Source organism: Rousettus aegyptiacus, unplaced genomic scaffold (assembly GCF_014176215.1).
Source record: "Rousettus aegyptiacus isolate mRouAeg1 unplaced genomic scaffold, mRouAeg1.p scaffold_m13_p_2, whole genome shotgun sequence".
NCBI classification, from domain to species: domain Eukaryota; kingdom Metazoa; phylum Chordata; class Mammalia; order Chiroptera; family Pteropodidae; genus Rousettus; species Rousettus aegyptiacus.
This window is the reverse complement of record NW_023416295.1, coordinates 64,706,383-64,921,026: the sequence shown is the minus strand read 5'-3', so window position 1 is coordinate 64,921,026 and position 214,644 is coordinate 64,706,383. Positions and strand designations below refer to the sequence as shown.

At 36.8% G+C, this 214,644-nt stretch overlaps 1 protein-coding gene across 7 annotated transcripts; it reads left to right on the top strand.

The window, feature by feature from the left end:
* The first annotated feature begins 1,992 nt into the window (after positions 1–1,992).
* On the top strand, positions 1,993–145,001 carry MBD5 (methyl-CpG binding domain protein 5). Of its 7 annotated transcripts, none has more exons than XM_016151139.2 (14): positions 1,993–2,116; positions 17,492–17,613; positions 72,152–72,325; positions 81,824–82,084; positions 82,219–82,497; positions 86,127–86,229; positions 87,359–87,539; positions 91,818–93,953; positions 106,088–107,113; positions 108,694–108,902; positions 111,789–112,997; positions 123,366–123,478; positions 130,198–130,273; positions 133,222–144,994. In XM_016151139.2, exons 5-14 carry the CDS (start codon positions 82,385–82,387, stop codon positions 133,291–133,293), a joined length of 5,238 nt encoding a protein of 1,745 aa, XP_016006625.1. In that variant the 5' UTR covers positions 1,993–2,116; positions 17,492–17,613; positions 72,152–72,325; positions 81,824–82,084; positions 82,219–82,384; the 3' UTR covers positions 133,294–144,994. The 7 variants fall into 7 exon arrangements, with proteins under 7 accessions (XP_016006625.1, XP_036092144.1, XP_016006629.1 ...); XM_036236251.1 differs by adding an exon at positions 79,194–79,315 and having other exon boundaries at positions 81,824–82,497; XM_016151143.2 differs by having other exon boundaries at positions 1,994–2,116; positions 81,824–82,497; positions 106,088–106,414; positions 133,222–144,997.
* The last annotated feature ends 69,643 nt before the right edge of the window (positions 145,002–214,644 follow it).

The following is a 214,644-nucleotide window of genomic DNA, read 5'->3' as shown; positions in this document are numbered from 1 at the left end:
ATCCCACCAGCTCTTCTGTACCAAGTGAGTCTCGCCTCGGCCCTCACTCCAACAATGCCTCCTTGTAAGTCTCTGATGACCCCTGCATGCAGCAAAATCGGCACTGGTGCTCAGAGTGAGCAGATCCATCACTGCGAAAATCCGCTCCCAGATGCGGCCCCTTTAAGAGGCGTCTCCTGCTGCCGCTGCCGCTGCTGTAGCCTCTGTCTCACTCAGCTGCTGGAGACCGGCAGCGCCCCACCTCCCCACCCCCCGCTCCCCGTTCCTCCCACCCCCGTGTCCTCACCTCATCCTGCCCCCTGCCGTTGGAGGATGATTTCTTGGATTTCTCCTTAGTTGTATGGCTTGTTCATCCCAGGTGATTTTTTCTTGCTGCTGCTCCTTGTTTCTGTCACAACTTTGATTTGGTCACCAGAGGGATGGACAGGGCCTCTATCATCTATGCCATTACTTTTTCTCTGTACAATTCATTTTTATAAAGCCATTTAGAATAAATTCACATTTATGCTGTCTTATAATTACATAATTACCTTTACTGGTGCTCTTTACTTTTTGTTTAGAGTCAAAGCACCACCTGGGGTCACTTGCTTTCAGCTTGAAGAACTTTCTTTAGTACTCGTGAGGTAGGTGTGCTACCAATAAATTCTCTGTTGTTGTTTATTTGGGAACATATTTATTTCACCTTCATTTTTGAAAAATAGTTTTGCTGGATATAAATTTTGGGTTGACAGGTTTGGGATTGTTTTATTTTCTGTTAGCACTTTGATTATATAATCTCAATGCACTCTGGCCTTCATTGTTTCTTGATAGTCAGCTTCTTGTATTATTAGATCTTCCCTATATGTGATGAGTCCTTTATCTCATATTGCTTTCAAGATTTGTTTTTGTCTCTGTCTTAAACACTTTTGCTATAATGTGTCTCAGTGGGGATTTCTTTGTATCCTATTTGGAGTTCATTGAGTTTTTTGTATGTGTCAATACTTTTCATTAAATAATTTCTTCAAATATTATTTGTAGTCCTTTTACTTCTCTCTTTTCTAGTACTCCTATTTATTCATATGTTGGAGTGTTTATCTGAGACATTTATCTGAGACTCTATTCACTTTCTTTATTCTTTTTCTCTCTAGATTGCATAATCTCTGTTGATATATCTTCCAGTGTATGATTCTTTCTTCTGCCACTTCAAATGTACTATTGAGTCCCCCTACTGAATTTTTCATTTCAATCTTTATTTCAACATACTTTTGAACTCCAGAATTTCCAGTTGGTTCTCTTTTTTTGTAATAATTTCTGTCTCTTTAGTAAAATACTGTATCTGTTGAAACGTTCTCATCACACTTTGCTTTAGTTCTTTGAGCATGTTTATAATTGCTCCTTTGGAGTCTTGTTTCTGACATCTGGGCTCTCTCACAGGCACTTTCTGTTTACTTTTTTCCCCATGTTTGGCTCATTCTTGATTTTTGCATGTCTCATTATTTTTCTGTGAAAACTGGACATTTTTTATAGCATGTTATGTCAACTCTAGATACTGATAGTCTCTTTCACGGGACTTTCTGTTGTTCGTATGTTGTCTAATGACTTAGCTAGATTATTTTAGTGTAGTCTTTTTCCTCCACTGTGTCAAACTTCTCATAATACTTTTTTAGAATATTCAGACATGCCCATGCACATGGTCATCCTGGAATGAGAGTAGTTACAACAGAGTTCTCTTTAACTGTCTCTTTCCCTAACTCTGATAGTCTGTCTGCTTTTGTTAGTGTCTCACTAATGCTACACATTAATGAGTTACAACATCCCCAAATATCAATAATATATCTGTAGACTTAAAGCCAGCACATACGAATAGGTGCAACATAACTTAAGATCACCTGTTTATATAGATGACACACTGTACATCATATGCAAGGAATGGGAATAAGCAGTTCTGGATCACAGCCAATCTAATTTGTTGTCATATTATTGCCTCTATCCATATCCAGTGTGACAAAACAAGAATGGGGAACTTCTCACCTTTCTGAGAGAAGATGATCCCCTAGTTAACCCAGGCAATATTAGGCCAAGCCAGGCCCTCCTTTCTCCAGCAGCCATTTTCTTCTTAGAGCTTCCCTGGCAAAAGGTGAGCTTTTCTCTGTCCTTTCTTCACAGAACTTTGTCTAAAGTTCTTTAGAATTTTAAAAGGTCTAAAGTTGAATTTTAAGAGTTCTCACTTCTTTCCACCCATCTCTATTGCCTACTGTTCCTCCACTCTAATCTGCCCAAGAAAAGTGAAGGAAAAGATCTGGATCTGTTGCTTAATTAAATCTTCAGGTACCTATGTATATGGTTAAAGAAGGCTAAGTTTGATTTGATTTTCTTGGGGATTTGGGGGTGGGGGTTATTTATAACACTTATACAATAGTCACCTCCTATTGTTTACTGAAGTGTCGTATAATATTTCACTCACATGCAAACTTAGTAAGTTGCTATGTTGTATCACTTCTATTTTCAAAAATGTCTGGTGTCCTATAGAAGAAGCTTCAAACTATTCATGAATTCATTCATAACCTTTTCTATTTGACCACAGTTTGCCTGTCTTGCCTCATCTTTGATTTTCTCCCTGTGCTCCACTTATACTGGGCCAACAACTTGCTACTTTCTTCAAGCATATCAATTATTTCACATGTCCATGCTTTCGTTATCAGAGATGTTTACCCAAGTGATTGCAGCAATGTCCTAATAATGATGTGAAATGTCAGGGCCCCAATCCACTGCATTCCTGTTGAATGAGAATTTTCATATGTGATAATTTTTTAAAAACTCCTCAGTTGATTATTAAGTTACCTAATAACCATTGCTATTCCCTTTTCTTTCCCTGCAACATCCCCCATATCCCTTGCTTTCACTTTACCTGACAGACTCTTGCTCAACAAAAGCCAAAACAAAAAACAAAAGAAGAAAACAACCAGAGAGAGAGAGACCCTAAAATATTTTCTTCTCTGAGAAGTTTTTCTCAATTCTGCCTTCATTCTTAATAGAGTGGATATATATGTTATTCTTGGCTAATAAATATCAGAACCATCCTTCTGTGCTTTGGGGAGGAGAGGGCGGGAAGGGGTAGGTGTCCCCATGTCTCCAACCTTTTGAATTAGAGAGAGTTCCTACCTTAGAGGTCAAAATGTCAACTGCTTACTTCCCTAGCTTCCCTCACTCATTGAGCATGAGTTCATAAACAGGACTGCTAATCAAGCATACACACCACAGTCTTTGAAGGAAAAACTAGATATGAAGAAGAGACCACAGCCTGCATTTCTGGAAAAGGTAGTAGTAGCAGCAACAGCTACTTCCAGTTTCCAAATATAACAGAAAAGTTATTCTAGTGGCAGCTTCCAACTTGCAGCTTCCAAGTAGGAGTATTGTATACTGCAGCTACTTTTTTTGGTTGGTAGCCTCCAAAGCTGATTCTATAGCTTCCTATCTTTTAATACATTTATTTTCTTTTAAAATTAAACTGACTGGTTTCTGTTACTGATAACTAAGATACAGGGACACCTAATGGAATAATCACCTTTCTGTAGCCCTCATAGCACTTCATTTACAGGCCAATATAGCAATAAATCATGCTGTCTTATAGTTAATTGCCAGTAGAATATGGGTTAACTCTGTCGAGAGGGAATGAAAGAACATTCTAGGCAGGAAGCAGTGTCACTGGAAGGAACATAGAGAATACCAGGGACCAATTGGATAGTGTATCTAGATGATAAAGTGAACTAATTGGTGAAATGTGTCGTTAGATAGAAAGTTGTTAGAGGAATTAACTGGATCATACTAGCTCTACATGGCCGTGTGAAGACATTTTTATTTAATCTTAAATTTAAGAGCAATGTAAAGCTGCTGAGGTTTTTTAATTTGCGGATGTTATGATCAGATTTGTATTTTGAAAAACTATGACTCTTTCTGTGGCCTGAAGAATAAATTGGAGGTCCAGAAATGCTAGTGATTTTTACTTAGATGTGAGAGCTTCACTCATAGAATTAAGAGGTTCAGTACTGTCCCATGCTGATTACTGTCTCCTGACCATGTCCTCCTACTAATCCCAAATTTTTCCTTTTGGAACAATCCAGAGTGAATACTTCCCTTCTCCCATCAGATATCACTTTAACCTTTAAAGCTAACTAGGATGCAGAACGGGCCAGGGCAATATTTTTTTTCATATTTCTTGCTGTTATTAATAGCTATTACTAATAAAATACTTAAATTTTGATGCTCATTTAATTTCATATAGATGTATAACTTGGATTGGATTCTTTTGATATCCAGATATTAAAGCAATTCTGGTTTGGTTTAGTTTGGTTTGGTTTGGTTTAAAGAGTTAGAGTAGTTTTCATCTTATTCTTTTAAAAATAAAAATGAAAATAAAAACAAAAAAGGATATACCACATTAAAACATATGCTGATAATGTATCTTTATATTATATTATTTTTATATTATATATACACATATATAATATGTCTTTATTTCAAGAGCTATTCGAAACCAAAATTAAGTTTTAATCTACTATTTCTATTTTCAGTAGGTCTGAGAGTGAAATAATGATCACAGATTTGCCAGATTACAGATGGCCAGCCAAATAATTAGAGCTGCTACTGATTTTAATATGTATGACCTTCTAAATTTTAGCAAATTTCCCCAAATCATTTCAAAAGGCATTCAGTAGTAAATGAAACAAACAATTTGGTTTTTCATTAATTAATATAGTCAAAGACCTTGACGTTTCTGAAGAACAAGTTTACCCTACCAGAAAATCTTTCCAAGGATGCTTTAAAAAGCAATATCCCAAACAAAGGCAAGGCATTTGGAGGCTAATATATGCAAAGTTGGTGGGGAGAAGTCTGTTAAGGCCACCCGACAGGGCAGCCTGCTTACCATAACAGCTCAGCAGGGACAAGGAGAGAAATCTGAGGTTACAGGCAGAGACAAAGACTGTTCCAAGTTCTGGACTATTATTTTTTATGGGTGATTTTGTTTGCTATTGTTGACCCTATTTATCCACATCACTTCTTTGTTATTTTAAGTAACAAACAAAGAGAAATAGAGAATTTTATTGAGAAAAATTAAAATATATATTCCTTGTCCAAAGCACATTTAAGGAAATATTAGGTTGAACACATGAAGTTATCATTTTTATAGGTCAGAAATGAATGAATATGGGCAATTTCATTCAGTTCAATCTAATAAAATGTATTAGTGCACTGTAACATACCATAATATACAGCATGTCCTTGAGTTTGTTTATTCCAAGTGGATTTGGACGTGAGGGGTTTTTCATTTTTTGTTATCAATAATTAATTATAAACATTTACTTTTTGTAAATAAATATATCTTATTAGGTGGCAGAAACACTTGATGTGGACATTTGATAAAGAGAGTATCAAACTCAAAAAGAGATTTTTTAATAGTAAGGAAGAGGCAATAGGGTACAAATGTACTGATGAACTGACCCAGACTAAAATGTTTTTAATGCCCTCATCAATTTCTTGGTTGATATTCTAGGAGTTAGGCATTTTTCAGAGCCATCACAAAGTTAGAGAATATAGACTCACTCTGTAGAGCTCACTAATTCTCTTAAAATCTCAGGAAAGATGAGGGTCAATATACATAATAAAAAATAATAATAGTAATTATAGCAGGTAACATTTAGTATTTACTGTGCCAGGCACTACTGTGAATACTTTACATATATTAACTAATTTAATCCTCACAGCAATCTGCTGATGTAGGTAGAATTATCATTATCCTCACGTTAGATGAGAAAATAGAGATGAGAACAGCTAAATAATTTTTACAAAGTCACACAAGGAAATGCTAGAGCCAAAATTTAAACCCAAGCATTCTGCCACCAGAGTTGATACTTAACCAACAATAAACTCCCTCTCGATAGAAAGGTGGTCTGGTATCACTGAATCAATTATGATACACTGCAAGTGTGGCAGAATTAGTTGAAATACTAAGTTCTTTCATGGAGCTTGTCAAGCTTCCTTCCATTCTAATATCTACCGTTCTGGATCACTGCAGTAGTTCTCTAGCTAGGATACGGATTTCTAATCTTCTCATTCTAGGCCAGCCAGCATCCTGCTGCTAGATTAATATAAGTAAATCATCACTTTTATCCCCTTACTACCTTGCTCAAATCCCTTTCACAACTCTACATTTTCACTACCAGTAAAGGATAAAAACGATCACCCACCAGGATCCATTAGCATAGCTGAAAGCACCTCATCACAAGCTCAACATTTCTTTGATGATGTCTCTTGTTTTATCTTAAAATTCACACAAATTTTACCTCCCACTTCATAGTGTGTCTGTTTTAATATAAAAATAATGTTTAAAATTAAATATCACTTAAACTACTTAATTCTTTAAATTCTCAAATAAAATTAATGTCAGAAAGATGCTTCATGTTTATCCTGGGATTTCTAGTCTCATGAGATATACATACGCTTGTTTGAAGAGCACAGGTGTACAGAATAGATCTTAGGTACCTTTTCTGCATATTTAACACTCTCAGTTACCTGACCCCATTCCAACCTTTCTATATTATAACTTGATGCATTCCTGAATAAATTCACTGCCCATCCACAATTAAAAAACATACCCACCATGTACCAGGCGCTGCCTCCTAAACGTGTCCTGTAATGTATACCATCTATATAATCTTGGCTTTTGTCCTTTCTGCCTGCTTGGAATACCTTTTTCTCTTTACTTCTATTAAAGTGCTAATCCTTCAAGACCTAATTCGAACACTAGTTTTTCCTGACTACCTCTGTCACAATTCTGAAATCCGATAACACATACTCAATGTTTATTATATTATATGTTATATTTTTTAAATTTGTATGACTAGGTGATACACATAAATTTTTTAAGAGTTAAACATACAGAGAAGCAGAAAAAGGACATGTCAGGCAGTAGGCATGGTGTATACAAAGGCCCATGAATATGAAGTAGCGCTGGGCATTCCAGTAAATGCTAGGTTATTTAGAATAGCTGGAATGTAGCAGAGTATATACTGGGAATGTGAGAGAAGTAGGAACCAAATTGTGAAGAAATATATAATTCATGCTAAGAAATGTATATTTTACCTAACCCAACCTCCACTATAATTAATGGGGAACCATCAAAGAAACAAGCAAAGAGAAATAGAGAATTTTATTGAGAAAAATTAAAATATATATTCCTTGTCCAAAGTACATTTAAGGAAATATTAGGTTGAACACATGTAAATTCTCTAGTTTTTCATATTCTTTATTTTCTTAGATATTTTTGTTTTATATACATGCAAAATTATCATAGTTTTATGCAGTCTTTTTTTTTACCTACTATCCTTTCTATACTCAACGTATATATACACATATATAGAAAGAAATTTTGTTCATTGCTTTAAAAAATGGGAACACACACACAGACACTCGCACCCTTCATTTCTCACTCTACAATAATTTGTGGAGATAGCTCTGATTTATTTTTTTAATGACTACAGTATTTTGTGTGGTATGGTTATACCAAAATTTATTCAGCTATTCCAGTAATTATGGATATTCATAACTCGTTTCCAGTTTCTTGATATTTTTAAGGTATTACTCTAAGTCAAACTTTATGTTTATTTTGCTAAATTCCATTGTAGTCTAGATCAATTCACCATGAGCTATGAAATATTTTATGTATATAAAACAAAGTAAACTTACATTGGTAATTTCTCATTTATTATGATTTTACTTCATACCTTCTGTTTGCTACCAAATTATTGGATATTTAGGAATTGTTCCTAATAGTAATATAACATTTTAATGCTTGAAGTGGATGTATTTGATGACTCAAATTTTTAAGTATAATGATACCTTACATATTAAACGTAGGGAAGTTATAATAATATTTTCCAAACTGAGATGTTAATAGGAATTTTATGACTAAAGGGTTCCATGGTCAAATTATTTGGGAAAATAATTCGGATCTAACTGGGTTCTACAAGCATTTATTACATTTCTCTAAGAATATATTATTCCAAGAAACGCTATTTGGTAAGCAATGCACTACATTTTTTGAAATAGTATAGACATTTGAACTATTTAGTCATGTAGATAGATTTCCAAGGGCCATTCTCATGGCACCTGTATTGGTCCCCCAGTTGTATAGGTCTGAGAAAGTAGGCCCACTCAGATCACTACTAACTTGTGTAAGTGTTTTGCCCACTACTCCTCCCAATACCTCTAATACATCTGTCAATCACAAGACCTTGGAATTGTAATGATACTGGATTAGGAATATTTTTTAAAGCATACCCTGTTTCTTACCTTTATGTTTTTACAGATCTTCTCTGAATTATCTATCTATAATCCTCTCCTTAAATTTCTGCATATTCAGATCTGAATTTTCTTTAAATGCTACTTCCCTTTTAAAGTTTGCCCAAGCTCTCTCATGGGAATTAGACTATTTCTTCTTTGATTTTTCTCAGACCACTTTGCATTTCTTCCAATTATAACATTTATGATTCATCGGTTGTTGTACATGTATACTGCACTAGACATTGTGCTATGACCTTCAGTTCTTACTGGGGAGGAGCTCATAGGCCAGCTGAGGAGGCAGATGTATAAACAAATTGGTACAATTTAATACGAAATGTATTTATAAAGGTATACAATGCTAGTGGTAATAGGATAGACTTGAGAAAATTTACAGTGAATGTAAATTAACTTATACAAGTAAGATCTTAGCTTTATTTAGAGTGCTCGAGTCTAGAATTGAAGTACAATGTTTAGTGGTTATTGTATATAACTTTCTCTTCTACTAGCTTCTAAGTGCCTTGAGGACCTGCCCTATGTAACTTTTTGTTTTCTATTTTCTATTATACCTAGCAGTATAATAGATATATATTTATTGAGTGTAGATATATAGACTACGCTCAATAAATGTTTGTTAAGTTGAATTAATTTCTAGGAGCCACTCATTTTTTAAAAAATTTAATCTCACCGTATGCAATTTAGCACATTGTATCTGCATATTCAGACTGCTTTTTAAGTTCTAATTTAAGATGTAATTGTAGGGAAGGTGACGAACCCATAAAATTTTTAAATCTGGATTATTTCACACTTTCTTAGTAGCACATCGGAAACTGTAGGGTTATTCGATGGATATTGCCTTTACACAAAGTATTTATGGAAATGCTTTTGTTCCTTGATATACTATTTCGAATACACATACTAGTTTCATCTGAATTCTGAAACCAACTAAATATCATCTCAAACTAAGTTTAGTGGGCCGAAGTTTTATAGGCCTTTTGGGCTCAAAAACAACAAGGGATCTTGTGAGGTACACGAGCTAATTATAAAGACAATTACAAAAGAGAAATTCCAAAAATATGTTGAAGAATTTCAACATTTCTGGGCATGGTTGATGGCCTCCCAGGATAACCATTTTGAAGGACAAAACGTATTTAAAGAACATTTATTAAAATACTAGATCTTCATAGTTGCAGTTTGTAACTCCATTGCATTAAGAAGAGTTGGTTTTCTTGGGCTGGAATTCAAGCACTTCATGATGTTTCCTGACAAATAATCAGTCTGATACTATTTTGAACTGATATACTTTTACCAGTGACCCTATAACTTGTTTTTAGTTAGAGAATATCATTATTATTTAATCATTTTCTTTCTTTGAAAATGCCATTGTAGCTCAGTTTTGGGTTTTTTTTTTTTCACTTTTTATTGGATATTTTTCATCATGAGAAAAATGTATACATTCATGCTCATGATTTTCTCATTATTATATACATTGTCATCATCAGGTAACGATAATGGAGAGTGAGACCAAAAATCATCCTTGTTATCTGATTATCTAATCGTTTACCTAAAGAAGCCTAATCTGGAGATAAAACCAAGGACATATCAGATGGGGCAGCAAATACTGTAAAGCAGCATTTATTTTAACTGTACTTATCCAGTTTCTGAGAAATGAAACAAATGTTGAGCTTAAGTTTACTTTTGCTTTAGCCAGGAAAAACAGAAAAAAAAAGAATTGGCAGTCAAATTAATCCTGTAGACATGGAGAGAGAGGTCTATTTAAGAAAAACAAATGCTTTTTAAAGCCTTTGAACTCATTTGGAATATCTATTTACTTCCAATTTTTATTCTGACTTCAAAGTATTTTACAAGTTTATAAAATCAGCTTTTATAGGGAGTAGGTAACATTTTTCAGTTTCCCTTTAATTAGTGTTTTATGCATAAATAATAAAACAATTGTACTACTCTAGATATTACCAATTAAGTCTGATAAAATTCACTTCTAAGTAATTAGTGCAGAATACATATTTTCAGAAGAGTTCAACCAGGTTTGTAGAACATAGAGCCATAAATATCAAAGGGTAAAATAGAAATTTTGGGGTGGGGTATTAGCCTAACCTTCTAAGTTTTATGAATAAGGAAGCCAACTGAGCCGATGTCACATGTATGACCTGGAGTGATTTGAACAACAATTGTGCATTCTTATATTTTTCTACAAAATAGATATTCACAAATAATATCCAACATTTCCATACTTTTAGTAGTATACTTTGATTTTTGTGAAAATAAGTTATAACTGTTTCAAGGCATAGTTTGCTTTGTGAAGAATTTGGGCTTTATGTTATTAAAAATTATGATAATAACAATTAACATTTGCATATGACTTTGTATTTTCCAAATATTTTTATACTTATGATCTCAGTTGATCCAAGAAACAGAATAGATAATACTTATAAGGTAGGTAGGAGTTAAGACTCATTTGGTTGCAGTGAAGAACACTGTTCCTTTCTCCTCTCCCTTCTCTCCTTTTCCTCACACCACATACAGGCTTGAGCAAAAAAAAAAAAAAAGAAATGTTTTGGTTCATAGAATGGAATGGCCTTTAAATGAGCTAATTTGGGGCTCCCAACTCTTTTCTTCTGAATTGGCTCCATTGTCAGCTTCACACTTGGTGACCCTAACAGTTTTCAGTGTCACTGTTCTGACTTGATTAAGTGCCCATCATTGGGCACATCACTGTGCACAGAAGCCTAGGGGACTTGAGCAGTTAGGCCCACCTCTAGAGCTGGAGAGTGGGTGAGTTTTCCAAAGGAAAGTCAGTAGTTACCAGAAGTAGCAAAAAAGCATGGTGGGAGGCAAACTTCAAATGTCCACCCAAACAGGTATTATCATCTCCACCTTACAGATGAGAAAATGGATATTCAGGGAAGCTAAATGCCCAACCCAAAATTAAGTCTTCTGGTTACAAATCCTGCTCCATCCTGCCTTAAAAGAAAAGGGAAGCAGCAGTGGGTAAAAAAGAGAGGTTGTTCTAGCTATGAGATTTATTTCTAGTTTATGTTTTGAGGTGAACTAAGCATGGTTAATTTTAGGGCGATAATTGAGTCTGATCTCTGTGGGGTAGTTGAACAAAATATATGTGGAGAATAAAATGCCCCAATGTCTGTGCAAGAGGGTGGGAGGAGGTACAATGGATACGATCCTTATAATCTAGAGTAAGGAATTGGGGGTTATAATTTAAGTAGCTAACATTTACTAACTATTTATTATGTCTCAGGCACTATGCGAAGCACTGTTCCTATAACACTCAACATGCCTCTGAAATAGGATTTTACAGATAAGGAAACTTAAGCAAAAAGAAGTTTAATTTCTTGCCTAACATTATATAACTGAGAAGAGTTAGAGCTAAGACTTAAACCTAAGAAGTCCAGAACTCACTACAGTGCCAGTTTTTATTTCCATTGTTACAGTTGCTGGATAACATAGCAGATGTTTGGTACAACAACTGTTTTCTAGAAACTTTATAAGATTATATGATGCAATAATTCATTGGCAACCACTTTTAAGAATTTATAAACCCCTCCTAAGTTTCCTCAGATCATTGTTAATGTTAATTTTATGCTGTTTTTATTTTGTTTTATATTTATCAAAGTTACATATGCACAGTTTAAAAAATCAAGTAGTCCTATAAGACATTAAAAAACAAAAACCTTTCTCTGCTTTAAACCTTTCAGCATTTTCCAATTCCCAGAAGCAATCGCTTTCATTTTTATTTTTTTTGCTGTTTCCTTTGTTATTTGTGAAAAAGAATATCTCATAATATCTTTAAATAACATGATTATATATCTACTTCTTGATTTTCTTTTTAGCTTCACATATAATCTATTAATTTGCCACCAAGGAATCTCTAGATTTAGGTCTTTTATTTCCGCTACACTCACTACAAATACACGATCTTCTCGACGTAGTTATATCATGATTTTGCTATTTAACATTCAATTATGTACATTTTATAACTGTATAAACTCTTCATAGCTGAACCATATCATATATCTAATTCTCAACTTTTCCTAAAATTTATAATTTTACTTAATAATTTCATTTGTTTCATTTTCAATTCAGCTGTAATCTCTGTCCCACATGGTACAGATCTCTTTTTACTATCTCCATGGGGCTTCTTTTTGTCCCTGTTTTGAATTGGATCCCCTGTTTTTTATGTCTTTTTTGTCTTCATTTACTCTCTCATTTTGATGGAGCAGTTCTACCAATAGCTTTAATCTTGCCTGTCTGAAAATGTCTTTATGCTTTACTGACATTTGACTGATACTGTGGCTGAGTACAGACTTTTTGGTTTGGAATTCATTTTCTCTCAGAATTTTTTTGGTCTCTCTCCAGTGTTAAGCTGAAAGACAATCCAATTTCTGTTCTATATATTTGTTCTTTCTAGAAACTTCTACTATTTTCTATTTATCCCAGAGTTCTGAAATTTTATTATGGCATGACTTGTTGGAAATCTATTTTCATTCATTTTACTAGACACTCAGTGGGTTCATTTAATCTAGAAATTCTTCTTTAATTCAGGAAAATTTTCATGAATTATTTCGTTGGCGATTTCTTTCTCTCCATTTTCTCTTTTCTTTCTGTTATTTGGATGTTGAACCTTGTAGACTGGTCTAATTTTTTTTTTTATTTCTCTCATATTTTTTCTCTTAGTCTCTTTACTTGCTGGAATATCTTCCAATCTTTTCATTGAGGTTTTCATTTCTATCATAGTTTTGTTTTTCCGCAGCACTTCATTCCTTTTTTAAAAAAATAATTTGTTCTTGTTTCATGGATGCAGTTCTTATCTCTTTGAAGATAAGTTTTTTGAAATATTATTTTTCCAAGTAGTTATATTTCCTGTTTATTTGCTTGTTTGTTTCCTTTAAGGCTTCATGACTTTCCTTATACGTCCAGTGGTGGTTGGCTGTCAGTTCACATTAAGATAAGAGTATGCCTAGATAAAACTGTTAATTCCCTAGATCTGACTATGCCGTTTTGTTCAGGAGCCTCCAATATCATTTTATTGGATACCTTTCTTTTTAATCAGATTCACCAAAGAAGAATATTACAATTTCTTGCCTAGAGGTTATAGGACGGGCTACCAGCATTCTGCAAACCAAGTAAATAAGGACTTGGGAGTATCAGTATTCAGTAGATAAAATGTCATTTAGTTCTGTTTTCAGTAGAGTACTGTGCCCTCCAGAATTCTCCAAAATTTCCCAGTTTGGGAACCTTCTGTTTTATCCACTCTACAAAATAAACATTTAGTCTTCTGCTAGAATGTGAGAGGGAAGGGTACTTGGGCAGTTGTGAATGGTAGAAAAGGAATGCAAGAAACTAACTCCTAAATAGACTTCAAACCAGGCTTGCTTTTATTTTCACCTTTACCCAGTTTCATAAGTCTGGATGCCACCAAATCCTAAGTTTTTGGAAACCATAGTGCAAATAAAATTGTTTCCTGGCTTTACCTACTAGTGGTTGAGGATTCAACTAGCTCGGGTCTGCTAGGTCAGTTAACAATAGTTCTTCTGCCTTCTAACTTCCAAATTTTGGTTACTATCATTTATCTCTATTCTGTTTTTCTTTCTTGGTTTATGGTTTTTAATAAAATATTTAATATTATATTGTATTTTAGTGTGGTTTTGAAAAGAAATGAAGTTAAATGTTTATGTTCGACCTACTATCTTTAACTAGAAATCAATATTGTTGATTTTGTTATCTATTGAATAGTTTCTTTTTTTAATATTTGTTAGATTTGAGATAAATACCTTTTATAAAAAGATAATTTCTAAATAGGAAATAGAAAATAGGAAGTCATTATATTTATACTCAGTCTCAGAGTAAGATTTGAGGACGTTGCTATTTATATATCGTAATCTTTATATTTAAATGATTTTATTATGATACAGACCTACTTCCTTCACAGCATGTGGGAATGTATATTACTCCATTGGCCTGGGTACAATAACTAGGAGCTGTATATTACAGAGCTCACTCTCTTATAGTCAGGACATATGACAAAATGATCACATTTTCCAAATAAAATCAAGACACTATAGTTTAAACTTCAGAGGAAGTAGATAGGCCTACAAACTGTAGGCCAATATGCTATGTATGTTTTATTATCTTAATACATTTATGAAATAATTTTTTTATTACATTATGTTTTATGGATAAATATCCAGAGACTCAAAGATATTAAGTTACTTCCCCAAGCTCATACAGATAGTAGGTGACAAAGGTAGAATTTAAATCCAAGATTCACTTACTTCAAAGCTAATATCCTTTGGAAGTGAGTTTGCATAATAAAATCTGGAATTATGTGACCCTTGTTAAAGGTCCCCAGAATTTGGCGAGAAGTCAAAGAAAGGTTACTCTCAGAAATTATAACCAGAAAATCACACCACTTATTGTTCGTATATTTTCACACAACCATTTATTGAACCCTTATAACAGCCTTATGAGCTAGCTATGTAGATTTAAATTTTGTACTTGTTTATCTCAAGTGTATAAAACATTGTTTGCCTATATCTAAAGCTGACTTATCTTACAAACTCCTTTTCCTCATACTCCCCCACCCTCCACAATTTCCACAGATAAAGGAAAATTTAATCTCACCAATTGGTAGTTGCTTAGTCACTTCTCAATTAAGATTGAGTCAATTTAGGCTTTAAGATTCTTCCCTTATCTCTTTTTTTCTCTTCTACTCTTGCCCAAGTTCTTGGGGAGACTCTTGTCATTCTGCCATCAGTAAATGACTATGGGATTCCACACTCTTCTCTCTGCTTGCTTGTCTCCGCTGAGTTACTGCTTAGCCCTTGGCATTGTGGCACAATGTGCCAGCATCCACTGAGATGTAGTTCCTCTTACTTGGCCTCTGGACTTCATACACTGGATCTATTGCCATGGTCTCTAGGAACATGCACTCTTTGCTCATTTCTTCAAACCTCAGTCTTCTGTATGTCTGCCAGATCAATCTTAGCCACTTTTGCTTCCCCTCTCATGGCAGAGGTTTCAGTAACTTTTCAGATGCTCTACTGCAGTACACACAATGCACTGGCATGCGTAAAATCCAAAAATGTCTTTTAGACAAACCCTCCCAAGTACCTTTCTCTGTCATCATCTTTGATACTCTATACTCATACACTTTCCTGCCTATGCTCTTTCCTGCCTATGGCCAGTATCTTATTTCCTGTGCATGGGACAACATTTGTTATATCCTCTTATATTCTTGTCTACTCTTTAGTTTTTATGCCGTATGCGTTATAGTAAGAACATGTAATAAGGCAGCTCTATATATACTAAAATGATCAATTGACAAAACAAATTATGTGAAGAAAACAAGGTATGGAACAGTGTGTATAACCTGCTCCATTTTTGTAAATACATGTGTAGATATGGCAATGCATTAAACATTTCTGGAAGAACACATGAATCTGATATTAGGGGCAGCCTCTGGGGAGGGAAAACAGATGTTTGGGGAACAAGACTAGAAGAGAAATTTTTCACTGCCTTTTTATGTCTTTCAAATTCGGTATTATGCAGATAATTTATTCAAAATATAAATAAAAGATCATTATAAAACATTTATAATTTGGCTTCTTCAATACTGCCAGGCTCCAGATCAGCCACACACAGAAAGTAGCTCTTTTGGCAAAGCTATCTTTTGTTCCCTTCTCTGCTTCCTTAATGTGTCACTCTTTCTTGTAGAACTTGACTAAAGGCTGCATGAAGTAGCAACCTGCTCCAACATTCTGAATCTTTTCCTTCCATTAGAAGGGAAAATACTTCAGTAGGAAGATGGCCTGAGTCCCAAATAGAACAGATGGTTGTTTAGCTATTTTGCTAACTTGCCAGACAGTTAGAGGGGTCCTCACTATCCTTCACCTGACCCCTTAGGCCAAGCCAAGTCTATATTTTAGGGTGTTACTTGCAAGAATTTTTTTTATCTGCAGGCTTATCAAACTGAATGAATATTTAATAAAATATGATGACTATAAATACATGAATGAAAAATTTTATCTATGATAATAAACCACCTAAGTTAATTTTAAATGTATTAATTGATAGAGATTTTAGAAGTCTGTATTTTAAATTTTCCAATTGTCTGTTAATTATAGCCATCTTTTTTCCCCATCTAAGATCCAATTAAAGATCATATATTGTATTCAGTTGTTAGAGTCATTTAATCTCCTTTAATCTGAAAAAAAAATCCCAACCTTTTTTTGTCATGACACTGACATTTTTTAAACATCTAGGCCAATCGTTTGCAAGCTCTCCCTTAATTTATATTTTTCTGAATTTTTTGTTAGATTAAAATTAAACATTCTTGGCATAATATTCCCTTGGGAAAAAAAAATTATACTCCTTTGGTGATGCTGTACCATCTCAAGGTATCATATAAAGAGTAAGAGAAAATTGTTAACACAGTAGACAAGCACACCACTCTGGCTTGACGGGAAGTCCAGTTTGAGTTTTCAATTCTCATTGCTTTCATTTTATGATAGGTCACTTCTAAGTGGTTTTGTACTTAAATAGACCATATATTAGAAAATAACATCCAATACATTGGGTGTCACTTTAGAACAACAAAAACAGCTCCTTTTTAAACTGAATTTCTAGTGTTTGTAACCATTCAGGTTGCTGATAAGATCAAGTTTCTGATTTTCAAAGCTGAGGGCCATGTTGTAATAATATCTACCTCACAACATTGAGGTAAGAATTAGTTGAGATATGAACAAAGGTAAAATGTCACTGACAGTAATATGCTCTGGGAAGGGTCTCTAGTAATATAACCAACCCCACTCAGGTACTTATTTTTTAAAAAATACATATTTAGCATACCTGACTGTACTTGGCACTGTTATAAATATTTTATGAGTATAAATCTTTATAACGACCCTTCTTGTTGGATACTATTATTATCCCCATTTACAAATGAGGAAACTGAGGCATAGAGAAGATAGATAATTTTCCCAAGGTCATACAGCAAGTAAGTGGTAATATTTCCAACTATTTACCTGTGAGACCCTTCTCGTAAACAGGCAGCCTATATAGCTGCAATATGCACTTAAAGGTGGTTTCCATTTAGCCACTCCTTTAAATAAATGTACATGTCTATGTTATTCTGTTACAGAGAGAAGAGGTGTTCCCTTATAGGGACTCATAAAGGCATAGAGCATCTAGAGATTTACTGCCTCCATTACACTGCTGGATCTCACAGCACTTGTTATGTTTTTATCAGTTTCTTTCCAAAAGGTAAGAATTATGTTTTCTCTCCATAAATTATTTATATAATTATAGTTTTCTTATCTGTGAACTTTATTTTTATTAAATATGAAAAGCATCTGACATCTACAGATTAAAATACCAGACATTCAAGACACATAATCACATTGCTTCTGAAATATTTTTATATTATAAAATTAATACATATTCATTATAAAAAAAGGAAAAAAGATAAGGCAATACAGAAAAATATAGTAATCCTACCACCTTGAAATAACTGTTCTTTATGTTTCATTGTAGGTCTTTCTGAATTTATTAATATATATCTACATATGTATAATGTATGTAATTATATAATTATGATTAAGACTAGACGTAATAGGATATACATGCTTCTTGACTAATCTGCTTCTTTTACTTAGCAAGTTATTGCGGCATTTTTCATGTCAGTGAATATCATCCTCATTACCATTGTTATTGGTTGTATAATATTCCAGTTTAAGGGTATAACATAAATTACGTAGCCACTTTCCAATTCTTGGGTATTTGAAACATTTCTAAATTTTTCCTGTGGCTAAAATGACTTCAGTGAACATCCTTGTACATTCATCTTTGTATCTGTGTCTAATTTCCAAAAGTATTGTAGATCCTTAGTTCCTAAGCATGCTCCCTGATGAAAGTGTCCCATGGCCTATAATATAAGGAAACACTGTTTATAATCCACCACTTTGGATAATACTAATGTATAGTAGTGTACTAAGGTTTAGAAATCAAACATTTGATTATAGTATCCTTTGTTTAAATAACGAGTCTGGGATCTTGATAGTTGGAGAAGTTGTGCGTGTGTAGGGGAAGGGGACATGAGAAACCTCTGTACTTTTCATTCAATTTTGCTGTTAGCCTAAAACTTCTCTAAAAAATAAAGTCTACTTTTAAAAAAGCAAAGGAAAATTTTTTAAAAAGGAAAAAATTTTAAATGTCATTATATAAATTTACATTTAAAATTAAATTTATACTTGCATGTGCACATACACACAAAATAACATTTGACAATATTCCACTTAACACTTTGGAAAATACTAGCTTATGGTATATACTTAAAAACGGAATTGGTGGATCAAAGGGTAAATATTTTGAAAGCCTGTACCAATTTGCATTTTCACCAAAGATGTATGAGAATGCCACATTCTCTATAGTTCTGTCATTTGATATTAACTGTTTTCATTTTTAAGTAAATCTGAAATGAGAAAAGTATATGGCATTTTAATTTTCATTTATTTGATTACTAGTGAGATAAATGCATTTTTATATTTTTATTTGTCCTTTCATTTCTTTTATGAGCATCCAGTTTATGCCACATTCCAAATTTTTCTTGGGCTCTTGATATTTTTCTTGATTGATAAGAATCAAGGATCATATTAAGAATATTAACACTGTAAATCACATGTGTTATGTGATTTCTTTTTTTTTTTATGTTTTGCTTTTGTTTTATGTGTTTATTTTTGCCACATATGTTTAGCATTTTATGAAGTTAAATCTATTTGTCATCTTCATGGATTCTGGTTTTGATATTTGTAGTACATTGGCTTTTTCTTAATTGTTTATTGTGGAGTTTCAAATATAGAAGGTTTGACAGAATAGTATAATGAACCTTTGTACCTTAATCTGACCTCAATAATTAAGAACTTGTGACCAGTCTTGTTTCATTTAAATCTTTATTTTGACACAAATTTAGACATTAGATCATTTTATTTTTTAATATTTCGGTATGAGAGTGACTCTAAAAGTAATTTTACCTAATCTGTATTTTACATCTGCTGTCATTTGTCTTGCTGAAATCATTGGCTTCCACCACAACATACTTAGCATGTTATACCAAACTCAACCTTAGTTAAGATTAGTGTTATGTAATTTAGGATTTTAAAATAGCCTCTATAATAATTTAATTATACTGAATACTTAACAACAAAAAAAAGTGTTGCTTATTTCTCCTACATTAAATATACACATCTTTATGACCTATAATTTTTGTTACTAAAGTTATATCTTAATTTAAAAAACGTATTTCCATTTTTACTAGTTTTACCTTATTAGAAACTATAACTCTTTTTACACCATGATATAAATTTCCTTTCTCTGTCCTCAGAAGGTACTACCCTAAATTATATATTTTGTTACTATGTTAATAGGGACTTTTGCAAGTCTTTTGAGTATAACTTTACATATGCTTCCCCAGAAATGTAACAGGATTTTTTTTTTTTAATTCTTGGATTAGGTAGAATATAAAATTTTACCTGTTATGGTAATTAACATCCAATTAGTTTTTAAGGAAAAAAAACTTCCTTAAGGTCTTATGTGGAGTTTGATGGTGAATCTAATAGTTTATAGGAAATTAGGAAAATATCCCATGCTTACTAATGCTAGAAAGAGTACAGAATATTGTCAGATGGGGTTTTTATTCAAAGAAGAATACAAAAGTAGTTAATCTCTACTAGAAATAGTGCAATGTCTGCATATTAAAAGCAGAAAAGGAAAACAAGTCTGAACCTTAGTCATAGCTAAGTAAAATCATGTAAGCTTTAATAGTTAAAAGAGACCTTTGGATTAATTGTGTCAGATCATATCATTTTATGAATAAGAGAACAAAACAGCACAGAGTTTAACTCAAGCTTGTCCAAACTTAAAGAAATGTTTTTTTTCCAGTTTTCTCAGAAGACATTTAAGAAGTAAATAAAAGGTTCTAAAAAGTTATTATTATTAATAACAATACCAATTATTGAGTGCCAATCTATAAAATATTTCAAATCATTTGTCTCATTTAATCTTCACAACATACTTTGAATAAGAGCTATTATTTTTCCCTTTATAGAGGTAAGAAATCTGACTATAATCCAGACATTGCCCTCACTCTTAATTGCTGTTCTTAGAAGAGAATCATGTGCTATAATCAGTAAGAAATTGTATTTCACTATCAACTCAAGCAGACAGAGTTATGAGAATGGAGAAAGGATTGCAATGATCAATCCTAGAAATAAAGCAAGAGTGGAAAGTTTTGGCAAGGTAGATGGTGAGAAATAATGGTTTTTACATCTTAAGTTAAAAAGTAAAAGGTCTAACTAAAGAAATTTGTGGCATGACTCTAATTTATTATCTGATTTTCAGGGACTATTGCATCCCTCAATTCTTTTGCATTTATAAAAATTATTTTGGTTTTTCAATTATAAGATGGCTTACAAGAATTGTATTACAAAATTCTAAATTTATCGATCTCTTTTCCATTATCACTGCTTTTCATATCCTCTTTAATGACTTTATATATCCAGTTTCACGTATTATGCAATGTAGTCCTTAAGCATTTTTGTTATTAAAATATCTTTTTAAATACATTAATAAAGAAACAACACTCTAAATAGATTGACTGTGGCTCTAGGTTTTCATACTTGCTGCATTTGATATCTAAAGGTGCACATGAATTAAACCTAAAAATGAAATCATGAAAGAAGAAAGGATTTTCAAAAATGAATTTGCAAGTTTAGTTCTAAATAGCAATCATAATTTTAGCGTGAGACTTTTATGAGGGATTATGAATATTGATTAGGTGAGATTATAGACTCCAGGCAAAGCCTCGTGATATTGGTGCTCCTAGCCCCCAGTTATCCTCAAAAAATGATTCTTGGATTGTGGAGTATTGTTTGAAATACTAGGAGGAGCCAGACCCTAGTCTGTCACTTTATTCCAAGGGTCATCTCAGGAGTCTGAAGCTTAAATGGTAACATAAATGTTTACCAAAACAAAAACCCTTGGTAAGTTTTTCATGTAATATTGCTATATTTTATTTTTACTGCTTTGGGATATGTATTTTTATTTACCTGAAGAAAGTAAATTATGCATAAAAAATTGTAACTCCAAGAAAACAATTTCACTATTGAAAATTGTGTGTGGTTGTGGAAAGCGTCTATTCAGGGAAAATAAGTAATAATTTAAAAAATAAAATAAAAAGATAATAAACGCCACCTCACTTTTATTAGATGTTCATGGAAATTTATGTTCGAGAGAATTCTGATATATTATTCTTTACTGAAAAATATTCTTCTAGCCTGATCTCCTGTGAAATTATGAACTGATTAGTGTGGATATTTCAAAAGTCCTGAAGTCTTGAATTCACAGATAATTATATATTTTCAGTTATCAAAACATCAGTTTCCGTCTTTATTGCTATTTGCTCTCTGTAACTCTTCTCTAAAAACTTTGTGACTTAAGTTGTTCAAATGACCTCATTTTTAAAACACATTTAAATACTAGATAGAAAAAGGGAGAGAATTAACAAACCAAAACATTTACTTACATCACCCAATGTATAGAATAATAATGATGAGGATAGTTAAATAAATAGTAATCATCCAATAACATGAAGAAGAACAACATAATAGAGTTTATTATGTGCCATTCTAATTCATATTCTAACTCATACCTCCATTATTATCCCCAGTTTTTAAATGAGAAAAATTAATTCAATAAGAGATTAAGTAGTAAGTAGGATCAGAAAACCAAGCAAAGACTTGAGAGAGCCACAGTAGGAAATTCTCAGTCTTTCAGGGTTTCACATCACTGCATACAAGTCTTTGTGCTGGGGATATAGTGGTAAATGAGGTAGCTGTGGTTCTTGATTTCATTAAACACAAAACTGCACAATACTTTATTTCATTTCCATATTACAGAGTTGTAGAAGAACTTATATAGGGACCTCATATAGTCTGAGATAATCAGGCAAAGGACCCCTGAAGAAGGGATTCACAAGGTCAGGTGAAATTAGGAAGTAGATAGGCAGTGGCCTTGTGATTTTTGCCTTCATGGGCCCCTTCCTTCAGAAAATACATTAAAAGTTATATTTTGCAATTACGCTGGTATGAGGACAAATGTTGATGTTATACATTAAAAAATTTTGTGGACCCTAAGGTTTTTTTTCTTATTATTTTAAAAGAATTTAAAATACTTCATGGACCCCTAAAAGTATTGTGAGCCCTAGCCACTTGTGACTGCTGTGCCTAATGGATAAGTGAGCATTAGGCCAGAAATATATTAGATAGAAGGAATAACATAGACAGAAGCTTCTAGGGACTTGCTCAGGAAATTGAAAGGCCGGTGTGGCTAAAGTGGAGAGTGCAGGGGAGGGGAGCATGAGGCGAGACTGGTGAAGCAGGCAGGGTCCTATAGGCTTTGTCCCAGGATTTTAATATTTATCCTAAGAGCAATGAATGAAAAATCTTCAGAAAGTGTGTGTGTGAGTGTGTGTAGATGTGTATGTTGACATCAAATTAATAATACACATGGTTAAAATCAATAGTTCTTTGGTCCAGCTTTTCCCACTTAAGCCTCACTTCTCTTTCCACTTTTCCCTCCGATATTTATCTTTATTTATCCGGGTAAAAGTAATTTGCTTCCATCTCAAATTTTTTATTTATCACTTTTAAGCATCACACACACACACACACACACACACACACACACACACACACACTATACACTCACTCACCCTACCTCCCTGCACCTTTTCTCTATCATTCTTCCTTTAGTTTTAACTTTATCTTTGGTTTCTCTGTTGTAATTGTGGATAATAAACTAATACCTTTGCTTTTTATTCTATTAACTATAGATGTTGCGCTGGGATTGTCCCCTTGGTCAGATGAGGATATTAGGACACCCACCTTTGCAGTTCTGTCTTCAATTCTTTCATTTTTGTGTTTCTAAAATTGATGTCACTTATAGCTATTTTATCATCACAATTAAATATTTATATTATTTTGTGAAAAGGGCCTTTGCATATGCTGTTTCTTCTACCTGAAACATCCTTTCACCCAGGTGACCACATTGTTCTTTCCCTTCCTTAAGTGTTGACCCAAATGACAGCTAGCTTCTCAGTAGGTCCCTGGCCATCTTATTAGAAATAACAACTGTTCTATCTGGCATTATTGCTCTACCTTTCTTGTTATATTTTTCTCTATAGCAGTAATTGTTAATTTTATTTCATTTAATTTTTGAAATCATTGTCACTATCTCCATTCTTGACAATAGCTTCAAGAGGACAAGGATTACTATTTTAAGTAATTTGTTTGACTTTTATTTATTATTTTCTCCCTCACTATTATATTTTCATACCAAAAACAATGCCAGGCACAGAATCATTTGAATTCATTACTAATTATAGTCTCAAGTAGTTTTCTTTGGTTCTGTGTCCTTACACGATTTTTTTAGTTTTCTTAAAATTTCAAATTGCCTTTGTTTTCCTTGCATTTTTTTCCTTTGTCATATTCCCAGTTCTTCCTAGCTCTCCCTTATATGAAACATTCTTGTGAATCTTTCTTTTTGTGTTCTTTTGCCTGGGAACTGCTCTTCTGGAGCTTCACATCCTCTGGCCGCACAGCTGTCGTTCTGGAGCTTCTCTTCCCTGCTCTTCTGGTTAGCACTAGGGCAACCCCCATTTTTCTCTTTAGTGAAGCATATCCTTAGCAAATTCCTAAGAAAAAATACATGGATGATAAATTTTTTGAGTTTTCACCTGTTTGGAATGTTCTTTATTTATTCTCACTAGAGGTATATTCATGATCTAACATCACAAGGTACAAGCCTGTGGTCAGGGCCTGACTGGGAGAAAGGGGAGAGGCGGAACAGGGGTGTGCATCAGTACTAGTGTGGGGGAAAATGCATTAAAAGGTGCCACGTTTTGACTACCTGCTCTACATGAAACACTGTCTAAAAACACATTTGGTACCTTGCTTTTATAGTAGTCTTAACCATCATTTATGTTAAAAATAGTAAAAAAAAAAAAAAAAAGGCACTGCCTTTGAAGAATATGCTGAGGAGAAGCAATTGCTGCTGATCATCTGAATTCTATTTTGTCTGAGAGTCTAGGATACAAATTGTTTTCTTTTTCAGTGTGGAAGGTGATGTTCCACTGACTTCTGAAATGCATTAACACCAGCCTAAGTTAGTTTGGGATACGCTTCTGTTTCTCCTGGCATTTTTTTTCAGTTCCTAATTATGTGTCTGTTCACATTTTATTCAGTGAACACCTTCATCTGAGAAGTTTCATCTCTAGAAAATTATCTTGTATTATTTCTTTAATTTCTTCCCTTCTTTCTTTCTTCTTTATTTCTGTAACTTCTGTTATTCTGTGAAGGATCACATGAGCTGAATGGCTAATGTTTCATCTTTTCATTGATACTTCCCTTTTCTTTTTAAATCTATTTTCAGGCAATGCTCTCAATTCCAAAAACAAATCCAAAAAGAAATATTCATAGGAAGGTTGACGTATAAAATTATGTTTTTATTTTCCAAGAGCCTTTTATATTCTTCAGGTATTTTGTTTTGTTTTTTGTTTATTTTAAGCTGAAGAGGGTAATAATAGATTAAGAGCACAGACTCTGGAGCCAGACTGAATTCGAATCCCCATCTTGCACATTGCTAACTTTGTGACCTAGAGCAATTTTAAATTTTATGTCTCTGTCCCAGTATGAAATGAGATAATAATAGTCTATCTGTCTCAGAGTTCCAAGAATGAGCTGATAAACATAAAACACTAAGAATGATATCTGGAATGTAGTAAGCCTTATATGCATTTGCTGTTATCATTGCTATTGTAATCATCATCCTTATTATTATTTTGTGGTTATGAAGTCTACTCACTTTCCTTGAGGATACTACTAGCTAGAGTTCTTTAAGAAGTTCACTTTTTTCCCTAAATTATCCATTTCTTCCAGTTTAGCTTTTTTTCCTGTTGTTTATATTTATTTCTCTCGTCACTCTCTCTTTTTTTTTTTTATGCTAGAAGCTTTCTTTAAATATCTGGCAATCTTTGGTTAGAGGTTCATATTTAATAGTGAGACAATAAACAGCTGATTGGGAACTTTATATACAAAGGCAGCTTTTCCTGATTTCAGGTGTTCAAGGTGATTAGGCCAGGGGATTAGCCATTACAGTGGAGAGTCCCCTCAGTGCCAGACACCAAAGCTACTCTTTGCTTTAGGATTGATTTCCTCTAAGAGGAAGCCTTTGATTGTTGCTGTAGGAATGCCTTGCTTCAGTAGTTGTGGTTACCAACTGTTCCTTATATAAACATTCAATTAATCTTCCCGTTTTCAGCTTCATCTCTCACTCCTGTTCTCACTGCTGCTCTTTTACTAGGCCTCTGTGACCTCTGAACCTCTCTGTGGTTCTGCAGATCGATGGTCCCATCTTAGCTTTTACCACTCCATGTTGGCTGTAAGCTGACTTCCTGTGCCCTGCTGCAGCAGTTTTTCCTATTTTCCAGCTCGCATTAATTTTTTTGAAATCTCTTATCTGTTGATGGCCTGTCCCCCATTTGTTGTGGTGTTATTTTTTATTTCTATACTATCATTTCAATAAGTCTAACAAGAAATAAAAACATGTATGGTGTGCCTACCACCTTTATTTAGAAGTCATTGGAAACTTGTAAGCAGAAAAATGACCAGAGCAAATGGCATTTAACAAAGATCACTCTAGCTAGAGTTTGAATTATAGCAGCATAAACTAGCATACTATGTTCTCCTGGATGTAATTATATGATGCTTATAATTTAGCACAAGATATAGGTAATATAATAATTTATTAAAATGATAGTATGCTTAGGTATAAATGGATTAGTATTGAATGGAATACAGTCATCTAGAAATTACTTAAATACTTTCTCCTACTAAAGCAAGATGTAGTTGTTATTATTATATCACATAAATATACATTAATAAATTATATTTGTATAATATATTACTCTCTAGGCCAAAACAGAAGTGACTTTCTTTGGAAATAACCTAATCTCTATCTACTCTACCACTGAAGGTAGAGATTAGGTTATTTTATATAAAAATATATTTTTATATATTTTATATATTTTTCGTCCTATTATAGACCATTTTTAAAACACCTTTAAAATATCCTCATAACAATAACAATTCTCTAATCTAAATCCCCTAAGCTATAGCTGTGTGAAAATTTTGGTGCTCTAAAGGGAACTGCTGCCAACTAATGGAATGTTACATGTAAAATGCATTTTTCCTGTATTCTTGCAGTCTGAAGCAGCTCTTTTGTGTACTTGATTAAAATATATTTATAAGTTTTCATGCTGTTAAAGAAGTATACCTTGATTATAGCCAAGTCTTTAAAATAGGAATAGTCTATCGAAATTCTGTCTCTATAAAGCCTAGTCATTTAAATGTATTTTTCAGTGTTTTCTCATCTTAATTGTTATCCTGACATATATTTGATTTCCCTTTAGTGTTATTGAATAGATTTAGAAAAATACACTTAGACAAGTTGCTTTTATTTCTATCTCCCTTCAAGATAACTATATATATATATATATAAATTATAAGCAGTAGCAGAATTTTATTATGGATTATTAGGGCCTCTCTTTTTTGCTAAGAAACATATTTCCTTCCTGTACTTCACATAATAATTTGGGGATGGAACAAGTAGAAATTTTAAATCTATAACCTAATAAATTCAGTATATTTCAAGGAAAATGATTAAAAATTACAGTAAAAAAATACAGTAAAAATTATTCCAGGCTCCAAATATCTGCAACTGTATGCTTATTGCTATAAGAAACTGTAAAACCACTATGTATTTTTTGTAATTAAAATATATTATCAACTCTCTATGTCTCTTCTATATAAATAAAAAGATTGTAACTTCAGATATCATTATCATACCTATTTGCCTTTATTGTAAGTGGAAGCTATCGTTTCTGATTACTGCTAACTACACAAAGATTTTTTTCTAAATTGCATGTGCTTTTGATTAACAATACATTTATTTTCAATATGTTCTTATCTGATCCTGACTGTTCAGAGTACACATGCACACACACACACATACACAGTGTGCAGACACACATACAAACACATCTAAGGGAGTAGTAAAAACAAAAGACATTTTATTAAGTAAATAATGCTCCGCCAAGGTTTTATTCAGTTTACATAATATATGAGAAGTTCATTTTTAGGGCACTATCTTCTATTTTATGTAGGAATTGTTATTTTAAAACTCATGTTATACTGATTTTTTTTTCTCGCAATTTGAATGCTGTTATGATTTCTAGGTGGCTCTATAGAAATCTTCCTCCTTGTTTTTTTTTTCCCTATTCACAGTATTCAAAGTGGTCCATGTGACCTAGATATTGAAAATCAAGGTAGAGTGTGCTGCATTGCTGATATTTACTGTGAAACCTCAGAAACATTCTGGTTCCACATGTTAGAATTACAGGGTGCACACTGTTTAATATTGCTGGTATTTTTAAATGTCTCTGAAAGCCTACACAATCATTTTTAAGTTGGCATTAAAATATTGTTTTTAAAATATTCAAATATAAAATATGCTTTTATATTTCAGTTTAAAATGCAGACTAATCTTTTTCATTTTTAAATTTTAAATCATACTAGATGAGACCTATGGATTTCCATCCCCCCCCCATTATTTACCTTTTGTTTAGAATTATGGTAATCTATTAATTTTGAAATCTATCTACAATAATGTGCAATTAGTCTATTGCCATTTCCTAATTTGGGATGAATACTGTTAAACTATTACAAATTAAATAGTATCTAGAATCTGCATTATAAAATTATGTTCATTGGGAGAAATTAATTTTCTCATCAGTCAGATTGGTCATAGAGCATCTCTTCCAAAAAAGTCAGACTTTATATTCAGGAAGCCATATTCTGCCTGTGTGGAAAGCTATTTCACCCTTTAATATTTCTATGTAAAAAATAAAACCCTGAAAGAAAAGCACTGAATGAGTTAAAGCATCTGCACAGGTTACTGACTTTCAAATAGAGCATTATATATGTACCGAAAGAATCTGATTTGTATTCTCTTTACTCATTGCAAAATTATTTTAAACTAGAAGAAATAATAGATGATATCACAGTTCTTAGCTGAGAAAATTAAAGCACAGATGTGCTAAAGATCAACTCTGTATTTTTGTTTGTCCTGTTGATGATAGAAAAATTAGCTTGCCAAACTACTTTATAGGTTTCTTTATATAGCCAGGGAGAACTACGAAGTACTAGAGCAGATGGCCAGAATCCATATTGAGAAGTCTAAGGCCATATGCTAGAAAGCCAGTGCCTAGAATCAAATCTAAAGTGCAAGGAGAGACAGAAATAATAAGGACTTCAGCTAGGTGAGGCAGAAGCTCAGCAGAGTGAGATGCAATGAACAAATACAAAAGAGAGGCTCAGAACCAGGGCTCTAAAACAGAAAGCATAGGGCAGAGTATGTTAATAGCTTTTGTGGGGAATAGGTATAGACTTATCAAGACTGGAAATGCAATTTTAATTGAACAGTTACCTAGTTTTGATTTGTCTCCAGTTCCTGGATGATGTTCTTCCTTTTCATAAAATCAGTATTTCCCAAACTGGTGTTTCATAAAAAAATCTTCAAAAAGCTGTTTCATGAAAGTGAGAAGAAAATATCAGCTACAAAATAAATCTGGGGAATTAAAATACACACACACACACACACACACACACACACACACACATTTTTCATGTTTTTTCTCTCTTGAAAATTTGCAATGCCCTTATCATGCAAAAAAATCTGAGTAGTCCTGGAGAAAAGAAATCTTTAAACCCAACATTTCCCTAACTTGTTTAACCTCAAACACTATTTTTCATCACATCAAATCCTATTCTTTGGAGCGGTATTCTCCAAGACACTAGTTTGAGAGACTAACTCCTGTTTCATTACCATTTCAATAAAGAGAGATGTTGCAAAGCTATTTTTTAAAGGTCAGTTATATGCTGAATGAATGAATGAATTTGTCCAATATTTACTAGTATAGCTGTTGCAACTTTGCACAGGATCTGGTCTGTAATACAAGGACTCACATTATTTATTTGGTCAGATAAATCGGAAATTACCATAACTACTTATTTTTAAAGGTCATATAGTATGTTAAATTATAGAAGCTAAACTCCACAGCACAGAACCACTGATCTTGTAATTTGGACAGCAATCACTAGACATTAATTAGAACATCAAAGCATGTTTCACAATTACTATATTCTACTCTTGCTATTCTTGGTAAAGAGGACTCCAGCTGCAAAGGCCCTGAGGTGATCTTGCGTTAATATAGGAAGTAATGCATTGCAATGAAACACACAGAACTACCAATAGTCAGGAGTTTTGATTTTCTGTTTTGGCTTTGCCGTCAACTATCTATGAGGCATAACAGAAGACTGTTCTCTTCTGAAAAATGAGATTGCCATTTCCCAGCTAGATATTAAGAATGAACTTCAAAAATAATTCTAAGTCTGGTGCTCAAAATAGGAAATTTAGATTGAACAAAGTTAAGTTTCTACACCCAATATTAATATGTATTTTGAATTTCCAAAAGATGGATATAGTATTAAAAATTTCTGTCTTGTCCTATATCTCAACTACATAAATTAAATGATTCTCAGAACATAGTTTGGAAAATACAGGACTGAATATATTCCAAACTTCCTTATAATTCTGAAATGTTATATTCAGTGATTTTAAATTATCTATTTATATTTTTCTTATTACAAGAAAAAAAAGAGGACTGTACATTTACAAGCAAAAATTCCAGTTGTTTGCTTGTCAGGGACCAATGTTATTTGAAAAAATATCTTAGGTTACAGCATCATAACTCCGCATTTAGTTAGACCTAATTAATTAAAAATACTATATGCATGATCTTAGAGTATGCAGAATAGACTATTAAAGATTTTTTAAGTTTTTATATAGTGTTAGTCTTTATGGTTTTTAGATAAAATACTCTAAAACTATGCACATGACATTTTTTACTTCAAAAAATGTATATCTTACAACTCTTAAGGAAATAATAGCTAAAGAAGAAATGGTTTTTCTAAAATAGAAAGTGTTTTTCATCACTTAATTTATTAATCATCAGTGTCATATGTTATAGCTTATTCTGTTAGAACATTTTTTAATTTGACATTATAATAACTTTCTGCTATGAAAACACAAAAATAATAGAGGAATATTTTATTTATTTGGAGGTAGAGTGAAATGTGTAATAATTGGGCTTTTTTTAAAGAAAAATTTATTTGCAAAAAACATTCGAGATAGAAGTCAGCTTGAAAAGATCCTCAGTGGCCAAATCTGGGACAATTTGAGCATCAAAATAAATAACAATATTAATGAATTATAACACTAAGTAAAATAAAATCCTCCTGTCAATACCAATATAAAGGAATAAACAAACAAACAACAATAAATAAATAAATAAATGAGAGAGAAGAGAGAGCTCTTCCTTAAATTAGAATGCCAACTAATAGAAGGGATAATGGGGTTAGTAAATCGTGAATGGAAGCTGAAATTAGTGAGAATAATAATTTCAAAATAGTTCCCCACAAATTACCTAGCAATTCTAAAGAAAAGCCAATAATTTGACAGTGGAGAAACTGATGAACATCCCATTAACAAAGTGATCAAAGTTCACACCACCAATATTGAATAAAACCCACATTTCATGTGCCTTCTGGTACAATGAACTTGAAAAGGACACAGCATTGCCTCTGTAGTATTCCCACCAAAATGCATAACCTAAAGCTAATCATGAGGAAACATCAGACAAACTTAAAATGATGAACATTTAGCAAAATAACTGGCCTGCATTCTTCAAAAATGTCAAAATCAAGGAAGGCAAAGAAAGGAGAGTAAAGTTTCCATTTTAAATGAAACTAAAGAGACATTAACAAATAACTTAATATGTGATAATGGATTGGATCTTGGCCAGAGGTTTAAAAAAGTATAAAATGCTACAGAAGAAATTATAGGGACAATTATTTAAAAATTGAATATGGACCATGGGTTAGATATATTAAATTTCTGGTTTTTAAAACTGTATAGTCATTATGTAAGAGAATGTCCACGTTCTAAGGAAATATTTACTAAAGTTTTTAGAAGTAAATTGACACATCCCTCCAATTTACTCTGAAAAGAACAAATTAAATACTTAGATGATAAAGCAAATGGGGCAAAATGTAAACAACTAAGGAATCTGGAGGAAGTTTCTGAAGAATACCTCATCCTATTCTTGGAACATTTCTCCAAGTTTGAACTTAACACCGAAATGAAAAATTGTAATAACTTTTTAAAACTTGAGTATACCCACTAAGAGTTAAAGCCTATTTCACTATAATAGGTCAAATTTTCTAGATGTATAAGAAAAAAGGCCAAACTCTTGCTCTTTGTCCAAAATGATAAAATTATGAAGCAAAATTAATATGGCGATTAATAATCTTCCTTCCTCAAGGAAAGGTAAACTATAATGTATTTGTGAGCCATATTAAATTCTTTATGCAAATGTACCACACAAATTCAAGATATTAATATTTTAAGTGAATGCCCTTGGAGGACGTACGGTAGACAGCTATTTCAAGAGACACATAAAACCACTACGTTTACTCTCTCCACAATCTCTGCCCCACCTGCCACATGTTACTTATTCTTCATCCCCCCACTTTACCTGGCTAGATCAAGTATAACAAAAGTTTTGTCTAGGAACCTTTTCTGCCACCTATATTTTATAATAAATCATTGTCACCACTCTATAAAGGTGATTATTTATTAAATTGAAAAACATATTTTTAAAAGACTTTGTACTAAGAAATTACCTAGTTTTTGATACTTACTTTGTATCATAAATTACCATAGTGTTTTATTTTTTAAAAGGTGATAATTATTAAAATATACGCAATTTTAAATATTTTTAGTACATCGCAATTTTTTAAAAATCTGGCATGATATGTATATTTGCATTATGTATGTTATTTGTATATATTATGCCTATTTACATATGGGGAAGTAAAATTATGTTTTACTTCCTTTACCTTTCTCTAAGTATAAATTCTACATTCTCTGTAGACCTATATAGTCTTTACAAGCAAATTAATACTTGTTTTCTGTTCAGAAATCAAATATTACTTTTTTGGTTGTTTGACATTAAGAGTTGGTAAGTCAAAATAAAATCCAGAAGATTAAATGGTACTGTAGTTTAATTTTTTAAAGATATTCACTGTTTATTAATAAATAATGGGAAGACAAAGACTATCATACATTCAAATAACACCTGGTATAATTTTTGAATCCAAGAGTCTGAACCAGAATCAGACGTGTAAGTGGGAGGGATTAACTAGGAGGGACCAAGCATGTGTGAATATATGAATATGTTTGAAGCAAGATTTTAAAATTGTTTTGATGCTTCTATGTAAGAAGGAATATTGTTTTTCTTAGCATAAATGTTAAGAGATGAAAAATTGTTTCCTCATGGAAAACATAATAGCTTTCTAAAGAAAGATAAATGTATAAGCATTTCAGCAAATAAATTTTTTTGATTCTTAGTTTTTATTTTTAATCTCACCAAGGATTTTGTAGTCTACATTGAAAATGTATTAAATAAAACATGTCAATAATATTCTATATTTTGAATGAACATATACTTTCTCTGAGAAAATAAATGGTCCTCTGTCATCATGTAAAATTATTTTATGGAATTAAATCTTGAAGCGTTTATTTACAGAGAAAGAATTCAGCACCAATATTGACCTACTTTTTTTCTCATTCATATTTTTTAATGAGAGAATAGCTGTCTCACACCAAGATTTGAAGCCAAATTTTTATTGTAACATAGTTTAAAAAAAAGAAACTCATTTTTGCTGTGCCTCTGTAATCTGAATATAAGGTTACAGCATATCAACAGCCAGCAGATGGAGAAAAAAATACTCCAGGAAACTAGGCTATAAATACTAGGTTAATTCCAGAACTTTAAGATTTTCAAAATTTTGCTAAAGCTTCTCCAAACTGTCCGATCTTTTAGCAAGAAGTTCATAATTTAGAGTGGGAACAAAAGGCTCAGAATCTCAAGTTGAGGTCTGTATTACTTCAGATGTTTTTATCATCTTCTTATACTTCCTATGAAAGCCTTTTTGGTTCTCTAATCTCCTAACTGGTATAGCTCAATCGGGAATAGGAAAATGATTTCTTTTCGGTTATTTTTCCCATAATACCAGTATTATGACTCTCTTAAATATCTAGCGACCTTTATATTTAAAAAATCAATATATTAAATTCACCCTTAGTGTAGTAATTGACAACCCTGTTGAAAAAGCTGTATTCATTTGGCTTGTATTCATTTATTCATTCAATATAAATTATGTACACATATGTAGGTACTATGCTTGGATTAAAGTTGCAGATAGAGAAGATCTAGTCCCATTCTCGTTGCTTAAGAAAACTGAACAATGATAGTGCAATATAATAAATGTGATCAAAGTAAGCACAATATGCTGTGGAGGTCTGAGCAGGAATGCTTTACCCCAGCTAGTTAGTTTTGGAAGTCAGTGATTTTGATTACGAAAGATGGGACTAGAAAAACAGGAGGTGAGTTTTGTCATCTAAATCAGCTTATTTGAAGATAAACATTAGTCTTATTAACACAATTTATTAAATGTCTATGATATGTTAAATGTCATAACATATATACTCTTGTCATCTGTATTAGATATTTAATGATAATAAGGATTTTTTTTAAAGAAAACATTTGCCTTATTTCTTCTGATTGTTGGGCTCTTTATGGTTAACTGATACACATATAATTCAGGCAATATACCTCATACTATTGACTTGCAGTGGTACCTAGTGAAAACAATATAGGTTCATTAATGAAAATCCGCCTTTTACTACTAGACATCCAATTCAAACTCATAGCCTACTAATAATTGTTGGATCGTTACTTTCATCCTTGTTAGGTGAAGGACAGTAAATCATGATTACCCTGTGAGCCTTCACTGGTAAGAAAGTGTTATGAAGCAATATTTCTGAAATGTAGTAATAATGAATTTGGAGAAAAAGCCTTGAACAGAGAGGAAGATTTCCAAATCCAGGAAAAAGTGAGAATAAAGAAATTAAAACAAAAGGTAAGAAGATGGGAAAGGTTAGCAAAGAGAACATGAGTTTAAGTGAAATGAAATAAATGGAAGAAAATATAGTGGGCTCGAAAAGTTTTAGGAATTTAATAGTTAAATATCATACAAAAAGATTTAATGGAAAGTCATTAGTACTTTTGAGTGTTGAGTGTTAGGCAGTCATTGTTATTTTCTATAGTTCTGCCAACGATTTTGACCAACTCTACTAGTAGGGTAACCAAGGAAAAGTAATTTAGCCTTTGAGTCGTCGTTCTCATTAGCTCTCTATAGTGTAAGGAAGACCTGCATCTTTTAGTTGCATACGGGAATAAACACATAGTTTAGCTGTATATAGTTCATATCTAATTTTTAAAAGAATTATGTGTTGATATGGCTACAAAATTTAATTTTGGTAAGAACAAACTTGAATGAAAAATGAGAAATTAGTTATAGAATACTGTAGGAAAGTAAGCAGGTCTAATTGTTTTAACAGGTTTAGCTATTCAAAGTTTTCAGGGGGCAGAGGGAAAGAATATCTTTGATAAGATTTTATTTTTTATTTCCATTTATGATTTTGGTAGACTTCAGTCAATTTGGTGTATAATAGCTCTTGTTAAGTGATAACATTTATTAAAGTGAGAAGTACATATTGAATAACCTAAATAATAACCTAACACAGTAATGATCTTTACTGATTTGTATCTGCTATGGTGAAAAATACAAATGGATGGGTTCTGTATTTGTTTTTGAAAGGAGAGGTTTTATAAATACCATCTTTGCTTTTACTTGTCATACATTATATCCATTATCTTTACAATAATTGATAAACCATAAGACTTTCTGGACCAGAGTATAATAGAACCCTTAAGATAATTGAAAATTTCAAATTAATGGTAATAATATGACATAAATATTGATCATGACTTAAACTTTAAAATGGACATACTTCTATCTACATGCAAGTCACCTTTCTTTTGGGGACTGAAAACAGTTACATTTATTGTAATAGCCTCAATAAAAATATAAGCCAAATAAAATACTTTCAATAGTCATTAGGTGACTACAATCAGTTTTTTAAAGTATTTACTAATTAGAATTATTTATAATACTATAATTGTCTTTGTGGCTTTTCACCATACTCACCTTTTTCAGTACTTTCCTTTTAAGTGTTGAATCTAGGCTTACTTGATTACATTACTGTTACAGCGGTGACTAGGTGCCAATAATGCCACACCAAGAATTATTGCAAAGTTTAGTAAGTACATTGCACACAGTCCTATTTACTTGTTCCAGGCTAAATAAGTGTGTGTGTGTGTGTGTGTGTGTGTGTGTGTGTGTGTGTGTGTGTACACACAGGGAACATGCACATGCCCAAGTATTTTGTAATTACAAAGTCAAATAGAGTTTGGAACAATTCTGAATGTATATGTAGGTGTTTAACAATTCTCAATTGTCATAGTATGTTTTACAATGTAAAAGACCCTTGAGCCATATTAAGCAATATGAGACCAGGTCCTGTATTTGTTCTTAGCAGTCTTAAAGGTGTTCAGTTTTCTAATTTTTTAAAATCTTTATAAATTACATTTAGTTAACAAGTGCTTATTGAACAATTTCTAAATATAACCTAAAATTTAAAGCAATAATAAAGAGAAGAATAAGAAGGTCTAGCTCTTGCTGGTCTTTCACTTAAAGTACTTTCCAATAGTAGAAAATACTGAAGGTGACCAGCTTATTCCCTTGACCTAGGGTTGAGATGAGAAGGACAGAGAGAGAGAGAGAGAGAGAGAGTGTGTGTGTGTGTTCAATATACATATGTTTATATATATAAAATATAATAACTATACTTATATTTTGAAGCATTTTTTCCTCCTATGTGTGCTTTTTTTAACTTAACATTAGAAAACAATACTATTTTAAATACCTGATCATTATTACAATATAGTGATTTTATTTCGAATTGAGGTTAACCTCTTAGCTAACATTATTTAATGCCTGCTGTGTGCAAACAAATTTTATGTTAAATATTGATCCTGAATGCCACAGCCTTGGACTTTTTTCTTATTTTATCATCCTTTCCAAAGTATGATACATATTATTAACAAAAATACTCTAAGCACCAGATCCAAAACACGGTGGTTTAATAGTGTGCCTTAGGCCTCTTGCTAAATCTTTAGTAAATTTATTAGTAACAAAAAAGTTTAGGGAAGAAATAATTTTAAATCATATATTTTTCTGTGAGTCTTAATTCTTTATTACAAATAATATACTTCTCTCTAGTCGGTTTAACAATAAAAAAGACACGTTAAAAGGTAGTAATTAAGTAGCTAACAGACTCCAGCAGGACCAGAGAGCCAGCTTTGTAGTTACCCAGTCAATACATGTACAAGCATGTTCCAGGAGATCCTCTAGCAGAAACACTACTTCCACTGGTACCCAGCGCTTATGTTACATCAGTCTGAAGCACTGTCATCCCCAAAGAACCTAATATCTTCACCAACAAACACATCAGGTTTTCCAAGAGGGGTTGCATCCACAGGTTGCTTGCTTCCAATTTCAAATCACACTTTCTGAATTTGATTGCTGGGAACTAAGTTACTTACCTCACTGTAAGACAATCTGAGAATGCTAGTTTTCTGACTTCTGCCTAAGAAGATTAAGATCATATTATAGAAAATTAACAAAATACAAGGAAAGTATTCAAAACTTTGTGGCAGCCTCTGGTGACCAATGTCCACTGATAAGTGAACTAGATTAACTTTCATCTTAAATCTTCATTGCATCATTTAAAATTTTTGAGGCATCAGATACATTGTCTTTCTCTGGGAAATTTATCCAATTTTTGCCTTCAGTAAGCAGCCAAATAATTTTCTCAATGAATCACTTCTGCCAAATGTTAGTTCCTCTAACCATCATTCTTACTTGAACTGAAAGAGGGGCACACATGTGTCAGGGTTTCTCACCCTCAGCCCTGTTGACATTTTAGAATGAATAGTTCTTTTTGAAGGGAGTTATCCTGTGTATTATAGGATGTGAGCAGCATCTCTGGTTTCTACCCACTAGATCCCAATAGCACATGCATACCCACACACATACACACGCACACCCAAAATGATAATCAAAATTGTCTTCAGACATTGATAAATTATCCTGAAATCAAAAATCATTGCCTGTTGAGAGCAACTAAGACGCAACTTTGATGTCTTTGCCTAGTGGACAGCTTACACAAATAAATAAATGCCTCCTTTGCTTTCTCTGTGATTCTTCCAATCTTATCACTGATGTTGTAATTATATACCTCTCACTGCTTCCCCTAAATTTTTTTCATCAAAATGTAGGAAAATATATAAATCTGAAAAGGAGTTTGAAAATTTGTCTCTTCTCCGTAGGCCTCCAATATTTCTTTTGCTTTGTCTTCTGCCCCTTCTATACTGTATAAATATTCTACATCCTGTCCCTTCTTCAAGGTTAGTCTTGACAGTAGGTATGTATAGGAAGGAAGGGAGGAAAAGGAAAGTTAGGTCAAGCTTTGAATTTAAACTTTGTGCTTCAAAAATTTGTTGAATTGAGTAAGTGCATATTTCTTAAAGTTATCATGGGAACAAATAAAATTAAAGTATCCATTTTATTGTTACATTAAACTTACTTGGAAAAATGTTCCCACAATGCAGAAATTAGTTATTATATTGTAGTTAAGATTTAGAATTGAGCCTGGAAACCCTCTTTAAAAAGCTTTGCTGTATTTTCTTTTGTAATTCAGAGCATTCGTAAGGAACTATATAGATAAGCCATATAAATCGCCTTTTTTAAAATGCTTTCTGCACTACTCATTAATTTATATATATATTCACTCCTTAAGAAGTGATAGTTTATGTGAGTGAAATGGTTTTATATTAATCCTTAACTATTCTAAGCAAAGATAAAATAGTAAAAAAATCAGTTTAATGACTTTTTGGTTTCCTGATAAACTTCAAAGTTGACCTGAATCATATTGCTACTTTTTTAAATTAACTCCCAAAATTGCTAACTTGTTTTAAGAGTTTAGGAGCACGCCTTTCCAAGATTGAAGAGTAGTGGCTAATTTCCTTATTTTAAGCATTTCTTTTAAGCAGTAAAAGAAAGTAAGAAAGCATGATTAAATTTCTTTTCATATGGCTTTTAGGTAGAATAAATAATTCAGCTTTCTATCAGGATAGTTTAGTTTTTATACGTTGTCATAAATAGCTCATTGGCTGTGCTAGAAAGGACTTTTTTCCTTACCAGAAATACTTAAGGATTTTTTATTATTAAAAGTAAGAGACAAATATTTATCTTAGTTTGTCTTGAAATGACTCACTAAATTTTAATGTGTTTTTTTATTTATAAATTTTGGTTAGTTTTATCTTAATGTATCTCCATCACATCCATTATTCTATAAAAATTCACTTAGAATTTTGTATATCTTATGTTTATTTGATTAATATACATAAGAAAAGTACTTATTTACAAATTATGTGATTAGGTAATTACTAACATGTAGTTATTGGCTATCCATTGACCTGTTTAGAGAGTAACAAATATTTTGTGGCTTCTATCTTCCTATTTTTAATATTAATTGAGATTTAAATTTTACCTATTATTATACTCAATGGAAAGAATTTGGAGAGATTGGAGTATATTATATAATAATAATTTAATGAAGCATTAGAAACTGATATTCATACTTTATTATGTATTGTTAAAATTAAACAAAATATTTCATTGGAAAAAATGATGGAAGACATTCTTGGTAGTCTGCATTGCTATATTAAAAGAATTTTTTTAGAAATTTAATGTTATTTCGTTGCTAGTTTCCTCAGGTAGAAGTAAAATCTCAACAAGCAGGGAAATAAAAAAAAAAAAAAAGCCTGGATTGAAACTAAAGTGTGAGCAGTAAATACATAAGACAGGTGGAGTAGTCTTAATGGCAAAATAAAAATAATAGTAATTAATCCAGGAAGAATGCTATAGGCCAACAGCAAGATGGAGAATCTGAAAGAAATAATTCTCACTTAAGGCCCTGAGATGGGTTTTTTTTTTTTCTCTTTTGTGTTTTGTTTACAGATTATGTCAATCAAATATGAATTCATAATCAAAGTCCAGCAAACATATAAGGAAATAAGCTACCATGAATGAGAGTTAGTAGAAATGCAAAATTATACATTTAGACCCCCAGCAACTACAAATATTGAACTGGCTGATATAAAAAAATAATAATAAAGCAAATTTAAAATGTTTTTTAAGATAGTCTAGCAGAATTGAACTTACAAAAGTGGAAAATATAATTGTTGAAATGAAAAAGAAATCCTTAGTAGATGAATGTGTTAGTTAGTATCTAGTTAGGGAAACAAACTATTCTAATTATGTTAAACAGGGACAGTTTAATATAGGGACTTGGTTAGACAAATTATTAGAAAGAACCAGAAGAGCAGTGAGGATAACTAACAGAGCAAAATAAGAGGAAAAAGAAATAATATCCAGAGCTCAGAAGTTGCTAACATTCCTTGGGTAGAGCCTGTAAGCCTAAACCCACTGGGAAGCTGTCACAGTCACTTTTGGATTCACCAAAGTGATGTTACCTCAACCATAGTTGGAATTACCAAAATATCACTACCTCTTCCAAACTTATGGGTTCCAGTTCCACCTTATCCCTACTGCCCAAATAGCAACTCTTTTCTTATAATCTCTCGTTGGCACCTCCTATTAGAAGAACTTAATAGGAAAACTGTCAGGAGAGCCAGTTATTGGCAAACTCCCCACCTCATATAAAACAAAGCAGAGTAAAGAAGAGAGGGGATGAGAGCTTTAAGAGTAAAAAGATAAGTAGTTGGCAGAGTGGATTATATACCAGGTTGGACAAAGCTGAAGAGAGAATTAGTGGATTGGAAGAGATGTTTAAAAACAATAATACAGTAAAGAAAAACAAATATATGAAAAACATGTAATAAAGGTAGAGATTTTTAGGCTAAAATTTGAAATTCTAAGACTAAGCAAGTATTCTGGCAGAGAAAATAGAAGAAATGAAGGACGGATGATATTTAAAGAGCTAATAACTGAAAAATTTTCAGAAACGGTGAAAAACAGAGGTCTACAGATAGCAGAAGAACAATAAGTAACAAGCAAGAGAAATAAAAAGAAATTTGTACCTTGAGATTGTGTAGTAAAACTGCAGAACATCAAAGATAAGGAAAGATGCTAATAGCAGCCTGAGGAGGAAAAACGCATCACATGAAACAGTGAAATGGACGACAGATTCCTTAATGTAACAATAGAAGCTAGACATCAATGGAATATTTTCAAATTGTTGAGAGAAAATATTTGTCAACCTAAAATTCGGTGCCTAGCAAAACTTTGTTTAAAGCCAAGGGTGTAAATATGATAAATAACCAAAAACAAAGAGTTTACCACCAAGAGGCATAAACTAAAGGAACTTCTAAAAGGAAATAATTAAGAAAAATAAATCAGTAAAATGACAGAAAAAGCAAATAATTCCAAAGGAAAATATGAGATGCTAGAAGAATGAGTAAAAAAGAAAAATGGCAAATAGTAGTAAATCCAATAAAATCTATGTAAAATACTATACTCCTAACAGTTAACAGATATTATTATTTAAAGTTTCGGAGGTTGAAAAAATGACAAAACATAATGTCAGACAACAGTAGCAAGAAAGCCTGGGGAGTAATACACTATCGATTACTAGTATGCATTGTAAAATTTCCCAGGTAACCCACTAAAAAAGTATAAAAGATGATTACGATGCTCATATATTTAGTATATAGCTTCAAAATATACTGAAATGTTAAAATTCAATAAAATTAAAGGAAGAAATAGATAAATTTAATGTCAATAAATTTTAACATATATTTGTCTGTCTAGAACTGAATATCCAGCAATTAGAGAATATGATTCATTCTTCTCAAGTGATTAATAACTTACAAAAATTGACCATATTTTACCACAAAGTGTCAATAAATTTCAAAGAATTGTCTTATAGACTGTCTCCTCTGACATATAAATAAGTCATTAGCAAAAAGATAAATTTTTAAATGTTATACATTTGTAAATATTTTTTAAAAGACTATCGAATAACTTATAAACCAAAAAAGAAGTACAGGTTTCCCTCACCATCGGAAAGTAGAGTATTCCTCTACTTTCATTGAAATGGTATAAAGTGAAGAGTATCCCCCACTTTATGAAAGTTTACATTATGCCACTTTACTTTTACAAAAGACTTATTTGTACCCATGTTCTCTAATCAAAGAAGAAATCTGAAGAGAATTTTTGCTTTTAGGAAAAAGCCATTACTGTACTAAGGTAGGTCTTTCATGAAAGCGAAGTAACATAACACGGACTTTCAGAAAGCAAAGGATACCTGTACTTTTAATTGAACAAAACTAAATATGTCAAAATTATAGGATATATAACTTTACATTCTTACATTAGAAAAGGAGGGAGGCTGAAAATTATAATGACCAAGACTTCGAATTTAATGAATTAGAAAGTAATCAACACCCTTAAAAAAAAAGAAAAGAACGAGATAATGGGTAAAAATTAATAAAATGGAAAACATACATTTATCAGGTGAGATCAACAGAGCCTGAAATTGGATCTCTTAAAAGATCTATAAAATAGAAAAATTAAAGAGAAAAAGCAGAAGTAAATGATATTATGAGTAAAAAAGGAGGAGGCCACGTACCTACAAATCAAATAGAGATTTAAAAAATAAGAGGATAGTGTGAACAACTTTATACCAATAAATTGTGAAAATTTAGGTAAAAAGTACAAGCTCCTAAAAATTGTATCTTACTAGAAGTGACTCAAGAAAAAATTAAAAGCCAAGATAATCCTGTAACCATTAAAGAATTAAATATTTGGTTAAACCTTCTCATTAAAAAAACTAGTCCTGCACAGATAAAACTGACCTCTGACTTTTCAAATAAAGATCATTTCACATGTACACATTCCTCCAGAGAAAGAAAAAGAAGAAATATCCTAAAACTCAACAATAAACAGCTATATCTATATCAAAACCTTAATATTCACTCCAAAGATCAAAATCTTAATATCTAAACCAGACAAAGATGCAAGAGGAAGTAAAAGTACAGTTCATTCTCACAAATATTAATATCAAGTTCTAAACAAAACATTAACGAACTAAATACAACAATATATTTTTAAAAAGAAAATACATCGTGATCAAGAAGGGCATTAAAAAAATGCAAGTATAATTTAACATTGGGGGTGAGAGAGTGGAATCTATATGTGTCATTTAGCATATTAACAAATTAAAGTAGAAAAAGCATTATTTCAATAGATTTATAAAAAATTTAATTGAATCATCCCAGCGGGGTCGGGAAGACCTTTTAGCAAAATTTTATTTTTCAATTGCAATTACCATACAATTAGTTTCAGGTGTACAACATAGTGATTAGACATTTATGTAATTTATAAAATGATTATCCCAATAAGTTTAGCACCCATCTGACACAATACACAGTTTTTACAATAGTATTGACTATATTCCCTATGCTGTACTTTATATCCCTATGATGTTCTTATAACTGGCAATTTGTACATCTTAATCTTTTCCTCTTTTTTACTTATCCTCCCAAACCCACTCCCATCTGGCAACCATCAAAATGTTCTCTATCTATGAGTTTGTTTTTGTGTTGTTTGTTTGTTTATTTTGCTTTTCAGATTCCACATGTAAATGAAATCATACAGTATTTGTCTTTCTCTGACTTATTTTACTTCCATATTACCCTCTAGGTAAATTCATGTTGTCATAAATGGTGAGATTTCATTATTCTTTATGGCCAAGTAATATTTCATTGTATTTATGTACCACTTCTTTTTTATCCAGTCATCTAATAATGGACACTTAGGTTGCTTCCATGTCTTGACTATTGTAAATAACACTACAGTGAACACAGGGGTGCATATATCTTTTCGATTGAGTGCTTTGCATATCATGGGATACACATCCAGAAGTAAAAATTGCTGGTCATAAGGTAGTTTCACTTTTAATTTTGTGGGGAACTGCCAAACTCTTTTCCTTAGTGGCCGCACCAATTTGCAATCCCACCAACAGTACACAAGGGAACTTTTTCTCCACATCCTTACCAAACTTGTTTTCTGATTTATTGATGATAGCCATTCTGGCAGGTGGTTTTAGTTTGAATTTCTTTGATGATTAGTGACGTTGAACATCTTTCCATATGTCTGTTGGCCATCTATATCTCCTTTTTGGAGAAGTATATATTCAGGTTCTCTGTCTATCTTTTAATCAAATTGTTTCTTTTTTTGGTGTTATATGAGTTTCTTATATATTTTAGATATTAATCACTTATCAGATGTATCATTGGCATGTAGCTTCTTCAATTTCAGTATGTTTCTTTTCATTTTGTTGATAGTTTCCTTCATTGTACAGGAACTTTTTAGTTTAATGTAGTCCTAATCATTTATTTTTTCCCTTGCCTTCGGAGACATGTCCACACTGTTATTAAGAGCAATGTCAAAGAGTTTACTGCCTCTGTTTTCTTTTGGGAGTTTTATGGCTTTGGGTCTTACATTTAAGTCTTTAATTCATTTTGAATTTATTTTTGTATATTGTGTAAGAAAGTGATCCAGTTTCATTCTTTCACATGTGTCTGTCCACTTTTCCCAACACCATTTATGAAGAGACTATCTTCATTGTATATTCTTGCCTCTTTTGCCATAAATTAATTGGCCATGTAGACGTGGATTTATTTCTGGGTTCTCCATTCTGTTCCATTGATCTGTGTATATGTTCTAACACCAGTGCCATGCTCTTTTGAATACTTTAGTCTTTGTAGTAGTATGGTTTGATATCTGGTAGCATGATATGCCCAACTTTGTTCTTTCTTAAAAAGATTGTTTTGGCTTTTTGAGTCTTCTGTGGTTCCATATAAATTTTAGGATTATTTGTTTTAGTGCTGTGAAAAATGCCATTGTTATTTTGATAGGATTGCATTGAATTTGTAGATTGCTTTGGGTAGTATGGACATTTTAATGATGATAATTCTTCTTATCCACGATCCCAGTATATGCTCCCATTTATTTCTATCATCTTCAGTTTATTTTGTCAGTGTTTTACAGTTTTCCAAGTATAGGTCTATTACCTCCTTAGTGAAATTTATTCCTAGGGTGGTTTTTCTTTTTTTGATATAATTGTAAATGGGATTGTTTTCTTAATTTCCACTTTTGATAGTTGATTATTAGTATGTGAAAATATTAATACCAATTTCTTAATATTAATTTTATAACCTGCTACTTTAATTCATTCATTTATCAGTTCTAATAGTTTTATCATGGAATCTTTAGGGTTCTCTATATATAGTATCATGTCATCTGCAAATAATGACAGTTTTATTTCTTCCTTTCCAATTTGTATGCCTTTAATTTCTTTTTATTATCTGATTGCTGTGGCTAGGGATTCCTAGAGGCATTTTCTTTAAAATCATAACAGGACAATGTAATATTTTTGTTGAGATCAGAGTCCTCACAGCAAGAACAGAAAAGAAATATCAGGTACAGTTGGTCCTCCATATCCATGGATTTTACATTTGCAGATTCAACCAACCATGGATTTAAAATACTTGGTAAAATACATGTTCTGTTGCTGATGTGTATAAGCATACCTCGGAGATACTGTGGTTTTGGTTCCAGACCACCACAATAAAGTAAGTACCGCAGTAAAGCAAGTGGTAATTTTTTTGCTGGTGGAGGGTCTTTCCTTCAATTGGTAAAAAACACACTATCTATAAAAATAATAAAGCAAAATAAAATAACGTATGCCTCTACTATAGTTGTGTCTATACTAAACACACACAGACTTATTTTTGTCCTTATCTCCTAAACAGTACAGGATAACAGTTATTTACATAGAATTTATATTGCATTAAATATTGTTAGTCTAGAGATAATTTCAAGCATGTAGGAGGATGTACCTAGGTTATGTGCAAATACTATGCCTTTTTATATAAGGGACTTGAGCATCCTGGGATTTTAGTATCTACAGGGGTTCCTGGAACCATTTTGTCCTTGCCCTCCATACTGAGGGGTGACTGTATAAGCATTTGAAAGGAAGAAATAAAACTGCCTTTGTTTGTAGATAACATGATTGTCTACAGGGGAAATTCAAAAGAATTTAAAGTATTAGAAATAACATGAGAGTTTAGCAAGGTGACTATAAAATAAATATACAAAAATAAGTTACATTTCTAACATAAACTAATGGTAAAAAAGATACTATTTACTACAGCTATAAAGACAAAGTATATAGAAATAAAAAGAACAAAAGTGTGCAAGATCTCTATGGGAAAACTATAAACTATTGAGCAACATTAAAGATCTAAATGGAGAATTGCACTAATGTAATAGATTCAATATAGTCGAGATGTCAGTTTTTTCCAAATTGATTCAGAGAACAGTGTGATTCCAGTGAAAAACCTCAACAGGGTTTTTGAGGAATTCTACATGGGTGTAAATTTTACATGGAAGAGTAAAGAGATGAGAATAGCCACAGATTCCTAAAAAAGAATAAAGTAAATGCATTTGCTGTTAGATAACAAGATTTGCTATAGAAATATAGAATTTAAGAAAGTATGGTATTGACAGAGGTATTGACAACTTGATCAACTGAACAATATATATTATTTTAAGATATCAGAAGTTCTTCATATTAACCTCTTTTGGAATGTTTTTATATTTCTCTAGAAAAGCAATTAAAGGGCCTTTACAGGATAGGAATGGTTACATCCTCTAACAGACATATTCACAAATCACTCTGCAGAAGTCTGTAAAGACTGCATTTCAAACCAGTAAATTGAAACTCCCAGAGCGCTTTAATAAACCTAAGAATGGAAGAGACTAGAGAAGAAAATGTTCTGAGGATTCTGAATATTTCATTTAATCTTAGATACTCTCAAGTTATATTTCAAAGTATTTTTTTTATCTTCCCTAAAGGGCTTAAAGAAATAATGATTATTTTTAGATGTTTCAGAAAACAATGTTAAAGAACAGTACTTACTAAGAAAAAGAATTCTTGTCTAAAAATAGCTTTATCACATGAGTTTATATTTTAGCATGCAAACAAAAAAAATTTACCGGTTTAGTTTGTAGCCCAGCTATATTTTTTACACATTCCTGCTTTGTTCAGACTGAATGACTCTATGACTTAGTATTTCTCTGTGTTGAACATAGAAAATTCCAGATGATTTAATGTAATTTATACTGTTTAAATCTCTTTTTCCTGCCTGAAAGTAAATTTAGAATGCTTCCCTTTTGACATCATATATTTCACAAGTAATGTGCTTTGGAGGGTCACCTAAAACAAAGAACAGATTTCTTATCAGCAGACAGCATTCCCGCCTAATATGTTCATCTGCCTGATTTTAGAAAGCATATGAATAAGAACTAATGGAAGCTTCCCGATATTTTTTAAATAAGCGTATTTCTTCAGTTATTCTGTATCTTGTCAAAGCTATTAAGCTAAATGCTAATAGGTATATTGATAAAGTTGTCAGATAAAAGCAAATATGTAATTACAAATCATTGTTCTGAAAACAGATAAGCGAGTATTCATTTGTCATAGGCTTTGCATTTGTCCCTCAAGGGATATGGATGTGCAACATGTATTCTATAAAATAATATTTCTGTCGACCTTTATATGCATCCATTGTCTCTATTCTGGCTGACTTATGTTGGATTATTGAAAACAAATGGAACATTTAATAATTTTTTGCTGTAGCTTCCCTTAGTCTAATATACTACCTTATGTAAATTTGTTTTACTTTTTTCCGCACATAGTAGATTTACATCTTTTTTGTGTGTAAAATAGTGGTGCTACTTATTGCAAATGTCAATTTTTCTAACAATGTAGACAAAGTTAGTATTTTCTGGAAAACGTGATATCACATTTCATTTTGCCGTGGCTATTTCTATAGTGATAGCAGTGTAGGCAATGCACAGTAACATAGCATGAATCCAAATTCCAAATCTTTGTTATAGCAATTTGATTCATTCTCATTAACAAAATCAACTGAAGAACTGCCAAATATTCTTTATATATATATATATATATATATATATATATATATATATATATTATACACCAGTGTTTTTCAATATATTATATGTATACTTCCACTTCTGTCAGAACTACCTGAAGGGGCTTATTAAATAAACAAATGCCTAAATGCTTATCCTATAAACTTCTCAATAGAATACTGTCAGTCTGACCCGGACATCTGCATTTTAACAAACAACACTGATGATTATTACGCACTCTACAGTTATGATGTACACCATAACCTGAGTACGAAAAGAGCTTTGTTCCCTGCCTTTTAGATGTGTTTCATTCTGTATTATAGTTCTTGTAGCTTGCTTTCAATCAAATAGAAAATTTAAACCAAGGGGAGCCAGCCTCAGCTCTGACTGTGTGCGAAATGGTCTTACCTATACCAGCTTACTTGAAGAACTACTCTACATCCTTTATGGCCTGTGGCTGCCCTGTGTTTGTCTGTCAGTCCTGGAATATAGATGGCATTTGTAAAATCTGCCCCATTCTTTCTTGTTATAATGAGTTTAGGTATTAGTATTTCTTGATTTATTTAAAGAAATATTTTAGTTTGATATTTACTTAAGGGATAATGACTACAATGCGAGATTCACTTTCATTCAATATAATTGCAAATTTGAACTGTAAAACTAAGTTAAAAAAAAAAATTCACTGCTCTTTAGTCTCTTAAATATAACCTGTAAAATATAACCTGTAATTCTCTAGTAGGAGTTACGGTATATTTCTTTTAGCACTGCATTACTGAGATTTAGTTAGATCGAGAAACATTATAGGCCACAAGCCTTCTGATATTTTGTGTTGTTATACACAGACCAAGGAGCTAGAGATAAAGGCCCTCTAACAAAATATTAGGCTCTTGCTTCTGTGAGAGTTTCTGGATAAAGGAAAAAAACTACCAGCATGTTTTAGAGAGTTGAGAAGTATGGCAGTTCTGTGGGAAATGATTCCTATTAACCTTTAAATTTATGTCTACCTAATCTGTTTTCTGTAGGTTTTAGAATCTTCTCATCAACCCCTATGATACTAATATTAAGAAATAAATGACCTCCAGAGTCAAAAGTCTGACGTAATGGAAAGTAAACAGTATATCACCTAGACTTTTCTGTTCCCCTAACTAGTTAAAATAAAACAGGAAAGCCAGATTGTCTGTGATTGACATCTCCCTTTTCCAAAAAAAAAAAAAAAAAAAAAAAGCCTTTTGTCATCTTTACCAATTAGGCAGGGAGATCTTGAGCCATGAGAGAAACAGATTGTGCATGCCAAAAAAATCAAAACAACAAACTGCTAACTTCACTGGTTTCTATGCATTATAAACCAGCGCTTCTGAGCGTTCTCTCTTTGTCTTTTTATGATCTTACCAGAACTCTGTTTATCTTATTAATCTTTTCACATAATCAACTTTTAGTTTGCTATTCTTTCTTATTTATTGTTATTATGTTTTTTGATAGATCTGTATATCATCTGCACTGATATTATTTCCTTCTTGTTTCTTTGGGCTTGCTCTGTGGCACTTTTCCAACTTCTTTAGTTGGATGCTTAACTCATTTAATTTAACCTTTTTTGTTTCTCGATAAATATATTTGAGCTATAAACCTCTTTCCAACACCCATATTTCTTTTCTAAGATCACTAAGGATTGGATTTTCCTTTTCTGTTCACCTATGCTATTTATGGTTGGGTGGGTACTGTGGGCAAGACACTTTCCCTTAGGGATGTATATATTGGTAGAACAGGCTCTTGCCATCTCTGATAGCCCTTTCATTCTTATATATTCAGTTTCACTTCATTATTCCTTCTCCTCATACCTTAATTTTATTTATTTTGTCACTTTTAAAAAATCTATTTTGTTTCTGTTTTCTTCTGGCTATCATCAAATTATTCTCCTCACCTCATCCATTGCACTTAAAAGAGTAGTATTTGCCGTATGCACATCCTTATCTCTCATTAACTTCTCATCTCACTGAAATTGGGCTTCCTCTTTTATCATATTCCTGGAACTGTTCTCATTTGGGCACCAGTAATCATCTAATTGTTATATCTAGTGAAAATCTTTTAGTCCTTATTTCACTGTCCTTTCTACATTTGACATTCATAGCAACTTTCTTGGTTTCTATGAATCTACACTTCCATGGTGCCACTTATAACCTTCTGACTATTCTTGCTCTTTTTCTTTTTGTGGACTTTTTCTATGCCCCACCCCCTGCTCAAAATGATGATATTCCCTGGATTTTATATTTACCCACTATTCTTTTTACTCTGTACTCTCTCCACTTTTATGTTTTCAACTATCACATATAAACTATTGACTCCAAAACTCTTCATTTTTAGTCTAGACTTCTCCACAGAACTTCAGACCTATATATCCATGGATGATCTTTGGACATCTCAAAATCAACATATCCTAAACTGATTCTATCATCCTTGCTTCCAGATTTGTTCCTCTTGTAGTTTTATTTCATTTGTTAGTATGACCATTTACCATTGAGGCAAAGTAGAAGTATGAAAGTCTTCATAGTCCAGGGTTGGAAAACATATGACAAACATGCTTCCATTCCTCCATCTCATGCTTATTACAGACATAAGGCTTATGAGCCTTATCCTGTTCTCATAATAGGCATATGCCTTTCATGGTTCTCTGTCCTAATGAAGTTGAACGATATCACAGGATCTTTTTCTATGTGATGCTTCAGGCAACCACTGTCAATCAGAATTGACATCTTGTTTATTCTTCACCCTGTTCTTTGTGCATTCACCTTTTGAACTACATCAAGAGCTTTCCTGCCCTCTGTATTCTAGTTAGATTTGCTGAGAGGCGTTCACAGAAGATAAGAAAGTGGGAGGAGAGTTATTTTGGGATATTTATTTTTAATGGGGGTTGCCACAGGTTGCCTGCATCCCTTTACTAAAAGACACAACTGCTGTCAATACCGTCTTCAATCCAGAAAGTGCTCTCTCCTGATTTAGGGGTGATAATGGGTCTTTGTTATTGCCAGCCCTGGGGTCATATACTATCTCTTGTCAGTTCCCCTAAATCTTGCCCACATCTTTGTAGGTAAAGTTCTCCACGAATTACCCAATTTCAGTATACTGTCTTCTTTTCTGCCAGGACCATGACTGATATAGCATGTGAATTAAAATTTATCTGCCATCCCTTTTATAAATTCCTAACGTCATCCTCAAGTCTCACATATCCATATAATTCCAATTACTTGCTTATTTCAGATCCCAAATACTACTCCATTGTATCCCTTCTCTCCACTCTCTCAAAATCTTGGTTCAGGTCCTCAGTATCTCTCTATGAAATAAACATGTGTAAAATGAAGGCTTGATATTGAGGCAAACTATTTAGCAAAGGTGGCCAGTCTCTGGCAAAGTAATTACGTGGCCTACTTGATTATATCTGGCTTTATTATTATCCGGTTAACTCATGAGTGTGTTTCCTGTGGTATCTATACTTCTTTTAACCTTTTTCCTGTTTAGGAAAAATGTGCAGCTCGCTGCCAGTGTTAATTTAACATCACACGTAAGAATACTACGTTTCCTAGGATTTGACATTTCCAGCGATGGAGAATTACTATATTTCGTAAATGGAAATACCATTACTAAAAACAGAATGCTATAAATAGAAAAATGTCATTTGTTTCCAAAGACTATCAATATACTGAGTGATGCAAAAATAATAATAAAAGCAAAATATTTCATGGCAAACTTTGGGGATAAGGTCAGGACTGTAATTCGTGAATAATCGCGGGGTAAACACTGCAACCGCCAGAACCAGTGGCCAGTATTCTCAGGGCAAACGGGAAATGGGTTCCCTGTATTTTAAAAGGTCTTTGATTTTTTGTTTTTGTTTTAATTATAAATATAGGAAGCTTTTATCTGAGGAAAACTCAGATGTAATCCTAATATATAAAATAAAAGTAAAACTGGTTCTAGTTAAAGATTAGCACTGAAGATACAATAAGAAAATAACTCCTCAGCATCTATTACCAGTGCTTAATAAGTATTTGTCTTCTCCTGGTTATTTTCTTCAGCTCTAACGCTTCTGCTATCCTGGCTTTGTGCCAAATTAGCATGTATACTAAGTAATTAATAGCTGTGATAGGTGCTCTGTTGTACTAACAGAGTTTGCTCTTGCCATATTCACCAATATAATCAGAAACTGGTCACGATGACAACCTGGTTCTCATTCTGTCTGGGCAGGATGAATTTTCAAGAAAGATTCTTGTTTCAAAGGCATTAGGAAATTCCATCTATCATGAAGATTTATTTATTCTTGCTTTTTCTATGAATTAAAGAAATTTGATGAATGAAATATGGAAACGTTTATCAGAAGAATTTCTTATTCTAAAATAGGCTGAATATACTCTCTGAAAAGTGTGATGATGTATTTTGTATATCACATGCTATAAATTATATCTCTTCCATCTTCCATTTAACCTTATTTTTTGAAGGTGATATTTTACAAGTCTCTAAGAATATTTGGGTCCTAATTCTGTTCTGTAATCATCAACCATTCTTCCAGCTCATTGTATCTTCATCCTAGTTAGTGAAAAATATTTATTTGGATAGGATTACAGAAAAACCCTTTTGATCTGTAAATAGAGAACTCCAATAGGAGATTGACCTTGGACATTGAGTCATAAATCTGTAAATAGTCAATAATGACTATCTACCTACAAGTTTTGAAATATCACCTAGCTCTTATTTTACCATCTGGTCCACAAGATTTCTAATGACCTTGCCAAATACCTTCTTGAAATCAAATTTACTAGGTCTAGAGCATTTTTCAGATCTGCCAAGCAAGCAATACTTTCAGAAAATTATTGAGGTTAGTCTGACATGACTTGTTCTGGGTGAAGCCAAACTAGCTCACTGGCTTCTTTTCTAAACATATGTAAGGCTGTCTGTCCATTAATTTCTTCTAAAAATCTTCCAAGGCCTAAAAGCATGATTTAAAGCCTCACTGGTTTATAATTTGAGATCTCCACATTGTTTTCCTTTTAAAAACAGTTAGAAACAATGTCATTATCTAGTCTTCCAGCATCTCTTCTAGTCTCTGTAGTTCTTCAAAGATTACCATCATCAGTCCAGTCATTTCATCCCCAAGCTCTCTCATATGTTTCTTTCAGGCAATCATGTAGGTCAAAATGCAGATAAGAGATCTGTTAAAGTGAGTAAAAGATCTGTTACTATTTCTTCACTGCTCTGAACTTATAATTTATTCTTTAAACATTTTTTTTATTATGAAACAATTTTAGACTTACAGAAAAGTTGCAAAAAGTAGTACAGAGCTATTCCCTATGTCCTTTATTGACCCTCTCCTAATGTTAACATCTTGCATAGCCATAATCCAATTATCAAAACTAAGAAATTAATTAATGTTGATACAATATTATTAACTGAACGATAGACTTTATTCTGATTTCACTAGTTTTTCCATAATGTACTTTTTATTTTTTAAGATACAATTCAGGATCCTACATTACATTTGTTTTTGTGTCTCCTTAGACTCCACCAGTCTGTTAGAGTTCCTTAGCCTATCTTTCATGACCTTGCCACTTTGAGTTCTAGTCCAGGATTTCACTGAATGTCTGTCAATGTGGGTTTATCTGATGTTATGTCCTGATTAGATTGAGTTTTTGCATTTGGGGAACAAATATTTCAAAGTGATGTACCTTTCTCAGCACAATAGAGCAGGTGGCACCTAGTGTTGATGCATCTTATTACTGATGATGTTAACCTTGATCACTTGGTTTAGGAGATGTCTGTCAAGTTTCTCTTCTGTAAAGTTATTTTCTAGTTGTGATTAATAAATATATGGAAGGAAATACTTTGATAGTATGCATCTATCCCCTTTCTTCTTTAACCTTCACCTGCTGTTTTTAGCATTCATTGATGGATCACGCCTGCCACAATTATTACTGTGTTGTAGCAGTGATTTCCTATCTTCCTCATTTTTTCTGTAATTATTGATTTCAATTCTTTTGTGAGAAAGAGTTGTTCCTTTTATTTATTTTTAATGTTTTATTGAGATATAGATTTACATACAGTAAATAAGACATGTTTAAGTAATAAAATCTGATGTTTTAGCGTTTGTGAAACCATCATCACAATCAAGATAATGAACATATTTATAACCACCAAGTTTTTATATTCCTTTGTAAACCCTATCTGCTTGTTCTCCCCACAACCCTCGATGTCCCAAAGCAACCACTGATTGACTTTCTGTCACTACATATTAGTTTGCATTTTCTAGAATTTTATAGAAATGGAAAAATACAGTATGTATTCTTTTTTATTTGACTTCTTTCATTCAGGATAATTATTTTGAGATTTATTCTTATTGTTACATGAGTCAATATTTCTTTTTTTTTTCTAGGTCATATTTTACTATATGTATATACCAAAATTAATTTATCTATCTATTCACCTGTGGTGGGTATTTCGGTTGTTATCAGTTGTGGCTTTCATAAATACCCTTCCTAGCTTTCTTTTCATTAGTGTTAAAAGGATTTATCTTTCTCCATAATTTTATTTTTGTGTCATATTTAAAGTGTAATTTTTGTGCCATATTTAAAGTGTAATTTTTGCAGGCACCATCATATAGTTGGGCCTTCCTTACCTCTTTGTATACAACCTGACAACCTTGGACTTTTAATTGGGGTGTTGAGCCCATTTATGTTTAATATGATTATTGATCTGGTTAGGTTTAAGTCTGTCATTTTGCTATTTGTACCATGTTTCCCATTTTATATTTGCTCCATCTGAATTTTGTTATTTTTTTCCTCTCCTATCTTCTTTTAGATTGAGTTAGTTATGATTCCATTTTTCTCTCTTTGAATGGCTCTTTAGCTATAACTCTTTGTCTTGTTAAATTAGTTGTTGTTTTAGGGTTTATAGTACATATCTTTAACTTCTCACCACTTACTTTCAAGTAATATATAACTTCACTTGTACTATTAGAAAATCAGTGTACTTCCATTTCTCCTCTTTGGCGTTGTGGTATAGTTGCCATGTATTTTATTTTTTCATGTGTTATACAATTTATAAAATTTAAACAGTCAACTGTCTTTAAAGAAATTTAAATATAAGGCAAGTGTTTTAATAATTACTATTTCTGGTATTCTTCATTTCTTTTTTAGATCCAGGTTTCAATCTGGTATTATTGTGCTTTTCCCTGAGGACTTTTTTACTATTTTTTCTACTGCAGATCTGCTTATGATCAATTCTTTCAGCATTTGTATAGTGAAAAAGTCTTAATATCACGTTCATTTTTGAAAGATATTTTTGCTGAATATCAAATTCTAGGTGGACAGATTTTAGGGGATTTTTTTTAGTACTTTAGAAATGAGAACCCACGATCCTCTCACAAAAATAGTTTTTGCTGCGGAATCTCATAATCGTCCTTAACTTTGTTCCTCTGTACATGATAAATTTTTTTTCTAGCTACTTTTAAGACTTCTTTAAAAATCTCTGATTTTGATTATCTTGTACCTTAGGGTAATTTTCTTAATGCTATTTGTGCTTGGGAGTTATTTTGCTTCTTGGATCTCTGGGTTTATAGTTTTCATCAAACCTGGGAAAATTTCAGCCATTATTTCTTTGAAAAATATTTTGTCCCCCACTCTCCTTTCTTTCAAGAATTCCAGTCACACATATAATAGGCTACTTGGATTGTTCCACAGATCACCGATGCTCTATTCTTTTGGGGTTTTTTTGTTTTTGTTTTTGTTTTGTTTTGGTTTTTTTTTTGGTCTCCTCTTTCACTGTTTCATTTTGGGGTCTTTTATATTACTATGTCTTCAAGATCACTGGTCTTTTCTTCTGTCATGTGTAATCTGATGTTAATCCCATCCAGTATTTTCTTTTTATCTCATAAAATATAGCTTTTACTTTAGAAGTTCAATTTGGGTCTTCCATTTCTATCTTGCACATCACATTATACTTTTGCACATATAGAATACAGTTATAATAATTGTGTCAATGCCCTTATCTGCTAATTCTAAAATTCGTCCATCTAGATCAGCTTCGATTAATTTTTAATTGAAAATTTTATTTCTTAAGTTTATTATAGATTCACAGGCAATCGTAAGAAATAATACAGAGAAATCTCATGTACCCTTTATGGATTTATGTCTCTTGTTTAGATTTCTTCAGTTTTACTTGTAGTCATTTGTGTACCCGTGTGTCTGTTTAGTTCTATACAGTCTTTTCCCATGTATAATTTATGTATCCACCACCATAGTTAAGGTACAGTTCTATCACCATAAGAATTTCTCACGTTTCCCTTTTATAACCATACCCACTCCTATCTTGCGTACACCCTACTCCTTCCCTAACTCCTATGACAACTAATCTGTTCTCTAATTGTAAAATTTTGACATTGCAAAAACATTCAAAAAATGGAATCATATAGAATGTAACCTTTAGAAATTGGCTGTTTTCACTCAGCATAACTCACTGGAGGTTCATCCAAGATTGACTGAATTTCTTCCTCACTATGTGTTTTATTTCCCTGCTTCTTTCCATGTCTGATAATTTGTATTTGATGCTAGACTTTGTGAATTTTTTCTTGTCGGGTTCTAGGTTATTTTCGTATGTCTTCATATATTTTTCAGCTTTACCCTGGAGTTCAATTAGGTGACGTGGAAATAACAATTTGATCCTTTCAGGTCTTGCTTTTGAAACGTTTTATGGTACCAAAACAGTGGTTAGTCTAAGTCTACATATTCCCCAATATTGACCAAGACACTCTTGAGTATTCTATCCTATACCTCATGAGTTATGAAGTGTTCCAGTTCCCAGCCCAATGTGAGTGCCAAGTACCATTTGCTCTATCCTTTCAGGGAATTCTTCAATCTTGGGTAGTTTCCTCCCATCCATGCACCAATCGGTATTCTGCTGGATACTTAAAGTGAACTTTCCATGGATCTATGTATTTTCTCTCTGAAGCTCTCTTTTCTCCAGCAGTTTTAGGGCTCATCTCCTTTGTTTCTTGTTTCTGAGGGATCACCGTCCTTGATTGCCTGGTGTCTAGTATCTTCAAACCCATCGTTTCGTATATCTTGCCTGGTTTTTTTTCCCCCCTTTGGTTCTTTCAAGCAAGAGAGTAAATCTGATCCTTGCTATGCCATCTTGACTGGAAGCCAAAGTCCTCTATGATTTATTCTTAATCAAATTGATGTTTTCATTTTGACAATAAGGTTTATTCTTTTTGATCAAGAAAATAGTAACAAAATTGAAATTTAATTTTCTTTTAACTTCATTTTATTATTTATGGTGTTTATCCAAGTAAAAGTCTTTCCCTTAATCCTCTTGTCGTTCCAATCATAACTTAGAAGTTCCTTTTATGTCTTTGGGGTGTTTCCAAAGCCCAGTTCATTCTGGACCTGGTAAACTTTTTGACATTTTTTTCACATGCCTTTTCATTTTTCTCTCCTTTCTTTTCTTTCTATTTTTTTTTCCTTCTTTCTACTCAGTAAATATTTATTGAAGGTTTATAATGTGCCAGATGCTATGCTAAGCACTGAGGATAATGCCATGAAAAAGACAGACAAAAATCTCTTTTCTGTCGCCTAAATTCTAGAGATGGAGAAACACAATAAACACATAAACATGTTATTTTAGTTAGTAATATGTACTATAAAGAAAATAAACAAGATGGCATTTTGAGGTGATATTTGAGCTCAAATATTAAAAGTTTTAGAAGAGGGAGCAGCAGCAGCAACAGCAAAAAGCCAAACATCAAGAATAAGTTTAACATATTCAAGGAGCAGAAAAAAGGCTGTGACTAGAGAGTCATTTACCAAGAAGAGAGTGATGTAAAATGTGGTCAGGGAAGTATTCAAAGGTCAAATCACACAAGGTTTTGAAGGTTGAATCATAGGTATATATGCCTTTTCTTTTCCTTTTTAAACATACTTTGTATACCTAAACCACATAGAAACGTCCCTGTGCAACCCCTTGAGCCTCTACAGATATGTATCTCTCTTGTTTTCTATCTTTGGACTTAAGCTGGTTATATGGTCATGATCAAAGTGTCCTTTTTTTTTTTTAATAACTTCAAAACCTTTATTGCCTTCCTTATAACAGATGCTGACAATGCACTCTTACCTGTTTTTGAATACTTTGAAATATGCTTTTCAAAATCTGACCCGTGTAACTTACTCCTAATGTGTACTTTCTGGGCTATTACAATCTCCAAGATAACAATTTCTTCAATTATTCCAATTATGCCTATTATTGTTAGTCAGAGTTAAATACGTAGAAGTAGTTTAGGAGACAATTAATTGTAAACAGGCACCCAAAATTTTGTCAGAGCGTCAGTATTTATCATAGACTTTTTTCTAGCAGATTACTTTTCCCAATACATCTTTAACACGGCAAAAAAGAGAAACCTTCCTAAAGTGCAGTTAAGGGCTTGTCATTCCTCTGCTTATACTCTTTTGATGGCTTCCCCTGACAATTAAAATAAAATTCAAAACATAATTATGAACAATAAGGCTCTATATGATTTCCTCCATGCCTATTTCTCCAGCCTCATCTTATGCCACTCTCCTTTTCCCTCATTATACTCCAGCATCATCGGTCTTCCTTCTGCTTCTAGAATACACCCAGCTCTTGTCCGGTTCTGCAATTTTGCACATGCCGTTTCCTTTGCCTGGAATATTCTTTCTCTAATTTTTTTCTTATGGCTGGTTTCTTTCTCATCTTTTAAATTTCATTTAAATTTTACCTCCTCAGAGAGGACTTTCCATCAATGAAAAAGAGAGCTTTCCTATCCTTCCCCCTTGTTCTCAGGCCCTTGTTTATTTCTATTATAGCAGTTAACATAACCTGCTTATTTATGTACTTACTGGTTTTTGGTTTATTTGCCACTACAACGTAAGCCTCTCAATTACAGAACCCCCAGTACCTAGGGGTTCTGATATAAGTCTGATATATAGTAGGCATGAATGAAGAATTTAAATAATTTCATTTGAGTTTATAACTAGATATTATAGGTTATGCCCACAATATCTAGGTATAAACTGCAATAAAGCAAATACAATGAAGCAAGTCACGTGAATGTTTTGGTTTCCCAGTTTAGACTATGCTATAGTCTATTAAGTGTACAATAGCATTGTGTCTAAAAAAAAACATTGTACATACCTTAATTTATAAATATTTTATTAATAAAAAGTGCTAACCATCATCTGAGCCTTCAGCAATTCATAATTTTTTTGGTACAGGGCCTTGCCTCCTTAATGGCTGCTAACTGATTAGGGTGATGGTTGCTAAAGGTTGGGGTGGCTCTGGCAGTTTCTTAAAATAAGAACGATGAAGTTTGCCATATTGATTGACTCTTCCTTTTACTTGAACTCTTAGAGGCCATTGTAGGATTATTAACTGGCCAATTTCAATATTGTTGTGTCTCAGGGAATAGGGATGCAGTTCATCGGTGGAACAGTCAGAACACAACAGGTATTAATTAAGTTCAGTCTTAAATAGGGGTGTGGTTCGTGGAACCCCGAAACAGTTATAATTGTAATATCAAAGATCACTGGTCAGAGATCACCATAACAATATAATAATATTGTTATAACAATAATGAAAAAGTTTGAAATATTATGAAAATTACAAAAATGTAACACAAAGACACTAAGTGAGCCAATGCTATTGGAAGATGGTGCCGATTGCTCAACACAGAATTACCACCGACCTTCAGTTAGTTAAAAAAATGTAGTTTCTGTGAAGCACATTACACTGAAGCACAATAAAATGGGGTAGTCTTGTGTGAGAAAGCAAATCATAAAACTGAGAATCAAATTGACTTTACAACTAAGATTTTCTTTAATACTAAAGTGTTAAAAAGTCCAGTGAGGGGAAAAAGGAAATATAAGTATTACTAAATTATCATTATCCAAATTAATGATTCAACATGACCCAGTTACTCTTGTATATCTTTATCTGAACAAATGAAAAAGATTAACATCAATATTATAAGCTCACAACATGCATTTATACTAAATATAATTTCATTTTTAATTGTTTATAAAAAGTCTTCTTGTATTTTGTAAGATTAATAAAGACTTTGCAATGTTCCGATGGCTCTCCGATATTTTATATTTATATTAAATATTTATATTTATACATATATTTTCTGGTAGATTGAGGCTATCAGAAAATTTTTGGAAAAATAGCAGTATATAGTAGTGAGGTATTTGGTAATGCTTGATACAAAACCAGAGATGAAAATATGAAATAGTATGGGATTTTATCTCTTTCTTATTCAGCAGTAGTCACATAATACTGTTAAATCACAGCACTCGTATTATAATATCCTGGCTTTTTTTTTCAAAACTGATATCGTTGAAGTGTTTGTGCTTAAAATATAAAATTATCACTGCAGTTGTCTAGTGAAGTGTTCATGCTTGAAATGTTAGAATTACCATTGAAGTCAAAAGTCTTTGAATTTATTTATTGTTTATCACTACAGAGAAATAACCTCATGGTCTAAATTTGAAATTTATTTTAGAGTTTTAGGATTATTTTCTTATAAATTTGATAAATATCTTTTATTTGTTACTCTTCTTTTTAGTGTGAAAATTCATAGTTATGTTTGGTATTTGCTTGCCTATATTTAATAGATGATTTTTATGTCAACATCTGTTTTCTGGTTCTAATTTGGATATCTTTCTAACAAAAATAATAAATCAATAGCTAGTAATGATACCTAGGCATGAACTAAAATTAATATATGATCCTATTTCAGAAACTTTGACTCTGTAGAAACTGGTTTATTAGGTTATTGGTTAATCTGAATCGTCAGTATCCATCTTGAAAACTATACAAATAAAAATATTAAAACATCCTGATTGATGTCTAAAAACAAAAAGCTACAATAAAGAATAAAGTCTTCAAATGGTTTCTATAGTTAAAACCAAAAAAGTTTTATCTTTGCAGTCAGTACCTTTGCTTCTGTATCAAGTTGCTATGGATATTTTTTTTTATTAACATTAGATTGATTTGCCCAGAGATAAAATCGCCTGCATTATCACATCTTCTAAAGTTCCTAAAGCTTCCTAAGCCAACTTCAGTGTTTTAATCTCCATGTTATTTTAGATTCTCAAGAGTTCCTGCCATGCTGAGTATTCTTGAAACTCAAATGCAACACATTATTGTGTTTGATGTTAGCATCAAGGTTACTGTCATATTTTAATTCTTGGTCCAAAAAACAATTTTTTTAAGCATTTTAAGTCATCATGGAAAAAAATTGGAAGCTGAAGAATTTCAAGGACATTTACATAATAAAAATAAAGAAAACTCAAATACTTCTATGAAGGCTTATATTTAGTGTTTTAGGCTTTTTGTTATGAATTATTAAAGTCTATGTTAATGAACATTAAAAAAAACGGTATTAAATTGGAGTAGTTGAACACCTCTGTGTTATGTGTTAAAATTTATGCCCGAGTCAGAGCTTGAAAGTAAATATCCAGCTTGTGTACATTTCCAAAAATAAACATAATTTTCTTCTTTCTAATAACTTGATTGTTTCATGCCACTTAAGTGAAGTTCCCAAGTGGTGTCTAAAAGTTATTGTACAGATTTTGAGTAAACATACCACATATTATTTGTATTTGAGTGCCTACAAATATAGTAGGTACTCAGTACATGTTTGAACTAACATGTAATTTAGTCTCTGAAGATTAAGATATAAAGATTACTACTTTTACTACGGTTACTTAAGGAAGAAAAGGTTGGAATGTCATGATATTTTATGTTAAAAAGAACCCAGTTTTGCCACCTATAGATACCAAAAGTACTACAACATTATAAATAATATTTAAATGTCACTCAAATGTTTTTACACTTAGAACATAGTCTTCACCTTACTTTTCTTTATTGACAGTAAGTCTTAGCGAGAAATCTTTTCGTATCCCTATAGAACTACATCTTTTAAGGGTTTTATTATCTTTCATAGTACAAATATTTTATAATGTACTTACTCATTCCCTAATTAATAGGCAGTTAGGTTTTTTGTATTTTTCATTTTAATGATCAGTGCTACTGTGAATATCATTTTACATAATTCTTTGTACACATATTTGATTATTTCTCCAGGTACGATGAAGAAGAATTGCTTTTCCAAAAAATATGTACATCTTAAATTCATATAGACATTGATACATTATCCTCCTAAGAGGACATAACAGTTCGCCTTTCTACCAGTAGTTTATGACACCACTATTTTCCTAGGCTCTTGACAAAACTTGATATTAGCAATTTTTTTAAATGCTTATACAGCTTATGAGTGAAAAGCAATACTTTTTCATTTTGTTTTGCATTTTCTGATCACTGTTAAGATTAAGCATCTTCTTTTATGCTTACTATCTGTCCTTTTGCATTTCCTCTTCTTGGCTTATCTGTATTTTATTGTCCATTTTTCTTTTGTACTCTTTAATTTTTTCTTATTGATTTTTTAGAAGTTCTTTATACATTCCAGATACTAATACTTTGACTGTTACACTGTTACATATGTTGCAATTATTTTCCCCAGGTTATCAATCATCTTTTCATTTTTTTGGTGGTTCTTTTGCTGAGCAGAAGTTTTAAATTTTGATATAGTCAAATTTACCAGTCTTTTTCATTATAGCATTTGTTTTTTGTATCTCCTTTAGAAAGTCTTCATAAATATGGCATAAATAGACATATCCTTTTTATATTTCCTTAATGCATTTTTCTTAATTACTTTGGTTTAGTTTTTGCTCTTGATTTAAATCTTAAGTCACCTGGAATACATTTTTGTGAATTACATGAGTTATGGCAGTAACTCCTTTTTTTTCCAAATAAGTAACCAGTTGCCCAACATTTATTGAATTGGCCTTTTCTTTACTACTGATTTAAAATGCCACCTCTGTCATTAGATTTACATATTTATGGGTTTATTTGTGGCCACCCTCCTCTGTTACCTGCTTGCCTATTATGTCACCAATAATACATCTTAACATATTTTACTTTTGAATGGGGCAATTTCTCTTCTTGTTTTTCTATGTTGGTATTATACCTAGCTGCCCTCTAACTATTCTCATTGGTTCTAATAATTTTTCAGTTTAAGTTTTTGTGGTAAAGATCATATTAATTTCAAGTACTGACAGTTTTATCTCTTTATTTCTATTCATTATACTTCATATAATGGTTGTCTTGATAAATATTCAAGACCAATTTAATTCTGCATAAACACCTGTGAAAGGACCCATTTCTATCAACTTCTGCAGAAGGTTTATTCCTTATATCTATCCCCCTCCCAAATTCAGTTCTTCTCCATTCATGAAAGATGGATTTGAGTTATTTTTGTCAATTGCTACTTCCCCACCTTCTTCGAAAAAAATTATTTACTTTAAGCCTGAGTTATCCAACCCATACGTGAGGCTGGGGGAGTTAGGCCAACTAGGGAAGAGATTCAAAGGTAGAGTAGCCCATTATATTAACTTTTTCAGATCTGATGCAGAATATTTATTTCTCCTTTGTTTATTTGAACATTTAATCACTTCTGCCTCATAATAGGTCTATGATTTGTCTCCACAGTATTTTAACTCTTCCAGGTCAGACTATTTCTCCTGCCTCTTTTATATATATATATATATATATATATATATATATATATATATATATATATCTCCCCACAGTTTCTATCTTCCTCTCCTTGCACTGCATACTCTTTAACTTCATATTGACCTTTATTCCAGCTTAGATCCTATTTTCCCTGTCTTCAATAACACCATTGCTATATCTCAAACTTCATTGCTACTCATCTGTCTTCTGCCCACCCATCTCCAAAACCCTGGTCCTTTTTTTTTTCTTGTTTGTATTTTTGTTACATTTTTTTAAGCTTTCTATTTTGAAATAAATTCAAACTTACAGAGATGTTACAATAATACAAAGAACTCTCCACACAAATTCAGCAATTGTTAACATTTTGTCATATTTGCTTTATAATCGTCTCTCAGCCCTGCTCTGCCTGTGTATTTGTGTATATTTTTTGGAATAGTTTCATATTAAATTGCAAATATCATGTGATCTATTTTGTTTTTGCTTGTCCCATACCTATATTCTATGAAGCAAAAGTTCAGCTCTATCTATACTGCTCTCGTCTGATGTTCTGGTAGATAAAGTCACATTTTAAATTCTAGCATAAATTCTTGATCACAGACATCAAATTGACTTTCAACAGTGCCTGTATATGAATAACTGTTTTTTAAATTTGCAAATACAGGAGTGTTTGTGGGTATCATTTCTCATGACAGCCCATATTTATGGGAATTTTTATCAGGTGATGCATTCTGTATGGTTTCAGTTGTCTAGACTCATTGAGGTTTCCTTTTTGGCCACTTATTATTATTACCAAATATTAATATAGTCCTTACCATGGACCAGGCACTAACTAGTTTACTAGTCTTTATTCAGTTTTCTCAACACTGTTGTGGATACAATTATTATCTTCATTTTGCAGGTAAAGAAGCTGAGAGACAGAGACATAATTTGCCCTCAGTTACACAGCAAGTAGTAGAGCTGATTTTTTTAATTTTTACTTTTTAATATTGACATTCGATGTTATTTTATATTAATTTCAGGTGTACAGCATAATGGTTAGACATTTGTATAATTTATGAAGTGATCCCCCAATTAGTCTAGTACCCTCTTGGCACTATATACAGCTATTACAATATTATTGACTATATTCCCAATGCGTACTTCACATCCCTATGACTATCTTGTAACCACCAATTTGTACTTCTTCATCCTTCACCTTTTTCACTCGATCCTCAACCTCCCTCCTAACTGGTAGTCACCAGTTTGTTCTCTGTACCTGAGTCTTTTGTCATTTTGTTTGTGTATTTATTTTGTTCTTTAGAGTTCACATATAAGTGAAATTGTATGGTATTCATATTTCTCTGACTGATTTCACTTAGCATAATACTTGCTAGGTCCATCCATGTCATCGCAAATGGTAAGATTTCATTTTTAAAAAATGTCTGGGTAATATTCTATTATATAAATGTGCCACAACGTCTTTACCTAATCATCTATTGGTGGGCACTTAAGTTGTTTCCATATCTTGGCTACTGTAAACAACACTTCAGTGAACAGAGGGGTCATATATCTTTGCGAATTCGTGGTTTGGCTTTCTTTGGGTATAGAGCTGAGACTTTAATCCAGGAGTCTAGATCTGGCATTCATGTGCTTAACCCCCATACTAAGCTAATTTTTCTGATTCGATGTGTGCTTTAAAAAATCTATATCTATAATTCTTATAATTTATGTAGTTCTCTGTATTTCTGTTACATCAAGCATGTTAATTGTGTAGTTCTAATCTTGTATATCTTTTTTAATTTCTTGTCTATCAGTTTCTGAGAAATGTATATTGACTATAGACTAATTTATTTCTCATTGTAACTGTCATTTTTATGTCAATTATTCTCAGGATATTGTTAAGTATATATTTAAATTTGCAAATACAGGAGTGTTTGTGGGTATCATTTCTCATGACAGTCCATAGGGGTGGAGTTTTAATTTCAGAGTTTTTATTTCTCAGTAAAGATTTTTCATTCTACAATTATATATTTTCTTTATCAGTTTTTTTAAGTAATAAGAGAATCAAAGGAAAATAGACCTGAGATCCCAAAACAACTTCATCATTTCAGTGTGAAATTCAGACTCCCAGTCACAAACAAATAATAATTAATTCTGTAACAGCAATAGAGAACGTCTCTTACCCAACACAATTTGAAGCTATAGTTGGCTCATTAATTGAAAAAGATTTATTAAAGCAGAGAATCATAAAAAATACTTACAATTAAATGCTTAGTTTTAACTTAAAATATATAAATACATGTTCAGTCAGCAATCTTTTTAGATGAAATCCTTTCTCTAATTATGAGTTTATTTATTGGAGTACATTTGTCATGATACCAACAATGTAACATCAAATATTTCTTTTGTTTTGTTTTTAACTTTGAAGAGGAACAAGAACTCAGACATTTTCAAGATGGTCTAAATGCAGAATTATTCACAATTTTCAAGGTTTTCTCCCCAAGAATCTCCTCTTTCCTGTCTTATTTGACTTCAGTTTTTTCAGAGGCTGATGTTAAAAGCTATACTTTCAACTTAAGTTTTATGGAAAGAGTCATTCTCTTTTTATACTTATATTTTATCAATTTACACAACATTTTATTAAATTCCTAAATGACACCAGCAATTATTACCAGCTCAGACAGCTTTGGGAAAAACATATGATATTGGAAACCATACAACTTAAGTAGTAAGAGCACAGGTAAACATTTATGTTTTCAAATGGAAATGCTGTTTTGATTAATTCAGTGATTTGTTTAAATAGAGGTTAGTTAAGAGTTTCCTCTGTGTTCAAAGCAGAATATGTTCGTCAAGTAAATAAAGGCAAAATTACTGAAAAGTTACATCTAACAAATGTCATTTTTAGAAAACAACTTCATAGGAGTGAAATTGCCCTTATAAGTTAAGATACCTGTAGACTAGCAATGCTCATGTTAAAAATGCCATGGATATGATACTGAAGCTGTTTTTAACATATGTGCAAAAAAATTTATCTTATACTAGGGAAATTGACATTTTTTAAAGCTCCATTTATGATACTACCCAACACAAGTTCTCCACTTCAATTTGATCAGGCTCTTCCATGTCTCAGGGGTGTTTTATCTCAGTAAACGTATATAAGATCAAGTTGAAAAAAAAATTGAAGTCATCTTTATAAAGTGTTTCTTTTCTAGCTTATGATAGAATCAAAAGTACTAGAAGAATATCAAGCTCAGAGGAGGTTCTTCAGAGTTTTCCAAATGTTGGACACATATAGAAATTTTAAAAATATATTTAAGTATTTTAACCCCGTAATAAAAATAACATGCACACTCAAGTGTGTTATACTAAATTATAACACATGAACATATCATAAAACAAAAATAAATTGTGCTGCTAGTTTATATTTTTATGGACTACTAACTAAATCTTTGCTACCAATTTTTAACTAGATATTTGAACTTTTTATGAGTAGTTTTATTTTTAAGTTTTTAGCTAGGCTTTTAAAAGAGTTGACTCCATTATTATATATCCAATCAAATTAGGCAAATAAGAACACTACTGCAACATATGTAGGCTCTATTGAATAAATACAAATAAAATGTAGGAGCATCTTCTTACCTGTATTCTTTTCATTCCTTAACAGTTTTGCAATGGCAAATTAATGTGATAAAATTATATTAAAGAAAGTTTCTTGCTTAATTGAAGTTTTGGATAATTCTTGCCCATATTTTGTATTCATGACCAGATACATGAGTAATGATTCTGTATAGTCATTCAATTTTGGAAACAAGATTTTCTTTATTCCTTCTTCAAGCTTCTAGACTATTTTAATAGCAAACATCTTAATATTACCAAAGCCAAATTAGCTATTTTAAAAATGTTGCCATTTGCAGTAGCTTTTCTAACTTTGAGAATTGTCTCAATATTATAAAGCCAAAACAAAATGAATTTGTCGATGATGATGATTTAAAATTGCAACCGTCACCCATGTCCCTTGGTTTTATACTTTTTATTAATGAATATAGTTTATTATAATTATTGATGGATTTTTATAAGTAATACCATAATTCGATCTTATAAAATGAATTATTACTAACAAATCTTTTTCTGTTTTATATAATGGAGGTTTCATTTAGAGTTTATTAGACTAGAAAGATCTACAACTAAAATAATTTTAAAACTGCTCATCTGATCCAATCTATTAATTTTATAAATTGAAAAATTAAAGCCCAAGTTAAGTGTCTTGCTCAAAGTTATACAGATAGAAAATTTCAGATACCAAACTGTATAACCCTTACTTCACTGTTCTCTCTATTATTTGTTACCTAATCTGTGAGTTCCTATAGTACATTTAGCTCATGCCATGCCATTTAGCATTTAATGACATGGTTTGTATGCAGACATTTATTTATTTATTCAACAAGTAATTTTTTGTGTGCCAGGCACTCTTCTAGGTGGAGACATTCCCTGAATCTAGAAATTGTGCTGAAAATAAAATAAGAAAAGTGATTCTGTTCAGCCTCCATTTAATTTTAGTTTAATACACACCTGCAATTAGCCTTGTGTATGACTGGGTGGTTTTAATATATTATTAACAAGAACTTTTCTATTTATGGCTGTATTTTAGGAGAGTTAAAAAGTTCTTTAGTGTTTTAAAAGGTGAGAAAAACAAATAATTCAGCTCAAAGCACTCTCTTTGCACACCATGAACCTGGTAAGTTGTTTGGCAACCACAAACATAAAGATATATAAAATAATTTGTACTTATTAATCCCTTCACCTTTTTCACCCACCCACCCCCCCAAAAAAAAAATCTGGCAATCATATGGTATGGGGAATATAGTCAATAATATAGTTATAAGTATGTATAGTGCCAGGTGGGTACTAGGCTAGTCAGAGGGAACACTTCGTAAATTATATAATGTCTAACTGCTGTGCTGTACACCTGAAACTAATATAAAATAATACTGAATGTCAACTCTTAACTGAAAAATAAAATTTTTTTAAATAAAAAATAAAAAAATACTCAAAGAAGACCTCAATTTACAAAAACACACACATTCAGGCATTCAAACACCAAATACTTACTTATGGCCTACAAAGTGATAGGTAATGGACTTGGTACTGGAGATGCAATGATAAATTATGCATTATTGAATACTGAATTTCCACAAAGTTCAAGTTCCTTAACCAAACACTCAAAGGTTCTCCCTTTGGGAGAATGCATAATTTATTAGTTAGGTCTCCTTGAGTTAAATTAAGAGAAACACAACTCAGATTAAGGGAAACAAAAAGGAAATTATTTATTTATTTATTTATTTATTTATTTGGCTCATGTAACAAACCTAGAGAATCAGAATGTCTCAGAGTATGGCTGGACCCAGGGTCCAAAACAATGTCATCAAACTTTCACTGCTGCATTTCTCTATTTTGATTCCACCTTCCTCTATTTTAGTTTTATTCTCAAGAATATTTTCTTTTGGCACTCCCAATAACTCTAGGCCTTCATACTCATAGTCAGGTGATGAAGTAAGTACTTATGTAAGTTAAACCTAAAAGTGCGTCATGTCAATAGCCATTACAAAAGAATGGAGAAAATATTCTTCTAGTATATAAGAACTTTTATATGATTCATGAAAGAAACATTCTCATCATTGATTTAGTTGCTATATTTTCATCTTACTCATTAATGTAAATAAAAATATATGTTAACTATTCATGTTGAGACTATACTCAATCATAAACTGCAACATAAGTTGGCTACATATTCAAGAGTTGGGCAAAAATCAAAAATATTCTCTGGGAATGAACCGGCTATTTAAAATTTACAATAAAGGATACAGTATCTTTTATTATTATTTGTAAAATGTGTGCTATGCATCTTTTATGTCAAAAAATTGTAATAAAAATATTTTAAAAGAGGAAAAAAAATATATGAAGCGAATGTGTGTAGATCAAGCACAGTACCGTAAGTGCTGTTACATAAACAGCACTGTAGACTGAGAGGGGAATGAACAAGTAACTCTAACCAGGAAACCGAATGGGGCTTCATGAAGGAGGTGACCTTAGAGTTTAGTTAAAGAACAGAAGGTTGCTTTAAGAAAATGGGAGGAAAGCTAAGTCCAAGGAAGAACACATGCATAGTAGTAGAGTTGTGAATAGCCCTGGCATTTCCAAGAAAGTCTAATGCAACAAGATACCAGGGTGTCTTAAGAGGAGTGGTGTTTTTGCCCAACATTAGGTGATTAAAGAATAGAAGTAACGAAATGTGAGAACTTCTTACTTTGTACCCTAGGTATTCCTGATGCTTCTACCTATTTTTATTCCTAAATGTTAAGTTCTTTGAGAACGCCGATGGTATTTTGTACTTCCCCATCTTATGGTGATAAGTGGAATGCTGAATATGGCCAGGGCTCAGTATATGCTTACTGACTAATTGTGCTCATCGTTCACTCAACAAATATTTTTGGCTCCTGCCTGTTTAAGGTTCTGTATTTTGTGCTATGAGAAATAGAGAAGTTTTGATACAAAACCAGTTTTTAAGGAGCTATTAAATCTAAAGCAAAAAAAATAGTTGATTTTTGTCTATCATGATGATATATCTATGCACTTATGAAGCTTACATTTTTATCTGAGGAGTCTGACAATAATAAGGTAAATAGTAAAATATGTAATATGTTAGATAATGATAAATACTACGGAGAAAAAAATAAAGTAGAATAGGGGGTATAAATTATCGGAGAGGAAAAGAGAAGGTAAAGTTACTTAATTTCTCTTGTCTCAGTTTTCTCAACTCTAGGAAAGAAAAAACTAATAGCACTTATACAGTTGTGACAAGGCTTAAATTAGTTAACATATGTATAAAGTCTCAGTGCAGTTTCCAAAAGATAGTAAGATAAATGTTACCTGATTTTATTTATATATTAGGCTAAAATAACTTCAGCGTAATAGTCATCTTATTTTCATCACCTATGGACTTTTTATATATTAAAGAATATACTTGCAAATAGTTTTGAACTACTCTTTCTGTTAGCTGAGACTCCCTCATCCATGTCTTGCTTCTTTTAGATTCTACTTCAAATGTATTCACATCTAATATTACTTTCTTACTGAAATGAATCATTGTTCTTTGATAGTATTTCTAACAGAAAACAGTATTTGTTTATCTAGATGTCAGGTAATCATTTTCTGTTTCAGGCATCAGGCAGGCATCCAGATCTTTCTGTGAAAAATACTCATTAATGCCTCATGACTTATCACGTCTCAAGGTTAAAAGATCTGACAAAATGAGATCTTTATATTTGTTTATTGGCTAAAAATGAGCACAATATTGGAAACATTATTACTAAACAGAAATGTAAAACCTTCAATATTAAACTTTTGGAACTAAAATCATTTGCATGTATTAGGTGAAGTTTCAGGTCTCCTTCTCACCTTTCTCTGCCTATCTAATCTCTATGCGACTTTAGGTGTATTCTGATACACATGAACACACTGCTTTCTCTGATCTCTGAAAACTACACTAACTCTTTCTTTGTGCTCATTTAGCGCTCCATGCTTAGCCCTATCCTAGCTGGTATCATTCAATGTTGTAATTACTTGTTTACCTAACTGCCCAACTCCCTGCCCTCTACTTCCTGGTCACTGATCTCCTTGAGAAAGGGACTGTGTTCTCTTTATGTTTGGGTTCCTACTGTCCATCCAGTGCCATGCATGTAGTTGCCCAATAAATACTTAAAATTTTAAATATAATGCCTAGAGTACGTTTAGTATGTCAGGTTTATAAAAATGTAGTTTTTTTACTTTGGTCCCAAATCCCTTAGTTGCTGCTTGTCTCGTCTGGCTACTTTCTAAAGAAGAGCCATACTCAAGCATGCTGCTACACCATGTCCTACACATTCCCCTGTCCTGCTTTGGCACTAAATCAAAAAGAAAAAGAAAAAGTAGGCTGGCTATCAGGAAAAACCTCAAAGGTGGAGGAACATCCTATGGAGTAACTATGGCCTGAGATGTGGACCTTACTCTTCCAATTTAAAAAATTGATTTTTTCATTGCTCTTGAGAGTGATGGGGCTCTAGTGTCTGACACAGGCCATCTACATTTACAAGAAATTAATTCATGAGATGGGTAACCTATTTGTTTGTTTATTTTCATTAACTCAAATATATGTATCTGGTGTCAAAGTCACTAACTCGATATCAAAACACCTTTGAAATCCACCAAATAATCAGAAGGTTGTTCAAGGACCGTGGAAAGAGAACTGTCGCAATCCTAGACTGTCACAAGGATTATTTTACCCAGGCTGAAGAAGAGCCTTGTCAACATCTCTGATGGCTAGGAGAAAATCGAGTAAGGAGTGAGGTCTCAAGTACACTTTTGAAAGCCCTTATAAAATTTCTGTTCTTATTTGCTAAAAGAAAATAATAATATAAATCAGAAAATAAAACAATGGCACTTTATAATTCTTAATAATATAATATACAATTTGGTTTCATAATTCTTTGATCCTAAGATAAGTTCCTTAGATAATAACAATGTGATATTGCTGATGATGGTGCTAAGAAAGAAGGCAAGACAGAGTACTGAATTTGGATGACAGTTTTCTGTACCCTCTACCTCCTCTAATTCAAGAATCACCACAATCCCACAGTCAACTTAATTTCATTAAGAACGTTAACTATGTGCTTGTGGTTTTTGGTGGCTTACTGGTGCTCCTACACCAACTAATAATGCATGATGATTCACTAAGAGTTTACCTTCCACTCTGATGAAGAAACTGTGAAGCGTAAGTTAAGTGGTCATTTAAAAAAGTAATAAGTTGTACCTCTCATCAAGGGCTAAAAGTGAGCCCTTCAAGCCTTATCCCAAGGTCCATTCTGTTCCAGAAGTTGGAAACCCAAGTGCCTACAGAGGCCAGGCTGGTGGGAATGAAGCAGGAAGCCAGTGCGCTGGACTGGAGAGCCAAGTCCTTTCTGAAGGAGCAGCCACTGCTGCGTTCCAGATAATTGCTGCAAGGCACGAATGTTGACCTAGTGTTACCACATTGTCCCGTTTCTCAGGTAAGGCAGGAAATGAAAATTTTTAGTGAAATATTTTGATTTGAATATTGTCAATTAATTCACTTTTATTATTATTCTCGAAATGGGTTCAAGCCAAGCACTGACTCTGACAGGCGGGATTTGACCAAGAACTTTCCTGTTTTGTAACTTGGTCCTATATTTTACTTACCTATTTGTTAAATTGAAGACTTTATTTTTCACAGATTTTGCTTTTTTCTTCAACATGTGCTCTAAAATACTCTATGCCTCGTTTTGAGATACAGAAACTCCCTTCCTCTCCACCAGAGTATTTAGTGCATAAATTTTCTTTGGCTGCTGCTACATTTTTCTGCCTCTCTCAGTATTCCAGTCAGCAGGTAAATGCTGAATGGAGTCTCCTTGAGACTTGATATGACACCACTAAACATCTACAGATATTACTACCTACTCATTTTGTTACTGCTGGATGAGCTGCACAGACAAGAGTAAAAGATCATTTATTTTATGGGGCTTAAAGATTGTATGCTTTGGGCTCCCCTTTGTAGAATCCACACAGAGATGATCTTTCTCCTCTTGCTTCTTGGGAGGCCTTGTCAGACAATTTATTAGACTTTAGTTATCTTTTACATTTGGTTATGTTTGCTGGAGATGTTGATTGGACTTAAGTGTTCCTAGATATTTATACTTATTTAGACACAATGTCTTTGGGTGGGTTTCTTCAATAGCTAAGAAGTATTCCTATTTTCACTTCAAGAGTAACATGATTTTCAAAGTTATTTGGGGGTACTATTATCTCTATACAGAATTGATTACTCCGAGTAGGAACCTAACATCATTGCCAGGTGAACTGAAGAATGCTAAACATTTTGTAGTAAGAGTATATAAATATTAGTTGTTAATTGTACAACACCAAATGGACATAATTCACAATTGTTTCATTAGTACAGTTTTGGGGAAAAACAATAGTAATGTATATCATTTTTCAACAGTGATTTTGCTGATATATATTGAAATGTACCTTGAGTAGCCAAAATACCAGTAATGAATGGATAGGATGTGAAAATTACCCCTCGAACTTGCTTAGTGTACTCTTAAATAGATTATGTAAATGAAGTCAAGTAATGTTTCTAGATATTCCCTATAAGAAATTTTACTGTACTATAGAAAAACAAAAATAGCAAACGATACTGATGGCTAATATATAAAAATAAATTATAAATAATTTCCCCTCAATTATAGTGAATTTATCATGTAGTTCATAGGTGTTCTCTTTTATTATTATACTTTGAAACAGTACTCTAAATGTTTTTGTTTCTTAAGGATGTGTGTTTGGGAGTTGGCGATTATTCACTTTTTAGCTTTTAAGAAGGTAAAATGATTAGTAAGCATTTTCTACATATGCCTGTAGACCCTCACTCTTCACTTTTTGATATTTTTAAAGGCACAAAGGGAAACTTTAACTTGAAGTTAACTGTCTCAATTGGTTTTTATTTGCCGTCATGTGCTCTGGCAAGGGCAAAGAGAAAGCTCAGTTGTGTGTGGTAATATATGTGAATTACTGGATATTATATGGGGAAATTACAAGGAGAACCCAGTTTAGACTTGAAAAGCCAAATAAAGATTAGGGAAACCTGGAAGACCTCCCTGAGGAAGTGACATGTAAACTGAGATAAATAGATGTTGGTTTAGTGAAGAACAGAGTCAGGATGGGAGATGGTATGTATGCTTTGGGTTCCTCTTTCTAAAGTCCACACAGAAATAAATGATCTTCCTCCTCTTGCTTCTTGAGAGACCTTATCAGACAACTTATTAGAAGCAGGAAAGTTAAGAGTGACACCTGAGGCATTTTATAACCAAAGGGATAGCCTTAATTTTTCTCTCTAGTATTTAGATCATCCAGGTTAATGCAGTATTTTTTCTGACTTTCCATATCTTTTTCTCTACTTGGCTAAAACAAAGAGTAATAATAGCATAATGCTAGACAAAAAGCTTATAACTATTTCTAACAAAAAGTTTCCCTAATGCTTTTGAGAATCAGAAAGTATTAATTAGCTGTTCTATAGATATAACATTTATGTTTTTGGAAATAATTTTTTTTTCTGATTATAGAGTCAATGTATTTTTATTACAGAAAAATTTGAAACTACAAAAAAGCAATGAAAAAATGAAAATCACTCATGTTCTCATTGCCCAGAGACAACCACTGGGAGCATAGCGCTATTCTATTCCTATATCTACGTACATAGTAACACTTTTGTAAGCGAAGATTTATAATAATCTACAGAATTTTGTAGTTTTTTATTTCAGCTGACAGTATCATGGACTTCTCCCAGTGCTATTAAATTTTCTAAAACATTTTAATATTATGATTTTAATAGCTATGTATAAATGATAACAATTTGAATATTTATGATGTGCTAGATACAGATTTAAGACTTTTAACTTATATGCCCAGAACAATTCTATGACTATTTTATAAGGAAAGAAAATTTAAAACTTGCCCAAGGTCACAAGCTATTAAAGAGTAGAGCTACATAGCTTCTTGATACTGTAACTCATTTAAATAAGGCCCTATTTTAGACTTTCGGTTTGCTTCCAGTATAGTTTTTGCTTATTTGAAATAATGCTCATGAGTCTGTGGATTGGCAGTGTTGGGTGAGTTCACTTGTATGTCTGGGGCCTCAGCTGGACTGTCTGGACCAGCTCGACTTCTCTCTCTCCACATGATCTATCATCCTCAAGGTGGCTAGATCAGATTTTTCATTTGACAATGGCACTATAAGAAGCAAGAGTAGAAGATGCAAGCCCTTCGGAGGTTTCATCTCAACTTGAACAGCGTCGCATCTACCATATTGCATTGTTCAAAGCAAATCACAAGGCCAGCCTAGATTCGAGGTGTAGAGTAGTAAATCCCACTTTGTGATGGAAGGAGCTACAAAATATTTGTAGCCAATGCAGTCTACTACACTCAGCGTTTAGTTCTCTGAAGGCTTCCGTGTCACTGGAATGTACAAGTTGCCGAACTTTAGTAGCAAGAAATGGCCTGTTATAAATAATCCTCCTGACCATAGTCGGGCATAGGCCAGGATGCTTGTTACCTTGACTCTGAGGACTGGCCTGACTCTCAGGAGCCTATCTCTATACGATTTTTGTGTGTGTGTGAAAAAATGTAGGCTTCCTATATGACTGGGGTCCCTCATGTACAGGTCGTGAACTTTTACACTCTTCTGCAATGAAAGGGCAAGGACAGCTGGAACTAGAGAGCTTCAGTGATTAGGACAGGAAAGATGTTTTTAAAGTATCCTGATACAAAAAACATAAATGTACTATGGGTAGTTTTGAGTGAGTAAGGAGAGCCTGACAGAGATTAGGCCTCTTACAAAGGATGTATCTGAGAGGTATGTTTTAGAAGAGGTGGCTGCACAGTAAAGATAAGAACCAAATGAAAATAATAACCAGAGTAAAAATAAGGCTGATCTATTGGAAGGTTTTTTAAAAATGAAAGAAGATATAACTGCAAGATAAGTGTGCTCATAAGTAAAAATGCATAGCTTGCATAAATAGATGAAAAGTGAAACCGATGGGAAGGTTGGATGGAGGGGGCTGGCTAAATGCTCTGAAAGAGCTGTATAAATTATTGATATATGGGTGAAAGGTAATTGGAAAGGGAAAATGTCATTTAGGGTTACTCTAATAAGCCTAATTTAACTAATAATGATGGAAAGATTATGAGTATATCCATTTTTTTACTGAAGCAAATGATAATTATGTTATAGTCACTCAGCATTACTTTCCAAAATGCTAATGCCGACATTTTTTAACCCAATCATATCAGTTGTTGTGTGTACATATTGCTTTGGAATTTAATCATAGAAGTAGATTTTACATGAAACTTGTTCTCAATTGGAGAACATGAGGTGATCTCTCTTGAAAATGTAGGAATGAAGTGAACTTTTTGTGTAACTTATTTCATGAACTAAGTTTATAATCATAGTATTAAAAAGTATAAATGATTATTTAGATTTATATAACTTTAATATTGGTGTTTTACCCAATTTACATAGTCTCATCTTGATAAATTAATAGTTCATTGAGTATTCATTCTGTGCTACTGTGTATCCAAATAACCCCCCTAAGCACAAGATCAATGTGTGATATGCCGTTATAAACATTTTCACAGAATTTACTCATAATATCACATGGTTCAAAAAATCAATTCATTATTTTTACCATTAATTAAGTTTGTGTGACATTATTCAGAAGAATTTATTATGTTTGATGTTACTCAGAAGGATTTATGAAGAGTATCTGCTTATTTTTCTGGTGTTATATTCTCTGATATTTAGTCTTCGTGGTATTTGGGTATAACTTAAAATTTGCATTAACATTGCATAGTGAGTTGATTCTTAGGTTGACAAGAATGTCAATAAAGCAGATTTAGAAAAAGGTCTATTGCATTAATTTTAATTTTTATATTGTTTCATTTATTTCAGTATTTCCTTTATTAATTCAATGAAAGTATGTATACATACCACTTATATATACCCCAATAAATAAAACTGATGCACTTTACAAATAAAGTATAAAGTTAGTATTTAATTTTGTTAGAAGCGCTATCATACTTTTTCTACACAAAAATCATCACCCAGAGATTATGAGATTGTTAGGGACAAATCTAGAACAAAAATCTTTCGTATATTTTTTCACAATACATACTCATTGGCTTCTATTGACTTCTTTTAAAAACTTTTTCATTTTAGATGCATGTTGCTAAAACTTTATGAGCCTTCATGGTAAAAATCAGAATATAAAATTACGTTGACTAATTAGAATATGCATAGTCTTCAGGGAGTGTTAAAGCACCTACTATAAGATAAGTACAATACCAGAAACTATGAATATAGGAGAGTCCTAGAGAGACAAGATTCCTGCTCTAAGGGAGTTTACATTCCTGTGGGGATAGTCAATAAACAAACAAATAAATGATAAGAAAAAAAAACAGATAATAAGAGGAATCAGTGAATTAACAAAATGTAAGAGAGTACCTAGGGTTTACAGTATAGTCTCTTTGAGGACGTGACGTCTAATTAGAATTCTTCATGGTCAGTAAAAGCCAATGTAAAGAAGTAAATCAAGTCACTAAAATTCAAGTCACCAAAAGCAAATTCTCATAGAGTAATTTGCGTATTGAAAGAAAGAAGGAAAATGAAAACAGTGGTAGAATTGTGACATATATTCCCCTTAGAACACACACACACACACACACACACACACACACACACACACACATACATTCTGAATTTCCTTATTAGTGCTACCAAAACTGTTTGTAAAATAAATGCAAATTATGTCCTAAATATAAGATCTATTCCTGATCCAGAATATTAGTGAAATGGAGGTGCCTTGCATATTACAATATTGTTTCTGTATTAACCTGTATCTATTGGGCTTAAACCAAACCATATAAACAAGATGGGTCATAATGGAATGCTTAGGGGAGGTGACTGGAAAATATTGCAGATATGTAGCTTTTATGTTAAATTTATAAAAATTAGAAAAGAAGAGAGACTGTTGTTTATATTATGCAAACTATAAAAAAGCTTGGCTAAATCTTGAATGATGGGTTTGCATAGAAGATAGTTATCAGAATCTTGGAACCATGAAGAATAGATTTTAATATTTCACAATAGAAGGCATGCATGGGTTTCAGACATTTGAGAAGTATAGCCTTAAATGCTTTCTTAAAACTACCTTCCTTGCACCTTAAGAAATTTATGAAGGGCCCTAGATTTATGCAATTCTGTTTTAACAAATAATTATAAATGAATTATCAAAATGATCATAGATTTATATGTAGGAACATTTATATCAGATTTATTTATAATTGTGAGAATTTGGGAGAAAATCTATGTAATTAAGTAATTTATATACATCTATCCAAGAAAAGTCTATCCAGCAATCAAAAGCCATATTTTGAAAAAAAATATTTACTACCAAAAGAAAATACTCAGGAGAAAAATAAAGTACAAAGTGGTAATGACTCGATATTTAAAGGAAAAGGACACATTTTATACACAGAAAAAAAACTGAAATCAGTACAACTACTTTAAAGAAAAATTTGACAAGAAAAATTGTTTGTGTGTAGGGTCTGAAAATTTGCAGACCCTACACACAAACATTAGTATGATTGATCTACCAATAGATGAATAGTTGTATAATCATATGATAGAATGCTATTTAGATGTTAAATATTAATGAATTGGATCCAAATATCTGCAACAGAGATAGATCAATATATCTCAACAAAGACAGCTTTCAAAACAATGTTGAATTCTAAAAGCGAGTTGGAGAATGATATATATGTATAATAGTATTTATGTAAAATTATAAACACATAAAATGTACCAAATATTATTTACATATATACATATAAGGAATAAACACATGAAAACACAGCCTGGAAGGATACAGACTAGAACCAGTGATAGTGGTTGCCTTCAGGGTTCAAGGGAGGGAACTAAAACTAAAAAGGAAAATGGGGTGGGGGAGGGGGAGTAGTATTTAACTTCATGGTAATGTTTTCTAAGTCTTTACTTTAAAAAATAAGCATAACTGACAATGCTTACATCATGAATTTGGAATGGTACTTTATTGTTTATTAAACTCTTTTTTAAGGTGTGCTTTTAAGATTTTCTGAAATCAGTGATTGAAAGAAGGTACATCTATGTTTACAGTGGTTATTATTCAGCAGTAAGATTACGGTTCAATTTTATTTTCATCTTCAAACTTCTCGGCATTTTCAAATTCACAAACTGAATGTTGAAAAAATTAGTGCCGCTTACAGATAAATAAATGATAACTATATAGTTACTGGATTTCTCTGCTCTAGGAAGGGTTTTTAAGGCCCTCATAATCGAGCTGCCTCTAGAAGGAAGAAGTATCCACAAAAAAAAAAAAAAAAGGACGATCCTCCCAGAGACAAAATGAAGTAGAGGGCTGGCTTCCTACAAGGTTTGGAGATATAAAACTGGTCATGTCCAGAGAAGGGAGGCCAGGGACCTTAGTCTAAGCCAGTGGGTCTCAAACTTGAGCAGGTATCAGAATCACCTAGCGGTCTTATTAAAAAACAGATTGCCCCCCCAGAGTTTCTAATTCAGTAAGTCTGGGGTCTGGCCTGTGAATTTGCATTTCTGACAAGTTGCCAGATATTACTGACGATCATGATGCTCGTCTCATGAACATGCTTTTAGAACTTCTCATTTAAGTAAAACCCAACCATCAGAAATTTGTATTTCAGTTGCTGAAATCTGAGGGAGACATGTGGTAGGAATCACTCCAATGTTATTATCTGGCAGATCCACAAATGGCTGAATGGAATAAGCCAGCCAGTCTCAAGGAAGACAGAGTCACATGCAAGAGCAGGCTGACCAAAAAAATAAAAAAATAAAAAAAATAAAAATAAAAATAAAAAAAATATATATATATATGAAAAATTACAGCTGGTGCAATCTAATGATCAGAGACCACTGAAGAGCTTTTTTTTCCCCCTTAGGAAAAGCGAGGTAACAAAGTGACTGTAAAAAGGGACCTTTAAAAAAACAGGTTCAGTCATCAGAGTGTGTTGCTATTTGATAAACCACAGAAAATTCACACCTCTTTCACATCTTTCACTAGTACTAGGTACCAAGTGAGGCTGGGAACTTATTGAGAAAGAAGGACTGACCCTTCCTTGCTCTTTCCATCCTCTTTCATCCTCCATTCCTCCCTCTTTCCTTTCTGTCCTTCCACACTGAGCAGCTCTTGAGTACCAAACATTACACTGGGCTTCGGATAAAGTGGTGTCTTACCATCTTTGTACTATAGTACATAGCATAGTACCGAGTACATAATAGTTACTCACTAACTGTTAAATAAAATATGAATAAACATATACATGATCAACAGGGGCCATGGTTGAAGGTGCAGTGGATGGGAGACAGCAATGGGATGCTATGCTTGCAAAGTGGGTCATTTCAATGAGAAGCACAGACACAGAGGAGTCCGCCCACAATGCAAATTACCAGCTTGAGACACCATTTTGAATGGTACTACTTGGCACTCCTCTTTATACCCCACATTTTTCCCAGTAAATTGTTTCTACTTTTTCCATTGCCTGCCAGTGTTTCCCACACCCATACCCATGGTTCCCAACTTTCAGCTAAATGAGTATATGCTTCATTACAACACCTTTAATCTGCCTCAGAACCAAGGGTACAAATAAGGTATATGCCTGAATATATAATGACCTTTACTATAGGCATTCTCCTGCTCTCCAAATGAAGTGATCCAAAAAAAGGCTCGAGGCTAACTTAAGTATGTAGACTTTTAGGAATGTAGATTAAGTAGTTATATGCCTACTTACATTATTTAGTTTATTGATTATTATACATGCATATTTAAACATATCTAAAATATTAACTTTTTTATTTAAAGTTTTTGAAACAGTCTTAATACTTCCATATGAATCTTAAGTCATTCAACACTTTTCCAGAGCATATCACCTTCACTTCCATTTAAGTTGTTTGAGATACATTTTTTTAATCTGTGGTTAATGCTATCATTGAAAATTTTTATCACAAACCACAAGTTACACTCATATAACACTAGAACATTTTTTCATTCATTCTTTACTATAGTTTCATGAGTCCCACAACGTAATCACACGCTATATATTAAATGATTATAACAAGGCTTGTTTACCACAACAGATAATGCTGGCAGCTGTGGCATAACATCCTCCAAAAGGATTACTTACTAAATCTTTTTATAAATTTATTTGCCATTTTTTTTATTTAACGGTTCCATTAAGATAACCTCTTGTAAGCATTCCACACTAGCACTGATTGTTGCTGTTTTAAGCTAGCATGTCCTCTCCAAATAGAACCTTGTGACTCAGCAAAGGAATTAAGAGAGTACCATGTATAAAAGGGAGCTTATACACCTTAACTATAAAGCAATTCTCACTCTTATATTCAAGACCAGTGGGGAAAAAAACATCTCTTATATTTTGAAATGTACTGTAAGTTTATTTCCTTTTAATTTTCTCTTCAAAAAGAAGAAATTTTTTCTTTGGACAAATATGATAATTAGAAAAGTAAATCATAGGAATGTGTGGAATTAAGAAGTAACCAAATATGGTTTGATTAGCGTAACTTTCCAGTTTTCAGTTCATAAGAGGTTTTGATAGATATATGTTATTGTGGGTTAGAAGAAGCGTGTGTGTGCATGTATGTACGTGCGAGTGAAGCCATAATTATGGGTCTAATAAGTAGAAAGTTGCATGTAGTGAAGAACAAGCAAATTGGTTTAACTGAAATATGTGGATCAAGTAGATAAAGAAAACAAGTTGAATTTGTCATGACAGAGGACATCAAAGTGGTTTGGTACACTTAGCAGGCAGTTTATTCTGTTTTTGAAAGTTTAGAGGTTATCAGTTTTTCAACAACAAGTATACAGTTTACATATTTACATATGTTTCAGGCTACATTATTGGAATTTTAAAGACATGAAAACATCAGATGACCCAACCTGCAACATCTTGGATTCAGATTGGAAGATGAAGAGAAAGTTTAAAGAATGTGGCCTATGAAGGAGTGTAGTACCTGGAAATATTAACCGACTCGCACTGTAAAAATGAGACCGGTTTCTAAACAATAGAGGTTATTTTGGTCCAACATCAAAGTTCAAGACAAAATGTTGAACTAAAAACTTTACACTCCTCCCCTCTCCTACTTCAGACAGGTACCAGCATTGGTGAATATGATTTTCCTTAGTCAGAAGCACTCCTTTTTACCCATGTAGACCATCCTTAGGAATTAAACATTGATTATTTAATGTAGATTATAATGGGAAACTGATTTTTTCCACAATGGCAGATTTCAAGGACTTGGTTCCAAACTGAGCTCAAGCTCCCCAATGCATTTTTTGCAGTCTGGGAACAACTGTGCTGCATTGGCCATTTTTGAAGGCCATCATGCCCTGTAATATAAGGATATCGTCTTATTGCTGATATCTTTGGAGAGTCCCAAGCAGACACAGAAAATGAATGGAGGCAAGGAGTGTGACGGAGGGGACAAGGACGGAGGTCTTCCAGCTATACAAGTTCCAGTGGGTTGGCAGCGCCGAGTGGATCAAAATGGAGTGCTTTATGTCAGGTGAGCCCTTGTTATTACCTGTTTTACCTCCACGTTTTCAGTCCCAAAATTAAGGAGGTAAAGTTTGTTCCTCTGAGGAAGCAAAATATCGTGACTGACAGCATCTCAAATAAATTCAAATAAAAATTTTGTGCTAGAAATATTGAGGTGTTTTTATTCTGCACTGTTTTGCAATGTAAATTGCCTTAGGTTATAAGAGAGAATTTTTATGCAATATTTGTGTTTATATAAGGTGTCATTCTGCTTATCTCTGTAACAAGGATAAAAAAAAGATATGAAGATTTCTAAAGAAACACAGGCATCATTGCCACATTCACAGGAGAATGTAGAATACTGGAAATATTGTCTCTTGACATGATTCTTCTGTCCTTTACAATGTTTCACTTGGCTTTTCTGATGTAAGGATGAATGTATTTTATCTATAGTCAGTTTTAATTATTAGACTTCATAATGCCTAATATTAAGTAAATATAATTTCCCTATTTTTTCTATGCAGATTTTATTTTATTCTCTTGCATTTAATAATAAAAAAGAAAAAGTCATGATGGAGATGGCTCTTTATCTCACATGTAAAAATCATACAAACAAAATGCAAATGACTACTTTTTAAATTTCGATGGCCTATATATGTTGTAGAATAAGTTGAGTGAAATTACAATGGTTGGCAAGAAATTTCAATCTTATTATTCGTTAATGGACACCTAAGTTCCTTACTTTGTAGTTTATCAGTAAGCATATGAAAAGTTAGGATACCATAAATCATTCCGTGTTATGTAATAATAAAAACTATTAGAAATAGACTTAGAACTTTTTAAAGATAAAACATTGCATTATTACATTAATGCTATTACTATCAGTGCAATTATTTATATCTCTGTTTCAACAGAATTCTCCATTTGTACAAAGATGTTTGTGAATGAGGTATTTTCCATTATATAAACACAAATGATTTTATGCCATGACAAATCAAAAGTCATTTCAGATTTTGTCCTGGATTTGTTTGTTTTGTGTATGGTGATTCTTGAGGTAAACTTAATTACCAGTTGAAACTCTTTTGCACATTAGTTTTTTGTTTCTGTAGTATTAAAGATGTGCTCTGTATCAGGGGTCACCAACTCCTGGGCCCCGGACCAGTACCAGTCCAAGTCTTGTTAGGAACCAGGCCTCACAGCGGGAGAAGAGCAGAGGCAGAGCAGGGCAAAGCTTCATCTGTATTTCCAGCTGCTCCCCAGCACTAGCATCACCGCCTCAGCTCCACCTCAGATCATCAGGCTTTAGATTACCAATTTCTGGTGCCAAATTGTTGGGGACCGCTGCTCTATGTTAATTGGAGTGAAGGGATAAGAAAGCAAGGAATGTGGAGCCTGTTACATGGTAGATAGGATAGACACATGGGTTAACTTTCTCCAAGTGTTCCTATTGTCAAAATTGTTAAACTGCCAGAAATACTTTGTTATTAATATAATATAGCAAGATATCAGTGTTATTCATAGTTATGACTGTTATAGTCTGTAAGGAGCAAATATATATTAAGTTTAGAGCAACTGACTCTAAACTCTTGAGAATTTTTATTTTACTTTATCTTAATTTCTACAAAAGATAAATCAGCTTTTCAGATTGCTGAAAATTCAGTTAAACCAAGTTAAGCCTGGGAAGCTGTCAGTTAGTTACCTTGTTCATGATTTTCTAAGTCTAAGTAGACTTCGCTATCTTTTAGTGTGAGTTTTCCAAATCCATGTCTGCATGCTGAGAATTATTTTGGAAACTAACTTTGCCAGATAAGGTAAAACATCTTCAAATAAATTAAGCCAGCAAGGATTTGATTTGTTTGTGTATAACTAGTTAAATTTCTGCTTGAACACACACAGGAGGCGAGCCCTCCTTCTGTAGCTCCCTTCTCAATGTGCAGTTTGCTTGTAATTTTTAGGTTAGTCTCCAGCTGCTCCTGCCTCAAGGAGGCATTGAGGCTACATGCTAAATTTCCCACCTGCTTCCAATCTTCTAAGCTTTATCTATTGCCATAAGACTTGTAACTATTTTTTATGTTAATTATTACTCCAAAAAGTTAATTAAAGAAGTACAGCTGAAGGAAAGAACCCAACTGACTGATTGAGAAGGAAGTATTTTTAAAGTGTCTAGAGTACTCTTAATAGAATTCAGGAACTTTTGTCTTCAGGTTTAATTTTACAGTTAGATTTCTCTAAGATTCAGTCTGTACACTTTAACTATAAAATGTTAGACAGTTTCTTTACGCAACACTCATGAATTTCTCATATGATAACTATTTGAAGATTTTATTTCATTTAAATTAACAACCCCCTGAAAACATCTGGCCCCTAACACTGAGGTTTATAATATAGGAATTATTATTATTCTTTGCAGATCATCTGAAAAAATTTGTTAGCCTAAAGAAATGAATGAATGAGTTGACAAAGTTGAGGTTCTAATTGAGATTTTCTACATGCATAAGTCAGTTATATAACTGTCCATAAATAAAATATGAATTGCATCTTAAAGTTGGTTCATTTATAGATGCAAAACTACTACCTGTGTTTTTATAGAGCAGAATAGTCTACCTCTAGTAGTGTGATGGTTTGTTTACGAAACAGTATTATAACTGATCAAATCCAAATTCAATTGGAAGGCTTAAGTGAAGGTTTTGATAAATAGTCATAGATAAAAGATATTCTTGAATGAGAAGTATATAATAACTTTTAAGGTTGTAAGTTCAATATTTTAAAAATATTGAAGTCCTAAAATGCAAATTGCCTATTTTAAACAACCTTCATTATAAATAAAAATCAAAGACTTATCCTGTCATCTGAATTCATACCTAACTATAGACGTGAATTTGATCAGGATTCACGTATCGTACTGACTTTTGTGACCTGAAGAGTAATAACATTGAGAACACTACCCATTTACCAGCCAGAAGACTGGCAAGGCACCTTTCTGCCACCTAAAACCCTATTTGCTCAAGAGTTCCCAGTTCCCCATTCCTTGTCAACTCTGCTTGGCTCCTCCCTATCATTGAGGTTTCACTCTTCACTGTAATTTGAGTTGGGCCACACTGATCTATCTTCAAAGAAATAAACAGGTTAGGGAGAGATAAACGAACCTGTTTTTATATAAAAACAACTCGGTTCTAGACTCCAAATTAAAGGAACTTGCTAGCTCCACCTTTTGTACAGTTAGTAACTTTCTGGTTTGACCTCCAGTGTGTTTCTAAATTTCAGTTTTTTCCTCAAATAGTTTTAAAAGTAGATCTTATGGTTTAAAATGGTAATGACTACTTTCATGTAGTTTTCTTATTCCTTTCTTGCCTGCTTCTGTCCTTTCTTAAGAATAGCATTTTCCCCATCCTAGTCCACTCTTGGTTTTCAAAATACTTTTATTTAATTTTCTATGAAGATCTGTATTTTTCTGAGAAATATTTTGGTTCAAAAGAAAGAGCGATAGTGCTAAAGGCTATCATTTAGTAGCTAACATAATATTGGCAAAGAAAATGCTTTTCCTTAGTAGGAAAATATTATCCTGTGAAGGACAGCAAGACTATAAATTATGCCTTTTTTCATATAATATGTACAGTCAGAATTATTTCCTGATGTTTTTTTAAACTATTTTTACAGTCCCAGTGGGTCTTTGTTATCTTGCTTGGAGCAGGTTAAAACATACCTGCTTACTGACGGAACATGCAAGTGTGGCTTGGAGTGTCCTCTTATTCTTCCCAAGGTAACAATTTCACAACAGATCTCTCGGCAGTTTTTTTATTTTTTAGGTGTTTCATATATTTGCTTTTCTCACTTGGCACTTCATTTTTATATTACTTCTCCAATCGCATAGGCATTTTGAAGTCTTTATCTAATTAGATATTTTTTGCATGCATTTTGGATGCTTAATGATTATGGAAAATAGTTCAAATCCCAGAGTCATATTCCAAGGTGACAAACATATGCATATTAAATATTTTATTAAAACCTCTTTTGTACTTTTTTATTAGAGCTATACCTATGCTTGCCATTTAATAGTGCAATATTTTCTTTTCCTGCTATAACTGCTCAATCTGCAATGTTATTTTTAGCACGGGTGTTGATAAATCTGCCACAAATGTTTCTAAAACTACAAATCTGAACCTTCCCAGTCTAAACATGAAATTATTTTATTCCTTTGCAAGGTAGAAAGTAAAGTCATTTTAAAATATAAAATATTATTTACTATAGAAACAGGTCATTGTTCTCTGGATTTCTATTGTAGTGCTAATTTTAGAACTAGGGTTAATAGATACTCTCTTCCTTTTTATTTGTGTGTCACCTCATTCCAAAAGAAAAAAAAAAAAGCATTTGAAATAACTCATAAGTATATATACAATAAATAAGATTCTTTTTAATTAGAGAAATAGATTTTTAATAGATGAAAAGGTAATATTAACATAATAATAAAGCCAAAGGAAAAAAATGAGCTTGTAGAAATGTCAGCTTTTAGCGCTCGCTTTGGCAGTGCATATACTAAAATTGAAATGTCAGCTTTCAGGGTTTTTAAACTGTACTTCATCTGTTTTTGTACCATTATAACTTCAGGAAGTATCTAAAATTAGGAACATTATCAGATAATATACCTTTCCATATATTTATTTTGGCTGTCTTAGAATTAGGAGAATTTTTATTATATACTTTGCCATTAAAAACCATGAGTTCGACAGAGGTATTTAAGTTCTTTAAATTTGCTTTTCTTAAATTTAAAACCTTGAGAAATTGTTATTCAGATTTATGGCTTAATCTACATAAAAAAAAGTTTTAATGAAGGTTCTTTTTATTTAGTGCTTTTACAGTCATACTCTAAACAAAGGCTGTCCTTTTTCTAGGTGTTTAATTTTGATCCTGGAGCTGCTGTGAAACAGAGGACTGCAGAAGATGTTAAAGCAGATGAAGATGTCACAAAGCTATGCATACATAAAAGGAAAATCATTGCCGTGGCCACACTTCATAAAAGCATGGAAGCCCCACATCCTTCTCTGGTGCTTACCAGTCCCGGAGGAGGAACAAGTACGTAATATGGTGAAGGGTTTAGGAATTTTCCTTCCAAACTCCTCTCCCAGAAAAGGAATCATAGGGAATAACCTGGCCAGGCATTTTCCAAGCCCACTTTCAAGCATCCACAATGCTTTTCAAGTTACGAATGTTTTATCATTGTATCATAAATAGCAAATTCATTCGAAAAGTTCCCATGAAGTCGTCTCCCAAAATTTCCTATCCAAATCATCTAGTTAAACAATTAGAATAAACACTGATCGACACGTACAGATGCTGTGCAAGTATGTAGGGCTGAGCTAACAAAAGAGAAAGTGCCACAGATTTTTAGGAAAGAAACGTAGCCTTTTTCCTAGGGCTGTGTGGGAATGTGTGGTATCAAGTCCTCAAATGCAACTAGCAATGGTTTTAAGAATTAGTGATGTTATTCTTTCAGTTATTTAATAACTATTTATTGAGCACCTATAGCGTATTACCTTGCCAAGAACTTTTTATACCTCCCCCAGTAAGCATGCCTGCGTGCATGCATTTGTTTTTTAAATTTTTCAAAGCTGCAGGAAAATTGCATTTAATAGTTCATTGAGTAGCCCTGAACCCTTCACCAAGATTCACCAGTAAAGATGTTGTAGAAGCTGCAGATATTGTAACAATTGACCCCTAAGTAGTTGAACACACAAGGACACTCTCCTCATATACCAAATCACATTCAAGAAATTTAACATTTATAAAGTATTACTTAATATGCAATCTATATTTGAAATTTTCTAGTTATCTTATTAATTTCTTATAGTTTCTTTTTGAATCCAGGATGCTATCAAAGATTGTACAGTGCGGTTGTAATATTTTCTTTAATCTACATCAGTTCCCCAGAATTTTTAATTCTTTCATGGCATTGACATTTTTGAAAAATCTAGGTCAGTTTTATAAAATGGTTTTCAATTTGGATTTGCCTGATTGTTTTCTCGTACTCATACGTGGATTAAACACGTTTTGCTAGGAATACTGCATAGATGATGTTGTATCCTCATTAGGAGGCACATATCGTTATTTTATCCCATGTCAATGACATTGAGTTTAATTGCTTGGTTATAATTATGTCCATATGATTTCTTCATTCTTAAGGTATCCTTTCCCTTTACGATAAATATATATAGCCTGTAGAATTTTACTTTGAGACTGAGGAACTTCTTTTTTCAAGGGCTAGAATATTAACTCCCTCCAAAATATTACTATCTACTTAACACTTGAATATTAATTCAGGGTGAAAGCATTTGTTTATGAAGAATACATGATATTGTTCTTTGGAATTCTGAAAAATAGGGATGAAGAGGATAACCTGTGGTGATCAGAGGAGGTTTTATAGCAGAACCCAGATTTGAATCAACCCTGGAAAATGGTAGGATTTAGACAGATGAGGGAAATAAGATGATCCTTGTCCAGAATGAGTGGAAGCAATGATATGGAAAGTAATCTGACATGAGGGGAAGAGTAAGCCTGTCTAGGTAAATCGAAGCCAAATTATGGACAGCCTTAAGTACAAAAAGGAGCAATTGTGACATCCTACAGGTAAAGATTTATACTTAGACCTCACTTGAAGAGAGCAGGGAGAGAAATGGGGAAACAATTAATAGAGAACTCCTTTCCAATAACCCTCTAACCTTTAAACTTTAACAGGAATGATCAGAAAAAAATTGCTACACGAAGGTATGTAAGAAAAAATATCTTTTAAGGGATTTTTTTTAATAAGCTACATTCCTTTTTAATTAAAAGATACTGCAACAATTTAAAGAGATTTAATAGTAATAAATTACTTAAAATTCATCATTATCCTGCCACCTCGATCTGTTTTCATTTTTGCATATTACTTTGCACATACTCTTATCTGCTGCTATTCTCATACCACATTATATCACAGTTTTACCTCTTTCAACAGAGTCTGCCTTGTTGCTTTTTTAATGCCTTTAACAGAATTTTGATCTAGGTCCTTTGTCTTACCCTATATGTACGAGCTTCATTATTGAAAATAAAGGTAAATATTTAACTACTATAGGTATAAGAGGTATATCTCTGTCCACTAATTGCTACTCTTTTACTAACTTCAGACATAGCATTTAACTTCCTAATTTTAAACCACGTTGTAAGGTTGAGCTTTAAATAATTAAAAATCAAGAAGACACATACAGTAGTTTTCACCTCGATTTTATGTACATAAACATATATTTAGTTTCTGCTTATTCTTTTGAAAGATCTCCTCGAATATACATGGAAGACCTTGATAGATGCCCGCCATTCATGTTTCCAGACTCTTGTTAATACTTTAGTTCCTAACTGTGACATAACAGCAGCTTGATTTTGTTTGTTTATTTAGTATTCTTGTTATTTTTAAGATGGTAACTATTTTTCCCCAGGTATTAAAGAAATCCTTTCTAAACCACAGCTATTTTATAAATTCTATTGAATATTTAAAAATGCAAATGTCTATGCTTTTAATCATTAAACTTCAGATAATCATATAAATACCCAAGAAAAGATGCAAGTCAGTAGTTTTGTTACTGAAAAGAATGGTCAGTCCTGTAATAATATAAATGCAGACAACTTTGTTTTCACTATATGCTAAGCACAGCACCCCAACTATTTTTCATATATTACTTCTTTTATTACAAACTTTAAAAATCTCTTTTTAACAAAAAAATAAGTTTAGTTGAGTTTATCTGCTACAACTCTCTTATATCACTGGTTCTCAAGTTTTCATAAATTATACCTAAAAATCTCTCTATCAAGAATTTCTACCATGTTAGAAACAGAAAGCTCACATTTCCAAGAAAAATATATGTTCACTGCATTCCCTTAATTCTTGAATGCACTCTACCTAGATTTCTGTGTACCCAAGGTTGAGAACCACTGTCTTAGAAATTATTAAATATGATTTGACCTGTATACTACCTAACAGGTAGGTAGGAGAAGTATATTTATCTTAAATTTGTAATTATGCATTTAAGCAAATATACCTCTGATTGCAAATGAATCCAGGTATGCTTGCCAATATGTTTTAAGGCTCAGAATAGGAATGGCCATACTCAGTATGAATGGTGCCACTCTCATCTCCTGTGCCTGTAATAGACTCAGTGGCATTTTCTCCTGGAGCCCAGCTAAAGCTCAGTATCCTTTTCCACATAGCTCTCTAAGCAGCCACCACCAGTGGATGGGAATTGGCTTACTTAACCAAATTTATTTGCAATCCCTGTTTTAGAAGGCACAACTTTATAAAATAAATATTTTTAGGGGCTTAAAAAGCTTAAACCCAAATTCTGACGAGAGAGTGAAAATTCTGTCCAATGAGCCAGCTTGCTTTTGTTACCTGGATTCCATCTGATCTCCAAAGAAACTGAAGGCATTCTGAAATGCCAGTGAGGGAGCAATCAGTGCACTCAGTAAAAGAAAACTACTCAGAACCCAGTCCTGAAGATTTAACACTCTGACTAGATTTTGCATAGGAATTCTATTGTAATACACGTGTTGCAGTCTTTTACTTAAGTTGACTGACTAAAGATGTTTTTACCAGTAATGCCTGACTAACAGCAAAGAAACTGCAGTATTACAGATTTGATCAGAAGCTAGGCGTGATTGCATCATTACTGCATGTACTGTTATCACTCCTATTATAAAAGATTCTGAATCCCATCCACTTTTTTCACAAAAATTAAGACTCTTTTACTCTCATGGTGAAAACGTTGGGATAAGGAGTCATTTCTGTAGCTGTCCTGAGGAGGTTTCAGTAAGGTAACAGAATCATTAATAGGGTAACAGGTTTTCTGGTGAAAATGGTAATTCATTTAAATCACCCAAGAAAATATTATGCCACAGAGATTACAATTTTCTCTTGTAAACGTATTTCTTAAAAAAAATCAAATCCAATGAGATAGTAGCATCACCATTTCCATCTGGACTGTCAATCTTGATTTTGCATATTCTAAATATTATTATAATGGCTAATGTCAGTATGAACTGATTCAGATCCTCATCCTTCCTCACCAGATAAGAGGAAAACAAGCATAATGAGCAGTTATTGAGAACCTTAGTTAAGGGAAAATAATGTGCATTTTTTAAATCGAAGTTTAATGTAGAATGCAGAACTTCTACTTGCATGGAAGCACAGCTTCTGTTTGCAAATTTCTATTTCCAAATGCACTCCCTTCTTCATTTCCTCCTTTACATCCCACCTCCTGCCCCACCCACCCCAAACACAAAAGAACTGAGACTACTAACAGAATTTTTTTTTCTCTTTCACACCAGATGCAACTCCAGTAGTACCTTCAAGGGCAGCAACTCCAAGATCTATACGAAATAAGTCTCATGAAGGAATTACAAATTCCGTAATGCCCGAATGTAAGAATCCTTTCAAGTTAATGATTGGATCATCAAATGCCATGGGAAGACTGTATGTACAAGAACTGCCTGGAAGCCAGCAACAAGAACTCCACCCTGTCTACCCCCGGCAGAGATTGGGCAGCAGTGAACACGGACAGAAATCTCCATTTCGTGGCAGCCATGGAGGCCTGCCCAGCCCAGCGTCGTCAGGGTCCCAGATATATGGAGATGGCTCAATCTCGCCAAGGACTGACCCACTTGGAAGCCCTGATGTTTTCACAAGAAATAATCCTGGTTTTCATGGAGCTCCCAATTCTAGTCCTATTCACCTGAATAGGACGCCTCTTTCTCCACCTTCAGTAATGCTACATGGTTCTCCTATACAGTCATCCTGTGCAATGGCTGGAAGGACTAATATACCTCTTTCCCCAACCTTGACTACAAAGAGTCCAGTAATGAAAAAACCAATGTGTAATTTTTCAACTAACATGGAAATACCACGAGCAATGTTCCACCACAAACCGCCCCAAGGCCCACCTCCCCCTCCTCCACCTTCTTGTGCTCTTCAGAAAAAGCCATTAACATCTGAGAAAGATCCACTTGGCATTCTTGACCCTATTCCTAGTAAACCGGTGAATCAGAACCCTGTTATCATTAATCCAACTAGTTTCCATTCAAATGTCCACTCTCAGGTACCTGTGATGAATGTAAGCATGCCTCCTGCTGTCGTTCCTTTGCCAAGTAATCTCCCTTTGCCAACCATAAAACCTGGTCACATGAATCATGGGAGTCACGTACAAAGAGTTCAGCACTCAGCTTCAACCTCTCTGTCCCCTTCTCCAGTGACATCCCCAGTGCACATGATGGGGGCTGGAATCGGAAGGATTGAGGCATCGCCCCAAAGATCACGCTCATCTTCCACATCATCAGATCACGGAAATTTCATGATGCCACCTCTAGGACCCCAGGCCACTTGTAGTGGTATTAAGGTTCCACCCAGGTCACCAAGGTCAACAATAGGGTCCCCACGACCATCAATGCCATCAAGCCCTTCTACCAAGTCCGATGGACATCATCAGTACAAGGATCTCCCTAACCCATTAATTGCTGGAATGAGTAACGTACTAAATACCCAAAGCAGTGCAGCTTTTCCTACTGCATCTGCCGGAAGTGGTTCCGTAAAGAGTCAGCCTGGTTTGCTGGGAATGCCTTTAAATCAGATCTTGAACCAGCACAATGCTGCCTCCTTTCCAGCAAGTAGTTTACTCTCAGCAGCAGCCAAAGCACAGCTAGCAAATCAAAACAAACTTGCTAGTAACAACAGTAGCAGCAGTAGCAATTCTGGAGCTGTTGCTGGCAGTGGCAACACTGAAGGACATAGCACTTTAAACACCATGTTCCCTCCTACTGCCAACATGCTTCTCCCAACAGGTGAAGGGCAAAGTGGTCGAGCAGCACTAAGAGATAAGCTGATGTCTCAGCAAAAAGACTCCTTGCGGAAAAGAAAACAGCCACCTACCACAGTGTTGAGTTTGCTCAGACAGTCTCAAATGGATAGTTCTGCAGTTCCTAAACCTGGACCCGACTTGCTAAGGAAGCAAGGTCAGGGTTCATTTCCCATCAGTTCAATGTCTCAGTTACTACAGTCTATGAGTTGTCAAAGCTCTCACTTGAGTAGCAATAGTGCCCCAGGTTGTGGGGCCTCAAATACTGCTTTGCCTTGCTCTGCTAACCAGCTGCATTTTACAGATCCCAGTATGAACTCCAGTGTTCTTCAGAATTCACTGACACAGAACATACCTTTAAGAGGGGAAGCCGTGCACTGCCACAATGCAAACACTAACTTTGTTCACAGTAACAGTCCAGTCCCAAACCACCACCTCGCAGGTTTAGTAAATCACATTCAGGCTAGCGGGAACTGTGGGATGCTCAGTCAGTCAGGCATGGCTTTAGGAAATTCATTACATCCCAATGCACCTCAGTCAAGAATTTCAGCGTCCTCCACTCCAGTGATACCAAACAGCATTGTTAGCAGCTATAATCAAACAAGTTCTGAAGCAGGTATGGTTTTATTAGAAAAAAGTACCCAAAGGTACTAAACTTTTCTATGTTTTTTAAAATTTGTACCAAAGTATTTATTACGATAAGATATGATCCTTTCTTTCCCCCATTGTGAAATTCTCATCACTTCTTTAGTATTTATAATTTTATTTACAGAATGCTAGGGATTTGTCTATTCGACAAAAATAGCCAAGGGGATTCCATGTGTTATTTCTTGTCAATCTGTGTCATTTTGAATAATGTTTGACTTTTAGTTGGTCATGTAACCATTGGACTCTAAACTACGAAAGAAGCCATAGAAGGCAGGGTTCCTAGTTCATGAGACATGTACTTGGTCTATGCCAGTATAAAAGCCGTTTCCCCCAGCTTTTGTTTGTATTCAGGAAATGGAGCTCATCTTGAAAAGCCCAGAAAAGGCAAAAATAAATGAATTTTCTGTTCTTGCTGCTGACCAGAAATAGGCGAATGAATAGGGAAAGGTAACTAGAAGTTGTATGAAGTAGAAAGCTGTCTTCTAATGTGTTTTCTTTTCCTAGGTTGCTCTCCCTTGTTATTATTTGTTTGAGAAAATTCAAAAATGGATATTGGCTATTCCCTTTTTTAAAAGGGTAATAATTTAAGTTTTCTAATAAAAAAGGCTTAAAAACCTGATTTCCAGAATTTTCATCTTGAAATTGTTTTACGGTTTTCTTGTAGAACTAAACTATTATTTTTAACATTGACATTAAGGTTTTGAAATCAAATTTATTGTTTCTCTTCATTCACTATTAATGAATGAGACAAATTTATTTAAAAGTAGACACATTAGAACTGTATTTCGTGCAATAGAATCCTTAAATCATTATTTTTAAAAATAAAAAAAAGCTGTAAAGCACTAAAGAGATAAATGCATTGAGACATCAGAAAATTTGACCATGAAAACATTAGAAAGAATATCTAAAACCCAACCCTAATGATTTGGGAGATTTGTGAGAAATGACAGCAGGGAGGAAATAAAAGATGATTGTGGAGACAATATTATTCAAATATGAAAACAGTGGGCTTTAGAAACCAGATTGTTACTGGAAATGAGAAAACTGCTGAGGCTTTTAATAATAAGCTATTGTATAGATATGTATAGACTGTATTATACCACCGTGCTAGAAAAGCATTATAACCTACATGTCTTTGTTGCTGTTAGTAAAATCAAGTGTTTTCCTTCCTGGTGTTACTACTTATACCTGCCACCTCCACAACTTGTGTTATGTGTTATATTTTGATGTCAGTATTTAAAGAAGAACTCTTTATTCATTGACCTCTTGTGTTAAAAAGAATATAAGGTGGAGAAGATAATGGAAATCATCAGTGCCTTCTTGATAGTTTTCATCTAAGGAATTTCATGAAAATATTTGTTATGTGTTTAACAGGATACGTATTCCAAATGGGCTTCCAACTTTTCAATAGACTTATATTTCTTTTTAGATAATTTTACACAAATGAACATTTAATCTTATGCATTTAGCAGATTAAAGTTACATAAAATTAGTCACTATTTAAAAATTTACCATATTTATTAAATATACCTTCAATCATTTAGATGAGACAGTATTAGTCTCATTGTATTATATCTTTATGTTTGATACTTCTTACCTCAATTTACTTTATTTCAGGTGTTAGTTCGTATTGCAAAGTATATGTATTTTATTAATGATGTATTTAAATTGACCTATAATGGAAAAGACCAACATTTATTTATATTCTTGTTTATTGTCAAGTTTAGACTTATTTTATATAGTCTTGAACATGTATTTTCTTGTTCCATGCATCTCTGTAAAACACTGGATCTGGATTGCCAGTGTTGGGAGTGTCAAAACACACAGGTTGAAAATTTATTAATACAGGAAAAGTGTTAGCATATGAATAGCTAAAAGGGACAAGAATAAATGTCTAGTAATGATATGGATATGACCATCAAGTGTAAGCTAACAGAAAGTATATGTTTGGTAAAAACCTAGGTCAATGAGAATTTTTAAAATAGTAAACTTAATAAAACTAAATGCTAATTAATATACATAGCTCTGATGTGTAGCTGGTTATGAAAATGGGTAGATTTACTAATTAATACAACTTTTAATGAACTGAATATTGAAGAGTTCTCTAATGCCATGTTCCTTTCCGATACGTAGTGAACTGTGCCACTGAGTGTTCTGTTGCTGTAATTGCTTAACCTAAATATTTATTTACACTGACATTTATTCATCCATCAAATAAGCACCAAGATTGGGCATTCGGAGTCAGGCGGCAGATATGGTCACAGCTATCCCTGTAAGTTTTGCGAAGTATTCCTAGCATACCAGTAAGAAATTACAAGAAAAACACATTTTATTCTTCCAATATTGCTTGTCACTATTATTGGGTACCTGTTAATGTGCCAGGTGACTTATCTATATTATTTCTAATTTATGCAGTTTTCCCGAGTATAAGGTATTCTTGTCCTCATTGCAAGATGAGTAAACTGAGCCTTAGAGAACTTAAATAACTGTCCGAGATCATTCCTAACTAAATTAGGATTTGAACTCAGGTTCATCTGATTCTAAAATCCATTTTCTTCCCAGCTGCATAAGTCCTTCCTCTGAAACATGAAATATTTTGTGATCAAAATATTCTTCACTTTTAACATCTTTTAAAATATCAACAGGTAATGAATTGAAGCACATTGATGCATGTTAGAAGCCACATTTGTAAACTTTTGATGCACTTTAAACATCAGTTATTTTGGCCTTCACTCTTGGGACTGTGATATCATAGTGTACAAAGATTAGAATGTTTGTGTCAATGCAGATGAAATGTCTAAAATATCAAGAGAACTACCCCTCATTTGTGAATCACTTTTGGTGACCTTTATTTTGATGAATTGATATCACCTCTCTTACTCAGATAAGAATGGGTGTTTAGTGAGTGATGTTGTCAGTAGACTTGAAAGAAGCTACTATGTGGATGATACTCTTGCCATTCCAAGCATGATACCACGGCGAAGGTACAGAGACTCACTGGTAATATGGGCCACTCTGCTCTGTGGTAACAGAGCCTGAACAGAACTCAAGTGACCTGCTCAATCCAGTGCCTTTTTTTCACTTTCTGAAGCAGCAGCTCAAAATGTTACATTAAGACATCAATTAAGATGAATCACTTGCTCTGAAAACGCTTCATCAATTGGTAATTTATTTTCAAAAACTTCTTTTAAAACAAGTTTTTCTATCATAAACAACCCAAATATTAATTTTTTAGGCCTATAAATGAATTCTGAGATGCACTCAAGTATGGGAATTGGAAGCAAAGATAGTTAAAAAAAAAAAAAAACCAGGTAAAAGATATGAAATGCTTAGGAAACATATCTAAAACTTAAGACTACTAAGGCTTTATTAATTCTCTTTGGAGTTTTGGAATTACCTTTCTATTAAAGGTCTCTAAACACTTGCATTTTAAAGTTTACAAGTTTCTATTAGCTTTTTGGATATCAAATTACAAGTAAAGCTTAATATTTCTACATAACAGAAACTGACCAGTAGGGTACTTGGTGACATTCCTCAAGTTGTAAAGCAAAGCACCTGTAGATCAGACAACCAATCCCAAAGTTCCTGATCTCAATCCAAACATTCAAACTGCCAAAATCCACCAGTAGTGTACTGTGAAAGCAACCTTCACTTCACGAGGAGACACAAGTTTCAACATTTAAGTAGTTCTACCACTTGTCCTGTGGTGTTTTGGTTTGGAGAGGAATCCAAAATCGAATACCCTTGACTGGCAAGTTTCATCCGGCTCATGCCTCCTCAGGCCTCTGACTGCTGCCTATCTGCTGCCCATAGACAAAAAACACACATGCCAGTAACCCAGGCCTCTGCGGAGGACTTAGCTCTGTCAGTTCAGTAACCAGGGCCTCTGCAGAGTACCTAGCACTGTCACTGTCCACATCACAACCCATTGTTCCCATGGTCCTACGGTTTTTCAAAGGAACAAAAAGATTGAACTATTCTGCTAACTTAACTGAATCTTACCTTCCTCCAATATAAAGTCATTAAATATAACTTTTTCACTTTAAATGCTTTTTATATCCTATTTTTTCCTAATAAAAACATTTAATCAATTCTTCAAAACACATGAAAATATTTTCTGAAGGGGCAGACTATAAGTTTGTATCAGAAGAGAAAGTAATTCAAACATTTATTTGCCTTAACTTTTAAAAATATACATTGACTAACAAGCGTATAAATCTACAAATATATATTCATGGATATTTAAATATATTTTTTTAACGAGAAAAAAAGTTTTATTTCTGCACAAAATATATTTGCTTGAAACTCAGTACAGCCATTAATATGGTAGGTATAAGAAAACAAAATAGAGACCACAAAAGAACACTTCGGGTAAAGGGCTGCAAAGTAACGCGCTTGGTTTTTTGTTCTATGTATTTATTCTCAGAACATGCCAGAAAGAAAAGAGAGGGAAGTTGTCATTCCCTACATTTGAGGTTACAGGTTCAAAAAAGATTATGGGATAAAAATGCTCAAGGCTGGATTGTACTAAGTTAGCCTTCTCAGGATATGGAAAGTTTGTGTAGAAATAATCTTCTAATATTATATAGACTAATGTAGAGTGAATTGAAGCAAGGCAGGGGCTTTTTTAAGGTCGTGACTGAATTAATAGTTGCTATTGAAAGCGTTTCCACCCAAATTTATTATAAATGCCCAGATTTTATCCCTCATCTGATGCTCAAGGCTTCTAGGTTAAAAGTTGCCCTCTGCTCTTATTTTTAACCAAATACCAAAACTATATTAAATTCCTGATTGTGTGTTGAAAATCTATGTCTGTACTTCTGGTTAAATTTTTGCAAATTGAGCCATTTCTTCTTTGCTGTCAGATAGTTTTATAACAGAGAATGTCTTGCTGTTTAAGAAGGTTTTTGAATATCAGGGTTACACCACTTTTTCTGTTTACACATTCCAGGTTTAATGTTTCCTTGTGTACAAAAAAAAAAGGAGTTAAAATATGTTTGACTTTAGACATTGAGTCCGTGTAATCAAAGGTGATAACAGAAATCAGAGTGGTGTGGTATGTTTGCTGATTCAATGATCTATTTTGTACCTTTCAAGAATTAAATTGTCCCAGTGTGCAAATTGGGAGAATTGTATTCCCTTGCAATACACTAAGCTCACTTAAAAGCCCTTAGAAATCCTTCAACTCTCTAGAAGATGCCTAAGCTACTACTTACTAATTCACGTGGCCTGAAAACAGTAAAGCAGCTTCTGAAAGTATCCAAGTTCTAGGCAGTAATGTTAACTCTGAGAAAATTCAACTCATTAAAAGTAACACTTAAAAATATTTCTATGGTGTCATCAAAATAGATTTCACTTCTACATGCATATAGTACTAAATAAATCAAATCTTAAAGTTCTTACCTTCTAGGAACTTAATCTGACATTAATGTCAACCAAGAGTAGAGTAAGAAATTATTTGTCTTAGAATTATACTTCTTGCAAATTCAAAGTAACAGCACCATTTTATGGATTAAAAATGGAAGTATACAGAATTCTGAAGGAATTGCCGAGATACTCCTGGGGTAGGAACTAGTCCAGGGAAGTTTGCAGTACCCATGGGTACAGGTCTAAGGGGGAGTATTTGTCACAGAAACCATAGAGCCAGGCTCCTGTGCTAACTGCACAGGGATACCTCCCACGCCACAGTCTGAGCATCTCAGAGCCCTGATCTTAAAGCAGTGTTTTTCAAACTAATTTTTACTTCTCCCCACAGTAAAAAATTAACTTTTATTATAAGCCACTGGATATATATTTTTAATGTTTAACAAATAAAAATTTCCTGGAAAATATCTATCACATGTGATGAACACCGAAATTTTCCATCCCATTCTATCTTATTCTAACTTGTATTTCTTTTCTGACAGGTCATGACTCACTGAAATGATTTCATCACCCACTAACAGAACATGACCCAGCACTCATATAGATAAGTTAACAGAGGCAGTTTCCACAAAATAATACCCTAGCTATGCACTGTACTATTTTTCCTTTTCTGTTTCACTTATATAAATATACTGGTTGGGACATACTAAATAGATTTTGCAACCCTACATAGGTCTAAACATGAGTAGTCATGAGGTGCACCTAGTACATACTAAGCATCATTTTAGCACTGCAGATGAAATAGTATGCAATGAGAAGATACAAAGTTAACTATATTAATAATCTAATCAGCATATTCAGACAACAAAAATCCTACCAAGCCAGAGACCTCCATGGATTCCTTCCTCCTCTCCTCAGTGCTTTGGTTTTGAATCCCTTTTTTGTTTCCTTGTAGAGAACAAACGGCCACTGCAACAGTCCTACCTTATGATGGTTCAACCTATGATTTCTCAACTTTCCAATGGTGCAAAAGCAACATGTATTCAGTAGAAACTATACTTTGAATTTTGAATTTTGATTTTTTCCTCAGGCTAACGACATACAATATGGTACTCTCTAGATGCTGGATAACGAGCCACAGCTCCCAGTCAGCCAGCCACACAATCACAAGAGTAAACACCAATACTCTACAGTGTACTATGTTGCCAGTGTTTTTTGGATACTGTAGTCAATAAGTTACATGAGATAGTCAACACATTATTATAAAATAAGCATTGCATTAGAAGATTTTGCCCAACTGTAGGCTAAAGTGTTCTGAGCACATTTAAGGTAGACTAGGCCAAGCTATGATGTTCAGTGGGTTAGGTGTATAAAATTCAGTTTTGATTTACAGTATTCTGAACGATGGGTTTATTGGGATACAACCCCATTGTAAGTCAAGGAGCATCTGTAGTCCCTAAAGCTTTCTGCCTACTTCCAGTTAAGGGGATCTAGGAGTTACATCAGGATCTAAAGCACAAGGATAGAGATTGAGATATTTTTGTAAATACTTACTACTATGCCATTACTGAGGCTTGGGAAAATAATGACTTGGAAGATCTAGATTTCTCATAAAAGTTATTTTTCAATTTATTTTTAATCAATCCTTTAAATGTAGAGGAGAAAATTTTACTATTTCCATTGGATTGAATAGTGAATTATATTTCTTAGACTCACTAGGACATGATATTTTCTCTTGTCTCCAAAAGCATTTATTATTTTTATTAAGGATTGCCATTGACTCTGTTTGCAATTAAAGTATACTTGTCAAAGCAAATGATAAAGGTCAAATGGTGAAGAAATTCCTTCTATATGACTCATTTCTTAGGTTGTTGAACTTTATGGATAAAGCAGTATTTCAGCATATCAATTTAGAAAATGTTTTCTAGCATAAAGTAGTATTCGTTCAAAATTGGAAATATAGATTAAACTGATGTGATGACATTTTAAAAACACCTTATTGGTCCATTTGGTGTGATCTTTATCCCCTCTCATACACATACAAAGACATGTACAACAATATTATTAATAGTTAAGATCCATCCATAGAAAAGTTTAACATAATATGAATTATTTTTCCAAAGAATATTAGTGATAAAGAAGAGCAATCTAAACAGGTAGATATTACCTTTGTTTTGAAAAGCAATTTTTTTAATGTGGCCGAGAAAACTTCTCAAGAATGAAAATTAATAATCGTAGGAAAATAACCTTAAAAATTGTTTTGTAATTTACTGGTGCTATTTCTGTGTACCTGTACACTCACACAAATCATAAATTATATGTGTGTGCAAAGAGTACTGTTTGTGTCTGAAAATCTACCCCACTCGGCATATCTACCACTGGTTTCTTCTCTCAATCTCTGAGGGTCTAGGCATGTGATCTCGCACCAGGAAAGTTTATTTGGGTGGCTTTCCAGTCTCCTCTTCTACCTCTTTAAAAGCAACAGAGAATGAAAAAAGAAATTATAGCAGTTCTTGGTGCTGCTGGCTGGTAAGAAATAATTATTTTTTCCAATTAAAGGACTTCTCCAACTTACTTTTTCCAAGCTCCCCAGCTGCCTTTTGGTTATTTAACTGCTGAATGGTTAGTGAATAGTTTGCTTTTTCGAAAACTGTAACTGTACCTTTCATTAGATTGAACACTAAAAAAAAAAGAGAGAGAAGGAAGGGAGGGAGAGAGTGGGGAATGGAGGGATGGAGGAAGGAAGGAAGGGAAAAGGGAGGAAAGAAAGTATTTTTCCCCACATGCCTCAACAGACCAGAAGGTTTTTATGCAGAACTATGAAGTGTGTTCACCAGAGTGCCTATTCAAGATTAAGTGCTTCCGAAATGAGCAATCTCCAATTTCTCTCCAGCTATAAAAATTCAGGGTCCTCTGAATGACCCCAAGCATTCATGAGTGACTAAGAACTCAGAGTGCTTTGTGATGGACCTCTTTCTCCGTAAGATGATTTTTAACTCCCTGGAACACCTGGGAGCCTTCGAAAGTAACTTGTCATCTCCTTCCAGCCAGCTCCTTTCCAACATCCCTTATCTCCTGGCATTGGACCAGTACACTGGAGAGTCAGTTTTTACTTTCTCCACAAATGGGTAGTATTCCCTCCCTTTATTCACATACACCCATGCCACACACACAGCATCAAATGCAAATGACCTGATTTCTAGAAATGGAGTGCAAGTTTTATGATCTTAATAGATTCATTAATAGATACATTCTTTTGAATGCCAACCATGTGTTAGAGACTGTGTTAGGTGTTGAAAACACAGAGGGAAATAAGAAGTGGTCCTTGCCTTTAATGGTTTAGAAAGATGATTTGAATTTTCTTCACTGCTTGTCTAAGGCAATACTTTTAACCATTTGGTAGAGGGTGGGCAAAGTGTGTAGGGAAGCAGCATACAATATTTTTAGTCATTTATTTCTTTCGAGGATACGTAGGACTCTATTACCCTCCGTGTACTTTATTACCTCTTTGTCTTTTTTTGAAAAATTACTTTGCTTTTAGAAGCCCTTTCTATCTCCTTTTCCACTTTCAAATCCCAAACCGAATGTTACCACTCGCTTAGTTTTCCCTGACACCTTCAGTTTTATCATTATCCCGTTATATACCCATTATAGCTCTTAACATAGTGATTGCATTATAGTTACACTACCTATATGAAGAGCTTTAAAATTTCCTGGTTCATAATAAACTTGCAATAACTGTATATTTAAGAGAAGAAAAAGAGAGACGGGGATTTGTGTGTTCATTACTTTGCCAAAACTCAGTTCCTGCAGAAAAGGGCAGGGTGGTGAGTGGTTTTTGTTTGATTTCATTTATGTTTTTGCTTTTGTATAAACATTTCTATCCTTTTGTTCAGCAGAGTATACCTGCTTGTTGAATCGATTTGTTGAAAATTTAAGAAAATAAAAAATAGACCTTGATCCATATATTCAAACTAGTGGTATTCACCACCTTTTTGTATGTAATGCAAAAATATACCCTGAGTAACTATATTTTCTTTATTGTCATTCCTCAAGAATATTTAGATGAAGAACTCTTAGAATAATGTCCACAAATGGGTACTTTTTTGAATCCTAAATAGTGATGTTTCTCTTACAAAACAAAGATTAAAAAATAATCGTAACCTTTAAGGAAATTCTTATTCAAAGCCTTGCAATATACATGCTAAAGTACTTGGAAAATGTGCTCTGACTGTGGTTAGAGGAATGGTGATCCGTACATTTAAATATGTCATTATTATTTTGCAGCTAGAGGAAAAGGCCACAGATAGTGATTACTGGTAAATAAGATTTTTATTAGCTTGTTTAAAAAGATGGTTTTCAAATGCAAATAAAGCACAGTACCTGTTTACAGAAATAGCAAAATTTAAGAGGCAATGAAATGTTTAAAGCATTGATTGTTTTATTGCAAATCTGAATATTTAAGGAATTGTATACCATATGACTACTTCAGCATTTGATATGTTCTTACCCATTCTTTGTGAACATAGTCATTGTTTCATGATAATATTTTATAAATATTTATGTATTTTCAAACAGAGGGTGTTTAAATCTCATTCTCTAAATGAAACAGAGCTTTGAAAATAAAAGCAGACGTGACAACTGGAAAAATTGCAAAGTTGTGCTATAGAGATGATGTGCTGATTTATACTTACTACTGTTACCACATTATCACTACTAACTACAACTACTAATGTCAATAATAATGACAGCAATGACTCCTTTTATTTGTACACTTTTACACATTACAAGCCTTTCACTCAACTATTTTTGATTCTCCTAACAGTCATGCCAATGATGGAATTTTTCCTAAGGAAAAATTCAAGTGTAGGAAAGTATATGCAGAAAAATGTTCATCCTTGTGTTATATATAATAATGAGAAAACCAAAATATAAATGCCAAACTTTATTAGAAGGGTTCAACCATACTGTCAATCTATATGCTACATGGTTATATATTAATATAAAGTCTGTATAGTTAAAAAATTGTGTTATTCTGTTAGGAAAAAACTAGAACAATATAAGATTATGTTTCTCTGTTATAACTATTATAACTATGGAACATTTCTGTGTATTTGGGCAAGGCCTTAATGGTAACATGGTCGAATATAAAATTTCTTATGATGGCAAAGCGCAGCAGTAAAGTGTCTGAATTATTTTAGATTATCAGTGACACATATCATTTATTATGCCATATACATGTTTAATTTTTAATATATAATTAAATTCATATACTTGTACTAATATTTGCCAAATGCATGTATTGCATAAAACAATGCATCTCTTTAGGGGAAGACATTTATGAAAAAATGATTGTGGGTTCCTTTTCAACAGAATGTGATTCTTACCCTTCCCACCCCATCCTTTGTGCATCTGGATCACCAAGATGATTTCAAAGGATACTACCGCACAGGCTACGTGTACCCCAAGAGATGAGTTTTCAACTGGTCCGGGACAAGGCCCAAACATTGCTTTTTTCTTTTCTTTTCTTTACTTTTTTTTCAATTTTTTAAAAAATGTTTTCTAGGTAATTCTATTGTGCAGCTTGGATTGAGAACAACTAAAGCAATTATAATGAACAACTGAAGTTTTACATTTTTAAATATTAAATTCCTTGAATTTTTATCTCTTGCATAATAAGACTTTCAGGATTAAGAATGCTATTTGATTAAAGACTGGTCTGATTTAAGGAATCATGAGTACAGAGTACCTTTATGTTATCAGAGTGGCAAAGATTAAAAAATAAAGATAAAATGTTGGTTAGAATGAGCACTGACATACATGGTTTATAGAAATGTTAATTGAATGTATATTGACCAACTTCACTGGAGGGCAGTTTGACAATATGTATCCAAAGCTTTAAAAATATGGAAATTATTTTGTCCCTGGAATGCCACTGACAAAAATATATCCTTAGAAAGGATATATTGACAAAAATGAGTTAATATTTTTATAGTGTTGCTTACAATGTAAAAGATTGTAAACAATCAAAATTAAATTTTGGTATATTTATACATGATACTGGTAAAATGGTTGGTAGTTAATGTAGAAAGATATGCACAATATGTTGATAAATGAAAAAGGTTATAAAACGATTCCATTTTTGTTAAAATACGTAACGTGTGTGTGTGCGTGTGTGTATGTGCATGCGTGCACGTGTGCGCACGCATATATGTATATACACACAGGTGGGAAAAGCCCAGAAAACTATACATTAAAATATTAAAAGTTATAAGTATTTTTTATTTTCTGTTTCATACTCTCTTGCATATTCTACTTTTTTTTCCACTAAAAGCAAATACTAGTATTACATATAAAGATCAAAAACTTTTTTTAATGCTAAAATATATTTTGAAAAATGAAGTCTCGTTACTTTTATCTAACTCAAATGAATAAACTGCAACACAGGTTCCCCCATCTTCACTTTGTCCAACTGTGAAAAACAAGCTATTTGATAGATGCAGCTATTTCTTAATATGCTGAACTTCTCCAATATATTTATTTTCGAAGTAAGTTAGGCAGTATAAAGTTTAACTTGTTTCATTAACAGATGTTATATCTCTGTTTACAGTTAATCTGATTAAAATCAGTAAAGGTGACAAATAACAAATTAATTGAAATGTATCTCAATGTATTTTTAAGGGGCTGTCTTCCTCAACACCTATAATTAATCAATGTTTTGTTTTGTTTTCATTTTAGGCGGTTCAGGACCATCATCCTCCATTGCCATAGCTGGCACTAACCACCCTGCCATCACAAAGACAACATCTGTTCTCCAAGATGGAGTCATAGTCACCACCGCAGCTGGAAACCCACTGCAGAGTCAGCTGCCCATTGGGAGTGATTTTCCTTTTGTTGGCCAGGAGCACGCACTTCATTTTCCATCCAACAGCACTTCAAACAACCATCTTCCACACCCCTTGAACCCCAGCCTCCTCAGTTCTCTACCTATCTCTTTGCCAGTGAATCAACAGCATCTCCTAAACCAGAATCTATTAAATATCCTCCAGCCTTCAGCAGGAGAAGGCAAGTCTGAGATCAACCTCCACCCTTTAGGTTTTCTCAACCCGAATGTAAACGCTGCTTTAGCTTTTCTCTCCGGTGACATGGATGGGCAGGTATTGCAGCCTGTTCACTTTCAGCTCTTAGCAGCTCTGCTTCAGAACCAAGCCCAAGCAGCTGCCATGCTTCCCCTGCCATCTTTCAATCTGACCATCTCAGATCTTTTGCAACAGCAAAATACCCCTTTACCCTCATTAACACAGATGACAGCCCCACCAGACCATTTGCCAAGCAATCAGTCAGAGAACAGCCGAGCTGAGACCCTTTTAACCAGCCCCCTGGGGAACCCTTTACCAAGCTTTGCAGGCAGTGACACTACTTTTAACCCCCTGTTCCTCCCAGCTGTCACTGGGGCCTCAGGATTAATGGCCTTGAATCCCCAGCTGTTGGGAGGTGTCCTGAACTCGACATCGGCCAACACCGCTAATCATCCAGAGGTTTCCATAGCAACTTCCTCCCAGGCAACCACTACCACAACCACTACATCATCAGCAGTGGCAGCACTGACTGTCTCAACACTTGGTGGGACAGCAGTGGTGTCAATGGCAGAAACATTGCTGAATATATCTAATAATGCTGGGAATACACCTGGTCCAGCTAAACTCAACAGTAACTCTGTGGTGCCACAGCTACTTAACCCTCTACTGGGGACAGGTCTGCTTGGTAAGTTAAATTTTTTCACAAATTTTTACAAAAGAAACGTTTTTCTAATTCTATTTTCTCCTTTTTAAAAACTCCATTTTGTCACACTATTTTTAAAAATGTTTTTATTATGTCACAGCTTGCTTAAGGAACTAAATATAATTAACACCCACACACAACCATAGTTATACAAACATGAAAATGACTTTTTTCTTTTCCCCTGTTCTAGTAATACTAAATATCATTTTAATCTGCTTTCTCTTCTAATTCTGATGCCACCTAACCCTAACCTACCCATCATTCTCTTAAGCCAAGTAGAGTCTTATTTTTCAAATATTAAAGCACAGGTACATTTTAAAAATAACTTTTATTTGAATTTTAGTTGGTGTGGCATCACAGGGTTAGTATGAGCAGCTGCACTGTGGATGGAAACAGTCTGAGGAAGTGTTTTTCCAGGTGATCTCTAAACAGAACTAAATGCTTATGCATCAAAATAAGAAACAAGGCATAAAACCAGTCAAAGTTAAAATTTGCCCAAGTTCAAGGAAATAGACATTCCCAATAGCTGCTGCTAGATTTCCTCAGACAGTATTATTCTTTAAAACTTGTGACTTAAAAACAAAATCTTTTATGTTGTTATCCTCTCACAAAAAAAAAAATTTAGAAAATAACATCAATTATATTCAGTTAATTGATGCAGATAACTATAATGCAGAGTGTAGAAGTGGTATCCATAAAGTCTGAAAATGTTGGGAAATACACATGATGTTGTCAAGGGAATGTTCAATGTACATAAAAAATATATACGTTTCCAGAATTTATAGATATCTTTATAATACGTTAATTAATTCCATCCAGCATTGAAGTCATTGTCTTTCAATAATCTAAAAAGCATAATAAATTTACATACTTCAAGTTATAGGACAATTTCTATGACATCATCCTCAAAATAACTTCAGTATAATTTCTAAATAAGTTTATTTGGAATTTTAAATATAAATTTAGTTATTAACTAATCCTGTCTGATTATATAATATGATTATTTTTAATGATTCTGACAATTATTTCTGTTATATTTTAATTTTAGGTGACCAACCTTTTACTTAAAAACAAAATAATTATTTCCAGACCAAATCCAATTTTATTTGGTGGTAATCACTGATTGTGGCTTAAAAACTAAATTTTTTAAATAAGGCTTGATCATATTAATCATGCGGTCTAATACTTATGATTGCTAAAACATTTCAGGACTGGTTTCTACCTTTAATTGTAGGTGATCTAATTAAAAATAGATTCAAGGAATTTTTTAGCACTAAAGTTTAATATGTAAGGACTGGCTAATGGATAAAGCAAAGACTAGTCTCTCCATGATATAAAAACAAAAAACTAACTATAAAAAACTAACATAATATAAAAACAAAATATTAAATAACAAAACTGCTCTCTCCTTACCAATTAGTAAGATTTTGAGGAGAAAAAGAGAAAAGAATTACCATATAAGTGTAGTTCTTAGTTTTTGTTTCAGGAATCCTCAGACAAAGATAGGCATGGGGTCTCCAAAGAATCACATTGACTTACATTTTATGTTTTTCAAACTATAGGTGACATGTCCTCAATAAACAATACTTTGAATAACCATCAACTGACTCATCTACAGTCGCTGTTAAACAACAATCAGATGTTTCCTCCAAATCAGCAGCAGCAGCAGCTTCTTCAGGGGTACCAGAGTCTCCAGGCATTTCAAGGACAGCCCACAATTCCTTGCCCAGCTAACAATAATCCCATGGCTTGTCTGTTTCAGAACTTTCAGGTACTCTTCTTCCCTGAGATACTGTAGTAGAAAACAATGTCTAGATTCGTTTAAACACTTAATTTGGGGGAAGAAACAAAAGAAGGAAGTTAAATTCCCTTCCACCTCGTCCTACCGTTATTTCTCAATAATGAATATTGTTTAAAATTCCATCTTTTGTGTGAAGGTTATTTTGTTTTGTTTGAAGCATCTCAGCGGTCTTTTTTGGAGCTATTCATAAAAACTGATCTTGGTACCCTCTTAAACCCTTTAGTGGGTTTACTCCCATTGTTCTCGTGACGTGCCTAACCTGCCTGCCTCACTCTCCAGCCCCAGGTCTCACTTCTCTCTCCCTGGCTTCAGCCACATGGTCTTCGTTTAGTTATACAAATTGAACAAATTTGTATAATCTTGAAGTAGAGAAGCCTCTTTCAGCAAGACACAAAACCAAGAACTCAAAAAAAAAAAAAAAGTAACAGAGTTGAATATATAAACTTTAAAATCTGTATGATTAAGTGTATTCTAAACAAAGCTTAAGACAAGAGACAAACTGGCAGAAAATACTTGCATAATAATAGCAAATAATTGAAATCCTTAATATAAAAAAGAGTTTCTAAGAAATCAAAGAAAAAAACAATTGATTAGAAAAATGAGCAATAGATATGAACAAGCAATTCACAGAAAATGAAAGATCAATTACTAATCAACACGTGAAAAGAATAATCAGAGTTATATAAATTACAACACTAATACGTCTATCAGACTGATGATACCTTGCCGACAGTGGTGTGGGGAAATGGATTCTTTCAGATATATTATTAGTCTGATTGTATGCTAAAGCAGTCCTTTTGAAGGGTAATTTGGTAGTTTATCTGGGAATTTAACTTCTATGTATCTATCTTAAAGAAATCTTCAAATGTGAATAAAAGGGCACAATTCAGAATGTTTGTTACAACATGATTTGTGGCGTCAAAAATTAGAAACTACTTAAGCATCCATCGTTAAGGAAATAGTTAAATATGTTATGATGTATCCATCTATCTCATGGTTTAAAAGATTAGTTAGATTTAAATAATCTGATATGAAAAGATCCACAGATTGTGAGACCCCCAAAGTATTTTAGAGTAAAACTAAAATACAATACCATTTATGTAAAAGATAAAAAGAAAGGAGGAAGAAAGGAATGAAGGAAAGAAGAGAAACTAGATATACACCTACACACTTAATATATTATAAATGTGTCCGCAAGGATGTACTCCAGCACTGAATACTTCTGAGAAAGGAAATGGGATTGGAGCGGGTTGAGAAAGTACGGGTTTAGGTGGGAAGGTATAATGAAGAGAACTTTTTTTGTTTTAACGATGAGAAAACATTCATATATGTTTATGTAATAAGATAATTTAAAGGATAAGAGGAAGTGCTCAACCATGTCACTGAGAAAACCAGTAGATAATGCCTGAAGAGAAGCCATTAGATTTAGCAATGACAGCATCACCAATGGCTTGGTAGAATGCAGTTTTGGTGGAGTGGCGGGAATGTAAACCAGGGTGCATTGGATGAAAGGATGAAAAAGATTAGCAATTAAAAAGTGTGGGTTATTCTTTCAAAAACTTTCAAAAACTTAACTATGAAGAGCATGAGAGAAATAAGGTAGTACCCCAAGGCAGGTGTAGGTCGAATGCTAAAGGAAAGAGACCCCAAAAAAGTAGAAGAGATTGAACATGAAGAGAAGGGAAACAGATAAGGCAAGATCCGGAGCATAGATGGAGGAGTTACTCTCAGAGAGCAGAAGTAGCGGACGGGGAGTCTCTTACACTGGGAGGCAGTACAGGATTTGGGACACATATAATTGCAGAGAAGTGTGTGTGTCACCAGGAAGCAGGGAGGAGCAGAGTATAAGAATTATGAGAATTCTTAACCTTTGAACTCTACTTTCTGTGTTAAGTAAGGTCATCTACTAAGAGTAGTGCAAGAGATGGGATAGCAGCTAGCTTAAGGAAGTGGATGAAGATGTAGACAAGAGGAGGATGCAAAGAGGGCGGTTAATGTGCTGATGGATCCCTGTTCTGGTTTCTTAGTGAAAGGTTTGAAGACAGGAGAAGAGTGATCATTGGGGGAAAATCATTGGAGCAGCGAGTCTTAGATGGGGTTGGTGAAAATGGAATATCCTTGGGGACTTTTTCAAACTGCATTCTTCTTTCCTGTCCTGAGCATTGATGTTCTTCTCTGGTGGCCATTCCCTCCCTTCACCTTTTCCCAACTGAGAATCATTTCTACAGAAAGCCATTGTCACTGTCGACAGCATGAGGGTGTCCCTCAGCTGGTGGCCTGGTAGGGCTGAAGAGTAAATGTTACTGCCCTGTCTGAAGACTTTAAAAATTGTGTGACATATCAGAAATATCTCGCTGTTAAAAAAGGAGTATATGTTTGTTTTATTTTATCTTATATATCACAAAGTTCAGTAGAAATATAAATGAATTAGAAATCATTTTCGAATCTGGTTCACTTTATAATTTGATCAGTCTTGGTAACTGACTTGTTTCTCTCTTTGAATCGCAAGTTACAAAACCCATAATGGCATTAAATACGTGGAGTCATCACCTGAAAAAATTTGATGTCCATATACCTCGACTTTAATTTTTCTAAGGAATATTTAGTAACGATGGATTTAAGAAAAAAAATTGTTGAATAATTTCAACCAAAGGAACAGTACCCAAATATAATCAAGACATGAGCTTTTCTATACAGTGACTTTTATTTCATTTTTGAGTGTTGTTCTTTCTTTATATTTCCTTCCTTGTCATATTTGTTTATCTCTTAGTAAATCTTAAAGTTGTGGTCTTTCTCTTTGAGGTCTTTAAACAGCTTTTTTTCTCTCTTTCACTGCTTCGTATCTATTCCTTTAAGGTGAGGATGCAGGAAGATGCAGCTCTCCTAAACAAAAGAATAAGCACTCAGCCGGGACTCACAGCACTTCCCGAGAATCCGAACACTACACTTCCACCCTTTCAAGATACATCTTGTGAGTTGCAACCGAGGATTGACCCAGCTCTTGGTCAGCAGGTGAAGGATGGCCTCATTGTGGGTGGCCAAAGCGATGCTTCCGTAGATGCCATTTACAAAGCAGTTGTTGATGCAGCCAGCAAAGGAATGCAGGTCGTCATCACCACCGCAGTCAACAGTACAACTCAGATCAGCCCCATTCCAGCTCTGAGTGCCATGAGTGCCTTCACTGCTTCCATTGGTGACCCATTAAGTCTCCCCAGTGCTGTCAGTGCGGTCATTCATGGACGAAACATGGGCAGTGTCGATCATGATGGTAGGCTGAGGAATGCAAGAGGGGCTCGGTTCCCCAGGAGTCTGGACCATGGGAAAAACTCAAACGAAGGAGATGGGTTTGAATATTTCAAGTCAGCAAGTTGCCACGCAACTAAAAAACAGTGGGATGGGGAGCAAAGCCCTGGAGGGGAGCGAAACAGGTGGAAGTGTGAAGAATTTTTAGATCATCCAGGCCATATCCACAGTAGTCCTTGTCACGAAAGGTCCAACAATGTCTCTACACTGCCATTTCTGCCTGGGGAACAGCACCCAATACTGTTACCACCAAGAAACTGTCAAGGAGATAAAGTTCTGGAGGAAAATTTCAGGTATAATAACTACAAAAGAACTATGATGAGTTTTAAGGAGAGGCTAGAGGACACTGTGGAAAGATGTGCGCACATTAACGGGAACAGACCCCGACAGAGCCGTGGCTTTGGAGAGCTGCTGAGCACCACAAAGCAAGACCTGGTCCTAGAGGAGCAGTCTCCAGGCTCCTCAAATAGTTTCGAAAGTTCTCTGGTCAAAGACTACATCCATTACAATGGAGACTTTAATGCCAAAAGCATTAACGGGTGTGTGCCTAGCCCTTCAGACGCTAAAAGCATCAGTAGCGAAGATGACCTAAGGAATCCGGAGTCCCCCTCTTCAAATGAGTTGATACGTTATAGGCCAAGGACGTTCAACGTTGGCGACTTGGTCTGGGGCCAAATCAAAGGACTGACTTCCTGGCCTGGAAAATTAGTAAGAGAAGACGACGTTCACAATTCATGTCAACAAAGCCCCGAGGAAGGGAAGGTATACCAATCTTTATCCATTGTCAAATACTAACCTTTGTTCAGATATCAATTATTATTTTTTTGTTATCATCACTTTGGATTCTTTGGATTTGAAATTAGGATTCTTCATGACTCATTGAGGTCTCACAAACTTCTGGAGCATAACGTGAAGAGGGGATGGTTATAGCCACCAAAATGTCATGTCGTCAAGGGGTGAGTTGTGAAGCATTTGTAGATTCCATTAGGGCTCAGGGTAGCTCTAACCCAGGTTTGCAGAATTTTGTTAACTCTGCCTTCCTTCCCTGAATTTGCCTCATTCTTCATTCCAAACACAGAGGATGAAGGCAAGTGGCAATGACTGGGAAAAAATCTGGTGGCCAGCAGTTTGGCAGAGGTAGGGGTCTTTCCAGGTGACAGGTAGTGCTGGTAAACGGCATCTCCTCCATGTGCTTTCATGTGACTCTTAGAGCTGGGAGGAGGGTAAAATCGGGGTGCAGTCGCAACCATTTCTGGAAACAGCAGGTAAAGTTTGAAATCAGAACGGTGTCTCCTTTTGGGAAAAGTTCTGTGCCTTTCTAACATATGGAAATGTTTAACCTCATAGTCTGGTTCTACTTAACACAATCTGATCATATAAATTAAATGAAAACTTCTCCATGAAACTACCATTCAATTTGGAAGAAATTAGTGGGGGTCTCCTAGGCTTTTTCCCCCCTCACAGTTGATAGAATTGACTCAGTAGGCAAGAAATATGCAGAATGTTTGAAGTAGATAGAAAAATTTATATCTGGCCAGGAGGAGATAATAATGCATATTCTCCACATATAGTGAAGAAACATCATTTTTCATCTCCTTAGGAAATAAAAATTACTCCTACAAGTATATATTATTCTCTTAAAGAGTATATTGTGTAAAGCTATTTCAACTCCACTCAAACCTCCACTGGCACTTAGGTTTAATGGCAGGAAACCAAAAGCATTTTTGCCAGTACAATAAAAGGATTGTCTTTCTCCAAATGACCAGGAGGCCCTTAAACTCGTTGCTTATAATGCCTAATATATACTTGTCAGGATACACTCTGGGCATAATGTTTCCACGTTTGATAAGAAAATGAATTCCATACTTCTATTCAGAAAACATTTTATTCTCTAATCTCACTGAGACCAGACAAACATTCTTTAAGTTGATAAACCTAAATATTTTTGACAGTTTATTCCAAAAATAATTAGAAACAGCAAAATTGAGCTTTTATGACATAAATGGAACTGTTACAAATACAAGATGTAGACATTGAACTGTTTTACAGTCTCTGTGCAAATGAAACCAAGTCTTTTTTTATGTGCCATTTTACAAAAGCTTAACTAAAGAAAAGATTATGGCCTCTCTTTCCTGGAAACCTCCTTCCTGTCCTAAATGCCTTGTCTAAATATCTTTTTATGTCCTCAGGAGAATTAAGGCATGTACTTTTAACACATTTCACATTAAACAGTGGTCCTAGTTTTCTGATTAGTCTGCATTAGCAAACTCCTGAGACCTGAATTCCTCACTGATGTTTGGGGAGATGTACATTCCAAAAAAAAAAAAAGTTATTATCTAAGATTCCAAGAAACATTTATTTTGCTTCATTTAAATAAGTAAGTACAAAATAATATTTCAAAAGTCCAGATTTTTATTCTTTAATGTAAGCAACAGATAAATTGTTTCTGTAAATTCAAATATCTCCCCTCCCATTGACTGACATTGTAATTTTGCATTCTCAAAACCTTGATATCAAATTCTTGATATCAAGATACACTACATACATTTAGAGGTGAAAAACTGAAAACATATGTAATAAAATATTAATAACACATGAAATATTTATCTGTCATTAAAAAGCAAGGTAAATGGGCTTAAAAGCTCCAGGGCACTTAACATTTTTAAAAACCTTTGTTCTTTTCAGGACCTACCTCACTTTTGCACATAAAAAAATTCACAAAGGCTCTTTTTGCTCCTGTAGTTCACAAAACAAAGGAAGAGCTTCTTCATACCTTATTTAATGATACCCAACTAGCAAACAGTGTTCCCAATTTATAACACCAGAAAAGGCAAACTTTCAAACACAGATCTGACTTCAAGCCACATGGCCTTTACTTGATGTTTTGGTGATCCTGGTTCATCAAGAAAAGATTAAACTGCATTTAATATCTGTGTAAGATCAGATCTATTTGGAAAGATTTCCAGGAAAATATTTTTGAAATTTGTACTCTTATTCAAGTGAACCAATTATGATGTGCATTTTATTTATATAAAACCTTCAGTCCTCAGCAATGTTAGATAAGGCCTTGTATATTAATAACCAGCCTTCTGCTTTTCAAAAGGTAAGTAGTGCATTAGGTTTCTGTTTATATGCTGTGGCAATGCCTGGCATGTTAATAGAGTCAAGAGAGAAAGACAGAGGCTGACTCCATAAACAATTTGTTTATTGTAGTAGAATCTTATCAATTCCACCTTGCTAATGTGGAGCCATTTCCCCTAGTGTTTATCTTTGTAGTATCTCAGAGGAAAGGTTTGCTAAATAATGTTCTTACACATTATCCTTTAACACCATCTTAGCGTCTCAGTTTTTCATACTATTTTTATGTCTACCAAAGTAAGTTAATCCAAGATCCTGTCAGATCTACCAGATAAAATCTACGTTAACTCAAGTTTTAGAATAGATTTATTATTTCATGTCCCTTAACCCTCCACATCGCACTAACCTATTCTTTATTTTCTGTCTTAGCCTTTGTTCTCGGCAAGCCACTTCGAATTGTTTTTGGAAGCATCAAAGTGAAAAACATAAATAATTTAGTTCACAGGCTTGCAGGTTACTAATTCAGAGCAAACCAGGCCCCTCTCGAGTTTTCTTTTTGTGTGAATTGTCCCTGGACAGAGAGGTCAATGCTGTGATCTGAGCTCCGATTTCTTGCCAGGGGCTGAGCTCTCCATGCTGTCCCCAGGCTGTTGCTTTAGCTAACTGTTTCTCATGATAGTAAATGACTCGATCAGTTTGTGAGTATAGAAAGGCACTTTCAGTCTTTGGGGGGGGTGGGGGGGGTATTAAATATAGCTGAATTACTAAGAACACATTAGAAATTTCCTGCAGTTTCTAAGATTACTTTCTAGAGTTATAATTTCTAAGCATCAAATACTGGATGAATACAGTCTACAGGGAACTGGAGAGAAAGCAGGGTGTGGTGGAAAGTCAGGGGCTTTGGGCATTCTCACGAGGGCTTACTTCCAGCTCTACCAGTTACCAAAATGTTCCTGAGCAGGTATATTAATCTCGCAGAGCTGCAATTGCCTCACCTTTCTAGTGGGAATATTAATTCCTACTCAGAATGATGTTGTAAGAATTAAATGAGATACCATAAGTAGATTATCCAGCACACAAAAGATGCTTCGTAAAAATTAGCCCCCTCATCCCTGTTTCCTATGTTAAACACCTGATTAAATCGTATTCTACCATAACGTAGAATCTGTTAACTTTATGGTTATCTATGGTAATTTGATTTTAGTTATCGTTTACCTATGTATTACCCACAAATAGGGGTTTACCAATCAGGTTGAGGATGAAAGAATTATCAGGAATATTTATAATGAATGAAATAGTTTATAACTTTTTTATAAAATAGCACTTCATACAAATTGACGTACCTGATTATAAATCAACTGTTCATTTCAAGCAGGAGTTTTACTTGGAAGCTTTTCAAAGCGCTTAGTTTGTTGAGTGAATTTCAAAGTCCCCCTCTCCCCAGTGGTTCTAAAAAATATAAACTCAGACTTTCTTCTTCTATATTCATACTCCTCTCCCCAACCCCCAACAGTATTAATTAGTAGAGATTTTAAAAGTCTGGAAAGTTAGGCTGAATAGTCCCCATATAATACTGTCCCAATATCGAAGTTACACGACAGCGCTGAAGGATGTTACGTGCCTTGTATTATACTGTTCAGGAGGTGATATCTCCTTACCAATACATTTTCCCTTTGGTTATCAGTTTGTAATGAAGCACGTTCTGGGAGATATTTACACTTCTTCTATATACACTGTGCAAGTTTCTCTCTAAGCCCTGAACCCTTTGTAGTTTGAAGTTCAGTGGCCAAGAATAAGACCTCAGCGCTTCGTTCCAGTACACAGTCTCGGCTAGAGCAACGCACTGCCGGATCCTGGCACAGGACTGGTGACTTCTTGGGAAGGAGGACGGCTTCCACTGGCGCTAAACCTGTGTGCTATAATGTGCAAACGGTTTAAGCCAATACGGGGGAAAACAGTTATCTTTATGTCCTTATTTCAATAATTATTTAAAAACAAGAAAAGTGCTCTTGTTCTCTAAAATATATTTTGTAATTATCATCTGCCATCTCTGATCATACGTAAACTAGCCTAAAAGAGTTCACGCTCAAGTAATAGTTAAAAAATGAAATTCTTATTTTTTTCTAAGTAGATTAATTTTATTCGTTTTGAACATTGTCCCTTTGGACTTCATGTTTTGTTGCTCTTACTTTCTGTGTATAGGAAGGGTTTTTTTTTCTAGCTTGGCACCAAAATGTTTCTTTTCAATGAAACATTTGTTGTTTGACAGGTAGAAACATCTGATTATCCAGAAAAGTTCTACGTTTCAGTGTACCACCACCTAATTAAATGAAGATGTGTTTTTAAAAGCAGCGAGTAGGATGCTTGCTCCTTCTCTAGACTTACACTTTGGCTTTTTTTCCCCCACACACAGTTATATTTGGCAGGTAAAGATAAAAGTAGTTCTCTAGATAGTCATTCAAAATAGACAAATCTCACCATTATTAAAACTCATAACCAAATTGATTTGGGTACAGCACACTTTATGTCAGTTTAGCATCCCGTGCACACATTTTGACAGTGGAGCAAAACCAGAGATAACTTGCCGTCGTATTCAGTGAACATATAACGTAAATTAAGCCTGGGGACTGCATTTGGTGGGGGGGGGGGGGGCAGTACCCTCCTGTGATTTTTAAACATTTTACTTTCAAGAACATTTTTTTTTTCCATGCTTGATTATCAGTGTTAGCTGTTTGTTTTGTTTGGTGCTAAAATTCTCTGTTAGAAGTGTTCTTTGGGTATATTCTGTTAGCCTTGTATATTTTCTTAACCTTTTTTTGGAAATGAATCCTTTCCTCTGTCTCCACTCAATATCCACAATATTTGGTGTACCTTTATGGCTGGCGGGGCGGCAGAGGCAACCAATATTCTGCAGCCACAGAATCTTCTTGATAAAGGAGCAAAATAGTTTTTGAAAAGTAATAGATAAGATCCAAGCTAACAAAGTTAGTGCCTGATCAAAATTTGAGAAATAATAAAAATGAAAAACTAGAGAAGATCAAAAAAGTGCATATTAGGGAAAAAACTAAACTGAGTAAAAAGCTTAGGTAAAAACTAAACTGAGTAAAAAGCCTTCCTCCAGCCGACTTGTGGAATACCGTGGACATTTTTTTCCTTAGCAAGATTAAAAAGAGAAAGGAGGCCTCCTTCCATTCAGATAGCCGAGACTCGGCACAGAATTCTTAAGCTCGTCAATGCAGTTTTCAAATAGACAGTAGCAAATGCGATCTCAGGTCTGAGACAAATACATGCTTCTGTCCATGAGCTTATAAATGGTGTTTCTTTAGAAAAACAAGTTTATCCAAAACATTTAATTCTGTTTATATGTTGTGGACTGATATGAAATTTGTTGTCACATTTAGAATGGATTTGCTGTAGTTCTGTAGTATAGTTTCCCCATACTTAAAGACACTGCTATCCACAGCGAAGAGGACAGGAAGCGCACACACATGTACATACCTCAGGCATTGTCACTGACTAAAACTGTAATAATGTGGATTTGGTTAGTTCACTGGAAAAAGCTGGGATTCGCTTTAGTGATGTTTCCATGAGTACTGTTGTACCGTGGTTGGAAGATCAGGTTCACTTTTTCTATCACAGATCAGTTGACATTTTATCCCAAATTATCTATCGCTAATTTCCATTCTTTCAAAAATAATGACATATTGCACTTAAGTTAGAAAGACTTTTTCAGCTTGAAGAGTTTTTTAAAATGTTTACTAGATAATGGATGTTTGATAAAATGCACCTAAGAAATGCCTCATATTCGCTTAATTCTTCAGAGCTGTATTTCCCGGACTTCAGCTAAAGTTGACTGTTACCTGTACTATACTTAGTTAAAATTTTTCTTTAAATTTTTTTACTCACTTTTTAGTCATTCAACAAATATTTTTTTGAACACGTATTATGTAGTAGGCACTATTCAAGCCACTTTTTAAATATCTTCATCATCTGTTTCTAAGGTTTAATATATGTGAAATCATAGGTTAACTGCTTTTTTTATTTTTCTAATATAAATTTATTTGAACAAATAATTATTAAAAATGTTAAAGGTTTGTCCATATTCCACCTAAAATAATGCCATATACCACCAATTGCACTTTGGGAAAGACTGCTTTGGTGTTTATAAAGCACCTTCATGTTCACTGTCTTTTAGGTTCAGTCGCCCATAAAGATGTGCACAATTATCCCCATTTTACGAATGAGAGAGCCGAAGCTCAGAAAAGTAGCATTCCTAAGGACACAAATCACAGGCAATTAAGCTGGGCCCCCACCCTGGTCTCCTAACTCTAAGCTTTAGTACTATTTGCATGATAGAATTTCCCCAACGACAGGAGCTGATGACATTGTAAAAGTGGGATGGAGAAGTGAGGAAGAAACAGGGAGCTGGAGGTCAGCTTCCTTATCTCTGTTATGAAATCTGTGCTGCAGCTTGTGCTCTATCCTTTGACCTTTCTGTGACAGCTTTGCCTCAGCTCGACGTAGCAGCAAAGCAATCACCAAGAAATTTAATCCTGTTGTCAGGATTAAAACTTGAGGGGAATTTTAACATCATCTCTAGTTAACTAGCTCTGTTCAAAAGTGGTCTGGGGTTCTTCGAATACACACTAAACCTCACCTTCAGAGGATCAGGTTAGCTCTCTGAAAAGTTTATTGTCTCCTTTTGTCACAGACTTTAAGTTAGTTACTCCTGAGACACAGTACATCCTACTGTGCTGACCCCAAGTTAAACTTGGTTAAATTACCAATCGTTTAATATGTGCCTTGTGAACAAAAGAACCAACCAGAGTTTCAGACTTGTTCAGAAAACTCTTAAACAACCACTACATAATGATGTCTGGCTTTATGAATATGTTTCTAACCTGAGTGAACAAGCTATTGGACCATTTATGTCATAGAATTGTTAATTCTACAGAATTTGAATGAGTGAAAGATGGAATTTAGGAGTAAAAAAATTTTAACTTATATGTATATTTATGCATAAGATAATATGTGAATTATAAATACATATAGATTCTGAGTATCTTTTTTCTAATTCTTACATATGTACAGATGTCATGACGGCCATTACTATGACATCATCATTACTAGAATGAGAATATGTGAGTGGATAATAAGTAAAGATACATTATGAAGTCCTCCCCCAATTTCCCACCATGATAGGCATTAAATAATAAATGGAACTCCTGGCTGGTGAATGTGTAAGAGTATAAGATTATAATTACAGATTAAAGTATTGTGTCTTAAATTTCTAGCTCTTTTAGAGTAAGTTTTATTTTTAAAAATATGTGTGTTTAACCTTTTTAATGTTTTATGTATATGTATTTGATTTCCAGTATTTCTTTATTTATAAGTTAGCCAAGTAATTTATGAGGGAGTGTTCATTAAATTATTCAAAGTGATTTCTATTTGATTAGAAATTGAATTTATTTTGTTCCTCTGATACCATTTGGGGGGGTATCTTTAAAGAGCTTCTTGAATATTGTATAAGTGTATGAATATTTCCCCCAAAACATATTCTTCACTATATGATAAAGTACTAAAATTCTGAAACAAAATAAATTAGATTAATCTCTGGATATGTATGATCCTGTTATAGCAGAAATACAGACACGTGTGTCTTATTTATATTTAGTTTTGGAAAGCACTATTGTTGCTTTCTCCATCAAGTTCCCTTTATAAATAATATAGTTAGTTGTGAGAGTACCTTATAGCCTTACAGGCAAAATTAAATGAAGAAATCATGTAGAGAATTAGTTCAGAAAAATCACCAAAAAGTTATCCAAGCATAAAAAATTTAAAGACAAATTGGATGAGTATTATCTTAATTTTTATGAAAATGTAATTAGATTTAAAATAATCTGACTTATTTTTTTAGTATGTCTGTGTATGTGTATACATATATACATATGTGTGTATATATACATATATATGCGTATATATGTACAATGACTGTATACATCAATATATATTGGAGTTGATATACTAGAGAGAGAGATTGAGTGCTTTGGGGTCAGATATGACTTTCAGTGCTGGCTATGTTACTTAAACTCACTGAATCCCATCTGTAAAATAACAAAGGTAATACTAGTTTGCAGTATTACTATATTAAATAATAAAACAGTGCCTTTACATGAAAATGCACAAGAAATGCTTTTACTTCCCCTTATTTCTTATTTCATTAAAATTAAAAATTGCAGATTTAAAAAAATAGTTTGAACTAACTTTTTTGGTTATTGTTGTTGTTGTTTTTAAATAAGACCAATAAGGAAAGTTTTTATTATGATGTCTTGCTTTTTTTTCATTGCGGATCTGCTTTCTGTTGTCTGAATCCATCCCTTCTGAGATCTCTCACTACACTAGTTTGTGTCTAATTGAAGTTTGTTACAGAAGAGCTTCCTTCTTGCTGTCAAGAGGTCATTTAAAAATAAGTGGAATTAGCTATAAATTACATAAATGTAATATGTGAGAAATCTTTCATATTCTCTTTGTGTGAGTGAATACAAAATGGAACCTCATTTTTAACATGAAATGTGAAAATATATAAAGACAATTTTTTAAAAAACACGTGAATATATTCATCTTACTAAGCTTTTCCAATCATCCCAGTAGGACCTTTTCTTCATGGTTTCTGTGAAGTGTTATTCGAACAAAGTCATCTCTTTTCTTGGCACATGATAGATTGTTTATCCCCAATGAACTGTGTATATAAGATATGTGGATCCTTTAGGACAAAATACAAAAAGCACAAAAAGGAAAATGTTTTCATCATTTGACTGTTTTTCTCATTGAATATTAGAAATGCTTGTTTTCAGACTTGACCATGGAGACTCTGTTAGTCATTGCTGTGTACTAGACTGGAGGGTGGTGGAGCAGGGGCGGCAGGGAGAAGGGTCAAAGAAAAATCATTTGTAAGTGATATTCACGAGTTAGGAAGATTTTAAAACAAAAGTTAATAATTTTTTTATTAGTGTTTATTGTCTTACCCATTAGGCATTTTGGCAACCTCTGAATTTTTATATAAAAATAGCATAGGGGTGGGAAAAAAATTGGGTAAAGGAATGGCCTGGGGATTTGCCTTGAAGTTGAGTTTATACAACAAGCAACACTGATTTTACTTAGATTGTCTTCTTTTAAGATCAATAAAAGTAGCAATGTTTTTCTAACGGTGTTTTTATTCACAAATTATGTACAAGTTTTCCTGTTTATTAGTTGTTTTTCTTAAGGGAGGTGGTTTCAAGAACCATGGCCTCTGAGATCATTGGGGGTGAGTGGCAAAGGCTGCACCTCCCTACCCCACAGAACTCCCAGCTGCCGTTTGTGGCCGCGCTGTGCTGCGATAACTTAGCAGGCGTCACACAGGCTGGCAGAGATAAAGCAGGACAGGAGAGGACCTGCCCCTAAGGTGTAGCAACACCCTTTCCCACCTCAGTAAGGGCTGTGTGCGGCCTCCCTAACACAAACCAAGTAATTACAGCTGCTCTGTGCTTGGCTAAGTGTTAAACGGGACCCGTTACACTTTAATTGTCACAGCGATTCTAGCGGGAAGGTAGGTATTGTCATCCTCATTTTAAAGAGGAGGAAACTGAGGCTCAGAAAATTTTAATATTTTACTCATGCTAAGAATCGAGGAGGTCAGATTCAAACCTCCATCCCTTGACTCCAAAGCCTGCTCCCTTCACTAACTTCTGCCCTTGTCCTCCTGATGGAATACAGATTTGCAATTTTTGAACAGCAGGCAGTGGAGAAAGCAAGCCAGGATCTCTGATATGTGATTTTGTGAATCGAAAGTTAAGGCTATTTAAATTCCAAGTTTGGTTCTTAAAATACTATTTTCCAAATGTTGACAATTTGAAAGCCAAATTGATGTTTGCAGCCTGGAGCCATGGGATCAAGCTCTGCTTGAGGGAGGACAGGACATTTGACAAGGCAGTGAAACCTTTAAGCCTCCCCTCCCCCCAGTGAAGCACCTGCTTGTACAGCAGGAAAGTAAAAACAGTGTTACAATTGCAGGTCTGGGTAATGTGGTTTGGTCTTCATGCCTTCACTCAGGTGGAGCCCGAGAAGTTGAAGACACTAACAGAAGGTTTAGAAGCCTACAGCCGAGCCCGGAAAAGAAACAGAAAGTAAGCACTATTTTTTTCCCCATTTTGTTTTTCAAGGATCTAATTTACTGGTTATCCTTCAAAGGGGAAATAAACGCTCACTGATTCTCTTCATCTTGTAGCCTGCCTAGGAGCAGTTTAATAGTGATCACCAAAGAGGATCATCATAGACAAGCCTAATCAGCAATTACAGAAAATATTTTCTTAACAATTTATACTGCGTGTAGGGTTTCCCTCTTCATCAGCTCTTTCTTCACTCCTTCAATCTCCATCTCTCTGATTTAGTGGGCAAGAAAATGTGATTAATATTCTCAACATGTAACAATTAAATTGTCTCTGAAAGTATAGCAAAAGTCTACCATTTGCATTTCAAATACTTTGGGGGGAAATTCCACAGTTGTACACATGTAAATAATTTTGGCAAATTAACTGTTATTAGTCCAAGAGATGGTAAATAATTATGTTTTCTTGGGGTAGGGGCAGTGGGTTTTCTTTGGAATTATAACAAGAAGTTGAACTTTGGGGCATTATTATTGAATTTTTCCTAGATCTTTGGATTCTGAATGAATGTAGTATGAACAAGTAGATAATGTCTCAAACATAATTTCCATTGTGATACAATGTAGCTTTATGTGTGATAATTTATTTCGTTTTAAGATAGAGAACTGCAGATGTGGTTTCTGTATATGTAAATGGAAAATTTTTAAAAATATATAATCAATGTATCTGTTCAGTTACATAGTTCTCATAGTTTTGAACTTCTAAGAATTATAAGATCAGAATGATTAGTAGTGTATCTTATACAAAAACCTTACATAATGATATCAATAGCTATTAAAAGGCACTCTCTTTCTCTTAGTGTCATCTTCAACAATTTTTGCCACAGGTAAAATTTTAGAACTCAGCAACTCTTGGGGATGTTTCCCTCTACCTCACTGAAATGTTATAAAAAGATGCCAACTGCAAGAGGCAAACTCCTGTGCCCCTATTCACCTCATACATTTACTATTAAACGATTTCGGAAAGGTAATTAGTAACGGTGATTTAAATTTTTTTTTCTTCAAAGCCACTTTACCGTTTGTGGTGACTTTATATGGATCCTAAGTGGCATTATCTAAAGGAACTTATATGAAATCATAAACTTAGAGGACAAATTGGAGAGGTAAAAAAATAATATGGACCACACGTTAGTAAAAACAGCTTTATTTATCATACCATTATCTAAGTAGACTGACTCGCCTTGCCTTGTAAATACCTAGAAGAACACTTTACATTTTGCATCTGTGATTTATGCAGTCACAGTATGGGTCAGAATTACTGAGCCCATTTATAGATAAGTACACTCAGACCCAAATAGCTTAAATAGTTAGTTGAAGGTCATATAAGTAATAAGAGATATGTTGAACCCTATCATTTATTTATTCTCCAATTTAAAGAAACTGATTTAGCAAAAATCTGTGCCAGGCACAGAGCTGCAGTCCCTGGAGTTCACTGTTTAATGAAGGGGACAGACCCAGAAACAAATCATTAAAATGTTAAAATTGCATTGACAGCAATGTGTATAGTCTACTTTGGGATCATAAAAAAAGTGGCATTAAACTCAGGTAAAGGAAGACTTCCTAGAAGAGATGATATGTGAGTCAAGCCTTACACACTACATAGGTTATTAGCCAGACAAAAGAAACAGGGACCAATATGAGATGGGGTGAGATGATATTTAAATGAGTTCAGCAGTTGATTGAAGACTGTACAGTATATGATAGGAAACTAAGAGATGCAGCCAAAGGTATTAGGGCCTAGTAAGGACCCATAAGATCTTTTATCTTATTGGAAGTGCCTGAAGAGGACAGGGTGTTGGATTTTCACCTTAGATGTGGGGAGGAGAAATTTTGGGGAAACAGTATTAGACACAGGGAGGTCACTTAGGAGGCCATGGCAGAACACAAAGGAGAATGAGAGAATTCAAATCAGGAAGGGAGTAATGTGGATAGAGGAGAAGGAGTGCGCTATAAAATTATTTAGGAGGTAAAACTGACAGAACACCATGGTGATCGATTGGAATGTAGAGGAGAGTAAGCAATCAAGGACAATGGTCAGGGTTTTAGTTTGGGTGACTTAGTGGGCAATGGAAACCCTGACCAAAATGGAGAATACAGGGAAGAACTGTTGAGTGCAGTGCGAGGTACCTGTGGGATAGGTTGGACACACCAGTCTGAAACTGGGAAGAAGTGGTTTTTGACAATGTGAAAATGGCTGCGATCCCACAGAGATATTTGAACCAATTTGAATGGTGGGCTAAGGATGAATGCTGGGACATTTGAGCATTTACCAGAGATAACAAAGAAGATGGGAAGAATGATCAGAATAGAGGAAGAGAGTTGAGGGTAGGAGAGTAGGGTGTTATAAGCCAAAGACTAAAAATTTCCAGGATAATAGAATGCTCAACAGAGGTCCAGTAAGACAAGAGCTGAAAAATCTCCATTGAATTGGGTAATTTGGAGGCTAATGGTAACTTAGTGAAACAGTCTCCACTGGAATAATGGGAATAAAAACAAAGTGGCCATGGGTTGAAGAATGAATATGAATAAGGAAGTAGAGAGCTGATATAGACCATTTACTTTTCTTTCTACCATTAATGTGAAAATTTCCTGAAAAAATAACCATGAGATAATTTTTAAGATGGCAAAGATTTGACTGCTTTGTAGACTGAGTGGAAAGGGAGAGAGGAAGGGGCTGAAAAAGAAATGGTGTTTGGAACAACATGGCTAAGAGGTTGGTTTTTAACCTGAGTTGAAATCCTGTTTCTTTTACTTTATAGCTGTGTGTGCTCAGGTATGTTGCTCACCCCCTCTGAGCCTAAATTTTTGTTTCTAAAATAGGCATATTAATATCTAACTCTTAGGATTTTTACAACACAAATAACATAATCGGAGCTTTGACACAGTACTTGGCACATGGTAAATATTTAATGAACAGTTATTTTTATTGAAAGATACAGGTAAAAGAAACAAAATTACCTGATATTTTTGCCAATTGAAACGTTCTTGCACCATGTTAAATGTTTAGAACTTAATATAGTCATTTTAATCCTCAATATCCTACTGTCAAATTATACAATAAATAAATATCTTTAAACTGATGTGCTTATTACAGCCTAATCACAAAAGAGATATTAACAAATTTATTGAAGGCACTACTCAGGGTCATTTTGTATTTAAAAGAGGAAATAGCTTCATTAAAGAAAAATTCCATAGCTTTTAGAAGTGTTTTGATTTTCATTTACATTAGGATCAAATCTTCTATGTGCACATACAAATTATTTGGTAACCTGCTTTTTATGAAGCTAGAAAATGAAAGTAATAAAATAATCACAATTTCACTTTAAAACCAAGAAATGATACTTAGTGTGTAAAATTTTTTTAAATCTGCATACTTTCTCCATGGATAAAGTAGTCTAAGATTCTTGACCCAAATTTGTTCTGTTCTACATGACGGGAGCTGCCTAAATTCTAAACAGACTGTGTAGAACAACATGCAGTGTCTGACTCATTTCCCTCTCACTTCTTATACCATTCACAGATGTGTACCTGGCTCTTTTTTAAATTAATTAGTGAAGATAAGGATAATGTGTGACAATATAGGGAATGAAGATGAGAAGTGGCAATTATCTCCATTAATAACTAGAAATGTGATTATATGAACATCTATTGCTTAATCAAGTAGGTTTTAGAGTATCCATTAGTAAAAATGTTTATTATTAAATGTCAGCGGGGTATAGAAAATAGTAGAAGAGACACCACAGGGAGGACCTCTGTACTGGAAGACTGAATTTTGACTAATCGTTCACTTTATGAACTCATGGGGCTTTTTCTTCCTCCTTCGAGTTTGTTCTTCCCTAACCTGAAAACGAGTATAAAAACTGGTCTGCAGATTTGACAGCTTGGAGAGTCTCTCTTTACCTCTTGATTCACGTGATATATTCAACTAATTTCATGTCCCATATCTCTGTATGTATTCTCTCTTCCAAAAGCAGTCATTTCTTCCTCTATTAACTACTTAGGTTTGTTAAAGAAAAAAAATCTTATACCACCTTAGCTTAGATTAATACGAGGTGTTTACAAACATTTAAGAGTGAGATCATGAATTTCTAAAATCCTATCTTTTCATTCAACAGGTAATGTTGAATTATTTTTGTATGTTAATGGTGGTGTTATTGTAATTTTTCGTAGTTAGGTAAAAATTTTTCATGATTCTTTTTATTTATTACTTTTGAAAACTCTTTGTATTTAAATATCCACTTTCCTCATTAAAAGAATTACTAATTATCCCTAAAAAGCCATGAAGTATTACATACAAACAGTTGTCACAATACCTAATTCTTAGGATTGTTGTAAGGATTAAATGAGATAATGGTATATAAAGATTTAACACAATCCTTGGCACATAAAAAATTTTCAACAAATAACAGGTATTTTTGTTATTAAGATAAAGGTGAGAGAAGCATGATTCTCTGAAGGTTTTTCATGGAAACATTTACCTTCTTTTTAGATATTTAGAACTTTATACAGTCAGTTTTAACGCATAAGATCATTAAAATGCATAACAAATAAATATCTTTTAAAAATTATATTTCTACTTTCCAAGACAAAACGAATAGTAAGAATCAATCTATTTAACACATTACACAAGGAGTATTATTGTTGGGCATCTAGGCAATGTGTGATACTATCAAGACGTGCAGCCTCAGAGACCTCAGCCAAGCTTACATGCCTCTGCAGAGTCCTGGGACTGGAGTCCCACCCAGTCGCATAGAATTTTGTTTAGCAAACTCCTCAGTGGGAAGAAAAGTCGGACTGCCTTCCTGACATCTAGGGCCTCTTAAAACCAAAATGCGTAGGTAAATAAAGGACAGCATGTAAATAGGTTGTATCAACTTGGACAGTGCTCAGTGATAAGGGGGGAAAAAGACAAGTTGCAGAATGGTGTATATATCAGGACATTTTAATATGTATGTGAGAAAACACAATAAAACAACACTAGGTACTGTTCATGGATATATTATATAAAATATAAAAATATACTGGAAGGAAAAACGACACAGTTGCCTTTGGGGAGGAGAGTGGGAGAGAATGAGCCCAGGAATTGATGACAAATGGGAACTTCGGCTTTATTTGTTTAAATAAAAAAAGATTTAAAGGAAATACATAATTTATTAACAGTTTATTCTTTGAAACGGGTTTGTCTTGGGTTGTTAATTGATTCTATGCTTTTCACTGTTTACATTTCTAAAAAGGGAAAAAATAGGAAAGCTAATGCTAGCAAAAGACGGGAAGGATGGCTAGTGCTACATTACCTTATAATTTCGTTAAAATCAATACATTATTCTTTCCTTTTAGTTAAACTGACTTAAGTGCATATGTTTCCCAAAATATAGGTCCATCATGCGAACTTTGGACAAATATTTTTATTTAGTAAATACCTGGAGCATCCATGATATACTTAGCTGTATACTACTCATGGGTGGAAAACTCAAGAGTTCTCCAAGGTTTACACAAAAGCTAAACATATGAATTGTCCGGTCTTGGCATATGAGGATAAAACCTGGTGAGGGGCTGTAGTAAACCAAAAGGCCTCATCTAAAGACATTCCACTAAAGTTCAAATATGTTTTTAAACACGTTGTGAGCCAAACTAAATGGAACTGTGAGCCAAATTCTTCCCAACTATAAATTTCCAGTTTCTATGTAGATGCTGAGATATGATTTAACTCTTGGAAAGCCATGCTAATAGCTTGTTATGAAAAGGTTTACCACTGCAGCTTTGCTAGTAGTTGTCATGACAAGAGAAATTAAATAAATCACCTTACTCAGCATAATTGGGTAATTATTTATATGCATAAAGAATGAAAAATAAGTTAATAGAGTGGACAAAGGATATATAACTACAGAGGTGGATAGTGTGAGTTTGCCTGATTTTAGTAATTCAACAGCTTCCTAGACATAAGTTTTAATAAAGGCAGGTACACGGTGTGTTATTCAGGCCCAACATGTATAATGGAATGCTGAGTGGGGAGAAAAGGTCAGACAAGTGATTAGATACTCTGAGACCATCATTTTTTATCTCTTCAGATAGTTATGTTATTTTGGTTGTGGGGAAAATCTGGTGGGCTCAGGCATGGAGGGAGCCTCGGGTTTGGCGAGTTAAGCTGTTTCCCAGCTAGAACGAGTACACACCAGGATTTCAGCCTTCACTTGTTCGACTGCAGAAGCGAGGAGCTCCAGAGAGGGCAGAGGGAGCTCCCTAGTGGCCAGAGCCTGCAATTCAGCCTCTCCGCCCTTCCCTTTGGCCACACAGCCTGGCTGCCTGAGAAAGAAACAAGCCAGCACGAGAGGCAGTGCAGGGCAGGCTGGAAGCCGGGAGGCGGAGCTGCGTCTGTGGGAAGAGAGAACGTGGCCCAACTTCCCTGCAAAATTACCAGACTGTGGAAGAAGCATGTGGACGAGAAAAGAATCGATTACCCCCAATCGTGTGTTCAATTTTGTTCATAGTTATGTGACCTTATCATTAGTATTCAGTGGTGAGAATGAATGCCAAAGTATTCTGTCATCTGAATTTTCAAAATATGAATATAAGTTGGCTTTCTGAGGTGGAATTGATACTTCTGTTTCCTGATTAAGGAATTAAATTGCGATTTTGTTTCCTTAATTTATTAATCTGGTGTGTTGTTTTCATTAATTCCAGAAGTGGAAAGCTAAATAACCATTTAGAAGCTGCTATTCATGAGGCCATGAGTGAACTGGACAAAATGTCTGGGACTGTAAGTTAATTTATTTTTCCATTATTCTATGTTCCTTTGAAAATAAATTGTATTACACTTTTTTGGTAAAGCCTCTAAAATATTGTCGAGCACCTCACATAGCAGTACTTAATTACTAGGCTCAAAAAAAAGACTGATATCAGAAAAGATTCAAAGTAATTTAAGAATAAATAACCTAGCAGTATTAACTGTGTCTTTTTCTGAGATAAGTAACTTTTGTTGTTTTTCCACATAACATTCTTTTAAAATGTGCGCAGCAAAATATTGAAGTTCAAACCACAGCTTTCTGCGTTGGACTCTGAATAGCAGTGGCTATTTGTGTTGTCTAAATATTTAGTAATGCAAATTTCATTGTGTCTGTAGAATTAAAAAAGTGAAATTGAACAGCAGGGTCAAGATCAAGAGTTTATAAACCTCTCATTTCCTTTCCACTGTTACCTAAAAAACAAAATATTCAGCATAAAATTATGTTGTTAAATTAATTACACTACAACCTCTGGTTTTAGAGAAGTAGTATCTACTTTTTCTTTATTGAACGGTGCAATAGTTCAGTAGTGTTTAATCTGAGCAGTTTAATCATTGTCCTCTAATTCACATATTGGCTAATGTGAACACTCAAAGAATTATTTTAGTAATCTCTAAAATAATGTGAATTACCGAAAGTTATTCAGCAACGAAAGGTAAATTCTTTTACTTTTGCTTGACACTTTGTGTTAACAAAATTATCTGAAACCCATCCAGTGGCCGTCGCATGGCAGATATGAGTTGTAGATTCACAGAATGTTTGTATTGGTATGGGCTTTAGAGATTTTGTGATCCTACCCATCATTTCACAGATGGGTGAATTGAGGCCCTGAGATGTTAAATTTCCTGATAGAATTATAGGAAAAGTCTGGAACTGGAATTATATATTCAAATGCCTTTTGAAGCAAGACAAATTCTATCAATAAGTGAGGTGGGTCAGATATGAGAAAAACAGCAATTTGAGTGGATTCAGAAATGCCTGCCAAGATGCTCTGGTCAGGGTAGGCCACATACCAACTCTCAGTCTTAAGGCTCAAAACAGGAAAGGCTCACTCAAATCTGGTTCCGTTTGGGGAAGGGCTCGCTCCACACAGTTGTTCAGGGGCTCTGGTTCTTTCTGTATCTAGTGTCCACCATTCCTTAGGACAGCAGAGTGCTTGATTATATCCTTTGCATTCAACCCAGCAGGTGAGAGAAGAGAGTATACCCAGAGGACTACCAGGATAGGTTTTGTGAGCCATGCATGGAATCTCATCACTTCTGCTGACTTTCCACTAGCCTGACCCAATCATATGGTTCTCTTAACTCAAGTGAACTAGGAAATGCATCATACGATGTGCCTGCTCAGGAAGAAGAGAAAATGGGTTTGGCGAACACCTCGCTAGTCTCTGACTTGGGACATTTGGCCTTTGTGGCCAGCAGGCAGTTGGAGGTGAGGGGTCCGTGGCAACCTGGGGCGTGTGCCCTCTGCAGAAGGAGCTCCTTCTTCCGTGCTCCAGCGCATGTGAACTAAATGGGAAATTGCGCGAGTGTTGCAAGATCCTCCTATTTTTCATGAGACACTAGAAGTCTGGAAATGAAATTTCTCACTTTTTAGTGTTGACAACCGATTTAAAAATATTAAAACATCGTATCGCTAAACAAAATACCTTTTTCAAGCCACATTTGGTCCATGAGTTACTAGTTCACATTGTTGAATCAAGGCTTCTTTCTTCACTTATACAGAGGTTTCAGTTATGGCTCTTTATCAGAAACTAGTGGTTAAAAAAAAAAAAGTATATAAAGGGGTTAGGAGGAAGAGACAGTTTAAGAAACTCATAAATGTTATTTTTAAAATTAAAATATTATTTTTTAAAAAGCTTTCTGCATTTTACCATGAATAGCATTGGCCTTTGCTGTTATCCAAATGCCGTTTTTAAAACATACAATTGAGCCAACTTGTGGCGAATCGCAAGAGCTGACTATGCGCATCTCTTCTAACTCTGAGTTCTGTGACATCATGCTGGTAGCTTGAAATTGGCCACAGTGGGAGTATTTACACCACAGAAACTGGCATATGCTACAGTGCGCTTGTGTCCCTCCACAGGGAGCTAGCTGTTAAGCATTCTCTATACCACTACCTTGGGCCCATCCTGTCTTTTCTGAATCTTGACCTTGCACTCTCCTCTCAGTAGCCTCAATACAATGTGGGCACCTGATCAGCTCCCTAGCACCTCTCTGTCCCTCAAAATTGTACCTGCTGTCTGATACCTGGTAATCCTGCTCCACTACCACTTCACCCCTGCTGAATCTGATACGCAGCCCTAAGTACCGCTAGTTTCTGCATTGGTATATAAAGATGAGTTGTGTTAATTGCCCTTCCCAGACTATACAAGCTTAGATCTGCCAACAGATGGTAATGGTAGTCTATTTTCCATTCACTCTTATAAATAAACTTCCTTGGGCTGAGGTTCTTATAATCATTGACCCTTCTTAGTAGTTGTAAAATAAGTAGGATGATGGAGTGAAGAAGAAAACATGACTGGTGTGTATATGTCACTTTCCGGAATCTAGTGAAATTGGTGGCCTAGGACTCTCTAATGGAAAAGGCCTAATTTTCATCTTTTCCATGTACAGCAGCAGTAGCAGCCGCTTATCACATTTTCCACACTTGATTTTTTTTCCAGTTCCTTCCTTGTATTCCACTGTTTTGGGGATCCACAGAGTGCTGCTCTATTTATCAGTTTCCAGGATTCCTCATATTTTGTACTGACTGTGGGCACTCTGAGATCTGAGGTTTCGGTAAAAAAAAAAATTTTAATGCCTATGATAGCAATGATTGAAATGAAAGCCGGAGTCAATTTTATACCCTGTTTCTTTGTCAGAAATCATATGATATGTATGTATGATTTCAATCACCATTGTTCCCACCTCTTTATTTCCAGGTTCACCAAATCCCACAGGGAGACAGACAGATGAGACCCCCCAAACCCAAGAGGAGGAAGATCTCCAGATAACAGGGACTACTCCAGCATGTGCAGTATTTATTAGAGGAACATGCACAGATATATCTCTATATAGGTATTGATATAGCCACTGTTATATCAATACTTATACCACGGCAGATAGAACACCACCACAGGGTGCTAAAAGAAACAGTGATAAAAATATTTTTTTTTGATCAGGAAGGATAATGAATGCTGGAAAACCAATCAAAATCCCTGAGTAACGAGAGTGATAAATGGTCAAGAGATTATGGAGACACTCTTTTTCTATGATACTAAAATTGTGATTATAAGAAATAGTCCAAATGTTTCTGAAGAATTTTCAATGTTGTATATAGAAAATACAGAATTTCATGGTGATATCAGAAATGTAAATATTGTACAATATTGTCATGTACAAGCGTACCTAATGCACACTTTATCTTTTATTGTACAAAGAAATAGTGTACAAAATTCTTTGGTTTCTATGGAGTACACCTACCAGAGACTACCATTGTAAAGTGATAAATAAAAATACAACCTAAATGCTTTTCTATGATAATGTAAAAGATGCTGTTTTTGTATTTAACAGCAGAGAGAAGGCATGATGATGTATTACCTGAATTATGACATACACTGCACACCACTGAGTGTCCATTTATATCGTCTCTTTGGAATGAACCTGGCCTGGAGGCACTGGACTTGACTTCGAGTGTCTAGGAAATAGAAACCTTGCAGATTTCTAAAGGGATGAGGGCTCACAGGTCTAAATTAAGAATTCAGAAACTGCAACCATTTGTTGCATATTTTTTTTACCTAAGTTTTAAAGTAGAGTAGGTTTTATAAAAAAAAAAAATCTTAGATGGAATATTTTACTCAGTCATTTCTGTAGGTAACGTTTGATAGCCACCTGTTGAGTTAGAGAGCTTTTGCTGCACCACCATTGACGCTCGGAGTTAAGTTTTTGTTGCAAACAGTACCTGAGAAGATAGAACTTTCTGTTCCCATACATGGAGGCTAAAGCACTACTTTGAAAGCACTATCAGAGGTAAGGTTGATTATAATTCAGTTTTTTTTTTTTTAGTGGCAAAAATAAATATGAATCATCAAAGCAAGTTTTATATATCCATTCATCAGTATTACTTAAACCGGAAGTTAAGGTGGCTTACAAAATTATTAGCAATGGTAATTTTTTATCAGTATTATGTAACATATCAGATTTATTTTATTTAAAGGATTATTTATACCATTAACAGATTCTTATATATATATTAATGTGGCTGAAATGTGCAGGTTAAATCTTTTAACCAAATTATTTATATTATATTAAGTAAGAAAAAATGTGAAACAAATGTAGAGAGAAAATACATTACAAGTATACAAACCTAAAACTGTGAGCCATTGTAAAGTACAAGGTTATTAATAAGAAATGTAGCACAACATAATTTTTCGTCTTTTCTTCACAATTTTTGTGGTGGTGGTATACCCCTATTTCCCAGGCAATTGAGCAAATTTTCAGGCCTCCAGCCTGGCTTTGGTTGATGTATTGTCAAAAGAAGTCCATTATCCCTTTATTCTTAGAACTACCAGCCCCCATTCCCAAACCCTTAAACCTCTAGAGAATGCTGCCTTGTCCCCTAGCCTCGGGCTCACTCTGACTTCGAACCCCCAAATGCCCACCACCTCCCTCACTCTTCCTCTCTCATCCACCTTCCAAATTCCCCAGGCCCATGATGTAGCAGAGTTCCAGTAACTCAGGAAAAAGGAGACCAAGGTCATTTCTCCAATCAGTTTCTTGGGGCCACAGCACAGAACACTCCACCTGGGCTCACTTTTGATAGCAACAGCTCTTAATTCTTCCTCCAGGTCCTCTGTGTTTCTGTGTCCTTCGCACTCCCACCCTCACCCCTACCCCCAGTACTGATGGAATGCACCTGGCCATACAGGGCTTCATGTCCTGGAGGCAGGAACCCTTCCTTCTGGGGGCAGGTTCACTTTGTCTTTTGCATAATGGTGGGATTGCCTGCCCATCCTGCACACAGGCACCTAAAGTAATCTTTTTTGTAGTTTAGTTCACACATTTTTGTTACTTTGTTGACGTGTTTGGTATGTTTAAACCATTAATGTTGTCCATCTTTTCTGCACCAACCTGCTTTTCTACTATTTTGTCTGCTTGGTTGTTTTTACTCACAGATAGGTTCACATGTCCGTTTGTGAGTCCAATGTGTCTGTGTGTATGTGGGGTTTGTGTGTGTGTGTGTGTATGTTGGTATGTAAAAGATTTTTTAGCTTTGCTATTTGTCTTCAGACTGAGTTTGTGTCAACCACGCCTTCTTTTTGATATTTTAAACTAATTAGGTTTGTGCTTCCTCCACCAATGTATACTTTACATCATTAGACCATGTAAAGTACATTTGTGCCCATGATTTCACTGGTTGCTCACGGCCTTGATGTGGGTACTAGGTGTCGTTCTTTCAGTTCACATGAGGGTCACCCCCCCTCTTTTATAGTTATATGGTTTCATGTAAGCGGTTATTGTAAATATTGTTAGCATTACAGGCCATGCAGTGCTGTAACATTTTTTTAAATGTTGCACCTACTTTACAATTAAAAAATTGGTCACTCATACTTGAATTTTGCCCATAGAGCCATTTCTTTCTCTTTGTATTGAAGCCAATTCATTTTTTTTTTTAATGAAGGCTAGCCCTTCTGCATTAGTACAGTTTTTATTTCCCAAAATAAACTTTTTTTTCTCCCCAACAAATCTGAGAATGGAAACAGAATGAAAAAATTTTGCTCCATTAAAGAACATAATAGCCCCTCTTGGAAAAGGAAATCTAATTTGATTCTCTGCCCCTTAACAGTCTTAGGAAGCACAAGGAGAATAAACTACACCTATGAGTAATTTTTAAAGATAATTTCAAATGAATGAAAATTAACAGAGCAGCCCTTGTTTGATTTGTTTGCAGCATTCAAAGCAATCGATCAGCATTTTTATTTATTTAAAGGAACATTTTTGGTTTGTACTTTTAGTTCCACTGGCAATATAAATGCTTTAAGAAAAATATTCATCCCTCGTGATATCATGGGCCACTTTTGGTCTTTTATATAGAGCCCAACTTTGAGTAATTTGCTGTCTGTTTTTTAAGTAAACACAACCTTCTTTTTTGACACAGCACCACAGAATCGTGAGAGAAGTGGTGGGCAGTTATTTTGCTTTCCGTAGTTTTCATGAGGATTCTCAACTGCCTTATCTCATGAGGTGATTCCTTTTTCATTTCAGACCATGATAACGTACTCGATAATCTTCCATGCAGCCCGCAGTGTTCCCTCGTAAGTCACATTTGCATTGAAATTTTAAAACTCAAGATGCTTATGATGCTGGTGACATCGCTCTTTCTGAAAAGAAAGCCAAGATTCTAGACCATACCAAAAATCTGATCTCTTGTTTACTTGGCCCACTTATGCCCAAATGGTGTAACACAAGACTCAAGACTCGTCACTGTAGTGTATAAAATGAGTTGTGCGTTACTTGATTCATTTAGGGACTTTGAACAAATAATATCAACCAGCCAAAAAATGTAATATTGAATTAGTTTATCTTTTTCTTTCATTCACTATCACATTTGCATTAGCCAAAGAGATAAGAACATCAGTAATTCATACATGTAAAAAAAACCCTGAAGTGATTATTAAGTCAGTGAGCCAAAAAGCAATAAAAAACTCAAGCATGGGACATCCTGCTAACAGTCTGAAATAGAAAAAATATATAAAAAGCATTTTCTTCAAATATGAAAGATTAATTTGTATCTACTGTTAATATGTATTATCAGCCTTATCTGCTTTTATACACACTGTGTGTGTACCTCAGTGACCTTTTATAAATCAGAAAAAATGGTTGGTTTAATAGTTTGTTATGTAAATACAAAGTTGTCTATAAATTGGAAAATTTGATGCCAGATGGCCTCACAATATACATATGTGTTTTGTAATATCATGCCTTTATGGATTAAGTATAAATACACTGGATTGTCTGTGTAGAAGAGTAGCAATTTACATTCCACCTGCATTTCAAATGAATGTCTTCGTCCAAATGGTTATACTCTTAAGAAAATGACATGAACATTTTCAATGTGAAAAACAAATATGGTTTTGAAGTCACCAAAACTCCCTTTCACACTCTTCTCAATTCCATGCTAAATGTCTTGATCTAGGACTGGGATCTACCTAGGAAACCTCCCCACGCTGAATTATTCTAATTTCGAGACAGGCTGTACTTCTTAATTTCTAAGTCAGAGGCAGGGAAAGGACCAAGCCACCTACTGCTTTTAACTTATTTTTTTCCACTTTATTTCCATACATCTTAGAAAGTACCACACGGATTAACAGGGCCTACTTCTTATGTGCCAAGAGTGTCATCTCAACTCAGGGCTCCTTAACCTTGGCACTGTTGACATTTTGGATGAGATCATTCTTTGTCGTGGGGGCTGTCCTGTGCCATTGTAGGATGTTGGCAGCCTCCCTGCCTCTACCCACCAGATGCCAGTAGCATCCCTTCCAAACTGTGACAATCAAAAATGACTCCAGACATTGCCTAATGTCTCCTGGCGTGGGAGTGGGATGGGGGTTGGGAGTAGGAGAGGGATACAAAGTGATATTTGAAAACTACTGCCTTACCAGAATCAGTTAGGGAACACATGTCTGTGTGAAATATGGGCATGTTTTGCATGCTGTAATCAACAGGAAACTGATTCCTAGATCAAAATCCAAAACAAAATCCATCCAAAAGGAGTGCTTCTTAATTCATGGTTAAGGAAGTGACTATATTAGCTTGGGTTTCATTTTGAACACATTTAACACTTTGATCATAAGACCCAGGACAATACTGTTTTGAGAACTCCCAGGAAGGGCTCAGGAGAATTACCTGAATACCGTGGTTCAGAGTTCACAAGAAGATTGATAGCCCACTTTGGGTAATACAAGGAGTTTCGGGTAGTGGAAGGCTTCTTGATGGTAGTGTAGCTCCCTCCCTTCAGTTAAGACAAGGAAGTTGGATAAGGGGACTGTGTTATATATGTATTTTAACAGCAGCTCTCTACAGCAGCCTGATTCAGGAATCAATAGTTTTTCTGGGACCCTCTTGTGAGTTCTGACAGAAGCAGTTAGATAGATTTTGGAGATATCACCGATAAATTTATTCATTCAATAAATATCCGTTGAATCCAACTCTATGCCCCACCTTGGGTACAGCAAGGATACAACAGTGAATAAGACCCAATCTCAGCCCCCACAGAGCTGCCCACAGAGATGGCTAATTAGATATATAAGTTTAATAAAAGGCGATAAGAGTTGGTATAGGAAAGGACTTTGCGGGACCCTGACCTAATATAATGGGGATGGGGCTTGAGTAAAGATCAAGGAAAGATAAATAGGAATTGGGCAAAGGAGAAGTGTGTGGACTGGAGGAGGGCGAAAGAGAGTATGTTAGGGGCAGAGAGAATGACACGTGAAAGCCTTGGAAGTTAGAGGAAGTGTGAGAAAAGAATAGAGTACAAGAAGGAGTTATGAAGAGAAACAGGCAAAGGGCAGAGTGGGGGTTTGGGAAAGTCTTATCAAGACTCTACACTTAATACAATGGTAGTGGGGAACCACTATAAGGTTTTCAGGAGGGGGAAATGGTATGACCAACTTTATGCTTTAGAAAGATTGTTCTGACTGCAACATAAAAAAAAAAAAAAAAGAGCATTTGGAGGGGAACAACAATGGAGAGCACACGCCTCATTTCAAGTGCAGCATTTTTAAAAAGCACACACTTCCTCAAAAATTCAAAAGACATCTGGGACCACCACAGTTCTTCGTATTACATTTGTTAAGCAGGTTCCATCCCAGTCTTGAGGTATGTATATAATAAATATGTATATGTATCAATTCACTTTAATAGTCATGAAGAAATGCTAATTGGTCCGCTTGTGGTTGTTGCCAACAACATTAATTCCCTTTTTCTTTCACACAAATTACTGCTCTGTTGGTAGAACAGTGTTGTTTCCACTTGGATGATCATGGGCTGGGAAAGTTTAAAATCCCAAAGCCTTTGTTAAATGTCAGGAAGCAAGGCCTGCTAACCAGAGCACACAGGTAAGTGTGGGTCTAGGTGGACCTTGGGCAGGACCACCTCATCCTCACTCCTCCACCTGGAAACAGGAAGCTGCAGAGCAGTTCGCAGGATGTCAGAGGTATCAGGTGAGCACCAAGGATTATTCGGCACAGAAAGGCAGGATCACAGGGAGTCAGGGCCCAGCACAAGGCCATCTGATTACTGGGACCTCTGCCCCACCACAGGGGAGACCACAGTGGCCTTTCATTATCCATTCCAGCCTGTGATTATGTACATGCCCTTCAACGTATCCTCAACCATAATGAGTCCCCACCTATATTCAATGAACATTGAACTTGAGGCCTTTTTAAAGCTAATTATCGGTTAAGAATTTAAAAAAAAAAAAAAATGGAGGCGATGCAATAACAGACATCCCATTCTATGATCCAGAGGCCAGCAAACAGCCCTTCCCTCCAGCACTGGCCCTGTACACAGGAAATAGGCCCCTGACATGGTGGCAGCTTGTTAGAAGGTTTAGAAACAGCCCTGGAAGGAGATCACCTGCATTCAAATCTGGGCTGTGCCACTAACTCGTTGTTTGACTTTGGGAAAGTTATTTAACCTATCTATGCTTAACTTCATCTACAGAAAGGGATAATAACAGCACTTTCCATCCCGGGGCTGATTAAGGATTGGGTGAGATAATGCAATAAAGCTCTTGATGCCTGGCACAGAGCAGGCACCCAAGGAATGTTTATTGTTAAGCTGCGGTATGAAAGAGTTAGACTAGAAAAGGGAAATTCCTGCCAATGAAAGTGTCAAGTGTAAGGGTGAGTGTGTCTAGGGTTGCTGTGTCTCTCCAGGAAGCCTTTAAAGTAGGGGAGTGGTGTACCTGACTGGTTTACCTGCCCGGGGCAGTTCCGGCAAAAAGACCTGTTGCACCATGGAGGCCTTTTCTGGTTCTCCCCTCCCAGCCCAGAGCTTGTGGAACATCTACCCAGGCGGTTTCTTGGATGAACTCTACTGTCCATATTGCCACATGCAGAAATGGACCAGCAAAATGATTTCCCAATAAACTAGTCTGGAAAATAACTTGCCCGGGAAGTTAAGTGCATGGCTACAGTTACCAGAGCAGGAGCAGAACTGCAAACCTCAGTCTCAGAGTGAAGTTGCAACCGGCTCTTCAAATAAGTAGCTTAAGACGTGAAAATCTTAAATGACTTAAAATCAGTCAAATCAGGGAGTGCAGAGTGTAGTACAGGGAAAAGTGTATTGATTTAAGAAACTGATATTTGGGGTCCTAGCCCCTGACACTGACTGGCTCCATGGTCACTAAAAAGATCCTGGGACCAGCCTTCGAGGATGTGAATCCACTTATTCAGTAGCTGCATGTGACCTCAGGTAAATTACCCACTCCAAGCCTCTGTTTCATTGTTTGAAAAATGGGGATAATAGAACCTACCTCATAAAACTGCTTGATGATTGGGTAAATTATCTAGTTGAAGCACTTAGAGGAGTGTCAGGCATAGAGTAAGCACTATGCAAGTCTAGCTAGAGTTACGATTTTACCGTTGATAATAGAGGTTGCGCTGCACTCAGTTCTTTCGTCCATAGATGGGAATGGCCTAGTGACCACATATTTTAAAGAAAGAACCAGTCTTCTGTGGGGTGGTCACTTAAGAGGGTCTGCTGTTCACATTTAACCCTTTATTTCTCTTTCCTGATTTAAACACAGGTGCTCTTGAGAAGAGTAAGTTTTTGAACCAAGGAAGAGTCAGGAAGTTCTCCAAACGTTTGAGAATAGAAACGGAATAGAAATGTGTTCATAATGTATCCTAGGATTAGCTGTACTCAGAGGAAAAGCATGAAAGTGAAAAGAGAAAACACATCGAGATGTGCTTTTAAAGGGGGAAAGGAAAGAACTAATAATCTAAGGTGGTGGTATCTGTAAGTGCTATCAAGGACTATTTATTTCTTAATTGAGGTTTATATCTCAATACTGTATCTAGTCCTTACAGGCTAGGGAGCCTTAGGCACATCTTACTAAAAGAGGGGCCGGAATTTGTCAAACTCTGATGGAGTGGGTTTAGTGAAACACTTAGCTCCTCGAGACGGGGCATCTTCAGGGTTTCCTGTCCGCTCAGCAGCCTGGGCTGCTGTGGAACGCTGTGGGTGGGAAATGTGGGCAGGAGGACTGGCCGCCCGAGGCTTTGGTCCCCGGACTGTGACTGTGTCCCCCAGAACAGAGCTTTCCCTGCCAAGTTAATCTTAAATAGCTTTTGTGGTCAGGGAAGATATCCTTAGGAAATCTTCCGTGACCTTTTACAGGCTCTGTTCCCCCGTCTTCCAATCAAATAGGGATTATCTCAAAGGGGTATGTTCCTTCGAATTTCAAAACAAGCATAGAGGTTCAGGAGCCTGTTTCTGACTGTTCTGGTTTAACTGGCAAAGAATGAGAAGCAAAAATTCACAGGACCCGGAAAAGAAAGCATGCGAGAATCAGAATGGAGAAATGCACTTGCTCTCTCTCTCTGATTATGCCGTCTGTCTGAGCCGGAGTCAGCAAAGCCGAAGACACTATTTCCTCCCCTTGCTCTTGGCTCTCTGGCTCTTCCCACATGTCCAAGGCAAATAATGGAACAGGTGAGGCATCCCGGGAGGAGGAGAAAGTGTGTGTATTATGCCTCGTAAGGCAACTGGGTCAGCCAGAAGAGATCAGGCCATAGCAATTGTCACAGTGAGGAGCCCATTGCTTTCTGAGCAGAGAACAAAATAAAAAGAGGTGTGGTTCCTGCCTCAGAGAATAGCTGTCCTTGTTCAAAAACATGGTTTCCAAATTTACTACCAGAAATTTTAGCAATAAAATAAAAATATAATCGAGGACATACCGTATGCAGATATATGCATGTGTATATGTATACTGGTATGTCTACTACCGAATTAATGTATCTTGTGTGTTATAAAACACACAAAATATAAGTTAGGAAAGACTGAGATGAATGAAACATAAATAGAAGTTTTTTATATTTCCTCTTTCACCCGACAGACTATCTTGCATGATGCCTGCAGTGTGTGCATTCAACTTTAGAAATCACTCTAAGTGATGAAATCCTGGGAGGCCATAGTATGTTTCTTCAATAAGAAAAGGCGGTGATGGACCCAAACCATCAGAGAGAGCTCCTCGAGGAGGAACCCAGTTTTCCTTATTCGACTTCTCATGCTCAATTCTAATTCAATTGTAAAGAAAAGAAAGGAAGGAAAGCATTCCTGAAAACCTGATAACTAACATGGAATGCATGTTTTATATTAGGTTATGTGAATAACCTTGATCTCTCTATAAGCTCAAATGGTCTACCAATTATATCTCTTTGGATATGAGACAGAGTCACTGTCAGGCTCTGCCATCTGTTCAGGACAGTTGTCAAGCCAGCGTGTAGAGGACTGACCACAGGCCCAGCATTGCCCGTGCCACGCCTGGTAGGAGCAAACGCCAACACCGTGGTAGGCCTGCCCGCTCACAGACCTCGGTCAGGCGCCCAAACTGTGCATGTGTCTGTATACTCCTTGCACTCCCAGTTTCAGAAGAGTTCTGGAACCTTCTTGAGAGGTACCCAAGGGGTGTGGTCCTGGGCAGCTCATTCATGAAGTCACAATATTATGAAAAAGGAGATGAACTAGGTCATAGTCCCAGCTCTCCTGTTGCTGTGTGACCTTGGACAAATTTCCTAACTTCTTCGAACCTAGAGTTTTCTCACTTGTTTCTAGGGCCACTGATGTTACTCTACCTGCTCCACTGGGTTATCAGGAAGTTCACATGAGTGTACATATAAAGGTGCTTTGCAAAAACTGCAAAACATGATACAAATGAAGTCATGGTGTCCAGGCTCAGGCGTCTGAAGGACCTCAGTTGGCACTGTCGACCAGAACTCTTACACATGGCTTTTCTATGGGCTCTAGGCTTCCTTACGACGTCGTGTCTGAGTTCCAAGATCAAGTTCCAAGACACAAGGGAAAGAGCCACGTGGATGCTGTATTGCCTTTTCCAACCGAGTCTCTGAAGTGACACGTCATCACTTTTGCCCAATTTGATTAGTTAGAAACAAAGCCCTAACCCCAGCCCAGATTTTAGAAGATGGAAATTTGACTTCGCTCTCAATGGAGTGACAAAAACCATGGCACAAGTTTTTAGTAAAGTTTGTTATTGGAACGTATTCTTTTTACTGGTTTAAGTATTGCTGAGATAAGGTCATTGTTAATATTTGTGGAGCTCTTATCATGTGCCAGGAACAATGCTGAGCATTCTACGTGTCATGAGAGTTAAATGACATACAATGCCCCATTCCTTGGGACAGATACTATTATTTCCCCACTTTATAGATCTGGAATCCAAAACTTAGGAATAATTTGTCCACGTTACCCATGTAGAAGTGGCAGCCTCGGGAGGGGAGCTCAGGTAGGCTCAGGGTCCAAACATTTATCAGTTATGGTTCCAGAGTCTCTGATTTACATATGTAAGATGAGGTTCAGATACAAGAAATAAATTTCTCAAAATTAATAAGTGAATGTATAACTGAATACAATCACACACACACACACACAAAAAAAACACATTTGTACTGTTTATAATAATATGAAGAAAATATCATTTCTTGCTAGCCATTATGTGAAGATTTCTAGAAGAAGGAGGCTGTATTGGAGGAAAAGATGCTGTGATAATCCCTTTTTGGGATAAAGGGAGCCTCCCTAGCCGGACTGCAGCGCAGGAGGGAGTTTTCTTTGGAAGGAGAAGGAGGTACTGAGTGTCGTCGGGGAAGGATGAAGAAAGAGGCGGTCTCCCACTCTCCAACCCACTCCATTTCCCATAGGAGGATCAAGAGGAAGTTTTAGGAGAGCCTTATCTAAAAAAGATTTCTTTCTTGTAAAGAGATTTACAAGAAAGACACTGTGTGCTGTGCAACGTGAACTCCCCCTGTGCCTTGGAAAATTCTTCAGTGAGTTTGCAAAAAAAAAAAAAAAAAAAAATCACGATGAGTTTGGTGTAATTGGATTTCTAGTTATAGGCAGTTCAGAGGCTGAATTTTATATCAAGGATGGTTCAGAATCAGGCCATGCTCAAGTGAGGCACTAACCTCTGGGTTCTTCAATCGTTCCCTCTAAAAAGTAAAAAGTAGTCCATGTCTCTGACAGAGACATCAAATTCACTAACTAGTTTCGAACCCCTCATCCTTACTGGGAATCACACGCAATCAGTTCCAGGAAGAATAAATCTCCTTCTTTGAGCATATGCTTGCTGAGTATCTATAACACTTATCATACCAAGATGCAAACGAGCCTCAGTAAGACTAAATTCTGGATTGAGAGGCTCTTCTCCTTGTTTTGCCCACTCTAGATACCAGGACTCTACTAGCAAGGTAAGTCCCACTCAGTCCAGACACACACTGATTCTTCAATAAGTCAATGAAACCAACTCCAAGTGCTCACTGAAACTACCCGATACTCTGGTAAGAACCAGATAAATTGGGTTTTTTTTGTACTTAAGGAGAGAAGACCTCAAGGATTACCTCTGCTTCCCTTTCATTAGGAAAGTGGCGATAACTCTTAACGCGTCTGGTCTAAGTGAAGGCACAGCTCTGGTCTGAGCCAGGTCAGCTTTAGGTTTCCTATGTGGTTCTTGTCCAGTGTCATCTCCTGTCTCTCGCCCCAGATTCTTGGTGATAAGTCTCAGCCCTTGCACTTGTCCTGGCACGAAACATAGCCAGTAAACACTAAGTTTCAATTGTTTCCTACAAAATGCTTTGATTTCCTCCAACAGGCTCTGAAAAATCTGGCTCTGGTATTGGGAAGTTCGAAGCTTCCTGTCTCTACCACCTGCTCATTCCGATGGTTGTTGTGCTTTCCCTGTACGGATGGATAAATAGTCACGGCACTAAATATTCACAGCTTCATGCCTCATTTCATGGGGAGTTATATCTGGTAGGGTCATAACTTGAAATGGATCCCTCATTGTGTGGAAATATGGGTGCCATCAGACTTCCTATGCTATACCTTTAAGCCTGTCCCTGTCAATGATCCCCAAACAGTACTGTTTAATCACTTTGTGGAATACTGTGGTATTTTTTCCTAGTTGTTCATTTTCCCAGTTGTCCCTTCCTCATTGCTATATGACTTGTGGTATCTTCCTAGTTCCTCACCCCAAGGACATCAAGCAGCTTGGCCATTGACTGGTTTGGGCTGATGAATTGTGAATAGAAGTGACAGAACCTGTTCCAAGAAGGAGCTTTCAGAGCTAATGTGTGTTTCTGTCAGGTCTCACTGTTTTCTTTATCCATAACTTTTTATTTTAGATGCGAGTTATTCCTTCAGTCTGAATCCCACAGTGAAAGAGACCGGAGCTAGACAGAGTTCAGCAGAGCTGTAACTGACCTGCAGGAGTTATGAAATATGAGCAAGAAACAGATCTTTGTTGTTTAAGCCAATATGATTTTGAGGTTCTTACTACAGCATAACCTAGCAAAAGCTGATTAAAACCTTCACAATGTAAATTACACATCTATAGTGTAAAGCCCGTGTGGAATATGAAGTTGTTCAAGACGCAGTCTCTGACTTCTAGAAGCTTACAATCTAAGATAGAAGATAAGACACCTAAGTAGCTAGGAAAGTAGCAGAAGTGGCTAAGCTGACGAATGAGGCAGGGGGACCACAGGAGGGTTAGCGGCACGGAAAACAGGAAGGGAGATTTCATAGAAGAAGAGTGATCGGAAGGCTCAATGATGCAGAGCTCAGGAGGAAGATGACTGAGCAAATGTCTGTGCATTTTGTTTCTAGGAGATGAATAGGTCCTTCAAATGCTCCCAGGCGAGTAGGTAAAGGGGGAAGTCAGATGCAAGGGGTTAAGAAAGTGGGAGGAACGAAGTCCACAAAAGCGAAAGAAACCATAGTGATGGGGGAAGTCAAAGCATTGCAGCTGTTTCACAGAATGATGCAGCTGGCATATTTGGGGGTTTCTGCACTCCCTATACTCCCTTCTCAGACAGTCTGCGGAGTGGAGAGGGGATCTGTTATGCTTTATGCTTTATGCTTCCAGCCTCAGACGACCGGACCAAGGTGGGCAACTGATTCGAGGAGGTCCAACCCACGTTGCCAAGGACATATCACTTGAACGATCACGTTCAAAAAGATGACTGGGGACAATCACATTCCTTCTCATAGGAGCCGCAAACCCAGAGGCGGAGATAAAGGATGCCCTTTGGGAGTAGAAGAGAATAAAATGGCTATTACCTGGTCATGTTCATACCTAAGCCGTGGGAACCACAAGAAGTGTCTGGGAAAGAGAGAACTGCAGATATAAGGGGAAAAGTGGGGAAGCCATAAATAAGAGAAAATAACTAACCTATAGTGCTTCATATGTGCCAAGTGCTATACTAAACCTTTTATGTTAATTTACCGCATTTATTTCTTGTAATAATCCTAGGAGATGGGTGCTATGATTATCCTCGTTTTACAGGTGAGGAACCCAGGACACAAAGTTGTGCTCAAGATGACGCACAGTGAAACCGTGACGTGAACTAAATAGGCTGGCTCTTGATTCCTGGTTTTTAGCCTCCAAGCACTACTGCCTCTCAAGGAGGAGATGAGAGGCACCCCCCGAAGGCCCTGGGAGCCAACCCCTCCTAAGCTCAGGCACTCCCATTTTATTGGATTTCTTAAAATCATCTGAGCTTCTCTGAACCACCCAGAATAGGCTTCAGTTCCTGGCAACTGAAAGAACCTGAACCAAATCAGATGGGGAGATTTGAGCTTTCTGAGTGGGGGAGAACAGAGATGTTAGAAGCATGGATTGTCGATGGAACAGACCTGCAAGGAAGCACAAGGGGATAGGATGAAGGGTGAGGGAGAGATTTTTTTTCTCCCATAGCCAGGACCATCTGGCTTCGTTTTACCATCAGGCACCCACAGTGCCACATGGTAAGTCAACTAACCAGACTACAAGAGTTTCACGTAATGCAGTGGCTGTGCTTTTCCCGTTGGCTCAGCCACTAATAGAATGGGTGAGGTTGGGCCAGCATGCCTCCTCCTTTCTGAGCCTTAGTTTCTCTGTCAATATGATGGTGGGATGATGGTAAAATAAATAAATGAATGAATGAGTGAATGGAGCGTTCGTTCCTAGCCCACAGCAGGGCTGTTGAAAGAGTTACTGAGCATTGTGCCAGACCTGATTCGGGTGACCTAGGATGAGATGCGTGAGAAGATGAGCTTCTTCTACTCAAAGCATCCTCATTTCAGGGGTTAAGGGATGGTTATCAGCTGAATCGTGTCCCCCCCCCCCCAAATTCATATGTTGAAGCCCTAATCCCCACGTGCCTGTGTTCAGATAGGACCTTCGATGAGGTCATAAGAGTGGGGCCACGTAAGAAAAGGAAAGACGCCAGGGGCACACGCACGGGACAAAAGGCCACGTGAGGACACAGCGAGAAACCAAAGGAAAAGTCCTCAGGAGTAACCGCAGCTGCTAGCGCCTTGATCATTGACTTCCAGCCTCGAGAACTGTGAGAAACAGATTTCTGTTGTTTAAGCCACCCAGCCGATGGTGTTCGTTATGGCAACCTGTGCAGACTGAGACAGGGAGACAGGCAACCAGGAAGACAAGCTGAGAAGATTCGCACCCAAGCGAAACTCACCTGGCGCCATCTCCTGTTTTGCTCTCCTCTCTTTCCTGCCTCACATGCTTTGACTCCGGAGGCGTGGGTCAGTGGCCAGGGGACACCTGGCAGAGGAAGTGTCTCCAAGGCTACATGTAAACTCTGGACACGCGAACGTATCACGTCAGAAACCGGTGCCTCCTGGGCTGCTTTACAAATCAGCTTCCAAGTCCAAGTTCACGGGCCGCATGCACTGGAGGAAGTGGAGGGAAGAGAGGCGGCTTTGCACCGTGCCTCCTTGTTTCCGGTGCTTGCCTGCTTGTTTGGCCATTGCCAACGTCACTGATTTGAATTTGGTTTTCAAAGGAAATTGTAATTCTTTTGGTTCCAGTTTGGAACTTGGATAAAAAGTATGATCTGATTGAAGAAAATGTCTGATATCAAAATCAAAACTGAAATCTAGGAAGGTGAGAAAGTTCATTCTCTGGGCCTCCTTATCTGAAAAGTGAGGCAGTAACACTAGATTTGTGGTTTAAAAAAAAAAAAAAATTACCACAGGCAGCCTTTCTTCAAAAGAAATCTTACCAGGAAGCAGAAACAAAGGAGTTATGTATGAGCTGAGGTCCTCAGATGAAAAGGGGAACCCCGCCCACCAAGGCAGGGCTCTGCAAAGTGGGGTCTGAAACTATGTTACTGTCATCCCCTAACTCCTCCTCCAGCCTCCAGTCCACAGATCTGCCTGCGGGCGTCAATGTTCTCACATCCCCAGTGGTCCCAGGCAGTCCCCTTCCTCCCCACACCAGAGCAGGTAAATGGAACTGAAGAGAGGAAAGAGTTAGGCCCAAGGGACCGTCCTCAGCTCCTTCTCTCCTAAACGCGTCATCTATCCTAACACCTCACAGGGGGAGGGAGGCCTTGGTGGGAAGAGAGGCCAGGTGAAGCAGTCCAGCTGAATCTCCTCCACCAGAAAACAGGAGAGTGGGTTCAACACGACACATCTTGTGACAGAGAAGGTGGAAGCCATGGATGAGAACTCTGCTCGCCTCCCCAGACAAATGCTCTGGTCTGTGTTGTGCCTCTCCTTCCGTCTGTCTCTTCTTGAGGCAGAAAAACGCATGCTCCCTTTAATGGTCTGAGACCAATCTGCCTCTGTGCCCTGAGCCCCTGCTGCTCCTACGGGGCCCCCCTGGTTATCTCTCCAGCACCTTCAGCCTCTCCTCTCCCCACCTCAGTCGGCAGGCGGCAGGTCAGTGTGGTCGAGTCGCCCTCCTCACCAAAGAATGAAACAAAAGCCTAAGCAAAAAGGCCTTCTACCTCATTGTCCTCCATGTTCATGTTTTGAAACAGTGCCCTCAACTGTCCTCTCCATTCCTTACCTTGTATTCATTAAAAAATATTCTTTTCTGTGTTTACATTTCTTTATTCCTTGCTCTTTTCTTGATTTGCGTGGCGGGTTCTCTTGTATCACTTTTCTAGTGTGTGGGCCGCCGGCTGAGCGTAGAGGTCTCGAACTTGCCGGTGGTCTGTTGCAGGGAGAGGTTGAGAAGCTGGTGGCAGAGCAGCTTCGGCTCAAGGCCTGCGTGGAGCCCTTCACTGGAACTCCGTGTGCCAAGCTCAGCGCCAGCCTCCTTGCTCTTGGACCCTTAGGGTTCTCTCTCTGTTTCACCATCACCTCAGCCCTGCGACATTCACCAGCTGCCCCTTAACCTTTCTCTGACACCCTTGTCCTCTTAGTGAAGAGCAGCTCACAGATCACCCCGTCAGCATCACCTGAGGAGCTCATATAAAATGCAAATTCCCTGGAACCATCTCAGAGCTACAGGTCACAATCCTTGAAGTGAGCCTTCAAAACCTGTGGTGCAAGTGATTCTGATGCATGCACACTGACTTCTGAGAGCTGCCGGAGGCACCTAGGCTCCCCGATTCTAGTGTGTGTGTGTGTGTGTGTGTGTGTGCGCGTGCGCGCGCCATTCTGTATCAGATCTCCTTCCAGCTGTGCCCTCTCTCTGGCATCCCAAGCTGGATTCGTCTGCACTCTGGGAACATGCGCCACAGAGAAGGTTGTGCCTCCAGGCTCTTGTTGATATCAAGCCGGAGATGCAACTATAGATACACTCAATATAAGATGAAACCATTCCCACCTCATGTGTTCCCTCCTTCTGTGACAACTGCCTCCTCCTGTGACCTCTGGATTTCGAAAACAAGCCAAGTATCTGCAGCTGCCAGTGCTCTCACTGCAACTCCCCAGCCCCCCCGCCTCACCCCGCCATGGTAATGAGGGGCGAGTGAAACCAGGCACCGCTCCGAGGGCCTCGGAGTACCAGGCAGCCAGCCCTGCTTCACCCCAGACCCCAAGGCCCAGGAGCACTCTTGTCCCCTGGCTTCACCAGCCAAGCTTAAAGCAGGGCTGTGCCGCCCTTAGAAACCCCGTGGGGGGTGCCCTAAGCCAGCAAAGGAGCAGGTGAGAGAAGAATGGAGAAGACTCTCTCTTTCCCATGTTTTTACGAGGTCAAAGACCTTCATTTCTCCATCTCCGTCCCAGATCCTAAATAGAGCAGAAGACATGCATGAAGTACAGCCTGGCTCTCTATCCCTCTTCTTGCTAAGTGTCAGGGTAAAGAGGAAGGTACAGCAATCAGTAAGAGTTCTGATATTTCCTATGCACCCTGGCCTAAGCCTTCGCTAATCACTTGGGGTACATGGACCCCTGAACATACACAGTGATGTGCCAGAGGCATTAGAAGCCACAATAGATGACACATCTTCATAGAGCATCGGTTTCATTCAGCTATGAGTAACTAAGAATATAGACATAAACCCAGCTAGCTACATACTAGGATGCAAAATCCACATGAATTTTTAAGGCCAAACAGGAGGCTTCAGAGGAAGTTGTGTTGCTGGGGGACACTCTGGATCTGGGCCAGATCACCAAGGTTATGGCTTCTTCCGAGGTTGGGGCACATGGTAAAAATGTTTCCAAAGCAACATTCTAAGTGAAGGCAATTAGGCCCAATGATGAGAACTGGTTTAAAGAAACTTTGAGCTACTGGTTGGCTGAATGTTAAATAAGAACATCTGTGCTTTACTCTGGGTTTATTCATTCATATTCATTCATTCAACTATCATTTAACAGATATTCACTGAATGCCTACTCCAGTCCAGGCATCACAGAAATGCTGTAATAATATTTTCTAAAGAGACTTATCTTAGGAGTATCAGACCCAAAGAGAATAAAGGGACAATTACACATGGAAAGCCAGACTCCTCTAAGCCCTCTCTACTTCATGTGTCCCTGTTTCCCTTTCTAATGATGGTCACAACGAGGATGAAAAAGGAGAAATACTTTGAAAGTAAAATTGCTAACAGGTGTAAATCGATCTAAATTGTGAACATAATTTGTTCCTTCAGGAAATACCGACTGAGTCCCCTGTGCAGGCCAGGGCTTGTGTTGGGTACAGTGGAAAGAACATAGTTGGTCCCAGCAAGAGCCTGACCACAAAGACAAGATTAGTAAAGAGATAGGAGATATATAAATATGGTTGCCTCAGGGTGCAGATGGAACGATTGGAAGGCTTAGAACACTAGGTGCTATGAGATTTCTGAAAAGGAGAGACGACCTACACTGTACATCCACTGTGGTTAATACTTATTCTCCTAAGATTTCACACTGTTTATTTAAAATACTATAAGAAGAACAAGCTGTACCATGAAGAGCTGAAAACAAGATGGTGCCTCAATTGCCATCATTGATAATGTCTGATCAGCTCAGATGTGTGACTGTGATGAGCCTATCTTGCCTGCCTGAGACAAGGCGCTAACCCAGTCTAAGAAGCATGAGCCAGTTTAGGCATTACATGTGTCTGTGTGTTGTGTCGATGTAGTTGGAAATAAACTTGGGAAGTACAGGCCCATTGGATTAAACCACCAGTGCTGAAAAGAAATAGAGGTGTAAATATTTGATGAGTCAGTTGGCTAGAATGGTAAAGGTGGGGACCAAGCAGGTGCATCATATACATATGGGCCCTCTCCTCCTTTCATTTCCCCTCCATGACTGTTCTTCAGCCAGAAGCACCCGGTAAACCTTCGCCTTTCCTTGGCCCTCGAGAGAGCCCAGAGGAAGAGAGCATGTGTGGATGAGCCCAAGGTCATACTTGAGAGAGAACTCCCCTACACACCTACTAGTGATGACCTCATTGCCATCTCTGAATCCAGAGGGCAAATTATCAGCAGTGCTATTTAAAAAGGGGCTAGCGAACAAAAGCAGAAAATGATACTGCCATTTTGTCTGAAGGGAAGGTGTATTAGTCTACTAGGGCGTTGTAACAAAATACCACAGACTAGGTGGTTTCAACAACAGGGGTTTATTGTCTCGCGGTTCTGAAGGCCAGAGGTCCAAGATCAAGTTGTCAGCAGGACCGCTTTCTTCTGAGGCCTCTTTTGGTTTGTAGATGGGCATCTTCTCCTTGAGTCCACACATGGTCTTCCCTCTCTTCCTCTTATAAGGACACCAGTCATATTGGATTAGGCCTACCCTAATTACCTTATGTTGACTTGATGAGCTCTTTAAAGACCCTATCTCCAAACACAGCCACATTCTGCAGTACTGGAAGTTAGGAGGATGTCAACATACGAATTTCTGGAGAGGGCACAATTCAGCCCATAAAGAAAGCATTTTCTTAACTTTGTTAAAATGAAGCAGTGGGAGAAAAGTAAACCAACCAGTTCACTGTGTGGAATGTCATAAAGGTTTTTCCAGGGCCTGGGTGAAGGACAAGAAGATTGACCCGACTCAGCCTCTTTAAGCCAGGACTCCAGAAGTGACCAGCTCTTACCAAAAGCCTTCCCTATAGCAGGATGGTGTTATGACTGAATGTTTGTGTCTACCCCAAAATGCATATGCTGAAATTCTAACACTCCATGTGATGGTGTCAGAAGGTGGGGCCTCTGAGAAGTAATTAGGTCATGGCGGTGGAGCCCCCATAATGGGATTAGTGTCCTTGTAAGAAGAGTTTGCTCTCTCTCTGCTCTCCAGCATGTGAGGACATGAGAAGAAGGTCATCTACAAACCAATAGGAAGGCTCCCACCAGAACAGAAACTGCCAGCACATTGATCTTGGATTTCTCAGATTCCAAAACTGTGGGAAATACCTGTTATTTAAACTACCCAGTCAATAGTAATACGCTACAGCAGCTCGAGCAGACTAAGACAGATGGCGAGGATTCTGAGAGGATTGACCCAATCACACATGCGAAAAGGAAGAACCTCCTTGATCGCATTCTTGCTCTTTGGCCCCTGTTACCCTGTGGGGTGGAGCCATCTGCTCTCAGCAGCTGTGCAGGGGCCTGCGATCTGACCCAGAGGCAGAACTTCTCGGGGGCAGACCCAAATTCTTTCTCTTCTTCCTCAAGAACAAATTCTTATTGCCCCACTGGCCTCAGAGCAAGTCCCCTTCTTTAAGATGTGATACTGCTAGGACACTGTGCAGTCCCATTTTGAGATTTGTGGCGGCCCAAATCTCTGAGAGTGGAGGAAGAGGAAGCTCTCGGTGGTCTGGCAGTGGAGCTTTTCCTGGGTGCGGACACAAGGAGGCATTTGTAAAGCTGGTAGCAGCTCAGGGCGGCTCTAATCTGGTTTGTGCAAACCCAGTCATTTGGCAGCCCACGAGGAAGCCTTGGAGGAGGGGTCTGCTTTGATCTATTACCAAAGAAGATTTTGCATTTACATGGGAATGGCTAATGCTAAAAATATTGCTGTTTTGGGAGGAACATGAGCTAATCTATGCCCTATTTTCAGATATTTAAAATGATACTGTGACATTTTGGAAGACTCAGCACTAAAACAAACAAACATAAAACTCCCTTTTTCATTCTTCAGAGAAAAACCAAATGAAAAGATGGGCAAAGTATCAAAGTGCTCATGCAAGTTTCCCACCTGTCCTCGCATACAGGAGTCCCCTGTGACCCCCCACTCCAACCTGGCTGTAGCTGCCCGAAAGCCGGGGAATGCCTCCCCACTCAAGTCCCCTGGTGCAAGGCTCTGCACGTGAGGTCTGGGGCCTGGAACCTTATTTTGGAAAGAAGTTTCTTCCACATTCTGCTGCAGCCCAAGGGAATGGGATTCAAGTCAGGAGACTGGGTCCGACAAAGTGCGACACCTCACCACCTAGGAAAGATTAGCTTGGATGCACTCTCAACCTGAGTCTGGACTTCCTCATTTGTAAAATAGGAATAATAGTATTGGACCTCCCTCTCCCCCGCTCCACCATGGGGATGTTGTGAGAATCAAACAGAGTAGCGTGGGTGAAGTTACTGGGAAACAATAAAACATCATCTTGCAGCAGACATTTTTGGTTTTGTCACCTAGCATCTTGTACCTCTCCTTCTAGTGACAATATAATGGCTATACTATAAATTAATTTCCTCTGGACAACCAACCTCATCTAACTATTAGTCCCTGGGCTACAGGTGGCCTTGACCCTTCCCCAAGTCCCAGGAGCTGAGGATATGGCTTAAGATTTAGCCAAGGAAAGCTTGGCACCCTCCTAGCCTCCTCCTGTGGTGGATTGGCCCTCAGAATTGTTCCCTGACACCCTCCAGTGTGCTATCCTGTATTGCAGAGGCTGTACAGCTAACAACTACCTTTTCCAGTCTCCTCTATAGACAACGATCTGAAAGCAAATTATACCAAATTTTCCACTCGAGCTAGATTTGGAAGGCAGAAGTGCAAAAGAGACGATTTCCCTCTGATTTTTATGCATCTCGTAGGCACACGTGCTCATGAAGACACTTTGTACTGCAGCAGGGGTCCAACATCTGGTCAATTATGTCTTGAGTTTGAAAAGCAGTTTGGTGGCGGTGGCAGTGAGAGGTGCTCTTTGGCCTTCTGATCCCCGAATCACAAATGTGACATGTGGTCCTGAACTCGACTGCTCTCAGGGTGGCCTCCTGATTCTCCCGCTTTGCCGAGCATGTCAGGAGTCACGGCTCTCCCCAGGAGGCTAGTTCTGCTGTGTTCTGGAAGTTATCTCTGAAGATTCAAAGTGGAACTCATTCCATTAGACCATCCACCAACTTTGCAAGCACCTGGTATTAGAGTTAAGTCCTTCTCTACGTTAAGGACCTAGAGTGACTTTTGTATTCTGCAAATGAAACCTTGCCTGGTACAGATGAGATGGGTACTCAGGACCCCATTTGGACCAACAACCGAGTCAGATCATAGATTTTCATTCAAACAGTTGAGAAATAGAGACTCACTTTCTGCACGTGAGCTTATGAGTCCAGAGCAGCTGGCAGCCACCTTGCCATCGCACAGAGCTCGTCCAAAAAGAACCAACGTGAGGGGGCCCAGCCAAGAGATGAGAGAAGCCTGATCTTGACACTATTTGAGTAGCCAAATCAAGTGATGTGCCAAACCTATCCTGGACTTTCCAGTTACTCGAGCCAAGAAATTTCTCCTATCTAAAACAATTGGAGTTGGGATAGTCTATCGTTTGACCCAAACATAATTTATCAGGTGTAATGATAATCACAAGAGAGAAACCACAAAGCAGGACTGGTCAGCTGACTACAGATCACATATTCTCAAGCAGAACTTCACATCGGAATCACCTTGGAGCATTTCACAAGACACAGGCGAAAAGGTCTGGGCCTGGGCCTTTGCGGTCACATGAGGGACACATGTGAGCAACCGGAAAATTCCGTCAGGTGAGGTGGTTCTCTCCTGTACCACTGGAAAGCGTGTCCTCTATGGATCAACTCACAGGGAAGGGGAAGCAAAGGGGTGAATATATACATCTTAAAAACAGTTTAATGTGTTAATTCGTTTCCGTTCCTAACATTTTTTACCTAATTTTGATTTTCTTCTTTTAGGGTTAAAAAACCTGTGCATGAAATCACGCAGTATCCTAACTACCAGATGAGAATACTATCAAGTGAAATATTCCAACCCAGCTTGCAAAAGCCGAAGCAGCTGGGCCATTTTTTAAAAATCGTAATAAATAAGTGAATACATAATCAATCCCTTGAGTGCCAGCTCTTGGTTCTGCGAGCTCCCGGCGTTGTGCTTTTTCATCTCTATTCTATGTCCCCGAAAAGAAAAGCAACGTAGGGAAAAATGTGGACAGACTGTTCTCTGTGACGTCAACCAACAGAAAAAGCTGAATGGCTGCTGCTCCTTCCACAAGGCATTTCTACTGTGGGTTCTGGTGGATGCAGAGTTGAAATAACCCTTCCTCTTCTGGAATAAATGTGAACTAGTTAATACCAAAGAGCCTCCTGAGAAGAGAAGGCAAACATGTTGATGTCTGCAGTGTGTAGAAGACACAGCGGTGATGGACATGGCCTTGTGGAGTGCAGGGAACAGCCACAGGACCAAATATTGACCAAGTGTTTCCAAGGCCAGGCCAGGGCTTGGGCGGCTAAAGGTGAGCCAGACACACTCCGCACCAGTTCAAGAAATTATGTCTACAGAGAACAGGCTTGTTGCCAGAACCTAATCATTTGGTGGAGGATTTTATCTTTGGAATGTAAGAAAAAATTACTTAAAGGCAGATCCAAATAAGATGAGTGATTAAACCAGCTGACTCTAAAGTAAGATTCATAGAATAGCCCTGAAGTCTGATTTCTACAAGTATTGTGAGCATCTGGGAATGTGTGTAACCTCCTGAGGTGCCTCTTTGAAGGGCAAATCCATTTTATGCATAAGTTCCAGTTCATCTGTTTTTGTTTTTGATTTTAGGAACATATATAACTTCCCCCCGCCCCCCCCCCCCCCATCAAACCACATGATTCAATGCTTGGTTGATGGAATTTTTTTCTAAGCAGAATTTTCTGAAGCCTTACCAGGATGTGAATATTTATTAGACCATATAAGCATTAACATTAAATTATACTGGCCAATTGCCTCTGCCCTGGCATAACTCCTGAAAGTCTACCCTTGGTGCTGCTGGAGTCTTCTCTGCATGAAATTTTTTACCAATCTCCCCTCTTGGGACCTTTTGCCTGGCCCCCTTACTGTTGACTGCTGCCCATGAAGCTGCTAGTGACCATTTGGTCCAATATCTCTGGGAGCCTTCCTCCTTGAGCTTCTATCTGCCCTCCAGACATGGGAGATGGGCTTTCATCCCATCCCTGTATTGTATCTCACTCTCTGAACCTGGGTCTCCAAAGTTCCCACTGCAAGCAGCTCATTGACCTGCAGCTTTCTTCTGATCCAGCCCCTCCCCGCCCCCTCGTTCCCCCACGCCAGCTCCTTCCCACCAGGCTCTGCATTGAAGTGAACATCACCTCCTCTCTTCATGCAAACAGATCCCTGAGTAGTTGGCTACCAGCTTATGACTCCACAGGACAGTGACTCTCCATCAGGTTTGGCTTCTTCTAAAATAAATATCAGGCAGGGCCTTAAGAAGTATCCCTCCTTTCATTTCTCTTGGCTTATGACAGCTAATTTCAAGCCAAAGCTTACATTTAATTAGCAGAATGAGACATGGGCAGGAGGCCACTGCTCTCCATTAAAAAGGTAGGGATAGTGTCTGCAGGTGACTGTGCAACTGAGACACACCTCAGAGCCCCAGGGGGCAGGGATGCTCAACAACTCGGCTAAGCCAGTGGAAATAAAGGGATCACAGACAGTGCTCAGAAGGGTTTCCTTTAGAAAGTTACAATGTGGGGGATGCTCACATTCTGCTTGATAAAGGCTGTAATGTTTTAATTCTTTCACAAAAAGAAAAATCTCTAACTCATAGGGTTGTGGGAAGAGTTAAACGGTTTCAGATGTGAGTGGCCAAGCCCTCCCTCCTCTTCCTCACCACCCAGCCCTCGCCTCCCAGCAACTTCTTAGAGCTGCACATTGATTTTGAATATTTGAAGAAAATAATACATTTATATTAAAATAAGCACGAACATGTTATGGAATTTCACATGAATTTTTAAGATAGAACGAGAGACTTGAAAGAAATTTCATCTCCACTGCTCTGGGGCCTGCGTTCACTCCCGTTAGGGATACCTCAGCGGAAAAGTTTGTAAAGTTCTGACGCGGCTTCCGGGAGGTCCTGGCCGAGGACTGACGGGGTCGGTTAGAGAAAACCTCTGAAGGCAGCATGGTGAGGTGCGGGGAATGGAGGTGAGGAATGGAGCTCAGCCCCTGGGTAATAACTGTAAACGTGGTCTCTTGGATCCAGAGCCCCCTGCAAGCCAGGGAATCCGCATGCCTCTCTCTGTAGGTCCACAAGACCCACGTCCCCACAGGAGAGATGAGGCGCTCCCACCCACGCGGCCTGGATTCAAGCCTAGGCTTGCTGAATCTCGCCACCTCCTGCACCTTTTGTTAAACTGTCCCCATGCTTACCACTCTCCAACTGTCCCCATCTTTAATATGGTAGGCTGTCAGAGTCCCTGTGGCCAGACCCACCTGTGGGAGGCCGTGATGGCTTAGGCACCTAGCTGTATCAGGAACCTGCCACAGGGCTCTCTTAGCCCTTGGCTGCGCCCACCCCAACCCTCGCTCCCACTCCACCCCGTCAGTGACCCCGTTCCCTGACAGAATAGACTCGATCATTTCTCATCTGACTCTGAGAGAAAGTGACTCCACGATTTTCCCAGAGGGACACATGGCAATGGATTTCTAGTGGTTGCAGTGGACTCTGAAGGGAAGTGTGTGTTCTCACGCCAGAATGGAGGTGAGGCTCACGTAACCCTGACAGCCTGTGCAGAGGAGGAAGGGTGCACACACACCCGCCTCTGCCCTGGCCACACCTCCTTTCAGGAGGCTGAGCCACTCCAGGTGCCCTTGCCTCAGGGAGAGGAACCAAAGGGTTCCAACTCATGGCACTTCGTGGGCTCCCACCCTGGCCATCGTAGCTGTGGCTTTTTCCCACCAGACCTCTCCCTGCTGCCCAGGAGAGAGTGCTGACTTGGGCACTTAAAGCCTTCTGCTTATTGTCCAGGAAGCAAGAGGAGGACAAGGACACTCTCTCCCCTGGTGTGTACTGCGGGTGAACAGCAAATGGCTCCAGGCTTTCTTCCTCTCAGCCTTTGCTTTCTGTTTCAAGTCTGTAGTCTGCGTCTTTGAATCAGACAAAACATTTTAGAACAGATAAGAAACAAGTCCGTTTGCAATAGGAATGTCCTGAATTGTAATAAGCCATTTCTCTCTGTAAGGCAACGACATTGCTTCCAGGTCCCCATTGGCCTCTGATTTGTCTACACCCATTTCTCTCTAAACTCTTGAGTGGGCACGTGGTAGATGTGAATTTCCATGGATGTTTAAAAGGCCAAACAGGGTCTTGAGAGGTAATTGGGGCCACACCATTGGGAGGCCTCAGCAGTGGCCACACCTTACATACTAACCAGTATTTATTTACTAATCATCGATTATGTGCCAGGCACGGTGACAGGTGCTAGGGATGGAATGTGGAGCAATGTGGACAAAATCTCTGCCCTCTTTAAACTTAAAACCTTGTGGGGAAGAAAGACAAGCAAAAGCTTCCAATCATATTGAATGTTGTGAAGGAGGATACTGTAAACTTGGCTGAAGGTGAGAGAGCAAGAAACCTTCCCTCCAAGCAGATAGCATTTAAGATAAGGCCTAAAGGAGTTGGCTATGTGAAATGAGGGCAGAGATTCAGAGAAGACAGCGCCAAACCAAGGAATCAGCTTATGTGGAAAACCCTGAGGTGAGAGAGTGGAGTTTGTTTAAGAACTCAAGATGTCCGAGATTCTAGAATGGAGGGAACAAGAGAGGGAATGTGTGGGAGTTTGGGGCAGATGGGCAGAGACTGGGAAGACACGGTTGGTAGTGGACACTAATTGACAGGTTCTAGGAAAGGAAAAGACACTATCAGATTTGCATTTTTTGAGGGATCCTCTAGCTGATGTGGGCAGAACAGAGTTGAAAAGAGGCAGGAATCAACTCAGGAAGCCCATCGGGCTGTCGCAATCATCAGGATGAGAAATGGTAATGATTTGCACCGTGGCAGTGGCTGAGAAGGTGGAAAGGTGAGGATGATTCCTGTGGTGGGTGTGAGAAAGAGGAGAATCTAGGACGACTCTTACTCTGAGGTTTCCCCAGTTAGATATTAATTGCTTCCTGAAATGTTCAACATTAGCTTTCACTGAAAACTTGAGACGCTCTGTGCTCTAGGAGTGATAGGCTCGATTCGAGGGTGCCATCCACTAGATTTCAAGTCCATTTGAGGAGGATGAAGGAAATGGGACGCTGGGATGAGGGAGAAGACCAGCAATTTTGTCTCTAACGTGCGAGGAAAGTCAGAGCCCTCCCCTGCTGCCTGCTCCCGCTCGTGGCCGTTCTCGTTACTCCTTAACAATAAAAATGGATTTACAGAATTTCTTTGGCGAATGTCCTCCTAAGGAATGGCTGCCATCATATTCTAAAGACAAGTCACAGCAGCAAGGGCTAGGCACAACTTTCCTCTTGGTGACTGGATCTGCAGCTGGAGGTCAGTGCCATTCACAGCAGGATGGTCTGACATTAGGGAAAATTGCCCGTCTGGACTGAAGATGGTGCCAGGGTATGCAGTGTCTTCAGCTGCTAATAGACCCCTTTCTCTCACTGCCCTTTTCCCCCTACACTGTCACTTCCCGCATCCCAAACGATGGTGCTAAGCGTGGGACAGAGTGATCCCCCCTTTAGCTTAGTTCTCATTCTGCCACAGTCGGGGCGAGTCCTCACAGAGAGCCACATCTGTTAGGAGACTCTTGGCTCTAAATACTCTTGGTTGTAAATATTGAATTGGCTCAAACAGTAAGAACATTTTTTAGATCATGTCACAGCGAGTCCAGAGAGAAGGTGGTCCTCAGGGTTGTTTGTTTCAGCAGCTCAGCACTCAGGTTTTTTCCATCTCTCTGCTCCACGGTTCAGCGCGGTAGCTTCGTCCTGAGGCTGGTTTTCCTCTCAGATGCAGCACAGCTGCTGGTGGCATTTGAGGCCACCTGCTTCCTCCCAGCAGGAGAGAAGTGCTTCTTCCAGAGGCCCTCCGGGAAGGAACCTTTTCAGAAGACCCAGGACACCTCTCCTTGCATCCATGTCCTTCCAGAACCAATCTCTGGTGAGAAGATCGGGCTTGCTCTGTTCGGCTGAGACCGATCAGAGGATAGGTTCACCGAGACTTGAGTCACAGGGCTGTGTGTGGAATAGTGGGCATCTGGATGGAGTTGGAGATTCTTTTAGGAAAGAGCCAGGAAAAAAGAGAAGTCAGGTAAACAATTAGCAGGGTCCACCATAAACTCTGGCCGGAACGGGTACTACCGGGGCTGCGGGAAAAGAGATTTTTGAGTTTTCAAAAACATTTTATTATGGAAATTTTCCAACATATAGAAGCAGACAAAACAGTGCAACAAAACCCCATGTACGTGTTGCCCGTCCTGAAACGACGATCAACTGAGGGCCTCTTTCTCCCGTTTTCCTACCTGCTTTCCTGCTCTAATTCATTATGAAGCAAATTCCAGACACCGTATCATTTCACCCAAAATTATTTCAGCAAGGAAGAACAAGGACACTTTAATTAAAAAAAAAAAAAGCCCAAACTGTATCATCATGTCTAAAAAATAATTAGCAATAATTCCTTAACATCATCAAATACCTAGATAGTATTCATATTCCCAATTGTCTTATGTGTGACCAAAATTTTTCTTGCAGTTTTTTCAAAGGTAAGTTCTTAGAGATCGGCCAACCTTCTTAACTTACAAGATAAAGAAGCCGAGATCTGGAGAAATTAAATAACTTATCCCATAACCTTCGATTTTATTTTATTTATTGGTAATTCTATACTTCACTTTTCATGATGTATTTGAGGCAAGTGATTACATTGTTGGGAAGACCCAACAATTTACTTATTCATTTAGTAACTATTGGTTGAGCATCAGCTCTGTGCAAGGCACTTAATGAGGCTAGTGCGGTCAGCAACACTTGGATTTGTGGTCAGAGAAACTGAGCTTTGGCTTCGAGGGCTTCTGCCCATGATATTCGGTAAGTCTCCACAACCATCTGCTATGCAGCCTGCAATCCCGCAGATAGGCACTTTTGGATTAGGGAGTTGTCTTGGGAGGCCATTATCAATATTCACACATATTACTCCAGTGGACAGCTGTTCTTTGGGCTGCCCACATTGAATACTCTTCTTATTTTGGAGGAATCTAAAATAGGAGGAATCCTAAAATAGGAAAAAGACCTTCACTACAGAAATGAAATTTATGGATGGTCTTTTCCTCGCCTCCAGAAAGCTGGCAAGAGACACAGGACCTGATGCTGCAACCACATGTTGTAGTCCAGGCCACCTAAAGATGGTCCACAGGTGCTGCAGCCAGCCTGAGTCCCAGGGAGCAATGCCAAGTGTCCAGAGTCACCAGAGGCAGCAACAGAGAAGATGTTCCCAGGAGTCACCTCTGCCCATGCTGTGAGCAATTGCCTATCCTTTCGGTAAGTGACTTTTTTGTTTAAGTCCCTAGGGGCACTGCCTGCTCTGGGCAATCAACATCTCTGACTAAGAGAGTTGGTTGAGAATAAGAATTTATCAACGCAGTCTTTACAATATTTTTTTCTGATTGACTTATAAAATTAAATATTTGTCTTCTATTAGGAAACAAAGCAGAGCATAGGATAGGATAATTTTGATGGACACCGCCAGGGAACTTGAGAGGTTCAGAATCTACTGCAAGGACCTGAATTCCAATATGTTGGCCCAGGATCCTGGACTGGAGGTTGTGCGGAACCCCCACCTCCTTTCCAATTCTGCTTAGGGATGACCCTGGAGAACAGGTCAATGTTTCACAAAGATCTACACTAGTGTATAGAAGGAGGTGATACATGGATGTGGAGAAATTCACTCCTCTCATACCAGCTCATTATTTTTCAGCTGGAACTATAGATTAGTGCCCTCAGAGAGAAAAGGGCAGGATGGTATTGGGGATTCTAGCCGGCTGCTAGGAACGCTGTTCCCTTCTGCATGAGAGAGCTTGGGAGGACCTGCGCCGTGCTCACTCCCTGGTGTGAGGCAGGATGGGCAGTGTCTAGCCAGGCCCTGGGCTCAGCTCTCACAGGGTGCAGCTCTGCTCCTCCTGGCAGTTCTGTCTACCCTCCAGCGGGGGTGTCTGTCAGCCTGGCCTTGGGTCCACAGCTCAAGGGACCTGGCTCAAAATGCCATGGCCCTGGGCTCCTCTCATGTGCTCTTCCACCTTCTGAATCAAAATGAAGCAGGACCATCAGCTTGCTGGACAGAACACCCACTGCCCTTCTAGACTTATGCAGGAAGTTGCTTAATGAACTCCAAAACAATTACTCACAAAAACTAGATTTCCTACATTGAGTCTGTGGTTTCCTGTCCTTCAGAAGGTGCTTCCTGCCCTCTCTTCCCATGCCTCTCACCGCCCATGTGTCTTCCCAGGCTCAGGGGCCCCTCCTCCCCTTGACCTCCTCTCTCCTTATTCTTGCCCTACTTTCTCTTCTCTTCACTCTGCTCTGTAAGATGTATCTTCTTCCTAACTCATGCCCTTGTGTTCACGGTGCTTTTTGAAAATATTTCCACTTTCAAGGGAGTTCTGTGGCCATCCTGGCTCTTTCTCCTGCTGGATTGTCAGCTCTGAAGGCATACCTATCTTTGGCTATCACTCCATTTCTCCCCAATCCAGTGCTGTTATGATTGAATTATATCCCCCTTAAAAAAAGGTATGTTGAAGTCCTAATCCACAGTACGTCAAAATGTGATTTCATTTTGAAATAGTCATTGCAGATGTAATTAGTTAAGATTAGGTTGTACTGCAGTAGGATGGGCCCCTACTTATTAGGATCCAATCTAATGTAACTTATGTCCCTATAAGATGACAAGCATGTAAAGACACAGAGACTCAGGGAGAATCTCATGTGATGATAAAGACAAAGATTGGAGTGATACAGCTACAAGCCAAATGACATCAAAGATTGTCAGCAACCACCAAAAGTTAGGAAGAGACAAAAAAAAACCGAGTCTGCTATAGGTTTCCAAGGGAGCATGACTCTGCTAACACCTTGAGCTTGGACTTCTAGCCTCCAGAACTGTGAGACAATAAATATCTATTGTACAAAGCCATCCAGTTTGCATACTTTGTTACAGTAGCCCCAGGAAATTAATATAAATGCCATCAAGCAGGTCCAAGGGAAGGTTGCAGAAGGTTCTTAGAATTTAGAGAAAGGACCTGGACTTTAGAAAAATGGCTTGGAGTTCAGAGAAAGGAGATGTCACCACTGAGGAAGAGAGAGAGCAGTTGGTGCTTGTCAGGGGACCTAGAACTAGGCCTTGAAGGAAGAGAAGTGAAAGGGTTTCTCATGGGAGTGGGCAGCAGTGTGAGCAGAATTGGGAGCCTGGGCAGAGACATACATGAGTGGAGAGTGCAGCTAATAATTCCAGGGCAGACAGTACCAAGATGGATAGGAACAAACGTGTCCTGGTGCCAAGAGAGATGCACAAGGGTTGAGTACTGAGTTACAGAGGGAAACACCAGCCTTCTTTTGCTTGGATAAATAACACCTTAATAGTTTGGTAATGAGTACTTCAAATGAAGTACAGTGACAGAGGAAATATAACATCAGTCAAGTTATCATTAAAAATGCCAGAAGGCTGTCATTGGCAGTGTTGGACCAGAAGTACAATTTCCCTGAGGAGCTGACACCACCTGCTGCGGGCAGAGAGCCCTCTTAGTTTCTGCCTGGTTTATCCTTCTTTCTTCTCTGGCATCTGCAGGGTGAGATGCGCTCTTTAAGTAGTTGATCAAGAGGGACCCACTGAGAGCTTGCCCAGTACACCTTCCCACGTGGCCTTTTGGAGAAAGAACAGTGTAAGTTTCCTGAAGAGGATGTGACGGGGGAAGAAAACCAACAGCATCTGAATTATCTGTGACAGTGTTAATATTGAATCAACTTCCAAAAAGAGATGAGCATGCACCACCAAGGTTAACGTGATGGAATAAATGGAAACAAGTCTTGGAAGCCATTAAACCAATTACATTCACAGTAGGTGATTGCTTTTCTTTATTATGACAATTATAGGTAAAGTGTAACATGCTATAGATTTTTTTAATTGATGTTTTTGATGTCACCCCAAGGAAGAAAATTGGAGAATATACATTGTTGGCTTAAGCATCTTTCACTGAATATCACCAAGATGATATTCCTTTCGGCAAATAAGTACCTTTACTTTTCCCGACTGATCCATCTTCATTTTCAATGCAACTTGTTCAGCTTCTGTGCAACTCTAGGTCCCTTTTGCCTTCCCCCTGGGACAGACTCCACCTAGACACTCATTTGATCATGAGATGTTTAATTACTGCCACTTTTGCCACTTACTGGCAGTCTTGGGCCCCTCCTATGTGAGAAAGTGGGCCAAATGTGTATATCTACTTTGTCATTCAAATCTTTTAATACTCTGCAAGTGGACAGAGATGGAATTTTTAAATGGGGTCTGTGGTGAGATCGAGGGGCTTATCTGCTAAGCCATCTGAAAATGTGCACAGACTGCTTAGCGCAGTGCCTGGCATGCAGCGGCAATCCATAAACACCTGCTGCCTTCCTGAGACAACCAAAAATAGTGAAGGAATGAGAGTATATAGTAGAGACACATCGTACAGAGATGTAGACTTCCAAAATACAACTACAAATTGCTAGACCAAGAGAGACGGGCAGGGGAAGATTTTTAAATGGCCATTTAAATGCTCTCTGAGCTTCTACCCATGAGCCCATTAGTGATAATTTGCTTCAGTGGGAGGGAGACATGAGAGATAGCCTTCATCTCCACTCTGCCCTCTGGGTCACAGCTCCCTCCTACCTCTCACAGTGTGGGAGCCCACATACTAAGTATGAAAAAATATGCTTGTCATGCAGTATAGTTCTCAGATGCAAGCCAAACACACATCTAGTATTTGCCCAAAGAAACACCGATTTATCCTGACTTGGCCAGAATTAAAAAGAGGATTTCGTATTGGACGTTGTGAGAGATAGCATTTTGGTCTCTGATGTGGACATGAATACTGCCCTGTGGGCTGCAGTCAGAGGCCAGTTTCAGAGATGTTAAGAGTAATTTGACTACGTGCAATTGTCATCTCATAAGCAAACCCCAGGTCAGACATTAAAGCACTTTATTAATCAGACCTTAGTTACTTAGGGCTGATTAATAAAGCACTGAGTCAGCCCCTCTCAGCCCCTAATGAACTGTGATTCTCCAAACCCATCTCTACTGTATATTCCATCTGAAGCAATTAGATGGAAGGAGAGGAGGGGGTGATGAGAGGAGGGAAGTTTTGGAGCAGAATCAACTGGGAAAAAAAGACTTAGGTATTGTCTCGTCAATTCTTCCCAGGTCCTGGAAGAAAGCAGCCCTGTATTTGGCCTTTTCCACTTGGAGCAGGCTTAAAAATTCCAGGCAAGAGAATTGAACTTCTGTGGAAGAAACCCAGGCACTAGTTCCACATTAATGACAAATGAGCCTTGGAGTTCAAGCCAGAGGCCTGTGGCAATGATGCTAACAGGGCCACCCTGCCTCAGCTCCAGGGGCACCAGGAAACGGTCCTCATGTTTACTCCTTGGCGGGTTTCAATGGAAACTTCCACAGCAGCAGCAAAGCCCAGTTTCCCTCTTCTTATGGTGGCTGTCTTCAAATTGAGATTCAAGTATACCTGAGGGTCCGCCTACTTTTCAAGGGGGTAAACATCTAAAAATGACCTAAAGAGAATCTGCTTCCAGAGTCTTAATTTCCAAGGATAGATTTCCAAAGTTGTGTCATAAAAGTTCCTGTGTCCCCCTCACCCATCATAATCTCCCTATGGAGCTTTGCTCTGGCGTGTAAAAACCTCCTCAAGCCAAAAAAGGGGAGATTGATATGTTGGTTTCTGGGGAGCTTCTTTAATGATTCATCAAGGCATCTTCATCCCTTAGGGCTTCCTGTCTTTCCCTGTCTTGTACGTATTTCTGTTAAGGGTGAGGACGGCCCACACAGAGATGCTCTGAATTTAGAACAACTAAAGCAGGATAGTCAGTGGTGCTGAGTTTTTTTTTTTTTTATAGAATTTCTTTGAGATTCCATCTGCATTATTCAGTAATTAAACCTATCTTATCAAACCATCACATGAAATATTTATTCTAATTATAATTAGTTCTCATCTTATAAAATGTTTAATCTTTTATAACTCCTAACAAAAATAAACTTCTAAACTGAAGATGAAGTATTTAGATGCTAAATTTAATTTTTGCAAGAAGGTATGCATTTTTTTTTTTTTTTAAAAAAAAAGCTGTTTTAAAAAGTACCTGGGTAAAAAGGTTTGGAGACCACTGACCAAAGGCATCTCAAGCTCCCCTCCCTCATCCCATTCATGTCAGCTCCCCTCATGTTCTGGAGCTGTGCTGCCCAACATGTAGCCACTAGCCACATATCGCCAGTGCAGTTGAGTAATTAAATTTTAGAAACCTGGCTAGTGCAATTAAGTAACTAAATTTTATTTATTTAGTTTAACTTAACTTTTAAGAGTCACATGTGGCTGGTGGCTACTATATTGCACAGTGCAGTTAGAGTATATTTCCATCAGCACAGAAAGTTCTATTGAACAGCAGTGGTCTAGAGCATCCTGGGAACTGCCATGGCCTCTATGGTCAGGTATAGCTCCAGGCAAAGCTGTGGCATGGTAAAAATATTTAATTTTTCAAAAAGTTAGTTCAAGTACATGATGCAAAATTCAAAAGATACAAAATGGCTTATAGGGTCAATTAGTCTCTTCCCTGCTTCCCCCAGTTCCCAGCGTCTCCCCTTACCTGTCTCTCGTGATTCCCTCCAAAGACATTCTGCTCAGAATGTCTCCATGGCAGTTTTAAAACATAGCCACAGGTATTCTTTGACATTTCTTCCACTGAGAGGCAGTTTATGCCCCCTCTCCTTGAGTCTGGGTGAGCCTTTGACTACTTTAACCATGACAATGTGGCGACGCTATGTGACTTCTTAACCAAAGTCCTAAAAGTCCATACAGCTTCCACCTTGTTTGCTGGAATGCTCACTCTCTGAATCCTGAGCTGTGACGCGCGAAGTCTACCTATCCTATGACCACAATGTTGGAGAGACGACATGCAAGCATATGGGTCAATGCTCCCAAGCAGGCCACGTACTTTAGCCACAAAAGCCAAAGCACCGGACTCAGAGTGAAGAAGCCATTTTGATTGGTTACCTGTAACTCATGACTGGGACTTTGCTGGTGACATCACACCGTGGGAGGAAAGGAGGAGAGGAAATGCACATGAGGTAAGCGCGGGAAAGCAACCGAAAATGTTTGAAATTGAAGACACTAAAAATAGCTGTATTATTTAGAAGTATGGATATAAACTACAGAAGAAACAGATGGGAGATACTAAAGTATGTGTGTGTGTGTGTGTGTGTGTGTGTGTGTGTGTGCACGTGCCCGCGCCAGTGGGAATGATATAATAGAGAGGGAGATGCTGATGGGGGAGGGCTAAATGAACTTTGGGAGTCCACTCAGAGCACTAGTAGATTGATGTCCTTTGATGGGGGACAGACAGACCTGACCAAAAGAGGAAAACGAGGCCAACAAATGTAGATGTGTAGATTTAAGGTGGGAAAATGAGGGAGTTCACATCTGACAGCTTCTCCTTTCTCAGTGAAAAATGAGGCTATTTCATCAGCTTAGAGTAAGAAGCAAGAAGGGATGTGGGAGTTCTAAAGATTTAAAAAGTGTGAAAAGTCACCTCAAAAAATATGAATGTTGGTCTACCAGAAAAACACAATAATATTGCCTAGCAGTTTTGAGTACCCCTTTGAGGTCTGTGATCATGAAATTAAAGTGAAAACAGTCTGCTTACATGACTTTTCTGTAGTAACATTAAATTACTTGAGTGCAGGTATGAAGAAATTGATGGTTGAATCCATTTAGTGTTTCGTTGGTTCTGTATTAGAAGATACGAGGATTCTGAGGATGAGAATTTTTGCAGGGAATATTTATGGTGATTGACCACGAACCTTAAGCTGAACAAGGAGAGTGAATCCTGGAGGTAGCTGGTGAATAGTAAACCATGTGGAGTCAGTGGAGGAAAGAGCTCTGCAGATTTGAAGAACTGCTGCAGTGGACGCTTGAGCAAGTACACTGAAGGAGAGGAAGCTGTGGAAGACAGTGGGCATTTGGGCTCTCAGAGGTCTGACTGTTTCTGCTGGTGGCAAGGTTCGAACTGTGACTCGGAGGTGGAATGGAAGAAGAGAAGGTCATTAGAGAGAGGAGGGCAAGGAAACTGAGAAGCCAAGGTGCTGGATGAAACACCAGTGTGGTTAACCTCACTGAGGTTGACAAAAGGGGTTATGCAGGGAAGAAGATGGAGATCTAGAGGTATCGCCCTCAGTGAAGGAGGACATGTGATCCAGAGGTAGAGTCAGACAGCAAGACACTACCGGGCAGAGGCTTTGTAAGAGGGAAAAATGGAGAACAAGCAGGCACCAATGCTACTTCCTGGCCTTGAACTTGATGGACTCTAAATCAAACAGGCTCTGCCAGAAAAAGCTATAGGAGCACAGTGTTCTTGGGACCAGCCTGGCTCTAATTAAGGCAAAGAGGAACAGGGAAGGCTGTTACAGGCTGAGGATGTGTAAGAATTTGAGATCAGAGAAGTAGCAGCGATTCCAGAAGACACAATGGAAATGATAGGTAGAAAATGGAGGTCAAATGGAAATTGGGACAGATCAGGTGATGAGAGAGGCAGGAAAAGGAGGCATGTTTAGGTGATAATGGATGGCTGGAAAGGTCCGCTCTTCTGATGATGACCAGAGAAAAATGAAAATCAGATTGTGTCGCTCCCCTGTTTAAAACCTTTCAATGGCATTCCATCACCCTTAAAATACAACTGAACTGCTTACAAGGTCCCACAAGGCTCTCCGTCAAAGATCCTTAAAGTATGGTCCCTGGACTAGCAGCATCAGCATCACCTGGAACTAGTCAGAAATGCAAATTCTTGGGCCCCACCCCAGACCTACTGAATCAGGAGTTCTAGGCGTGGGGCCCAGCAATTCGAGTTTAACAAGCCTTCCTCCAGGTGATTCCGATGCACATTAAGTTGAAGAACCATTGGCGCATATAATCAGGCCCTTCCCTACCTCTCTGACCTCTGAGTTTCCTAAGCTGGTAAGCTTTAGATACCCTGGCCTTCTTTCTTTCTGTTTTCAACCTTGTACTCTCCTCAGGGCCTTTGCTGTAGCTGCGTCATCTGCCTGGAATATTCCTGCCCGAGACTGTCATGTAGTCTGCTCTCTCTCACTGTGCAGGTCTCTACTCAGACAGACCCTCCCTTGTATCTTACCCCAAACTTCTAGTTATTTTCTAATCCATGACTCTCTTATTTCTTCAAACATTTACCACTTCCTAAAATCTTTTGTTTTAAACTTGCTAATGTTTGTCTCCCCAACTAGAATATAAACCACATGAGAACTGGGAACTTCTCTGCTTTTTAACCACTGTGTCCTCAGTGCCTCTAACAGAGCCTGTTGTTTATAATGGGGTGCTCAGCAATTACTTATTGAGCCAATGAGAAATGAGGGGATGAATCCTGATATTTCTTAGGCTTTGATATACAAGTGATACAAATCACTTGGGGATCTGTTCTAATGCCAATTCTGCTTTGGTGGGTCTGGGGTAGGACCCCAGATTCTGTGTTTCTAACAAGTTCTCAGTGGCTGGTTCAGAAAGCTCACTTTGAGGAGCCAAGTCTTAGAGTGAGCCCTTGGGTCTGTCTCTTGTGGTCTCAGGTACTTGATAGTTTGGTGGCTTCCAGGCAACATCCTGTACATCCAATAACATCTGTGATAATCCTATTTGAAATATTTCTGGCCAGAAACAATAGTAGTTTTCCTGAACCAGCTCTCCTTGGGGAGGAGAGATGTTTGAACTCTTTTCAAAGATTACAGAAGAATAAAAAGAAGCTTACTAAGGAGGCTATTGCTTTTAAAGGAGCCACATTTTGCTGAGAACAACTCAGCGAAAGCCAACTTCCAATTTTTCAAGATTGATAAAGAAATAAACATCTAGACAATTGCAATCTGTGGCAAATCTGCTAAGTATAAAGAAAGGAATTATTTAAATCTGTTCCCAACCAAATCATTTGCTAGGAAAGTGGACAAGAAGCAGCTGAGTTCATTTTTTAAAAAAGCAAATTATGAGCTCCTCAAGGAATTGACCGTTCCCATTTGATGCCCCTGTGCTGAGTGTCTAGCATATACTAGGGTTAATAGTTTGCTGAGTTGAGTGTCCACTTGTTTTTGTTTTCTTATTGCTGTGATTTCAGACCCTCTTCCCATTTAACATAAATGATTGACTATAAATCTCTACCCATTTTGCTTTTCTACTATTTGCCAATCAAATGTAAGAACATATACATCCTGAAAAAAATTTTATAAATATTTTTCACATTTTGTAAATTGTTTTTAAAGGCACTGGGATATTTAAAACCATTTGACCGTCTCTGCCTTAAGGCAACATGTAACCAATCTAATTCTCCACCATTCGGTAGGCTTCCAGCCACTAATAACATAACTCCGACTCAAAGTGAAATAAGTGATAGAGAAATGTATCATTTCATGTGATAGGAAGGCCAGAGCACACCTTCAGGGCTGGTAGAGTCATTGGCCCACCAGATTGGTGGCAAGACAGCTGCAGAGGCCGCAGGCATCGTTCCTAGATGTGCTGAGTCCAGAAGGAGAGGGATAGAAGAACTCTCTCTTCCTGTGGCTCTCACAGGAGCAAGGAACTGTCCCAGAAGGTCCCCAGGTTTCCCTCTGCTTTGGCCAGAGTTAGGACATGTCCACTCTTGGACCAACCACTTGCAAGGGGGATAGAATCTCCATAACAACTTGGATGAATCAGGCCCCAGCCCTGGAAGTGGGGGTGGGACACATGCTGGACGTGGGTGAGGCAGGCAGGAAACGAGGGGCTCACGAAAACTGGGTAATGTGAGAAGAGTTTCATAGTGGGGCTATTTACAAAAGTGTGAGACAGACAGGGAAACCACAAAAAAATACCGGTGGCACCCAATCTGCCCCAGGGCAAGTCACAATGGGGATACCAATACCACCTGTACTGGTTTGCGGTGGTTACTATAACAAATTATTACAAACAAGGTAACTCCACAGCAGAAATTTATTCTCCTTTGGTTCTTGAGGGCAGAAGTCAGGAACTCCCTCTGGACGCTCTAGGGAAGAATCCATTCTTTGCCTCTTCCGACCTCTGGTGGCTGTTGGCATTCCTTGACTTGTGGCCAGGCTGTATCACTCTAATTCTGCCTCCATGATCACATTGCCTCCTTCTCTTCTGTCTGTCAAATCTCCCTCTACTGCTAAGGACACTTGTTGGATTTAGGGCCTACCTGAATAATCCAGAATTGTCTCATCTCAAAATCCTAAATTTAATTAAACCTTCAGAGACCCTTTTTTCAAACAAGGCCACACTTACAGATCTGGGGATGAGGACTGGATGTGTCTTTTGGTCTGCGTGGGTTGAGAGGGGAGAACCCAAAGTCACAGAGAGCTGTGTGGAGAGGGCCTTTTGAAGGAGCCACAGCCTTTAAACGAAACCCACAGCTAGCCCACTAAGAGGAAGCTGGAGGAACCAATACCAGGCCTTACGCCCCTTGGTCCCTTTGATTTCCTGCTGGCGTCTTCTATTAGCCAAACCCAAACAGAGCTTTTGATGTAGTTCATAAAGGTCAACTTCTGCGCCCCAAACTGAGGAAGAGAGACGTGGAGAGTGGGTCTGGAAGACAACATGGACGATACAGAGCACGGCATGGACCAAACTGAGGCTCTTGTGGAGAGGAAGAAGGAGTGGGTGGTCTTAGGCAACTAACAGTGTCTACCAAGCCCCTGACTTGCTTGTCCGAAGCTCACTGACTTGGACACTTTATATTAGTTTAAACAAAACCCAAACTATCATTTAAGTAAACAGTGACTGTCCTCTTTATTTACAAAAGCAAAAAATGTTGATTATAGACAACTTGGAAAATATAGAACAACACAAAGAAACTAAATGTCACCTACACAGAGATAACCAGTGCTGATGTGTTGGCATACTTCCAGCATACCACACTTCTGGCTGTGCAGGTATATGTGTGTGTGTTCAGCGAAATCAGTAGAATCTGTATGTACTGTTTGTAGTACTAGCTTATTTTCACTTACAAATATATCACAAGAGTTTCCAAATATTTTTAAATATTCTTAAAAAATAGCATGATTTTTAATGGTGATGAAATATATGTGTGTATGTATGTATATGTATATATGTGTGTATATATATATACACATATTACGTAGTACACGTCATGTGTACTATACATAACATTTATGTCCTATATTTGTCTAGGTCTTCAGGTTTTGAAATTACCTGTGCCCCGCTGCTGCCCTGGCCCCTGCAGAGGTCAAGATGTCAGCACTGACAGTATCTTGTCTTCCCATCATCCCCACCAGATGCCTGGCTCAGCAGGTCAAACACCCAGAGCCAGCTTCTCCTCCACGGCACCACTAACAAGGTAGGTACCCGAGCTGGGGCTGGGCTGACTGTTTAACTTTGAGCTTCATAGTCTTCCTTTCTCTCTTCTGCCTTGCTTTCCCCTGAAATGGTTCCCAGGAGAGTTCATGTGCCCACAAAATTCTCTAATTGAGGAGCACCCATGTCCTAGAATACTCCTTAACTGGGTACAAAATAATGAACCTGGGGCCTCCCCATTTATCTTTATACCTCTGTCCATCCTTGCCAATTTCTGTTAGCTGTACCTTGTAGAAGGGTCTCTGTAGTAAGGTGTTCTCAGCTTAGTGTTACCTCCTCCCTGGGTTTTTGCAGCCATCAAGAATGCTTTCTAAATCCCAGAAAGGTCAGTTTCAGGAATTTAGGAGAGAGGCAAGAAAACCATGTCCCTCTGCTCTGGTGAAGTCCTGGGCTCCTTAGGCTGAGCCCTGTCTCAGAGATATTCCTTGAATTTAAGGACAGGTCTCATTCCCAAGGCCAGCCCAGAAGGCTTAAGAGGCCAAGAGGTGGAAGTGACTTCCCTGCGCTCTCCCCAGATGCCCCAAGCCATAGCACAGCCTTGAGAGGAGGGCCCAGCAGCACTTGCTCTGTCCCCGAAGGTGTCCACAGCCACCTAGTAAAGAGCTCAGGTTTCAGAGCCTTTGCTTCCCAGAGTCTGAACAAACTCAGGACCGGGCACAGCTGGGAGTCATTAACCTGGAGCCAAAGGGCAGCATCAAGGGGAGGCAGGCCTCAACACAGTCAGCCTCCAGGAGCTGATGAATCAGCCCAAGGCAGAGCGAGGGGGCCCAGCTGGATGTCAACATGTGCCCTGCCCAGTGGCTGAGAGGCCCCTGAAGGGATAGAGTAGCTTGTCCTGACACTTTTCTTGAGCCTCGGGCACTGTCATTCTACTAGAGTTGAGTTCATTGTCTCCTTTGGCTTAGAAACCTCACTTGGTCTCTCAAGAAGTCAAGAGAAAGCTGACCTTGTGACAGATTCCTAGCAAAATCAGAGCTAGTCAGAAAGTCCCAGACAAAATCGACGCTTCAGGCTACCAGCTAAGCTGCACGTGCTGTTTCCCAGGGTTTATTTGAGGGCCTGTAAAGGGTTCAGCTGACACAAGGTTTCAGTTAGGCCCATATGCATTAAGAAAGCCAGGTGATTCTCCACTCAACTGAAGATTCCTCACTGCTCAATCCGAGGGCTGCTGTAGTTCTAATTCCTCTCAAGAATAGCTCTGCCTGAGGGCTCCTTTGGCAGGCCTCCCCCATAGATACCTCCCCTTCCACTGTCCCCAGCACCTCCCCCTATTCCCTGAGCCTACCCTGTCCTAAGTCTTTCCAGCAGCCTGCTCCTCCCCTACACATTCTTTCTATGCTCAGCCTGAGGGGAGATGCTAACTGCTGTTTTTTCCTGGCCATGGCTCCTCGAAGCCCCTTCAGCTTTAAGAGCTCCCAGCAGCAGCCAGCAGCTCCTCTGCCCCAGAGGAGAGAGGACCTGGGAGGGCCAAGAATGTGTTGCTGCAGACCAGACTTCCTGCCTTAGGTGCCCTCTGACCTTGAGTAATTATGGCTTCAGAAGGAGTTGGCTCCCCATCTAGAAAATGGAGATAATGAGCCCCAACTTCTTGGGGCTATTGAAGGTTTAATTGATTCATGGTGGCAAAGTGGTTCACAATCCTGGCCCGGAATTCCACAAAGGCTGCTCTGTCAATAAGGTAAGGGGGCCTGAAGTAGCCTGGGAGTAGGGGAGCCGGCTGGCTACTGGCATCTCTCAGGCCCTCCGCCCGCAAATTCCACAAACTGTTCCTAAGAGTATTGCTATCTTTGTAGTGGTTAATCTTGCTAAGAATTGTTCTCCTTTACAATCTGTCTGTCCAGAGTAGTCGTCTCCCAGCCCCCTCATCTTGTCCCTTCCCCCAACTAAAATGTATTCCCCAATATTTGAATATTTAACTCAAATCACGCCGGGCTGGAATCCTACCTAGCTTGCAGTTCCTAGTGTTTCTGTCATAAGCTCTATTTGACTCCTTTTCTCTGAAGCAGTACAGATGAGGACACCTCAAATTCTCACATGTACCTGGCATCTTACTGAAATGCAGAGCCTGGTTCAGAAGGTCTGGAGTGGAGCCTGAGATTCTGCATTTGTACCAAGCTGGCCTCCATGCTGATGCTACTGGTCTGAATAACACACTCTGAGGGCCAGGCCATGGATCTTATGCCAGACCAGTGGTGTCAAACTTCTTTTAGTGGCACAAACCATTTTTTCCCCCAGTTGAGATCAGTATTTCATTAATTCAAATTTATAAGTTCAAACTTAATATTTACTCTCAAGTCAATCCATTAAGCTGGTTGATAAATATAAAAATATGAAATCGAATGCTGTGCATGATAGTTTATAATCTTGATTGGTCTCAGCTTCCAAATTTATTTTTGTATTTTATCAAGAAAACCTTGATGCGTACAAATAGTCAGAAATGGTTAATTTTATTAAAAATAATGACTCATCTGGAAATATTAGATATTCTTCATAGTGGGAAATCTTTTTAAGAACTGTTCTCCTTTACAATCACTATGCCAAGAATATTTAGTTCAAGTTCTACACAAAAGCATTTAACTTGTTAACCCAAGTTAGTCCTTTGGTGAGTACAATGTGTTAACATTTAGTATGCAATAATTTTCAGCATATCTGTGAGTTTATTACTATTTTAAAATGAAGTGTAATTTAGTAAATTTAAATCAAACCATTATATTGGATTTAAATGTAATTGGAGCAGCTTTCTCAACATCGGCATTACTTGCCATTCTGGGCTGGCTGATTCTTTGTTGTGGGGGGCTGTCCTGTGCCTTGTAAGATGTTGAATAGCATCCCTGTCCCTACCCTATGTTAGCAGCACCCACTCCACCACCACCACCACCACCACCACCACCACCACCACCATCACCACCACTAAAGTTGTAAGAATCAAATTAGTCTCCAGAAATTGCCAAATATCCCCCAGGGGGGAAAAATTGGTCTGCCCTTTGAGAACCATTGGCCTAGAGGCACTAGAATCTGGGGAATACAGTTTGAAAGCTAATGGTTTCCAGCCTCCATTTAGCACTTGGCATGCATGCCTAATGTTGTTACATAGTCTCCGTAGCAACGCCTTACTAGACTGTAAACCCCTTGCCAGTAAGACCATGAATGAAACTCCAGCAAACACTCTGTGAACAGTGACTTGCTCAGCGGCCATGCCCAACAAATGTTTGTTCATTGATTGATAGAAATACTAGCATCTGCCCTGGCTGCCTCATGAGAGAAATCTGAGATAAAGAAATATGAACATGTTTTAAAAGCACGAACTTATAAATGTAAGGCTAATAAAACTGCCAAAGTGCGTTTCTTCATCCAAATTTCTTATCAGCCTATCTTCCGCCACCAGGAATATGAACAATAAATATTTTTTCTTTCTTGAAATTGTCTTTTTTTCCCCATAGAGTGGTATCGGTTCTACCATTTACTAGCTATGAGGTTTTTAGCATATTGTTAATCCCTTTATATCTTAATTTCCCATCTCTAAACTAGAATAATAATATTTATTTCATAAGACCATTTTGATGATCAAATGAGGTAATTTGGCGAAGTACTTAACCACTGAAAGAAGTCACAAAGGAGGCATTTAATAAATGTTAGTCGTTTGCTCTTTCTTTGGATATTTCTTTAAATATCCCCTCTCTAAAGAAGAGAGGTGGCAAAGATAACAGCAGGTAAGCGATGTGTCTTTTCAATTTAGCTTTGGAAAGTGTCTTTCACTAACTGTACTCCTTCTACGTATATATGCACACATGCCCCTGTCTACTCAGCTCTTCCTCTCCATCTTGCATCCAAAAAGGAAGTTATCTTTCCCATTTGTAAGTACTCTGTCTCTTGAATTGCCATTATCCCATCAATTATCTCTTCTCTTACTAATAAGCTCTCCAAGTTCTGGCTTCCAGAAGGTGACTCTCCCCACTCCCTGGATTAGCTCAGATCTTCGTCAGTCCTACTTGAACCATTGCAGGACACCCCACTGTCCAGTAACAGCCCCTTTAAAACCATTCCCGGCTATGTTTCTAAGCTGGCATTCCCCAGCTCAACACCATCCAGTAATTTTTCACAACTTAGAAAGATCTAGTCCAAGTGTCCAGGCACAACACACAGCGTCCTGGCGTAGCACCAGCTTTCAGCCACATCTCCCTCCCCTCACACTTTACACTCAGGCCATACCCTACTGCTGGTTGCATTGTGCATAAACCTTGCTTTCCTCATATTGAGACTTTTAACACACTCTTCCCCTTACTTGGTACGTCCAGTCCCTCTATTTGTCTCACTGGAAATTCCTCTTTATCTCTCAGTGGTACCCACATCAAGACATTTTTAACATATACTTGCCAGTAATCAATGGCATGGGATATGGTCACATGACATAGAACTCGCTGCCCTTCCTTTTCCCCAACATTCCTAAATGTTCGAAGTACTGGATAAATACTCTTATTTCATATTGACGTTAAGAAATTTAATCAACATAAAATTCTGTATTTCATATGACACAGACAACACATATATAACAACAGATGTTAAGTGTGGGGACCGACTTCCTTGGGTGCCCAGTCACGTCTCCCCAGCTGTTGATGGTGCACTGTTTCTTGGGCTGACATGTGAAACTGTGAGGTATGTGTGTCCTCCACAATGTGGCCTTGTAGCTTCTCTGTTTTCTCAGAAATCCTGTAAATGTTCTCATTTTGGTTCCCATGAAACTCTAGCAAGTAACCTTTGGAGACTATAACTCATTCTTTCTCCAGAAAGAAGCCTCTCGCTTGGCCCACAGAGGAACATGGGATACCCTCCACCCCCGCCCAACCTGGGGATGTGCCTCCTGCTTCTCCCCTTCCCTCTTCCAGCCTCATCTTTTCCCTTCTCCCCTCCCCTCCCCATCTCATGGGTTTTTCCTCTACTTTTAAATCTGCCTGGCAAGATGGAAAGATTCTTGTCACAAGAAATGTAAAAGCAGATGTTCTAAAATTGTCTACCAGCCAGTGTTTATTGAGCACTTAATATATGCCAGGGACTGTGCTAAGAGCTTCACATGTGTAAACTCATCCAATCATCACAACAAGCCTGCAAGACAGGAACTTTGTTCTCTGCACTTTTGTAAATGATGAAACCTTGACACGGAGAAGTTAAGTCACTTACCCAAAGGAACACAACAGAGGCAGAATTTGACCTCAATGTCTGACTAGAACCCACACTGCCATTTCCTTCCAGTAAGTCTCACAACAGTTTTATGAGCTGTTTATTGCAATATCTCACTCAGTTGTCTACTCTGGGGGGCTTCCTGATCACCTCTCCTTCAAAGGAACTCACCTTTATCACTGCAATTGCCACACCTCACTAGCAGGACTTTAGACCTGTGCCTTCTCAGCCATCTTTCTATCCTAAGAGCTGAGTACAAGGTGAAGAATTTTTCTAGAAAAAGCTTAATCATCACAAGCACATTCCACCGCAATAATAATCTTGTTTTGCCTCTTCCATGACCCCACTGACCGAAGCCACAGGACCGAAAGAGATTGCAGGACCTGCAGAAGGTGGAAAAGCTTTTGATGGAAGGATGTGGCAGACGCGGCAAAGGTACTGAAAAATGTTCAAGAAAAATATCTGTGCCCATGTGAACCACAGTCCTCTTTGTTCTTCTGTTGAACCAGAAAGCTTCCTGAGCCTGAGGATGGGCATGGTGCCAGTCGCGGCTATACTATGGATTAAAATAGTTTCCAAATGAAAATGAAACAAGAGCTTTCTGGACTGAAGTGGAAAATATCCCTTGTAAGGCCAACGTTGCCCAGACCTGGGAGTGAACTGGTGAAAGTAGCGTGGGCGTGTGTGAACACATCACCTAGGTTACGCCACCCAGCACGCCCCTAGAGTGCGTGCTGGGGTTTCTCAGCATCACCACATCCTGGCTCTGTTAGTGCTGATAGGCACAAAGTGGGGCCAGACTTATGAAAGAAGGCTCCTGGGCCTTCCGAAAACATCCCCAGCCCAGCTCTCAGAAAAGGAGTCAAAGAATGATCCCAGGGATCAAAGAAAGGAACATCAGATCTGGGGAACCCCCCAGAGAAAGAGCAAGTGGTGAGGGGAGGGCAGGGCTCTGCTCTGCTTGTTCCTGTAACTGTGTATTCCAGCCTCAAGGTGTAAAGCCACCTGCTGGAGGAAAGGGATAGTTGATAGCTCATTCTTTGGAAGAGAGGAGAGTCAATATATTAGGAAATTAACTGTACAGCCAATAGGACACTACATCGATGCATCTTGTGATAAACTGGCCCTTTAGTGACCTGAAAATTCGTGGATGGCACAGAGTTCATCGTACAAATTGGTCCTCCCCTGTGTGACAGGCAGCCAGGGACAGGCTGAAGTAGATACCCCCAGTCATTTTCCACGTACCAGTGGATGCTCAAAGCGCCTTATTCTGCCTGAGATGAGAGAGTTATAACCAATCAAATGGCATCTACTGTCATTGTTTCTGCAGCCTGGGGAGTGAGCATCAGAGGAGGCACTGAGGCGGGAAGTGGGTGGAGGGTGCTGGCAGCCCCACATCTTTGAACCTCCCTGTCAGACGGGTCCATTTTCTCCAGTTCCCTTTGTAAGATTGCCTGGCGGCAGGGAAGAAGCAGCACCAACCCTTTATATCAACTTTTCATTCTTCTACTTGTCGTTTGTTCCTACTCCAATGCTAACTTTGAAAACATGGGGACTTCTACATTTGAGACTGGAAAATCTACCTAAAATGTACACAGCCAAATTCTCACTTTACACCAGGCCCCAAAACCACAAGGGGATATCTTCTGATTCATTGATTGTCACTCTGTGTTTCTGGTCTGCTCTAAATGTCTTTTTGGTGACTAATAGACCATAGGAACACATTTAAACAGTTGAAGAGGTTTGAAATGTGAAGAAATGAGTTTGAGATGGATAAAGATGCCTTTTGAATAAAGCTACTTTGAACTGTGGGCTGCTAAAAGTATATTTTAAAAGATGTTAAACCACGTCCTGCTTAGAAAATATCCCTCATTTCCTCTTTGAGGAGACATTTAAGTGCAAAGTGGAAGGAGCACTTTTATTTTCATTCCTAGCAGTAGTTGGCTCTTCCACTGATTGCTTAATAGAAGGCCTCTCAGAGACACCATGAGATGCAGAATCAGAACCTACTCAAAAGAGCAAAGTGAAGGGTTCTCTTGCTTCAGGCTCTGTGAGAACTGTTGAGGAAAAAGTCTTAAGTGTTGAAAGAAGTGTCTGAGCCTGTAGAGTTCCTGGCTTCACTCCTGCTGCTGCCCTACGAGCCAAACTTTAGCCAAGGATGCAAAGGGGTATTTCTGAGATTTTTCTGTCACCTTTCTGTACTCCCCACCCTCAGCTTCTCTTTTGTATTTCAAGGATGCAATGGTCGGTATCCACAAAAAAGCAGGTGGAGTTAGCTTCTAAAATGCCCAATCACCAGTACTGTAAGTTTGGTTTCCTAGGAAACAGACTGCGAGATGGAGATTTATGTGCAGGTGGGTTGTTGGGGAGTACTCTCAGGAAAAAACACTGTAAGGGAGTGAGGGAAAAAGAAGGACAGAGGAGGAAGTTGAACTGCAATGCAGTCACAACAGAGGCCTCAAATCTAAAGCCGTGATGGTCTTCCATAGATATCCCAAATTGAAGCAAGGGAGCCATGCTTTTAGACCTTCATGTCAACTAGATCCTGGCTGAGCAGCAAGGAGCATAACCTTGAATGAGACAGCTCCCTTTAGCCAAGGGCAATTGTTGAGTAGACAAACTCAACTGAGTGCCAAGCCACAAGCAAACAACACTCTTCCAGCCTCAGTCCTCAAGAGGGATTCTAGGGAGGATTCACCACAGTATTCCCTACACTCCACCTTGTGTGCACTCAGATTTACATTTTACTATAATAAATTCATATCATTGGAAACATCTCTTTCAAATGCCTTAGATTAGTGTCCTACTAACAGTGCACAAGGGTTCCGTTTTCTCCACATCCTCACCAACACTTGTTTGTTGATTTACTGATGATAGCCATTTTGACAGGTGTGAGGTGATACTTCATTGTGGTTTTAATTTGCATTTCTCTGATGATTAGTGACATTGAGCATCTTTTCATGTGTCTATTGGCCATCTGTATGTCCTCTTTGGAGAAATGTCTATTCAGGTCGTCTGCCCAATTTTTAACCATATTGTTTGTTTTTGTTTTTGTTTTGTTTTGTTTTGTTTTTGGTGTTAAGTTGTATGAGTTCTTTACATATTTTGGATATATATATGTATATATTTACATATATATATATAAAATTGGTAAATATCGTCTCCCATACAGTAGGTTATCTTTTTGTTTTGTTGATGGTTTCCTTTGCTATTTAAAAACTTTAGTTGCATGTAGTCTCATTTTTTTTTTGTTTGTTATTTGTCTGTTTGCCTTGCCCAGGGAGATATATCCAAAAAGATATTACTAAGAGCAATATCGAAGAGTTTATTGTTTATGTTTTCTTCTAAAAGTTTTATGGTTTTGTGTCGTACATTTAAGTCTTTAATACATTTTGAGTTTATTCTTATACGTTAGTGTAAGAAAGTGGTCTAGTTTCTTTTTTCTCTTTTTGTATCTGTTTGTCAAATTTTCCCAACACCCTTTATTGAAGAGACTTTCTTTACCCTATTGTATATTCTTGCCTTCTTGTTATAGATTAATTGACTATATAGGTATGGTTTTGTTTGTAATCAGTATATCTCTGAATGGCTTATCACAGAAAGCTTATAGTAGACTATCAGCCCCAAACTGCAGTCTGCTGTCCCAAAGGCTCAGAATGATTTCCCTTCTTCCCTTCCCCTCCTAAGGTGGGTAGTCATTCCTGAATGAATGTCTTCATCTTGCCCCAATTCAGGGAGACCAAATAGTTTGTCAGCAAAGCATCAAGGTTTCTTGCTAGACAAGAGGACTTTTATACTTTTGGTGATTTTTTTGTGTGTCTGGAATACAAGGAGGAGTTTTTCCTATGCATCCTTGATCCTGCCATTGGCTTAGAAGGAAAGTAATAGGGAACATAATCTGTGACCTGAGGCTCCAAGGAGTAGCTTTCTATGGATATCAACCAATGGATAGGGGTCAGTCCGGTGTCCTAAGTACATTTCAAGTTTCTACAGTTCAGCTGGAGAGGGTTTTTTTTTAACCTGTCTAAGCCTCAATTCTCTGTTCTATAAAACATCTTTGTTGAGTCAATGTGCGGATTAAATGAAATACCTAACACAACACTTGAACTTAGTACTTGCTCAATAAATGTCCATTGTTATGGACATTAGAGTAGTAATGGGCTCTCTACACTGCTCCCAAGCTTTCCTAGGGGCAGATAATCACCTCATTAACCACCCGAACATGGAATATACTCAGTAAATGCTGCGGAGTCTAACTGAATAATTTCTATTGAGGAAATCTGGTATCCTTGAGAAGTACCTAGACCTGAATTTTATAATGCATCCTTGTGCATCGGTGTAGTTAGCAGGCATCTTACTCAAGCACAACCCCATAGAGCAGTATTTACTGATGCTGCTGTTAATTGAGATTGCCACTACAGTCTCATTTGACCTAGTCAGACTAGGTAGTTTTGTTTACGAGGCAAAATGTGTGCCAGATAGCTTTATTCTTCATTGCTCAAACTTGAAGCAACCAAGATGTCCTTCAGTAGGTGAATGAGCAAACCATGGTACATCCAGACAATGAAATATTATTCAGTGCTAAGAAGAAATGAGCTATTAAGCTATTAAAAGATGTGGAGGGAACTTAAATGCATATTACTTAGCAAAAGAAGCCAAACTGAAAAGGCTACATATTGTATGATTCCAACTATATGACATTCTGGAAAAGGCAAAACTATGGAGTCAGTAAAAAGATCAGTGTTTGACAAGGGTCAGGGGTAAGGGAAGAATGAATAGGTAGAGCACAAAGGAGTTTTAGGGCAGTGAAACCACTCTGTATGACACTACAATGGTAGATACGTGTCATTATACATTTGTCCAGTTCATTGAACATACAACACCAGAGAGTGAACCCTAATGTAAACTATGGAATATGATGATAATGATGTGTTAATGTAGTTCATCACTGTTACTTATGTACCACTGTGGTGAGGGAATGTCAACAGTGGGGAAGCTGTGGAGGCAGGGCAAATATGGGAAATTTTTGTACTTCCTGCTCAATTTTTCTGTGAACCTAAAATTGCTTCTAAAAAATGAAGTCTATTAAAAAAAGTCAGCCAGCCAGATGAACGGGTGATGGAATTATGTGATGGGCATCCTGTGCGATCCCTGTGATAGGCAGAGCATCCAGGGACATAGCAGGGAAAATGAAAGCCTTTGTGATGAGCCTATCTTCTCAATCTTTTCTTGCAAAGGATCAATTCAGGAAAAAATAAAAATGGCTACAGCCACACCTTTTTAAAAATCATTCAAAATGAACACAGCTTCTTTTGACTTTGATAAATAAGAAGCATATTCTTAAAACCAAGACTACTTATTTTATTAAAAAGAAAACGTCAATAAATAATTGGCGCTGACTTTACTTTTTAAGTTTTATTATCTGATCATGTTTAGAAAGTAGCAGCATGGAGGTAGATATCTAATTTTTCATCCTGAAATCAGAGAATTGGCTCTTGAAGCTTGGCGGATCACAGCTAGCTCATTTGGCCTGTCATTGTGCTAGCTGTGGTTGTATTTTCCCACAACTTAGGCAAGCCAAATCCCAAGGTCAGTAGAAAGCTATTGAAGGGTTGTGAGGAGCTACTGTGAAGCAATGTGGTTAAACTGGTATTTTATGAAGATTAATATGTCAGCTGTGACAAGAATAGATTTAACCAGGGGCGATATGGAAGCACAGAAACCTATTGCATGATGCTGTTGCAACAGATGTGAAGTGAAAAGGACCCAAAGAGCCAGAGGACTGTAAAAAAGGAGTTTGGAAGGTAGGGATAATCAAAAAGTCAAGACAATTGAGGAGAGTAGCAGAAGTTAGGCACTGGTGGCCTTCTCTCTTAGGAGGGGTGGTATAAGACCTAAAATGAAGGCTTAGTATCATGTGCTGCCTTGATGACTGGTACAACTGAGAGAGCCTCAAATGCCTGACGGCAAGTTTCCCTCCCTACTGGGCTGCTGAAGATCAGGTCCTATAGGCAGGTCACTTCTTATCAAAGGGACCGGGCACAGCTCCTTCCTATTCCCTGAGAAGTGGATTCTAGTTCCCTGCCAGCCCACAGGGAACAAGCCAATCACATCTTTCCATGGAAACCAGGGATCACCCCACCCTCTTGATACTACAAAACCTGCCTCCCACAGCTCCTGGTTGTTCACTCTGTTTTCAAGTGCAACCCCCATGTGGCCCTATGTGGCATGCAATGCCTTCCTTCCCTGAGCTGTGAGTGTATGTGACCATACATGTGTGTTTATGTCCAGTGTTGGCCATCCAATGTCCTACCAACCCTGCAACCTTAGGGCAGGAATCCCTCCCTCATCAAAGGGGTGATTAAGAGGTGGCTAACACAGGAGGCAGCACAGTTAGGGTGAGGCAGAGTCTAGTTCCACACACAGAGACAAAGAATTTCAAACCTGAATAAAACAGTAAATAAGGAAGCAGACTTGGAGGCCAGGGTTTTTGACTTTTCATGCATTTTTCACCTCTCACCAGGAAAATCTGAAAACTAAGGGTAGGGGAGAGATAAAAGGTAAATATCATTGAATAATTGTGTGAAAAATTATAGACATTCTGGATGATGTTGTTTTCCTCCAGAGTGGGATTACTTTTGCTTTTGGAAGGCAGTTAGAATAGGGCTGTTCACCTCAATCCAGACTTGGATTGATCTGATCCGGAGTTGTGTTTCAATCTTACTGATGAAAAAGCTATTTCTGGTTCTCCATTAATCCTAGGTACAATCTTTTAAGAGTTGCAACTGGGAGCCTGAGGTGTTTACCCAGGCCCCTTCTCCTCGATGAGCCCACAGCTCCAATTTTTATTTCCTCAGCCCTGTTGGACACTCTGCTCAGCTTCTCTGTCACTTAGCCATCACTTTCTGATTGTATCTTCAGCCTCTCAGCCCCATCCCTCCTATGAATCATCAAATGCCTGGAGGGGAGACATGATCCCAACCTGAGTCTCACCTTAATTCATTTACTTTCTCTGCAAGACCCTGTCCCTAATTTCTGCCCACATTGGTAACTCCAGTGACTTCGAAGAGATGGATCTTTTTAAAAATCCAGCAGTTCTAGAGGTGTTCAATAGAGAGTTGGCCTAACACAAGTTGGCTGTTGTAGCCAGAGTGGAAATGCAGTTAATAAAGCATTTACTGAACATCGACTATCTGCTCAGCATTGTGGAGTTTCAGTGCATAAAAGAGACATAAAAGACTGTTCCCCGTCCTTCATTCATGTGCAGAGACAAGACAATACATAGAATAGTTACAGCACACTACAAAAAAAATGGGTTCGTAATTAGGAGAGAACGGAGAAACTAGAGTGAGGTGCAGTGATCAAAGGAAGTCTCCTTTGTTCCTCAACTTCTATGCCAGAGCAAAAATAAAGTCCCTTTGTCAATTCGTGAATGCATATGTACAGGTGAATGTGTTTCTGTTCATAGAAACAGGCTTTTAGAAAGAAAGACTGAGTCTGAATTGGGGAGTATCGGGCCAGAGCAGCCCGGTGGAGAGCATGCGTGTTGTCTTGACCCTGCTTTGGCCTATCCGATGCATCAGAGTCAGAGGTGCCCTGCAAGGAAGTTCTGTACACAGAAAGATGCTGCAGCATTAAGCTGCTACTTTCCTTGTCTCATTTTGATTGTCTCCCATTTCCTTGTCTGTTCCTTTCCTACCTTTGAATCAAAACTAGACTGAGATACTTCTACTGAAATGGGCAGGAAAATGTGTCTCCAAATGACACATCCAGGCAAAGACATTGTAATTCTGCATCACTTCACTCAATATTCACCCTTTAGGCAGGAATTATTTTTTCAATTTGGCAAGGTTAGGAAGCAAACATTGGAGTTCAGAGAAGCGAAGTCACAAAGTTGGTAAGAGGCGTTTTTACTCCAAAATGGTTGCCCTTTCTACCACATCCAGATTATGCTGTTTGTCAAAATCGTCTCAAAATGTGCTTCTCTGGCTCTCTTTCATCTCTGTCTTAGCCACTCTGATTCTCCTAGTGATCACCTTTCTGGAAAGTCTAATACCCAGATGTATTGGGAGATGATTTTTAATAAGCTTTCCCAGTCTCTGTATTAACTCAGTTAGCTTACCTGTTTCCCTGAGGCAAAAGTGCCTTTTATTTTGGTTGATGTCATAACATCAGTGGAACACAAAGATTATAAATGGCTTAGTTGTTAACAACGTGTCAGCCTTTCCATTGGGAAAACAAAAACAAAAACAATCTCCTAAACCACCACTCAACTTTGCAGCATGTTCCCCTAGGCCCGAGAGATGGCTGAGATGTGTGCTTTCTCCCTAACAAGGTGGCCAACAGGAAACATCATGGGTGGATTGAGAAAATGAACCAAAACTTATAGCAGAATTTTCCGGATGGCTACATAGACTCTGCCATTTATTTCCTGTCTCATTTAAACTCATTTTCCCTCCAGGTGTAGCATTTTCCGCTCATCCTACTGACCTCTCTACTCACAGATAAACCTATTGCTGATCTCTGGGTCAGTGACTATCTTTGCAGTAATGGCTGAGAGGGACAAAGGGTTCACAGCAGGCAGGCTCAGCATTTCTGCTATTTGAGAAAGAGACCTAGATAAGCTGCTTCTCCGGCTCTCTGCAAAGCAGCAGGTAGTGACTTAAACCAGAGTGATTTCTGACGAAGGTCAGAAGAAAATGTCAGATGGGGTTACAGCTTGGGAGAAGGACTGGGGAGTGGGGAGGGGTGAGGAGGGACAGAAACAAGGATGTGCAGAGTACGAGTGAGTTTTTGTTCTTCTTTAGGGGTGATGGGCAGTTTCCTTGAAACCAAGTCACTATTTTCATTCTCTCTAGTAATGGCTATTTCCTTTGAATGGTGATACCAACTGAGACCAATGTCATGCAGCCAAAAGGCAGAATGAAAGTGGGAACTACCCACTGTCTTGTCTACTGTTGAAGAGGCAAGATAGCACAGTCCGGCCATACACAGCACAGAAAAAGTAATTCCCTGTTAAGGGTTGAATTGTGTCCCCCAAATTTGAAGTCCTAATGCCCAGTATCTCAGAATATAACTTTATTTGATGATGAGGTTTTTACAGAGGTGGTCAAATTAAAATGAGGTCATTAGAGTGGATTCTAATTCCATATGACTGCTGTCCTTTTTTTAAAAAAAAAATATTTTAGAGATAGACACACTTACAGGGAGAATGCTATGTGAGGATGAAGACTGATTAGGGTAATGCTTCTACAAGCCAAGGCACACCAAAGATTGCCAGCAAGGCACCAGAAACTAGGAGAGGAGCATGAAACAGATTCTTCTTCATAGCCCTTAGAAGGAGCCAATCCTGCTAATACCTTAATCTTGGACTTCTAGCCCCCAGGACTAGGTGACAATAAATATCTGTTATTTAAGCTACTCAGTTTGCTGTACTTGTTACAGTAGCTCTAGCAAAATATTACATCCCCTCTGGTGACCAACTCTAATTCTCAGATATACTTCTCTAGCTGATTGTGGTTATTTCCTTTCAGTAAAGAAACAAAGAAATTAAAAGAATGTGAAAGGGAAAAACGATCAAATCATGGGCAATGTAGTCAGTTTTTTATAAACAAAAGCCCAGGAAAGATTTTAGTTGAGAAAATGAAGACAACACGTCCAGTGCCTCACCTTATTTTCTTCATCACAACTATTCCTTGCCAGTTAAATATCAGTTTGGGGTGCGGGGGATGTTGGTTTGATAAATGGGCGGTTGAAAGTTTTCGAGATGCTAGAACAGTAAGAGGAAGGCTATTATAAAATTACAAGAGGAAGGAGTAAAGAAACACAGTAGAAGATGAGCCGATAAAGAGGCAATTTGCAGGTGAAATGGGATGAACTATAATAACAAGAAGTGACCTTCAAAGAAAAAGGAGATGTTTGGATCTATGTTTTTTTAATATGTTGTATAATATAGATATGTATTTATATCCTGCCTCCTCATTCTAGAAATCAGATACATTTTTAAATGTAATTAAGAACACAAAATGAAGGTTTGGGTAAGAGCATTAAGAAAAAATGGACCAAGCAAGGAGGCAAGAGCTGGAAAAGAGGTTGTTTAATTTATTCATAGATCCTTCTCCTACAATTATGCCATCATACAGAAGTGAACCACTTTCTTCTTGCCACTGTCCTCATTTCCAGATGGTATCATGAAACAGATCAGTATGCTGTGTGCTTCCATAACTGCAAGGAGCTTCCTGCTGCTCTTGTATATGTCTACAGTGGTTACTCTTTGTGTGTCTAAGAAGTGGGTGCTTTCATTTAAGCTAGTACATCCCCAGGCAAGACACTTGGGAACTAAATTTGCAATGACTGGTGCTGCAGCATGTGACTTCCTCCTGGAATATCCTACATAGAGCCTCACACACCTGATATACAGATGATGTCAAATAGTGGAGAGTTCCTTATCATATTGGTATTTGGGGAAGAGGCTAACATCCACGAAAGAGGTTGACAATGTCAGAACATGTCTTTTAAAGTAGTATAGGCTTCATGGGATAACTTGATTTTGAATATATCCAAATCTCTGTAATAAAACATTATAATGTAGTAGAATGCTTCTATGGTAAGAACACAACGTGATGCATCTTGTGTAGTATGTGCCAATATAGTATGTACCAATATGCTACATAGATGCTGGCATCATAAATTATTCAAAGAAACTCATAGAAGGTGACATTTGAACACAACTGCAGACACACGTACACATGCATAATATCCCTCGATCTTTGACTTTCATTCAATGTCTGAGAGCTACACTACAGTCAGTCATACCAAAGAGGGAAGAATTTGCGAAAGGGCAAATGTTCAATTCCAAATAAAAAAATAAATGACATACTCTCACAGCAGAATTCATCCACTGGCTCCCAAAGTCTGCGGAACTCTTTCTTTCACTGTGGTCCTAACATTGTATCTGATTTCCCTACCTTATCTCCTGTCTACTCACAACTTGATTCTGGCATTGAGAAGCCTCAGGTGAAGCGGAGGATTCAAGGACCTGCACGGTTGTCCCAGAGATGTGCTCGGGGCTCTCCAGTTGTTCTCTGGCAAGGAGTCTATTCCAGTCATTTGCTGCTGAGTAGTAAAGTTCCATAGCAAAGTGGAGCTAGCAGAGTTTCTATGTCTCTCTTGTTTCCAGGAAGTAATATAGTACCATGTCAGCTCATCATCATTGCTTCATTAATTGAAGCCTTTTTTCACTTAACAAAAAGTTTTTAAGCACTTGAAATGGGCTGGGCAATATGAGTATGACTTCAAAATTCTTCCTAGTCATCATCATTAAGATCTTTAAAACATATATATTCATTGTACATTGTGATAGGTACTAAAAAGAAAAAACCTGGCACATGTTCTCAAGGATCATAAAGAAGATATTTATCTATTGTTTACATTGAAATCTCAATAAATTTACCATTCTGACTTACCATAAATTATATTAATATAGTATTATAATGCACATGTTTCAAAGCAATGGTTCTCAACCTTGACCTGCAAGCAAATTACCTAGGGAGCCTTTTAAAAACTCTGATGACCCCAGCCCCACTTCAACCAATTGAATCAGAATTTCTGGGAATGAGATCACAGCATTAAGATACATATTTTAAAGACTCCAGGTAATTCCACTGTACAGCCAGGACTGAGAACTATTACATTAGAATTTCTACCTTAGACACTTAGAGTACAAAACAATATCTGGCACATAGTAGATCACTTATAATATCTCTTACTCTAATCTTTTTTTCACCTTTATTTCTTACCAAGTTTCCAGCACAGTTCCTAGCACAGAAGAGGGCCACAGTAATTATCCACTCCTTTCCACTCTTCCTCCTTGCTGGAAACTACCTGGAGAAAATTAAAGCATATTAATATTCAGAGTTTGAAATGTGCTTATCAAAATGTCCATATTGAGGGATCTTTGAACTCAAGTAAATGACTTTACTCTTATTTATGTGGATATATCAAAGTCTGTTGTTATACGTCATTGGATGAGATAATATCCTAACAATAGAATTTCATCCTCCTTAACAGCAAACATTGAGAGGCTGGTTGAGAAAACTTTTGAATATGCTGACAAAATATGATGCAGAAATAAAATATTGGCAATATTTTGAGTTCAGAATGAAAACCTAGGAATAAAGAATTCGAATAAGCTAAAAATAAAACAATTTTATTTTATATCTAAATATTGGAATGTGGCTCACTTAAAAAGTCAGAAATCTCCATGGTTATGTGTAGCCACTGGTTGTGTAGCCACAAAACAAATGTGTAGGCATTTGTTTTCTGTTTGGCTCATTTCATTTGGCCTTCTTAACAACCAATTTCTGCTTAGTCACTGGGAATTTTTAAACTATTTTGATTTTATTCTATTGATAAGATTGTAGAAAACGTCCTATTAAACATCCTTTGTCAAGAATCCAGAGTTTCCAAAAGGGCTAGGAGGGGAAAGAATTTTTCTAGGCTATTGCCCATGAGGAGAAATGATTTCATTAATTCATTTAATAATGGCGTGTTGAGTATTGACTAAATGAATGACTGAAGGAAGGAACAGGGGTCCTGAGATCAATAAAAAAAAAAAAAGTCCTCTGGCCTCTAATGTTTCCAGGGAAAATGTTTTCTCATAAAAATTCTGGTGCTTTCTCTGTGGAAAAAAAAAAAATGACATTTTCTCTTTCATGTGAGTAAATTCACCCATAAACATCTTCCTTTATGTGGATCTTTATCATTTTAGGTGTTCACACTGAGGCTTGCGATTTTACAATGGGGGACAGATGTGTCTCTGGGCCCGCAAGTGCAGGGGAGTGAGATCGTAGAGGGGGTTGGAAGAAGGAAGAAAATGAATGTTATTTTCATCTTCTTCTCAGCCTCAGTCAGCTGAATGACCACAAGTCATGGCTTGAGGTTTCAAGTTTAGTTTACACTGATGTTTGTTTTTCTCTCTAAATAAAATAAATGTTCCCCTCCTACGTCTTCCGTGTAATATGGTGTCCCTCAAAGCCAGTGAAGGGGAAACACATGAATTTAATGTATTTAATCTATCAGGGACCTCTGGTCTCCTTGCAACCTGGCCTGGGATGTGTCCTAGCAGGACCATTTTTAGATAAGCAGTGTCTAAGGCAGGATTGGGTGTTAAGCAGTGCTTCCCAAACTTAATATGCATACAAATCACCTGGGATTAGGTAAAATGCAGATTTCAATTCAGCAGGGCTACAGTTAGAACCTGAGAACCTGCATTTCTAACAAGCTCCCTGGCCAAGCTAATGTCCACCAAACATACTTTGAGTAGCGAGGGCTTTAGAGGACCTCTGGCTGGTGGTAATAAAGGGAAGAATTTGTGTAAGTTTAAAAATCTTTCCTCCCCTGATAGGCTTTCCCAGACTATTCAAAACAAATCTGTTTTCCTTATTTCGCAAACAAAACCGCCCCCCCAAAAAATATTTGAAACAAAGATCATATCTGAAATCCCTCACATGTGTTTCCAAGTGTCAAGAGATCTGATGCTTTTTGCCAACATAGATAATTAATCTTTAGGCTCCAGTGACTCAAACACAATTATTCTTACTTAAAAGCCATATAAATAGCCAACAGGATCTATTTTTGTTTTTAAAAATAATGTATGATTATGTTTTTTTTTTTTCCTATTTGCTCATGTCAGTCTTGCCCTTAGACTGTAAAATTTGGAGGACAGACTGTGCCCCTCTTACAACCATAGAAACACCAAACAGGAGCCAGGAAGACTTCTAGGGATCAGCTAGTTCAGTGTTATCCAAGCATGACATAGCTACCCCTAGGGGACAAGTGAGATGATTTTAGGTGGACATGAACAGCCGTTTTACAAATTTTTATAGTCGTATATGTATTTATGTGTGTGTGTGTGTGTGTGTGTGTGTGTGTGTGTGTATCTTAACATTTTATGGAAAACTATAGTCTATCTTCCCCAGGATTTCATGGATATTATGAGAAAACTATATTCACTTAAATTTTAAAAGTGAGTTGCTATAAAGATAAATATGATATGAACATCATTACTCTAACAGATGTGTATAGCAAGAATTATAAGAGTTGTATGCAAATAATTAAGGATTATGAAATAGTATTTACCTACCACTAGAACTCACACTTGAAGAAACTGAAACTCAGAAGTATCACCACGTTTCAAAGAATTTAAGATGCCCTGGACCATAGGATGTATCCTTATTTCAAAGGGCTGGAATGTGAGGAAATTTATAGAATAAATGAAACATGAAAGTGGGTTGCTCAAAGTCAAACATCTATGATTGAGAGTGTTTTGAAAGCTGTTCTGTAAGAGCATTTCTGCTTTAATAGTCATTAAAGTGTTTAACCAAAGGAATAATATTGTCATGGTGGAATTCCAGGTACTACGTGTGGCAGGTAGGTAAGTAAAATAGTTTTGGGCAGGAACCCTTGTATGATCCCCTGGAATTGCTCTTATAGAAGATGACCTGTTCCCTCTGTCAATGTCTTTCAGCCAAAGACCAACGGAAACACATCTGTGGATGAATAAATTGACTCAATTCAGTGAGGGAGAACTGTGGGGCATCTCAGTAAGGGATGTTAGAAGTTTATGGCAGGATTTGGGCTTGTATTATATGATTTTGAGAAGTAAGGAGGGCTTAGCTCTAGACTGGATGATATCAGAAAACAAAGGTAATTCTATGATTTAACATCTTAAATCTTATCTGAAGGTGAGAGAAATGAAGATAGAGAAGTAGCACTCTTATTAGCCAGGATAGGAGGATATCCAGTCATTTTTGTTGTTTGGACAATAATCATGTTTTATTCATGTCCAGACATGATAACAGAGTGATCTGGTCTTTGTCTTGATTCACTACAGTCATAGAGTGGCCTTGTCTGATGTTAGTGTTCTGTGAAATTGTTTACATTCTGCAGGAGAACAAAACCTAGCGGTGAGTGCCAAATTAACTCCTGGATGTCATGGCCACTTTTCCTTCTCACTCCTTCCTTATAGGTAGCTCTCTCCTGAACCACCTTGCTCCATTTGCAGACAAAATGCCAGATGCAAGTAGTCAGCAAGTTAAGAGTTTTGTATTATGATAATGAATTTAAAACCCAGTCTTGGACTCTGGGATGGCAAATGCCTTTGTTTAACTCTGAAAGAAACTGCCCTACTATTTTATCTCATAGAGAGAATACGATCTTCAGCCATCCATGACAATCAATACTCTGCTTTAGCAAAAGCAATAATCCATGTGTTCATCAGTTAATTTTTTCCTAGTCACACCACACACACACACACACTCTCACCCCCCCCCCCTCACATGACTAAGAGTATTTGTCCTACAGAGAATTCCCTGGGATTTCTGTGCTTGGTCAATAGCATTTACTGATGGTGGCAGAAAGAGAAAAGCATCTTGGGAAACAGAACTCTCTCAAGGTCTCTGATGCTAATGGTCACTGACTCCCCAAGGCTAGAGGAACTATTAACTAGACATAAAAGGAAATAAAGGTAGATTAGTGGTTGCCGGGGGCTGGGGCTAGGGGATTTCTTTTGGGGGTGAAACAAATATACCAGAATTAGATAGTGGTGATGATTGACTGTACTAAATACTGAATTGTACACTTGAAAGGATGAATTTTATGGTATGTGAATTATATATCAACTTAAAAAAAAATCTTTAAAGGAAGTAAAAAGAAAGAGAGGTCAATAACACTTCAGAGAGACTTCTCTTATTGTTGGATCTTTTTATTTTTGTCACCTAAATATTGAAGTTTTCAAGGTATCAGAAATGTGGCATTTGCTATGATTGATGCACTTAGTAACAGAGTTGCTGTTAGTAGTCAAAGCTTTCTTCTCTGGATGAAAGTAACTAGTAGAATTGGTAAAATTGTGGTTAACCGGGTCTCCACAACACTAACAAAGGTAAAATTTCTCTTCCAAATAGTGTCAGCTGAACCAGAGCAGGAGATTATATTCTGCCCTTGCAATAAGAAGCTTCATTTTTAAGAAATCAGATATAGTTATGTTTTTGGAGAGAATTCGTACTTGTCTTTTAAAGTATTTTGTCACCAATTCCAGAAAAAGTCTAAATCAAAAACAACTATACCAGTAGTTTCTAAAAGGATTCCTTTAGAGGCTAAAACCTAATTATGAGTGAGAATGAGAAAGGTATTAGAAAGCATGTCACCCTGTACAGGTTGACAAAATGTACACGTATGCTCATGATAGCACTCATTCGTTTATTTGCATGCCAGGCATTCTGCTGGGCACTGGGGGAATGTAAAACAAAGGGGACACATAGCCTGCCGTCAAAGGACTTCAAATGCAGTAGCACAAGCTGAGCATGGTTTTCATGTCAGTTGGGCTGAGCCGCCTTTTTTTTTTTTTCTTTTAATATCGTCTACTTACTCTGATTCCAAACTAGTGGAAATTAAGACTCTAGAACTTGGAAACAAAAAAGACAAAAGATACCTTTATTCTTATTTAAGAAAAACTTCTCTCAGAGACCTCATCTTTCCTTGAGACCTCTTTGAATCTAGGAGCAGCTAGAGTGACATTTGTGTCAGTACAAAAGGAAGAGGCACCTTCCAGGGCTGCCCTATCCCAGGCCCTGCTCTTCCATTATCCCTGCTTCATATTGGGTACTACTCTTATGCCAACAGGAGCGCCAAATAATTGCAGGCTTCCAAACATATTTTACTATGAGCACCCTGTTTTGAAAGAAACAAAATCATAAACTTCTGCGTAATAGTGGTTTAAATATAGCTGTTGATTGAGAAAATGCAAAACCATAAGTAAATAAATTAATACAGTCACATTTTTAAATGATTTTGTATTTCAACAATCTCAACATACATTTGAAACATGGAATATCATCAAATCAATTAACATATAATCCTTACTTTCAACCATCAGATTTAAAAACATTTAAAAGTTCTATTATACTTTGTTGGTGAGAATGTGGTAAAACTTTCCTACCCTATGGGTGAGATAGAAAATTGATATAGCCTTTTTGGAAAGCAATTGAGTATTATCTATCAAAAATTAAAGTGTATTCTCTTTGACTAGCAATTCCACTTCTATGAAATTACCCCATACAAGTTTACAAAATAAACAATGGTGTTCATCTCAATGTTCCTTATGGGAAATCTGGAAAAAAACCAAAAATATCCTAATGAAGGATGGAATACTTTCTAGTCAATGAGGTCTATGATACATTATTAAGTAAAAATTCAAGTTACAGAACAACATGTATGGTATGGTCTCACTGATATAAAAGAAACATTATATATATATATAATCTGCCTGCAACAGGAAAGGATTTCTCAAATTCAAGTAATATATGGATCTCTTAAGGAAAGTAGTTCTTTGGATGTTCACCATTGGCTTAAAGTTTCAATCCTAAATTTATTTAACTAGGTACAAGTATTAGAAATCTTTTGGCATTGATTAGGGGGTCCCATGAAGTTAGAACACTCATAGAAGTCCAAAGGCAATTTATAAATTAAATGTACCCCTCCCCATATCTATGTAATAAAAACTCAAATTGACAGATGATATCCTAAAATAAGATCTCTGTTGAAGTTATAATTGTAGAAAGATATAATTTCAGGTAGAAGTCTATATTAAATCTTTCTGCATTTAACTTAGAATCATACTCTTTATATTGTTTATTCTACAAAAGTATGAAAACTTTCAAGTTTGTTTGACATCCAGATAATCAGACCACATTTAACCAAAACTATGGACCAATTTTAATGATATGACACTTGATAACTCTAAATAGATTTTATTCACTTAAAAGTAAGGTTATTATCATAACTTTTAAGCATAAAATTTGGGAGAGAACAGAAAAATAATACATGAATCTGCTCTATTTTTTTTTTTTTTTTTTGGCAGATGTTGAAAAAATGTAGTTTTGACACAGAGTTCATAATCAAAGTTTGGAAAGAAAATTGTAAAAGTGGGAAATGATTGATTCTTATCATTTAGAAAACAATCATAATTCAAGTTTTGTTTTTAATTGTTTCTATTTTGTCTGCAATTGAATTGTTCAAATTACTACCAGCACAATATCCTGGCTTTCAGATGAACCCAAATGCAACATCTTCATATTGAGTCTGCTCTTGGTCTTTTCTCATTACTCCTCTTTAATTAAAGTAGTATATTACTCATTTTAATTATATTAATTTTCAGGATGTCAACTTGAATCCACAATTTATTAAAAATTTTAAAAGCTTAAGCCTTCGTATAGAAAATGTCACTCAAGTGCAAATTATCACAGCCAAAGTGAAGTTTTGTCTTGATAACTAAAAAAATTTCAACATAAGGGTGACAGCTGTCATTTTGATGTTGGGACCTGCCAACCTTATGGCAGTTAGACCTGCTTTCCAATTCATAAACAGTTAAAACCCAGAAAAGGATGGACAACATTTTTATGGCATGATGGGGAGGATTTTGAGTGATTTTTACTTTTTCTTTGGCCTTTCATGTGTTATTGGAATTTTTTTAAATCATGATTATTTACATAACCTAAATAGTAAATAATGAAGCTGATTTTATTGTAAAAAAAAATGAAAAGATAGAAGTGCTATTGTTTTATTACTTGAGTCTCAAAGAGTATAAATACAAATGAAAATGAAGATGATAAAACTCAGGTCTATCTTTATGTTGAAAGTGATCATTATCTAGAATCTGGAAGATGAAGTTTTTCATATTTAACTGTTCAGATGGCTATCCAAATGAATAGCCACAATTACAAACAATTTCGTGTAAAGAATTAACAGGCCTCACACAAATGTCCAGAATCTCTAGGGCTCCTTAGATCTGGTTGAAGAAATACTTTGGATCCTTCTGTATGGTTAAAAATTTTTATAACGAGCAAGATAAAATACTGCTATCTCCTAGTTACTTACTTCTCACCACCCCGCCCTACACTCCCCATTTCCTTTTTAGGGGTTTTCCTCTTCTTGTGTCTACTAGAGATGCTCCTGTGTCACAGGAGCTTTGATAGAGTGACAGAACTGGTGCAAAAAAGGCCAGCTATAGAGCATGACCACGAGAGAAAAAAAGAACAGACCAAAGATTTGGTGCCAAGTAGGAAGCCCAGTATAGCAGAGTCCAGGCTGGATCTGGGATAGGGGAGAGTTCGTAGCTATAAAACCTAAAATTATAAACATAGAGGCTCCACATTAGGGAAGCGAAGACTCTTAGTGTTGCTGACTGGCTGCCAATGTCTGGGTTTGTAGTAGGGGGAACACTAGCCCCCTGGAGGGGTCCCGCTGCATTGTGAGTGCCTGCCTGGGATGACAGTTCTAGCACCTCTATTGCATGAGTAGAGTGCTCAACTCTGGATTTTGGAGTCCAGCCAAGTTTGTGAGCTAGATAGCCCGATTAGGATTAGTCAGCATTTAGAAGTTGGTTTTAACTACCTACTTCACAAGGAGACTCAGAAAGTTGGAGGAACCCTGAAAATTGGCTAATCTAACTCTTCCTCGAGTCAGGGGAAAAGAGTCCCATAGAGATTGCCACTTGCCTGTAGTTAGAATTAGAATCCAGTTCTCTCAACTCATCCTCAGAGCTCTGTAAAATTACAACGCACTGCAAATTCATCTTCAATGAGAAAAACATCTTACCCTTTTCTGAAAAACACTGGCAACAGCATGCAGAGTCCACACTCAGTAAAGCAGGTTGGTGGCACCCATTAAACTAGAGTTTTGTCAAAAAGGGTTGTATTTTATGACCTTGACCCCCTGTGCCCTCTCTCTGAGGCTGGGTTTCCTAGAAGACAACTCTGAGACCAAGATTCATGTGTCCCCAAGTGTTAAGAAGGTGCTCTGGGAAACCTGAAAGGGCAAGAAGGGCAGAGGAGGGAGAGAAATCAAGCCAGAGTATGATTTGGACAAAGTCCCAAGGAGAGAATTTCTACCTGACCCTGCAGGCACCTCTGAAATGGAGGTTACCCTTCAGATTTATGTTCGCATGACCTGAGGCAAGATAATCAGCATTTCATAACCCTGCATCTTGGCCAAGGGCCTGCCTGCAGGGACTGAAACCCCTGGGCTCTTCCAGTTCCTGCATAGATAGGTGAGCAAAGCTGCTCTAAAAGCCCAAGGGCACATCGCAGCAGAAATCTGCAGGCGTGGCCTTGGAAGGGGTGGGTCCCATAACACAGGATGGGGGATCCTAGGGGATAGAGGGAGAAGTGGCAGTGTCCATGACACTCCCAAAATATATTGCAATCCTATCAGATTGTTTCCCTATTTCTTCTACAAACCAAATTAAACGGATAAACAGACTTGAAAAGATTTGCATCATAAAAATGAGTCCTCTAGATCATGATCTAGTAGTTTTTTTTCATAAAGATAGTAAATATTTTATGTTTTATGGGCCATAAGGTGTCCGTTGCAACTCTGCAACCCTTGCAAAAGTAGCCACAGACAATACATGAACAAGTGAGTGTGGTTGTGTTTGTAAAAAACTTTATGGACACTGAAATTTGAATTTCACATGTCATGAAATATTCTTCTTTTGATTTTTTCAAATATTTTTCAATATTTGGAAAATGTTGAAAAATATTTAAAAGCCATTCTTAGCTTGTGGTTCATAGACAACAGGCAGCAAGTGGGATTTGGCCTGCAAACCATAGTTTGCCAACCTCTGCTCTAGATCAAGGGCTTTCAATCTCATTTGATCATGACTGTAAGAAAGGCTTTTAATATTATGTAATCCTACAACATACATAAACACATACATACATAAATACACATAGGTAATTCAAACTTAAGTTTCATGAAACTTCTTACATTTTCTATAAACTATAAACTGATATTTTGTATTTTATCCTACTTGCTTTAATTTTTAAATAATGTCATGATCCACTGAATTGTTTTCTTCAATCCATCAATGGCTCACACCACCTTCAGTGTGAAAAGCTCTGCTCTAGATCTATCAAAGTCTGTGCTCTGAGCAACAGAGATAGCGCAGTCACAGTGGCTGTTTTGCATTCATCAGCACCAACTTTACTTGGAATTTGCCAGTAAATAACATAACGACCAAAAAAGATGGTATCACAAACCTGTCAACAGCATCATGACAGGATCACTTGTCTCAACCTGCCTGGCACCAGGTGTTTCAGAAAATTTTAGATGGCTCCCTGTCTTAATGCAGAAAGTATGAATTTCATTTGAACTGAAAAGAATTAAGAGCAAAGACAGAATTTAAAGCAACTTCAAGCCACAGCCTGAAACCTTAAGTTTGGAAGTTTGGAAAAAGACTTTGGACCATTGGCATATTATCACAGCCATGCTTGTCACCAGCTGAGGTATCTGAAAAGAGTGACAATTTCAAATAGCAACCCCTAGTATAATTCAGCTAAATATCGATTATAGACCAGACCATGGTTAGCTTAGAAACAAAAATAAAGACAAAAATTGATTGTGATCAGAGGACAAAAGATCCAATGCCTGGTACTTTAATTAATCAAGTTTAGCTTTGCACTCTTTACCTTGTAGTTCAGGGGTCATGGCTGGCTTCTGGCAAATAGGGGCTTGGTGAAAATTGCCTTTATCATATCACATTGTCCATTTCACTCTTGTCACTCTCCTCTGGCCTTCCTGTTTTGCCTTCCTATCTGGATTTTAAAGATGGGATGAGATAGGTGGGAGAAAGAAATTTGAAATTCTATTAGACAGCTTCAGGGTTATCACCATTTTCAACTCTTCTCTTTACTCCCCATTTCCCCGTTAATGTCTGTGATAATTGGGATCCTTCTGTCTCTTTCTCTCCCGGTTTCAGTTCAGTTCAGTCTAGAAAATATCTATTGTGCACATTGCCTGAGCTAGATCCTGGAGACACAGTGGTTAATGAAATCAGAACCCGCTTTTAAGGAACATAGACTGTCATTCATTAGGCCCCTCTGTTCAGTGAGGTGAGGTGTGCAGAAGTTCTTTGTTAGCTGTAAATTTATTGATAATCACAGTGATGTTAGCAATTAATCATTCCTCACAGGCATAGCCTTCCGCTATGTAGGGGGATTTCAGTCCACTAACAGGAAGGAGCCTCTTCCAAAGTCCCAGCTCTGTTTGGGGGTTGAGGGGCGGGGAACCTCTTAATAATGATGGTATGAGAGAGAAAACAAAAAATATTAACTGATGATAAATACATATAAAGCAATACTACTCAAAAAAATTTCCAGGATATCTTAGATGGTGGATTTTTTAAAATTTTATTTTCTTCTCTAAAATGTTCTCTTTAAAATATCTGAAATGTGCCATATATACATATATTTTGAGCTTTAGATAGTCACTAATTTTTATAAAGAGTGATTAATTTTTCTGGTTATAGAAGATTCAAACATGTTCATTTAAAAAAAACTAAATAATGATAAATAGAAAGTAAAATCTTCCCCAACTCTCATCTTCCCCTACGCCCAACAACCATTAGTAACTTTTTAGTGTTTGTTTCTCTAGCTTTTATTTTATAAATTGACATGTATGTACGCATGTATTGGACAAAAATGGGAATATATACTATATACTATATGTGTGTATGTGTGTAACATTTAAAAAGATTATAGCTATTATATATATATTTGTGATAAATTTTTTTAACATTACAATATGTCATGAACATCCTTCCATATAAACCTATCTTATTGTTTCAGCAGTAGCTTAACATTCTATTGTATAGCTATACAATTAAATGGCCTCCAGTGTTTTACTCTTAATAACGATGTTATAGCTAACAGTTGTAAACATCTATTCTTACATACATGTGCAAATTATAAGTATAGGCTAAATCCTTGGAAGTGGAATTATTTATTCAGAGTATGAACACAATATGCCAGATCACTTTTCCTCCAACAGGATAGAAGAGTTTCTCTATTATAAGAGTATCTCTACAGCAATGAAAGGGTGTTATAGATTTAAAAATTTTGCCTATCTAATAATGGGAAAATTGATTTTGATTGCTATTTTAAGTTGCCTATTCAAGATTGCTAGTGAGTTTGATCATCTGTTCCCATGTTTATTATTTACTTGCTTTTCTTTGTTTTTTTTTTTTAAATTGAGATATAATCACCATAAAAATTTACCATTTTAAAGTATATAATTCAGTGGTTTTTAGTATATTCACAAAATTGTCCAACCACCACTATATCTAGTTCTAAGACATTTCATCACCCCAAAAGAAATCTCATACCCATTAGCAATCACTTTTATCCCCACTTTCTCCTCCATATTCCACCCACCCCCCTGCTACCACTGTAGGCCCTGGCAACCCCTGTTTTACTTTCTGTTTCTATGGCTTTGCTTATTCAGAACGTTTCCTATAAATGCAATCAAGTAACATGTGGCCTTTTATGACTAGCTTCTCTCACTTAACATATTTTCAAGGTTCCTCCATGTTGTAACATGTATCAGTACTTCATTTCTTTTTATGGCTGAATACTATCCCATTATATGAATATGCCGCATTTTGTTTATCCATTCATTAAGTGATGGTCATTTGAGTTGTTTCCACTTTTTGCCTATTATGAGTGATGTTGCTATAAACATTTGTGTACAAGTTTTTGTATGAACAAATGTTTTCAAGTCTCTTGACTATATACCTTTCTGGGTCATATGGTAACTCTATGTTTAATTTTTTGAGGAACTGCCAAACTCTTTTCCACAGTGGCTGTACCATTTTTATTCCCGTCAGCAATGTATGAGGGTTCCAATTCTACAATTCTATACCAGTACTTGTTTTTCCCTCTTTTTTTAAAAAAAATTATAACTATCCCAGTACATGCAAAGTGGTACCTCATCATAGTTTTGATTTGAATTTCCCTAATGAATAACTGAGGTTGAGCAGCTTTTCATGTACTTATTGACCATTCGTGTTTCTTTGAAGAAACATCTATTTGAACGCCTTGCCCATTTTAAAATTATTTAACTTTTAATTGTTGAGTTGTGTTCTTTCTGTATTCCGGATACTAGTTCCTTATCAAATATGTAATTTGCAAATATTTTCTCCCATTCTGTGGCTTGTCTCTTCACTTTCTTGATAGTGTCCTTTGATGAACAAAAGTTTTTAATTTCAAAAAAGTCCTATTTATTTAGTCTTTGGTTGTTGTGCTTTTGGCATCATATATAAGAAACTTTTGCCTAATCCATGGTCACAAAAATTTATACTTGTGTTTTCTTCTAAGAGTTTTGACCTTCTGAGAGCTTTTATCTATTTTGAATTAACATTTGCCTGTATTGTGAGATAGAGGTCCAAATTCACTCTTTGATATGTCAAACTTTAGTTGTTCCAACATCCGCTTTCCTTTTTTTATCCCTATAAATTTTATGTTCGTATCTTTTCCCCATTTTTTCTTATTGAGTTATTTGGGGATGTTTTTATGGATTCGTGAGGGTCATCTGTCTAGTAAGAAAATTAGTCCTTTGACATGAATTATAAATGTTCTTTCTCAGTTATGATTAATCTGTGATGTTTGCTAATAGTAGGTCGGTTTGTAAGTTGTTTTCACATTTCTTTCTTTGGTTTTCAGCCACGCAGATGTTTTAAATTTTTGGTCACCAATTTTATCAGTGTCTACCTTTATGGCTTCTAGTTTCCATGTCAATGGCTTCTCTTCTGAAGTGGTAACAAAACAGAGAAGTGATACAGATTAACTTCATGAGATATCAGCAAGTGATAACTGAAGCCATGAGAATGAGTTACGTTCTTTAGAGGAAAGTGTGCAGAGATATTAGGGAGGAGGGCCAACTACTATGCCTTTAGGAATATCCAAACCAGAGGTCAAGGAAGATGAGAAAGCAAAGACGATCCAGAAGAAATAGATGAGCTAGGAAGAAGGGAAAGGCAATAATGAGGGCCACTACCCAACAGAGGCCAGAGTTCCGGGCAGAGAGTTGTTGAGAGTGCAGCTACAGCAGGAGTTCCAGGAGATCAGTTTTCTGGACTGTGGGAAATCGGATTGCCAGGTGTATCACACAGGTGTGCCTGGAGAAAAAGGAGACAGCTTGTTTAGGAAGTGTACCAGTGAAAAGACAGAGAAAATTAGAGAAGGCAAAAGGTTCTGGCAAAGTTTTATTTTATTTTCAAAAAAGAGAAAAATGGGGAAATTTTGTCAAGACTTAAGGTTAAGAAGCAGGAGTGTTTTGCTGATAAGCGTAAGGATTTAGGAAGCTTAGTTAATTCCCATTGCTGTTAGGATTTTAGATCCTAGGAAATTTTGAAAGTTCCACGAGTGGAAGCCAGAAGGGAAAAAGCCAAGCCTTTAAATGAGTTGATATAGGCAAAGTGCTTTTTAACAGTGCTTAGTTAGTTTCAGTCTCTGGAAAGCAGACACTGACATGGACTTAGAAGTACAAAGGATTATTGGGTATAAAGCCCATAAAAGATAAAAAGAGGCAAGACTGGGCAGGAAAAACCTTCAGATCATGGTGCAGTTCTGACAGCATCTCTGCCAACCAACTGGGGAACTCTGGGGTAAGACTGCCCATCAGATGAGTCCTGGACTAGGCAGAAATGGCCTGGTCCTAAACAATATCTCTGATGGTGATAAGTGCTAAGGATGTGGGGAGGGGTATGAAGGGCAGGGGGGCTGCAAATTTCAATAGAGACAATGAGATGAGTGTGGCAAGTGGGAAGTGTGGGAATTGTGGTGTAGGAATGAGGGTGGGTGTAGAATACTAGTTGATGAGACCTGAGAGGATGGAGGTGGGGTAGGCAGCATCATGTAGAGTCACTGTAAGAATTTAACTTTTATGTGAGTGAAAGGAGAAATAAACTGCAGAGTTTTAATAACGGGAGTGACATGATCTAATAGGGATCCTTGATACTCCTTTAAGAATAGACTGAGGTAGTGCAGGTATGGAAGCAGAGATGATGGGCCTTGGTGGTGGCAGTAGAGATGGAGAGATGTGATCAGATTCTGGATATAAGTACATAGATCCAAAAAGATCTTCTGATGGATTAGATGTGGAATGTGAGGGGGCGGAGATAAAGCTATGTGTGTTAGTTCTCTATTGCTCTGTAACAAATTAGGTCAAATTTACAGAACTGTGATGTAATAAATAGGTGTCATTTTAAGCTTCTGAATATGTGGTGATTTCTTATGGTAGCCATAGAATGAATAAACCTTTCCAAGAGGCTTATTCTATCTTTTAATAGCATTCATTGTAAGGAAATGTCACCTTGTTTATTACCCTAAGTTCTGTCACTCTGTTCTTTCCACCATTAAACCTAGTTTTATTTCTTGGAGCCATGTAGACAGTCCATCCTATATTTGAAAACAGCCTATCCGAGACTTTCCTTCTTTGGACCAAAGATTCTCTGTGCAATCTCCATCCAGATTACTTTTCTCTAAATGTGTTTTATTTAGGTCCCCAGACTTATATTCTAGATCATGGGAATTTATTATGACAAAACATGTTTGAAAAGATTTTGCTGATTTGGAGAATCTTACTCTTCTGTTACAAAGAAGATATTTTCCATCTTTATCACCAAAGATAAACAATATTTTCTGGACCATCGACCACACTATTATCCATAACAGAAAACCATCATTTAGAATGACCTAGACTTGAAAACGAAGTAGAACATGGTTGGGAAGGTTGCAAAATATGAATCTGCCTGAACGTTATAGATCACGATACTCAATCAGGATTAAAATTTGATGCTTAGGTAGTTAACAGAAATTTTCTCAAATGAAGTAAACTCAATAAAAAGTAGTAACATCTGGGAATTAAGATGTTGTGTTTCATCTGTCCAGGCAGACATCTGATTGGAATAAAATTTTTCCTTTGTCCTTGGAACACGGGGCAGTACCAAGAGTTTTGCCAAGACATTGAGGAAAGCAGGTAGGGCTGATTATCACCAAGATCCTCGACTAAGTGTTCCTGAAAACTCCAGCAGCGTGGATTATTAGAGGCCACCTTAGAGTATGTCCATCAGAAGTTGTTTCTAGTTTTTTAGCCATTATGAATACTAGTACACAGGTCTTTCTGTGAACATATGCTTTCACTTCTCTTGGGTAAATAGATACGTAGGCATGGAATCACTTGATCACAGAATAGGTATGTGTTTAATGTTATGAGAAAATGTCATTTTTCAAAAAGGTTGTAAAATTTTATGCTCCCATTAGCAATGTAATGAGAGTTCCAACTGCTCCTCCCTTTGCTGTTGTCTGTCTTCATAGTTTTAGCCACTTTCTACTGAATGTGAAATTTGCATTTTTAATGAGCCGTGTAGGCAATTCTTATACAAACTGAACCACTGCTTTAGAGACATGAGTCATGGAGGCCCTGTTCTAGTTACAGGTCCCTCAGAAATCAGTCCCCAAACCTAACTGATTAACTGAACAATGGGGAGCACTGGTTAAAAACAGAGTACGGGCCCTACTTCAGACCTCCTGAACCATCATTTCCAGGAAGACAATGTGGGAACCTGTATTTTCCAAATAACTGCTATGTGATCTTTTGACCTGCTGGGTTAGGAAGCACTTCCCTCACTACTTCTAGTTCCGAAAGCACCTTTGGTGTGCTATTCACACAGAGAAAACATCCATGAAGTGGATCTAGGTCTCTGAAATGGCACCACAGACACTCCCTGCTTCATTAATAAAATCCATTAGCACATTAATGTGCTTATTTGCTTACTGTGTATTTTATGTTAATGACACAGCTTCATGGAGAAAAGAAGTTAGGGGGAATTGTAGCTCAGATGTTTGGCTTTACTAACAAGACTTACTTATTATTCAAGGAAATTTTATCTCCAACTATAATCCAATAATCTCAAATAATAATCTATTTTTAAGAAGACATTAAGTATCTTTAAGAAGTGATTCTTTGAAAAGTACTGTTGAGCACGTGCAATGTAGCAGGCACCACAATGTGCTGGTGAAGACTGGATGTGAGCTGGGGAGGAAGAAGGACCACACTAGACAAGCAATTGCCATCTGGGTGCTAAGTGCTGGAGAGAGAAAGTGCAGGGCCCTCTGGGAGCACACAACCTAAGGAGGGAGCAACAAAGGCTCCTCCAGGCTTTTCACTCTCTAAATACCATTTTTAAAAGCCATGTTTATATGAACAGATACAATTAAACTCCTCTCTGACCACCAATCTTTTCCCCTCAGGGGACACTACCTCCGGACAGTCATCTGTCAGGGATGAGAGCACATAAGGAGGACTGCCAGACACCACTGAGTTGAGAAAGACAGAGGGAGGGAAAGACAGGACAGGGACCTGTGGCCAGCTGCACACTCCAATGCTGGTGGTGAACAGGTGACTGAATGTAGACCAGCGATTAGGAGAACCCTAGCTGTACCACTAGCTGATGTCTTAGGGATTCACATGCCTTTGCTTCTTCCACAAGAAACAAATACCACTCAACAACCTGTGTATAGAGGGTATCTGAAATGTTTGGGAACATAGGAGAAACCTATTTTTAAATGATGCGCTACTACATTTTCAAATAATACGCTCAATATTATTCTTCTACCTCCAGACACATTTTCAGGTAAAATTCTTCTAAATTTCATTACAGTACAGAATATTTTTAAAAGTCTGGAAACAGAGAAAATAAGTATTTACTGTACTTTTTCAAGTGAATAATTGGACTTATTGCTATATATTTGGAAGTTCTTCATCTGAAAAGGTATGGAGATTGATGGAAAATATATTGAGCACGGTATTGGGAAATATAACTGCCATGCTGTTTAAAAATAAGTTTAGGCTATGCTGCCCAACTTTTCAAGCACCCCATATATTGTCCCATTTAACTCTTGCAGCAAGTGAGCGCCTGAGGTCAGGAAGGTTCCACAACTTGCCCAAGGTCTCCCCAAGAGAGGCTCAGTGGCAGAGCCAAGATTTAAGCTCACTTGTCCGAGACCCAAGCCCACCTGCTTCCTCCTTCAGAGAGTCACCTCTGAGCTCTGAGCTCCACACAAGGTTGTTAGGACACCAGAGCACTTTCCTGACACCTCGACTGCAGCCTTATTCTTTTAAGCCACGGGGCCATCTCTTAACACTGTGGGCTTCAGGAACCTTTTTGAGATACCAAGAAAGGCAATAGACCCTTTCTCCTGACAACTGAAATTTGCGTTCGGTGTCAAAATATGTGCAAGACCCCCAAAAGGCCATCCCCAGACTCCCTTGCAGATTATGGACCCAGGTCAAGAATCACTTCTTTTGTTTGTAACGTTCTTAAAGACAAAGAGCACGGCCTCTGTTTTCCTGCTTCCATCTGACTGCAGTGCTGCTATATGGTAGAGCTCTAGAAATGTTTGCCCTTCTGTGAAAGTGCTTTAGAAACTGTTCAGGGGAGTGTAAGGAGTCAGTGAAGCAAAGAAGGAGGAGAAAATCCTTCCTAGAACAATGATGTTATGAATATCATAAAGCTCAAGAAATAATTCCCTTCCCTTTCAACAGAGGCCACATAGTTATAAAGGCACACTCACAAGGTGGTATATTTGGTCATCCATTTCCTGTGTGGCCATTCATGTACTCCAACCCTGTCACTTGCGGTGGAGGAACAGGGAGGATAGGGACATGGGCATTACAGGTCTCTTCCATGGGTCACCCAGGAGGTTTAAAAGTTTTATTTTCTACCTCCTATATGAATAGCCAGCAAATTTTGAGTGCTGGCTTACTTTTATTGTAAAAGTCAAAAGGATCTGTTTTCTCTAATTTCCTAGAAAAGGGTACGATATTAAAGCAACCTTCTAAGCCCTTTGAATATAGAATGTCTCCTCTCTCCAAGCTCAGAAAATTTGTTGAGAATGAATCAGTATCCCTCCAGTTTTCCTCCTGAGTGCTCCTTGTCCTCATCTCCCTCCAGCCACTGCCCCAGCATTCCTTGCCATGCTACACACCCCCCATCCTGAAGGCTTTATTATCTCTCTGGTGAGCTTTCCTCAGAACCAAAAACAAGCAGTCCACTTAGCTTGCACAGACATTTTCCATCCTTCTATGAGGTGCTCATTCACTAATGAATGCCTCCCTTGGGCTTCATGGACAGAAAGGCAAATGCAGGACTGAGGACCAAGAAGCAAATTACTGATCTCTTGGGCACAAGCATCTTAATGAAGTGAGAAAGAGCTGGCGACTAGCCCACCCCTTAAAGGTCATTTCTAAGATGCATTGTTCACATCTTTAATAAATATGTTCCGCTTGGCTTTGTACCAGGTCAAATTGACAACTGCCCACATGAAGAGATTTCATAAAACACGAGGAGTACTTATTCATTCATTTATGCAATAAACATTCTGGAGTATTTGCTATATGCTAGGTACCATGCCATGTGTGGTGGATGCCATGAACTCGTGATCTAGTGCAGACAAGCATGAGCATCTCTGCTAGAGGAAAATGAAGTGGCTTGGAAGCAGGTGGAGATCCACTGCTCTCAGGCAAGGTGGCTACAGCAAGGTCATATGCTGCTCTGTAGGGATTAGCCTGGAAGCGTGTGAGGAGATGTGGAAGGACTTGGGGGAAGGTGGTTCTAGACAGAAAGAATAGAGTGTGTGAAGCCCCAGAGGCAATGGAGCCTGTCGGTACCTATTGGAAGAGTGGATTGTGTGCCTCTCCTCCCAACCCCACATTCAGTAATGCCACCCTGATAGCCTGAAATCAGGCATGCGTGGAGTATACCACAGAAATTGGCAAACACTACTTATCAAGGATTTTTGCTCCTGAAGAGTCATCTTTAAGAGATTTGGAATTCATCGATCTCAGATAATAAACATTCACCAGCACACTACCGTCCAGAGGTGAAAAGGAGCATGGTAGTCTAGGGGAAACTGCCAGAAGGTCAGCATGTCTGCTGTTACTGATGGCGAGTTGTGACAGGTGTGTCTGGGTGGGTCATCAGGAATCAGGTCATGAAATCCCTCAATGCCATGCAAAGGAGTTTGCTAGTGATGCCGTCTTGCCAAGAAATCAGTAGTGGACATCTGTTGTTTATACTTCCCCAGCATCCATTTCTCTTTCTTCTGGTAAAAGTAGTCCATGATCTAATTGGGGGCAACAGACTAGTTGATGGGACATAGGTCATGACAGCCCTTCATGACACAAGGGGTGAGCTCCAGTCTTCCGAGTCTGGCCCCCCTGTAACCTCACATTTGCCCTTGTATTGATTGGGTGGGAAATTTCAAATTTAAGGTCTTACAGGTTCAACTGTAGCAGTGTTTATCAAAATGTGGTCTTTGCACCACTCGCATCAGAATCATTCAGAGTGGTTACATACAATGATGACTCCTGGGTTCTACCCCAGAAATGCTTAATCAGGATATCTGCAAAGAATCCGCATTTTAAACAAGAACAAAGTGATTCTTATGTACACTAACACTGGAGATCTAAAGACTATGTAGTATTTTTTCTATTGTGCATTCATTATTAACTCTATTAATTCATTCATTTAAGCAAATATGTATTGTCTGTCACCCTCTCAGGTGCTGGAGAACATAATGGTAAATAAGATTAGCTAAGCCCTGCCCTCAGGAGCTTATAGTTTGGGACAGGGGGAAGAGAAGAGAGGCAATAAATTATTTTTAAAAAGTGTACTTTCAGAAAATAAGAATTATGGAGGAAATAAAGAGAGTGATGGGGATTTGTGCTCAGTGGTTCCTTTAGATTGGATGGTCAAGAAAGGCTCCATGAGGAAACAATATTTAGTCAAGATGCATATTCTACGATATCTTTTCCCTTAGAATTCTTATTCAGGAAAAAGCACACATATACTCACATATGAACTTTAGTCCTATTAAACAAATCAAAGTTTAAAACTCTTTAATATAAGCTTAACTTGAGGATGTTTTAACTGCACACTCACACATTATATATGTCATACATATGAGACATGTCAATCAGGGTACTCACTGTTTTTAATAGGAACTGCCCCCACCACTGCCTCTACGCAAGAGACTGCCAAGACCACCATGTTTTGAACCATGTGCGCTTATTCTAAGGGCAATCCTCAGAATAGCCAGCAGTATAGGAAAAGATGAACTAGACCATACAATTCTCTCCCAGAAAATGAAATGAGTAAAAATTCAGTGAACGAGATAGGGAGAAGCAAGTTTGGAGGTCGAAAGGGTACACTGAGAGAAACTGGGAGGTACAGTTGTATCTACACAGGGCCAGAGAAATTAAAGGGAAACAGAAACTATAAGTAAGATGAGGAAGCAAAAACTCTGAGAAAGCAGAAATGATGAGATTGAGGCGACAGGAAAACAGACTAGCTGAATAGGCATGAATGGGACCTGTGTGAAGTTGATCAAATTCCTCTTCTTTCTCTCACCTAACTCTACTCCAATTCCTGATCTTCCTATGGCAGGGTATTTGGATTTCCTGGGTTTCCAACTTTTAAAAATCACCAGCAGTAGCAGCAGAAGCAGCGGCACTATTTCTAACACCCATTTTTTGGAGCGACTTGAGAGTGTCTCTGTCACTGGAAATATGTATCATCTTATTTGGAATGATATCATTGTAGCATAATTGTAGCTTGAACACACACACACACACACACACACACACACACACACACACACACACAGCTTTTTGCGTCTGCTTCCGTATGTGAGGGAAGTGAGTAGCCATATACTTACTTCAGACATCACTTCATATCTCCCAAACAAAGGCTATGACTCTAGAGTGCCCCTGGCATATCCTTGCTTACTTTTTCTATATGAGGACAGGCTGTGACAGCTTTATGAGATTTGGAGCTCATTGATCCCAAATAATAAGAACACTTCGCAGTAACTCCCCTGATATCTGAAGTTGATTTTATTCTGATGAACTCTTATCCGTAAGCAGTTGTTTCCTAAAAATAGTTTCTGAAAAGGCGGAAGCATTGGCTATTTCCCTAAAGAGAGAGAAACAGAATGTATAAATAGAAAATGTATCTAATGTCAGAGCCTATCACCGGTCTCTTTGACTAATATGAAAAAGAAATGTTTTGGAGCAGCTGAGATATTTAGCTCTGAAAATTATCCACTAAGAAGCTACTTGGATAATGTTGAAATTTTTTTTTCTACAAACTCTCCTTTGAAATAAACCAAACAGAGGGTCTTTTCACGTCCATGGGATTTCTCATCAAAAGGAGAAAGGAGGACTTTATAAGCTCTAAACAGTCTCGGAGGCCATTCATAGACTTCCTAGCATTCTCTGCCATTCCCCAGTGCTGAAGGCCCTGAATGTGGCTTCTCACTGTCGTCATTGTCCCTGTTGGGCACTGTTGGGAAGGAGTTGCCATCAGACAGGATCACAGTCTGTACGGAGAAAGAGATGAACTGGAACTGTAGCAGTGGGAAAATAAAGTACATAGGGCTATTTTCATACTCTCCTGAATCACACTTCCTGTCCCCTGTGCCCAGTGCTCCTATAGAGAGTCAGAAAAACCCATTGTGGAGGCGCGCAGGGAAACCATCCAGACAGGCAGAGAGTCCCCTGACTCTGCCTCCAGGCTGCCTCCAGGAACAAGACCTATGCTGCCCACTTCTTCTTTGGCATGTTCTCCTCCCTGCTATGTTGCTGGGGCATTCCGCTGGCTTGGCTCTAAGTCTTTTGGGGGGTCATAAGCAGAATCTGACACTTGGCCAGTACACCGTGTGCTAGTTCACTATTTCCTTTGCTGGAAAAGTCTCATCCTTTTGGGGTTCTTATTTTCTCGCACATATGACACATTCTTTTCAAATTTGGTTTAAAGGGTAATAGTTATAGGCTTTAGATAACTCCACCACTATTTCTACCACTCCCTTAAAACCTTTTTCATTTATTTGCCAGCCATGGACAAACTCCCTTGAAATCCTGTCTGGTAAGCATTCAAAATAACTCAAGATAAAATAATCCTAAGAAGATACTCATAGTGTTGTGCCCAGAGGAATAACTCATGGGCGGACCTCCATACGCAGGAGTCTCTTTCAGGACTTCAAAGTAATGTCCATCTATGCTTGATTCATTATACAGCTGGACAAATCCACACAGGTCTTGGGGAAGTCCCTAGGCCCATTAATATTTCCCTTCCCCATTGTATACCTGTCTTCTCACCACAATATGGTCCTCTTTGGCTTTGAGCCCTGTGCTCTTTGAAATCAGAGCCAGGATAAGCTTTAAGTAGATATCAACCACCAAGTATAATCTAGGGAACTTTGAAAAGACAGCTTTTCTTGTAATATATTGTCCATCCTATCATACATAGGAATGTTTTGGGCTATAAGTAATAGAAAAATATAATTATGGTTTAAACCATTTTTATTGGCAAGAGGCAGGTTCGGGCTTCAATCAGTAGCTCAGTGATGTTGACACAGAATTAGATACTCCCCACTCTTTCCCTCAGACATCCTCAGAGAGCTGCCTTTTTTCCTGACTGACTGTTACCTATGGTCATACAGCATCACATCCCCATACCAAAGTGAATGGACAGAACAGGACTCAAAGGCTTTCTTCTAATAAGGGCCTGCTTTTTTTTATCTGAGAAAAGAAGCTGGAACTCAGTTATATGCTCACCGCTAGACCAATCACTGGCGAAGGAGAATCACATTGCCATGAAAAACTGGAGCAATCAAGATCCATTTCTGGGGCTATCAATTAGGATCGGAGCCTACCTTCCTGGAAATCAAGGAATCTAGTTGTCTGATGAGGGGAGAGAGGCAAGGCAGAAGAACGGTTGTAGGGGAGGCAGCCAACAGTGACTACCATAACCACAAAACTTTCTGATGCCTGGAATCCCACAATTGTTTCATTGGTGCTTTATCCCAACAGAGACTCCGCCCCAGTGAAAATTTATCACATTTTCAAGACATTTATACTCCACAAATATTTAGTTCATCCTATTTTTTTTAGAACATTATCAAATAAGAAATAGAAAAACAGAAAATATGCTTATTAAAAGTGGCAATGGTATGTTTATAAATCTCTATCCACTGGCTGGGGAGGAATCCTGATTTATAGTTCGCTGATTTGCATTGTGTGAATTCTCTTACCATTGTTGGTTTCAAGCTACCAGTGGTTTAGCAACTGGCTAGCAAAGTTCCCAAAATGATGATAATCAGGTCTTGTGAGCTCATACAAATCAACTCCAGCACACCACTGAATACGTTTATACTAATGTGCCATGTAATCATGCTGTACACATTTATCTGTGTGATAGCTCCTTTAATCTAGCACTTCTAATACCTTGTAGAGTAGGCATTATCATCACCATTTCACATATGGAAAGCCTGGACTCAAATAAGTTGAATCTTACCCCAATTCTTCGGACTAATGATAGGAGGCCCATGAGAGCTGAAAGCTTCAGAAAGCTCCAGATAGTGGCAATTTTACCTGGGTACCAACAAATCTTTATTACTGGAATTGTGTGCACTGTCAAGTCTTATTGCCCTTGGAGTAATAAAGACTAGGGCAAACTGAAAGTCACTGGATGCCTTTATTCTTGTGTTGAAGAGAAGAAAAAAGAAAAATGTAATGATTTCATCAGTAACATTCCAAAGAGAATATCTTCTGTTCTTATTGTGAATGTTCAGTGTTTGAAAGAAAGGTTAGATCTTTCTTGTTTTTTGTAACATCAAAAGAAAGTTTTCTAAAAGCACTCCTATTGGCATTCATTTCTACCTTTAGCTTTATACAGAGGAACAACCTTGTGGCTCAAATGCATGGCAGCTTTTACAACTTGTGTATTTTATTACTATAGAAATATTCCCTAGCATTTCTATGAGTTGCAATACTCACTTTTCTCTTTGCCTACTTCATTTGGTTGTAGTGAGGTGCAACTGTGGTAATGTGAAATGGGAAAATGCTTCATGCTGGTACTGTCTTACTTCATAACCAGAATTTGCATTTTAGCCCAAATTTGGTTGCTTCCTACCAGTCTGATTTGGGGTTTCACTTCTGGGTAAAGTGCTTTTGAAAATGTAT

Bases quoted from the DNA above. Each gene is read 5' to 3' on its own strand.
- MBD5 (XM_016151139.2), top strand. From the start codon at position 82,385: ATGAATGGAGGCAAGGAGTGTGACGGAGGGGACAAGGACGGAGGTCTT. The intron at 112,998-123,365 runs GTATACCAATCT...TTACAATTGCAG, and splicing joins AAAGCCCCGAGGAAGGGAAG to GTCTGGGTAATGTGGTTTGG. The intron at 123,479-130,197 runs GTAAGCACTATT...CATTAATTCCAG, and splicing joins GCCCGGAAAAGAAACAGAAA to AAGTGGAAAGCTAAATAACC.